We start from the raw sequence: 288,358 nt of genomic DNA on the forward strand, positions 1-288,358 counted from the left end.
TGTTGGGGATCATGGCAAGACAGGAATGTTCAAGTCTTGCCATAGTATTTCAAGCAGAATTAAGGCCTGCTAGCTGTCTGAATCGCCGTGCCTCCAGCTCGCCTAGCTACTCACTGGGCCCTATGATCACTCGGCTACACATGCCTCTCCATAATGACAATATGCCTTGCCTATTGTTGTTTTGGTTAGTGATTTTTGCATTATTTCACTGTAGGGCCTCCAGCCCTGCTCAATATGCCTTAGCTAGCCCTTTTGTTCCACCCCCCCACACATGCGGTGACCTCACCTGGCTTAAATGGTGCCTCAAGAGAAAAAACCTCTCTCATCGTCACTCAATGCCTAGGCTTACCTCCACTGTACTCCCACCCTACCATACCATTGTCTGTACATTATGCCTTGAATCTATTCTTCCGCGCCCAGAAATCTGCTCCTTTTACTCTTTGTTCCGAACGCACGAGACGACCAGTTCGTATAGCCTTTAGCCGTACTCTTATCCTACTCCTCCTCCGTTCCTCTGGTGATGTAGAGGTTAACCCAGGCTCTGCAGCCCCCAGCATCACACCCATTCCCCAGGTGCTCTCATTTGTTGACTTCTGTAACTGTAAAAGCCTTGGTTTCATGCATGTTAACATTAGAAGCCTCATTCCCTAAATTTGTTTTATTCACTGCTTTAGCACATTCCGCCAACCCAGATGTCCTAGCTGTGTCGGAATCCTGGCTTAGGGCCACCAAAAATCCTGAAATTTCCATCCCTAACTATAACATTTTCTGACAAGATAGAACTGCCAAAGTGGTCGGAGTTGCAATCTACTGCAGTGATAGCCTGCAGTGTTCTCTCATACTATCCAGGTCTGTGCCCAAACAATTCGAGCTTATACTTTTAAAAATCCAACTTTCCAGCAAAAGTCTCTCACCGTTGGCGCTTGTTATAGACCCCCTTCAGCCCCCAGCTGTGCTCTGGACACCATGTGTGAATTGTTCGCCCCCCTTCTATCTTCAGAGTTCGTACTGTTAGGTGACCTAAACTGGGACATGCTTAACACCCCAGCCGTCCTACAATCTAAGCTAGATGCCCTCAATCTCACACAAATTATCAAGGAGTCTACCAGGTACAACCCTAAATCTATAACTATGGGCACCCTCTTAGATATCATCCTGACCAACTTGCCCTCCAAATACACCCCTGCTGTCTTCAACCAGGATCTCAGCGATCATTGCCTGAGTGTGTAATGGGTCTGCGGTCAAACGACCACCCATCGTCACTATCAAGCACTACCTAAAACACTTCAGCTAGGAGGCCTTTCTAATCGACCTGGCCCGGGTATCCTGGAAGGATATTGACCTCATCCCGTCAGTAGAGGATGCCTGGTTGCTCTTCAAAAGTGCTTCCCTCACCATCTTAAATGTGCATGCCCAGTTCAAAAAATGTAGAACTAAGAACAGATATAGCCCTTGGTTCACCCCAGACTTGACTGCCCTTGACCAGCACAAAAACATCCAGTGGCGTCCCGCATTAGCATCGAATAGATCCCGTGATATGCAACTTTCAGGGAAGTCAGGAACCAATATACTCAGTCAGTTAGGAAAGCTAAGGCTAGATTTTTCAAACAGAAATGTGCTTTCTGTAGCACTAATTCCAAAATGTTTTGGGAAACTGTAAAGTCCATGGAGAAAGAGAGAGCCTCCTCCCAGCTGCCCACTACATGGATAGAAAACACTGTCACCACCGATAAATCTACGCTAATCAATAATTTCAATAAGCATTTTTCTATGGCTGGCCATGCTTTCCACTTGGCCAAGGTTTTCGACTCTGTCAATCTACGCATTCTTATCGGCAGACTCAACAGCCTTCGCTTTGGTTCACCAACTACTTCTCAGATAGAGTTCAGTGTGTCAAATGGGGGTGCCACAGGGTTCAATTCTTGGGCCGACTCTTTTCTATGTATATATCAATGATGTCGCTCTTGCTGCTGGTGATTCTCTGATCCACCTCTACGCAGACGACACTGTCATGACGTTGCCCTCTTTGGGTACAGCGAGCACCATTCCCCGCTCTCTGCTTCTACAACCATACTGCTGTGGTCAGAGTGAGGTTGTAAATTCCTAGGGAAGACCCTGCCTCATGGCCACACAGTATAGAGATAGAGTGAAGTTTCATAGAGAACAAAGGAATTTCTTCCACCTCACAGAGGTGTTCTCAGTCAACTTACAGTGGGGCAAAAAAGTATTTAGTCAGCCACCAATTGTGCAAGTTTTCCCACTTAAAAAGATGAGAGAGGCCTGTAATTTTCATCATAGGTACACTTCAACTATGACAGACAAAATGAGAAAAAAAGCAGGGGGACACGTCTGGCACTGCAGGATTTGAGTCCCTGGCGGCGTAGTGTGTTACTGATGGTAGGCTTTGTTACTTTGGTCCCAGCTCTCTGCAGGTCATTCACTAGGTCCCCCCCTTGTGGTTCTGGGATTTTTGCTCACCGTTGATGTGATCATTGTGACCCCACGTAGATCCCCTGATCGAGGGAGATTATCAGTGGTCTAGTATGTCTTCCATTTCCTAATAATTGCTCCCACAGTTGATTTCTTCAAACCAAGCTGCTTACCTATTGCAGATTCAGTCTTCCCAGCCTGGTACAGGTCTACAATTTTGTTTCTGGTGTCCTTTGACAGCTCTTTGGTCTTGGCCATAGTGGAGTTTGGAGTGTGACTGTTTGTGGACAGGTGTCTTTTATACTGATAACAAGTTCAAACAGGTGCCATTAATACAGGTAACGAGTGGAGGACAGAGGAGCCTCTTAAAGAAGAAGTTACAGGTCTGTGAGAGCCAGAAATCTTGTTTGTTTGTAAGTGACCAAATACTTATTTTCCACCATAATTTGCAAATAAATTAATTAAAAATCCTACAATGTGATTTTCTGGATTTTTTTTTCTAATTTTGTCTGTCATAGTTGAAGTGTACCTATGATGAAAATTACAGGCCTCTCTCATCTTTTTAAATGGGAGAACTTGCACGATTGGTGGCTGACTAAATGCTTTTTTTGCCCCACTGTACCTGGTAAAATAACGGATAAATAAAATAAAAAAACAGAACTTGATGTCCGAACAACGTTTACGTTCCGGAGAAGGTATAAAAGGTCGGTGAAGAATCCAGCTACGAACTGGTCCATTTGTTACAACTTGGGGAATCTCATGGGAGACGGTGCGGCCACATTACCATAACGCTGTTTATATAATAGCCTCAGATATGAGGTTTACATCTAATTGTTGTATAAGATGAATGAGTGAGTATGATACTGTTTGTAAAATTGTGTAATGTGATTTTGGACTGTTTAATGAAGGAAACTCGAATTCCCTTTTGAGTTGAACTAAATCAGAGGACCGCCCATGAGCCCAGTTAGGGTCAGGCATCCTGGGACAGCCCCTTTTCTGCAATTCCGAATAAAACCCCAATCTTGAGAATTCCTCAAGTAGACCATGTTTCTCTCAATCACAGGAGGACAAAGGTTGCAGACCATTGCTGAATCTCTTAGAATATTGATAACGACAGAATACGAACAAGTCTTTGATATTAATTACTAGTCTGCAGCTAGGAATTCGGTATCATTGAACGCGAAGAACGACAACCGCCGAAACATCCATTCTACAACAACATGAATGAATGTCACTCTGAACTATCCACTATAACCATGAGAGAGAGAGAGAGAGACAATTCTACAAAAGAAACAAACTTTTCAACAGCGATCAAGACGGCACACTGAGCGTAAATATATATATTGATTGCAATTGTTCCCGAATGAGTGAGCGTTCATGTGTAAAGGATTAGCATTTCAAAAGTTATAATTATTAACTCTGTAGGTACTTCTTATTCGTCCCCCACTTCCCTTTTGTCTAACAAGCCGCCATGCCGGTTTAGCCCACTAGGACACATTTCCCTATCATTTCTTGCAACCATATTTACTTTGTTTGTTTGTGTGTGCACTTCTGTGATTGTTTAGTTAGTTAATAAATAAATGATTCAAGACAATTGAGGTATGGATGACTCAGAGTGAAGACTGGGTTCGTGCAGATAACCAACAGTTTACGACGTTTGGAATGAGACTAACGTGAGGTAAAGTAAATAATTCATTAATTCGAAGACGAATTGATCAGATATAAAATATCTGAAAGGTTAACTTTGTAATCTGAATATTTTCCTTGGTTCCCTGACTTCCTAGTTAATTACAGTTACATGATTAATCAGTTTATTCGCGTAATACTAATTACAGAGAATCTTTGATAAAAACTATAAGTCTTCAGTTTAATGATAGTAAAGACACGACAACACCATTCTGTATACATCTGGCCCTTCTTTGGACACTGTGCTAACAAACCTCCAAATGAGCTTCAACGCTATACAACACTCCTTCCGTGGCCTCCAACTGCTTTTAAGTGCTAGTCAAACTAAGTGCATGCTCTTTTCACCCGATTGCTGCCCGCACCCGCCGCCCGACTAGCATCACTACTCTGCACAGTTCTTATCTAGAATATGTGGACAACTACAAATGCCTAGGTGTCTGGTTAGACTGTAAACTCTCCTTCCAGACTCACATTAAGCATCTCCAATCCAAAATTAAATCTAGAATATGCTTCCTATTTCACAACAAAGCCTCCTTCACTCATGCTGCCAAACATACCCTCGTAAAACTGACTATCCTGCTGATCCTTGACTTCGGCAATGTCATTTACAAAATAGCCTCCAACACTCTACTCAGCAAATTGGATGCAGTCTATCACAGTGCCATCCGTTTTGTCACCAAAGCCCCATATACTACCCACCACTGTGACCTGTATGCTCTTGTTGGCTGGCCCTCACTACATATTTGTCGCCAAACCCACTGGCTCCAGGTCATCTATAAGTCTTTGCTAGGTAAAGCCCCACCTTATCTCAGCTCACTGGTCACCATAGCAACACCAACCCGTAGCACACGCTCCAGCAGGTATATTTCACTGGTCAGCCCCAAAGCCAAAAACGCCTTTCCTTCCAGTTCTCTGCTGCCAATGACTGGAACGAATTGCAAAAATCACTGAAGCTGGAGTCTTATACAGTGGGGAGAACAAGTATTTGATACACTGACGATTTTGTAGGTTTTCCTACTTACAAAGCATGTAGAGGTCTGTCATTTTTATCATAGGTACACTTCAACTGAGAGAGACTGAATCTAAAACAAAAATCCAGAAAATAACATTGTATGATTTTTAAGTAATTCATTTGCATTTTATTGCATGACATAAGTATTTTATCACCTATCAACCAGTAAGAATTTCAGCTCTCACAGACCTGTTAGTTCTCCACTCATTACCTGTATTAACTGCACCTATTTGAACTCGTTACCTGTATAAAAGACACCTGTCCACACATTCAATCAAACAGACTCCAACCTCTCCACAATGGTCAAGACCAGAGAGCTGTGTAAGGACATCAGGGTTCAATTGTAGACCTGCACAAGGCTGGGATGGGCTACAGGACAATAGGCAAGCAGCTTGGTGAGAAGGCAACAACTGTTGGTACAAATATTAGAAAATGGAAGAAGTTCAAGATGACGGTCAATCACTCTCGGTCTGGGGCTCCATGCAAGATCTCACCTCGTGGGGCATCAATGATTATGAGGAAGGTGAGGGATCAGCCCAGAACTACACGGCAGGACCTTGTCAATGACCTGGAGAGAGCTGGGACCAAAGTCTCAAAGAAAACCATTACACTACGCCGTCATGGATTAAAATCCTGCAGCGCACGCAAGGTCCCCCTGCTCAAGCCAGCGCATGTCCAGGCCCGTCTGAAGTTTGCCAATGACCATCTGGATGATCCATAGGAGGAATGGGAGAAGGTCATGTGGTCTGATGAGACAAAAAATAGAGCTTTTTGGTCTCAACTCCACTCGCCGTGTTTGGAGGAAGAAGAAGGATGAGTACAACTCCAAGAACACCATCCCAACCGTGAAGCATGGAGGTGGAAACATCGTTCTTTTGGGGATGCTTTTCTGCAAAGGGGACAGGACGACTGCACCGTATTGAGGGGAGGATGGATGGGGCCATGTATCTCGAAACGTTGGCCAATAGCCTCCTTCCCTCAGTTAGAGCATTGAAGATGGGTCGTGGCTGGGTCTTCCAGCATGACAGCGACCCGAAACACACAGCCAGGGCAACTAAGGAGTGGCTCCGTAAGAAGCATTTCAAGGTCCTGGAGTGGCCTAGCCAGTCTCCAGACCTGAACCCAATAGAAACTCTTTGGAGGGAGTTGAAAGTCCGTATTGCCCAGCGACAGCCCCGAAACCTGAAGGATCTGGAGAAGGTCTGTATGGAGGAGTGGGCCAAAATCCCTGCTGCAGTGTGTGCAAACCTGGTCAAGAACTACAGGAAACATATGATCTCTGTAATTGCAAACAAAGGTTTCTGTACCAAATATTAAGTTCTGCTTTTCTGATGTATCAAATAATTATGTCATCCAATAAAATGCAAATGAATTACTTAAAAATCATACAATGCCATTTTCTGGATTTTTGTTTTAGATTCCGACCCTCGCAGTTGAAGTGTACCTATGATAAAAAATTACAGACCTCTACATGCTTTGTAAGTAGGACACCCTGCCAAATCGGCAGTGGATCAAATACTTGTTCTCCCCACTGTATGTCCCTCTCTGACTTTAAGCATCAGCTGTCAGGGCAGCTTACCGATCACTGTACCTTGTATCAGCCAATCTGTAAATAGCCCACCCAACTACCTCATCCCCATATTATTACTTGCCCTCTTGCTCTTTTGCACCCCAGTATTAATGCTAAGTTTAATTTATTTTATGTCCTATTTTATGGCCTATTTATTGTCTACCTCCCTGCATCTGCACACACTGTAAATAGATGTTTTTCTATTTTACTTTTCTATTGTGTTGTTGACTGTAGGTTTGTTTATGTGTAACCCTGTGTTGTTGCTTTTGGTTGCACTGCTTTGCGTCATCTTGGCCAGGACGCAGTTCTAAATGAGAACTTGTTCTCAACTGGCCTAATTGGTTGAATAAAGGTGAAATTTAAAAATAAAATTCAAATTAAAAGCTGTAACTTGGCAATAATAGCATTCCTGGTCTTTGTAGTTGAATCTGTTCTTGAAACTCAATACTTGACTGAGGGACCTTACAGATGTTGTATGTAGGGGGGACAGAGGAAGGGTTAGTCATTTAAAAATCACATCAACCCCTATTATTTCACACAGAGTCCATGTAACTTTTTATCTGATTAGATTTTTAAAATTAATCTTACACATTTTTATTCCAGTTTGACAGAGTATTTTGTGTATATTTCTGACTTTTTTTTCTATTAAATCTATTTTAATCCCACTTTGCAACAAAATAAAATGGGAAGAAAAACCAACGGGTCTGAATACTTTTGCAAGGCACTAAGTGAACAAAACAATAAGGACAAATGCTCTTTCCATGACAGACCAGGTGAATCCAGGTAAAAGCTATGATCCCTTATTGAAGTCACTTGTTAAATCCATTTCAAATCAGTGTAGATGAAAAGAAGGAGACAGGTTAAAGGATTTATCGTGTGTATCAAGCATGGCCCACCACCCAAAGGACATACAGCCAACTTCACACAACTGTGGGAAGCATTGGAGTTAACATGGGCCAGCATCCCTGTGGAATGCTTTTGACAGCTTGTAGAGTCCTTCCCCTGACAAATCAAGGCTTTTCTGAGGGCAAAAGGGGGCGTGCAACTAAAATTTAGGAAGGTGTCTTTCACGTTTTGTATACTCAATGTATATCACTCTGTCCCCTCAAGCTAACCCTAATCATTAGGCCACGTGGGGCCTGTCCCTTTTACAGAGTCCACATGACCAGCTCTAACCCCAGACTCCCAGGGGTCTGTAGTGGGGTTAAGGCATTTGTTTGTTTCCGTTTGGGTGCTCTCTCCGATACCCTTCCATGCCCTGTCCCACCGTATGTCACCCTCCCAGCCATGTCACAGCCACAGGGAGCATGCAGTGATGCGCACTACAGAGGGCTGATAGGAGTTGGCGGACAATTAGGCTGCTTGTTGTTAACAATGGTCACAATACCAGCATGGGCATGTAGAGGGGGATCTCAAAGCACAGGGCATAGATTCACCAATAGCAGCTCTGATGGTGGGCATTAAAAGCAAAATGGTGTGGGTGTGTGTATGTGCCTATTATTTGTCCTACCCCTGCTCTTTCAGAGTGGCCCGGTGTCCCTCTCTCTGTCAGGAGAGCAGATTGAGCCTCATCTCCCTCTCTGTGACACACCAGATGGTCCCAGATTGACAAATCAATTACCGCAGGCTGAGGCTCCACCTCAGAGACAGCCAGAAGGACTTCACTAACAAACCTCCCCATGTACACCGCCTCCACCCTGGGACCAAACCCCCTTCCTCTTCCTCCTGCCTTCAATAATCAGGGCCTGGCATCACATGAATCGCCTGGCATCAATATGGCTGACTTACATGGAGAGCTAGAAGAACTGAACCAAACCGCAGTGAGGGGGTGTGTTGTGTACCCACATGGCTACACCAGAAAGGATTTAGCTGGAGAGCACTGCTGCCATCTCTTTCTGGTGGTGTCTCAAATGGCACCCTATTCCATATTTAGTGCACTCCTTGGGCTCAGGTCAAACATAGTGCACTATGTATGGAATCGGGTGCAATTTGGGTCGCAGGCTCTGCCTCAGTTGCGGAGGAGGACGGAGGTTTGAGGAAAGTAATCCGAGGAGAATAAACAACAGCACAGCCCGAGGCAGGTATTGAGAAAGAAGCATCTGCATCTGACTGGAGATGATGGCTAAAATGTGTTCTTCACTGTCCCCTCATGGTGAGGTTAAGACATTGCAGGGAGGAGGACCGATGCTAAAAGGTGGTTCACTGGTAGGTTTTTAGGAAGAAGTTGTTGTGACCAATAAAGTTCTTTATCAATCACAGATAAACCTACACCATATTGAGCGAGAATGAAATGGTTGTATTTTTTCTTTTCATGTCCTAAGCAACATCCCTGGTTGTACAGTAACAAAGAAACGGAGTGATGGCATATTGACTCAGTCCAGCGATTTCATGGCCTTTCCTTATTAGTAGCCATCTTAAGGTTTGTGGTGCCTTCAGTTTAGAAACATTCCATTCAGGATGAGGAGGAAGAAGGGGGTGGGATGCAGAATGTCGGATTCCGAGTGGATATAAAAACTGGGCGATGTCATTGTGACGGTGGTGGCAGATTCTAAAAGCACGTAGTGCAGGCCTAAATTTAGTGGAAGTCTCTCTGAAGGAAGCAGAGAACAATGTGTGGGTACTCTAGCTCTCATATCTCTCGATTACTCATCCCTCGTTCCCCGCATTCCTCATACTACCCCTTGATTACAGATCTCTCCATCTCTCCATCCACCCTGCAGCCAGCCAGTGACAGCAGAGCTGGTGTCCCTGTGGAGAGATTAGACTCATGACAGCACAACAAAGAAGAATTATACCTCTTATACCAGGCTCTGCCAGGGCTGCGCTGCGTTGCGACAAACTCAAATGTAATGTATAGGTTTAACTGGAGCCAAGGAGGATCAACATAATATATGATCGACCCACTTTGCCTGCGTAGTTCCCTGGCAGTGATGTAAACGCAATTTATATATGTCCGTAAAAAAAATGTGTGAGCTAATGAATTAAGACGACAACGGAGGCTAAACGCATTGAGCTTATGAGAGAGTTGGCAAGCAGCGCATGTGGCCTCAAAAGAGAATAGCTTACCTGTGGCTGAGAGAGAGAGGGAGGGGAGGCCAAAAGAGAGAGAATAGAGAGGGAGAGCGAGGGTGGCAGGATACAAGCCCAGGGAATTGAGAGAGAGTGCTTCTGCATTTTTCTGGAATCAATATTGTCTTGGAGCGGCATAGAGGGCAGAAGAGATTGAAGTCGAGTACCAGGTGCAGGGATTGTTGAAGTATTACAAGATAGTTGATCTACTCAGGGTTGTTTTGGGTTTATTTGAGGTTCCTGGCTAGCTAACACACACAGACACACTATTAATTATTAAATAGGTTTCTCCTAAACAGCATGTTCAAAATGCTCATCAAGATGGCCTAATTAGTATCTAACTCACCAGAGCCAGGGACTCCATCAGGGGAATTCATGCTAACAGGTTTTGCTAGTGTATGTGTGCGTGCACGCGCATGTGTATGTGCAAGCTACTGTACTAGATTCTATAGGAGAACATTAATGAGAGGTTGTAAAACAGCTATCTCCTCCATCTCCCAAATTAATCAGAACACCTTGTTCTCCTCCACACACACAAACTCTGCGGGAATTGTCAGATCACATTCGTGCTAACATGCTACCTCTAATGTCAGATGGCTTCTTCTCTGTTCCTGGGAATGTGTGAAACGTACTCAACAGACTTAAGTGTCCCGCTCACGTCGCCTCATTAGCTAGCTTTTAGCTAAGTTGATTGAGGAGGGCGGTCACGTGTTCCAGCCAGGTATAGGCCCAAAATGGGATGAAGTGGTACTCGCTAAGCAAGCATCCCATCATGCTTAGGGTCATATGCACTTAATGATCAAAAGTATGTGGACACTCTTGTGAACATCTCATTCCAAAATTGTGGGCATTATTAATATGGCGTTGGTTTCCCCTTTGCTGCTATAACAGCCTCCACTCTTCTCGGAAGGCTTTCCACTAGATGTTGGAACATTGCTGTGGGGTCTTGCTTCCATTCAGCCACAAGAGCATTAGTGAGTTCGGGCGATGTTGGGCGATTAGGCCTGGCTCACAGTCGGCGTTCCAATTCAACCCAAAGGTGTTTGATGGGGTTGAGGTCAGGGCTCTGTGCAGGCCAGTCAAGATCTTCCACACCGATCTCGACAAACCATTTCTGTATGAACCTTGCTTTGTGCACAGGGGCATTGTCATGCTGAAACAGGAAAGGGCCTTCCCCAAACTGTTGCCACAAAGTTGGCAGCAACGAATCGTCTAGAATGTCATTGTATGCTGTAGCATTAAGATTTCCCGAACTAAGGGGCCTAGACCGAACCATGAAACAGCCCCAGACTATTATTCCTCCTCCACCAAACTTTACATTTGGCACTATACATTGGGACATGTAGCGTTCTCCTGGCATCCGCCAAACCCAAATTCGACCGTCAAACTGCCAGATGGTGAAGTGTGATTCATCACTCCAGAGAATTAATTTTTGGAACTCTGTAGTGAATGTTGCAACCGAGGACGGACGATTTTTACACACTACATGCTTCAGCACTCGGCGGTCCCATTCTGTGAGCTTGTGTGGCCTACCACTTCGGGGCTGAGCCGCTGTTGCTCCTAGCCGTTTCCACTATACAGTAACAGCACTTACAGTTGACCGGGGCAACTCTAGCAGTGCATAATTTTGATGAACTGACTTGTTGGAAAGGTGGCATCCTATGATGGTGCCATGTTGAAAGTCACTGAGCTCTTCAGTAAGGCCATTCTACTGCCAATGTTTGTCTATGGAGATTGCATGGTTGTGTGCTCGATTTATACACCTGTCAGCAACTGAATAGCTGAATCCACTCATTTGAAGGCTTGTCCACATACTTGTGTATATATAGTGTTTAAATATGCCCAGCTGCACATTATTTGGCTACCATGGGTAGAAGAAGAGATCTCAGTGACTTTGAAAGAGTGGTCTCAAAGGAGCATAGGGGGTTTAATGTGTGTGTGTGTGTGTGTGTGTGTGTGTGTGTGTGTGTGTGTGTGTGTGTGTGTGTGTGTGTGTGTGTGTGTGTGTGTGTGTGTGTGTGTGTGTGTGTGTGTGTGTGTGTGTGTGTGTGTGTGTGTGTGTGTGTGTGTGTGTGTGTGTGTGTCTCAGTCACCAGATCTCAACCCAATTGAACACTTATGGGATATTCTGGAGTGGCACCTGAGACAGTGTTTTCTACCACAATCAACAAAACACCAAATGATGGAATTTCTTGTGGAAGAATGGTGTCGCATCCCTCCAATAGAGTTCCAGACACTTTAGAATCTATGCCAAGGTGCATTGAAGCTGTTCTGGCGGCTCTTAGTAGCCTAACACCCTATTAAGACACTTTATGTAGGTGTTTACTTTATTTTGGCAGTTACCTGTATGTGTTCATTTATGATCTGAGGTCTGCTTTTAAACTTTGCCCTTGCTCCATTTTGATAAAAAGTGGACCACCTCTGATTTGGAAAAAATGTCAGAATGACGTACTGGTAGGTCCTATTGAATCATATACCAACCACTGCACAGAGGTTATTAAAAAACGGGTGGAGAATTGAGGGCCAGGCCCCTGAATTTCCAAATGAGAAAACAATTAGCTCATTTCTATAATTCATGACTAGCAGACCACAGTGTGGAAGGCTACAAGCCAAGGCTGTGTCCCAAATGGCACCCTATTCCCTACATAGTACGCTTCTTTTGACCAGAGCCCTATGGCGCCAGCTCAAAAGTAGAGCACTATGTAGGGAATAGGGTGCCATTTGGGATGCAACACAGAGTCCCAGGGTGAGTGTTTGAAGTGAAATGCGCCATATGCTGCTGGTGTTTTCTATCAGGTCCTGTGTGGTTCCAGAACAGCCCCTGATCTCCCTCTCACAGGGCCTGTAGGGGATGAGGTATGGGGCTGTCCATTATGAGCCATGAATCATTGATGTCACCTCAGTGTTTTAGTCTTTTCTTTATGCAGGTGGGCTGCTAGTGTCAGGACAGGAGCAGGGGGGTTGGGAGAGGCTTTTCTGGGCTGCTTGAGTCAGTCAGTGTTACCTACTGCATTTCTACCCACATTTTCTCAGCTAGTATTTTTTTTTCTTCAAATGGCGATGGATAGGCATTAATTAGCATAATTAATATCTGTGCTCAGGAAAAGATTGGCTTCATCCCTCCTGTTTCCTGGATCTTTTTCAATGAGGAATTATTCTGTTTGATTTATACCCCCAAAAAATGAAGAATTTCAGGAATGACAGATGGCATGCCTCAAACATGTCAACCGTCCAAATTCCATGACATTTGTTTGACAAGAGCATAAAAACACCACTTGCATACCAAGTCAGAGGACATTTTATTTGACAAATTAACTGCTTTAACAGACCAATATATAACAGCAAACAGAGGGCTGTATTTCACACCAGAGGAGTAGGTTCGTTGACAGTTACGAGGAGCGATGTGCCACTGGCCCCCATGCATCCATCTCTAACATTAGCCATGCCTGGTGCTTGGAGGGGGAGAGGGAGATGGGTGAAATTATATCATTTACCTTCTGTTGGACTCCAATAACATTACTGATGGTATCTACGTCACCAGCTCACTCTGACTGCATAAGTCCAGAACAGGTGTAATCAACTGCAAAGGAACAGGAGGCACCATTTGTCCAGGGTACTGTAGATAAATAAGAGGACACACATTCTCTCTGTGTTGATAGGCAGTGTGTCATTATGTGTGTAGTATTGTTCCGGGATTCCTCCGATGGAATTGAGGAGTACACCACATCAGTCATTGGCTTCATCAATAAGTGCCTCGATGACGTCGTCCCCACAGTGACCGTACGTACATACCCCAACCAGAAGCTATGGATTACAGGCAACAAATACACTGAGCTAAAGGCTAGAGCTGGAGCTTTCAAGGAGTGGGACTCTAATCCGGAAGTTTATGAGAAATCCCGCTATGCCCTCTGACGAACCATCAAACAAGCAAAGCGTCAATACAGGATTAAGATCGAATCGTACTACACCGGCTCTGACACTCGTCGGATGTGGCAGGGCCTGCAAACGATTACAGGCTAAAAAAAAAGGAAGCACAGCCGAGAGCTGCCCAGTGACACGAACCTACCAGACGAGCTAAACCACTTCTATGCTCGCATCGAGGCAAATAACACTGAAACATGCATGAGCGCATCAGCTGTTCTGGACGACTGTGTGATCACGCTCTCCGCAGCCGATGTGAGTAAGACCTTTAAACAGGTCAACATTCACAAGTCCTCAAGGCCAGACGGATTACCATGACATGTACTGCGAAAATGCGCTGACCAACTGGTAAATGTCTTCATTGACATTTTCGACCTCTCCCTGCATGAGTCTATAATACCAACATGTTTTAAGCAGACCACCATAGTACTTGTGCCCAAGAACACTAAGGTAACCTGCCTAAATGACTACCGACCCATAGCACTCACGACTGAAGCCATGAAGTGCTTTGAAAGGCTGCTCATGGCTCATATCAACTCCATTGTCCCAGAAATCCTAGACCCACTGCAATTTGCATACCGCCCCAACAAATCCACAGATGATGCAATCTCTATTGCACTCCACACTGCCCTTTCCCACCTGGACAAAAGAAACACCTATGTGAGAATGCTATTCATTGACTACAGCTCAGCGTTCAACACCATATTGCCCTCAAAGCTAATCAATAAGCTAAGCACCATGGGGACTAAACACCTCCCTCTACAACTGGATCTTGGACTTCCTGACGGGCCGTCCCCAGGTGGTAAGGGTAGGTAACAACACACCCGCCACACTGATCCTCAACACAGGGGCTCCTCAGGGGTACGTGCTCAGTCCCCTTCTGTACTCCCTGTTCACTCATGACTGCACGGCCAGGAACGACTCCAACACCATCATTAAGTTTGCCGAAGACACGGCCTGATCACCGACAACGACAAGACAGCCTATAGGGAGGAGGTCAGAGACCTAGCCATGTGGTGCCAGGACAACAACCTCTCCCTCAACATGATCAAGACAAAGGAGATGATTGTGGACTACAGGAAAAAGAGGACCGAGCACGCCCCTATTATCTTCAATGGGGCTGTAGTGGAGCAGGTTGGGAGCTTCAAGTTCCATGGTGTCCACATCACCAACAAACTAACATGGTCCAAGCACACCAAGACAGTCGTGACGGAGACTGAAAAGATTTGGCATGGGTCCTCAGATCCTCAAAAGGTTCTACAGCTGCACCATCGAGAGTATCCTGACTGGTTGCATCACTGCCTGGTACGGCAATTGCTCGGCCTCCGACCGCAAGGCACTACAGAGGGTAGTGTGAATGGCCCAGTACATCACTGGGGCCAAGCTTCCTGAGGAAGGCCCTAAAAATTGTTAAAGACCCCAGCCACCCTAGTCATAGATTGTTCTCTCTGCTTCCGCACAGCAAGCGGTACCGGAGCACCAAGTCTAGATCCAAGAGGCTTCTAAACAGCTTCTACCCCCAAGCCATAAGATTCCTGAACACCTAATCAAATGGCTACCCAGACTATTTGCATTGCCCCCCCCTCTTTTACACTGCTGCTACTCTCTGTTGTTATCATCTATGCATAGTCACCTTAATAACTCTACCTACATGTACATATTACCTCAACGGTACCCCCCTGTACATTGTCCCGTTATTGTTATTTTACTGCTGCTCTTTAATTACTTGTTACTTTGATTTCTTATCTGTATTTTTTTTTAAACTGCATTGTTGGTTAGGGGCTCGTAAGTAAGTATTTCACTATAAGGTTGTATTCGGCGCATGTGACTAATAAATAACATTTGATTTGATTTGAGCATCAAAATAACCTGTCAAACCTTTTCCTAGGCCAAGATCCATCAATTACTGTGTTGTAACTGAGTAACATTTTTCTCTACAATATACACTTTTGGATGTTGTTTGATCCATATTCAATGGTCAGCACCACACAGTGACTTAGTTCATGCAGGAATTCACTGCCGTTCCCATCTGCCTTTGACAATAGTGCAGTCTACGAGCGAATAGTCTATGCGCTAACAGAAGGTGGGATTTAAACCTATTTCATTGATGTTTGCGAGAGCCAGTGCACTCCACTTCAAGCTCGCCGCATGATCAAAGATTGAACACTTCCTAGTCGGAAAACCCATTTGCAGGAAAACCCATTCACTTAAAGAAATAACTAATTTGCCGGAGTACTTCATTCAAAGTTATCCTTTTTGTAAATGGGTGGTCACAGAGTGTGGAAGTGGGAGAGAGAATTAGAGAGCGAGGTGCCGAAGGAAGTGTTTGCAATGCTATGTAAGCTTGTAAGTATTCCAAATGTCATCTGGCTTGTCACCGTTATTAACGAGGTTCAAGCGGCAGTGGTGGATCATTTTCCATGGAAATTCAATGCATTTTAAATAGCAGGCCAGGATTTACATAAGGTAATTACAGAATGCTGAAAGTACCATAGTGGGGGCTCGTGACATAGATGTTTCTCTCTCTCTCCTTTCAGTAATAATATTACTTCTATTAAATAGGCAATAAATACAAGGCAGTCTGTATCAGTACCCCCTGACAAATAATACTAGATCTCCAGATATACATATATTTACCCTCAGCAGGCAGGCAGTGTAGTTCCTGGTAGGGCTATGACAGTGTCTGATAGGCCTATGTCAGTATCTGGTAGGCCTATAGTAAAATAATGTCATCATCCAGACCTGGGCTACTGTAGTAGCCTACGCACCCATTTACCCCCTGAGAAGGCTGAAGTTAGGTACTACACACAGGGATCTGGGGAAATTAAACACACTGACACATTGATGAGGCGCATAAAGATAGACTGTGGGGCTGGGAAGGAAAAACAAAATGGAGGAGATGGAGAGATGGTTGAGGAAGAAAGGGGCAGACTGCTGTGAGAAAAGATTGCCCAATTAATCTCTGTGAACTGTTCATTTTCCTCTCTGACAATTATTGAAATGCAACTCGTTTAATGATAGTACCTTTAAGTTATTGTCCTACACCCATAATCTATGTTATGTTTTCCATACATATTGGAATAACCAGCACTAGTTAGCCTGAGGTAATAGCCTTTGTGAGTATGTCTGCATCCCAAATAGCACCCGATTCCCTATGGGCCCTGGTCAAGAGGAGTGCACTACAAGACCCAGCCGTATATCTGTCCAACGATGTCTCTCTACCAGACGAACTCAATACATTTTATGCACGCGAGGACAAAAACTACACCGAGTCGTGCATGAGGGCCTCCACTGACCAAGGGGACTGGGTGATCTCGCCCTCTGAGTCCGACTTGTGTAAGGTTTTTAATCAGGTCAACACTCGTAAGGCTGCAGGGTCAGATGGTATTCCGGGACGCGTTCTCAGAGCATGCGCAGAACATGCTGGTAGGTATATTCACAGTCCTTTTCAAACTCTCCTTGTCCCAGTCTGTAATCCCTATGTGTCTCAAGCTGACCACCATCATTCCTGTTCCCAAGAACTCTAAAGCTACCTGCCACAATGACTAATGCCCTGTAGCACTCACATCTGTAATCATGAAGTGCTTTGAAAGGCTGGTTATGGCACAGAACTCCATCATCCCAGAAACCCTAGACCCACTCCAATTTGCATACCGCTCCAACAGATCCAAAGACTACGCAACCACAATTGCACTCCACACTGCCCTCGCCCACCTAGATACTAGGAATGCCCATGTGAGAATTATATTTATTGACAATGACTGCAGTTGCAAAAATCCAGGGGCATAGACTACTGCAACTAAATAAAATAATCACTTAGCACTAACTGTGTGTTGTCATTACAGGCCTCCAGCAGAAAATCTTTGAAAAAGACAGCCTGTATCCCCAAACGAGACCCTATTCTGTATATTACTTTGGACCAGAGCTCTATGGGGCTTGGTCAGAAGTAGAGCACTACATAGGGAATAGAGTCTCATTTGGGACTCAGACATAATGGTTATTAAATGTGTGATTCATGAGTCATGGTTAAATTATAATTGTGTGAAGTCCCATTAGCTGTCAATGAGATGTTCACTGTAGCATAGAGACAATTAGCTGCTGTTGATTGGGATGCTAATTGAGACGCCTAGAAAGCAGACTCGCATGTTTCTTTATCGACTGATGTTCTGGTCAGAGCCGATATAGAAGGTCCACCTGCTGCTCTCAAACGTTTGTCGGCATATTGTGTCTATTAGTCCAGTTCTGGCCCAGTTTACCTGCAATGGATTTATTTAGCCTTTATACAGGTCGATCCCATTGAGGTAAGAAACATCTCTTACGAGGGAGACGTGTCCCAAGAAGGCAGAGGATCAGACAGACTTGTTACGTATATGACTGTACAGTAGTGAGTTACTGGTGTTGTCCTTTACCACCCTTAACAGAAAGTGAAAAAGTTACACTGTTGAGTCTGTCCCATTTAGTTGTTTTTTTTATTAGACATAACAATGTCACAAACAGTAGTTGGTCTGAAAAGTACATTCAAAATGTGCAACTGACCATGCGCCAAAATCCAGATACACTTTCAAAACCACTTCCTCTTTTGTAAGGATCAATACTGTATGAATTTTTGTGGACAATTCAGATTTACAAAATCATGTGGTGATATTTCACTTGAACCAACCACTCACCATCAAAGCATACATACTTGAATTACTATAAGGGACTTTGAACAATGACCATTTTTTAATGGAGGTTGCTGTACATAATATTCAGAGACTTTTTTTGCGATCAAATTGCAATCAACTTTAATTTAATGTAATACTATTTTTCCAGTATAATTTTCTCTCTAGGCCCAGTCCAGTTCATATTAGCTTAGGTAAGCAGAGGGATTGTAAAGCAGGCACTGAGGCCTAGCTCACTAAATAGGGAATAGAGTGCCATTTGGGATGCAAAAATTGATCTGAAAAAGTAATGCTAGGGGTGACTGCTATTCCCTGGCATCCTCATCTCTCTTATCCTGTTTGCAGTAACTCCATGACACGAGAGAAGAAAGGAAGAGAGGGAGAAAGGGAGGGAATCGCCACTCAACACTTTTACTTACATGTCCACTTTACAAATATGAAGGCCTGTCACTAGCAGAGGCCTACCATACCAAGCACATTAGACTTCACAATGACACACATCTGTACACATTAGGGAAGATCTTAGGCTACATCCTAAATGGTTCCCTATTCCCTCTATAGTGCACTACATTTGATCTGATCCATTTGGGACCTGGGCAAAAGTAGTGCACTACATAGGGAATAGGATGCCATTTGGGACACAGAGAGTCTTCAGTTTATTGTTCATCATAACATAAAGCAGTTTATTTACTGTTTAAGCCCAACAAATACAGGTTTGTTTGGATGTTTCCCAAAGCCAGTCATGTGATATACTGACCACTGTTGATGATTTCACTGGGGTCAAAGGGTAGATCTGCGGGGGGGGGTCCAGTTCATTTCCCTGGAATGAATTTTATGGTGAATTATTTTGTCATTATAAAAGTGGGGGAAATATAAGCAATACATATGAGTAATGTCCCATCCAGTTGATCCAGGGGTCCCCTCCAAGAGACCCCATATTTAATAGTGATTCTGTATTCATCCATGCCGCGGGGGCTTTATGCTGCACATACAATAACATCACAGAAGTCAGAGGTAGGGGCTGTGGCGGTCATGAAATTTTGTCAGACGGTTATTATCAAGCAAAAGACTGCCCCGTCTCATGGTAATTGACCGGTAATTAAGATACAACTCAATTAGCATCTCCAGGCCTCCAGCCTACAAGCCGCTGGCTAATGCATGCCTTTGGAACATCGACATTTTAAAAAAGCCTAATAGATAAATTTAATATACACCATCACAAATTCATTATTTAATTTAGTCAGGTCTAAAGAAATATATGTAGAAAATATATTTTAGTTATCTGGCTATGCTCTATGACATAGGCTGTAGGCTTGTCCAATTATCTGACAATGTATGGTTATAAGTCCCATGCTATTATTTGATTTGATTGTATAGTAAGAATAGTATAATTGAACTTAGCTGAATAAAATAGAAAGAATATATTTCCCATTACGGCGCGAGTGCGCATATGAAATGTCTATGTTGAGCATAAAAGTGATAATTTGAAACTGGTCCTATATGCTAGATTATGCTAGTTATTTGGCAACTTCAGCTGTGAATGATACGAACCTTAGAATGACTTAGAAATCAAAACATGTATGGGGTGCATGACGCGACTAATTGATGATTGATGATTGGAGAAAAGCTTGCTCTGTTCCTTGCCTCAGACTGCACAGCTGTTCTCCCATCAAATGCTTATATTTTCACCCATCAGACTATTCTCAGTTTAATCTTGTCTTGACCAATATGTCAAATTAGTTCCGATTTAGAATGGCCCATTATTAAATGGGCAGGAACAGGAACAGGGAAAAAAGACGTGTCATCTGTACGCACTTGAACAGCGGAGGCAGCGCGCTTTCCCGACGGTCCGTTTTGTAGGCTACTTCGGTTTTTATAGCGGAATTGTGCTTAATATGAGCAGCTGAGAAACAAATAAAAACACTTATTCCTCTACACGCATCAACCACTGTTTGAGGAGCATGCTCTCGCTGCCCGATAGGTGACATTCCGCCCAAACACTGTACGGCATTGGGTCTCCAACCTTGTTCCTGCAGCTACCTAGTGCTTGATTTGGTAAACCAAGTGAAATCTGTTCGAGAACATTGCAACGAAACATATTTCCCTAAACTGTCTGCGCGCTCGAGAAATTAATAAAGAAGAGAGAGGAGATGGAAATGCATGGTGGTGAGATATTCTGTATAGCTAAAGGTAATGTGTCACCCAATGAATTATGAAATATTTGTAAAAAAAAATCCCTATTACTAGGCTATTCAAAATCAAATACAAAATCAATAATTGTAGACTAAACCGCCCTGCCCAATCAATGAACCAACACGTTCTCTCCCAGACTCATGGATATACATGTTGGCGCTTAGCATTAGGTAACCAGTCCTATTCAGTATACATAATAATACAGTCCACACTCAAAATGCTAGACCAATTATGTACCAAATACATCTTAAATCACTTTTGTTTTATGTTTTTCTGCCATGGTAATATGTGGTAGGCTATGAATTGTATAACAGCAGAATCATTTTTATTCAGCTAATTTTTTTCAGGGGGGGGGCGGCCTTGGGCTCATAAGAATATGCATAAGCTCTAATATGCATATGGATGTTTAGAATGAATCATCACCTTTGAAAGCGGTGGCCATTTCGTTGTGTTAAGCTTTGAAACAACATCCAAACCAACCATGTTCTACAATGTTTCAACCGGCTGTTGAACTTCTTTCTTCAAATTGATCATCACAGTGAGGTGAGTTTTACACTGTATAGGCCTGCTGTTTTGATGATAAGTGTTTGATGTGATATTTAAATGTAATTTGCATTAAGGTCAGAGTGGTTAGAGGGACAATAGAGCCCAGAGTACCAGGCCATTAGGACCAGATGGTAGTTTGCACGTTGGGTACTACCAAAGCATGTCCAGAGTGCACAAAAGGAGATTACTGTGACTCAATTGTCACGTGGAATTTTACTGTGGTCATGACTCATGACTGCAGGTGTGGCAGTAATATGGTCACCACAACATGGTCAATGTTCCACAAAACTGAGAATATACAGTTCAGAGGTTAAGCGTAATATTTTTTCCAACACAAAGCAATGAGAGTAGTCTTAATTACACACAACCAAGCTTGGTCTTTGCTATAACACATGGTAGTAGCAGGATATGGGCTTCCATTGATTTGACATTGAGGGAGAGACCACCCAGCCATTCATTCAGTGGGTAGTTGTTGCTGTTTGAATGATCTGGAGTGGGCTGTGCCCGGCTGATGTGTCGCGACGTCATCAGAGAAAGGAGGAAGTCACTCCGGCGGGCCACATGAATGTATCCCATAATACTCCTCTTCAGTTCCACTCCAGTTCAAAACAATGAAAGTCTTATTCACCAAGCTCTTGTTGTATGTTGTCTGTTCTTAATGCTGGCCATAGGAATCCAGTGTAAAACAGTTATACCCTGAATACTCAAATCCACTGGATCACATCACATCAAGGGAGATCCATCCACGCCATTCACACTGCACTCCGTCCATTGTCACGGCAATGACGACACGATCCAGCCAGCTCACCAACCAACAAACCAACCAATCAACACCCTCCTCCTGAAGCAATGGATCCGCCCTGCTACTCACAGCAGGCATTGTAACCAAAGTGAATGAAATCTGTGTTTATTTACATCATACTTAGCTCCCCCAAAGGGTAAGTGCAAAGTCGTTCACTAGCTTCCTTTATTAATCTTTTTATCAAATGAACAATAATTACATTTTTGTTTTTCATTCTTTAAATTGCTTGGTCCACAGCAGCAATGTTTCAGTCACAAAACTAAGCAGTGTTGGGCTCGACCAGTCACCAGACCATCCTCTTTCTCTCACAGGCCTCTTCATCAGGTGTTTATTTTCTACCTGCCGAAGATGTTCTCATACTCCAGTAAGATGAGCTCAACAATCTGGTTCTGATATACCATGTGAACAGCGATGTTCCCAGTCTCGGTTTCAGGTCTGAGCAGGGTAGGGCCGAAGACGATCGCTACGCTCTGGGTCGTCATTCGGTTGGCCTCTCCATGGTCAATCACCCTGGAGAGACAGGAAGGAGAGGACAGAGTGAGATACAGGGACGGACTAGAAGGAGTAACCTTCTAGTTACTCCTAATTACACCCCCTAGGGGCCTATCATTTAGGAAACACAATACATATGTTGGTTGGTCAACAAAGGGTTCAGGTACACGCTGGAGACAAAACTTTACATCTATTATGTAAGCTACTGCTAGTATTCCAAAAACATCACATGCAAATTGCGATAAAAATACTTTGGGTAATATCGCAGCCTAGCCAAAATGTAGCATGCTTTTTGCTTTACCTTCTGAGATGTTTGAAGAGGCATTGCATTGTGTCGTGATTCGGTTTTGGCAACTGCTTGATTAAGTCTTTTATTGAGTTTACTCGCTGCTTGTAATCCGAGCATTCTGGAAGAGAGTGAAAGGTAAAACGACACCATTAGTTTCACTGCATAAGGAAAAACACATAATTTACATCAGGGATCATTAACTAGACTTTTTCTTGAGAGGATGGTCAGGGGGCTAGAACATAAATGACAAATAATTGTTAGACTTCAAATTGACTGCAAGAATCATAAACAGATACCATTTGACTAAAACAATCATTTTAAACCTTGCTTACATTTGTAAACAAACACAATTACAGTACCAGTCAAAAGTTTGGACACACCTACTCATTCCAGGGCTTTTATTTATTTTTTACTATTTTCTACATTGTCGAAATCATGTAGTAACCAAAAATGTATTAAACAAATCAAAATATATTTTATGTTTGAGAGTCTTCAAAGTAGCCACCCTTTGCCTTGACAGCTTTGCACACTCTTGGCATTCTCAAGCAGCTTCATGAGGTAGTCACCTGGAATGCATTTCAATTAACAGGTGTGTCTTGTTAAAAGTTAATGTGTGGAATTTCTTTCCTTCTTAATGCATTTGAGACAATCAGTTATGGTGTGACAAGTTAGGGGCGGTATACAGAAGATAGCCCTATTTGGTAAAACACCAAGTCTATATTATGGCAAGAACAGCTCAAATAAGAAAAAAGAAACAACAGTCTATCATTACTTTAAGACATGAAGGTCAGTCAATCTGGAAAATTTCAAGAACTTTGAAAGTTTCTTCAAGTGCATTCTCAAAAACCATCAAGCGCTATGATGAAACTGGCTCTCACGAGGACTGCCACAGGAAAGGAAGACCCAGAGTTACCTCTGCTGCAGAGGATAAGTTCATTAGAGTAAACTACACCTCAGATTGCAGCCCAAATAAATGCAAAGTAACAGACACATCTCAACATCAACTGTTCAGAGGAGACTGCGTGAATCAAGCCTTCATGGTCGAATTGCTGCAAAGAAACCACTACTAAAGGACACCAATAAGAAGAAGAGACTTGCTTGGGCCAAGAAACATGAGCAATGGACATTAGACCGGTGGAAATCTGTCCTTTAGTCTGATGAGTCCAAATTTGAGATATTTGGTTCTAACCGCTGTGTCGTTGTGAGACGCAGTGTAAGTGAAAGGATAATCTCCCCGTGTGGTTCCCACCGTGAAGCATGGAGGAGGTGTGACGGTGCATTAATGGTGACACTGTCAGTGATTTATTTAGAATTCAAGGCACACTTAACAAGCATGGCTACCACAGCATTCTGCAGTGATACGCCATTCCTTTTGGTTTTCGCTTAGTGGGACTATCATTTGTTTGTCAACAGGACAATGACCCAAAACACACCTCCAGGCTGTGTAAGGGCTATTTGACCAAGAAGGATAGTGATGGAGTGCTGCATCAGATGACCTGCCCTCTACAATCACCTGACCTCAACCCAATTGAGATGGTTTGGGATGAGTTGGACCGCAGAGTGAAGGAAAGTCAACAAGTTTTCAGCATATGTGGGAACTCCTTTAAGACTGTTGGAAAACCATTCCAGGTGTACCTGGTTAACAGAATATCAATAGTGTGCAAAGCTGTTATCAAGGCAAAGGGTGACTACTTTGAAGAATTTAAAATATATTTTCATTTGCTTAACACTTTTAACACTTTGTTGGTTACTACATGAGTCCATATGTGTTATTTCATAGTTTTGATGTCTTCACTATTATTCTACAATGTAGAAAACAGTAAAAAATAAAGCAAAACCCTTGAATGAGTAGGTGTGTCCAAACTTTTGACTGGTACTGTATCTCCATTATAAAACTGGTTGTTTGGACCCTGGATGCTGATTGGACAAGCAGCGTTCCTAGTCGTGTTGTAATGGCCATCACAGGCACACTAGGCCTGCTTACAGTTCCATCTGACAATTATCACTGCATCTCATAATAATATCATGCTCATGTTTCTGTACGAATCATCTCTTGTGTTGAACAAATTATTTCCCCTTGCTTCCAGCCTAACATTTAGGTTGGTACAGCGGGGGTTAATATAAGCCTCGCTGTCTCCCTGTCCGACCACAGAAACAATGTTTCACTTTGGAATTTCCATCTCTGTACCATAGGAGAGTGAACTGTGCCCAGACAAGACCATTTTTTTCTGAGCCAGGCAAAATCCCGCATCTTCATTATCCTGGACATATCCAAGTAAATGCAAATAGAAAAAAAAGTTCAAACAAACTAAAATGCAGCTCGTGTGCTGTCATTCCAGGTTCAATGTTTGGCGTGACTCAGTTAGCTGAAGTTGGCTAGTGACAATAACGTTACCCAGCCTGCATAGCAAACATTTTGTTTAGAACGGACATGTCTGTAGCAACATGACCAAAACAACTAACTTGTCAAAATAACATTTCAATGAAAGTGTTTAATTCATTGTTATTTGAATATGTTGGTAACAGTTTTGTAAAACCAATAAAGCACACAGGGTAGTGCTGTATCATGAATACAGACAGTCACAGGTAAATAAAACAATGCTGTTTACTTGTGACTGTACTCATGATACAGCACTGCCTCTTCTGCCTTGTTGCTTAATTGTGCGTGGGTATCCTTTCCAAAATTAAAATCACTTGGAGCTGATTTGCTGGTGTTTTTACCATCTTTGAACCCTGATTTACATTATCCTAATTGAATAGGGTGAATTCAAATGATAAGGGCGCCGTCTTGTGGACACATTTCAAACAGCAAATATTTGGAATCACTTAAACCATGTGGTAAATTGAGCGTGAAGTCAACGTCTTAATGGACATTGTCTTTAGGTGAACCATCAAACCTTAATGTAACTATTAGAAACAGTGGCTCAGTAGGACAAGCACACAGTAAAGTACAGGGTTATACAACACAGTAAAGTGCAGGGTTATACAACACAGTACAGAGTTAGACAACACAGTAAAGTACAGGGTTATACAACACAGTAAAGTACAGAGTTAGACAACACAGTAAAGTACAGGGTTAGACAACATAGTAAAGTACGCTACAGTGTAGTTAAGTGTGTTACTACTCACTGATGGCGTTGATAAAGTCGTTGAAGGAGTCGTAGGTGAAGAGTGGTTCAGGCAGCTCTCTGAAGAACATCTTCAGGGCTCCCGTGGTGACGTGGATGTCCTCCCACTTACTGTCCTCCAGTTCTAACTGTTCATCTAGGATATAGAGACACAGCTTTTAAGACAAGAGATCATGGTCTGTTCAAGAATTGAGAGTCACAACACAAGTTAATGTTGGACTGACTGACACCCAAACCTCTTTACAAAATGACTATACCTCCAGTACCTATGTCACTAACCATGTACCAAAGCTAGTGGAAAAAGCGATAACATCATATCATTGAAGGGAGTTAAGCCCTACCGTGATTCACAGCGAAGCGCAGCTTCTGTATCACAGCTAGATTCCCACTCACTCTGTATATGCCATCTATACTCAGACCTGAGGAGAAGAGAGAGAGAGAGAGAGAGAGAGAGAGAGAGAGAGAGAGAGAGAGAGAGAGAGAGGGGGAGAGAGGGAGAGAGAGAGAGAGAGAGAGAGAGAGAGAGGGGGGAGAGAGAGGGGGAGAGAGGGGGAGAGAGAGAGAGAGGGGGGAGAGAGAGAGGCATTAGAACTCGTGTTTGTGACTCAGCACACAATCATCAGTACAAAAATCTTGACATCTCATCTCTGAAAAAATTCTAATCATAACTCAAAAGACAGAGAGAGGGAACAGACAAAGGAACAGAGATGTATGGCTCGTTTCGTACCTGTGGTCTCCACGTGGTCGATGCACGTGGTGACAAAGTTGGGCACTGACGTGTTCTCCCTCTGACACAGGCTGCTCAGACTGCAGCCAAACACCTGGTCTGAGAAACAACACGGAGAGACGTCAACTTACAATGTTTCGTTACCAAGGGTTTTATCACTGCGTTTAGCTTCCTCTAGTTGAGGACAGCAGTAGGTCCATTCTCGGGAACCCATAACCAAATCTCCATCCACACCTTTAATGTATCCCTTGTCCTTGACGGCCTGGTAGGTGGGTCGGCGGGTCAGGAACTTCTTCAGCTTCACTCTAGTCTTTTTCTGGTCAGTGGAGTCCATACTTATAGACGTCTTCATCGCTGAAACCATATGGAATGAAAAATGTCTAAACACAGGCACCAAGAGGGCATTTGGTGACAATACCTTCTAAGATCACTAAAAAACACGCACAAACACACCCTCTCACAGCGTATTTAGTCAAGGCACCTCTGTTTTTCTTGGAGTCTCGGTGGTCCTTCTCCTTGTCTTGTTTCTCTGCCCCGGGGGACTCAGGCATGTCCTCCTCTATGGCCTCATCTGACTCCCATGCCTGTCCGCACACGCACACACACACACACAAACAACTTCCGTTAGGGAAGTCAACCTGGACCAGTTCTACCCTCTATTGGAGGGAAGCGGAACTGAACAGATAAAAATAATTGAATATTCAGAAGACCCTCATTATAGAGATTCTAGAGCATCATTGGCTTGTACTGTACTTTACTAGTCCCTCTGACAGACATCTAAACAGAGCAAGTTAGTGCAGGATTTGATTATGTTATAGGTGTGGAAGTTACTAAGCTCTGGACTGAAGAGAGAGGTCCACTCACATGTGTGCTGATGGTGTCTGTCAGGGCTCGGTACCAGTCGTTGATGACGCTGTCAATCTCTGATTGGATCAGCAGCTCCGTCCCCTGACGGGTCTTCAGTTCAATGACGTGCTTCTTGCTTGACTTATCCTTGGATGCCCAATCAACTGACCCCCCTCTGAGATCCACAGTGAACTCCGGCTTCGACTGGTTACCCACAAACTTCTACAAGGAAATAATTCAACATTCAGACAAATCAGATGAGAGCTGGGTTTCCAACTCAAGGATAGTAATAGTGGTAAATCTTTCATGAGTATTTTTCACACAGTTGTTATTTCAAGTTGCATTAAAAACAACCAAAGCAGTGTTACAAGCTACTGTGTTATAGTTACACGTCGTTATTAACCGCTACGTTGACTTGAAGATAAACCACGGGCGATCTTATTCACACCACTGTGTTGCAAGCTGAACATTTCGTGCTGTACGGGGAAGTTCAACTGTTATCAATTTTTTTTTGTACTCAGTAGGTTTAGTAATTGTATGCATATCAACAACACCTCTATCTAGGCCAGTGGTTCCCAAACTGTGGGGCACAAAGCAGGGGGATTACCTTAGAGAGCTATTTATAACTTGTCTGAAATGTTCAGATTTACTAGCCCATGTCAGGTTAAGTTTTTTTTATTTTGTTTTTTTTAGCCCATAGATATTCGTTTTTTTTATCACTCAAATATCATATGAATACACATTAGACATGGCAAAATGTATAGAATTGCAAAAAAATAAGCTTTAAACCTGCAAAATGATCTCCACCAACAAGAGGGGTGTGAACAGTTTGTGTCATGAACAGTGATGGTGCCCATAGAAATAGGAGGGCGGGGGACCCAGAGGAAACGCATCCCACTACATCCCTTGGTCAACCAATCAGGCTAGGTTATGAGTAGCAGGCAGGGGATAGGGCAAGGGGATAGTGTGAGCATGACAGACAGGCAGGGGGACAAATGGAACACATGCACAGGGACAGAGGAGACATACAGTGGCAGCTGGGGCACGCCCTTGGACAGAGTGGACATAGGAGACAGCTGGGCAGGGCTTGACCGAACGCTTCCAGTTGGCCAGCAGAGTGAGCAGCAGCTCAGGGATGGAGCCACTACGGTAGTGCGGCTTTGGATGAGGAGAGGAAAGGAAGAAGGAGAGGAAAATAATAGAGTAAGAGGAGAGGAGAAGGATGGCAAATGAGAAATATAGAGTCACAGACAGATGAAAGAAGAAGGGACAAGGGAAACAGAACAGATCGAAAGACCTATGGTGCACTAGCACTGCTACTAACTGGAGATAGACAGCAAACCAGGTCGTTCTTAGGCACTGCCACCCTCTCCTTGAGGTGAAAAACTCCTGCAGGTTATTGGAAAAGTAGGGGAGATATTCAACTCTAATTTTTTAAATTTAAATTAACTGAAGTCAGCTGTAAAACTCTGTTTTAACCCAAGGTGGTTCCTAACAAGGCGGCTGATGGGGTACGTACCCAGCTGGTGCCACTCCCCTGTCCTTTAGCGAAGAGCAGTGAGGAGCCCTGGAGTACTGTCCACGAAGATGTCCAGTTCTTCCTGTTAGAACCACGTCACAACACAACCATTTATCAACCATAAACCACGTCACATCTATTTAAATCAACCATCACCATACAACCCTTTATAAAACCATCAATCATGTCAGAACACAACCATTTATCAACCATAAACCACATCACATCTATTTAAATCAACCATCACAATACAACCCTTTATAAAACCATCAACCATGTCAGAACACAACCATTTATCAACCATTTATCAACCATAAACCACATCTATTTATCAACCATCACAACACAACCCTTTATAAACCACATCACAACACAACTATTTATCAACCAGTCCCAACTAGTGTTGCAAAGCTACCGGAATCTTCAATCATTTTGGTAATTAACAGAAAATATGATAATCTATCGTAACTTTGGCAATATTAACTTGAATAACTAAAATAGGCCACCACTGTAAATAAGAATTTGTCCTTAACTGACTTGCCTAGTTAAATCAAGGTTAAATAAAAACATTTAAAGACCTAATTAAGTTTGTGTTTCCTCTCTCGCTTTTCTTAGACCAGTAAGGCAAGGCCTGTTTTCTCATGTCCTAACTCTGCTGCTGCCTCCACCGCAATGTTCTCAACACCATCATGTTGCTTAACTTTGCCATTATGCACATAGCCACATGGTCTAGGAAAAGGTGCCAATTCAACAGCACACTGATGTGTTTCAGAACCGCGGACAGCGACCACTATCCAATGTGGGAGAAAGCGCATTTGTTATAAAATTATATAAAACATTTTTGTGTTTCACCATTGTTCTTACGTAATATAACCATATACAATTTAAGTCGCACATATCTTAGAGATGGACTGCGCCATCCCCACAGCCTCCACAATGGATCAGTCCACTCAGATAGGCGCAAATCACACCATTGTACACCATTATTATGATCATTTTTTTGCTACTGCTCGACTATAGAAATCTCGTTCGACCAACAACCAACAGACCAAACAATCGTCCAGTCGACTAAATGGGGTCAGCCTAATATTCAGGATGCTTTACAGTTTTGTCATTGTATTTTATTTATTTTTTAAATCATCTTTAAATTATTTGACACAGAGGGTCAGATATTACTACAGACACCTGGGATAATCTAAATGACCCAAAACAGCCACTAGATGTCTTGTTATTGAATGTAATCTATCTTTGAAAGATACCAAAATTCTGATAGTTTACCGGTAAACTTACAACGTTTCCAGTGAGATACCCTCCCTTTGCAACTCTAGCTCTAACACAAGCATTTATCAACCATCAGTCTGTCCATTATATCAACAAAGAATCAATGGCATTGTTTTGTTTGTCTGTATGATGCTGTATTGTCCTCTTACTTCCACATAAGATAATGACAATGTTTTCTAATCTATATGATCTTTGTACAGTATGTTTTACCTGACTTTCTTGCCATTCTCAGTGATTTTGGTGACGTTGAGGACTCCACACTTCTCAGAGGGCTGTGGAGGGAGACAGACAGGAGACATTAACACAGTCAGACTGGCATGCCTAGTTAATTAGATTTTTTTTTTTTAAAGACCCAAGAAGTACACACACACACACACACACCACAAACACCCACCCACCCTCACAGCAGGGGAGAAGGAAAACACAGCCAGCGGCCGTGAGATACAGAAAAAAGATTCGAACAACATAATGAGGCTCATGACTTGAGCACACACTAACACACACACATGTACACACACACAATGACAGACACACACACACACAATGACAGACACACACACACACACAATGACAGACACACACACACAATGACACACAATGACAGACACACACACACACAATGACAGACACACACACACACAGACACACACACAATGACAGACACACACACACACAATGACACACACACACACAATGACAGACACACACACACACACACACAGAAGAAACAGGGCAGTAAAGGGTGTGATGCCCATGCAAACAGACATGTTTCATTGTACCACCGATAGGCTGTGCTCACAACACAGACGCACAATCTATTGATTCAAACGGTTCGTTATCAATGGTCCCACAAGGTGAAAGACAATACCGTAACAGAGAAACAGAACATAAACTAAAAAGGAGATTTGGACAGTAGAAAAGGACGTTGGCCACGGTAGCAGATAGAGACAGAAAGAACACATGCAGGAGAGAAAGGTTTGGGCGATATACTGTTTATACCGGGGTATTTCAAATTACCGACGATATGATTTAATACTGTTAAATGTACAGTTGAAGTTGGAAGTTTACATACAACTTAGCCAAATACATTTAAACTTCACAATGACTGACATTTAATCCTAGTACAAATTCCCTCTCTTAGGTCAGTTAGGATCACCACTTTATTTAAAGAATGTGAAATGTCAGAATAATAGTAGAGAGAATGATTTATTTCAGCTTTTATTTATTTCATCAAATTCCCAGTGGTTCAGAAGTTTACATACACTCAATTAGTATTTGGTAGCATTGCCTTTAAATTGTTTAACAAAGGTCAAAGGTTTCTGGTAGCCTTCCACAAGCTTCCCACAATAAGTTGGGTGAATTTTGTCACATTCCTCCTGACAGAGCTGGTGCAACTGAGTCACGTGTGTAGGCCTCCTTGCTCGCACACACTTTTTCAGTTCTGGCCACAAATGTTCTATAGGATTGAGGTCAGGGCTTTGTGATGGCCACTCCAATACCTTGACTTTGTTGTCCTTAAGCCATTTTGCCACAAATTTAGAAGTATGTTTAAGGTCATGTCCATTTGCAAGACCCATTTGCGACCAAGTTTTAACTTCCTGACTGATGTCTTGAGATGTTGCTTCAATATATCCACGTAATTTAACTGCCTCATGATGCCATCTATTTTGTGAAGTGCACCAGTTCCTCCTGCAGCAAAGCATCCCCACAACATGATGCTGCCACCCCTGTGCTTCACGGTTGGGATGGTAATCTTCGACTTGCAAACATTCCCCTTTTCCTCAAAACATAACAATGGTCATTATGGCCAAACAGTTCTATTTTTGTTTCATCGGACCAGAGGACATTTCTCCAAAAAGTACTATTTTTCTCCCCATGTGCAGTTGCAAACCGTAGTCTGGCTTTTCTATGGCGGTTGTTGAGCAGTGGCTTCTTCCTTGCTGAGTGGCCTTTCAGGGTATGTCGATATAGGACTCGTTTTACTGTGGATATAAATACTTTTGTACCCGTTTCCTCCAGCATCTTCACAAGGTCCTTTGCTGTTGTTCTGGGATTGATTTGCACTTCTCGCACCAAAGTACGTTCATCTCTAGGAGACAGAACGCATCTCCTTCCTGAGAGGTATGATGGCTGCGTGGTACCTTCAGGAGTTTGGAAAATGGTCCCAAGGATGAACCAAAAATTCAGAGAAATTGATTTCTTTTGAATTTCCCATGATGTCAAGCAAAGAGGCACTGAGTTTGAAGGTAGGCCTTGAAATATATCCACAGGTACACCTCCAATTGACTCAAATTATGTCAATTAGCCTATCAGATGCTTCTAAAGCCATGACATCATTTTTTGGAATTTTCCAAGCTGTTTAAAGGCACAGTCAACTTAGTGTATGTAAACTTCTGACCCACTAGAATTGTGAAATAATCTGTCTGTAAACAATTGTTGGAAAAATTACATGTCATGCAAAGTAGATGTCCTAACCAACTTGCCAAAACTATAGTTTGTTAAAAAAAAAAAATTGTGGAGTGGCTGAAAAACAAGTTTTAATGACTTCAACCTAAGTATATGTAAACTTCCGACTTCAACTGTATATTTATATTCGTAATGTTTTGAATACTTATATATATATTGAATAATAAAAATATAGGATTAGGGGCACCCCCACATTAAGTGGGTACGTGCTTTGTCACTGCTTATAACTATACTGAACAAAAATAAACTAATTTTACTCAGTTACAGTTCACAAAAGGAATCAGTCAATTGATATAAATAAATTAGGCCCTAATCTATGGGTTCACATGACTGGGCAGGAGCGCAGCCATGGCTGGGCCTGGGAGGGCATAGGCCAACCCCCTTTGGGAGCCAGGCCCAACCACTGGGGAGCCAGGCCCAGCCAGTTGGACGTACTGACAGATTCTCTAAAATTATGTTGTTGGCAGCTTATGGTAGAGAAATTAACATTAAATTATCTGGCAACAGCTCTGGTGGACATTCCTGCAGTCAGCATGCCAATTGCACGCTCCCTCAAAACTTGGAGACATCTGCAGCATTGTGTTACATGACAGAACTGCGCATTTTAGAGTGGCCGTTTATTGTCCCGAGCACGAGGTGCAGCTGTGTAATGATCATGCTGTTTAATACATTTATTGATATGACACCGGTCAGATGGATGGATTATCTTGGGAAAGGAGAAATGCTCACTAACAGGGACGTAAACACATTTGTGCACAAAATGAGAAAAATAAGCTTTTTGTGAGTGTGGAACATTTCTGGGGTCTTTAATTTCAGCTCGTGAAACACGGGACCAAGCCTTTGCATGTTGCGTTCATATTTTTGTTCAGTATAAATACATCCTGCAATTCCAACCGCAAAATCTCTTTGCTTAGATTTTAAGCCTCAAAATACAACTTGCCTAGCTAACAGCTAAATGTTCGTTTTTGACTTAGTTAATTCTAATTATATTTCAGAGACTCCACATGTTGTCATGGAAAATGTGAATGTTATTTAACAGCAATAGACAAGAACACCACAAGATATTACATTAAATTGAAAATAAACAAATAAAATAAGAGTTACATATAGGAAAGACACCAAGAGACAACAGAGATACTAGTTACACACTTCATATACACAGTACAGTTAAATTAGGAGAGGAGCAGTGGGGGGAAAAAAACATACTGTAACATTTTTAAAGTTAAACTTGCTTTTTGCCTGAGTAACCTCTGCTTGTAGAGGATGCCACGGTGGCATGGCACTATACATAACTCAGAAACACATTAAATCTGTTTTTGGTTTAGGTACCGTGAAGAAACCCATTAGTGGGTTTGTCTGGTTTTGTCTGGTGTCTGGTGGGGTATGTATGTCTGTTTGAAGTGTATGAAAATAGATTACACAAGTGGTTTAGCATTTTTAACACACAAATATTTATTAAAATTACTACATGTAGTCAATTTCTCCTCAACCATGAAAGACTACCATGCATGTTGTTGATGTTAGTTATGTGTGTCCAGTTAAAGGCAAGGTGTGCTGCTCTTTTTTTGCGCCAGCTGCAGCTTTGCTAGTTCTTTCTTTGCTGCAACTGACCATATTACCGGACAGTAAACAAGATGGGACAAGATCAAAGCCTGATCAACTAGTACAGTTGATATTGTCAATATGATTTGACCATGATAACTGACCATCCAATGTTACTCCTAGGAGTTCAGCTTCTTCAACTTGTTCAATGGTCACACCCTTTATAAACAACTCCAGTTGAGGTTTAGGTCTTAGAGAATGCTTTGAACCAAATACAATGCTTTTTGTTTTAGCTGTATTTGAGACCAGTTTATTCTTAATTATCCATTCTGACACTGGCTGTTACTCCTTGCTACGAGTCTCAGTGAGCTCACTGGCTGTAGGTGCTGATGTGTAGAGTCTGCAATCATCAGCATACAGTCGTTTTAGCTTCTTGTAAGACAAGAGGCAAATCATTTGTAAAAAAAGAACAATTGATAAGAGTAAAGGCCCAAGGCAACTGCCCTGAGGAATACCGCACCGTATATGCTGTATGATGTTAGAGAAGCTTCCATTGAAGAATACTCTATGAGTTCTATTGGATAAGTAACTCTCCAACCATATGATGGCAGGTATTACCATGTAAAGCCATAACAAGTGAGTTTTTTCAATAACACTGAAATCTAACAATACAGCTACAATTATCATCTTATTATTAATTTATTTTAGCCAATCATCAGTCATCTGAGTCAATGTAGCACACGTTGACTTTGCTTCCCTATATGCATGCTGAACGTCAGTAGTAACATTTTTCTAAAATAGCATTGTATTTGTTCAAACACAATTTAGACCATAGGTTTAATAAGAACAGGTAGCAAACTGATTGGGTGACTGTTCGAGCCAGCAAAGGGTGCTTTACGATTTGTAGGTAGTGGAATTACTTTAGCCTCCTTCCACCTATTGATACACTCCTTTGGGCTTTGGTTAAAGACATGGCAATACAGTCTGCTACCATTCTCAATAGTTTAACATCTACATCGTCTATCATTATTGATGGATAACAACTGTTTTCCACCTCTTCCATACAAACTTGAGCAAATTCAAAACAGCAATCCTTCTCTTTCATTAATAGATCTTCAATATGGTTCACTGTTGAATGTTGACATGTCACTTCTCAGTTTGTCCACTTTACCGGTGAAATAGTCATTGAAATGATTAGCAACATCAAAAGGTTTTGTTATAAATGACCTATCAAATTCAATGAACGATGTAGATTAATTATGTTTTCTGCCCATGTCATTTAAGGTGCTCTTATCCTGTAGTTTTTTTATGTCATGTATCTTGTTTTGGTAATATACTTTATTCAGTTTTTGGTTAAGTTTACTCTCAATTGACAGTATGTCAACCAATCAGCTGAGCAGCCTGACTTGTTTGCCAGCTGTTCTGCATCATTTCTTTGATCCAGGGGGCTCTAACAGTTCTCAAAGTTAGTTTCTGAACAGGTGCATGTTTGTCAACAATTGCAAGAATAATTTTACAAATACTTCAAGTACTGCATCTGGATTCTCCTCCTTATACACATCAGACCAAAATACATTTTTTTTTACATCTTCAACAAAAGAGACATGAGAAAACATTTTGTATGATCTCTTATAAATAACTTTAGGCCCTGCTATTTGGTACTTTGGCTTTCCTTGTTATTGCCACAATGTATGGTCACTTACAGCCAATGGGAACAGATATTGCTTTGAAGCAATGCTCTGCAGCATTGGTGAAGATATCAATACAAGTGGATGTCACAGATCCAACACTATTGGTATACACTAGTTGGTTTAGTGATAACCTGGTTCATGTTGTCCACTCTGGAAGTAGCCCGATGTTGTAGGGTGGAGCGGGCCTCTCTGGATGAGGCCTGGTGGTGTAGGATCAAGCTGGCCTCTCTAGAAGGGGCCCGATGGTGGTGGGTGGTGTTGGACGTTCTGGGTGGGACCTGATGGTGTAGGGTGGAGCTGGCCTCCCTGGATGTGGCCCGATGGTGTAGGGTGTTGCTGGTCTCTCTGGGTGCAGGCTTGATAGTTGTGATCGTCGAGGAGTTCCTCTTATTTTGGTTTTTGCTTTGTCCCAAAGCAGTTTCCTAGCAAACACCTTTGTCCAAGTGTACTAGTCGTACATCAGCTGGGGGTGAATGTCACGGTGGTTCCATAAGTAAACATTGTCTGTTGAGAGCACAGCCTCTAGACAGTTCAGCGTTGTCATCTCCACATGGCAACAGGGTGGACACAGTAATTTTGGTGTTCGGAAATCTCTCTGGACCTCTAGCTGCCACGTGCTGCATTACAGGAGATACAGCTGAAGTCGGAAGTTTTACATACACCTTAGCCAAATACATTTAAACTCAGTTTTTCACAATTCCTGACATTTAATCCTAGTACAAATTCCCTCTCTTGGGTCAGTTAGGATCACCACCTTATTTTAAGACAGTGAAATGTCAGAATAATAGTAGAGAGAATTATGTATTTCAGGTTTTATTTATTTCATCACATTCCCAGTGGATCAGAAGTTTACATACACTCAATTAGTATTTGGTAGCATTGCCTTTAAATTGTGGAACTTGGGTCAAACATCCACAAGCTTCCCACAACAAGCTGGGTGAATTTTGGCCCATTCCTCCTGACAGAGCTGGTGTAACTGAGTCAGGTTGTTAGGCCTCCTTGCTCGCACACACTTTTTCAGTTCTGCCCACAAATGTTCTATAGGATTGAGGTCAGGCTTTGTGATGGCCACTCCAATATTTGACTTTGTTGTCCTTAAGCCATTTTGCCACAACTTTGGAAGTATGCTTGGGGTCATTGTCCATTTGCGACCAAGCTTTATCTTCCTCACTGATGCCTTGAGACGTTGCATCAATATATCCACGTAATTTTCCTACCTCATGATGTCATCTATTTTGTGAAGTGCACCCGTCCCTCCTGCAGCAAAGCACCCCCACAACATGATGCTGCCATCCCCATGCTTCATGGTTGGGATGGTGTTCTTCGGCTTGCAAGCATAACCCTTTTTCCTCCAAGCATAACGATGTTCCTTATGGCCAAACAGTTCTATTTTTGTTTCATCAGACCAGAGGACATTTTTCCAAAAAGTACGATATTTGTCCTCATGTGCAGTTGCAAACCGTAGTCTGGCTTTTTTAAATGTTGGCTTTGGGGCAGTGGCTTCTTCCTTGCTGAGTGGCCTTTCAGGTTATGTCGATATAGGACTCGTTTTACTGTGGATATAGATACTTCGTACACGTTTCCTCCAGCATCTTCACAAGGTCCTTTGCTGTTGTTCCGGGATTGATTTGCACTTTCCGCACCAAAGTGCGTCCATCTCTAGGAGACAGAACGCATCTCCTTCCTGAGCGATATGATGGCTGCGTTGTCCATGGTGTTTATATTGGCAAACTATTGTTTGTACAGATGAACGTGGTACCTTCAGGGATTTGGAAATTGCTCCCAAGGATGAACCAGACATTTCTACACATTTTTTTCTGAGGTCTTGGCTGATTTCTTTTGATTTTCCCATGATGTCAAGCAAAGAGGCACTGAGTTTAAAGGTAGGCCTTGAAATACATCCACATGTACACATCCAATTGACGTCAATTAGCCTATCGGAAGCTTCTACAGCCATGACATAATTTTCGGGAATTTTCCAAGCTGTTTAAAGGCACAGTCAACTTAGTGTATGTACATTTCTGACCCACTGGAATTGTGATACAGTAAATTATAGGTGAAATAATCTGTCTGTAAACAACTGTTGGAAAAATTACTTGTGTCATGCACAAAGTAGGCACTTGCTGTGATTGGGTACCATAGCTTTCTGACTGACATGCCAGGCATGCCAGACATGCCAATAATAGTAGTTTCACTCTGAGAAATGTCCCATTGGAGTCACATAAAATGAAGGCCATGGGATGCTCTGCCTGTGTGCTGCTGTTCTAGGCTGTGGTGTTAGAGTGCCATTCTCTTACAAGGTGTCTGCTAGCTCTTTCAGTGATGTAAACTCATGTATACAATGGCTTGTGAAAGTATTTACCCCCTTGGCATTTTTCCTGTTTTTTTGCCTTACAACCTGGAATTAAAATGTATTTTTGGGGGGTTTGTATCATTTACTACATAACATGCTTAACACTTTGAAGATGCCAAATCTTTTTTTATTGTGAAACAAACAAGAAATAAGACAAAAATAGAAAACTTGAGAGTGCATTACTATTCAACCCCCCAAGTCAATACTTTGTGGAGCCACCTTTTGCATAAGCTTGACACATCTAGCCGCTGGGATTTAGGGTCATTGTCCTGCTGGAAGGTGAACCTCTGACCCAGTCTCAAATCTCTGGAAGACAAACAGGTTTCCCTCAAGAATTTCCCTGTATTTGGCGCCATCCATCATTCCTTCAATTCTGACCAGTTTCCCAGTTCCTGCCGATGAAAAACATCCCCACAGCATGATGCTTCCACCACCATGCTTCACTGTGGGGATGGTGTTCTCGGGGTGATGAGGTGTTGGGTTTGTGCCAGACATAGCGTTTTCCTTGATGGCGAAAAAGCTCAATTTTAGTATCTTCTTACGAGTACCTTCTTCAATATGTTTGGGGACTCTCCCACAAGCCTTTTGATGAACACCAAACGTGTTTGATATTTTTTTTATTTAAGCAATGGCTTTTTTCTGGCCCCTCTTCCGTAAAGCCCAGCTCTGTGAAGTGTACGGCTTAAAGTGGTCCTATGGACAGATACTCCAATCTCCGCTGTGGAGCTTTGCAGCTCCTTCAGCGTTCACTTTGGTCTCATTGTTGCCTCTCTGATTAATGCCCTCCTTGCCTGGTCCGTGAGTTTTGGTGGGCGGCCCTCTTTTGGCAGGTTTGTTGTGGTGCCATATTCTTTCAATAAAATAAAATAAATAGATTTAATGGTGCTCTGTGGGATGTTCAAAGTTTAGGATATTTTTTATAACCCAACCCTGATCTGTATTTCTCCACAACTTCGTCCCTGACCTGTTCGGAGAGCTCATTTGTCTTCATGGTGCCGCTCACTTCTTGGTGCCCCTTGCTTAGTAGTGTTGTAGACTCCAGGGCCTTTCAGAAAAGGTGTATATATACTGAGATCATGTGACCCTTCGATTGCACACAGGCGGACTTTATTTAACTAATTATGTGACTTCTGAAGGTAATTGGTTGCACCAGATCTTATTTAGGGGCTTCATAGCAATAAGGGTGAATACATATGCACGCAGCACGATTTCTATTTTGGGGATTTTTTTCAAACGAGATCTTTTTTTCATTTCACTTCACCAATTTGGAATATTTTGTGTATGTCCATTACACGAAATCAAAATAAATATCCATTTAAATTATAGGTTGTAATGCAACAAAATAGTAAAAACACCAAGGGGGATAAATACTTTTGCAAGGCACTGTATCGAGGACAAGTGCAGCTTCTAAGCCTTGAATCATTACAGTGTCATTGTTGTAGGTGAAGAGTCGATTATCAGTACATCAAATACCAAGATATCTGACAATTGGGGATTCTCTCTTTCTGACATGGCCAATGTGCCTACATGAGGCAGAACACCAAGCAGCAGTATGCTCTCTTTAAAAAATTAAAAAAAAAAAAAATATATATATATATATATATATATTTTTTTTTTAACCTTTATTTAACTAGGCAAGTCAGTTAAGAACAAATTCTTATTTTCAATGACGGCATAGGAACAGTGGGTTAACTGTCTGTTCAGGGGCAGAACGACAGATTTGTACCTTGTCAGCTCAGGGGTTTGAACTTGCAGCAACCTTCCGGTTGCTAGTCCAACGCTCTAACCACTAGGCTACCCTGCCGAAGGTCAGAGATTGTATTCTTGCCTCTAATTAGGGTATAATCAGCAAACAAGGTCTCTGGATTTTCCCTCAGCTTTTCTTGTAATGCTGTTTAGAACGTTCAGAGTTCTGTTCTGCTGGTGGATCAAATGGAATGGGCCAAGCTCCTCCTACTGTTGCCATTGTTATTTATCGAATTTGAGCGCTGAGGCATGCAACTTTTTAAATAGCGCACTTTTTAAAATGAAAATATAAAGCTATTAAATGTGTAATTTAGTGTAATTAACACTGTACACACAAATTACAATGTCCAAAACAATCCTCTCGCACCTTTATTTGCTTTTTTGTTTGTTAATGTTGGGTCGTTTCAATGCCGGTCTTTCCTTTAGCAATCCTCCCTAAATCCTCCAAATCAATTCATTTTCTGTTGGTTTTATCCTCTATTTTCCCTCCTTCTCATTGTCCTTATGTCCTAGTCCCTCAATCCTGTCTTGTTGCTTCTTGCTAGATGATCAAGACAACTTAAGGCTTGTTCACACTGCAGGCCGTAATACTCAAATCAGTTTTGTTTTTCAAATCCAATTTGTTCTACTGACTGTCGGTCGTATCACTCAGCAGTGATGTAACAAGCTAAGCTGACAAGCTAATGCCTGCCATGGACGTTTCCTAGTTGCTTTGAATGTTCAAAATCACAGGGTAAGAACGCTTTAAAGCCTCAAAAGATAACATGACCCAACTTTCAAAACAAGTCCTTTTTGGCTAGCCGCAGCAATCAACTAGCTAGCTGTTCAGCTTTCTAGAACATTCACTAATGCTGAATAACAGTCTAAAAACAACATGAGGGCAAATAAATCAGATTGACCATTCAGACAAGTCACATGACCAGGAATCATATATCGGATTTCAAACCACCTACGAAGGTGGTATGAAATGTGGCGTGAAATATCTGATTCCATGTCCTTTTGGCTGTTCAGACTGCAGGAAAAACAACCGATTTGAATTAGATATGCAAATAAATAGGAGTTGCGTCACTTCAAACTGCGAATGTGAACAAGGCTTTAGTAGACTAGTTGGCTTTCAGATCCATGTTGATCAATCTCAAAATCTTTTTCAAAATCAAACAATCTCCTCAAAGGAAAAACAGATGTGGAGAACACAGCACTGCATTGAAACAACCACACTGTTCACTAAAAACTATTTAATTTAACGACATGAAGCACATTTTAGGAGGAGCTCTCCCTAACTGCTGCTGTTCAGTTAGATGGTGATGTCACATTGGTGAGACATTGGGTGTGTTTGTAAATTCAATCTGGGGTGCCAGAGTGCTCTCTGGGTGTTTGTAAATTCAGAGCGTTGTCAGGTTGCCCATTTGTAGATTCAGAGCGTTTTGCTCTTGGAGCGCTCAGAGCGCACACTGGACGCTCTGGCCGAGGAGTAGGGTTGATCTGAGTGTTCTGGTAGTCAAGCACCCAAGCTAATTGGCTAATGTTGGCTAGTTTGCTAGCTGCTTCCAGACACAAATGAGAGAACACCTCACTCTGACCATTTTACTCACCCTAGCAGAGCTGGTTAGGCTGTTCATGTTAACCAGAGATTTGGTGACCGTAACTGTGCTGCTGGCAACAATTTAATTGCGCTTTTTTGTCGACGGTTACCAACACCAGCCATTCAATGGGTGTTGAGCGTTCAAAAATTCATCAGTTATTCTGCACTCTGGCACACAGACGAGAGCACTCTGAAATCGGAGTAGATAGCCAGAGGGAATTTACAAATGCACCAATTGTGTCAAGAGAGAGGAGACATAAAATGTTAGATGGATGTTGCATGTTGTGGAGTCAAAGCCAGGGAATACTAACAGGAGTCAAAGTCAGGAGAACTGTGCTTGGGGGCTGTAGGGCCACACTCCTACACAATGACAGACAGAGTGATAAAGAACAAGGTCAACATGATGATGATGGAGACTAGACAAGGTAGGATGAAGAGAATGGTCAGATTAGGGTTAGTTGGTGAGAAAGAGAAAATGTATCAAGAATCTGGAGCAGAAATCTTCCATAATAGCTAGTGCAGGGGTGACAAACTCCTTCCACGGAGGGCCGAGTGTCTGCAGGTTTTTGTTTTTTATGATCAATTAAGCCCTAGACAACCAGGTGTGGGGAGTTCCTTACTCATTAGTGACCTTAATTCATCAATCAAGTATAAGGGAGTATGGAAAACCCACAGACACTCGTCCCCCCGTGGAATAGAGCTAGAGTGATGCACTGCACCCTAGGGTACTTAAGGCAGATTACCTGACGTCAAACTGCCAATGGATTTGAACATGTAACGCCAACATACAACTAGGTTATTGTGAAGTGGTTGTGTCAACTAAAAAGGAAAAATGTTAGTTAGATTAAAGGCTTTGTTTCACTTTCAGGGTATAGTCAAAGGCATTCCTCTAAATGATTTGGTTTGACTCACAGACAGACAGAGATCAACATAGCATATTTGATTGAGTAAAGGAATTGATTCAGGATCAAGATCGAGTTAAGATTTTGCGTGGCAGCCTCATACGCCGCATTTCTGGCTTAAATCAGCAATAGGTAGGTATCTGATCATTTCCGCTCTGGATTGGTGGAGGCAAAGTAAGAGGGGAGGTGTGAGAGCGGGAGATACTAACTTTACCACGGTAAAGATTGCGACCAGATCTCCCCATGTGATGGCTCGATTCAAAGCGCCTGAGTTTTTTGAAAGAGAACTGGAACAGAACCACAAAGATCTGGGTCAAATACATCCGTCAAATATGTTCAAATGCTAAGGCTGCACCTGATTAACTTTCCCAGGTACAATGGACCCAACGGACTAGTCCCAAGGAGAATGTTTGGAGAGCATGGTTTAGCCTACATCGCATGTGACTGGGATTTGTCAATGAGCTATTTTGGGATAAAAACTCAAGAGACCCAAACAAGGCCAAGAGGATGTGAAGTGACCACATGCTGGCCAGACTGACCACCTGTGGTACTGACCAGACAACTTCGATAGGGTTCAAGAACACTCTCACAGAGCAGCGTCAAACTTATTTACAGCATTAAAAAAAGTGGTGGTTGGTGACAACCAGGGTTGGGGGCCGTTCCATTCAATTCATTAAATTAATAAAAAAATCAATGAGGAAAATTGGTATTGTAATTTCAGTTTAGTTCCGGATTTGACCATTTCAATGGAATTGACAACAGTAAACATGGAGTTTCTGAAGGAAGGTTACTGTACACATAGACCGAGAGCATGTGGTTTTACCTTGTCGTTGAGGTCTAGTACGTAGGTGCTGTGTCTCCACTTGGTCAGGACGATGGGGTCTGGATGTTTCCGCTCCAGACTACGACTCTTGGGGGGATCGCCTGGCTGGGGAGGAGACAAGTTGTACTGGAGGGAGGGAGAGAGGGAGACAGGAGAGCGAGACGGTGGAGAAAGTCAGAGGACAGAAAGAGAGAGGGAGAGAAAGAGAAGAGAGACCGGATGGGTGAGGGTTAGAGAAAGAGAGGTCCAGGGTTAACTCATTATCCTCCACTGATCAGATGACAAAGTAAAGGTCCTAGAAGAGCTATTGCTTGGCATTTTTCCAGTATCTCCTCTTCATACCTCTCTTCTCATGGCCCAGCGCATCATCAGTCACCCATCAGAAGGCACCCTCTCAGAGAGAAGGAGCTCCCAGCATGTGTATTCATCCAAGATAGCTAAAGGATACCATTGCACCCAGCTTATCTGTATCTACAGTATGTATGTGTATGTGTGTGTGTGTGTATGTGTGTGTCTGTATCCCTGTATCCGCCGGTTGGCCAGCCAAATGAAAGCTAATGCCTATTCTCTACCTCTCTGATCCCTGCTAAACCAACAAGATTACAGGAGAGTCACTAGCCACTAATAGTCCCTGTCAAGTACATTAGGCCACAACCTCCACGCCGTCAATGGACCACAGGTGACGGAGACCGAAGAAGACTGTGGATCACCGGGGAGGAAATAGACTGAGGCAGTAGGAAGTGTGCTACCTGGTTGTAGTGTCAGAGCAGTACTTTCCATAAGCACCGGGCGCCGGCTAAAAAGCTGATAAGACTCATTGTGAGCCGGCTACTTTTTCCACTTCGTAAATTAACTAGGCTTCTCTTCATTTAAAAAGTTTCAATTCGCTAGTCAGGAAAGCCTTCGTGTAGCAGTCTCCTGCTAAAACGAACGACATGCATCTTCTAGTGATCTATTCATAGGACAGGTCCCTGACAGTCAACAAAGCGAGCGATGACAGGGACACCACTGCTGGTTTGCCAGTCTGCTGTCTGTCCTGCCTCTCGGTATCTGTGTTATCATTTTTGTGCGCTGTGGTTGGCTGCAGTCAAATGTATTTTTCACGGAGGAGGGAGTTGTAATGTACGTGGTAACGATGAGTTGAAATCCACTTAATTATTGTTTTGTGGCACATTCATTTATTTTATTCTGCGTGTTTCATAGGCCTATAATGGGAAAGGGGGATACCTAGTCAGTTGTACAATTGAATGCATTCAACATTTCACCCAACCCCTTTGGACCAGAGAGGTGCGGAGGGCTTCCTTAATCGACATCCACGTCTTCGGCGCCCGGGGAACAGTGGGCTAACTGCCTTGCTCAGGGGCAGAACAACAGATTTTTACCTTGTCAGCTCCTACCCGCCATGCTACCTGCCGAGCCAGAGCCAGGAGTATAGGCTATTTACGCTACTGTGCTTTGATTGACGACCGAACAGTAAGTGTTGACTAGTTTAAAAAAAGGTGTCGAACTGGCTGAAAAGTCGATCTCCTATATCCCTTTAATATTTACAAATCATACAACGTAGTTACACGGAGTGTACAAAACCTTAGGAAAACGTTCCTAATATTGTGTTGCACCCCTTTTGCCCTCAGAACAGCCCCAATTCATCGGGGCATGGACTCTACAAGGTGTCAAATGCGTTCCACAGGGATGGTGGCCCATGTGGACGCCGATGCTTCCTACAGTTGTGTCAAGCTGGCTGGTTGTCCTTTGGGTGGTAGCCCATTCTTGATACACACAGGAAACTGTTGAGCATGAAAAGCCCAGCAGCGTTGCAGTTCTTGACACACTCAAACCGGTGCACCTGGAACCTACTACCAGACCCCGTTCAAAGGCACTTAAATGTTTTGTCTGGCCCATTCACCTTCTGAATGACACACATACACAATACAAGTCTCAATTGTCTCAAGGCCTAACAATCCTTCTTTAACCAGTCTCCTCCCCTTCATCTACACAGAATGAAGTGGATTTAACAAGTAACATCAATAAGGGATCATAGCTTTCACCTGGTCAGTCTGTCATAGAAAGAGCAGGTGTTCCTAATGTTTTGTACACTCAGTCTATATTCCCATGGTATCGCATCGGGGCAAGTAAGCCAAAGATGTAGTTTGTATTTTCAGAGGATTCGAGGCCCATTTCCAGACTTACCAGTGCTGCTAAAGTGACTCGTCAGTGTAGCCTAGTGATGGGTAGTTTGTGAACAAACGGTTATTTTTTGAGAGGATCTTTTAGCAGAATGGAACCGAATTGGTGAGAACCATCCTCCCCCACTGAACATTTTGCATTTTTAAACCATTTTATATTGTTTCTCAACAGGGAATTCATGTTTACTTGACAGAACAAACTTTTTTCATAGGCTTTTACCACAATAAACTAAATAGATAGAGTAGACTAGATTTAGTTTTTTCCACAATAAATTAAATTGAAAGAGTGGACTAAACTATTTTTTCTGACTACATTACTAATCTACCGCCTTCCCTCAAAGTCCCACCCACAGTGACTGATTGACAGGTTGGTTTTCTTACCCCAAGTGTCCACAGCAGCAACGCTAATCAAACGCATAATTTGAAGGACAAAAATAATACATTTCAGTAAAACTGAAAATGTGACTTTAATCTCAAGAGAATATGGGTTTAATGTCAAGAAAAGATGTTCTTACTTAGACCTACATGATATCCAAAACAACAACAAACTGAATTTATACATTTTCAGTCATTTTAAATTGTAAATCATGCCTTTCTACTCAATACCACAACAAATTTTACCAATCTGGGAGGTAAAGTCATTAAAGTATTCAATAATCTAGCTGTGTATTTCAGGTGGAATCAAAAATAGAGCTAATTCTGCAAAACAAATCTGCGGGGGGCATGCCACCCGGACCCTCCCAACCCGGAACTCCCTTGCTGGCTACTTTTTCTATTTGGCTGCCCACTCCATGTACTTACGGAAAACACTGCATAGGAGGTCAAACCAGAACCAGCACAACAACACAGCACAACACAACGTAACACAATACATTGATATGTTTACTTACTTTGGGTAGCTCCCATTCTGACCTGGACCCATCAGCGCTGTAGTAGTACGGCCTTCCCTGCTCGTCCACGTGCTTTATCCACTACAAACACATATACTAAATCAGCACTGATGACAGTTTCATAAATACACTGCTTGTCAAGGATAACAGCAGGGTAAAATGTTCAAAAATAAAGGCAAACAAAAACAACTTCTCTCAACCAAAATTCCCAAAGCCAGTCCTGCCATGGGTACATGATCATAGACATGCATCATTTATTGATTTAGGACCCATCCCCTATGAACCCGGGACAATACCCTGAGCCATGGGAGAAGTGACAGAGAAACAGAGAGAGTGAAACCAAAGGAGGAGAGGAGAGCCCCAGTACCTTCTCATGAGTATATTCACAGACATAGAGGGTGTGTCCGTGTTCGTCCAGTTCCTCTGACCAGCCTCTAGGGGGTGTGCCGTACTGACTGTCCGACTGACTGGAGTAGGTGCTGCTGTGACAGTTCTCCTCGGAAGACAGGGGCTGCATGGGGGCAGCAGGGAGGAGGAGGCGGAACAAAAGGGCGAAAGGGAGAGAAAGAGACCATTGTGATTCGGGTAGAACCAGGTTTTTTTCCAGTCATATTTTTTATTTTTATTTAACTAGGCAAGTCAGTGAAGAACAAATTTGTATTTACACTGATGGCCTATCCCAGCCAAACCCTGACCCGGATGACGCTGGGCCAATTGTGCGCCGCCCTATGGGATTCCCAATCGCGGCTGGCTGTGATACTGCCTGGAATCGAACCAGGGTCTGTAGTGATGCCTCTAGCACGGAGATACAGTGCCTTAGATTGTTGCGCCACTCGGGAGATTGATAGATCAATAGATTTACAAAATATGTGTACGGGACCAATTGATTTGATTTAGTAGTGAATGATCAATGACATAGCTGTAGAGTACCCATAATAAGAAAAAAATAAGAAAAACGAAAACACCCAACATTGCATTCATGCATCCCACCACCATAAAGGCTTAAATCCCCAGGAAAAGGAGACCTTGATCAACTATGTAAATCCGTGTTTATTTACCAGCATTTAATTTGGCATGTTGCAAACGGAGTACTCAGTCTAATAGTTCCTGCCTGGTTACAATACACTGAACCACCTCATGGGGGCAGTGTTGTACCACTAACGCTACATGAAATCTAAACTGAGGATACGCAGTTTATTTTACTACCTAGCCCTCATCAAAATAGCAACAGCTTGTTTCACTGCTCACAGTTAACACAATATAACTTCTACCGTTGTTGGAAATAATCTATTCCTCTCCGTACATTCTCCCTCATGTTTCCCACGGTAGTAACATATGAAAGTGACATGCCGAGCAGACACAGACAGTATCCCAAATGGCACCCTATTCCATATTTAGTGCACTAATTTTAACCAGAGCCCTATAGATATTGGTCAAATGTAAAGCACTAGATTGGGAATAGGGTGGCATTTGGGATGCACTCCATCTGCGCTTCAGTCAGCTGTGGCATCACATCAGATGAATCATAAATATTTGGAGAGCTTCTCTCTAACTAGCATCTCTCTAACTCCAGCCGCACTTAAATATAGTATGGCCTCGTCGGCCTGAAACCTACTTCAGTCCTGACCTGGTTTCATTTAACACGAGTCACACTCGCCCCGTTTCAAAAACCCAGGGAGAGCTGCAATAGGACGTGGACTACCACTGGCCAGACCAGTCACGAGACCGCTCCCTTAAGCCTCAACACCTGAACTCCTTCCACCTTCTGAAACCCAGGTGGCGTCACACATCTCTGCGTGTCTGGCAGACATCTCAGCTTGGATGACGGCCCAGCATCTCAAGCTCAACCTCGAACAAGACGGAGCTGCTCATCCTCCCAGGGAAGGCCTGCCCGCTCAAAGACCTCTCCATCACGGTAGACAACTCCATGGTGTCCCCCCCTCCCAGAGCACAAAGAAGCTTGGCCTGAACCTGGACAACACCCTTTTGTTCTCTGACAACATCAAAGCAGTGACTCGATCCTGCAGGTTCATGCTCTACAACATCCGTAGAGTGCGACCCTACTCACACAGGAAGCGGCACAGGTCCTAATCCAGGCACTTGTCATATCCCGTCTAGACTACTGCAACTCTCTGTTGGCTGGGGTCCCCGCTTGTCCACCCCTGCAACTTATCCAGAATGCTTCAGTTGACTGGTGTTCAACCTTCCCATGTTCTCCCATGTCACCCCGCTCCTCCACACACTCCACTGGCTTCCAGTCCAAGCTCGCAACCGCTTCCAATACCCTGGTGCTTGCCTACGGAGCAGCAAGGGGAACTGCCCCTCACTAAATGAGGCTATGCTCAAACCCTACACCAGCTCCCGCTCAGCCCAGTCTAAGCTCTTCTCTGTCCTGGAACACCAATGGCGAAACAAGCTTCCCCCTAACGTCAGGACAGCAGAGTCCCTGCCCATCTTCCGAAAACATCTGAAACCCTTCAAGGAGTATACCCCCCCAAAAAAACTAATGCACTTGTCTTTTCCTACTGATAACTACTTTGCTAGGGGAAATGTCTGCTAAATGTCTAAAATATAATCATTAGGCCCCAGGGCCACCTTTCAGAGCAGTTGTTGATACGTTAAGGGGGACAGATAGATTAGTTAGACTGTAGATCAGCGGCAGGGGTCAACATGATGGGTTAAACTTCCTCTGTGGATCCAAACCAAACTCTTTTCTCCCTCGCTTTACAGCTCAACTTCAGCTCTGACTGTATCGACAGTATGCTACAGCAATACAGCCAATGGAATGAGGGTCTGTTTCGATGGGGCACCCAAGGGGTGTGTTTACGTACCTCCATCTCTCCTGTGCCATGGGAGTCTCCCCGACTACTACTGGTACTGCAACTCGCATCCCGTACGCGGGGCGGTTTCCACGTGCGCTCGCCGCAGGCTCTGTTATAGTAGAAGTGTCTGCCGGTGAGGTCCTTGTGGGTCTCCCAGTCCCCAAGGACATGCAGTGGGGAGCTTGAAGGAAGGGGGGGCAGGCTGGACTGGGAGATCTTCAGCTCCTGGAGGTTGGTGTAGACAGGGGACTCGGGCCGGCCCTGCCCCGCCGGAGACGTCGTCTGGAAGGAGGGAGAGATAAGAGTTTTTCACAAGCGACTAACCTTTCCTCTCCAACAGAGTAGCATGGCCAGCACGCACTGGCTGGAGACGTTCCGTTAATGGAGAACTATGGAGGTGCATTACAGAGCGGAGAAGTAGGGGAGAGGGTCGTTTTCGGACCACAGACCACAGTGATATAATCTCCACGGCAAAGCAGGAAGTAGAAAGAGGATGCATGGGCAGCTTTGGCAAATCAGAAACATGTGGTACGGACGGACGTTGCAACACACTCTAGCCATCTGTTCCTAGCCCGGTGTCAAAACAATGCTGCATGGCATCCAATATCTATTCTACATACTTCCAACTGTAGCCAAGCTATTCATTGTTAGGCTAGTCAAATGCCTTATTTTGATGCAAAATCCATACACAAACACTGCACATAAATAAAAACTACTGTGCATTACAAAACACAATTCAAGATTTAGCATTACTGGATATTGATTGGCCATAATTGGGTTAAATACAATGCCCACATTAGGAGATGGAGAGAATGATTTCAAGAATAAAAAGCAGAGGGTCCTTACCCTTATGAAGGAATAAAGGGGTGTTTGAAAGAAGAAGTGTAGGCAGATGAGAGACAGCACTAGAAGGAGGGTTTCCTGTCGCTCATCAATTAAATAGCGAAGCGTCTGCAGGGATATCCACCATCAATCTCTAAACCAAAGTACTCACTGACAATGGAGAGGAGACAATTAACAAACCTCTCAGCCTGGAATTTAAAATGGAATATTACTCCATTGAAACAATAGTTCAAAAGAGTGATATTCCATTTGGATTCCAGGCTACAAAAGCTCTAAATGCTACCTTCAGACTAAACATTGGACACACAAAAGAGGCTTTTGGCTGAGCTGTTGTTTATGATATTGTCAAGACAAGAAACGAAAGACGGCATGTTGCATAATAGTGGTGCCATATTGCTGGCGTGGTGCTGTTGAACCTGTATTTTGAGGAAATGTGCAAAACGCTAGTATATTTAAGGTTGGGGGGGGGGAACTGAAAGTTGGCTCAGTCAACAGTTTTACATGCCACTCAGTCTGGCCTATATAACAACACAGACAGGATTTCCATGACTACTGAGAATCAAATGTATTACTGCAGAATAATATTTTGGGTTCGGAATAAGATAGCAAGGTTGAGGTACAGTCGTGGTAGCCAGACTGCCGTCTCTGGTGTGGGTCAAGGGTCAAACCAACATTGTGTAAAGTGGCCATAGTCATCACGTAGATAGACCTTCAATAGAAAAGCACCTGACACTACCCCATGGGTCAAACACATACCGTCAGTATGTCAAATAGTTGATTTTGTGTGTACTTTACAATGGAACCAATAGAATAGTCCCAAAAGTGCAGGTGAGGAATGCAAGAGGAAATGCGACAGAGATTAGGGAGGGGAGGGAGTTTGAGTAAAAACACCGGACAGCACAGCCAGACAGACATTCCCTGGAATGGAAACAGATGGGGCTTCCTGCTTGGCCTGGAATAATAGGAATATAATCCAAAATAATTATTTAATATCCTGTAGAGCTGCGCTGGAACAGAGTGAAGTTTTGCACCGGGAGAGGCCCCGTTGCTTGTCCATTCAGTGTTCTGACTGTAGCATTGGTAGCAGACGTCGGCAGCTGGGAGTAAAGACACAATGAAGAAGGCTCTTAACCGAAACGTCTGTGTATGATTCTAGTGAAGTACAGTAGAAAATAAAAATAAAAATTCTTTGCTACATCTTTTTGTTTGGGGACCTACTATATTTCCAGCAGGTGGGCGTTAGTCAAAGAGGCCCAAGCACAAATAATAGCAAGGCTAATTCTACATTGAAACTCAGCTGTCAAAAGGCCTAACTTAGTAGGGGAACTGAGAATGAGAACTGAATGATAAGAGTCTATGGAAATCAACTGCCAAAAGTGATATGAAGTACCCCAAGGAAAGGTTAGGGGTTCCAAATGCATCTTAGATAAAACCCCATGGTGCCACCCCGTTTACCGGTCGTTTCCCTACTAGCACTGACTTTGCTGATAATGACTTTAGTGAAGGAAATTGTACTGACTACGACCGAGATATGTGGTCGTCTCACCTCGGCATCTTAATATCATTGCGCTAACTGTGCGTCGCTCTGGATAAGAGCGCCTTTGCTAAACGACACATGTAAAAATGATTGGCAATAGAAACTGTAGTGTTTTCCTGAGAAGGAAGGTTTTAGTGAGGGAAGGAGGAGGCTTGAGCATGCAGACAGCGTTTTGTCCATGGATGGAAGAAATCGACACCATTTTTGGAGAGCGCTCACCAGGCATACATGTACCACATCATTGCGATTTCTAAAAGGAGAGTATTGCTCTCCTCAACATTTTGAGAGCTAATATTGTCAGGTCCACATCCGCAAGGAAGGACTCCAGAAAGGTACTTAACACACAAACACCCCTAAGACGGTTTTTTTTTTTTTTTTTGCATTCTAATGACCCTTCTCTGCCTGTTCTGTTGAGAAGGAAAATAAGAGGTCTCTCTCTATCGCAAGCAAACTCAGAAATAGACCCGACTACTAGAGCGAAGGCCAAGAGAAACGAGGTGGCCTCATTTGCTAAATGGGATGGTCTGGAAGAATCGGAGTTAATTAAAGTTCAGTCAAGTTTTTAGCTCCCGGAAGGTTTGCCAACACAGTGCTGAAATAGGCAATTTAAGCCACATGAAAGAAGATACTTTGTGAAGCAATAGACAATAGCCTACGTATTGTATTTTTTAGCACGCAAACATTTACATCTTACACGTTGAAGTAAAAGCTGACATTATATATATATATCAAGTATGACCTACTAGATCACAACGACGACAAAACTAAAAGACCTTCGCAGACATATCGGATTCAGTCCGTCACCTTATATCCTGGGCTGCGGAGAAACACCTCGTCATCCTCCTCCTCTGTCCGGCTGTAGCCTTTAAATGTACTGAAAGGGACCATGGCTGACGGCCGCAACCCCCCGAAATACACTGACCCCCTTGGTTACCCCTCTCTTCCTGTCCCTCTCTGTCTGTCAGTCTATCCCCGCTTGCTACCTCACTCGCTCTATCAGTCCATCCCGAAAGGTAGAGGTGTACTTGAGACACTGGCAGGGTCAGAAAGCCAGAGGAAATAGGATCTCTCCCTCTGCCAGACGGACACACATGATTGCTCGCGCACACACGACCACAAAAGGAAGTGGTGGTGAGAGTTCCCTTTCCTGACAGACAGTGTGTGTGTGTGTGTGTGTGTGGGCCGTTAAACTGGCTCTCTATGCCCTGACGTTGGGTCACAATGAGTCCAGAGAGGTCACAGTGTAGAGCGTTGACAGATGAACTAGTTGTTCGGCGGGGACTATAGACACTATATTTATCCTGCTCTCTACATTCACAACAGGGCGAGAGAAACAACATGTGCAGACGGGAGATAAAGACCCTGATCACCATCCATTGAGCTGCTATTGCCCAGCCAGTCAGCCAGTCCCCCATAGCTCCTCTATGAAGTGTGTGTGGGGGGGGAGAATGATAGATCAGATATTCACCTTTTCAGACAATTAATAGGTAGACTGAGAGACCTGATGCATCTGCAGAGTGCAGGCCTGGTGCATGGTAAGATTGTGACCCCAAGTGATGGGATCAAGGCAACTGCAGTCATTGATGAACACCGCCGCATATCATTTAGAATCTCTATCCTCTGTGAGGGAGACAATCCACTCATTTTCTTTTGAACCACATTGATGGGAGTCAAATCAAATGCTATTTGTCACAGGCGCCGAATTCAACATGTGTAGACCTTACCGTGAAATGCTTACTTTACAAGCCCTTAACCAACAATGCAGCTCCAGAAATAGAGCTATGGAAATATTGACTAAATAAACTAAAGTAAAAAATAAATTTAAAGGTTACACAATAAATTGACAACAATAACAAGGTTATATACAGGGGGTACCGGTACCGAGTCAATGTGCAGGTTAGTCAAGGTAATTTGTACATGTAAGTAGGGGTAAAGTGACTATGGTGGACTGCTTGCCATGCCGTAACAGAGAGAACAGTGTATGACTTGGGTAACTGGAGTCTAACAATTTTCTGGGCCTTCCTCTGACACCGCCGAGTACAGTGGGGCAAAAAAGTATTTAGTCAGCCACCAATTGTGCAAGTTCTCCCACTTAAAAAGATGAGAGGCCTGTAATTTTCATCATAGGTACACTGCAACTATGACAGACAATATGAGAAAAAAAATCCAGAAAATCACATTGTAGAATTCTTTCTGAATTTATTTGCAAATGATGGTGGAAAATAAGTATTTGGTCAATAACAAAAGTTTCTCAATACTTTGTTATATACCCTTTGTTGGCAATGACAGAGGTCAAACGTTTTCTGTAAGTCTACACAAGGTTTTCACACATTGTTGCTGGTATTTTGGCCCATTCCTCCATGCAGATCTCCTCTAGAGCAGTGATGTTTTGGGGCTGTTGCTGGGCAACACAGATTTTCAACTCCCTCCAAAGATTTTCTATGGGGTTGAGATCTGGAGACTGGCTAGGCCACTCCATTACCTTGAAATGCTTCTTACGAAGCCACTCCTTCGTTGCCCGGGCGGTGTGTTTGGGATCATTGTCATGCTGAAAGACCCAGCCACGTTTCATCTTCAATGCCCTTGCTGATGGAAGGAGGTTTTCACTCAAAATCTTGTGATACATGGCCCCATTCATTCTTTCCTTTACACGGATCAGTCGTCCTGGTCCCTTTGCAGAAAGACAGCCCCAAAGCATGATGTTTCCACCCCCATGCTTCACAGTAGGTATGGGGTTCTTTGGATGCAACTCAGCATTCTTTGTCCTCCAAACACGACGAGTTGAGTTTTTACCAAAAAAGTTGTATTTTGGTTTCATCTGACCATATGACATTCTCTCAATCTTCTTCTGGATCATCCAAATGCTCTCTAGCAAACTTCAGACGGGCCTGGACATGTACTAGCTTAAGCAGGGGGACACATCTGGCACTGCAGGATTTGAGTCCCTGGCGGCGTAGTGTGTTACTGATGGCAGGCTTTGTTACTTTGGTCCCAGCTCTCTGGAGGTCATTCACTAGGTCCCCCCATGTGGTTCTGGGATTTTTGCTCACCATTCTTGTGATCATTTTGACCCCACGGGGTGAGATCTTGGGTGGAGCCCCAGATTGAGGGAGATTATCAGTGGTCTTGTATGTCTTCCATTTCCTAATAATTGCTCCCACAGTTGATTTCTTCAAACCAAGCTGCTTACCTATTGCAGATTCAGTCTTCCCAGCCTGGTGCAGTTCTACAATTTTGTTTCTGGTGTCCTTTGACAGCTCTTTGGTCTTGGCCATAGTGGAGCTTGGAGTGTGACTGAGGTTGTGGACAGGTGTCTTTTATGCTGATAACAAGTTCAAACAGGTGCCATTAGTAGAGGTGGAGGACAGATGAGCCTCTTAAAGAAGTTACAGGTCTGTGAGAGCCAGAAATCATGTTTGTAGGTGACCAAATACTTATTTTCCACCATAATTTGCAAATAAATTCATAAAAAATCCTACAATGTGATTATCTGGATTTTTCTTCTCTCATTTTGTCTGTCATAGTTGAAGTGTACCTATGATGAAAATTACAGGCCTCTCTCGTCTTTTTAAGTGGGAGAACTTGCACAATTGGTGGCTGACTTTTTGCCCCACTGTATATGGGTCCTGGATGGCTGGAAGCTTGGCCCCAGTGATGTATTGGGTCATACGCACTACACTCCGTAACCCAGGTCTCACTGTTCTGTCTGTACATATTCAGAGTTCGCTTCTCTCACAGCTTGTCGCAGACTCGGATTCCTCCAAGCTAGATGAATACGATATTAAAAGAGATGTGACAGACAGAATGAGTGGGTAATCTGTATAAGGGGTCCTTGGCTGCTAGAGGGACCGAGGATGTGGACCTCTATAGGACCTCTAACTCTCATGACTGGGGGGACAAAGTTGACTGAGAGTTCTGCTGTTTATGCAGAGTGATCTTGGCTTGTCTCTCTGTCTGCCAGCCCAGACCCTGATAAATGAGTTCTTCTCCAGTCAGGGTGAGTAACAGTACTGTTCCAGCAAGGCAGATTAGAATGCATTATGCAGCCCTGTAACTGTAGCAGACGGCAGTTCCGTTCCAAATGGCACCCTATTCCCGACATAGTGCACTACTTTTGACCAGGGCTCTGGAATAGGGTGCTATTTTGGGATGCAAGCTGTAGCAAGGTGCATCTGGGAGGAGATATGGGATGATTAATTAATTCTGAGGTTGGAGGTTAATTGAGAATTTGGTAGAAGTTGAACAGAGTAAATCCCTATGTTGCAATATGGCAGCCTATATGGAGATAGGGGCAATATCGGCCTAATAAAGACCACTGTGGTTTTCAATGAGGTACAGTATGATGTCAGTCTACATTTCCTTTCACTCTTCCTCCCTCTCATCTCCATCCATGTATATTTTTCTCATCTCCATTGTAGTCATTTAGCAGTTCTTATCCAGAGGGACCTACAGTTAGGTGTCTCGCTCCATCTCTCTCCCCAACCTTTACAGCAGAAACACTGTACTATGTGCTGTTCCAATCACGTTGCATAGTAGTAGCCTATGTAATCTGTAAAATAAATCAAGTCATCAATCTCACTGACATGCTGTGCTGGTTAAAGTAAGGACAGAGACCAGTGAGAGACCCTCTTGCAGTTTCCCACTGTGACCACTTGGTGTCTCCCTCATGCTACAGAGGAGCCCAGGGTGGGTTATGGGGAGGGGGGCTATCTGTCAATCAGAGCTAGGACCAGAGGAAGGCGGCTTGGGGGGAAGGGGGAGGGGTCTATCACTGGCTGAACACATGGCAACCCACTCCAGCACATTCTTTCCTCTCTGTTGCACATCATCCACCCATACCTCAACATAACGCTCCTGTCACCCCCATTTATGTCTACTCACAGAGCCAAACGTGGACTGGCCACACGAGGGAAGACACACACGCACAGTTGAACAAGAAGTGAGTCCATTCCATTACCCAGACACTTTTTCTCGGGGATGGAGTGGATCATATAATGTCACTGGTGCAAAATGGGGGTGTGGCGCCACTCATATTGGACTTCGGTGGGTATTGTGGTCAGTCCCACAGGGACAGCTAATGTAAAACGGGGATAGATCAGTATGTTGCCGTACGTCTTTCTGACGCAAGTTACATGAGACACACTAGGTCATTCAAATAGAGTCAAGCAGGTTAATTAAAGTTACTGAAGTGGAGGAGGCGACAGAGTGGAGAGGGGGGACTGAGGGGAGAGGGGGGACTGAGTGGGGACAGAGGAGAGGGCTGCTGATTTGCTTCTCGCTCGGTGGCCATGACAATACAGACACACACACAAGCAAGCAAGCACACACACTCGTCGAATGCATACATGCACTCACCTCTAGTATTAAATCACAAGCATGAGTAGAGTAGTAGCGATGGATGATGTACAGGGTCCCTCCCTCCCAGTCTCCCTCCACACCTCCTTTACATTGATCCAATCTTCTCTCTGCTGATTGCACATCCATCCACTCCCTCTCTCCAAATCTCTTCTACTCCTCTCCATCTCTCAGCTTGCTCATTCATTCTTCCTCCTCTCCATTATCTTTCCCCCATTCATTCCCTCCTTCAAATGCTCAGCCAACGCCCCTCTGCTCTGCTCATTTTCCCATGCTACTGGACACACACACAGGACTGTACAGAGGTCTGGAGGGAGGTATGGTGCCATATGACCAGATTAACCTACATTTCCACCTCACTGGGTATCAATCAGACCACTTCGCTCATTTCCCCCATCATCACATCTGTGACATTTCACATAACACCCCCACCCACCTCCTCTTTACCCCTATCAATTGCTCGCTCTATCCCTCTCTCTGAATCTCACACACACACACACCAACCTCCCCTTTTCCCCATATCGACAGCTTAAGCCCACGACTCCCTCCCCCTCATTTCTGTATGTACTTCAGTCATCTCACCTATAGGAGGTGTGAGATAGAAAACTGACTACAGTATAGAATACACCATGGATCATCAACTAGACACGCAGCAATGGTTAGGAGGCCAGATCATAATTACAAATAATTTGTAAACTGCAAATTGACCGCAAGAAGCCCAAACAGATTTAATATTTGACTAAAACATAATCAATTCAAACCTTGATTACATTTGTCTGGATTCACATATATCTCTATTATGTGTGGGAATACTTGGGAACAGATTTCTAACCAAAGCAAAATCCTGGGGGGGGCCAAATTAAATTTCATGTGGGCCGCCTGTCAGTTGGGGAACCCTGTAATAAACCATGCAACTTGTCCAGCTTGGGAAGTATAAAACATGGAAAGTATTTTTAAAAAAGGTCACCATGTTAAATGGTATTAATTAATCAGTGCCACAGAGAGACAGCGGGCTAGAGAAAGCGAGCGTGAGCGTGAGAGAGCGATAGAGATAGCGGGCTAGAGCGAGGAGTGCGAGAAACCAAGAGGGAGAGAGAGCGAGAATATTTGACCTAATGTAACAAGGTTGGTGGGATTTTAAAAGGGAAAGTTCTGAGGAACCCATCTGAGGATGAAAGCGAGTCTGTGTTTTTCCATGTTGGGACATTCATTTCTTTCCATTTCACAGATCATGTAGTCTAGCTAGTCTCACGTCCTGACAGAGAAGCAGCCAATTAACCTTTCAAACCTGAGCTGATAGTGATTACATTTCCTGCGAGGACTGTCTGTCTGCAGAAATACTAACTACACAAACGTCTCCCCCAACCCCTCTCATAACTGCTGCTAGTAGAGAAGAAGGTTCCTTCCCAAATGGTTCCCTACTCCCTGTATACCCAGAGCCTGGTCAAAAGTAGTGTACTATATTGGGAATAGGGTGCTCCATACAATGCATCTGTACACAATGTCTGTCGGCAAGAGACTATTTTTAGAGAGACTGCCAAGATAACCATACTGACCAGTCTGGAACACAACCAGACAATGTGGCACAGTCAATTCATTTCAGCCTTGGCTGTTTGAGGTTTGAAATGAAAGCATGTAAGCCTTGGCTGTCTGAACTGGACAACATAATGGTAATAATTCCAACAACTGAATTCAACAAGCTATCGTTCAAAAGAGCAGCACTCTCTCATCACACTGGTCACATCCCAAATGGCACCCTATAACCTACATAGTGAATATACCTATGGGCCCAGGTCTAATGTAGTGCACAACATAGGGAATATGGTGCTCTCTGTCGTTGTGTTGCTTTAAGAGACCCCCGAGTAATGCTTTCAACACGAGATGAGGAACAATGATTCATTTAACCATTGGATCAAACCACACTCTGTCTGATCATTGGACTTTTCACTTCACTTCTCAAAAGCCACGTTGTGAAACATTAATGAGGGATGGTTTGAGGGATGGAGAGAACCAACGTCTGGTGTGGAAGGGGGAGAGGACGAGGGAGGTATGGAGGAACGCCTGGAGCAAAATTCCCCCATTCTGTCCGGGCTCATATGTGCTTGTGTGCATTGGGAACAGTGGTGCCTTCCAAAAACCAAACCAGTCCTTGTTACTAGGCTGCTAATGAGAGCCTTGTGGTGTGTGTGTGTGTGTGTGTGCTCCAGTAGTGCACAGGCTTAACTAGAGAAAGAAGATCAGACTGCATTGCATTCATATCTGGGACAACACATCCATGCTACTTTATACACAGAAATAGCTCACTAAATGGATCAGTTTATATTTGGTTTGGATTTTAGAATCGGAGTGTGAACCGTTGAAAGCAAACACTAGATGGATGAGCAGAGAGAGAAATTAAAATCTCTTTCTCTCTCAAAATGACAAAACAAAAGAGAGGCATGTTTGGAGTCTAGAGGAATGTGTGTGTGTTTCTTTTGTTCTACTATACCTGTGGAGGATCTGAAGTCGTCACAAGAATAGTAAAACAAGGAGAATTTGGACAAGCAAGGACATTTGGCCAGTCCTAATAAGGAAGAAGGCTATTTTAGGCTTAGGTTTATGGTTAGAACACGGTTACGTTTAGGTAAAATAGTATTTTGAACGGGAATCAATTGTTGCTCCCCAAAATGTCCTCACGCGTATTATATTGTGTGTTGTATGGTACCCAACTCGCTGCAGGCCAGAGTCTGCCTTCCAGACAGATGCTGCCTGGGTCCTTCAGCGCTGATACCCTACTCTCTATATAGTGCACTAGTGTTGCACGGTACACCAGTACCACAGTAATATCACGGTGCCAGAACATCATGAAACTTATTATACCAACATTTTAGAACAAGTAGTACCCTTTGATATGATACTACGTCCGTAATTTAAATAAAAAGATATATAATTTAGCCGTGGTGGCGAGCGGGGATGCAGCCCTAGACCCTGATGAGACTTCTGTTAGATTTGTTACATTGGAGCAGCGCGCAAAAGGAGCAATGTTAATACATTGCATCGTTTCATCGTCCGTTATAACCAAGAGTACAGACCAGTCTGAGTAGACTTTGCAAGTTCACTGTCATGCAGCCCGCCTCTGAGTGTCAGAGAGGGAAAATGGAGCATCGCTTGGTGACAGAGCATGCTTGCAGATTTACAGCAAACAAAAATGGCTCGTCTCGAGCCTAAAAAAGTATGACCCATATTACCAGAGATGCCTTATTTTCTTTCTATCGGGATTTGCGAGCATTTGATATAAAATTGTACAAAACCATGTCGCGGGCCGTTTGAAACTGATCCCGGTAGCTAATTATTGGTTTGATAACAAACAACGCTGTTCAGTCATGTTACCTAGCTTGCTAACAACCTGGTAACTTGACAGTAGGTTTAAGCTAATTTGATTGGCACAGGAAGAAAGGAAAAGGGTATGCTACTCATGAGATGTGCTTTAAAAATGTAGGATTCATATAGGCCTAAAGTAAGCCTAAACTATATTTAAAAATAAAATCAATTCTGTTTGTTGCCTAATGTTTAAAAAAATTGGGAGCAGTGTGTGTACGTGTGTTTGTGGTAGAGAGAGTGGTGTGTGTGTGTGTGTGTGTGTGTGTGTGTGCATATATATGAGAGTGAGGGGAACAGACTGACTGTGTGAGGAAGGGAGAGTGTTAACTGAAGAGTAAAGAAGGTTTCACGCAGTGTTGTCCCCTCACTGACACAATGATCATTAGGATCATTAGGCATCTATATCACAGGAGGTTGGTGGCACCTTCATTTGGGAGGACGGGCTCGTGGTAATGGCTGTTGCGGAATGCGTAGAATGGTATGAAACAAACATTTTTTTATGTGTTCGATGCCATTCCATTTGCACCGTTCTAGACATCATTATGAGCAGTCCTCCCATCAGCAGCCTCCACTTATGTATATTCCAGCAGCCAAATCACAGCTGGGCCTTTGCAAGTATGAGCAAATCAACCACTGTGTTAACAACCCTCCAGGCAAGCTTCAATGCCATACAACTCTCCTTCCATGGCCTCCAATTGCTCTTAAATACAAGTAAAACTAAATGCATGTTCTTCAACCGATCACTGCCTGCACCTGCCTGCCTGTTCAGCATCACTACTCTAGGCGGCTCGGACTTAGAATACGTGGACAACTACAAATACCTAGGTGTCTGGTTAGACTGCAAACTCTCCTTCCAGACCCACATCAAACATCTCCAATCCAAAGTTAAATCTAGAATTGGCTTCCTATTTCGCAACAAAGCATCCTTCACTCATGCTGCCAAACACACCCTTGTAAAACTGACCATCCTACCAATCCTCGACTTCAGCGATGTAATTTACAAAATAACCTCCAATACCCTACTCAACAAATTGGATGCAGTCTATCACAGTGCGATCCGTTTTGTCACCAAAGCCCCATATACTACCCACCATTGCGACCTGTATGCTCTCGTTGGCTGGCCCTCGCTTCATACTCGTCGCCAAACCCACTGGCTCCATGTCATCTACAAGACCCAGGTAAAGTCCCCTCTTATCTCAGCTCGCTGGTCTCCATAGCATCACCCACCTGTAGCACGCGCTCCAGCAGGTATATCTCTCTGGTCACCCCCAAAACCAATTCTTTCTTTGGCCGCCTCTCCTTCCAGTTCTCTGCTGCCAATGACTGGAACGAACTACAAAAATCTCTGAAACTGGAAACACTTATATCCCTCACTAGCTTTAAGCACCAACTGTCAGAGCAGCTCACAGATTACTGCACCTGTACATAGCCCACCTATAATTTAACCCAAACAACTACCTCTTTCCCTACTGTATTTATTTATTTTGCTCCTTTGCACCCCATTATTTTTTATTTCTACTTTGCACATTCTTCCACTGCAAATCTACCATTCCAGTGTTTTCCTTCCTAGATTGTATTTACTTTGCCACCATGGCCCTTTTTTTGCCTTTACCTCCCTTATCTCACCTCATTTGCTCACATCGTATATAGACTTGTTTATACTGTATCATTGACTGTATGTTTGTTTTACTCCATGTGTAACTCTGTCGTTGTATGTGTCGAACTGCTTTGCTTTATCTTGGCCAGGTCGCAACTGTAAATGAGAACTTGTTCTCAACTTGCCTACCTGGTTAAATAAAGGTGAAATAAATAAATAAATAAATAAAAACATTCTATGCAGTACTACATTATACACAGTGTGAAGTTGAAATGTGTTGTATTGTGTAGAAGTGTGAATTTCAGTGACAGGTTTTTGGAATACGTATAGAAACCGTGAACAAGCATCAGGGGGACGGGGTGAACAGGATCCTAGGCCATCGATCCCCCCCCCCGGTATCGCGATACTACACGGTATTGTGATACTTGGCTTGGTAACATATCGTTTGTCAAATGTCGGTATCGTGACAAGCCTATAGTGCCTGTCACGATACCAGGACCCATAGTTCCCATCTATCCACTGCACTTTGAACCATGGTTGTATTTGGGCACAACGTAGCGAAAAGAAAATGAGAATTTCCTAAATGGACAAGTTCCTTTTCTTTTCTTTTGGTTGGTGTCTAATGAACACGACCCAGGCGCTAGCCTCAGTGATCTACCCTTCATCTTCTGACCATAACTCATAATGCCCATCGGACAGACGGACAGGTACAGAGAGTACAGAGATACACATGCCAGTATCAGTTACTCACATAAGTACTGAACTATCAAGAATGTGTGATGGATTAAGATTGAATTCCTTAAAAGGGACAGAAAGGACAGGGGCTAATAAATGGCTCCTGGCTCGAGGAGTCTGCCAAAACCACGACAAGATCAATTCGTTTTGCTTTTACAATTCCAGCTCGTGACACTGGCTTCTTCTTTTTTTCTTACAAGAGGAGAGAACATTGAGAACTGATGGTACAGGGACAAATAATCCAATTTCTTTAGTGGATTTAGCATATAGCCAAAGCTCTCCCTCTCTCCCCCCACCTCAAGTTCCCATGTAGAAAGTACAGACCATTAAACCACACAACCATCAGCCCTAGGTCTGCGGTTCAGTCTGCACACCACACACAGAACCAGATTGGAGAAGCTAACACTGAGGAATTTACATCTCTAGGCCACACAACACATGGACACATTCAGAACTGAGAGATCTGGACTTCTCATGATAGCCTTTATTAAGTCTATGTCCTGAATGGCACCCTATTCCCTATATAGTGCACTACGTTTGACCAGGGCCCATAGGGCTCAGGTTAAAAGTAGTGCATTATATGGTAAAAAAGTAGTGCACTATGTAGGGAATATGGTACCATTTGGGATGCCACCTATATGTGCCAACAGAACACAGTAATCGTATCCACCCAGTCCGGATATAGCTAGTGCCACTAAATTCTTTAAGCCTGGATATGTCTCCCGGTCGCGCATATTTTTTCTCAAACAACATGAGGAGGAAAGCCTTCAGCTGGAATTACCAGCATTCCTCCCAGTCAGGGCAGGCCGACAGCTGACAGCTAAGCTGCTAGCTAATGGGTAATCCACTCTTAATGCCCTTGCTGTGATTGGTTCAGGCTAATTACACTGTTTCAGCCAGGCCAATCTGGGGCTTCCGTCGAGGGGCGTGGTGGTTATTTGGTGACATGGCGGATCAGGTTTATGTAAGATTTCAGGGCCTGTATTCACAAAGGGTCTCAGAGTAGGAGTGCTGATCTAGCATCAGTTTTGCCTTTTAGGTCATTATGAATAAGATTATATGGAGAGGAAGGATCTGGTCACAGATCATCACTCCTACTCTCAGACACTTTATGATTACCGGTCCAGGTCCCCCAATGATCAACCAGGGGTCAGGGGTCAGGGGTCAGCATGGTGACCAACTACAAGTAATTTAACTAGTAACTTTTTGCAACATTTTGCATTAAAACCGGTAGATGAACTCAATTCAAATCTTCATAGGTTGAGGTTAGACAATGCATATACACTACCTTTCAAAAGTTTGGGGTCACTTAAAAATGTCCATGTTTTTGAAAGAAAAGCTTTTTTTTTGTCCATTAAAATAACATCAAATTCATCAGAAATACAGTGTAGACATTGCTAATGTTGTAAATGACTATTGTAGCTGAAAACAGTAGAATTTTTATGGAATATCTACATAAGCGTACAGAGGCCCATTATCAGCTGACAACACTCCTGTGTTCCAACGACACATTGTGTTAGCTAATCCAAGTTTATAATTTTAAATTAAAAATCAGCCGTTTCCAGCTACAATAGTCATTTACAACATTAACAATATCTACACTGTATTTCTGATCAATTTGATGTTATTTTAAAATGGACACACAAAAAAAGTGCTTTTCTTTCAAAAACATGGACATTTTTAAGTGACCCCAAACTTCTGAAAGGTAGTGTACATACAGTACACACCTGCAGTGCAGACCACAGAACACATGGAGAACACATGCACAAAACATGAACAGCTACTAAGGCTGCGCCCCAAATGGCACCTTATTTACTATAGCGCATTACTTTTGACCTGAGCCATATGGGCCCTTGTCAAAAATAGTGCACTATATAGGACATTTTCTGACATTTGGGACCTAGCCTATATGAAGGCACAGTTCCAGCCTGCCTGTATAATATTATTATTAGAGATATCTACTGGTGGCATCTGGCCCTGGTTTAACTCTGTTATGAACATCCTCACTGATCTTCTGTTCTGATCTTGCCTGTTTATGGATAGCCACAGCACACACGCACACAGTCTTCTATGGTAATCTAGCATATTTATGAAGACCCACAGAGAGTAACGACACTCCGAAGGGGTTTGAGAGAGAAGAGTGAGGCAGAGCCCCAACTTCCAACTCTTCTCCAAGAGCACACCACCAAAGCCCCTTTAATGTCTCTGATAATATTTCTCTCTCGGTGGTAATAATGGAACATCCCACTGGGCACACACTAGTTGAATCAATGTGGTCTCCACGTCATTTCAACAATGAATTGCCGCCTGTGCCCAGCGGGACAGAACATTGTGATATACTCTAGAAAAACACTTCCCATCTTTGAAGTTAGCTTAAAGGCACAGTGTAGTAACAATTCCGTTTTCCTTCAAATTGTACAACAGCTGATGAAAAGTGTGAATATTTTTCATCAGTGTTAGTTTATGATACAATTTACACACAATCTTCTCATCAGCAGTTTTGCATGGGCGTGAGTTAACCTCTTGATGCTACCCATCCCGGATCCGGGATCGTGACTATGGCTCAAGCTCATTAGCATAACGCAAAATGCGAAAAAATATTCTTAGAAATATTTAACCTCCACACCTACACAAGTCCAATAGCTCAAATGAAAGATAAACACCTTGTTCATCTACCCAGCAAGTCAGATTTCTAAAATGTTTTACGGCGAAAACATAGCACACATTTATATTAGACCACCACCGAAACAAAAGGCAAGCGGCGGCCATTTTGTCCCAGAAAATATAAAATTTAAAAGTAGGATTAAAAAATAAATAATTCACTAACCTTTTGAAAATCTTCATCAGATGACAGTAATATTACATGTTACACAGTACATTTTTTTTCTCAATAATATGCCATTAATATCCATAAATCTCTGTTTACAATGACGACATTTCAAAAATGCTACTCAAAATGTCCGGAGAAATTATGATAGCTCCGACAGATAACATCAGATAACAAGCAATAAACATGACTAAATATACATGTTCTACATATAGTTACAAAGATACACTTCTTCTTAATACAACCGCTGTGTTACATTTATTTTTAACGTTACAGAATTCGTTCACTAGTCTATGCTATGAGTCGGCGCTCAGATATTAGCAGTGTCTCCTCTACGTTTGGAGTCCACAGAAACCCAAAATAACCACATAAATATTCCCTTACCTTTGATGTTCTTCGATCAGAAGACGTAGAAGGAGTCATACTTACCCAATACATCGTTTGGTTTCAAGTTGTGCGTCTTTGTATTAGCATATGCTAACAGCTTCAGCTGAAATGCACCCAAAATAACTTCTGCTCCTTCTGGTCCCGCACTCTTGCGCATCAAATCTTCAAAATTACATATTATATGTTGACTAAACTGGTCAAACTAAGTGCAGAATCGAGCAAAATGATGTTTTTATCATGTAAAACAATGATCATCGCGAACAAACGAACCGGCTTCAACTGGTGTCTATTGGAAAAGAACGTTCCCCAAATCGGCCGCGCGCAATAGAGTGCATGTATGTGAGAGTGAACCGGGCATTTTCGCCCGCCAAAGGATGAGGGAGCGCAAAATTCAAACAATGAACGTGCCAATTGAAAGCAGACATCGCGCTGAACAAATACATACTGTTCCCAGATCGGTAGCTGCCTGGGAAGGGTGGGGGCGATGACGTCAAAGTTGACCCAACTTTTCTCTTGACAAGAGAGAGTTTGGGAGAAAGGCTGCCCTGAGAGTTCTGCTTTACATACAGACATAATTTAAACGGTTTTAGAAACTTTAGAGTGTTTTCTATTCAATAATTATTATTATATGCATATATTAGCAATTTTGGAAAAAATATTTTCAGTTTACTATGGGCACGCACTTCCTCCAACGGGGGCAGTATTGAGCCATAAGCTCAAGAGGTTAATAGACCAATAACAAAAGTGAGTTCCAAACTGCCAATTAGCTGGCCAGCTTCCTCCCCCCCAAAAAATAACAGACAGAGACAATGAAAACATTGTTCTGATTCAATAGTATTTATCAAATATCCGAATGTGATACCACGTGATTCAGGGCATTTCCATGTAAAAGGACAAATGAGCACCAACATGTGAAGTTCATAAGAATATATCAAATTGGGTGTAAAATGAAAGCTAAGAGGCTAGGTGAAGTGAATGCCTGTGCCTCGCATACTCCCTTAAAAGACCTTTGTTTGAAAAACAAGAAAAAGGCAGCAATAGTACTGTTTGTCGCTCTTGAGATGCCATAGCCGGTATACATTTCCTCAAAATAATCTGAATTAATTTAAGATAACTCTTAAATAGATGTTTTTGCAGAGGAGGTCTTCTTGTGCAATTTTACATCTAACTAAAGATGTTTGGTGCAGTATGTCACAACTGTAAAAGTTTACATGAAGACCAGTCGTCTCTCGTTGAATGAAAACCCCCCGCAATTGACGAATCCCTACTGTTGACCAATCACTGTTATCAAAGCTGTCATCAAGGCAAAGGGTGGCTTCTTTGAAGAATCTCAAATATAAAATACATTTGGATTTGTTTAACACTTTTTTGGTTACTACATGATTCCATATGTGTTATTCATAGTTATGTCTTCATTATTATTCTACAATGTAGAAAATAATAAAAATAAATAAAACTATTGACTGGTACTGTAAATACCACGGCTTTCAGCCAAATCAGCATTCGAACTACCCAGTTTATAATAGCCTATAGAATATAATGAAGTATAAAACACAAATAATATTTTTTCATGGCAACGTGTGAAACGCTGTCATACAAAATGTTTGCTATTTTGAAACAGCCCAAGACAAGCCCATGCTTTTTAGATCCACATTTAAACTCTTTCCTACCCTCACGCCGCTTTGTTAGGGAGCAGGCCTAGGATCTTACATTGAGAGCATTGTTGTCTCTTTGGCTATGCCGGATTAAGTGATATGACATGCTATTCTATAAAATCCTTTCTCCGTAATTAATATTACCTGATTGAGCTAATCATGTAAATGTAATGCACTAGAGAGTCGGGGCACCACAAAATAATATTTATAGAGCCGTTATCTTCCGAATAAACTCTTAAAGACTTAGTAATATTTTACATCAATAGCAGTCAATATTAATTATTTCAGTCTCATCTGAAAGTTGTAAATTCTTGGTTATCTTCACGAACCCTGGCTAACAAGTTGAATCAGCAATACAAAATAGGGTTTAATTATTTATTTACTAAATACGTAACTAATCACACAGAATTACATATACAAAGAATGAATTATACCTTGATTACAAATTACGTCATAAAGGAAAACGTCCCTAGCGGGCGGAACAGATATGACAGCTGGTTACACAAAAGAAAAGGGTCTGGGTTTGAGTGAAAGTGCAGGAAGACTGAGGGACAAAGGAAGATGCTGTGCTATCGTAAATACAGTATCTTATGCATTATAAATTACCGCCCATTTGGAAAAGGAAAATGCAATAAATATTTACTCTGAGCTGCGCTTCGGTAGGTTGGTGGTAGATGGAAGGCCGTGTTGCCAAACCGAGTCCTTTGTCCTTTGGAGAATGTCTCTGGTGGTCAATTGGATACGTTGTAGTAACGACGTTGTGTGGTAGACTGGACACTGTCTGTTCTTTCCTAGCCCACGTTTGCAGCTGCTGTGGCTAACTCAACAGCTAGGAGGTATCACTTCTGTAGTGAATAAGAGTTCAAAGTTCATACCATTCGCAACCAAAGCTCACGCTGAGGTTGGCTTAGTTCTGTAGTTGACATGTTAGTCCTTTTAACACAGAGGCTGCAGACCTCACGTACTTGGAACAGGAGGTTACATTTTTGTCAAGGCTTTATATAGGAAGGGAGAGCAGGGTGTATTTGAAAAGTTTTATAACCCATGTCCCTTCACAGGGGCGGGCCACTGATTGAGCAGAGCCCTAACCTTATGAAAACCCAAATCTCTCATTTGGAAGCTAAAATTACATTTCATCTCTTCACTAATAATTTTAAATTCAAACATTTAAATTGAACAACAATTCCGTGTGAATCCAATTACTACAATGTGCAGACTTTCCACTGTAGAGTTTATGTCATCTTGTCATTGATGAGAATGTCTCAGATGACAACGAACTGACATCATATTCATTAAGTACCACCGCATATGTTCAATTGGTCGGATTACCAAAATATAGTTCATTCCCCCCCCCCACCTTCTGATGTTCCCAGAATCTCTATGTTAACCAAGGGGTTTTCAAATTTCACATCAGTAGGGTAGAGAGGAAAGGGGGGGGGTATTTATGACTGTCAAAAACCTACCCCCAGGCCAACGTCATGACAGTATCTTCATCATGACACCGACAGAAAATAATAGCAATCTATATTTTCAAAAGCATGCGAGTCCCATGTTCATATTTCACCACCACCGTTGGTTTTTAAGGCTGCCTTTACGCGGTCAAGCAAAATAATTGGACTACACTGGATCTAGACTGTATTGCATGCTTAATACTTTAAACGCAACATGTAAAGTATTGGTCCCATGTTTCATGAGCTGAAATAAAATATCCCAGAAATGTTCCATATGCACAAAAAGCTTATTTCACTTACACTTTGTTCACAAATTTGTTTCTATCCCTGTTAGTGAGCATGTATCCTTTGCCAAGATAATTTCCATCCACCTCACAGGTGTGGCATATCAAGAAGCTGATTAAACAGCATGATCATAACACAGATGCACCTTGTGCTGGGGAAAATAAAAGGCCACTCTAAAATGTGCAGTTTTGTCACACAGCACAATTCCACAGATGTCTCAAGTTTTGAGTGAGCGTGTAATTGGAATGCTGACTGCAGGAATGTCCACCAGAGCTGTTGCCAGAGAATTTAATGTTAATTTCACTACCATAAACCGCCTCCAATGTCATTTTAGAGAATTTGGCAGTACGTCCAAATGGTCTCACAACCGCAGACCACGTGTAACCACGCCAGCTCAGGATCTCCACATCCTGCGGGATCATCAGACCAGCCACCCGGACAGCTGATGAAACTGTGGGTTTGCACAACAAACTGTCAGAAACGGTCTCAGAGAAGCTCATCTGCGTGCTCGTCGTCCTCACCGGGGTCTTGACCTGACTGCAGAGGGGAAATGCTCACCTTCGATAGCCACTGGCACGCTGGAGAAGTGTACTCTTCAGATGGCAGACAGTGTGTATGGCGTCGGGTGGGCGAGCGGTTTGCTGATGTCAACGTTGTGAACAGAGTATCACATGGTGATTGTGGGGTTATGGTATGGGCAGGCAAAAACTACAGACAAAGAACACAATGGATTTTACCGATGGCAATTTGAATGCACAGAGATACCGTGACGAGATCCTGAGGCCCATCGTCGTGCCATTCATCCGAGCCATAGCCTCATGTTTCAGCATGATAATCCACGGCCCCATGTCGCAAAGATCTGTACACAATTCCTGGAAGCTGAAAATGTCCCAGTTCTTCCATAGCCTGCATACTCACCAGACAATCACAAATTGAACATGTTTGGGATGCTTTGGATCAATCTGTACGACAGTGTGTTTCAGTTACCGCTAATATCCATCAACTTCGCACAGTCATTGAAGAGGAGTAGGACAACATTATTGCATGTTGCATTTATATTTTAGTTCAGTGTAGTTGACCACAGACTTGTAGGTTATTGCTTCAAATGTATTATAACAATTGGATGACTTGGGAGTTTCAGTAAGCAACAAATTTGATGCCTTCAATTGCGTCCTACTTTATTTCAATATTTTCATAATTCAGTGATATTTATTCCCACAGTAATTCTTTATTTATCGATCCAGTTGTGCTTTAGAAAACAGTGCATGTGGTGGGCTACGCGAAGGGTGAATTGACATTCCTTGCAAAGTGTAGAACTGCCAGGAGGATAGTATTAACGGGCGCTGCCTAGCAATCATCAAGACTTGAAGAGCGTAGTGCGTGCCAATGCATTACGGCTACATTTCATACTAAGCTGTAGGCAGAACTTTAACGCAATCATGACTCGGTTTGCGGAAATAAAAAGTAGAGGCTTTGTCGCCGGCAATACCTTTCGTACAAAAAGTTGGAGGGATGCGGAAGTTGGCGGAAAAACGTCTTGGCTTGAAAGGTGTATATCATAAACCTGTTTTACAAGTTGGACAGCACAGTGCAGTATAGTGAGTAGAGGTCGACCGATTAATCGGAATGGCCGATTAATTAGGGACGATTTCAAGTTTTCAAAACAATCGGAAATCTCTATTTTTCGGCGCCAATTATTATTTTTTTGGACCTTTATTTAACTAGGCAAGTCAGTTAAGAACACATTCTTATTTTCAATGATGGCCTAGGAACTGTGGGTTAACTGCCTCGTTCAGGGGCAGAACGACATATTTTCACCTTGTCAGCTAGGGGGATCCAAATTTGCAACCTTACATTTAACTAGTCCAACGCAATAACGACCTGCCTCTCTCTCATTTCACTCCACAAGGAGACTGCCTGTTACGTGAATGCAGTAAGCCAAGGTAAGTTACTAGCTAGCATTAAACTTATCTTATAAAAAACAATCAACCATAATCACTAGTTAACTACACATGGTTGATGATATTACTAGATATTATCTAGCGTGTCCTGCGTTGCATATTATCTGACTGAGCATACACAGAGCATATCATACTCTGCTCTGCTGTATAGTACTGCACTCTACTGTGCTTTGCTGGGCTGCGTTGTGATCAGGGACCCATGATTTAATTCCATTACAGTAATTCCATTACTGGGTGTAAATCCACTTCACTTCTTTTCTAACTCAAGGTGTCATGTTATAGCTGACACTCCATTCTTTCTGCAGACATCTTTGAATCCTAATTCAGAGCAGATATCTAACAGAGTTTTTGGAAAACGTGGACACTTAAAAACCTGAGGGAGATTTGACCATAGTCGCCAACGTTTGCATCTGCACAGTTTTTCCACTAAATTAGTTTTTGTTAATTATTCAGAGGAAATTGGTAAAAGTAGTCCTTGTGATAGAGTTGTATGGTTTGTTTAAACTTGTACATTTTTAAGTGAAATAACTGAGTCAAAGCATAATTCTGTTACCGTGGAATTGCCCCTCCCAATATCCCATAACCATAGCCTAATCTAGAAGCTAACCACAGCACCCTAACACACAAGCAATCCTTTCCATTTTCTAGCACAGTTAAAAGTCTTTATTGTAACAATGTGCTACCGATCTGTTTTATCCTCAAATCGGTCCTGTGACCTCAGTCTGCTCTGTACATACATCAAAAGGATTTCCCAGAACCCCTTTGGCTCAGAACGGATGGAAGAATCCAGGCACGTCCGCACATCCTCCAAACACACACACACACATCCCTATTTATATGTGTCTACTTGTGAAGGTGTCCATATACCTCCTTGACATTTTTACACTTGTGATTTAGCAGAAGCTCTCATCCTGAGCGACCTACAGTTAAGTGCATTCATCTTGTGGTCATTCAGATATTTGACTATAGTCAACAGTGTGATGATTCCCTATGCTGAAACTCTTAGCTCCTATAATCCATCAGCGTTAAAGGGATACTTTGGTATTTTGGCAATGAGGCCCTTTATCTACTTCCCCCAGAGTCAGATGAACCAGTGGATACAATTTTTGTCCCGTATGAAGGATGTTATGCGAGCCACTGCTAACTAGCGTTAGCTCAATGACTGGAGGTCGATGGGTATCTACTAGTATGCCATACACTTCCATTCAATGCACTAACGAGAGTTAGCATTGGCTTGCGAAACCACCTCCAACTTCCTTCGTACCGGACACAGAGACATAATAAATGTTATCCACAAGTTAATCTGGGAAAGTAGATAAAACGTATCTCTTCAAGACCAAGAATGAGCGTGGTAGACTCAGATGGGAACGGATGCCTCTCGTCTTCTATGTTTGGATGTTCAAACCTCTGGTTGAAGCCTGATCAAATATGAAACCAACACAAGCACATGACATGCTACAACAGAATAGTTGGCATCGACCCGAGCCAAACGGCGAGCCAAGAGCTTAAAAGTAAACATGCACTGATATCATGACTTCCTTCACATTGTACTGAGATGAAACTAACAGACAATCATAATATTAGTCAAAAATATAACATTTTCAGTTCATGCTACAAAACCAACTTTATGTTGGATGTCATTGGATGAATGGGTGACTTTTCCCCCAACATATTGTTTTTCGGTGGCTACAGCTAGAGATGCAGGTGTCATTTGGTTAGCTGTCAAGAAATGTCAATCACTTTGCTACTATAGCTAGCTATGCTGAACTTGAACGACATATCTCTTAGTTGTCAATCAAATGTATATGGCATCGATCAAAATGGGCAGGCAGGCAAGTTCCCATTCAGTTGTCAAAACGCGGGTTGGGGAATGCATGCATTGGTAGGCAAGCTGCAGAAGGGCGAGCAGGCTACTATTCCCCCATCGTTTATCAGTTGCGATTTTTACCGGCACAACTACAAACTCAAAAAGTTTGTGAGTTTTAACTAGTGTTGCCTCGTTAGATTTGAGCTAATCTCGCTCTAGCTAACAGTTGTTGATCTTGTTGATTTGCATAGGCAACTGAGCCTACCTGCTCATAGTTGTTTGATCAGGTTATTTACAGAAATCCATTCAGGTGTATTTTGTGGCTTTTGGAGAATGCTTCCTAATTATCTAAACTCGCACTGTTGCTACTGTTTGTAAACCAATGTCCAGTTCAAAGTGAACGATGGCAGGCCCTTGTGGCAAATGGCTTATTTTCATATATGTATATTGTGGCTCTGATTGGCTATGGCGCACCGGTGTGTGTAGTCGGGGCCTGGACAAGACTGACACGTTTTTTTATTAGGTTTTATTTACTGCAGTGTCTATTACTTGTCCAAATGCACGGCCGCTTTCCCCACTTTATACTGCTATAGAATCTTCACAAATGCCTTACTCTGCGTCAATTCCCAAACATTCAATGAAAATATGACAATGTGAACATGAACATATCTATGTGCTCGCTTGTCAGAAAATGTAAAACAAAAGGCATCATATTCTTCCTGGAGGTGTATATGAACCGATTTGAATACGATTTCACGTTGCTAAAATGCTGTCAGTTTCACTTTAAACATCAAACAAGTCTCCACAAAATGGCTGGAATGTGGTCGTGCCTGTGTCTTGTTCTATGTATACACTAAACTCTCTGAACAAGGAGATTTGCGTCTGTGTGGCACAATATCGAGGCTTGGCAATACTCCTCTCCATGACTCTGGCTGTTTATAGTTGTTGGGTTGGTTGAGGCAGTAGCCTAACTGGTACCCGGAGGATGTGTAGCCTGCCATTGACGCCTAACTGAATGACTCTCCCTTCATCAAGTGTCAGATGTGGCCACACCACAAACAGAGGTCAGGTTAGTAAAACAGCTTCCACCAGCAGTGTGGTGAATCACCAGACCAGGGTTGTGGTATCTGCTAACCTAACCTCCACCCGTTATTACCGGTCTACATCCTGCCACTTTTCGTACCATGTAAATAAACACTGAAAGTGGCAAAACGGTAAATGCAGAGTAAAATGAAGATTTTCTCATGGTAACTCTGGTAAGCCTACTAATTGCTGCTAAATAATTGATATCTTTATTGAGCTTGTCGGAGACGTCTGTTGATTTGAGTTACAGTTCCTAAGAGTATTATTCACAAAATGCTGGGCGTTTGGATAGATCTAAAAGCGGACTGCGGAGCTGGGTGGCAGGGGACCAGGGGTGCAGTCCGAGTAGACACTCGGGGAGTGATGGGGGAATGGTGGCATTATGCCAATAGGGCAGAGGTCTATTGATTGTGCAGCACATCAACTACATTCCCGGAGAACAAGGGCTCTTGGTACAGAGGAAACAACGGCCATTCAGCCCTGACCGCCTACAGGAACAGCTGCCCGTGACAGAGAGGGAGAGAGAGAAAGCGTGACAATGACAAGGGAGAGAAGAGAGATGGAGGGAGGAGAGGGGCCAGGAGAAAGTGTTGTGCTTTCATTCAGTCACTTTGTTCCTAATTGGAGAGACTAGAGGAGTGTATTGTGTTAAATCAAGCCTCAGTGGGTACGCTGCTAGTTTTCATTGACAGCTGCTAGGACCAGGGGACATTATACTATGTAGATACATCTATAGACATCTATGGTCACACACACATTTATAGACTCTCTCCTCAAACCGTATTCACATGGCAGGTGTGTAAGTGTGGGGGAAAGGAAATGGAGAATACTGGGGGGGGGGATATGGATAGAACGGGAATACATACTTATTCAAGACAAGTCTTCTGAATAAAACACACACACATTCACCACAGTCAAGTCACACAGCAACTCTGCCCACTGACAAAACCTATAAATGTCAGTGAGCTACTGGAGGTTGAAGTGCATTGTGCCCCCAGGTAAAGTGAAGGTCATTCTTCTCTCCCCACTCTCTTTGTATCATACAAGGATTCCTTTGGAAGTTGAGAAGGATTCTGACAATAAAGTCTCACCTCAGATAGCCCTGGTCTGGTGAAATAACACAGCCGCGGCATGACTCAGTCTTATTCATCATGAGCATACCAGAACAAGAGCTATCATATCCTCAGAAAAGGATTCAAAAAGTATCCAAATATCATCGAAAAGATCCTATTCCTTTCACTGTCAAAACACAAAATAGCCCTATAGGCTTGTCATTCACTCTCGTTCCCCTCCACCAACTAAGCCCCAACAGATTGTACACTGCCTACAGAGGTACAGCTGAAAGCATTATAGTATGTACTCACTATGTAGTGTGGAGTCCTAAGGTAGGAGAACATGGTTTCGAATATAGAAACAGACTTATTTGGGTCCAAGGCAGCAGCTCTTTTTCGCAGTCCAATAACAGTACTCCAGTCCCGGTCAGTCCTGCATGAGACCAGCGTGTCGTACTGTTTCAGAGACTCAAGGGGCCTCTGTCGGCCACTGATTAAAGGATCTTAAGATTTCTATTTACAGCCACTGTGTTCTCTTTAAATAGGGAGTTCTCATTAGCAAAATTACCTCAGTCACCACAGGGGTTTGTTTAAGAAACAGAGAGGAGGTGAGAGAGAAGTGAGAGACAGCGAGGGGGTGAGAGCGAGGGGGTGAGAGAGCGAGGGGGTGAGAGCGAGGGGGTGAGAGAGCGAGGGGAGAGAGAGCGAGGGGGTGAGAGAGGGAGCGAGAGCGAGGGGGTGAGAGAGGGAGAGAGAGCGAGGGGGTGAGAGAGGGAGAGAGAGCGAGGGGGTGAGAGAGGGAGAGAGAGCGAGGGGGTGAGAGAGGGAGAGAGAGCGAGGGGGTGAGAGAGGGAGAGAGAGCGAGGGGTTGAGAGAGGGAGAGAGAGCGAGGGGTTGAGAGAGGGAGAGAGAGCGAGGGGTTGAGAGAGGGAGAGAGAGCGAGGGGGTGAGAGAGGGAGAGAGAGCGAGGGGGTGAGAGAGGGAGCGAGAGCGAGGGGGTGAGAGAGCGAGGGGGTGAGAGAGGGAGAGAGAGCGAGGGGGTGAGAGAGGGAGAGAGAGCAAGGGGGTGAGAGAGGGAGAGAGAGCAAGGGGGTGAGAGAGCAAGGGGGTGAGAGAGCAAGGGGGTGAGAGAGCAAGGGGGTGAGAGAGCAAGGGGTGAGAGAGCGAGAGAGAGCAAGGGGATGAGAGAGCGAGAGAGAGCAAGGGGATGAGAGAGCGAGAGAGAGCAAGGGGGTGAGAGAGCGAGAGAGAGCAAGGGGGTGAGAGAGCGAGAGAGAGCAAGGGGGTGAGAGAGCGAGAGAGAGAGTAAGGGGGTGAGAGAGCGAGAGAGAGTAAGGGGGTGAGAGAGCGAGAGAGAGCAAGGGGGTGAGAGAGCGAGAGGGAGAGAGAGCGAGAGAGAGCGAGAGGGAGAGAGAGCGAGAGGGAGCAAGGTGGTGAGAGAGGGAGAGAGCGACAGGGTGAGAGAGAGAGAGAGAGAGGTGACAGAGAGGGGCTGAGAGAGAAAGAGGGGCTGAGAGAGAAAGAGGGGGTGAGAGAGAGAGGGGCTGAGACAGAGAAGGGCTGAGAGAGGGAGAAAGGTGGAGAGCGAGAGAGAGAGAGAGGGCACTAGAACAGTCTGCAGCACCCGGCCTCACCCTACCAAAATCTGAAGTCAAATGTCTGCTGATTACTTTATTTTTTTTTTTTTTTTACTTACCTATATTTTGATCTGGTGCTTCTGTCCCCAACCAAGGAGGGCCTACAGCAGCACCTAGATCTTCTGCACAGATTCTGTCAGATCTGGGCTCTGACTGTCAATCTCAGTAAGACAAAAATAATGGTGTTCCAAAAAGGGTCCAGTTGTCAGGACCACAAACACAAATTCCATCTAGACACCGTTGCCCTAGAAGACAAAAAAAACAATACATACGTTGGCCTAAACATCAGCGACGCACGTAACTTCCACAAAGCTGTGAATGATCTGAGAGAAAAGGCAAAAAGGGCCTTATATGCCATCAAAAGCAACATAAAATGCGGCATACCAATTAGGATCTGGCTAAAAATACTTGAATCGGTTATAGAACCCCTTGCCCTTTATGGTGATGTCAGAGGAAGGCCCTAAAAATTATCAAACTCCAGCCACCCTAGTCAGGCTGTTCTCTCTGCTACCGCACAGCAAGCGGTACTGGAGCATCAAGTCTAGGTCCAAGAGGCTTCTAAACAGCTTCTAACCCCAAGCCATAAGACTTCTGAACAGCTAATCAAATGGCTAAGCAGACTATTTGCATTGCCCCCCCCCCTCTTCTACGCTGCTGCTACTCTGTTATTATCTATGCATAGTCACTTTAATAACTCTACCTACATATACATATTACCTCGACACTGGTGCCCCCGCACATTGACTCTGTACTAGTACCCCCTGTATATAGCCCCGCTATTGTTATTTACTGCTCCAGCAGGTAAATCTCTCTAGTCATGCCCAAAACCAATTCTTTCTTTGGCCGCCTCTCCTTCCAGTTCTCTGCTGCCAATGACTGGAACGAACTACAAAAATCTCTGGAACTGGAAACACTTATCTCCCTCAATAGCTTTACGCACCAACTGTCAGAGCAGCTCACAGATTACTGCACCTGTACATAGCCCACCTATAATTTAGCCCAAACAACTACCTCTTTCCCTACTGTATTTAATTAATTAATTTACTTTGCACCCTATTATTTTTATTTCTACTTTGCACATTCTTCCATTACTTTGCCACCATGGCCTTTTTTTGCCTTTACCTCCCTTATCTCACCTCATTTGCTCACATCGTATATAGACTTGTTTATACTGTATCATTGACTGTATGTTTGTTTTACTCCATGTGTAACTCTGTGTCGTTGTATGTGTCGAACTGCTTTGCTTTATCTTTGCCAGGTCACAATTGTAAATGAGAACTTGTTCTCAACTTGCCTACCTGGTTAAATAAAGGTGAAATAAAAAAATAAAAAAAATAAAATGATCTTATAAAAAAAAGCAATCAATCTTCACATAATCACAAGTTAACTACACATGGTTATGTGGTTACTACACATGATATTACGAGGTTAACTAGCTTGTCCTGCGTTGCATATAATCAATGCAGTGCCTGTTAATTTATCATCGAATCTACTTCGTCAAACTGGTGATGATTTAACAAGCGCATTTGTGAAAAAAGCACATTCGTTGCACAAAATGAACCTAACCATAAACATTAATGCCTTTCTTCAAATCAATACACAAGTATATATTTTTAAACGTGCATATTTAGTTAAAATAAATTCATGTTAGCAGGCAAAATTAACTAGGGAAATTGTGTCACTTCACTTGCGTTCAGTGCAAGCAGAGTCAGGGTACATACAGCAGTTTTGGCCGCCTGGCTCGTTGCTTTCTGTGTGAAGACCATTTCTTCTTAACAAAGATGGTAATTCATTTGCCAGAATTTTACATAATTATGACATAACTTTGAAGGTTGTGCAACGTAACAGCAATATTTAGACTTATGGATGCCACCCGTTTGATAAAATACGGAGCTGTTCCGTATTTTACTGAAAGAATAAAACATTTTGTTTTCGAAATAATCGTTTCTGGATTTGACCATATTAATGACCTAAGGCTCGTATTTCTGTGTGTTTATTATATTAGAATTAAGTCTATGATTTGATATTAGATAGAGCAATCTGACTGAGCGGTGGTAGGCAGCAGCATTGTCGTAAGCATTCATTCAAACAGCACTTTACTGCTTTTGCCAGCAGCTCTTCGCTATGCTTGAAGCACAGAGCTGTTTATGACTTCAAGCCTATCAACTCTCAAGATTAGGTTGGCAATAATATAGGAACATCCAATAGTCAAAGGTATATGAAATAGAAATGGTATAGAGATAAATAGTCCTATAACAACTACAACCTAAAACGTCTTACCTTGGAATATTGAAGACTCATGTTAAAAGGAACCGCCAGCTTTTATATGTTCTCATGTTCTGAGCAAAGAACTGAAACATTAGTTTTTTTACATGGCACATATTGCACTTTTACGTTCTTCTCCAACACTGGGTTTTTGCATCATTTAAACCAAATTGAAAAGTATACATTATTTATTTGAGACTAAATTGATTTTTATTTATGGATTATATTAAGTTAAAATAAAAGTGTTCATTCAGTATTGTTGTAATTGTCATTATTACAAATATATACACTAGAAGTCAACCGATTATGATTTTTCAACGCCGATACCGGTTATTGGAGGACCAAAAAAGCTGATAACGATTAATAATGACAATTACAACAATACTGAATGAACACTTATTTTAACTTAATATAATACATCAATAAAATCAATTTAGCCTCAAGTAAATAATGAAACATGTTCAATTTGGTTTAAATTTCAAAAGTAAAAGTGCAATATGTGCGTTGTAAGAAAGCTAACGTTTCAGTTCCTTGCTCAGAACATGAGAACATATGAAAGCTGGTGGTTCCTTTTAACATGAGTCTTCAATATTCCCAGGTAAGAAGTTTTAGGTTGTAGTTATTATAGGATTTATAGGACTATTTCCCTCTATACCATTTGTATTTCATTAACATTTGACTATTAGATGTTCTTATAGGCACTTTAGTATTGCCAGTGTAACAGTACAGCTTCCGTCCCTCTCCTCACTCCCCCCTGGGCTCGAACCAGCAACACATCGACAACAGCCACCATCGAAGCAGCGTTACCCATGCAGAGCAAGGGGAACAACTACTAGAAGGCTCAGAGCAAGTGACGTTTGAAACGCTATTAGCGCGCGCTAACTAGCTAGCCATTTCACTTCGGTTACACCAGCCTCATCTCGGGAGTTGACAGGCTTGAAGTCATAAACAGCGCAATTCTTGACGCACAATGAAGAGCTGCTGGCAAAACACACGAAAGTGCTGTTTGAATGAATGTTTACGCACCTGCGTCTGCCTGCCACCGCTCAGTCAGATACTTGTATGCTTGTATGCTCAATCAGGACACGCTAGATAATATCTAGTAATATCATCAACCATGTGTAGTTAACTAGTGATTATGATTGATTGTTTTTTATAAGAAGTTTAATGCTAGCTAGCAACTTACCTTGGCTTACTGCATTCGTGTAACAGGCAGTCTCCTTGTGGAGTGCAACGAGAGAGAGGCAGGTTGTTATTGCGTACATATCAATGCATACACACAAACTATCTAGGTCAAATAGGGGAGAGGTGTTGTGCCGCGAAGTGTTGCTTTATCTGTTTTTTTAAACCAGGGTTGCTGTTTATTTGAGCAATATGAGATGGAAGGAAGTTCCATGCAATGCCATCACTAACTATTTGCACACCGTTACAACACTGTATATAGACATAATATGACCGTTTTGGACCTTTTGTCAGTGTAATGTTTACTGTTAATTGTTTATTTCACATGCTTTGGCCATGTAAACATATGTTTCCCAAGCCAATAAAGCCCCTTGAAAAGAGAGAGACAGAGAAACAGAGAGAGACCAAGAGAGAAACAGAGAGACCAAGAGAGAGAGAGAGAGAGAGAGAGAGAGAGAGAGAGAGATCTGGGGTCTGCTCACCAACCAAGAATTCACAAAATGGGACAAACACCAAATTGAGACTCTGCATGCAGAACTCTGCAAAAAATATCCTCTGTGTACAACGTAGAACACCAAATAATGCACGCAGAGCAGAATTAGGCCGATACCCGCTAATGATCAAAATCCAGAAAAGAGCCGTTAAATTCTACAACCACCTAAAAGGAAGCGATTCCCAAACCTTCGATTACAAAGGCATCACCTAAAGAGATTAACCTGGAGAAGAGTCCCCTAAGCAAGCTGGTCCTGGGGCTCTGTTTAAAAAAAAGAAAGCCCAGAAAGCGCCAGGACCGTCTCCTAAAGTTGATTCAGCTGCGGTATCGGGCAACCACCAGTTCAGAGCTTGCTCACGAATGGCAACAGGCAGGTGTGAGTGCATCTGCACGCACAGAGAGGCGAAGACTTTTGCAGGATGGCCTGATGCCAAGAAGGCCAGCAAAGAAGCCACCTCTCCAGGAAAAACATCAGGGACAGACTGATGTTCTGCAAAAGGTACAGGGATTGGACTGCTGAGGACTCTGTTGAATTCCCTTTCCGATTGTTTGGGGCATCCGGAAAAAAGCTTGTCCGGAGAAGACAAGGTGAGCGCTACCATCAGTCCTATGTCATGCCAACAGTAAAGCATCCTGAGACCATTCATGTGTGGGGTTGCTTCTCAGCCAAGGGAGTGGGCTCACTCACAATTTTGCCTAAGAACACAGCCATGAATAAAGAATGGTACCAACACATCCTCTGAGAGCAACTTCTCCCAATCATCCAGGAACAGTTTGGTGATCAATGTCTTTTCCAGCATGATGGAGCACCTTGCCATAAGGAAAAAGTGATAACTAAGTGGCTCGGGGAACAAAACATCAATAGTTTGGCTCCATGGCCAGGAAACTCTCCAGACCTTAATCCCATTGGGAACTTGCGGTCAATCCTCAAGAGGCAGGTGGACAAACAAAACCCCACAAATTCTGACAAACTCCAAGCATTGCTTATGCAAGAATGGGCTAGCAACAGTCAGGATGTGGCCCAGAAGTTAATTGACAGCATGCCAGGGCGGATTGCAGAGGTCTTGAAAAAGAAGGGTCAACACTGCAAATATTGACTCTTTGCATCAACTTCATATAATTGTCAATAAAAGCCTTTGACACTTATGAAAATGCTTGTAATTATACTTCAGTATTCCATAGTAACTGACAAAAATATCTAAAGACACTGAAGCAGCAGACATTGTGAAAATTAATATTAATGTGTCATTCTCAAAACTTTTGGCCAAGAATGTACTGGGTGAAATACCACAGTGTGCCATCACCACAGCAAGATTTGTGACCTCTTGCCACAAGAAAAGGTCAACCAGTGAAGAACAAATGCCTTTGTAAATACAACCCATATTTATGCTTATTTATTTTCCCTTTTGTACATGAACCATTTGTACATCGTTACAACACTGTGTGTGTGTGTGTATATATATATATATATATATAACATTTGTAATGTCTTTATTCTTTTGAAACTTCTGTATGTTAAATGTTTACTGTTCATTTTTATTGTTTATTTCACTTTTGTATATCATCTACCTCACTTGCTTTGGCAATGTTAACATATGTTTCCCATGCCAATAAAGCCCCTTGAATTGAATTGAGAGAGACAGAGACACAGAGAGACAAAGAGAAGCTGAACGGGTGGTCATACTCTGGGGTCAGCCAGCAGGCCACAAAAGGTCAGAAGTTATGACCCCTGGGTGGTAGAAGTTACTGGTTCACATGCTCTAGGTATATAGAAGGACATTTGGTCACTTGCACACATCTACATGCTCCTCCTAATGTAACTGGGAATAATCTGTTCAATTATTGATGGTAATTTCCTCAAATTCAACAAAACAGAAATAGCGCAAAAGACAATCTAAGGGTGTGGTCGTACATGCTGCTAATGGTGCTCTAGGAATATATGCCTTCTAATGTCTTCAATTCAACTTTGGATGAATAACTTTGATAAACGGAACAGCTGTCTCATAAATCCTCTAAAAGGTGTTTCCACAATCATGCAACAACAAAAAATAGTAGTCATAAATACAAGTTATTCATTTCACTCCCTTTCTAACAAATAACATCCAGAAACAGCAATCAAATTGGGCAGAAATCTAGCGGTTTGTTGGAGAAGCTTATCAAGATTAGCATTGGAATTTGTGTAATACTACTGCCAACAGTGAACCCAGCCTTGTGGCTGAGCTTGGCACCCATTTAAAATGGATCATCTGTCCAGGAAAAAAAGACCTACACACTGAGAACTGTGACGATAGATTACATTTCATTATCAACATTTACTAAACAGTTAAGTTTATCTGACAGATTGACTAACCAGGCTGTGTCTATCAAAACAATGGCCACTCAGGAAAATGACATCTAAACATCCCGACTGCGACACTTGCCATTCCCAGGTTCTATCCCTGTCCATCTTTGGAATGGTGGTCACATTCCGGAGGTGGGAACCCAGGAATTCCGAAGTCCCCGAAAAGACATTGAGACCGCTGTTACACTCCCACACACCCTCCCTCTAGCCTGTCAACATACAAAAGAGGAAGTATGTCATAGAATACACCAAACAACCAGTCGGCAGTTTAACCAGCACATAATGTGGATCTGACAGCTAGAGTCGTTCATGTTTGACGTACAGCACAGTGTTTCAGTAGAGTGGAGGATTCATGACTCCTTCAAAGCTATTGAAACATGAATACTGAGCAGCGAAAAGGAAGGCAATTATAAGAGTGCTAAAAAGGTAATATGGTAATTCTGTCTGATTCAGATAGGGAGAGCTCCTATTAAAAGACATCTCTTCCCTCAGTAGATGTGTGGATAGCAGGCCAGATCGATGCTGACAACACCCCACCGCCTCTCTGTTGAACGGGGCAGGACAAGGCTTCAGCCACAAAAAGGTTGTTCTCCTGCTCTCCTTACCGTCTAGGGAGGGTGTCTTTCTGTCAGTACTAGCACACCTCACCTCCATGTTTATCCAGTGGTAGGGAGCCTTGGGCTGAGGATCTCTCAATACTGGTCAACATTATTAAGCAACATGTTGGAGTAGGAGAGAGTAGGCCTACATTCAACCAGTTAAATCTTTCATAATGTTCTCAATGGCAGAGACAAATGCAGTACTAACTAACAGTCTCTCCCTCTCCGCAGCATGCAAACACACAAGTCATTACCTCAGAAGAGCCTAGGAGAGGCTACAAACACACTGAGAAAATTGTGCTTTTATCTCTTACAATTTAATTTCTGTTTTAAGCACAGGCAGGAAATACCTGAGAGGATGGCACACCACAGATTGAGTGAATTATGTGTGTGTGTGTGTGTGTGGATTCTGAAGAGACATTTTAATGATCCTCTTCCAGTGTGACCCAGATAACTGCCACCCTGGTGCCTGTGTGAGGGTGAAGTGGCACATTTTCACACACACACACACACACACACACACACACACACACACACACACACACACACACACACACACACACACACACACACACAAACAGAGGGAGGCCCTCTTCACCCTTTGCATAGTGCTATAGGATCCCTCAGTAACGGTATGTGTGGCAACAGCTCCTCCAAACTGACTGAATTATTCACAGCTCTCTGGTTGGTATTAACCCTCTCTGAGTACTTCCCCATGGTGCTGGCTGAAACCCCACTAGAGTAAGGGCTCAGCCACACAGAGGTTTCATACCTTGAAAACCTGACTGAGCCAATGATTTTCCTATGAGGCTCATAAGTTGACAGACAACAGAGATGGTGGGCACATAAGGTGGCCGGTAAGACCTGGGTTAGCCCGGTTCCATACGCTATCTGTTGTAACTATCTCTTCTCTCGTTGTTTTTCTGACCGTATTGGGACTAGGCTAGGTCTGGGCTACTTTGAACATGAGAGAGACACCCCAAAGGGAAATGACAAGATCTGGTGAGACTAAACCCCAAACTGACACTGTGGCAGTCATTTTTGGCACAGACAGGACGTGATGCAGCATCTGATGTCTAGAGTAGAGGCTGGGCGAGAGACTGGTCGAAGCGATTTCCTGTTGCATCGGTTACTTAGCATATTTAGTAGACACTAGTAGTATAGGAAAAACAGAAGACTGCCTTCAGTAAGCAAAACAGGAAGGGTTTTAAGAGGAATGTCAAAAGCAACCTTATTCTGATAAGTGATGTTTCAAATGATTAAAAAAGACTAATCAAGAGGATGTTAAAAAGCTCTGTCCTTTCGCTTTACCAGTTCAACCTTGACATGAAAAAGCTAAGCAGGAAAATTTGGATAACACAACGGCCATAAAAAGGTTTTCTTTGAACATTCACAAGCTTGGCAACGCCATTTAGACTAGATTTCACGGACGACTGTGACTCCGGGAAAGGATGGAGAGATAGATGAAGGGATGGAAGGAGGCCTGAGGCAGAGAGGAGGAAATGAGGATGCAGGAGAAGATGGATAGACAAAGCATGGGTTGGTATAGAACAGAGACAGATAGTATAGTAGTAGACTGAAGACTAAAGCAACATCTGTTTTTGGCGCAGGCAGATAGCAGAGACCCGTCGCAGAGCCGACAGATACATTCAGCTCTGCCCTTTACAGACAGAACATTTTATTATCACGGTGGAGGGATTGGACTAGTAACTTAAAGGTTGCAAGTTCAAATCCCCAAGCTGACAAGGTACAAATCTGTCGTTCTGCCCCTGAACAGGCAGTTAACCCACTATTCCTAGGCCATCATTGAAAATAAGAATGTGTTCTTAACTGACTTGCCTAGTTAAAAAGGTTAAAATGGACAGAGGGAGGGACAGAGGGAGGGACAGAGGGAGGGACAGAGGGAGGGACAGAGGGATGGACAGAGGGATGGACATAGGGATGGACAGAGGGATGGACAGAGGGATGGACAGAGGGATGGACAGAGGGATGGACAGAGGGATGGACAGAGGGATGGACAGAGGGATGGACAGAGGGATGGACAGAGGGAGGGAGCCAGTGTGAATCCAGGACACAAGTTTTTTTTAACCTTTTTAACTAGGCAAGTCAGTTAAGAACACATTCCTATTTTCAATGATGGCCTAGGAACAGTGGGTTAACTGTTAACTGTTAACTGTTCAGGGGCAGAATGACAGATTTGTACCTTGTCAGCTTGGGGATTTGAACTTGCAACCTTTAAGTTACTAGTCCAACGCTCTAACCACTAGGCTACCCTGCCGCCCCAAGGACATGCTGGGGAAATTCGATTTTCAACCTTGTACAATACAATACAACCCAATACCATCTTGCCATATTTTGTCAAATTGGTATAAGAGAGAGAGTTACAATTGTCTACTCAAATCAAATCCAATTTTATTTGTCACATGGGCCGAATACAACAGATGTAGACCTTACATTGAAATGCTTACTTACGGGCCCCTAACCAACAGTGCAGTTTAAAAAAATATATGGATAAGAATAAGAGATAAAAGTAACAAGTAATTAAAGAGCAGCAGTAAAAAATAACAATATATACAGGGGGCTGCTGGTACAGAGTCAATGTGCGGGGGCACCGGTTAGCTAAGGTAGTATGTACATGTAGGTAGAGTTAATTAAAGGGACTATGAATAGATGACAACAGAGAGTGGCAGTGGTGTGGAGAGAGGAGGCGGGCAATGCAAACAGTCTGGGCAGCCATTTGACTAGATGTTCAGGAGTCTTATGGCTTGGGGGTAGAAGCTGTATAGAAGCCTCTTGGTCCTAGACTTGGCGCTCCGGTACCGCTTGCCGTGCGGTAGCAGAGAGTCTTAGTCTAGTCTTTGACTAGGGTGGCTGGAGTCTGACAATTTTTAGGGCCTTGCTCTGACACCGCCTGGTATAGAGGTCCTGGATGGCAGGAAGCTTGGCCCAGTGGTCCTGGATGGCAGGAAGCTTGGCCCCAGTGATGTACTGAGCCGTTCGCACTACCCTCTGTAATGCCTTGCACTCTAACACAACATGATGTATATTAGATCATCAAACTCTAAACTGATGGATGTTCCTTAATAATGGATTCTCTCTGAAACTTGATGCCTTATGAAACATTGTAGCTTATAGTTCTAGGCATCCGACAAGATAAAGCCTTCTTGAAGAAGAATGGACCCCCCTGTCCTGTCTCCGCCTGCTTCAGCCTGTCCTTGGCAGCTACAACGTTCCCCCCAAGCATGACTCAGGGTGTGTGTGTGACAGAGGTGCATTGTGCTGATGGAGGAAGGCACAGTGTCCTGCTCATCTGGGCCATAGGTCATCCAGTCGTCCCATGGCCCAGCCGCCACCAGCACTCCCTCCATCCATCCCTCCACGCAGAGTGATGAGAGAGAGAACAGAGAGAGAAAAGGTCATTGTTCTGCTGTGTCCAGTCCCAGTCTAGGGCCAGAGCAGTGTTGTCCTGTCATCCATACTGTGCTGCTGCATTCCAATGGGAGACTTGTTCAAAGGGGAACGACATCATCAGCTGTAAGGCAGGCCTGCCCTGCCTGTCACACACACACACACAAATGGATGCGAGCAGGCACACACACACACACACACACCTGTCACACAGAAAACACACAATAACATGACCGCAAGCTGAACCCCGTAGCCTTGATAAGACGCTGTACTGTTTGACACAAAGCTCAAGCTCAGACCAATCCAGTGATGTAACATTTTGGACATCAAAACATTTAGATGTAGAAGGATAGCCAGGACCATATAAAAAGATACAAGACTATTTCTTTGCCGTTTTCTAAACAGTTAGATACACAAAACACACATTCTCCAACCATATGACATACAGTAGACACATTTTCCAACTTCCAAACACAATTTTCCCCTGCACCTTTCTCTACTCTCTCTCTCTCTCCCCCTCCCTCATCCTTTAAGTGACCTGCGTGTGAGCAGTCCTGGGTAGATAACTGATCGACACAGACAGCCCTTCCACCGGCCAGGTGGGGACGTCCTGCCACATCAGCTAGACCTTTGTCCTGAACGGCCCAACACAGCGGCATGTACAGACATATACACATTTTTGGGCCAAGTACTCGTGATGGTGGATCAATGACGTTGCATATGGCAATATCATTTTTGGACTATATAGTATCGATACTTTGATTCCAAGTATTGATTTTGGGGGGAGGGGGGGTTGCTAGGTAGCATTAGCAGCAGTATGAGTTCTACTGCATATCCACTGTAGGGAGGGGATGGCAAAGGACAAGGGCTAGCTGGGTGGGTGGAATGCCACCAGCCAAAGTTTGTTGGAGTTCCACTGTTATCAACTGTAGCTAGCTGATTTCAGTTGGTTATGTGGCCTCTACAGAGAGAAATGGTGGTTAAACACACTCGCTGTCATGGTTTCTGCTTCCCGCATTCCCATCAATGGGGGTTCTTAAGACCCTGGGGATTCACTGGCCGGCTACAACTACAAGCTTCCCTATTTGCAACCAGGAGGGGTCCTGGCCAACAACAAGCTCTTCCAATGGCCATCATGAGGGATTCTGGCCCTGCCAGCCGAGAGAAAGATTATCCCCCTTTCAATTACCGTAAGGGGTTTGAGTGAAGAGACACAAGAGAGGAAGGAGGGAGGAGAATGGGGAAAAAAGGGTGCTGTGAGTGTGAGTGCAGTAATTCAATGAAGAAATGGAAGTCAGGAAGACTGAATTGCAGCCAGAAGACCTCCAATGCCCTCTTGCACTCTGACTAAAATAAACATTTACAGACTGGTAAGTGGCTGAGAGTAGCTGGACTGAGGGCTTGTAGGCCTGTTGTAAGGCAGGTCTTCACGAGACATCTCTGGCAACAACGTCGCCTATGGGCACAAACCCAATGTCGCTGGAACAGACAGGACTGGCAAAAAGTGCTCTTCTCTGACGAGTCGTTTTTTATTTTATTTTTACCTTTATTTAACTAGGCAAGTCAGTTAAGAACAATTATTATTTACAATGACGGCCTAGGAACAGTGGGTTAACTGCCTGTTCAGGGGCAGAACGACAGATTTGTACCTTGTCAGCTCGGGGATTTGAACATGAAACCTTTTGGTTACTAGTCCAACGCTCTAACCACTAGGCTACCCTGTTTCACCAGGGGTGATGGTCAGATTCACGTTTATCTTCGAAGAAATGAGCGTTACACCGAGGCTTGTACTCTGGAGCGGGATCGATTTGGAGGTGTAGGGTCCGTCATGGGGCGGTGTGTCACAGCATCATCGGACTGAGCTTGTAATCATTGCATGCAATCTCAACGCTGTGCGTTACAGGGAAGACATCCTCCTCCCTCGTGGTACCCTTCCTGCAGGCTCATCCTGACATGACCCTCCAGTATGACAATGCCACCAGCCATACTGCTCGTTCTGTGTGTGATTTCCTGCAACACAGGAATGTAAGTGTTCTGCCATGGCCAGCAAAGAGCCCGAATCTCAATCCCATTGAGCATGTCTGGGACCTGTTGGATCGGAGGGTGAGAGCTAGGGCCATTCCCCCCAGAAATGTCCGGGAACATGCAGGTGCCTTGGTGGAAGAGTGGAGTAACATCTCACAGCAAGAACTGGCAAATCTGGTGCAGTCCATGAGAAGGAGATGCACTGCAGTACTTAAAATAATTAAAAGGATTAGTCCCTTTTTTTCAATTTTAGCCTAAAATGACATACCCAAATCTGACTGTCTGTAGCTCAGGCCCTGAAGCACAGATATGCATTTTCTTGGTACCATTTGAAAGGAAACACGTTGACATTTATGGAATTGTAAGGAATGTAGTAGAATATAACATTTCTGTTCAAAATGTTGTATCAAGACTGCCCAAATGTGCCCAAATGTGCCTAATAAAATTTGATTTGATTGATTTGATTTAATTTGTTTATTAATAACTTTTCATGTTCAAAATGGTCCACTCTCCTCAAACAATAGCATGGTATTATTTCACTGTTATAGCTACTGAAAATTGGACAGTGCAGTTAGATTAATAAGAATTTAAGCTTTCTGCCCATATCAGATATGTCTATGCCCTGGGAAATTTTCTTGTTACTTACAACCTCATGCTAATCGCATTAGCCTACGTTAGCTCCACCGTCCAGTGGAAGGGACACCAATCCCAAAGTTTTAATGCAGCTGGTGGCCACACCAGATACTGACTGTTACTTTTGATTTTGACCCCACCTTTGTTCAGGGACACATTATTCCATTTCTGTTAGTCACATGTCTGTGGAACTTGTTCAGTTTGCCTCTCAGTTGTTGAATCTTATGTTCATACAAATATTTACAAAATAATATAGAAAAGAACAACGCAGTTGACAGTGAGGGGACTTTTCTTTTTTACATGAGTTTACTACATAGTATTAGTTCATTTTAGTATACTGTAAACGAAAGGTATCCTTTCTTTTTAGCGTACTAGCGCTTCGCCTGTCTACCGGAAGTTGATGCTGTTGCTATGCAACCTCTTGCTAGCTTGTTAGCATAACAAATGACTAGCTAGACATTTTACGAGTACTGGTGAGTTCGTAAATTCAATGTGAGTGCCAGAACACGCTCTGGGCTTCGTAAATCCAGAGCGTTTTCAGATTGTCCATTCGTAAATTCAGAGAGTTGGCTAGCTTGCTAGCTATTTCCAGACATAAATGAGAGAACACCTCAGTCTGACCAAGTTACTCACCCTAGCATAACTAGTTAGGCTGTTTTCATGTTATCCTGAGCGTTGGTGACTAACTGTGCTGCTGGCAACAATTTAATTACGCGTTGTTTTGCAACTTTTATTGACACCGGCCATATATTCAACAGGTGTTGAGCGTTCGTAAATTCATCAGTTATTCTGGCTCTGGCACACTCAGATGAAAGTGCTCTGAAATCGGAGTAGATAATGGACATTGTTAATTCTGGCTAAGAACGCACAACAACTATATCACTAAGCTAAAAATTACATGATTAATCAAGTCAATAAAAATTGGGTGGTTTGTTAGATTATAGTTAATATACTGCCTGGCAAGTTCGATGTATCAGTAGCCAACTAACGTTAGGTAAGTAGCATACTGCTGTAATGCTATGAGGTTAATAAGGACTACAAACTGACTACAAACTACAAATTGTCAACCAACATAACACGTAATGTAACTTACTTGAAAAGTCATTACTTTATTACATTGCTCAACATTTTAAAAATGTTCATAATTAGTTCAAGCAATGAATTTGTATCCACTCTTGCCGGACGTAGGCTTCATATTTTCTGCTATTTTCTTCAAATCTGAAAATGTTATGAAGCCACGTCCATTTTCTGAAGAATTGCATTATGGGTCCTAAAAGCACAGAAAGTGTTCACTGCTTGTATAATTCTTAATTTGACGAATTTAGTACGACATCCGGGAACTTCTGGCATACTAACTATATCCATACTATAACCAAAAAGCATACTACATAATCAATTTACAGTTGAAGTCGGAAGTTAAAATACACCTCAGCCAAATACATTTAAAATCAGTTTCTCACAATTCTTGACATTTAATCCAAGTAAAAATTCTCTGTCTTGGGTCAGTTAGGATCACCACTTATTTTAGGAAAGTGAAATGTCAGAATAATAGCAGAGAGAATGATTTATTTCAGCTTTCATTTCTTTCATCACATTCCCAGTGGGTCAGAAGTTTACATACACTCAATTAGTATTAGGTAGCATTGCATTTAAATTGTTGAACTTGGGTCAAACGTTTTGTGTTGCCTTCCACTAGCTTCCCACAATAAGTTGGGTCAATTTTGGCCCATTCCTCCTGACAGAGCTTGTGTGACTGAGTCAGGTTTCTAAGTCTCCTTGGTCGCACACGCTTTTTCAGTTTGCCCACAAATGTTCTATAGGCAAGCCTCCTTATTCCTCCAAACATAACGATGGTCATTATGGCCAAACAGTTCTATTTTTGTTACATCAGACTAGAGGACATTTCTCCAAAAGGTACGATCTTTGTCCCCATGTGCAGTTGCAGACCGTAGTCTGGCTTTTTATGGTGGTTTTGGAACAGTGGCTTCTTCCTTGCTGAGCGGCCTTTCAGGTTATGTCGATATAGGGCTCGTTTTACTGTGGATATAAATACTTTTGTACCTGTTTCCTCCAGCATCTTCACAGGGTCCTTTGTTGTTGTTCTGGGATTGATTTGCACTTTTCGCCCCAAAGTACGTTCATCTCTAGGAGACAGAAGGCGTCTCCTTCCTGAGCGGTATGACAGCTGCGTGGTCCCATGATGTTTATACTTGCGTACTATTGTTTGTACAGATGAACGTGGTACCTTCAGGCGTTTGGAAATTGCTCCCAAGGATGAACCAGACTTGTTGAGGTCTACAAAAAAAAATTCTGAGGTTTTGGCTGATTTCTTTTGATTTTCCCATGGTCAAGCAAAGAGGCACTGAGCTGGAAGGTAGGCCTTGAAATACACCCACAGGTACATATGCATGTACACTTCTGACCCACTGAAATTGTGATACAGTGAATTATAAGTGAAATAATCTGTCTGTAAACAATTGTTGGAAAAACTACTTGTGTCATTGTTACGCTCGTTGATGGAAGGATCGGACCAAGGTGCAGCGAGGTAGGTGTACATCTTACTTTAATGAATGAACATAAAACAATATATATATATATATATATAAACGAAACGTAAAGTTTAGTAGGGCTAAACAGCACAGTACAAAAACAAGATCCCACAAACTACAGGTGGGAAAAGGCTGCCTAAGTATGATCCCCAATCAGAGACAACGATAGACAGCTGCCTCTGATTGGGAACCATACCCGGCCAACAAAGAAATAGAAAACATAGATTGCCCACCTTAGTCACACCCTGACCTCACCAAATAGAGAATTAAAAGGATCTCTAAGGTCAGGGCGTGACAGTCACGCACAAAGTAGATGTCCTAACTGACTTGGAAAAACTATAGTTTGCTAACAAGAAGTTTGTGGGTGGAGTGGTTGAAAAAAAATAGTTTTAATGACTCCAACCTAAGTGTATGTAAACTTCTGACTTCAACTGTACGTCTCAAATAATACGGTTAGTGCAGTTAGTATGAATATTCGAATACAGCTATTGTCTTATGAGATGAAGAATACTAAAACAACAAACTCAAAGGGAACGGACTGGAGGAGACAAAGAGAGGTGGGGGGTGGGATTTGGGGGAAGCAGGGAGCTACACAGCCCTAACCATTAATCCAGTTCTAGTTTATCTATGTACCCACTGTCAGCGATGTAAGAAGATTGGATCCAGAGTGCAAGGGGCAGGGAGGGGTGTGGGGGTTGGGGTGTCTGGGGTAGGCCACAGCACATAGCAGCAGACCTGTAAGCCCCTGTCCTACACTGACTGACTGCCGGAGTAGCTTACCCTGAACCTCACCACCCAGTAATACCAGCCAGCTCTCTTCAGTAGATTAGACCACTCCCTCCCTATTCTTACCAGCCCTAATGAACACAAACAAAGTCCCCAACCAGTAACAAACACACTCAGAGGACTCAAACAGTAACACACACACACACACACACAGACAACTGCTCTTAAAAAGAGCTCCTAGAATCAATCAAGTCAAACAGTGAACAGTGAGGACAGCAGTGTAATCCCTGACAAATGTAGGCTACTGCAACATTGAGATCAGACCCCAAACAATGAACCCCACTTTCCTTCAAATATGTATTGCTTGCGATGAGAAAAACAACATTACCAAGGAAATCAAAGCGAGAGAGAGCCAGAGAGAGACTAGCAACAGCCTACGGAAACAGTGACAGACTGAGGCAATTATGTTTTAATCATGCCATTAATTAATTAGGTCAAACTAATTTGGGGAATCACATCCATTTCCTAAAACATTATCCTACTATAACTACCATATTGTCTAATTTCTACAACATTAGCTGGAGCATATGCTGTATATTGAAAATAGACTTTTTTTGTGTAACCCAACCTTCAAATCTCGTCACCGCTGGGTGTATAGACGGTGGCTCTGCTAGTGGGGTGACTATCAATGCGACAGTTGGGTGCCTGTCAACATCACACACACACACAAAGCAATCACAGCATTCGTGCCTTACACTTCCTGACACTCCATCGCAGCTCTGATTCTGTTATCACACCAACACACACGACATGACCTCTCTGATTTAGAGGGGTTGGGTTAAATGCGGAAGACACATTTTGGTTGAATGCATTCAGTTGTGCAACTAACTAGTTAGTTGAATGCATTCAGTTGTGCAACTAACTAACTTCCCTATAGCCGGTCATCAGCAGTGAACTGTCAGTGATGGTAGCAATGACCCTTTTAAGACTGCTACATGTGTTGGGCCGAGCCTGGCCAGTCTATCAAGTCTACATGTGATTGTGATAGTGGTATAGTCAGTGATAAAGGCTGTGTCTGGTGGATAACCATGCTCCATCTATTACGGACCCTAAATGGCACCCTATTCCCTTTATAGCACTACCTTTTGTTTTGATCAGGGCCCCATGTAAAAAAGTGGTGTACTATATTAGGGTTCCATTTGGGACGCATACATATTTCCAGCAGATAATCACTCTTCTTCATGAATCATAACCCTACTGTTGTTGAATGTACAGTAAGGACGGTAAACTATTCATCCCTTGGACTTCAATGGTTGTGAGAAGTTTACTTTTCTAATAAGCATTTTAGTGCCAGTCAGGTCATGGCTAGAGGAAGCGCACACACACACACAAATATGTGCACGCACCCACTCACAGTGTGTTCCATATGTTTCCTCTGTACTTTAGCACAGACCAAGCTGACCTGCCCAATATTAGCCTTGTGCAAGACCCACGCAAAAGAAAGTGCCCAAAGGAAGGATCGTGGATTGTTTACTGCTCATTAGGCAGTATACCGAGGTATTTCAAAATTCCAAATGGGGGCTGCATGCTACGCCACTGCTTATAAATAGAAGTATAGCTATAAGAAATCTAAGATGTGTCAAATAAATTACATCCAGCTCAGGGCTCCAGCTATGCATTTGGTATGCTAACTTGCTAGCTAAGAGCACTATCACCTGAGTGTGCCAGAGGAAAGAACAACTGATGAATTTACGAATGTGCAACACCCGTTGAATATGAACGGTCTGACGGCAAAAAACAATTGTTACCAGTTAGCCACCAACACTCAAGATAACATGAAAACAGCCTAACCAGCTCTGCTCGGGTGAGTAAAATGTGGTGTTCTCTCATTCGTGACTGGAAAGTGGCTAGCAAGCCAGCCAACTTCAGCCAGTTAGCTTGGGTGCAGTTGTGAGAACAACCTTACTTCTCGGCCAGAGCGTCCAGTGTGCGCTCAGAAAGCTCAGAGTACAATGGCCAATCTGACAAAGCTCTGAATTTACGAATGCCCCAGAGCACACTCTGGCACTCCAGAGTGAATTGTCCAACACACCCTAAATGCATACTGCAATTCCAACCACAAAACCTCTTTGCTTTGATTTTAAACCACAAAATACAACTTGCCTAGCTAACAGCTAAATGTTTGTTTTTGACTTTGTTATAATTCATATTCTATTTGGAAAATATTTGTTATTTCCAACAACTACGGAGCAACTACGCCGTAAGTCGAGGTGCATATTGAACATTGAGATTGCCGAAAGGCCAGTCTCTTTGGCAAAGACATTGAGTGGAAAGGAGTGGAATGTTAACAAAAAAAGACTGGTACCCAGACTAGAGACATCCAATCCCTTCTTGGATCAAGATCCTGGTTGCCTAAATTGTTTTGAAATAGCGCCCCTTGTGTGCAGTTCCGGCAATACCGTATTCCCCTGGATACCTTCCAGCCGTACTACTCATAAGACTCTGTGAAGCTTTCATAAAACACACATACACACAAAATCAACGCATAATACCACATCCCATGTCACATTCGCGTAGCGTACAGACACACATCATTGTCTGACATTTCTGTTTATTCGTAAAAGAGCCATCTAGTGGTCAATTTAAGTCACTGCATTATAATTCATTTGATTTCTAAGAAGATTGTGATTGGCCTTTCATGTCACATGACTGTCAGAGGTCATAGTTGGAACAGTAATTTAGCAGGAAGTCATTCATTCTAAACCCATAAGGGCTGTGTTTCAAACTCAAAGTAGACAGCCTTCGGGCCCTAAACCCTCAGCCCTTGAATGACGTTTTACATTGTCACATCCGAGTGTACCTTAAATGTTGCTTGCCCAAGCGAGGGAGAGTGATGATCGGAGAGGCAACGTCCTTGGTGGAAATCTTGAAGCGGAGCTTAAAAACAACCAACCTAAAACTTTTAATGTACCTAGTAAGATAACGTATCCAGCAAGCACTTCTGTCAGGTAGCTAGCTACAGTTACCCATAGCTGGCTAGCTAGTTTTATAGTTTGGTCATTTATTCCAATACATTTCAGAATTCCCAAAAATACGTTTTATAGGCTCCTCACTACGAGACTAAGCCAATTTGCCAAAGCTAAAATCAAAGTCTATGTATATTTTTTTGCAAACCAGCTTCAGAAATGTTGCCGACGTGCCGAAAATGCAGCCTTGTTAATTAAATTTGACATGTGACTACAATTTGCATTGAGTTTTTGGTCATATCAAACCTGCAAGTGACCGAAGTTTTTCACTCGCTCCCTCAACCTAAATCGAGGGCTGAGGGGGCAACGTTAGTGAATTGGGCCTCCGCTTAGGATGGCAATCAAACTGTATCCGGGTAAATAAAAAATAAAAAATGTGTTTGGACTGCAGCCGAGGCTAATTGTGTGCTAATGTATAGCTTCATTTCAGCCCTTTTTGAACCATTTATACTAGGAATTGCACATTTCTAGCCAGTTATTAACAATTAAGTATTTTGAGAAATGAAGGTAATGAAAACACCAGTCAATTTTACTTTGCACCTGGCTTTCACTGGAGCATGTTCGCCATCTGTTCATGTGTGTTAGACACACTGAGGCCAGGATGATACTGGGGTGGCAGGTAGCCTAGTGGTTAGAGCATTGGACTTGTAACCGAAAGGTTGCAAGATCGAATCACTGAGCTGACAAGGTAAAAATCCGTCGTTCTGCCCCTGAACAAGGCAGTTAACCCACTGTTCCTAGGCTGACAGTGGGTGTCATTGTAAAAAAGAATTTGTTCTTAACTTAACCTTTATTTAACCTAGTTAAATAAAGGTTAAATAAAAATACAGAAATATTTTTTCCATGGCAAAAATTAAAAGACGAAGCAGGCCAAACTCTTTTTCCTATAAAAACCTGCTGTGTGTAAAATAGCTTGGAAAATAAATAGAATGTGACTCTGGATGACAACAAAATTATGTTCGTTTCCATCATTTGGGCTGTTTCCTAAAGAAGTTAAACCCGCTTCGTGTTTTGTTTCCTTGCCAAGACAGTAAACGAGTATCACGATACTGGCATCGTCCTGTACGTAGTAAGAAAAAAAAGAAGTAGCACCACACCTGGACATTGCGATACGGGAAAGCAAGGTTCAGATCAAGCACTTCTATCCATCTACCTCCATCACGCTTCACACACATGGGTTGGGTTCAGCATTACATGATGGCAGACAATGGGAACACGAGAATGATTGACGCTGAACACTTCACAGAGCTGGACCAAGCATATGTGACAAGATCAGAGTCATCTGCAAGCATGGTCTTCTCACACTTGGATCGCCTTTGTCAGCAAAGAATCTGCAGTTATGGTAAGAAAGCCCAATTGGAAGCCAAGTTTATGGTTTTAAAGCACGATGAGGAGTTGGCGGCAGCTATTGCTGAGGCTCAAGTTGATGAGGCAGCAGCAGAGATCAAACAAGAAGGCAGTAGTCGGAACTCTCTCCACCACCCATGAAGCCTTGCAGCGTACTCATGACTACAGAAACTCAGTAACATTTTTTTGAAAGATTTAAAAATCCCATTTTCAGGACCATGTCTTTCAAAGATATTTGGATTTTTACAAATTAAGTTCACAGATCTTCATTGTAAAGTGTGTAAACACTGTTTCCCATGCTTGTTCAATGAACCATAAACAATTAATGAACATGCACCTGTGGAACGGTCGTTAAGACACTAACAGCTTACAGACGGTGGGAAATTAAGGTCACAGTTATGAAAACTTAGGACACTAAAGAGGCATTTCCACCGACTCTGAAAAACACCAACAGAAAGATGCCCAGGGTCCCTGCTCATCTGCGTGAACGTGCCTTAGGCATGCTGCAAGGAGGCATGAGGACTGCAGATGTGGCCAATAAATTGCAATGTCCGTACTGTGAGGCGCCTAAGACAGCTCTACAGGGAGTCAGGGTGAACAGCTGATCGTCCTCACAGTGGCAGACCACGTGTAACAACACCTGCACAGGATCAGTACATCTGAACAACACACCTGCGGGACAGGTACAGGATGGCAGCAACATCTGCCCAAGTTACACCAGAAACGCACAATCCCTTCATCAGTGCTCAGACTGTCCGCAATAGTCTGAGAGAGGCTGGACTGAGGGCTTGTAGGCCTGTTTTAAAGGCAGGTCCTCACCAGACATCACCGGCAACAACGTCGCCTATGGGCACAAACCCACCGTCGACCAGACCTGACTGGCAAAAAGTACTCTTCACCGACGAGTCGCGGTTTTGTCTCACCAGGGGTGATGGTCAGATTAACGTTTATCTTCGAAGGAATGAGCATTACACCGAGGCCTGTACTCTGGAGCAGGATCAATTTGGAGGTGGCGGGTCCGTCATGGTCTGGGGCGGTGTGTCACAGCATCTTCAGACTGAGCTTGTTGACATTGCAGGCAATCTCAACACTGTGCGTTACAGGGAAGACATTCTCCTCCCTCGTTGTACCCTTCCTGCAGACTCATCCTAACATGACCCTCCAGCATGACAATGCAAACCAGCCAGACTGCTCGTTCTGTGTGTGATTTCCTGCAATACAGGAACGTCAGTGTTCTGCCATGGCCAGCAAAGAGGCCGGATCTCAATCCCATTGAGCACGTCTGGGACCTGTTGGATCGGAGGGTGAGAGCTAGGGCCATTCCCCCCAGAAATGTCCGGGAACTTGCAGGTGCCTTGGTGGAAGAGTGGGGTAACATCTCACAGCAAGAACAGGCATTTCTGGTGCAGTCCATGAGGAGGAGATGCACTGCAGTACTTAATGCAGCTGGTGGTCACACCAGATACTGACTGTTACTTTTGATTTTGAACCCAGCCTCATTCGGGTAACAATTATTTGGGCACTGTACTGTTGTGTTAACCTAAATGTGGATTGTTGTAGCTAGGTGCTGTTTGAAAGTGTGTTTATACACAGAGCAACTAAAACTAGCAGAAGGTGCTGGAACATTCGACAGTGACCCTCTCTGAACATTTTGTCCATGCCATGCAACATGTCTCTCTCTCTTCAGCAACAGTAACAGTGGCTTGTTGTGGAAAGTTCTAAGGACAAAGGGCCGAGTCTCTCTGGAAAGTCCATTGATTGACCAGCAGAGCACAGCAGAGCATAATGCTGCCTGGTCTGTCACGGGATCAGCCGGACCACAGAACCGCTGAGCAGCAGATCCACACCTCCTAACATATAGCCTGGTCCCACACTGGATATGCATACATGTATGGCATGGTAGAAGAGTTGGATAACCTCATAACATGTCTGTGTGCGTTTGTACATGAAAGACCTTGATACACCTCCTGAATTATCAGTCTCTTTTGGAAACCGCATCTATACATCAATTTTATTTATTTTTTACTGTATAGTAACACAATACATTTCAAGTTCATGGCATTACAATCAACAGCCATCTCAATGCCAGGACAAATACAACACCAACTCATTTCCATCCACATACAGAACAAAATAGCCATTTTACCCTCTGGCTGGCTCCCTGCTCTCTCTGCTGTGTGATAGGTTGATGATGAGGCGTCTCCTTGGCAGCAATGTTCAGTAATAAGCATTAGAGCTGGCATATGACAGTGACAATGTGCCCTTGACGCTAGACGCCCACACTCCAGTGCCCACGCACCTATCTACAATACTGGCAGGCAGCCTAAAGCACGGAAACCTCAGGGGCTAACAGTACTGTTACACCGTGTTGTGTTGCTGAAGGAAAATGTATGTTGTTGTTGATTGATTGGGAATGAAGTGTCAATTCTATTGAAATGTTTAAATGTTGCCTACACAAGAGCAATCTGGCTGAAACAACCCTATCAAAGAGATAAAACACTGACACACACCACTGTGTTCATATAAGAAATTAAAAACACTCATCATAAAACATGGATGGACACCCAAACTCTTTTTCAAACAGCATCCACCCCTGGACTGAACAGAGCTCAGACATAAAAACAAAACAAAATGACAAATAGTTCCACCCACAGGAGACTGACTCCTGAGACAGAGGACGAACAAGGCAGATTAGGAAGGAACATGAGTTTACATGTAATATAGGTCGTGTCCCAAATGGCACTATATTCCCTATGTAGGGCCCATTGGGAATAGGGTGGCATTTGAGACACATCTACTGTAAAATCACCAGATATTATTCATGCCCTGGGCTGAGATTTATTAAAAATGATGGGATAGGCAGTCCAAGATTTTAGTGCCAGATATTGTGTAAGGCAAGAAGATCATTCGTGGGGGAAACCTTCACCAATTCTGAAACCTGGAGTTGCGATATCATTGAGAGAAACAAAGACTATCTCTGTTAAGAGTGACAGACAGTGTCCCTGTTGAACGCTCTGCTTGCTCTGATTCATCCAGGTACAAATCAGCTGTAATGTGAGGAATCAGAAAACGTAGCTACGATACCACAGCACCGTTCGCTTGCCACTCTATGGCTGACAGAGCCAAAGGGCCTTTTTAACTCCACCCGGACAGGAGTCAAATCAAATCAAATGTATTTATATAGCCCTTCGTACATCAGCTGATATCTCAAAGTGCTGTACAGAAACTCAGCCTAAAACCCCAAACAGCAAGCAATGCAGGTGTAGAAGCACAGAGCAAGGAGTCTCCTGAATCCTTACATCAAGATAATATCTGGTGCACCCCTTAAAAATAATGTGTCTTGTTAAAACCTATTGAGTGTAGGGGGCAGTATTTTGATGTTTGGATGAAAAACATACCCAAATGAAACTGCCTGTTTCTCAGGCCCAGAATCTAGAATATGCATATAATTAAATAGGATAGAACACACTCTAAAGTTTCCAAAACTGTCAAAATATTGTCTGTGAGTATAACAGAACTGATACTGCAGGCGAAAACCTGAGGAAAATCCAACCCGGACGTGCTGTTTTTCCTGAAAGCTTTCTGTTCCATTGCCTGCCTTCACTCCATTTAAAGGGATATCAACCAGATTCCTTTTCCTATGGCTTCCCCATGGTGTGAACAGTCTTTAGACAGTTTCAGGCTTTTATTTTGAAAAATGAGCGAGATAGATCACATTGCGTCATTGTATGGCTGGGTGCCAGCAGCGTTTAGCATGCACAACAGCTTGGAGCAGATATTTCTCTCTCTCTCCTATTGAAGAAGCTACGGTCCCTGTTGAAATATTATTGATTATATATTGTAAAAACAACCTGAGGATTGATTCTAAAAAACGTTTGACATGTTTCTACAAACTTTACGGATACTATTGAATTTTCGTCTGCGATGTCGTGACCGCTAGAGCCTGTGGATTTCTGAACGCGCCAACCAAATGGAGGTATTTTGGATATAAAAAATAAATATTTATGGAACAAAAGGAACATTTATTGTGTAACGGGGAGTCTCGTGAGTGCAAACATCCGAAGATCATCAAAGGTAAGCGATTAATTGTATTGCTTTTCTGACTTTCGTGACCAATCTACTTGGCTGCTAGCTGTTTGTAATGTTTTGTCTACTGAGAGAGATGTCCTTACATAAATGCTTGGTATGCTTTTGCCGAAAAGCTTTTTTGAAATCTGACATGCCAGGTTGATTAACAACAAGCTAAGCTGTGTTTTGCTATATTGCAGTTGTGATTTCATGAAAATGTAATATTTGTAGTAATTTAATTTGAATTTGGCGCTCTGCAATGTTGATGAAAATGATCCCGCTAACGGGATGGGTGCATCAGGAGGTTTTTAATAAACTATAGTTTTGGCAAGTCGGTTAGGACATCTACTTTGTGCATGAGAAGTAATTTTTCAGACAATTGTTTACAGACAGATTATTTCACCATCACAATTCCAGTGGGTCAGAAATGTACATACACTAAGTTGACTGTGTCTTTAAACAGCTTGGAAAATTCCTTCTGATAGGCTAATTGACATAATTTGAGTCAATTGGAGGTGTACCTGTGGATGTATTTCAAGGCCTACCTGCCTATTTGCTTGACATGATGGGAAATTCAAAAGAAATCAGCCCAAGACCTCCACAAGTCTGGTTCATTCTCGGGAGCAATTTCCAAACACCTGAAGGTACCACTTTCATCTGTACAAACAATAGTTCACAAGTATTAACACCATGGCACCCCGCAGCCATCTTACCGCTCAGGAAGGAGATGCGTTCAGTCTCCTAGAGATGAACGTACTTTGGTGCAAAAAGTGCAAATCATTCCCAGAACAACAGCAAAGGACCCTGTGAAGATGCTGGAGGAAACAGGTACACAAGTATTTGTATCCACAGTAAAACGAGTCCTATAGACATATCCTGAAAGGTCGCTCAGCAAGGAAGAAGCCACTGCTCCAAAATCACCATAAAAAAAGCCATACTACGGTTTGCAACTGCACATGGGGATAAAGATCGTACATTTTGGAGAAATGGTCTGATGAAACAAGAATAGAACTGTTTGGCCATAATGATCATCGTCATGTTTGGAGGAAAAAGGAGGATGCTTGCAAGCCGAAGAACACCATCCCAACCGTGAAGCACGGGGGTGGCAGCATCATGTTGTGGGGGTGCTTTGCTGCAGAAGGGACTGGTGCACTTCACAAAATAGATGGCATCATGGGGGAGGGGAAATTATGTGGATATATTGAAGCAACATCTCAAGACATCAGTCAGGAAGTTAAAGCAAGGTCGCAAATGGGTCGTCCAAATGGACAATGACCCCAAGCATACTTCCAAAGTCGTGGCAAAATTGATTTAGGACAACAAAGTCAAGGTATTAGAGTGGCCATCACAAAGCCCTGACCTCAATCCTATAGAACATTTGTGGGCAGAACTGACAAAACGTGTGCAAGCAAGGAGGCCTAGAAACCTGACTCAGTTACACCAGGTCTGTCAGGAGGAATGGGCCAAAATTCACCCGACTTATTGTGGGAAGCTTGTGGAAGGCTACCCGAAACGTTTGACCCAAGTTAAACAATTTAAAGGAAATGCTACCAAATACTAATTGAGTGTATTTAAACTGCTGACCCACTGGGAATGTGATGAAAGAAATAAAACCTGAAATAAATCGTTCTCTACTATTATTCTGACATTTCACATTCTTAAAATAAAGTGGTGATCCTAACTGACCTAAGAGAGGAAATTTGTACTAGGATTAAATGTCAGGAATTGTGAAAAACTGAGTTTAAATGAATTTGGCTAAGGTGAATGTAAACTTCCGACTTCAACTGTACATAGAACTAGCTATACTGTCTATCGCAACAGAAATGTGTCATATTTGTTGGGACCACTATCACCTAAACGTAGAGCCTCCTCCAGGCAGCATCTTGAATCAACCTGTATCCTGTCCCACTGAACCAGGTGGGCCTCTGGGAATCTACTACCAGCTGTTCAAACGGTTCCAGACATAGTCTAGGTTATATGACAGGGTCCTGAGAGACGAGTCTGAAGCATCCTCTTCAACACAGTTCAGTTACACACAATCTACCCTCCGCTCCGATCAGTCGCCAAAGCACGGGTTAGTTTCTTACACCATCACAACAGTAAACACACACTCAAAAGGCACTGGTGGCTGTCAATCTGCACAGATGAGGGAAACTCTAGTCTTCCTAACACCACAACAACCAAAATAACAACGCTAGTAGCAAGCAGGATTTCAGCAGTGGTACCAAGGCAAGGCAGTACGTTGATTTTGGAACGCTAGCTAGTTGACACACTAGCCTCAGCTAGTTTAATCAGGTGTGTGGCTGGAGCAGAGGAAGGGAAGGTGGGATGGAAGGCAAGGTGGGGAGGAAGGCGGGAAGGAAAGAGGTGAGGAAAAGCATACATTTAAAAAAATTAAAAAAATAAAAATCCGGGATAACTCTCGTTCACGCATTCATTCCTTCTGGCGCTTACCTTGTCCTCTGGGTACATGCTGTCCCAGTCAGTCCAGCACAGCTCCCCACACACACAGAGAGACAGACAGAGAGACAGAGACAGAGACAGAGAGCAAGCAAAGGGAGTCAGAGGGAGTGGATGACAGGGGAGTGAAAAACCGAATAAGAGAAAGTGAGGGAATGTCGGAGAGAGAGAATGAGTACAAGAGATTCATCGCTGCAATCGTTCAAAAGGTGAATAAATGTCCCACAGTGAGCGATTCTCCTCCTCTCCAACCTTTCCGAAGGATTACCAGAAATCCCAGGTTATGAAACAGACAGGATTCTTGCTAACCAGGAGATATATACATCAGCTCCACTTCTAGGAGGCGCACACACGCAAAAGGAGAGGAGATGCTCAACCTCCCCAGGACGCTGTAGACTTTAATCCCGTCATCTCAGCACAGAACCACAAATCTCTGGGAGAGGATGAAGTAAAGTTCAAACAGGTTAGCTACCTATCGTAAAGGCTGCCTGGAGCCGGAGATGTTTTCAGTTACTATGAGTAGAGTCATGTCCTTCACATATAGTACCTCTGACAACCTATCAACAGCACTCATCATCATCATCATCACGAGAGAGAGATGGAAGAACATTTAAAAAATATATATTGAAAGAGATGGAGAAAGAGAAATAGAAGAGAGAGAACTACAGAGAGAGGAGCGACAAAGAGACCCAGAGGGAGAGACAAAGAGAATCAGAGGGAGAGACAAAGAAAGTGAAAAAGAGAAGCAGGGGAAGAGAGAGAAAGTGAAGAAGAGAAGCTTCATTGAATTACCCGTGCACTAGACCCACAGCCAGGTCTGTACAGTAGGTTACAAGTGTGGGGGGGGGCAGGAATGACAAGTATGCACTGGAAAACAAGCAGGGGCCTCCTTTTCAGCCAGCGCCTGGGAAGTAGCTAGGTCAGGCAGCCCAGCTCAAACAGAACAGAGGGCAAATTTTAACAGACCAATCAACCTGGTTTCTAGAAGTATCCAAAAACTTTATCACAACAGCAAATCATATTTTTGAGGTTATATTTTTCTAAGGTGAAATATGAAGAACTGTCTGTCACCCATAGCCACACACAACATTGTGAGCTATGTCAGTCAGTAACCTGTTACACATTCACAACCTTTGCTCCCCTTGCACAAGTTTGTAAACAAGTGCCTAACAGACTGAGATAAATGTGTAAGCCCAAATAAATCACATGAAAGAAAGAGAGGAGACACAGAGAGACAGACAGCACAAAACTAGCTAGCAGATTTCCATCCCCTCACAAGATGCTTCTTCTGCATCTTTAATGACATGATATTGTTGTAATGTTTCTCTTTCCAGTCATTCATGGACAGACGGTAAAGTAAGTCATTGGTTCACATCTAGTTCAGAGACCCACTAATCCCACTAACAGGAAAACAACCATCTCATGTGATAAGAGAAACTGGAATTCAACAACCACTTTCCCTCTTGAGAAAATTATCTTCGGTCATCGTCACGGCCGTGTATATTACCTCTTAACCCTTGTGTAGTCTTAACATTCTGTATACTCCCCTTGTCCTAAAGGTTAAAAAATGACCCGCCTTCACTAAACCTCTAAAATAAAGCAGCTTCATTGAATTTTAATCCCCAAATCTATTTTGCATGAAGAAACAACCTGTCATTCATCACAAACCTTGTGAATATCTGTGTTTTCTCTCTTCACAATGCAGAAAGACTGTATTTAATCAGTAGACACCACTCATTTTTAGTACAACACACCTGTCATAATTGTTTTCTTCACTAAAGTAGATGTTTATTATTATTATTGCTACAGGTACTGCAGAGGTGTAAACTATTTTTTCAAGAGATGGCACTTTTCAAGAGATAGCCTAAGAAAGTAGCAGAAATGTGCAGAAAGTAGTTTTGAATGCATTTTATTGAAGGGAAACAATAAGTCTTGAAAGTTTTTGGCACCATAGTGATTTATTCTTATATAATGTACAATGAAGAATTCAACAACAAAATACTAGTCCTCCCATTTTTTGAACGATTGCCCCCACCCACAAGGTGTATAAACAACAATAAAATAAGAGATAGATTCAAAACAAAAACATGAAGAACATAAAGCAATCAACTCTAATTTGCACATGTAGGACAGTATGCAAGATATATTCCTCACATTTCACCGTTATTTAACCAGGTAGGTTAGTTGAGAACAAGTTCTCAACTATGTGCAGCACATAGTATTTGTTTTACAGTCCTTCTTTGGGGGGCAGAATTGGCATCCCCTCCTCTTGCCTGCCTCAGCTGCAGCCTCAGGTGGATCAGGACAAGATTCAACCCCCTGAAAAGCTTTCACAAGCGCTGCAGAGGCTGCTGTGCAGGGGAGGCGCTCCCTTCTTTGAATGTGTGGGGTTACAAGTGCCTTTCACAGCCGAACCAGGAACACCCTCCTCTTGTTCCGCTTATCAGGCATCCAGGTAGGGTTGATCTTGTTCCATATCACGAAGGCATTGTATGAGGACACTTCCATTTTGTTTTCGAAGATTGACCAGGGGCCAGCGGGTAGTCATCCTCCTGCAGCTGTAAGTTCCAATCACCTTGTCCAGATTGTCTATGCCTCCTTTGTTGTGGTTGTAGTCTAGGATGATGGCTGGCTTCCTGTCCTTACGATCACTGATCTCAGCCGTTTTGTGCAGTGTGCTCAGGAGGACCACATTCTTGTTCCTCTTTGGGAGGTAAGAAACTAGAGTGGTGGTGGGGATGGTAAACTTTGATGAGAAGGCCTCTCTCCCCATTGTTGCGAAGAGTGCAGGGAGCTCAGGCTTGTTCTTTCTAACTGTGCTAACCATGGTGATTTTCCTCTTCAGGAGCTGCTGGTTGAGCTCAAATCAGTAACACACAACCTCAATTTCTCGTGTGTGTGTGTCGTTGTGGTGTTATTTTATAACTGCTGGGTCAAAAATGACCCTAAAACAATCTTTGTACCCTGGTGGTGTACAGCATTCATGGAAATATGAACAAAAGGCGATGTTTTCTAATGTTGGGGTCGCTCTAGGAAAAAATATAAAAATACATTTAGGGGGCTTTCTCTGCTGTTAAACATAGTGGCGGGTCACGTTTTACCCTTAAGACAACACAAGGGTTAAGCCAACACCGTGACGACTTAACCTGTTTGGGATAGGGGGCAGCATTTTCACGTTTGGATGAAAAGTGTGCCCAGAGTAAACTGCCTGCTACTCAGTCCCAGTTGCTAATATATGCATATTATTAGTAGATTTGGATAGAAAACACTGAAGTTTCTACAACTGTTTGAATGATGTCTGTGAGTATAACAGAACTCATATGGCAGGTGAAAACCTGAGACAAATCGAACCAGGAAGTGGGAAATCTGAGGTTTGTAGTTTTCAACTCTTGGACTAGCGAATACACAGTGTATGGGGTCAAATTGCACGTCCTAAGGCTTCCACTAGATGTCAACAGTCTTTAGAATGTTGTTTGATGCTTCTACTGTGAAGGAGGGGGAAATGGGAGCTGAATGAGTCAGTGCTCTGGCAGAGTGCCATGAGCTAGTTATGCACGTTCACGTGAGAGTTAGGTTGAGTTCCATTGCATTTCTGAAGACAAAGGAATTCTCCGGTTGGAACATTATTGAAGATTTGTGTTGAAAACATCCTAACATTGTTTCCAACAACAACATTGACGAATACGCTGATTCGGTGAGCGAGTTCATTAGAAAGTGCATTGACGATGTCGTACCCATAGCAAAGATTAAAACATTCCCAAACCAGAAACCGTGGATTGATGGCAGCATTCGCGTGAAACAAAGCGCGAACCACTGCTTTTAACCAGGGCAAGGTGACCGGAAACATGACCGAATACAAACAGTGTAGCTATTCCCTTCGCAAGGCAATCAAACAAGCTAAGCGTCAGTATAGAGACAAAGTAGAGTCACAATTCAACGGCTCAGAAACAAGAGGTATGTGGCAGGGTCTACAGTCAATCACGGATTACAAAAAGAAAACCAGCCCCGTCACGGACCAGGATGTCTTGCTCCCAGGCAGACTAAATCACTTTTTTGCCCGCTTTGAGGACAATAGAGTGCCACTGACACAGCCCGCAACCAAAACCTGCGGACTCTCCTTCACTGCAGCCGAAGTGAGGAAAACATTTAAGCATGTTAACCCTCGCAGGGCTGCAGGCCCAGACGGCATCCCCAGCCGCGTCCTTTCACACACTCAACAGTTTCCCGTGTGTATCAAGAATGGTCCACACCCAAAGGACATCCAGCCAACTTGACACAACTGTTGGAAGCATTGAAGTCAACATGGGCCGGCATCCCTGTGGAACACTTTTGACACCTTGTAGTCCATTCTGAGGGCAAATGGGGGTGCAACTCAATATTAGGAAGGTGTTCCTAATGTTTTGTAAACTCAGTGTATATACTGTATTCTAGTAAAGGCTCATCCTATATAACTACTACTGTACACACCTTTTCTACACTGTCCATAATGTCTATTCACATCATCATATACATATATATTTATATTCCGGACTCGGGTGACATTGCTCACTTGCAAATGTGTATATTTCTTCATTCCTTTTTTGGAGGGGATTTGTGTGTATTGTTTTGTATAGTTAGGTATTACTGCACTGTTGGAGCTAGAAACATATGCATTTCGCTAATACGATAACGTTGGCAAAATATGTGGACATGACCAATACAATTCGATTTAAAATCATAATGAAAGCAGGCTATGAGGTGAAATAGGCTTTGAGAAGTGCTACCTTTATTTTATTACTTCGTTAATGCCATCTTTGGTGTGCTTTGATGTGTTTATCAATGCACAAGCACCTTTTTTCTCTCTCCTGTTGATATTATTCATACAGAAGTGTCATTTTGCGTGAAGTTTAAAATGCATTCTGTCATTACTAACTGTGTAATGTGACACATTTTAACATAAACATTTGGATTTGATTAATACAATGAAATACTGAAATCAGTCGTCTTCCTCAAATTAAGGGGTTAATGACGTAATCTTTGCGAGAGGGAGGGAATCTGATTTCATTGCTCCTCAACCCACGGCTGAGTCATTTAATTCAGGGTAAGTGGAGTTAACCGCGAGTTAGCCTGCCCCGTAGTAGGCTAGATCTGAAAGATTCGTTGCCATAGACATTTACCTGGCTGAAAGGTGAGTCACTTTTGTATGAGCGAGTTGACCAAAGTTAATTCCTACCGAAGTTTCAGGGTCCCCAAGAGGAAACACCAGTGGCGAAAAAGTGGCAGGAGAAGGGGAGTCCTTGCAAGATTAATGTCGAAGGGAAAACCAGCCATCTCTTCCCTTCATTCTATTGGCCAATGTTCGTTTATTGAAGGTAAAGTCACTTGATAATTGTTATCAATGGGACTCTCGTAATTTCTATATACCCTGCCTTTCTGAAACATGGCTTTCGGACAAGATACTCCACATGGCTATCTAACTCGATGGAGTATCCATTCACCGAGCGAACAGGACATTGAATTCAGGTAAATTGAGAGAGTGGTACAGCAAATGGTGTGCTAGTTCTAGCGTCCTCCGTAGGCTATGCTACAGGACTGCTTTGCTAGAGCCGACTGGAATGTGTTCTGGGACTCCGTCGATAGCGTCGGCAAGCTAACCACCTCCTTCACCCGCATCATTAGTGAAGGTTTGCCGCTTCCCCAATCAAAAGCCCTGGATTAACACCAATGTTGGCACTAAACTAGAGGACAGGGCTACAGCACACAGGGCTATCACAGCCAACCCCGATGCTACGGCTGAGGATACAAACAAGTACAAGAAGTCCCACTACGACCTCTGCAGAGCCTTTAAACAAGCAAAAGGACAATATAGGAACAACGTGGAATCCTATTACATAGGCTCTGACACCCGTTGCATGTGGCAGGGCTACAGTCCATTATGGATTACAAATGAAGACCCAAACCGTGATCTGCCCAACAATGCCTCCCTACCAGACGAACTCAATGCATTTTATGCACAGTTCGACAAAAACAACATAGAGCCATGCATGAGGACTCCCGCCGACCCAGGGGACTGGGTGATCTCGCTCCCCGAGGTTGACGTGAGTAAGGTTTTTAATCACACCTGCAAGGCCACAGGGCCAGACGGTATTCAAGGGCGAGTTCTCAGAGAATGCGCAGAACAGCTGGCAGGCTTAGTCACGGTCATTTTCTCTCCCAGTCTGTAATCCCCACATGTCTCAAGCTGACCTCCATCATACCTGTTCACAAGAACTCGAAGGCCAAATGACTACCACCCTGTAGGACTCACATCTGTAATCATGAAGTGCTTTGAAAGGCTGGTTATGGCACAGAACTCCATCATCCCAGACCACTAGGCTTGGGCGATACACCGTTTACCGGAATATTTCGAAATGATTTTCAATACCTTGTTGGGCCTGCCGGGGTGAGTGCTACGCCACTGCTTATAACTAGAAGTTAAGTAGAACTATAAGAAATCTATGATGTGTCCAATAAATGATATCCAGCACAGGGCTCCAGCTATGCATTTGGTTTGCTAACTTGCCAGCTAAGTGGCTAGATGTCAACATCAAGCTTCTCGGTTACAGCAGAGACATTCAACCCTCCTGGACCAAGATCCCAGTTGCCTAAATTGTTTTGTGCATCCCCTCAAAAAAGAATGATATATACAGTGCCAGTCAAAAGTTTGGATACACCTACTCATTCAAGGGTTTTTCTTTCTTTTTACTATTTTCTACATTGTAGATTAATAGTGAAGACATCAAAACTATGAAATAACACATATGGGATCATGTAGTAACCCCCCCAAAAAAGTGTTAAATCAAAATATATTTTAGATTCTTCAAAGTAGCCACCCTTTGCCTTGACGGCATTGCACAGTCTTGGCATTCTCTCAAGGATGGTCAATGGAAACCGGATGCACCGGACCTCAATTTCAATTCTCATAGCAAAAGGACTGAATACTTATGTAAATAAAGGTATTTCAGTTTTTATTGCAATACATTTACAAAAATGTATAAAATACTGTTTTCGCTTCATCATTATGGGCTATTGTGTGTAGATTGATGAGGGGAAAAAAATATTTAATACATTTTAGAATAAGCTGTAACATAACAAAATGTGGGAAAAGTTGAGGGGTCTGAATACTTTCCAAACACACGGTATAAAGGTAACTTACGATCTTGTGATCTTCTTATTTCTAATGTGTCTGTTTTTGTTCTACATTATGTTTTTTATAGTACTACTTATATTGATTACTTGAAACAACCATGTCTGTCTGGCCATCGGTCTCAGAAATGCACCCTATTCCCTATGTAGTGCACCCATGGTGTTCTGGTCAAACGCAGTGCACTACATACAGTATGTATGCTGTGTTCATCTGATCTGATCTGGGTGCATCCCTGGGATCCCTGGGAATAGTGTGCCACTTAGGATGCACCCAGATCAGATGAGAGTCCCGCTAGCAGATTAACACAGCATACGTAAAGGCAGATGGAAATTCATAGATCTGACCTTGGGACAGCTCAGACCAGTTGTTCCTTTTCCACAGATTTACTCCTACATACAGTTTCATTCAAGTTCTGTCATATACACCATTTGTGTTGCTGAGCAAAGCCTGGAAGTCGAGGATATACGGTAGACAACAAAGTGGTGGTGCCCCTTCCATTGGGAGTTGCTGTCATAAAGACATGCGATATGTGATTATATTCAGGGCTATTCAGGGTATGGCTTCTATTATAGAGCAGCGGTTCCCCAAAAACAATTCCCAGGGCCCCCCTTTTCCCATTCACACCCACCCCCTTTTTTTTATTACAGTAAATAAAATAAAAAATAAAAATATGATTAATTTAAGACTCCTCGACATTAGAAGGTCAAAGATATCCCCGTGTGCAGAGTCAAGTCTTCCTCTGGCATTTGACCACTTGTTTCTAGCCTAAAGCATCGCAGAGTTATGCGTTGTTATAATTAGATTTATACAATCACGAATTCGGGAACCAAAGAGCATCTTGCAGAATAGTCCAAATCAAGGATGCAGGGTTACAGAGTAAGATAGGGGTCACATCTCGCCATCGTACGGCGTACATACGCTCACACCTCTCAGAGATTGTTTTGTCTGATGGGCAGAAAAGCGTGGGGGTTGTCTCAGGCAGAGCAAGGCAAGCAGCCAACAAGTTCCACTGCCTGGCTGGCACCAGAAGGGAAAGCCACAGACAAACAACAGCGCCATGAAGCAATGCCTGCATCATTCTCTCTCTACTCAATGACACATTGGGGGGAGGGGAAGGGAGAGAGAGAATGACTACCCTCACAGACCCAGAGAGAACAGAAAGAAGATATCTAGTCAGTTGCACAACTAAATGCTTTCAACCTAATTTAACATTTAACTCAACCCCTCTGAACCAACCCCAACCCCTCTGAACCAACTGCCTTACTCAAGGGCAGAAAGGCAGTTCTTCCACCTTGCCGGCTCGAGAATTTGAACAAGCAATCTTTCGTTACTGGCCCAACACTCTTAACCACTAAGCTGTCTACAGATAGTGATATATGATGTTTATTGGGTCTCGTATATGATACACATGACACACAATGTGCTACAAAAATAACCTAGTATGGACAAGTGAAAAATAACAAGCTTTAAAAATGGTACAGCTTGGCCGCAGTAAAGGGTGGCCCACATCATGTCCTTTAAAGAACTGAAATACCACTCCATACAGACGCCAGTCAGGGTCTTGAGCAGTAAGGAAAGAGGTTTATTTTGACAATCCTTTAAGAGCATAGGAGCTGTGCTTTTAGAAGAGCAAGGAAGGGATGGGGGAGGGGTTGTCAGCGGAATCTAAATGGGACTCAGGGGTGACATTGCCAACGAACCCATCGGACCAAAGCTGTGAATCAACCAGAGAAATGTGGGCCACCTGATCCTATAGCTACTACTGGCCTAACAGAGCCCTACAGAGAAGGGAATTAGGGTAGGGAGAATATGGTAACACAGAGGTTTACTATCCTTCACTGATCTGATCAAATCAATTTAGGCTAGGGAGACGAGCTGGCACTGGCTCAGGCTAGCTCGTCACTGACAAATCCTCACACACATTCAATGATTCTCTATCCTATGGAGGGAGAAGGATAAAGGCAAGGGGGTAGAGGGAAGGAGGGGATACAGGCAAGGGGAGGGGGAGGGGATACAGGAAGGAGGGAAGGAGGGGATACAGGCAAGGGAGGGGAGGGAAGGAGGGGATACAGGCAAGGGAGGAGATGGGAGGGGATACAGGCAAAGGTGATGGAAGGGGATACAGGCAAGGGATGAGAGGGGAGGAGATGGAAGGAGGGGATACAGGCAAGGGAGGAGATGGAAGGAGGGGATACAGGCGAAGGGAAGAGAGGGAAGGAGGGATAGAGGAGGGAAGGACAGACAAGGGATGAGTGGGGAGGAGGAGGGGATACAGGCAAAGGGGGAAGAGGGGAGGGAGGGAGGATGGAAGGGGATAAAGGCAAGGGAGGAAAGGGGAGGAGGGGATACAGGCGAAGGGAAGAGAGGGAAGGGAAGGAGGGAAGGGGATACAGGCAAGGGAGGAGATGGAAGGAGGGATACAGGCTAGGGAGGAGAGGGAAGGAGGGGATAAAGGCAAGGGAGGCTAGGGAGGAAGGAGGGGATACAGGCAAGGGAGGAAGGAGGGGATACAGGCAAGGGAGGGATGGAAGGAGGGAAGGATGGAAGGGGGATAAAGGCAAGGGAGGAGAGGGGAGGAGGGGATACAGGTGAAGGGAAGAGAGGGAAGAGGGGGGAAGGAGGGGATACAGGCAAGGGGGAAGGAGGGGATACAGGCAAGGGAGGAAGGAGGGGATACAGGCAAGGGAGGAGGAGGGGATGGAAGGCAAGGGAGGAAGGGGGATACAGGAGGAAAGGGAAGAGAGGGAAGGAGGGGATACAGGCAAGCGAGGAAGGAGAGGGGATAGGCAGGCAAGAAGGAGGGGGAGGAAGGAGGGGATACAGGCAAGGGAGGAGAGGGAAGGAGGGGATACAGGCAAAGGGGGAGGAGAGGAGGGGATACAGGCAAGGGAGGAGGGGATAAAGGCAAGGGAGGAGGGGAGAGGGGATACAGGCAAGGGAGGGAGAGGAGGGGATACAGGCAAGGGACAGGCAGGGGAGGGAGAGAGACGGAGGGGATACAGGCAGGGGGAGGGGGGATACAGGCAAGGGAGGAGATACAGGCAGGGGAGGGGGGATACAGGCAAGGGGAGGAGGGAGGGAAGGCAAGGGGGAAACAGGCAAGGGAGGAGGGGATACAGGGGAAGGAGGGGATACAGGCAAGGGAGGAGAGGGAAGGAGGGGATACAGGCAAGGGAGGAGAGGGAAGGAGGGAATACAGGCAAGGGAGGAGGGGGAAGGAGGGGATGATAGAAAAAGGGGAAAAGAGGCTTCGTGTAAATGTCTCAGCTCAAAGCGCTTTGCTTCACATACACACTTTTCTGCTGTAACTGTGCAATGACACAGGAATTGAAAGTGTTGGTTGGTTGCACTGCAGGGCCAATCACCTGCATATGGCAACTGGCCACGAAATGACATGGAGCGGGTTTCACCTGACCAGACAGTGAGTGAGCTCCGCGGTTCACTGGCAGAGCCAATTTGCCGTGGGCTAGGCATACGCTCAGTTGCAACTACCCACTACAATCTGTCAAAATAATTATGACAAAAACCCCTTGATGCACAAGTAACATGTAAATGACCGGGGCAAATGTGTATGATTATGGTCACCAGTTTGACAAGCATGAAATTAATTCTGGTGAATTAGACATAATTTTGCATGCAGCTGGTTGGGATTTCATCATTGTTTTACAACAAAACACATTCAAATCTTGTCATGGTCTGCAGACCATTGGTTCCATTCTCTCCCTCTCCTCTAACCCCTAGCACATGGCTTTCACTCTTTGCGCACACACACACACAGTGGGGCGACAGAGCCGAGAAGACTGATCCTCAGCTGATATGACCTAGTTTCTATTCAAGCCCAGGCCCTCTCTTTGTTCCTCAGCCGCCTTCTGCCTCCTTCTCGACAAAGAACCTTCACATAATCTACCCATAGCTTGAATTTAGAAAGAACCTTAAAAAAAAAATGCTCCCAAATCCATCTGCTCCTTCTGTAGACCACCACCTCCTTCACAGGAGGGACTCCTCTTGTCATTTTATTCACGGGTTCATTCATTTACACCTCAGACTGAGACAGACCGGATGATCCAGGCCTCTCCTGATGATGATAATGAGTCATCATGGAGGTGGGAGGAGGAGACCTACATGATCAACCTTGGTGAGGTCTGCGAGTTACACACATGCTGTTGCTGAGGTGGACACTCAACTGAGACTCCCATGGCTCTCTGCTCTAGACTTGGAGGCTCCCAGAGCCATTCTACCCGCTTGCTGAGAGAGAGAGACCTGTTGGTACAAAGGAAAGTTTAGGCTCCAAACTCATCAGCACTATATTCCACTGTTGAAGTTGACCCCTCAAAACTGACCTCATCAGCAACTACATCCAAAACCTGACACCTGCTTCATGGATCAGCATATCACTCCAGTGTATGTCCCGTGTAGGTCCGACAACCACACTCAATTACAGAACCTTCAGATTTAACAGTGGTGCTATGAACACCCTATTTAGTCTTTAAATGGCCCAACGCGAACACGAGGAGCATCTACCCCCCACCACCTTTATTAATAGGCACCTGCAGCAACTGTTGCTGCTCTTGTCAGATCTGGCAAATGAGGCCAAGAGTATTCAAGGCAATGGGGTGGAATAAAACAGCATTGTCCATGGGGGCTGGTGAACGAAGGCAGCTCCGCAGGACACAGTGGAGGAGAGACCCGCAATCAATCAAAATCTAATCTGACAGGAGGGAGAGATGGGAAGGAGGACACTTATCAGCTAATGTCTTCAAGCTAGCCAGGGACATGGATGAAAAAGAGAGCAAGGGAGAAAAGAGGATGCTGGATAGAGAAAGGGCTGTAATAATCATGGGTGTGTCGGTTCCCATTTAAGAACAGCATGTTCATCATACTGTCTCCTACCTGCATGTGTTCAGCAGAGCTGCTACTTAGGTCGTCTCCAGACTCCGAGTCGTTCCGGAGCGTCTCTGACCCCTCCCCCGGGGAGTCGCCAGAAGAGGAGGGGGTCTGTTCTGTATCATCACTTCCCTGGTGGTGTTTATGGTCGTTGTAAGGGGCCCTGGGGGGCGGAGAGTCCGCCCGCATCCGTGGTAACGTGGAGTTGTTGCTGTGGTGATGGTTATTGTTGTTGTGTAGGAGCACCAGCTCGGCTACACCAGGGGGCTTGCTGTGCCGCGGGCTGCCCGGGTTCTGGTTGGCGTCCTTGGTCAGAGCGGGCAGGGTGACGTGCACCGGAAAGGGCGACGGCGTGGAGGAGGGCGACGGACGCCCAAAACTAGACATCTCCTGAGGCAGCCTGTTGTTGAGGTTCTCATTGGACGCTCTGCATATATCCAGAACTGTAGGCTTCACACGGAACGCCCCACTCACCCCACCAATCCCGCATGACATGAGAGGCTTCTGAGGGGGCATGAGCGCCCGGCGCACTTCCCTGACGTACTGTGCTGGGACATAGAAGGCTTTCATCCCCTCCTCCTTCCTCACCTGCCACCAGTCCTCGTTGGTCTTCCTGACCAGCATGTAGCACTCCCCCTGCCTGATGGAGATCAGCTTGTCCTTGGCCGTGTACTCATAGTCGTACTCCACCTCCACGTACACCTGGCCTGGGGCGATGGTGGGCACATCCACCCCGCCGCCATGCCCATCTCTGTCAGCCATGATGGTGTTGACCTCTTCTAACCGTGTCGACCTTTGACCTCTATTGGTGCTCAGCATTGGAGTGCTGGGGGGATCCACATCTCTCACTGGGGATCAGCTAGACTGCAGGGAGAAGAAAATAGGAAGGTTTCAGTTCAGGTTTCATTTTTGACTGCATTATTTAGCGGTTTTATGCTAAACCAAAGCCAATTGACCTCTGGGAAAAATCAAGTTAAAACTTGATCCTGCCAAAGACTATTATTGTTCTCCAAGGCTGGTACCTTCTTTCATCACAGGCTAAGGACATCATTTCTACCCCCTACCGACCACCCTGACCCTGCATAAAGACGGTACTTTTACAGCCCTGTGTCTGAATGGGATTGAAACTTTAATGTAATCCAACACAAACAGACACTACTACTCACCACAACAACACTCGCCTTTAAATCCTACTTTATTACGGACTTCCTCCCACAAGTCTCTCTCAGACAACACTGGCATGATGTCACAAGCTATTCTCAGTAAGTGAAGATCATACAGGTGCTAATTCACTCATTTTCAAAACCAGCTTTAAACCCACAGAATCAGAAACAGAAAGAGATGGCTGCGGCTACAGATATGACTGGATAGGAAATCCACAGCGGAAACCTCAACTAACCTCAAAAGGAACACAGGTGAGGCCAGCCTGACCCCAATCACCTGAACCCACACACACACACACACACAGAGCCTTCTTGTGATCAGATGACAATGGCAGAGAGACACACTGTCCTAAATAAAGCCTAAAATGGCCAGAGTTGCATATAGTATTACAAATATAGGTCTACTATAAATAAAGCAAAAACAGTAGCCTACTGGCACCACAGCCTTATTTGGAATATTTAAGGCTCTGACTGGAGCTAGCCATTTCCTTCGGTTTCTCAGAGGACACAAAATCCCTTACTTCATTCACATTTTACTGCATCTAGTGACAGCCAAGACCCTCCTCCCCTTGTTTTCTTGACTGGGAACTGGGTCTTCCTCTGGTTTGGAAGCACTGTCAGTGATCTACAGTATCTGACATTGAAAATCCCCATCAACATCAACGCAAGGTTCAAGGGCTCCCCTGCCAGAGTAGCTTCCATCCATAACTCCCTCGTGTCAGATAATCTTTATGCTCCTTTAAATAGCAGCACCCACTGCAGTCTGTCTGACATCCCGAAGAGGCAGGAAAAAGCAGGTGCTTTTCTGAGGCGTGAGTCTATGCTGTATCTATATAGAGGATGGTCCCTCGTATGTAAAGGGATATGAACGCACACATTTAGCCACGGTGGCAGAGGACACACACAACAGCCTCCCACCAAGAATAGATATCTGGTAGTTACAGTGGTCTGGGAGTGAGTGTGAGTGACAGAGAATAGGCTATCACAGAGCGACGACTGTACACCGATCAGGATGGTCTACTACAGAGCAATTCCACGTTAACGGAAATACTTAATTAACAGAAGTATTGTCTCACTTTAAAATGCATGCCAAACAAGAACCATTGATTTCAAAGTGTAACAATCCATATAACTACGCACAGGACCTCAGCCACCTGAGGAACAAGCTGCGGCTATGGAACCCTGAACTATTCCCCAGACGTGATACATTGTCCCGGACCTGCTGTTTTCCAGCCCCTCCCCCTCTCTACCGCACCTGCTGTTATGACCTCTGAATGCTCGGCTATGAAAAGCCAACTGACATTTACTCCTGAGGTGCTGACCTTTTGCACCCTCAACAACCACTGTGATTATTATTTGACCCTGCTGGTCATCTATGAACGTTTGAACATCTTGAAGAATGATCTGGCCTTAATGGCCATGAACAGTTGAAGTCAGAAGTTTACATACACCTTAGCCAAATAGATTTAAATCTCAGTTTCTCACAATTCCTGACATTTAGTCCTAGTAAAAATTCCCTGTCTTAGGTCAGTTTGATGATCCTCTTTATTTTATGAATGTGAAATGTCAGAATAATAGTAGAGGGAATTATTTATTTCAGGTTTTATTTCTTCGTCACATTCCCAGTGGGTCAGCAGTTTACATCTACCAAATACTAATTGAATGTCAGTGTTTAAATTGTTTAACTTGGGTCAAACGTTTTCGGTAGCCTTCCACAAGCTTCCCACAATAAGTTGGTTGAATTTTGGCACATTCCTCCTGACAGAGCTGGTGTAACTGAGTCAGGTTTGTAGGCCTCCTTGCTCGCACACGCTTTTTCAGTTCTGTCCACAAATGTTCTATAGGATTGAGGTCAGGGCTTTGTGATGGCCACTCCAATACCTTGACACAACTTCTGGAAGTAAGCTTGAGGTCATTGTCCATTTGGAAAATCCATTAGCAACCAAGCTTTAACTTCCTGACTGACGTCTTGAGACATTGCTTCAATATATCCACATAATTTTCCTGGCTCATGATGCCATCTATTTTGTGAAGCACCCCCACAACATGATGCTGCTACCCCCGTGCTTCACCGTTGGGATGGTGTTCTTCGGCTTGCAAGCCTCCTCCTTTTTCCTCCAAACGATGGTCACTATGGCCAAACAGTTTTAATTTTGTTTCATCAGACTAGAGGACATTTCTTGAAAAAGTACTATTTTTCTCCCCATGTGCAGTTGCAAACCGTAGTCTGTCTTTTTTTATTGCGGTTTTGGAGCAGTGGCTTCTTACTTGCTGAGCGGCCTTTCAGGTTATGTCGATATAGGACTCATTTTACTGTGGATATAGATACTTTTGTACCTGTTTCCTCCAGCATCTTCACAAGGTCCTCCTGCTGTTGTTCTGGGATTGATTTACACTTTTCGCACCAAAGTACTTTCATCTCTTGAAGACAGAATCTCCTTCCTGAGCGGTATGATGGCTGCGTGGTCCCATGGTGTTAATACTTGCGTACTGTTGTTTGTACAGGTGAACGTGGTACCTTCAGGAGTTTGGAAATTGCTCCCAAGGATGAACCAGACTTGTGGAGGTCTACAATTGTTTTTCAGAGGTCTTGGCTGATTTATTTTTATTTTCCCATGAGGTCAAGCAAAGAGGCACTGAGTTTGAAGTTAGACCTTGAAATACATCCACAGGTACACCTCCAATTGACTCAAATTATGTCAATTAGCCTATCAGAAGCTTCTAAAGCCATGACATCATTTTCTGGAATTTTCCAAGCTGTTTAAAGGCACAGTCAACTTAGTGTATGTAAACTTCTGACCCACTGGAATTGTGATACAGTGAATTATAAGTGAAATAATCTGTCTGTAAACAATTGTTGGAAAAATGACTTTTGTCATGCACAGAGTAGATGTCCTAACCGACTTATCAAAACTATAGTTTGTTAACAAGAAATTTGTGGAGTGGTTGAAAAATGTTTTAATGATGCCAACCTAAGTGTATGTAACCCTCCGACTTCAACTGTATATATCCTGGTCACGGACCAGGATGTCTTGCTCCCAGGCAGACTAAATAACTTTTTGCCCGCTTTGAGGACAATACAGTGCCACTGACACGGCCTGCAACGAAAACATGCGGTCTCTCCTTCACTGCAGTCGAGGTGAGTAAGACATTTAAACGTGTTAACCCTCGCAAGGCTGCAGGCCCAGACGGCATCCCCAGCCGCGCCCTCAGAGCATGCGCAGACCAGCTGGCCGGTGTGTTTACGGACATATTCAATCAATCCCTATACCAGTCTGCTGTTCCCACATGCTTCAAGAGGGCCACCATTGTTCCTGTTCCCAAGAAAGCTAAGGTAACTGAGCTAACGACTACCGCCCGTAGCACTCACTTCCGTCATCATGAAGTGCTTTGAGAGACTAGTCAAGGACCATATCACCTCCACCCTACCTGACACCCTAGACCCACTCCAATTTGCTTACCGCCCAAATAGGTCCACAGACGATGCAATCTCAACCACACTGCACACTGCCCTAACCCATCTGGACAAGAGGAATACCTATGTGAGAATGCTGTTCATCGACTACAGCTCGGCATTCAACACCATAGTACCCTCCAAGCTCGTCATCAAGCTCGAGACCCTGGGTCTCGACCCCGCCCTGTGCAACTGGGTACTGGACTTCCTGACGGGCTGCCCCCAGGTGGTGAGGGTAGGCAACAACATCTCCTCCCTGCTGATCCTCAACACTGGGGCCCCACAAGGGTGCGTTCTGAGCCCTCTCCTGTACTCCCTGTTCACCCACGACTGCGTGGCCACGCACGCTCCAACTCAATCATCAAGTTTGCGGACGACACAACAGTGGTAGGCTTGATTACCAACAACGACGAGACGGCCTACAGGGAGGAGGTGAGGGATCATCAAGGACATCAACCACCCGAGCCACTGCCTGTTCACCCCGCTATCATCCAGAAGGCGAGGTCAGTACAGGTGCATCAAAGCTGGGACCGAGAGACTGAAAAACAGCTTCTATCTCAAGGCCATCAGACTGTTAAACAGCCACCACTAACATTGAGTGGCTGCTGCCAACACACTGACACTGACACTGACTCAACTCCAGCCACTTTAATAATGGGAATTTATGTAAATATATCACTAGCCACTTTAAACAATGCTACCTTATATAATGTTACTTACCCTACATTATTCATCTCATATGCATACGTATATACTGTACTCTATATCATCGACTGCATCCTTATGTAATACATGTATCACTAGCCACTTTAACTATGCCACTTTGTTTACATATTCATCTCATATGTATATACTGTACTCGATACCATCTACTGTATCTTGCCTATGCTGCTCTGTACGATCACTCATTCATATATCCTTATGTACATATTCTTTATCCCCTTACACTGTGTATAAGACAGTAGTTTTGGAATTGTTAGTTAGATTACTTGTTGGTTATTACTGCATTGTCGGAACTAGAAGCACAAGCATTTCGCTACACTCGCATTAACATCTGCTAACCATGTGTATGTGAGAAATAAAATTTGATTTGATTTGATTTTGATTTGATATACACTACCGTTCAAAAGTTTGGGGTCACTTCGTAATGTCCTTGTTTTTTAAAGAAAAGCACATTTTTTGCACATTAAAATCACATCAAATTAATCAGAAATACAGTATAAATATTGTTGATGTTGTAAATGAATATTGTAGCTGGAAACGGCTGATTTTGTATGGAATATCTACATAGGCGTACAGAGGCCCATTATCAGCAACCATCACTCCTGTGTTCCAATGTCACATTGTGTTAGCTAATCCAAGTTCATCATTTTAAAAGGCTAATTGATAATTATAAAATCATTTTGCAATTACGTTAGCACAGCTGAAAACTGTTGTCCTAATTAAAGAAGCAATAAAACGGTACTTCTTTAGACTAGTTGAGTATCTGAAGCATCAGCATTTGTGGGTTCGATTACAGGCTCAAAGTGGCCAGAAACAAAGACCTTTCTTCTGAATCTCGTCAGTGTATTCTTGTTCTGAGAAATGAAGGCTATTACATGTGAGAAATTGCCAAGAAACTGAAGATCTGGTACAACGCTGTGTACTAGTCCCTTCACAGAACAGCGCATACTGGCTCTAACCAGAATAAAAATAGGAGTGGGAGGCCCCGGTGCACAACTGAGCAAGAGGACAAGTACATTAGAGGGTCTAGTTTGAGAAACAGACACCTCACAAGTCTTCAACTGACAGATAAAAGATTAAGATGGGCAAAAGAACACAGACACAGGAAGTCTGCTATGAAGGCCAGCATCCCGGAATCAAGAAATTGGTTATTCATTTTGAGGATTTTGCAGAGGATATCTTCGTCGCACAATTTTACATCTAACTAACATGTTTGGTGCACTATTTCTCAAAGAAAAAAATGTGCATGAAAACAAGCGCTCGTTGAATGACAACAAAAATACTTTATTGAAGAATCCCTACAGTTGACCTATCATGGAAGAAGGGGTGTAGACTTTGGCTCCCGAACATCGGCTGGCCCCGAGAAAACAATTGTGTGCCCGAAGTCCAAAACGTCACAAAATGTTAATATACGCACAAACTCTTTCCGAACTGTTCCGCCTAGGAAGCATGTGGAGGCCGTATGTGTACTTCTGTCACACGTCCTCTCGTGTCACACACAGGAACCAGAGCTCTCCCTCTTCAGCTTACACTACCCAGCATATCTATGGGTGTGAAGAGGGGAGACTGACTTACTCTCTGACACACACATGGTGAAAGAGGAGGGACTGGAGACTGCCATTAATACCGATAACAGCAACACGAGTGGTGCTGCATACCCACAGCAATCACTCCCTAACAGGCTCACATACCTTTTCATCATGCCACCACCTCCTAAGATGGATGATTCACTTTGTTTGGGCACTCTGTAGCCTCATTTCATACTGTACACATTGTAACCAAATGGTATATTGTTCCTTGTAATGTATTGCATGATATACATTAGTGATATACAGTAAGTGTTGGCTAGAGTAGACAGAGAATGGGACAAGGCATTATGTTTGTATGAGTTATACATTAGGCTCCTTTTCCCCAAGGAGGCAGTGTCATTATATCTAAAGACCATATGACTGTTAATATTACGTTTATAACTAATCTACAGTTCTAACAAAAAGTTGCTCTCCGTAATATTCCTGGTCTGAGATTTCCATGGCAACACAATTGAACCAATGGATGACTTTTATGGAAGAGGTGTCAATCAAACCCACAACAAACCTCAAAACCCAGATAAGAAAACTGGTGATGGAGCCGAAGCATTACTTCCGACACTTAAATCAACCCATTCTAAACTACAGCTAACTGTAAATTCGGCTGACTTCTGGGAAACAATGAAAGTGACAGCTTGAGTAACAGTGTTTTTGAAGACCAACTCCCCTCTCTCTGTCTGCATCCCAAATAGAACCCTGTTTCCCCTATGGGCCCTGGCCAAAAGTAGTGCAGAATATAGGGAATAGGGTGCTATTTGGGGCACAAACTCCGACAGATGTGTCATTAATTTCTGTGGCAGGCTGTGAAACAGGAAACAGGGAATTGCAATCCATCTCAGATAAATTCTCTGCTCTAAGAAGAACAAATTACAGTCAGTCCTTAAGCAATATAAGCCAACTAGTTGCTCTGTTATTGATTAAAATCAAAACAGCAGACAAGTAAAAAAATACCTTTCAAAATGGCAATGGCTCACCTTTGGGAGGTTTCACCCTATTGAATGAGCTCCAAAATACTAGGCGACTTGTTGATTACCCTCTTTTATACCGCACATAATAGGGTATTATTCATGCTTATCTTGATGTTCAGTTCACCTGTAGGCTATGCACCAATAAGATCTATAAGCGCCCCATGATAAGATCTAAAGTGGGGTGTCAAACATATGGCCCATGGGGAATACATTCATACAGTTTCTTGACTGTGTCCAGAGCTCTCTAATAATCACCGAAATGAAAGCTAGACAGTCAGGGAACATCAAAAATTCGAAAAACGATGGCTAGAAGAATTTTTTTTTTTTCCAAACTTTGAAGGGAATGAAATATAACCCGTGAACAGTGCAGCCCCCCGGAACTCATTGAAGACTGAATGCGGCCCGAGGGGCAAAATCTGTTTGACACCCCTGATCTTAAGCATCAGTTTATTGTGACGATCTCTCCATCCATCCACAGCCACACACTAAATGGATCGTTGGAAATTATTATGTAGAACAATATGTCCTATTATTAGAAAGAAACAAATCGGACAAACTGGGGGACCTGTCCTACGGTCTGAGGATGATGGATGGATTATCATTATGTAAGGAACATTAACTATCCTTTCATTTTCACACATCTACGCATCGCTGGCCATGCAAGCACCACAACACTGAGATTCTACATGCCTTTGTCCCAGTGGTTCTATTGGAAACAGAATAACAGATGTCACCAAGGCTGTGCGGTAGCCAACAACATGTGCATATAGGCCTACTGCTGTTCAAATGTTTTCCCAATTGTAGTTGCAAATTGGTGTGTGGATGGGGATAAGTAATGGTGCAAAGAAGCATTGCATTAAACAACTTGGCAAAGCAAAAACATGGATTTAATATCTTTGAGGTTTTTTTGTTTGTTGTAGAACCACCTGCAACTGGAAACGGACATTTAACCGAATCAAAAACGAAGAAAGTATCGCCAAGAAAAAAATGGGTAGTTTATAAATCTATGGCGGTGGTTTCTATGGGGCTTTCCTGTAACGCCCAGTAATGGACACCAAAAATCATGTAACTAGGCTCCAGCAGACCTGCTCTGACTTGGAGCCAAGGCAAGGTCTTGGGTACCTTTCAGCTCTCATTTACATAACAATGGCTAACTTTAACACCGTTTCACAAAGCAACAGTCTTGAATGATGGAGGTTGTTGATTCTGCTGGCCAGTCTTTTATTCCATAACTCCCTGGTGGAAACACAATAACACTAGAGCTAACATTAACATAAAACACTGGCGACACGCTGGTGTGGTGGTAAGTCTAGATGGAAAAGCACCATTCAAATACAACAAAAGGAGTTTAATCCATATTCAATTTCAACAAAAGCCCCCGACGAGACAGAAACGCTCATTCCCAAACCAGGAAAGTCTGGCTAGTGCCACTAATAGCCACTAACGTTAGTTGTGGTGCAGACAAAGCTGAGGAAAAAAATATCCTTTAAGAAACATTTGACACAGATGTGATATATCATATCAAACTGTTAGACCTGTTGGGAATAATATGTTTACCAATTGTAGGCTACCTATGCTAAGAAAGCAATGCGTTGTACAAAAATGTAGCCAGTGTTCCACGTGAAAAACCACGTACATTACAACCAAAACAATATTGGCACCCCGATATCACCCAGCGTTGTAGCCTAAATATCAAAACAGAGTTCACGTTTATAAATATAGTTATGTTACTACACCACAACAACAGTAGGTTCTAATGCACCCCTCTGTGAAGAAACTCGAGGTCAAAGAAACCAAAGTAGCCAGTCGTTTTTGCAACTATGCATCACAACAAGGTAACTCTGGAAGTAACCAATAACTATCTGCGGTCTTGCGATGAATGATGTAACGTAAGCCTACACACCTTTTTAACGGTATCTCCTTTCTCTTCAAAGAATAAGCTGGCCAACGGCGGTTTGTTTTGTGCGGAACTTTTCCTCCAGATATATCAGTGATCTTAGCTGCTCCAGTACGCGACTCGAGTACGCTAGCTCTGTATTCAGTGTTCCCAATCCCCCGCCTCGTTTTCACTCTGCCGTGGTGCTGTCGCTTGTGAGCGCTGGGTTGGTCGGTTCTCCCACCCTGCCTGCCTTGCCTGTGTCTGTCTGCCTCTCTGTCTGTCTGCCAACTTTGATGGACGATAGGCTACTCCTGGCATGCCATCTGGTGGTCAATAGTCTCACCTAGTGGCAATAGGCTACCACTTGCTTTCCTTGAAAGCTATTCTACCAGTCTTAATTTCGAAAATAGGTTATTTGTTCAAAATTACAGTTTAATTTGTAACAAATGTAGTTTATTGGTTTAGCCTATAGGCTACTATATCCCATGCCACATGTGTAACGTGATGGGGTTGATATGGGTCTCTCTTAGTCGCAATGATCTGACAATTGAAATACAATGGTCTGGTGATCATCAAGACAGCTCCTAATTTACCGTCTCGGTTTCTTGAGTCACCATCGGTTACCATCTCAAGCCAAATCTGTGACAGACGTTTCAAGACTGACCCACAATTATCTAATTATTTAATAATAGATTACGGGGGATTTTGGAGTTGCCAAATTCGGATTTGGATTTGTCCAAATTATCCGCACCAAAAATAAATCAGCATTCTTTCTAAGAAAAAGCCAGTCTAAAAGCCAGTCCTGGCAAAGCTAAGTAAAAGAATTACTGAAAACATATCACCAAAATGTACAATAGCTTGTTTTTTCCACTCATCAGATTCCGTTATTTTGATAGTGTGTGACTGTACCATAGCGTGCTCTGCTGGTGTGAATGGGCCAGTGCATCCAACGGCACATTACCTGCTACAGAATGCAGGTAACCTACTGGTAGGGCAGGGCAATCAATGCCATGAGCAACAAGCATTTTTAAACTACGTGTACTATTATCAGACAAGGGTGTGGTCTTGACTCAGTATGATATATGGACCCCATCCTTTCCATGTGATAAAAACTCCAACCAAGAGGCAACATTCACTTTTAACAAAGAAGCAGGTTTATCAACTTCCACTGGCCTCCAAGTTGCCGATTTTCCTCTCCATTTCGCTTCTCAATTCATTGATTTTGGAAAGCAAGGTTGGAGAGCGTTTCCTTCCCGTTCCTGATGAAAAAAAGTTGACCACGATAAATGAGTAAGCAGGGCACGGACTTCTCTCTTTGAGACTTTATTGGTTTCAACTCTAGGGTAAAATCTTGGGAACCAAGGCTACAGAAAGCACTTGAGGATAACGATGTGCAGAACACTGCAATGCATTGATCTCCCTAGGGTTATATATAAAATATACACACAATTTGCATCATACAGACAGTGCCGACCATCGTAACCTGGCCAGACCACAAGTTCAGACAATCATTTGATTATTAGTTTACAAACCAAAGACAGAACAACTCCGGTTATGCTTCGCTTATTTGTTTTTTCTTTTGCAGAATCGGTATTTGAGCGGTCCTTTATGGCAGGTAGTTATGACACTTAAAGAGTTGTAATCCAAGATACATTTCAAAAAGTGCTTCGGGCTAAATTTCAACTTTAAATATCACACATGACAAACCAAAAGTCAGGAGACTGATTCGTTAGTTTTACTTTGTTTTACTTTTTTATAATGCAGGTCCCACTCCCTCACCTTAAACCTTCTTCACAATAACTGATCCATATTGCACTCACTATAGTCAGGTCTGTACAGCACTGGGCTATACCAGACAGTCATCGCAGATGCTTCAGTTTTACACAGTATTGGGAAGGAAGGACAATGTTTTGGATCATTTCATTTTCTAAGCAATGGAGGATACAAAATAGTAAAATCAATAACGGTAAACAAAAAAACAACAATTTAGGTCGTTAAAAAAAATGGCAGTGTCTAAAGCATCCAGCCTGCCTACACACCAATAAATAACTCAGATGCCATCTATGGACTGTAGCTAGGGGAGGATGGTGTTATGAAGATTGGTGACTGCGTGGACAAGACAGGCTCCGTTCCTACATCCACATTAGCATCCCACTTAGAATGTAATCTTGTTAACTAGACACAATTAGAAGGAGACAAGGTTACTTAGAATGAAGCAATGCATTGGCTAGTTTGGGCATGTGAGTGTTGACGCAGATCCCAATTCACCAGTCCCCCAAGCAAACCCCTGCATACAAGAGGCAGATGTGCAGAGTCATAAAATGAAAAAGTTGGGCTGCTGAAGAATTTTGAGGACAGATTCAGACACCGATGAAAAAAGTTGAATACAGAGAGGAAAAACAGAATCACTCAAATGTATGCCCAAACCACACAACTACACAGGCAGTAGGCACAGAAACAAGACACTATGAAACTCATGATTGGGCTAAAGTGAGGGGCTCATACAAGTTCTCACACAAACTACGACACACTAACCAAGGAAAGGGAGGAAAAAAAGTTAAATAAAAACCCATTTCTATATTTTTGCCAGAGAACATTTGTTTAAACGTCATCTTCGATATAGAGCATTATCTAACATGTCCTTATGATAGGCGAAGTAGAGGGATACGCTGGCATAGTGACACATCATATACTTGACAAATTCATCAGGACAGTCAAGCATCTAGAACAATCTTTTTGTGGTCCGAGAAGTAATCTTTCCACTGACGGTACTTTTCTCTTCAGTGATAACATTGACATCACTAGGACAAGACGTGTTGCATTTCTTCAATTTTATCAAAGGGGATACGAAGCACTTGCATGTGCTGGTATTGATATACATTGATAGGGAACATTGCAGTTCAACCATTATAAAATGTCATCATACAGTATGTTAACATGGACTGAATAGCTTGGACTTAGATAGGTGTGACACTGAAGCAGCTTCATTTTCCAATGTGAAAAAAAATCTCACTTTTTGCCATTCGCCTCACAGTTGTCCTATCCAACAGGATTCATCTCAAATGGCACCCTATTCCCCATTTAGTGCACTACTTTTGACCAAGCTCTTGGAGTGCATTAGAAAGAGAACGGGGTGCCATTTGGGAGTCATTTTCTGTCAATCACAAGTGCATGGTCCGGAAGATGTGTTCTACTACAGCATTTTAGCCCCGTAAGAAACAAACGTCAAAGAGAAAGTAAAAATGTCAGTGCTCAATCTAACTGTACAATAGAGGACAGTAGTGTATTTGTATACCTTTGATAAAGCATATTTTAAGCTAGACAGCAGGGTTAATTTGATGATATACTGTACATGGATAATCAGGCTAGGATGCTTCTCAGCAGATTTTCCAAACTTTTGTCTTTAAAAAAAAAATATCTTATATTTTTTGGGGGAGAACCTGCGACAACATACATTCAACGTGGCAAAGTGCAGACTAAAACCTTTTAGGACATTAATGGGACACACTGCTGTGCGACAGATAAAATGGAAGAGCTACGAGTACGCGTTATTAGTTACATGTTGTTCATGTCGCCAGGCGCCAAGATCGCACTTTTATTCTATTGTTTGATCTTTGTCTTTTGTTTTGTAAGGAAATCAATTTCATTCAAACAAAAAGGATCAGGAAAAATAACTGTACAGCCTGTGTCTATTTCATATAGATTATAAACGTTGATACTGGAAGAATCGTCCCATGTCATGTGACAAGTTCTGTGTAGTGGAATGCCAGCTCCTGTGGGTGATCTTTGCATCTTAGTATGACTGTGAATATGTTTATCTTCTTCAGCAACTGAAGGACAAAGAGAGACAGAAGACAAAATGAGTGGAGGAAAAGCAAGACTTGTTTAAGCTTTGGCTGGTCTATAAAAAAAACAGGGCCGTGTTCAGTAGTAAATCTGTTAGCAACGGAAAACGAGTATCTGTGTTCTTATTGGACAAATTCAGGTAGTGCCTCAGTTTCAAAATATTTTCTACCCAAGCGAACTGGCTCAGTAAAGTCTTCAGAGGCCTCGACTTACTTCTCGTTCCTTCATTGCGTGGCCCCTCCTCCTCTGATGGAGGTGGGCTGGTTGTTGAAGAGCCCAGTCCGGTTGACGTTGGGGTGGGTGGGGGATGCCACAGGAGGCTGGCCAGGCCGGATAGGTTTGGCTGGGGAGGACAGAGGCACAGCAAAGTTTACATACCATCAAAGGAACACTATTGGCATCACTATTTAGTAGTGAAAAGACCAAACTGTAATGTAAGTGTATTTATAGAACAAAGGACAGATCTCTCCGGGGGGGGGAAAAAATGAGCGTTAAACTTTTAAAATCAGTGTGTGTGAATATGAATGACTGTGTGTGTATGAATACATGTGTTTATGCCTGTGTGTGTGCTCGCTCCTCACCAATCTGAGCCGAGTGGCCCCTCCTGGCCATGTTCTTAGCCCTGACGGCCTCCTTGATGCGGTCCACCTCCAGCTGGTAACGTTTGCGGTCACGTGCAGCGTTCTCTTTGGCCTCCTTCAGGGCAGACTCCAGGGCCTTGACCCGCTCAGCTGTAGCACGCAGGCGCTTCTCCAGTTTAGGAAGCTCACAGCGCAGGTCGGCATTGTCACGCACCAGCTGGAGGGGGGGGGTGTAGTGAGTGAGTGAAATAGACAGGGACCAAACATACAGGTTTCACTCACTAATTCATTTGTTCTTTCTTTCAGTCACATTGCAGTTGTCCTTGGTATCTTTTTGACGTGTGACAAACATTTGTGTTGACAGAAGAGTACTTGTATCTTGGAGTAATTTGGCATGTCTGTAACAAAGCCTTCCATTACAATAAAGGGCTCTGATCTGTGCCACAGAATGAACAGGCATAGAACTCATTCCGGCATCATTGAAATGAATGGGGATGTGCATTCTACTCATTCTAATTTTGTGGTCTGTACCTGCTTACTGACTTCAGTGAACCATACCATTCAGTCATAGCAGGATACTTCTCTGCCATGGAAGAACTCATAACATCAGATGTATGTGTTTGTTTACCTGTTTGTGGACTTTTGTAAGCTGTTCCAGGTTGTTCTCCAGAAATGATATCTTCTGTTTCTGAGCAGCACTGCCCCCTGTATCATCAGAGTCCATCTCAGCACTCTGCAGAAAACATACATTACTGAACATTTTGTTTTACAGCACATGTATCATTCACTCTCCATTTATTTATCATTTATGAGACACACACTTCTCAATTTTCTGTGAAAGGCACCAATAAAGCCACAAGTTCAGAGTTTGAAATGAGCACTGGGAAGCAGTACATTAATATACCACATTAATATGCCTTTCACTGACCCATAGACTTTCAAGGTCGGAATGTTGGTACCATCACAAATACCACAAATATCACATTTGTGACTCAGAGCTGATAAATAGGACTTTTAATCTAACTTATTAATGTGATCCAGGGTCATGCGTTCTCTCCTCTCCATCTTATCTATGTGAGCCAGCTAGAGCCTGAAGCCCGAGGGTTGGTGAAGAACCTCATAATAGTCTCTGAATCACAGCAGCATAGCAGATGCGTCCCGAATGGCACCCTATTCCCTATATAGCGCACTACCTTGGAGCCTATGAGCCCTGGTCAAAAGCAGTCCACTATAAAAGAGAATAGGGCGCCATTTGGGACACAGAGACAGCATCTTATTTAAATCTTCACCTTTGAAGAAGAGAACTTCAGGCTGACCTAGTTACCAAAGCCTCCCTCTTTTGTTTGGTGCGGAGGTTCATTAAACATTCAACAGGGTAACAGGCCAGGGTTAGAAGGGAACAGTTTTATTTAACGGGAAAGTCTACACCTGCTGCATTCGGCGCATGCAACATCAAATTGGATTTGAACGTGGATCCCGCACTCTCCCGGTGATGATGGTGCTGTGCAATGTAAGGGCAATATTATGTGAATGTTGTTCATTACACAGGGCTGATAAAGTAACTGATTCATATGGTTCCTTCTAGGTCTTTCTAAAAATGCTAATATGAGGGGAGGGGGGTGGTGCATCTCTCGCTTGTAAAAAGCAAACTCAGTGTGCTTTACCTTCTTGACTCTGGTAGCCAGGTCCTGAACAAACAGCTTTCTGAGATTGTGTAGTGTCTGGAGCTCCTTAGCCACAGTCTCCTCCAGTCCCTTCAAGTCTTGTCTGGCCTGCTCTCTCCTGTCCTGCATCACCCTGTAACACACACACAACCAGATCGGTGACTCCCCATTGCCACGTCACCGTTGTTCATATGGCTGCAGACAGTCATTTATTTCTTCTCATTTATGCAGCGAAATCAGCTAAGGACAAATGATAGTGTGTGAATATTGATTGTGTGTGTACGATGGCAACCGGATGGGTGTTTACGCACGTGAGCTCGTGCAGCTTGCGGCTCTTCTCCTGGTCGGTGGACTTGAGCTTCTCGTGTTCCACCCTCAGGCGCTTCTGCTCCAGCACGATCTCTTGGTTCAGACTGGAGAGAGACAGATACAGACATAGTGAGACAGAATCTAACTAGAAAATAACATTTGTTCCATGTGTCCAATGGGCCTCAAGGATTTAATGTGCGCGTGTTCCCTTACTCCTGCAGCTCAGTGATGAGTTTCTCCTTGCTGTCCAGCTCGTCTCTCAGGCTGCTGATCTGTTTCTGATGGGCCTCACGGTGAGACTGGATCTGATGCTCAACTGCCTCCTAGGAACAGACACAGGTAGTGACCAACAAATATATTACAACTAAGTATCAACACAATATAATAGTCTTTTTTACCAGACACTTATCTACCGGGACTTTCATAGCAGTCAACTTTTGACTAAAGATATATATTTGGTATATTTATCCCATACAGGAATCAAATATACAATCATGGAGAATCTTGTAGACAAATGCAACTGATTACAAACAAAAAAAGTTAGAATAATATGGATAACCAGTTATCAAGTGAGGAAAGAATAGCCTGTCAGGAAAAATCCACTGTTGGACATACCTTTACTTCAGTGGCAGTTTGGACCTCGTTCTCCTTCTCCATAGCCTGGACTTTCTCTGTTAGGGGAGAAAAGTAGATGTGTGTCAGCAATAATTTCACCACTAGATAGTGATATACTGTTCAGGGCTCGACATACAGGGCAGCCCGCTTGCCCGGGAAGGTTTGGGGAAACCCCCCGGGCTAGTTGATCTTCCCTGTCCGTAGTCCGATCAAGCTAGTGAAAAAAAAATATTGTAATAATGCCATCTATAATCTAAGCTATAAAATGTATTCAAAAACAGATGGATTCCCAAAGCTGTTTGCTATTCCAAATATTTATCACAAGGGCACTGCACACACATAGCCTATAATCTGTCGGGCAGAGAGTGTGCAGCTCTCAAACAGCTGGTTGTTGTGTGGAGCAGCTCACCGAAGACCCGACAGTGGTAGGGTGCAGGAAAGATGTTCAAAGTTATGATATATACCAGTAAATACTAAGGCAAGAACGCAAGCCAGGTATTTAAAAAGTTCAAAATATTGGTTGAATATTTGCGATGAGCAATTTAGTCATCTTGGAATAGCCTACCTTGAAAATCTGACATTTTCTCTAGGCTATTTGGTCCTTGAAAAAGACATTGAAGTTATGGTAGCCGATTTAGAAGTTCTGCAGCTCCAATATATACTAAACAAAAATATAAAACGCAACATGTAAAGTGTTGGTGCCATGTTCCATGAGCTGAAATTTTTAAAAAATCCCAGAAATGTTACAAATGCACAAGAAGCTTATGTCTTAAATTGTGCGCAAATTTGTTTACATCCCTGGTAGCGAGCATTTCTCCTTTACCAAGATAATCCATCCACCTGACAGGTGTGACATATCAAAAGCGGATTAAAAGCATGATCATTACACAGGTGCACCTTGTGCTGGGGACAATTTTTAAAAGGCCACTCTAAAATGTGCAGTTGTCACAGCACAATGCCACAGATGTCTCAAGTGTTGAGGGAGCGTGCAATTGACAGATGTCTCAAGTGTTGAGGGAGTGTGCAATTGACATGCTGACTGCAGGAATAGCCAACAGAACTGTTGCCAGATAATTTAAATGTTAATTTCTCTACCATAAGCCTCCTCCAACATTGTTTTAGAGAATTTGGCAGTACGTTCAACCGGCCTCACAACCACATGTACCTACGCCAGGCCAGAACTTTCACGTCCGGCTTTTTCACCTGTGGAATCATCTGAGACCAGCCACCTTGATAGTTGATGAAACTGAGGAGTAGTTCTGTCTGTAATCCCTTTTGTGGGGAAAAAAACTATTCTGTTTGGCCGTCTGGCTCCCCAGTGTGTGTGCCTACGCGCTCCCAGGCCCACCCATGGTTGTGCCTCTGCCCAGTCATGTGAAACCATAGATTAGGGCCAAATAAACACACTTTTTTAAATTTATTTTTTTACATGTACTGATTTCCTTAAATTGACTGTAACTCAGCAAAACCGTTGAAATTGTTCCATGTTGCGTTTGTATTTTTGTTCAGTATAATTATTCTGTGATTTCATTTCAGGGCTCGAAACGGCAATTTGTAGCAGCTTTCCTTTGTTTCCCGCCATTTCTATTGAAGGGTGTCGCGCTGACCTGTTGCGGTTATTATGAGCAAGATGACATTAAAGCCAACATTCGACTTGGTTTTCCATACAAAGCGTTCTATTATAAAAGGAACACGTTTTTTTGGTCGCTTTCATTTGAAAACATGATGAAACAACATCTCAAATGGCGAGTGACTATCTACCACATGGACAGGCTTCATTAGAACGTTTGTGTCGGGAGCATGCTGTCTATTTAGTAAGGCAATGCCCACATTCTGACATATTTTAGCATGTCAAAATAATGTGAATGTCAATGCAGAATGCCATTGGATAGGCCTATTAAAGAAAGTATTATTCTTAGTGGTAACGCATACTTTTTTTCTGCATCATTTTCTTTTTTTCTATAAGCTATTACAACAATTAAATATAAAATGTAGGTCATTGAAAATTACAATGAAGTACTTGAAAAATTCCTTGAAAGTCCTTGAATTTGACATACTAAATGTCTGTATGAACCCTGTATAGGCTACTTGCTCAGTCCAGAAATGAAAGAAAATCACCTGGAAGATAAAATCACCTAAAATTATGAACAAATCATTCGTTTTCCTGTCAGATCTTGACCCCGGCACAGTAGCTTTCAGTTGGCACTGACCCGGGTGTGCCACTAGCAAATTTACCTGAATGTCAAGCCCTGCTGTTGAAAAGCTGGGTGTCAACCTCTAGCTAAATATCTCCGTCCGGTTTGTAAAAAGAATATATAAAAATACACAGTTCAATAACGAATGTGTGATGTGCCATCTTGGGGACAGGTCTTCCTCGGTTAAGAGGGATCTTCCTATTTGAATAAAGGACGAATAAAAAAATTAATTAAATGTAAAAGTTGTAGTCACCCTGAGTGCTGATCTTGACCAGCTCCTCGTTCAGAGAGTCTACGTTCTCCTCCAGCTGTCTCTTCTTCTGCTCCACGTTCTGAAGGTACTCCGTCAGGGACTTGATCTTAGCCTCGTGCTTGAAGAGACAACGAGAGGAAGTAAAAAGGTAGCAATAAATGGAACCAGGGTTGGGGTCGATTCCATTTAATTCAGTGAATTCAGGAGGTAAGCTGTAATCACATTCCCAATCCAAATTTTACTCATTGCTTTTCATTCAATGAATTGAAATAGACGTGATTAGAATTTAATTTGAGTGACAGCCACCCAGTGACACACTCCCCGAGCCCTCTGTTCCAGGTGACGTCAACGATGGTTACCTGGGAGATGCGTAGCTGACAGGCGGCCAGCTCCTTCTCGTTCTCGTCCATCTTCTGGTTGCTCTCAGCCTGGGTGCTCTCCAGCTGTTTGCTGCGTTTTACCATGGTCTTCACCTCCGACTTCATCTTACTGATGTACAGACGAGCCACCGTAAACTCCTCGTCTATCAGACCACTGCCCTCATGTTGCTGGGAGGGGGAGAAAGGGGGAGAAGGCGAGGAAAGGCACAAATGTTAGACTCAAATGTCACCGTGCAAAAGTCATGCATCAGACAGTTTAACTAATGCATAGCTTAGGAGGAGGTTCCGTAAGTTTGGGATGAGGTTAGGTATGGTTTGCGATGAGGTTAAATGGTACATAAGAGCCACACAGGCTCCCCCTCCCAAAAGTATCCTAATCCTGGGCTTCCATTCCATGACTGGCTGGTGTGGCACTGAATGATGTGTACCTTGATGTCGTTGCTGCCCACGGCGATGCCTATCTCTACCAGGTCTTTGAGCAGCGATGACATCATCTCAGTTACCCTCTTCTTCTGGTGGTTGGTCATCTCCTTCAGCTTCTGCAGCTCAGAGTCAATGGACACCAGGATACTCTGAGGAGGACAAACAGGACAGGTTGATTTCACAAAATGCCAACCAACTTTGTTCACAATGCAGTGAACTCCTACACAGTATTCAACTCCATGCCTGGAGGGCCAAAACACTTATGGCTTTTGTTATTTTATTCTAATCAGGGACTTAATGATTCAACAGCTGACCTGGGACACTAGCTGGGTGGACGAGCTAATCAATGACATTGTACCTTTAACCCTGATTGTTAATTGATTAATCTTTAAATTCCTAGAATTTCCTGTTCAGTTCATAACATATTTTCATTCATTTTTTCCCCGTAACATTGTGTAACGTCTAACTTAAAATAAAACCAACCGATTTCTGGTTGAGCTCCTCACTGAGAGCCTCAAACTCCTTGGTCTTGTTTTCCACCTCCTGACTCTTCTGGTCGTAGTTAACAGCCAGCTCCTCCAGGGCCTGAAGCACCTCTTTCACCTCCTCCTTGGACGCCTCATTTTCAGACTGCAGACGGTTCAGCTCCACCTGCAGGTTGTCGTGGTCACGACGTGACGAGGCCAGAAGCTGGAGAAGGAACAGAGTTTTCAGTAGGGAGAAAACATTTTGAAACAGATACCGTAGGTGGGAGGTATTAACTTGTCCAATAGGAATTAACTTGGCCAATAAGATGGATGTATGCTTTCTGTTGCAGAACATTATGCTATGTGCCCTACTGAACACAACCCAGGCCTGCGGGTGACAATTAAATCCCTACTCATTCTGAACATTCATCTGTAATTAAAATCCAGTGTACTGAAGGCTGAGTTGAGAGTGTTAAAGCTCAGAAACATCGTAGGATTGTTAAACGTTTGAGTGTCGGCAGTCAATCTCGTGTTCACACCGCAAAGACCTTGGAAGTCATCAGCCACTCAGCCTTGTTAAAATACTCCAAACCAGAAGGTGGCAGTAGCTTTATCCATGCGCATTGGTCTAGATTCCAAGCTATCTGTGCTAATGTTGCTACTTTGTACAAAGCTAGCAAGCTAAGGACACTACACTAACAGGCAGCTGTTTCATGGAAACTAGCTAATCCATTGTGATTTAATTATGTCAATACTAGCTACAGTGGTTAGCTAGTTTGGAGGAAGTACTTAGCATTTTGTGCATTGCATCTGTGTACTTTGCTTTATGGGGGTTTGTGCTCATTGGTTTGGTCAAAGACAAGATGTTGCGAACTGACAAGCATTGCGGTTCTACAAGTAAAAATCGGTAGGTTCATCGCTACCGGGTCAACATGCAGCAGGTACCACTTCTGTTCAGGCAAGAGAAGGGAGGGCCTCCCACTGTGATAAGTACATATCGGCAGTCTATCGGTAGTGAGATTCTCATTGTGTTTCATGCTTAAGGATGTCAGATTCTCCCCAGGATGAGCAGCAGGCAGAGAGGTGCCTCTTTAACCCAGCTGTGTCTGGGTTAACAGTCAGCTAACAGCTTGACCCCATCTCTGGGCCCCGATGAGCCTATACAGGCAGATTGATGGCCTAGTTAACAGAATGGCCTGGCAGGGGGCAGTAAATGCACGGGGGGGTGCAAAATAGGGGAGGGGTTCACCTCCTCCTGGTCCAGCATCTGCTGCTTCAGTTTCTCTGCCAGCTGGCTCTGCTGGTTGATCTCATCATCCTGTTGGAGTGAGAGAGAAGAGTGAGAGATAAAGGAGGGGGGAGAGAGAGAAAGGAGGGGGGAGAGAGAGAAAGGAGGGGTGTTTGAGACCAAAGTGTTATCAAGGAAAACCTATATCGTCAGTAAAACATATTTTAAATGACTACGTCATTGAAATCTTTATGCCACCCTAGTGTTGCAGTGTGATGCTCTGCTCCCTTACCTTATCATCCAGCTGCTTGTAGAGTTTAGACAGCTCAGCCTCGCACTTCTCTTTCTCTGCGTCAGTCAGTTTAACCCCTGGGATGCTGGGCGAGGGGGTCATCTTTTCATTATTCACCACGTTGTCTAGAGCCTGGACCTCAGCATTAGCCTTCTCCTTGTCAAACTGCTCCTCCACCGGCACACTCTCACCTACAGGAGGCAGGACAGAGGGATGGAGGGATGAAGGGAGAGGGGGAGGGATGCAGCCATGGAGGGAGACGACACAGGGTTACAGACTGGGCGTAAAATTAACACCTGCCAAATGCGGGTAGATTTAGGTATTGGTGCGTAAGAATATCTATTTTACCAGTCATGTTTGCGGGTGGTGAATTTGCAGTGCTCTACAATACAACCATTACATTCGCAAGTAAAAAGTACAAAGTTAATAATGAGCACATATGCGAATCGTTTTGTCCACAAGTTTGGTTGTTTTTCAACTTTAGGACTCAAGTGGCCCTGTTACCACAGTTACCCCCCCCCCTTAAAGGGGCAGTTAAACATTTTTTCTCATCTGATATTTTGATTAAAAGACTAGGGTCCCGAAAAAGGTAATAAAATGTAGCAATATACCACATTACTTCTTAAAAATACATGTCATGTTTTAGAAACATTACAAAGCATAATCTGTTTATTTTAATTGCGTTTTATTGTAATTATGGCAAAAAAATATTTGGGCTGCTAAAAGATATCTGAGTGGCTGGTAGATTTTTTAAAACTCTATTTGCCACAGTGGCTGGTGGACCTTAAAGTACATTTTAGGCCCTGGTTTGAGAAGAAAGACAGCTTCTGTAGTATCTACTCAACAGGCAAACCATTTTCTGGGTCCTATGTGTTATTACAACTCTAAACGTGATTTCCGTTGCAAAAATGTTGCTACGGTGTGCAGTGCACTAATGAACACAACCCTGTTCAAACCTATTCATGATATAATCAATTGAATAACTACTTATTTTTCTCTCACCGTTTCTCCATCGGTTGAGTTCGTTCTCCAGCCAGGTGACGGTGCTCCTCAAGGTCGTGTTCTTCGCCTTTTCTCTTTCATACTTCTTCTTCCACTGTTCTGCCGTCAGCTCCACGTTCAGACACACTGTGTTCTTAATGGTCTTTGCTCTGAGGTAACACAACGGTTACCTTTCAGAGTGGGAGTGCGTTTGACAAGTCAACCACTTCCGACCACTCAAAGCATATAGCAGTGCATTCATGCCATTGCTAACATCATACTAAGCATAGAGAACCAATAATTCTATTTAATTCTGTGGTACCTTCATTCAATTGACATTTATAACACTTCCGTCCACTGACTGACTTTAACACTATTGATTCTGGGTCATTTACAGATTTACAGCATTGTTTCTCAACTCAGTTACTAGTATACATGGGGGTACCTGTCCAATCCACACCAGGGTGCTTTGGAAGAACATGGTCATGGCAAGATGGTATCCAGCTTTTGTCATATTAATGTCAAAAAAGTTTTTTTTTGCATTTTAGCTAACCCTAACCTAATTCTCCAAACCTGCTACATTAATCATCCTAAACAAAGAGGTGTAATGGGTTAATTTGACAAAAGCTGGATGCCTTCTAGCCATGGCCGGAGAACATAGGCCTAATGATCAGTTGTATAGAGGGGGTAGTCCGGAGAGATTAAAATGTTATTGGGGGTACAGTAACCAAATAAAATATACAGTCCAGGGGCTGAGAGCGTACCTCTGTCCGAACATCAGTGTGGACTTGGTCTCAGCCTCGTTGTAGGCAGAAGGTGAGGCACAGATGACCATGGTGGTCCTACAGTTACCACCCAGAGAGTCCTGCAGGATACGGGTCATCTTACTGTCTCTGTATGGGACATAGGTCTGGAGAGAGGAGGGGGGAGAGCGACATGAGCTTCACAGTCAATCTACAATACTAATCGCTTTCTCCTGGAGGGTAATACATTAAAGCCTGGTCCCAGATCTGTGTGTGCCATCTAGCCAACTCATTGGCTCATGTACTGAAAACGTACATTTTATAAGTGCAGCAGCTTTGACTTACGGCAAGATTGGTATGGTGCTTTCGTGCTTGACACGTGCATATTTACCCCACCACCCTATTCCAAAATGTCCTCATCCAATATGTACTCCATCTCCTCCCCTACTGCTAAAACAGCTGTTTGTTGACATCTGAGTCCCAAATGGCACCCTACTCCCTATATACTGCACAACTTTTCAAAAGAAGTACACTACGTAAGGGATAGGGTGCCATTTGGGACGCAATCATTCTCCCCAGCACCAAGGGAGCCGAGTGAAGAGTCACGGTCATCTCACCGAGCCTTCAGCCAGAGCAGAGATGACGTTGCCCAGTGCAGACAGGGACTTGTTGATGTTTTTAGCTTCTTCCAGCACCGCACCCTCCGCTCCAGTTTTACCCACCTACACACACACAAATTTAGGAGATCACAATCCACCACACCACACAATCCACCCTCATGACAACACTAGTACAAGAGCGGATCACTTGAGTTCATATTAGATCAGAAAATTCTAAGATAAACATGGTTGCGTCCTAAATGGCATCCTATTCCCGATTTAGTGGTACACAAGAGATATATCTATAGATATATATAATTAATAGGGAAAAGGGTGCCAGTGTGTCCCCTATATTCATTTAGCAGCAGCACCTGCCGTCACTCAAAAAAACTTTTTTTTAAATCCATCATGCAGTCATCATAATTGTATGTTTAAATCACTATATCTAACAAATCATTTTTTATTTAATGAAAATAAATCCAAAATATATTTTTCACAATTTATTTCCCTGAGCCTCCTTCGGCCCTTGAAATGCTCAGTTTGATCGTGTGGGTGTTAGGAAACAAGTTTGAAGATATTTACATTCCCAGCCCTGATTGGCTAATAGGATGTGTTGAGCCACCCCCTTAGACCAATGACTGTATGTCTGGGTATCATAAATCCTTTCACATTGTGACCTCATGAGGTGGGACAAAGGTTTATTCAACCTGAACAAGCTGAAATTCCAGTATTTCTTTTCAAACAGCTTTTACACAAAGGGCATTATCATTTTCAGTGTTACTTTGACCTGTGTGGAAATATAATTTAAATGCATTTATTATTATTTTTTAAACGGAAGTCAGGTTTAACTGCACGGCCCCTTTAAATATTTCTTCCAGATGTGCTTTTAGCGCACAATTTTTGTAATTAAACCCCTTTTCTACCCAAGTCAGAATAACTCATGGATACAAATTGGTAGTCTGCATGCAGTTTAAATAAAGTTGCTACTTAGCGTTAGGACAATTGTTAACTAGCGTAAGTGCAATGAATGGAAGTCTATGTGAACAGTTAGCATGCTAGCTGTTCCCATAGACTTCCATTCATTGTGCTAATGCTAGTTAGCAATGGCTTCCGAAACTACATGCAGACATAACATTTTGACATTTGCATTTCAGTCATTTAACAGACGCTCTTACCCAGTGTGACTTAATGGACAAATTAGGGATGAGTGCCTTGCTCAAGGACACAGGCAGAGTTTTCAACTAGTTGGCTCAGGGATTCGAACCAGCGACCTTTACTGGCCCAACGCTTCCTGCCACCTAAAATAAATGGCATCCATGAGTTCATCTGACTCTGGGTAAGAAGAAAAAAATCCAAAATCTCACACTATCCCTTTAAGGTCAGAGTGACAAATTAAAAAGTATATTTGTTGCAAAATGAGTGAGCAGTGGCGCAAATAAGAGCCACGAGCGTACAGCCACCACTTGCTCCTCATCTCCCTACAGTGCAGCAGCTACCATCAAATTACATTTCAGATGGTGTCAACATAATTACATTTTCAAGCATTTGAGTATGATGTGCTTTTAAAAAGTCCCCAGAAGTGACCTTCTCACAGTCCTACTAAAAAAAGGTACCCCACAAATCCTAGGGGAAGCACTGAGGGTGCCATGTGCACTATGTAGGGGATACGGTGCCATTTTGCTTCACAGCCCATATCTGATTAAGGTAGATAATGCTGCCAAAACACACTGGTCTTAACAAAGAAAATACAGGAGACCACAACAAACATTGATGTAACAAAAACTGATTATGAAAGAGGGCCACAAAGCATGTTAATGGCTTTGCTTGATCTTAATGCCATCCTGTGGATTATCATCAGATTAATAATAAACAGATTACTGCTGTTGTCGTGCGAGTAATGAGTAACAGATGTGCTGAACACTCGAGGCGATCCAAGATGTGGTGGTACAAGTACGTGGCCTTGTCCAAGCCAGAACAGCCTATAGGGCAGAAGCCCATCACCTATTTCTGCAGCTTGACGTACAAGTACACCCCATGGACAGGATCTTGATCCATGGCCTTCGATGTGGTCGGCTAGTTAGTTAATTGTGACCAAATGCTCAAATCAATAGCAGCGTGTTAGGCTATATGTACAGTACAGCGACAGTAGGAGAAAGCAGGTGTTGCGCAAAAGTGAATGTGATGAACTTGAACACTAAGATTGGAGATAAGAAAAGGGAGGAAAGAGGAAAAGTAGACCGAGAGAAAGAAAAGTTTATGGCCAGGGTAGCCCAACTGGAAGCCCGCGGGGCAATTTTATTTAGCCCCACAAATTGAAAAAAAAGTTGTATTTAATGTTTATTGTTGGACATAGGACTGTATAAATGCCTGCAAATCAGCCGAGTGATTGGAAATCTGTTCCAAAGTATTCCCACGCATAATAGAGAGATAGACTGTATATGAAATGTAAGCAAGGTTTGAAAGGATTATGTTTCAGCCAAGTATTATATCTGTTTGGGCTTCTTGTTGTCAATTTGTAGTCCACAAATTATTTGTATGTGTGTTCCGGAACCCTAACCATCCACTCAAGAAAGAAAATGCCAGAGGTCGAACATAGCATAAGCCAACGATTATCAACTACGTCCTGATTTTCCACAAGTGTGACCATGCAATCTCACCGTCATGCATTTAAAAGCATAGGACTGACGTAACCAGACTGGAGTGAGTTACAGCCATTGTAAAATCTATGCAAAAACACACTTCGGAAAATGGGTGAATGATCGGAACACAGGCACAGAGGAAGGAAGGCACAGAGAGAAAAATAAGATGGAGACGTACTTTTTCACTCCCGGCCAAATCGACAAGGTAGAGCTTGCCGCTGAGTTTCTGCTCTGTAGCAGTGTTTTCCTGCTTCACATTGATCTGGAAGATACTATGACTTCTGGAGCTGTGCTCGTTCATGTCTGGAACACACACACGTTAACACACAAATCTAATGCCAACAGCAATATTTATTCATAACTAGGGTCTACAGTTTTTCCTGGTTCCTGGTCAGAAAAACTCCCGGCCCTAGTTATGTAATGGATGCGTAATTGCATCCCAAATGGCACCCTATATTTTACATCCCAAATGGTACCCTATCCCCTTATGGGCCCTGGTCAAAAGTAGTCACAATCAAGGGAATAGGGTGCCATTTAGGACATAGCCTGGCACTGCTGTGTGAGATTGTCTTGGTTGATCAGGAGATCCATTGAGGAGGATGATGAACCCATGAGAAGCAGCAGGGACTGTGTTGGACTGACTCACTTGTGACGGCAACGTGCCGGTTGGATTTGCCCTCGTCAATAGTATCCATGACCTCGTCGGGGCTGCACACAAAGCGCTCCGTACACCCCTAGGGACACACCAAGGAACAACTAATTTGACATGGTAGACGTTCATAGACAAAGAGGCGATTATGGATACATTTTTTGTTAACATTGGCATTAAAGTCGCGGACAATCCGGAAGTTAAATCGGTATTGTAAGTCCTTTAACTTTCTCCAAACAACGCAACCGAAATAGCACCCTATTCCCTATAGTGCACTACTTCTGACCAGCACCCATATATCAAAAGTAGTGCACTACAAAGGGAATTGGGTGCCATGTGACCCACAACCATTCTTCCAATTGATCTATAGGCAATCCATCATTCTCTTCATCTACTGAACTGTCTCATCGATTTATCCCCCTGACCAAACCTTCATGAATCTATGGTACCATTAGATGGTAGATAGATTAGATAGATGGTTTGGTTCACTTGACCTGTGACTCACCTTGACATAGGGCACCCTGTTCTTATCCTCATGTACAGACAGGTTGTTCTTTGTTACTGCAGAGAGGGGGAAAAAAAAAGGAAAAAAAGATTTTATTATTGCAGTTATTTCAGGTTGTTGATCAACGTTGTAACAAGGAATCATCAACAGGCAAGCGCCTGCATTTAAAGGGATACTTGGCATCGGAGGCCCTTTATCTACTTGCTCCCGAATGGCGCAGCGGTCTAAGTCACTGCATCTCAGTGCTAGAGGCATCACTACAGACCCTTGTTCGATGCCGGGCTGTATCACAACCGGCCATGATCAGGAGTCCCATTGGCCCAGTGTCGTCCGTGTTAGGGGAGGGTTTGGCCGGGGTAGGCCGTCATTGTAAAATATGAATTTGTTCTTAACCGACTTGACTAGTTAAATAAAGGTTAAATAAAAAATGTGATAAAAATCTACTTCTGCAGAGTCCGATGAACTCATGGATACCATTTGTATGTTTCTGTGTGCAGTTTGAAGGAAGTTGCTAACTAGCGCAATTGCTAGCTAGCGCAATGACGAAGTCTATGGGTATCTGCTAGCATAAACTCCCACTATTGTACTAATGCTAGTTAACATTGACTCGCAAAACAACCTCCAACTTCCTTCATATTGGACACAGGGACATACAAATGGTATCCACGAGTTCATCTGGCTCCGGGGGAGTAGATAATGGGCATACAGAGTTTGGGCGGAATATCACTGGTCGCGCAGTGAGAGCATGCTCCTCAAACAGTGGTTTGTGTGTGGAGTGAAATAACGGTTTTCCAGCAGAAAGGGGGGGATACCTAGTCAGTTGGCCATCTGAATATATTCAACAGAAATGTGTCTTCCGCATTAATCCAACCACTCTGTATCAGAGAGGTGCGGGAGCTGCCTTAATCGACATGTCTTCCGCGCCCGGGGAACAGTGGGTTAACAGTGCATGCTGACACGGTCGCCAGGTGTACGGTGTTTCCTCCGACACATTGGTGCGGCTGGCTATTGTATCAAGAAGCAGTGCGGCTTGGTTGGGTTTCGGGGGGTGACACGGCTCTCGAACTTCGCCTCTCCCAAGTCCGTACGGGAGTTGCAGCGATGAGACAAGACTTACTACCAATTGGATACCGCGAAATTGGGTAGAAAAGGGGGTAAATAAATAAATAGTAGTAGATCTGGAGAGACTGGGTCAGTCAATTACTAATACTCTTAGTAAAAGTATATATATATATATATATTCAACTCGCAATCTGTTGATTTTTTTTTATTTGAAAGATTGAAATTGTATGTTAAACATCACAGCATAGTTGAAAGATATATGGTGAAGAAATCCGAAGAGGGTGGGTGGGATGGGCTGAGGGATGGGCTGAGGGAAGCTGAGGGTTGGGATGTGGAATTGGAGACAAGTGGGAGTGGAGATGCTGGGCGGGGGATAGAATGACAGTCAAAGATTAAAGTTTTAAAAAATACAAATAAAATACAAATAAAACATAAAGAGTCAGTTTAAATGACACTGAGGGGCAGTGACGTTACATTTAATGCCGGTATGTCTGAGGCTGATGCCGTGCAGGTGTTCGTACACATACATATACACACACACTCTCATTCAAATGCACACGTGAACATACACACACACGTAAACCTTGACCCTGGTTGCTCCTGTGTGTTGCTTTGGATGCAAGTCTGTTAGATGATTAATGTGATGTAGTTGTTTAGAGGCTTCACTGCGAGTATATTGTATGTTTTAAATATTAAATAAAAACACATTTTAAAAAATGAGATTGCCTATAGTCACATCATGCAGCCCATATATGTTTTGATTTCTAAGACATTCTATGGTTTATCATTCACAACTAAAGTTGCCAAATATCTCTAAATCTAGTGTTTTACATTCAACATAGCGCACTGGCTCCGGAATGGAAAAAATATCTGTCACATTTTATTCAGCTAAGTTCAATTATATTCTTCTCACTATAAAATCATATAATATTAAATAATGGCACATCTGGTCAGCTAAATGAACAAGCCTACAGCCAATGGCATGGAGCATAGCTAGATAACATATCTTCTTCTGAAATACATTTTCTTCATATCATAATGTTTCTTTAGACCTGACTAAAATAAATAATGGGTTTATTGTGATTGTGTATATTCAATTGTTTTAGACTTTTTTAAATATGTTTTTATGTCGAAGTTCCAAAGGTGCGCATCACCGGCTAGCATTTAGCTTGATTGCGTGGAGCCCCGGAGATACTAAACGTGTCTATGTTAAATAACGGTCAATTACCTCGAGATCGGCAGACTTTTGCATGACAATAACTGTCTGACAAAATGTCATGACCGCCACAGCCCTAGGTCAAGTGCAACCCGATTTCCTTTGGTCATCCTTGAGATTTCGCTACAATTTGATTGGAGTCCACCTGTGGCCAAATTAAATTGTTTGGACATGATTTAGAAAGAGACAACCATCTAGATAAGGTCTCACAGTTGACAGTTCATGTCAGAGCAGAAACTATACCATGAAGTTAAAGGAACCGTCTGAAGACCTCAGAGATATCATTTAGGAGGCGTATATCTGGGAAAAGGTATAAAACAAGTTCTACAGTGTTGAACGTTTGATAGACCATCATTGGTAAACTGAAAAAAAGATGTAACTACCCATACTATGCCTAGAGCTGGCCATCCGACCAAACTGTCAGAACTACAGAGTTCCTTGGCTAATCCAGGAGAACCTGCCAGAAGGAAAACAGTCTCTACAGCACTTCACCAATCTGGGCTTTATGGGAGTGGCCAGACGGAAGCCACTCCTGAGAAAAAGGCAAGACAGCATGCCTGGAGTTTGCAAAAAGGCATGTGAGAGATCATAAAGCAAAGGATTCTGTGGTCTAATGAGAGAAAAACAATTACTTTTCGGCCTCAAATGAGAAATCCAGGCACAGCTCATCACCAATCTAACACAATTCTTACCGTGAAGCATAGCAATGTCAGCATCATGCTATGGGGATGCTTTTCAGCGGCAGGGATGAGAAGAATGGTAAGGATAAAGCAAACAGTGAGCGGTGCCAAATACAGGCAAATACCTAATGGGAACCTGCTTCGGAGTGCAAACGACCTTAAACTGGGGGTGAATATTTAAGTTCCAACAGGACAATGACCCCAAGCATACAACCAAAGCAACGCTGAAACGGCTTCAGAACAAAAATGTGAAAGCCCTTGAACTGCCCAGCTAAAGCCCAGACTTGAATCCCATTGAAAATCTGTGGAAACACTTGAAGATTTCTGTTCACCACCGCTTCCTATATAACGTAACAGAGCTTAAGGAAATCTGCAAAGAAGAATAGGAGAAAATACACAAATCCAGATGTGCAAAGCTGATAAACAAGTATTGACTTATGGGTGTGAATACATTTCTGTATGTCAAATCGATTTAAATCCATTTAGAATTCAGGCTGTAAGACAACAAAATATGGAATAAGTCAAAGGGGTATGAATACTTTCTGAAGGCACTGTATATCTCCAGAATGGTCAAATGAGGATGCCTGCTGTGCCACAACACACAGTACATACCATCCAGTAGGTCCTTGATCCTGTCCAGGTAAATCTCAAAATATGAAACCTGCAACAGAGAAACCTCTGATTAGAAAGAATCCTGCTGTGCAGTCTTTTTTTATTAGTATTATGTAGCCGATATGGAATAACTAGCTAATCAGCGCCCAGTGAGGGACGGACGGGCAGAATGTACTCGGTCATAGGTTTATTAGAAATGTCCAATTCGCAATAGAAGCACTTGAGGCCAGCTGTGTGGTTGAAGTGCTCCATACCTTGATATGGAACTCTAGGTTCTCATCCATGGAGTAGATGTAGTTGAAGATGTCCTGGACTATTCTGGGGATGATCCCCATACCATCCGGGTCATGGAGGCTACCCTTTACAGGACACAGACAGGTTCCCGTCAATCATAGAACAGTTGAAAGCAGGGTTGGAGTCAATTCCGTTTCAATACCGTCATATCAGGAAGTACACTTAAATTCCAATTCCAATATTACTTAAGGCCCTTCTATGAGAAAAAATGTGGAATTGAAATGTGTTGTCTTCCTGATGTGACTGAATTGAAATGGAATTGACCCCAACGCTGGTTGAAAGCATTTGACCTTTGACCAAACGCATTACGCATGTATTGTATAGGCCTTTCACTCACCTCCATGGTGTGCGTTTTTCCAGAAGATGTCTGTCCAAAGGCAAATATAGTCCCATTGTAGCCATCAAGCACATCTGTGTACAGGGAGAAAATACATGGAGAACGTATTAAAAGCATCACTTTAAAACTGCCAAAAGGTTCACACTGCTATAGCACAGCACCAGAGCTAGCTACCTGAAGACACACTGTATCCATCCTTCCTTACCTTTAACTATCTTTTGAGCAGAGGCTTTGTACATCTGCTCCTGTGTCGTATTGGACCCGAACACTCGGTCAAACATGAACGGTTTACCCTGTAGGACAATAGGTAAAAGTGAATCAGCAACAAAGGATACCTAGAGTATATTTGTACAAGAATGGCAAGAATGACAAGAATGACAAGAAAAGTGACGAGGGAAAATGTCCAAACAGAAACTTGTTCTAATGTTGACATTTACTTGAGGCCTATTTTCTGTGGTAGCATAGGTCTACTGATATAGCCTCCTAACCTGTTATACAAGGTGTGTATATTGTATAGGCCTACTACACAGGCATATATATATATATATATATCTGACCAATGACCATTATTCTGTACTGAACAAATCAACCAACAATTGAAATACCGGTAGACAGGTATTCAAAACAGGCACAAGAGATTACATTAGCCGTCCCAGCAGGTCAAAGAGAAACACCACAGTATACGGTATTCACCACCAGACCAACTCAGTCCAAACACAGCCTTTTCAAAATTAGGTTTGTGTCCACTAATGGAGTGCTTTGTAAAGAGATCCACTGCACACTAGACCAAGGCTGAGTCCCAAATGGCAGCCTATTCCTTATACAGCGCAATGGATGGGACCTGGTCTAAAGTAGTGCACTATATAGGGAATAAGGTGCCATTTGGGATGTAGCCCTGGCCTTTCCCCTTCTCAGTGTGACTAAGGGCCAGAGACAGCTAAGAAACATCAGCATCCTCCCTCTGTGACTCTGCTTTACTGACTGGCAACTGATCAGCAGGGCACTTCAGGCTCTTCATTTGACAGCAGCAGCCAATATCAATCATTACAGTGTACATCAGAGGGAGTTCTTTAGGATGACACAGCGTTCCCTCTATCATTGTATAGGCGGGACCTCTAGAAGCCTACTTTACCTTGTTCGGAGAACAAATGTTTTAATTGAGTTAGCCTACTTTAAAAAACTGTGCATTGAAAGAGAAAATGTCTACTTTCCTTGGCCAAATGAAAGTCATTAAAGAGTATGGGAAAATAAAATGGAATACTCAAACTACAGTGCAGTAGCTAAAACAGTTTGGGAATTAAAACCTACAGAAGCTTTCCTTGTGGGTAACATTATGTTCATAGGCTATCTGCCAGCATAAATGGAAACAACCTGTAAGGTTATTTTTGATGAAAAGTTGTGTGCTGCTGACATTCATACTGTATCGCTGTGTGAGAGTGATTGTGTTAGAGCAGCAACGTGGTCTCCGAGCACTTCGTATTATTCTGTATAAATCCGAGACACTCCATCTCATATTATATAAAACAAATGGAAATTTGTACAATATGTTACAAATGTTCTAAAACGTACAGTGTCACGAATTTGCAAACTATATGTTACAAATTCCAATTTGTTGTTGCTAACATTGGCTAGGTGGCTAACGCTAACATTAGCTAGCTCTAGGTGTTAAGGTTATGAGTTTGGTTAAGGGGTTAGCCAAAATGCTAAGTAGTTGCAAAGTAGCTAAAATGCTAAAGTTGTTCGTGATGAGATTCGTACAAGCAACCTTTGGGTTGCTAGACGTTCACATTATATGTCCACCCCGAGCCAGCAGCCGTACTTTTGTTTTTGCCTTAAGTAACCTTCTGTTTGATGTAACCATACCAAATGTAACATATCATCCTAATTTGAGTGACCCGGATTTACATTTACTATGTTACGTCTAGTCTGAGACTAGTCTGAGTAGGACTAAATTATCCACTACAGTTCCGTGCACTTGTACACTTTCTCACATGGAATAACAATGGTGGAAACTCTCTCCAGCCAATGCTTGAACCAATCCAATGCTTTTAAATCCATGACGGAACGTGTGCAGGGGCACACTTCAGGAGAAGGGTGGAGAATCGGGACGCAGCCTTTGTGTTGTGCTGCTATGGACTGTGTATAACTGAGCACTGACAAAATAGTCTTTATCTATGGTTCTGCTGCCTTGACACCGACGTGGGGTGTCCTCATTCAGAATGATCACTTTGACTATGTGCCTGTGAGCACCACCAAAATGCCAGCCAAGGACTAGGCTTATATGGTAGTAGTGATGGGTTGCACCATTCTATTAGGAAGCCTTGGTGGTGTCCCAAATGGCACCCTATTCTGTATGCAGTGTGCTACTTTTGACCAGGGCCCATAATGCACTACATAAGGAATAGGATGCCATTTGGGACACTGACTTGATTTTACTTGATTCTCCTGGGCTGGCACCAAACAGAGCCATTCTAAAGAAGAAGTACTTCCAAAGAAGTAGAACAAAAAGCATATCAATTATACTGAGCTTCAGGCAGAGCTACAGTGGGGGGAGGGGGAATCAATGTAAATAGTCTGGGTGGCCAATTGATTAATTGCTCAGTAGTCTGTTTTATGGCTTGGGGGTAGAAGCTGTTAAGGAGCCTTTTGGTCCTGGACTTGGCGCTCTGGTACTGCTTGCTGTGCTGTAACAGGGAGAACAGTCTGTGACTTGGGTGACTGGAGTCTGACAATTTTTGGGGTCATTTTCTATTAAGTTATCTTTACTTAAGTATGATAATTTCCTTAAGTATGATCCCCCCCATGTTAAAAGGATAGTTCACCCAAATGACATGTTGGTTTCCTTATGTCAGCAATCCATGATTTGATTTTGTTGTCCACCATTTTAAATGTTAACTTTTTAGCATTTGTGGCACAAATCCAATGCAAGTCAATGGTATCTATATTAGCATTTTGACACTTCATGTCCAAATTATCCAAAGTATGTAAATATGTATTGTGTAACTCAATGATATTACTTAGAGGATGTGGATATGAAACACGGAAATGCTAATATCGATACCACACATTGGATTTGTAAGACAGTGCCGGGTAAACAAAACCAAATCATGGGTTCCTGTCCTACTTTGTCCATAAACAGCTTAGAGGTTATTAATGAAACAAATGTAATTTTGTAATTTGGGTGATCTATCCCTTTAACAACATTGCGGGTGCCGGATTCTTTAAAAAAGTTCACCTAATAGCAGGAACAGCACCGTCTAGTGGTCAGAACATGGAACTAACAGGATGTAGGATGGGACATGGCTTTGACCATTTATTTGGATACCTCATGTCTTACTCATTGTTAGAAAAAAAAAGTATGGTACAAATCAGCTGTTAGGTAATATTATATTAATCCTACACATTAAAATGGGCAATTTGGATGGAATCCGTTACAATTTGATCTCTGAGAAATCAAGCTAACTCAACAAAATAATGTTGCAGGAATGCTAATCTTATCCATTTCTAACTACAAAAATGATTTTAGAACAATCTGAGATGGTGAGTGTCATGGCTTGCTGAAATGAGATGGAACAACCCATAAAGGAAATGACTTCATCATCAGACGGACACAGGCTTTTATATGTCAGTGTCCCAAATGGCACCCTATCCCTATTGCTCTGGTCATAAGTAGTACAATACTGCGACAAAAATGGCACCCTATCCCTGTCAGTGTCCCAAATGGCACCCTATCCCTATTGCTCTGGTCATAAGTAGTACAATACTGCGACAAAAATGGCACCCTATCCCCAGGGCTCTGGTCATAAGTAGTGCACTATGTAGGGAATACGGTGCCATAACTTATTCCACAGTTTTGATTCCTGCCAGTGCCTGCAGCCAGCCAACCTCTTAGATTGTGGATCTAATACTATACCACAGTCTCCCTGCTGTCCTCCATTACTGGACTATAAACTGGCCAATTTGTCTCTGTGTGCCTGCTTCTCTGAAAAGCATAATCCATCACTCCTAGCAGAGAAGAGTAGGGTTGTTGAACTAGAATGAGCATGATGCTGACTGATAGAAACAGCTGGAATGTCAGGTTTTAGGCAAGCCACACACACCCCAATCTTCCAGCACATCAGGGTCAGTCTATGGGCCATGACTGATGTACAGTATTTGGGTAGTCTTGCCATGGGTAACACTAGGGTTGCCAATGGGATTATAGGTTACCCTGTGGCAGTAGCTGCACATCTCACAAAAGGTTAAAGAGGCCAATGTTATTCAAATGAACACAAAGGCAGAGACTGGTCAACACCAACAAAAGATGTATCCTTCCCAGGGATGTCCACCCTTGCTAATGCTACTAGTGGGTCCAACCCTACTTTTGACCAGAGCCCCAGTCAAAAGTAGGGAATAGTGTGCCATTTGGGCCTCATACCCTGAGGTCTGGGTGGATGTACTAGGAAGTAGACTAAGCATAGTGAGCTTCTATTAAAAGAAATCTGGACAAAGAAATGTTTCCAGTAGTCACTGCCTACTCAAATGACATGACATCCCTCCCCCATAAAAACACCACACCCCTCATCCATCCATTCAACTGTTCCCAGTTACACTGTAAAATAGAATGTGCCAATGACAACATAAGTCTCTCTCTGTCTCTCTCATAGGGAGGAATGTTGTGGGACACATTGCGCCCAGCACCCCATGCTCTATATTGGGTATGGCCCCAGTCAAAAGTAGTGCACTATATAGGGAATAGGGTGTCATTAAGACACATGGTTTCCGCTTCCAGAGAGATAGGAAAGAAAAGGAAAATATTATTTCTTAGTTTAGTATAAATAAGCCTGACAATTTATCTTTCAAAGATGAAGAAAGTTAAGCTGCTGTGGATCATATGTTATGCTTGAGGCCAAAAGTTTTGTTCCTAACCACATGACATAACAAATGTGTATTCAGTCACTATGACCAGATGCCACACCCTTGGCTTCTACAGTACAGTTGACACTGTTGTTGGGACTTCTTTCTCCAGTTTTCAACCTCCATTCACTCACATCTCTTTGGGAAATGTTAAAAAACGGTTTATCATTTATGAAACGAACATCATTAGGGCTACAGAATTGAGGGAAGTGTTTGGGCTTTTATTGTGGTAAGTTCTTGTAACTTAGAAGTCCATAAAGTTTGTCCCAGCAGTTATGGTCGTTGTCATTTTCCTTTTTACAAGGCCATGGAAGGGGTGGGGTAGTGTACTGAGCAGGTGAGATCACCTGACTCCAACTTTTCTATCCTAGTATTGCACCCCAAATTGTTATTCCAGAACAAAGCACCAGCTCTATGCTACCGTATCTGAAGTCAGTTACGGGGAAATTACATTTGTAGTAAATTGTCGGGCCTAGTTAGAGTTAAACCATTCAATACGCCCAAAACAATGACAGCTGTCAATGAGGCAGGGTAGCTTAGTGGTTAGAGCGTTGGACTAGTAACCGAAGGTTGCAAGTTCAAACCCCCGAGCTGACAAGGTACAAATCTGTCGTTTTGCCCCTGAACAGGCAGTTAACCCACTGCTCCTAGGCCGTTATTGAAAGTAAGAATTTGTTAACCGACTTGCCTAGTTAAATAAAAGGTACAAAAAAAATTAAAAGGCGATGGCATCTGCGACGTGGCTATCCCTAGTTAGCTAAGGTTAGTAACTAGCTACTATTTCAATAACGCACAAGGGACGGATAGTTACATACACATATGTGCGATCATAAGTAGGTAGCCAACTCCGAAAATAGGGCTGGGAGTTGAGATACAGGATTGATAGCCAAATCAGTTGTTCGGCCATCCCCTCCTAAGCTAGTTACACTTCTTCAAATTCCAGTCAATGAATAAAAGTAGGCCGCGGACATAACTTACTTTAGCTAACGAGTTAGCTGCTAGTTCAAATTAGACAGCAAGACAAACAGTAGCTAGCTAGCGGAGTTAACGTTAGCTGGCGCTCAAGGGTGTTGCGGGCGTCATGTGTTGTGAATCGATTCGAGATTCATGCGAAATTGTAGCTATTTGAATGTGATACATCAATATGGCTAGGTATTATGAGAAGGGGTAAACAAAGTGCCCTTGCAAGCTAACGTTAGCTAGCTAGTTAGTGCTTAGCTAGCTAACGTTACAAAGGCCGGGGACTGTTTTCGTAGGCCAATGTTTGCCGTGTTTGAACGCCAACTCACCGAGATAGACACTTGATCCTCCCCTGTAAACTTGGGTATGTATTTATCCCCTCTCTCCACCTCTGACTTGTTCAATGGTCTGAAACGGCACATCACTTTGATGGTGCATTCCGCCGGGTCCACCATCTTCGCCGCCGCTGTGAATGAATGGAGTCACACCAGACAAGCTCCTGCGGCTGCTAGCTAACTGCTACCACAGAAGAAGCGCCCGATCGATCACCCCTGTGGGAGGCAAAGCGATGCCGCACCCAGTGAATGTTGGCTTAGTTTGGTCAATCTCTCCCCTCCTCGTAAAACGTAGCAAGTCGACTATTAATCAGACATATTTTTTTTTTAAGACATCCATTCAAAAGATGGAAGTCATGTTGACGACCCAGCTGTAAAGTACTGTACTCTGACTTGCTCTTCGAGTCGGGAGGGATCCCTGTGTATGCGGGTCTGAACAGAGAGGAAGAAGCGAAGCGAGAGGTATAACTAGACCCAAATCTGTCTTAACCAGCAGATGGCGTTTTTTTTTTTTTTCGCTCACCAAGCGATGTGTTTTTGCGTGGAGGTCAATTTGGTTAACAACAAAATAAATGGCTTATTTGCTATGTGTATTTTATTTGATCGAATAGAAGTTTCGTAAGGATTCGGTTATTACCAGTGTACTAATATAAGTAGGACACGTGACATCCAGGAAACTTTGAGAAAAAAACACTTTATATCGGAGTTATGCGTGGTCATCACTATTACCTCAGCCACAGTTATAAACCCCGCCTATTTCTAAATGTATCGTCTTAAAATGTGATTTTAAACCTATCCCTAACCACACTGCCAACCTTACGCCTAAATAAAACCAAAAAGCAAGTGTTTGTCATTTTTACAATATAACCAATTTTGACTGGAAACTGTTGTGCCTGTTGTTCACGTATCTACACGCTCATTGGCTAAAATGGTCCCACCTGATCTTGTCTCCTCCAGACTGCATTCCATTTTTGGATACATTTATTTTCGTTGTTAGAGCGGCCGCATGAGTATCTGGTCAATGTAACGGATTATCTGTGGTCTGAATAACCTGGTGACGTCACCTCTGCAGTTATGCGGAGTTAATATACTATTCGGAACTAGGAAACTCTGGAGTGTCCAATTTGCAGATTCGTTGAATGCGGCACGCGTGTAACTTCAACCAGTTAGCGAGTGGGACATTTTCGAGTTTCCTAGTTCCGACTAGCACTTGAACGTGGCATTAAAGCCTACTGCCGAGTTCATATGCTAGTCGGAATTACTAACCTCGGATATTTCAGACTTTCTGATTCATTGAACGCAACACTTGTAGAACTACATTTAGCAAGTCGGAATTTTGCTTAGTTTCCTAGTTCCGAATAGCACATGAACGCGGCATAAATTATCAACGAACTACAACCAATGGATTTTGTCAGGATCAGTTTGTAGAACACGCCACCTTTAATTAATTGACATTACTCATCTGGACAGTGTCACTGACTATACTGGATTATTTTTTTCACATGCAATCTATTCGTGTCCTATTAGACTGTAGGCTGCTACCACACTCAGACAAGTGGTCACATTGAACAGATTTCACGATGTAGGAATGCTTATCACAACTGTTGCATGTGCTTTAGGCAGGCCAAACTTCAGAGGGGCCTAACTCTAATCCACTAGGATAGGATATATAATCAAATTTCAATGGGATTTGTCCAGGTGGTGTGCAAATACTAATTCATATGACATCACACAAAAAAACTACTATATTTTAATTTGAGGTTTTTATTTATTTATTTAACCTTCATTTAACAAGGCAAGTCAGTTAAGAACAAATTCTTATTTACAATGACAGCCTAGGAACAGTGGGTTAATTGCCTTGTTCAGGAGCAGAACAACATATTTTTAACATGTCAGCTTTGCAATTCAATCTAGCAACCTTTCAATTACTAGCCAAGCGCTCTAACCACTAGGCTACCTACCTGCCAAGAATACACCCTTCTTTTTCTGGGATGTCCTAATTATCAGCAGTGGTGTAAAGTACTTTAATAAAAATACTTTAAAGTACTAATTCAGTCGTTTTTGGGGGTATCTTTACTATTTATATTTTTGACAACATTTACTTTTACTTCACTCCATTCCTAAAGAAAATTATGTACCTTTTACTCCATACATTTTCCATGACACCCAACAGTACTTATCAAGAAAACATAGCGGACTCACTAAACACAAATGCTTTGTTTGTAAAGGATGTCTGAGTATTGCAGTGTGCCCCTGGCTATCCCTCGACAACAAAAAATACAAGAAAATTGTGCTTTCTGGTTTGCTTTAATACAAGGAATTTGAAATGGTTTATACTTTTGTTTTTTTACATTTTAGCAATTCCATTTACTTTTGATACTTAAATATATTTAAAAACAAATAGTTTTAGACTTTTACTCAAGTAGTATTTTACTGGGTGACTGCCACTTTTACTTGAGTCATTTTATATTAAGGTATCTTTACTTTTACTCAAGTATGGCAATTGAGTACTTTTTACACCACTGATTATCAGTGTGGCCCTTGACAAAGCACAGAGAAAAGCAAACATCTCTAGGACTAATGAAACCAAAAACCTGTATTACTCACTAGGTGTGTGTGTGGACGTGTTTAACTATACTTGTGGGCACCAGAAATCCCCACAAGAAAAGTAAACAAACAAAAATTTGACAAACATGGGACATTTTGTTAGTCCCCACAAGTTCAAATGCTATTTCTAGGGGTTTTACGGTTCAGGTTAGAATTAGTGTGGGGTTAGAATTAGGTTTAGTGTTAGAAGCTAGGGTTAGGGTTAAGGTCAGGTTTCTAGGGTTATATTTAGAGTTAGAGCAAGGGTTAGTGTTAGTGTTAGGGAAAATTGGATTTTGAATGCGACTGAATTGTGTGTCCCCACAAGGTTAGTTATACCGCCCTAGGCAGAATAGTCCTAGTACACAAAATGGCGTTGAAAAATACCGTACCTGTCAATAGTTTGAACACACCTACTATGTTCTACATTGCAGAGTAATAGTGACGACATCAAAACTATGAAATAACACATACGGAATCATGTAGCAATCAAAAAAGTGTTAAACAAATCCAAATATATTTGAGATTTGAGATTCTTCAAAGTAGCCACCCTTTGCATTGATGACAGCTTTGCACACTCTTGGCATCCTCAACCAGGTTCATGAGGTAGTTACCTAGAATGCATTTCAATTAACACGTTTCTTGTTAAAAGTTCATTTGTGGTATTTCTTCCCTTCTTAATGCGTTTGAGCCAATCAGTTGTGTTGTGACAAGGTAGGGGTTGTATACAGAAGATATCCCTATTTGGAAAAAGACCAAGTCCACATAATGTCAAGAACAGCTCAAATAAGCAAGGAGAAATGACAGTCCATCATTACTTTAAGACATGAAGGTCAGTCAATACGGAACATTTCAAGAACTTTGAGCGTTTCTTCAAGTGCAGTCGCAAAAACCATCAAGCGCAAAGATGAAATTGGCACTCATGAGGAAAGGAAGACCCAGAGTTACTTCTGCTGCAGAGGATAAGATTATTAGAATTGCCAGCCTCAGATTGCAGCCCAAATAAATGCTTCACAGAGTTCAAGTAACAGACATGTCTCAGGAAGAGTAGCTGCTGTCTTGGCCACAGCTAATAGGGATCCATAATAAATTCAAATACAAACATCAAATGTTCAGAGGAGACTGCATGAATCAGGCCTTCATGGTCGAATTGCTGCAAAGAAACAACTACTAAATGACACCAATAAGAAGAAGAGACTTGCTTGGGCCAAGAAACATGACCAATGGACATTATTCCAGTGGAAATCTGTCCTTTGAGTCCAAATGTGAGATTTTTGGTTCCAACCGCTGTCTTTGTGAGACGCAGAGCAGGTGAACGGATGATCTCCGCATATGTGGTTCCCACCGTGAAGCATGGAGGAGGAGGTGTGATGGTGCTTTGCTGGTGACACTGTCAGTGATTCATTTAGCATTCAAGGCATATTTAACCAGCATGGCTACCACAGCATTCTGCAGCGATACGCCATCCCATCTGGTTTGCACTTACTGGGACTATCATTTGTTTTTCAACGGGACAATGATCCAACACACCTCCAGCATGTGTAAGGGCTATTTGACCAAGAAGGAGAGTGATGGAGTGCTGCATCAGATGACCTGGTCTACACAATCATCTGACCTCAACCCAATTTGGATGGTTTGGAATGAGTTGGACCGCAGAGTGAAGGGAAAGCAGCCAACAAGTGCTCAGCATATGTGGGAACTCCTCCAAGACTGTTGGAAAGGCATTCCAGGTGATGCTGATTGAGAGAATGCCAAGAGTCTGCAAAGATGTCATCAAGGCAAAGGGTGGCTACTTTGAAGAATCTCAAATATATTGTGATTTGTTTAACACTTTTTTGGTTACTACATGATTACATATGTGTTATTTCATGGTTTTGATGGCTTCACTATTCTACAATGTAGAAAATAGTAAAAAATAAAGAAAAACCCTTGACTGAGTAGTTGTGTCAAAACTTTTTATGTATTTTCTGGACATTGAAATCAGGTTCATTTTCAGTTCTAAATAAAAGTTGATAATACTTATTTTCCAGATGTTGAAAAAGCGTATTTTCCAGACCTTCAAAATATATATTTTCCATATGTTGAAATTAGGCTTGTTTTTGGTTCTGAATGAAAGTTGAAATTAAGTATTAAGTCTATGTTTGGGCCAAATCAAGGCTGATCCAGACCAGACAAAACCTGAACCAAACATAGACGTCTATGATTGGTTCAGATTTGGTCCGGACCAGCCCAAAAACCAATGTCTGTTTATGTGGAAATCAAGGCCGTGCTTACTGAGGTGTAGCCTACTGTGTTGCCTGAAATTTAATTTTATGAATGCCCAACTATGTGGTAAGCCTACCGTTTGTAAAACACAAAAAAAAGACGTCATGTCCAGGACCAAAAAAGACACCCAAAAGACGTTGGCTCGTGCTTACTGGGGTGTAGCCTACCATGTGGCCCGCAATGGAATTTTATGAATGCCCATCCATGTGGTAGGCCCACCATTTGTAAAAATAGGCCATTGCACTGACTTTATTTGACCTGATTCATGTGACTAATCAATGTGGCTATTTAAGCTCTCTACATCAGCTTCCCAACTTTATCAGGAGTCATTGTTAGCCTATTTGCAACTTGTTTGCACAGCAGGAAATGCACTAGTGTTTTATGTTTCACCATGATCAGCTTGTGAAATATTGAGGATACAAACTTGAAACCACTGATCATGATGACAATGGGATGGAACTCCTGGACAACAGCTGTGATTGTCCATTCCCTATTGTCCATTTTACTTTGACCTATCCTGATTTTAGGATATGTTGTTTGTTAACATGACAGAGCATTTTGTATTGGATTAGGCTATTTGATCGGAGAAACCTGCATGATGTAAAAAAGTGTCCGCCTCATTACATTGTCATACATTTGATCCCCAAGTCTGAAGGCAACAGAAAAGGCCACATATTCTTTCTACCATATCTTATATCTGCTACATGATTTATGTTAGGTGATTTTTTTGTGGATGGAACATTGTTGGAGCGCCGCAGAGATGCGCCTCACCAACAGCACCCTCCCTGCCTTTGACAAAGTGGGCACTGCTTATCAGGCTATTTCACATCCGGCCATGATTGGCAGTCCCACAGGGCGGCGCACAATTGGCCCAGCGTCGTCCGAGTTTGGCCGGGGTAAGCTGTCATTGTAAATAAGAATTTGTTCTTAACTGACTTGCCTAGTTAAATGAAGTTTACATATCACAGGGCGGTATCAGCGCTCATCTAAAAAGCCCACATGCCACTGGTTTAGAGAAATTGCCATTATTTTTGGGCAGGATTATGTGAAGTTTGTTGTTGTTGGAGGTGCGTCTTGGTCAGTTCAGCTCAGAAACTACAGCCCTTGTCAATCTGGGGTGGCAGGGTAGCCTAGTGGTTAGAGCATTGGCCAGATAACTGAAATGGTTGCAAGTTCAAATCCCTGAGCTGACAAGGTACAAATCTGTCATTCTGCCCCTGAACAGGCAGTTAACCCACTGTTCCTAGGCTGTCATTGAAAATAAGAATTTGTTCTTGACTGACTTGCCTTGTTAAATAAGGGTAAAATAAAAAAATCTGCCTCCACAGGCACCTGCCTAGTGAGTGTGTACGTGTTGTGTTTATTTCTCAAGTAATATACTAGCTACAGACCTAAAATATCCATTCCAGTGGCTTTAGTTGGTAATATGAAAGCATAGGCACGTTACCTATATTGTAGTCTCTTGTTTGGTTCTTTCTGCAGAGATTGAGTTGTACACAGTACCTTAGACAGAGAGGGCTGACATACAAACCTGGCCCTGGGCCGGCTCTTTGAAAGTAATGGAAGACTGTACTGCCAAAAGATATTCTACACATCAAGCCGTGTGCTGTACACTGTCTCTGTACACCCCAGATTTGTCCAGTACACCTTTACACACACAGTGCGGCTGTCCAAGGATAACCTCCCGAGGTGCATGTTAATGTTTAGGTAACAAAAGAGAGTCTAAGAAAAGATCAATGGAGCCAGTTGTTATCTGAGAGCTACATTAGCATCCCTCTCATCTGACACCTCTGAAGTGTGTGCCCAGCCCTATGTTGACATGGATTTGGGCACCAGCCCAACTGAACAGGTGGTCCCCATCCCCAGATAGATACTCATGTCAACCATGAGTTCTGTCTATATAAATCCTATGGGATCTGGGCGAAAGTAGGGCACAATGTAGGGAATAGGGTGCCATTTGGGATGCATCCCATGGCTTTCTTGGAGAGAGCTGCTTCCTGCTGCAACGGAGAGGGTTACATGGGGATTATAGGAGATTTTTTGGCATCACTTTGGGAAGGTGAAATGGGTTTTTAGACTGTCTGTCCTGGAGATGAACTGATATAGAATCCAGGTATACCCCATGGAAAATATATTGTCAACACACAAACCAGGACTATCAAACACTGCCTCCTTGTGGTTAGGATCAGTCCTTCACTGAGGTATGGTAATGAGATTGAGGGCCACCCCGGCCACACAGTTGATGCCTAAACCTGGTATGAAATTCTGACACTTATGTTGATTGTTTAACTTGTGCTCACACTCTCTCTCTCTCTCTCTCTCTCTCTCTCTCTCTCTCTCTCTCTCTCTCTCTCTCTCTCTCTCTCTCTCTCTCTCTCTCTCTCTCTCTCTCTCTCTCCTCTCTCTCTCTCTCTCTCTCTCTCTCTCTCTCTCTCTCTCTCTCTCTCTCTCGATTGAAAACGTACCCAAATGCGCTTCAGCCCAGCTTGTACCAAAACACACACACTCCATGTCTGTGAGAATGCCGCCCTGTCCGTCTCCCAGCAGAACAGCCTCTTAATTATGGGGGGCCTCTGCAGCAGCCAATTAGTGTAGCAGTCCCAATGGTCTTAATTATACAAACTACACTGATAATGACTACAACACAAACCATGCTGTCATTACACTGGCTGCACACAAACACATTCTCCTTTCATTCATCGTCACTCTGTGCATGTATATAATGCTAAACAACATGTTATACACAGTTGCTGTTAAACAGAGCAAATTCTTATTCTTTAATTCACAAAATTTTTCAAAGGATGAAAACAGGATGTGCTGATGATTGAAATGGATGATTCAAAGAGGTATGGTAGACAGTCACCTTGCTATTCCTATGAGCTATTCATAAAGTAAAAGACGGCACTGAGAATGTTCTAGACTTTCATCTAAAGAGGTTTGTCATCACGGTTGGAGAACTAAAAGAGTATCTGTCTGAGAGATGAGTCATTCTGGTTTTACAGGTTCAGAGAACATACTGTACATCTCAGAACCCGAACAACGGGGTAGGCTCTGCTGGTCACTCATTTTTAACGGTTCACTTTGAGTCCTCACAGAATCCCTCCCTGCCACTCTACGAGCTTCCAGCTAACTACAAGATGATTGTCGACAAGAGGGAGTTTGTCACCTGAATTGTGTTGTACTTTATTGCATTATATTCTACATGTACAGTGGAATGTACTTGAGACTTGTGTATGCCTAATGTATTTTTAGTTTTGTACATTCGTAAGGAACAACCCACCACCCACACATGCAGAAAACGTGAATATGTGGGCCACCACGTACCATACAGCGTCAGAAGCCATTGAATTCATCTAAAGTTTCTGTGGTAATGGTGGCTGTGGTGTTCTTGGAATTCTACTGTTGCTTCCAATTTGTTGTAGGTTAATTACTTGACCTAAAGGGTATCATCAGACACACAGCAGCACGACTGACAGCCACGATGCAACTACACTTGTCAGTCTGGGACTGCCTGGTGTCAATTGGAATCGTGAAGAACACATTGCAATCTTTTCACCTCTCAAATAATTGACATTTGCCTAGTTAATGCTTTTCAATAAATGGAAGTTCAAATACAAATCAAAATGTCAGTCAAATAATATTATGATTGGATACATGTGAAATAAAAGACTGACTGAGTATTGAGCATAGGCAGCAGCAAACATTGTGTCAGTAGAGTATTCCTTTTTTAAATAATCCGTTCTTGAAAAGTACAACATATTCCTTTTGGCCACTAGATGGCAGATGGAGCTCTAGTCTGACGATGCTGGGTAGGCTTACAAGTCTGTGTAACCCTTTCTGTAAGATTAACAATGTTTGACCCAGACCCTACAATATTATGTAGAATCTCAATTAGTAGGAGGTAGAATTGTAATATTTGTGTTTTTTTTTGTGAACAAGCAAGCTCTTTCTTTTGATTTAACACTGAATGTATCATTGAAGTCCAGAAACAATATTATCAATGGAACTATGACTCATTCTCATGCCTTGAAATCAGGTTCTGAGAAAATGTCTCCTGCCAACATTTTAAAAAGTCTGTTTGGTTGAAATCAGTGCTTTACCTCTGACTAGAGCCACCTCATTCTTTAACCCACCTGCTCTGCCCGGGTCTACAGTAATTACCAGCCAATTTAGAACTGTTTTGTGTCACAACAGGTTCTACGGATCCCAGGCCACCACGGACAGTTTTTGAAAGGCAACAATTTTTACTTGTAAGACTTGCGCAAGTTACAAACATGAAAAAAAATCCAAACATACAAATCAGTCCCAAGATTAAGTCCCAGGTGCTGGTGAGGTGAACAAGATGGCTGCCGCCAGTAGGTTACCCATCCGGTTGCTTTTTGGGTCACCGTCGGCACATGCTGCCTTCGCCACCGGCACAGGGGGAAAGAACATCAGGGGTCAGGGGGGGCGCAATCTCAGAAACACGTAGTCTCTCAGTCCAGGAAATTGACCATCTCTTATCTGGTCAATAGCAGGTGTTGTGCATCGTAGCACTCATCGTTCGGCCCTGTCCTCCATCCCCCTCAAGGCGGCAGCATGGTTTGGTTGCGGAGTCGGCGACGATAGCATTAGCGACCTCACACCCAGTTGTGGTCGATGTTCTCACCAGCAGCAGTGTCTTCTTCAATGAGGTTTAATGGCGGTTGTGATCCAATAAATGTTGCATTAGCGCCATCAACTAGACTGGAGTATAAATCCCTTATACTTTCCTTGAAAATAAATACAAATGCCCTGCCACTCACAGCCTGGGAAGACGGGACACCACCTCTCAACACACCTTGTAACTCTCCTGACGTCAACTCTTGCACACCCAAATACTTCTCTGCAGCTGTCTCCACAACCTTTATTTTCTGCGACTTATATTCCATCCCTGCGGTACAGTTAAGAACCATTGCTATGAACGCTAAAAAGCCAATCTTACTGAAGCATATATCACTCGTTGGCCTATCCCTCTGTCCTGGCACAGATCTACTACTCACATGAATCCTCTCAGGATCCTACAATGATACTACAAGGGAACTACAATGATACAATTGACAAGAACAGGAAAGAGACAGCAAACCAAAAGAACTGCAAAGGCCAATAGTAACAAATAGGCTGCTGATACTTCTGTGCCATACTGTCACACTATCCTTTCTGAGCTAAGGCAGTCTGGATGAAGCGATGCAGCAACAAAAGTGAGACCCTTTGGTGTGCATTTTGATGGAGAAAATGGGGATTTTCTGTGTATGTTTTGTGTGCGTGCATGTGGTGTGGTTTCTGGTCCAGCACAGAGTCGACCAACCCACTGAAACCCTCTTCTCTTCTCCATCCTTAATCACAGTCTCTGAGCCACATACACCCAGGGGGATGTTGAGACTGTATCCACTAATGAGCATTGACATTACACTGACTTCTTTCCTTGGCGATGGTTACACACAGGGCTGGAAATCACACACACATTCACTCTCAGAACGATGGATAGCATACAATGAGATGAGGGTCAAAGGGTTACAGAGGGCCACACTCCAGTGCTCATACAGTCCTTGTGAATGGAGAGTTAGAGAGAAAGAGAGCGTATGAATGAACTCAGTCCTCACCCACACAAACCATTCAATCACATTGATTCAAGAGGCAATTTGAAGGTTGTAAAAAAAAATGATCCAAGGCAACCAGAAAGGAAGGAATATACTAGAGCAGGATAAAACATGAATTGAATTGGCACGAAATAAATGTGATATGTGTTGTGCCTGTATTACTCCCATTCATTCTGGATGGCCATTTCATCTCTGCTTCCTACGACATGCTCCCCACCAATTTGCCCGAAAGCAATGGTAGTAGCTGGCAGGAAAGTGAAATGTTTTACAGTGAGACTCACATCATTCCCACATCTCACTCTTCTTTTTGTTCCCTTTTTGTGCACTGGGAAAAGGAAAAACGGACTCAAAATAAAAACCTTTTTTTCTTTTTACGTAACTGTGATATCAAATCAAATCAAATTGTATTGGTCACATACACATGGTTAGCAGGTGTTAATGCGAGTGTCGTGAAATGCTTGTGCTTCTAGTTACGACGATGCAGTAAAATCTAACAAGTAATCGAACAAATTCACAACAACTACCTTATACACACAAATACACACAAATGTAAAGGGATGACTAAGAATATGTACATATAAATATATGGATGAGCGATGGCGTGCGGCATAAGCAAGATGCAGTAGATGGTATAGAATACAGTATATACATATGAGATGAGTAATGTAGGATATGTAAACATTATTAAAGTGGTGTTATTTAAAGTGATTAGTGATGCCTCTATGTAAACATGATTAAAGTGGCGTTATTTAAAGTAACTAGCGAGACCTTTATTAAGTCTGTTTATATAAGTGGCCATAGATTTGAGTCTGTATGTTGGCAGCAGCCTCTCTATGTTAGTGATGGCTGTTTAATAGTCTGATGGCCTTGAGATAGAAGCTGTTTTTCAGTTTCTCGGTCCCAGCTTTGTTACACCTGTACTGACCTCGCCGTCTGGATGATAACGGGGTGAACAGGCAGTGGCTCGGGTGGTTGCTGTCCTTGATGATCTTTATGGCCATCCTGTGACATTGGGTGCTGTAGGTGTCTTGGAGGGCAGGTAGTTTGCCCCCGGTGATGCGTTGTGCAGACCGCACAACCCTCTGGAGAGCCTTGTGGTTGAGGGCGGTGCAATTGTTGTACCAGGCGGTGATACAGCCCAACAGGATGCTCTCGATTGTGCATCTGTAAAAGTTTGTGAGTGTTTTAGATAACAAGCCAAATTTCTTTAGCCTCGTGAGGTTGAAGAGGCGCTGTTGCGCCTTCTTCACCACACTGTCTGTGTGGGTGGACCATTTTAGTTTTTCCGTGATGTGTACGCCAAGGAACTTAAAACTTGGGGGGGTGCTCCCTCTGCTGTTTCCTGAAGTCCACGATCATCTCCTTTGTTTTGCTGACGTTGAGTTAGAGATTATTTTCCTGACATCACGCTCGAAGGGCCCTCAACTCCTCCCTGTAGGGTGTCTCGTTGTTGATAATCAGGCCTACCACTCTAGTGTCATCTGCAAACTTGATGATTGAGTTGGAGTCGTGCATGGCCACGCAGTCATGGGTGAACAGGGAATACAGGAGAGGGCTGAGAATGCACCCTGGTGGGGCCCCAGTGTTGAGGATCAGCGGGGTGGAGATGTTGTTCCCTACCTTCACCACCTGGGGGCGGCCCGTCAGAAGGTTCAGGACCCAGTTGCACAGGGCGAGCTTAACGACGAGTTTGGAGGGTACTATGGTGTTAAATGCTGAGCTGTAGTCAATGAATAGCATTCTTACATAGGTATTCCTCTTGTCCAGATGGGATATGTCAGTGTGCAGGGTGATGGCGATTGCATCGTCAGTGAACGTATTAGGGCGGTAAGCAAAATGGAGTTGGTCAAGGGTGTCAGGTAGGGTGGAGGTGATATGATCCTTGACTAGTCTCTCAAAGCACTTCATGATGTCAGAAGTAAGTGCAGTGGGGCGATAGTCATTTAGCTCAGTTACCTTAGCTTTCAAGGGAACAGGAACAATGGTGGCCATCTTGAAGCATGTGGGAACAACAGTCTGGGATAGGGATTGGTTGAATATGTCTGTAAACACACCAGCCAGCTGGTCTGCGCATGCTCTGACGACGCGGCTAGGAATGCAGTCTGAGCCGGCAGCCTTGCGAGGGTTAACACGTTTAAATGTAATACTCACATATGCCACGGAGAAGGAGAGCCCACAGGCTTTGGTAGCAGGCCATGTCAGTGGCACTGTATTGTCCTCAAAGCAAGCAAAGAAGTTGTTTAATTTGTCTGGGAGCAAGACGTCGGTGTCCGCGACGGGGATGGTTTTCTTTTTGTAATCCGTGATTGACTGTAGACCCTGCCACATACGTCTCGTGTTTGAGCCGTTGAATTGCGACTCTACTTTGTCTCTATACTGATGCTTTGCTTGTTTGATTGTCTTGCAGAGTGAATAGTTGCACTGTTTGTACTCGGTCGTGTTTCTGGTCGCCTTGTCATGATTGAAAGCGGTGGTTTGCGCTTTCAGTTTGACGCAAATGCTGCCATCAATGGTTTCTAGTTAGGGAAGGTTTTAATGGTCCAGGAGGGAACGACATCACAGGTGCACTTGCTAATAAACTCGCTCGCCGAGTCAGCGTATACGTAAATGTTATTGTCTGAGGCTATGCGGAACAAATCCCAGACCACATGATCAAAGCAATCTTGGAATCCGATTGGTCAGACCAGCGTTGTATTGACCTGAGCACGGCGTTTCCTGTTTTAGTTTCTGTTTATAGGCTGGGAGCAAGATTTGCCGAAGGCAGGACGGGCGAGGGCTTTGTATGCATCGCAGAAGTTCGAGTAGCAATGATCCAGAAAGCTATCAGCTCTTGTTGTGCATTCGATATGCTGATAGAATTTAGGAAGTATGGTTCTTTGGTTAGCTTTGTTAAAATCCCAGCTACAATAAATGCAGCCTCAGGATGTATGGTTTCCAGGTTACATAGAGTCCAGTGAAGTTCTTTCAGGGCCGACGAGGAATCTGCTTGGGGGGGATATACACGGCTGTGACTATGATCGAAGAGAATTCTTTGGAAGATAATGCGGTTGGCATTGGATTGTAAGGAATTCTAGGTCGGGTGAACATAAGGACTTGAGTTCCTGTATGTTGTTGTGATTACACCATGAGTCGTTAATCATAAGGCATACACACATCCGCCATCAGAGAGATGTTTGTTTCTGTTTCTGAAGAAACCGGGTGGCTGTACCGACTCTGACAACATATCCCAAGTGAGCCATGTTTCCGTGAAACAGAGAATGTTACAATCTCTAATGTCTCTCTGGAAGGCAACTCGTGCCCTAATTTAATTTTGTCCACCTTGTTATCTAGAGATTGGACATTGGCGAGTAATATGCTCGGACGCAGTGGATGGTGTGCTCGCCTTCAGAGTCTGACCAGTAGGCCGCTCCGTCTGCCTCTGCTGCGGCGACCGTGTTGTTTTGGGTCGGCCTCTAGGATAAGATCGCATGTCCTGGGTGGAGGTCCGAACAAAGGATCCGCTTTGGGAAAGACGTATTCCTGGTCGTAATGATGGTAAATTGACATCGCTTTTATATCCAATAGTTCTTCCCGGCTGTATGTAAAAACACTTGAGATTTTCTGGGCTAACAATGTAAGAAATAATACATTAAAAAAACAAATAACTGCATAGTTTTCTAAGGACTCGAAGCGAGTCGACAATCTCTGTCGGTGCCATACTGGGTGCCCATATGATACAGATCCTTATTTTTAAAAAGGGAACACATTCAACTATCGGGGAGGAAGATGATGTTATTCTCCATTTCAGCTTTTGTCGTTATCAGTTCACACATAATTCCAAAAGTTGGCAAAAAAAAGTGCCAGCACAAAGCTTACTTTATTGGTCAATTTCACACAAGGTCAAACTGAAATTGTACATCCACTTTCAACCCAACCCCTCCAGAAGACACACAGATTTTGGAGAAGTGCAGGATCAGTCACACTGGGCAACCAGGAAGATGTTGTTGTGGGGGCTTAAGTGCCTTGCACAAGGCCACAACAGCAGGCAACGGCATATAGGATTTGATACCAGCTCACTTCCCGACAGGAAGGAGCTACCTTATGCTAACCGTGCTAAACTAGACTGTCGGACCCAGAATTTAATCTGGCAACCCTCCGGTTGCTGGCTTGTCTTTTTAACCACTAGGCTACCTGCCGCCGCAAGGCTACTAACCCACTTTGATCCAGAAGACAGGTTAAATATAACTCCACTCCTTTCTAAACATGCTTTGATGGGAAGATTATCACAACAGTGCCACTGTAATATGGGACACACGACTCCAGAACAAAACAATCGACATATTCTGGAAGAGAAGCTTTCGGGTTGGTTCACAGTTCTCTTTTTCATTGAGAGATATGCATGCGATGTAACCAGTGAAGTGAATGGTTCAGATAAACACTCAATCTCAGGATGGATCAATAATCAGCCTACAATCACAGCAAAGATGGGGATCCACTCTAACTCGCCCAGACTTGCTCATTGTCATTAGGAACTATGTGAAACAAGACTATAAAATCAATGGGACTGTGTACTCTTGTCTTTGAATGTGGCTCAATCCATGAAAAGGCATCATGTTATTCATGTACTCTATCCTCAAGATACTGTGACTCTAAGTATGAGGGCTGCACGTAATAACAATAGCGATTGTTGCCATGAGGAAATGTCGTAGGGGATTTACTAGGGAACCAGATTGGTAATTTGTCAATCTTATTTTCTGAATGGGATAACCAGGTGTAATCTGGTAAAAGGTCAACAGAGTTCACGCATAATCTCAGTGGCGGTCCTGTTCATTGGACCCTAAGACCTAGAGTGTTGGTCAGGGCATAATTTGTGCTAGTGCCCTAGTCTAGTTTAGCACGGTTAGCATAAGGTAGCTCCAGATTAGCATTAAGCGGTTTGTTAAGACATTGGTTAACGGATTAAAATGTACTTTACTCAGCGGTAAAATCTGAATAGACAACACAACAAGCACTGTGCAGGCAGAGGAGATTGGTGTATTCCACAAATGCTTGAACTGAATCGCACAAGAAGACCCCTTGTTATTAATAAAACAGGCTTCTAATACCTTTACCAATAGCTTGGCTAAATATTGGACACTAGTTACAGTGTTACTTTCAGTCAGTTCCCTCAAGCTCATGTCTTGAGCGTTACTTCATCGTAGGGGGCGCCAAACACCCAAAACAAAGCTAGGGGCGATCAGGGACTGTGATACCTAGATCATCCAACCAACCACCTTGCCTCAGCCATCCCTACCATGAGGCCTGTGTGGCTATTTTTAAAATCCAAATCCTCTTTTTCATGGTTACCCCACCCTCACACAAACCCCAACCAACACTACAAATAATAGCTACGAACAGCACAGGGGGCATCTAAGCTGCTCATGAATAAATGTCATCCTCCTGAGGGACCAGGGGTTTAGACAGAGACATCAACTCTACTGGAGAGAGGAGAGTTGTGTAAACAGCCCACCACACACAATGGATAGGAAGCCAGATGAATGCGATTTAGAGGGGTGACAAATTGAGGAGAGATTATGCGAGTGTGAGATGCACCAGCTGGCAGTGTGTGGCATGTGTGTGTGTGCGTGCGTGCGTGTGTGTCGAAGGGGGGATTCTCCCCCAGGACTCCAGGCAATTCTAGTCATACGTCAGTAACCACACACACTACAGCGATCATTAGAGACACACACAGCTGGTTTGTATGTGTCCATTTTCATAGCATAAACACTCATAGAACAAACAGTCACACAGTGGTAAAACACACAGGCAATCATTCACTGAAACACACATACTGTATGTATCATTGTTTTCCATGTGATATTTTATTTCACGTGTTTTTGGAGCACTTCACATGTGATGATATTTCACATGAAGTTTGATGTGGAATTTCACATGTGAAACCATGTGTTTTTGGAACACGTGATGATATTTTCACGTGATCACATAACCTTGCACATGTGGATTCATGTAAAGGATCGGAGGACCAAAATTCAGCGTGGTACATATCCATAATGTCTTTTAATGAGAATGAATACAAAATACAAAAAGAAAAAGAGAAACAAAAATGAAAAACGAATGGTGCAAACACTGAAACGGAAAATATTCACCCACAAAACACAGGTGGGAAAAGGCTACCTAAGCACGATTCTCAATCAGAGACAACGAACGACACCTGCCTCTGATTGAGAACCATACCAGGCCAAACACATTACCACAACCTAGAAAAACGCCCCAACCATACTAACATAAAGACAAAATAAAGGAACTAAGGTCAGAACGTGACAGTACCCCCCCCAAAGGTGCGGACTCCGGCCGCAAAACCTGAACCTATAGGGGAGGGTCTGGGTGGGCGTGAAGGACGATTCCGGCAGCGCTGGGGGGAAGGGCGATTCCGGCAGCTCCGGAGTGAAGGGCGATTCCGGGTGGCACCGGAGTGAAGGGCGATTCCGGCAGCTCCTGACTGACTCTGGCAGCGCTGGACAGGCGGGAGACTCTGGCAGCGCTGGACAGGCGGGAGACTCTGGCAGCGCTGGACAGGCGGGAGACTCTGGCAGCGCTGGACAGGCGGGAGACTCTGGCAGCGCTGGACAGGCGGGAGACTCTGGCAGCGCTGGACAGGCGGGAGACTCTGGCAGCGCTGGACAGGCGGGAGACTCTGGCAGCGCTGGACAGGCGGGAGACTCTGGCAGCGCTGGACAGGCGGGAGACTCTGGCAGCGCTGGACAGGTGGGAGACTCTGGCAGCGCTGGACAGGCGAGAGCACCTGGAGGAAGGAGACGGAGAGACAGCCTGGTGCATGGAGGAAGCACCGGATAGACCGGACTGTGGAGGCGCTCTAGAGGTCTCGAGCACCGAGCCTGCACAACCTTTCCAGACCGCACTGGGCTGTGCTGGCAAACCGGGGACACCGTGCGTAGGGCTGGTGCCATGTACCCCGGGCCGAGGAGACACACTGGAGACCAGATGCGCTGAGCCGGCTTCATAGCACCTGGCTCGATGCCCACTGTAGCCTGGCCGATACAAGGCGCTGCGATGTAACTCACCGGGCTCGAGCTATGCCCGTGCGCCTCACAGCATAACACAGTGCCTGCCCGGTCGACCTCTCTCCACGGTAAGCACGGGGAGTTGGCTCAGGTCTCCTACCTGACTTAGCCACACGCCCCGTGTGCCCCCCAATACATTTTTGGGGCTGCCTCTCGTCCCTGTTGTGCTGCCGCCTCTCGGCTTTGGCTGCCTCCAGTTCTTCCCGGGGGCGGCGATACTCCCCACCCTGTGTCCAGGGTCCCTCTCCGTCCAAGATCTCCTCCCATGTCCAGGAGTCCAGAACTCGCTGCTGCCCGATACCACGCTCCTTGGTCCTTGGTTGGTGGGTGAATCTGTAACGGATTTCCTCTTCCTCTTCTGAGGAGGAGTAGGAAGGATCGGAGGACCAAAATGCAGCGTGGTATGTATCCATAATGTCTTTTAATGAGAATGAATACAAAATACAAAAAGAACAAGAGAATCAAAAATGAAAACCGAAACAGTCCCGAATAGTGCAAACACTGAAACGGAAAATATTCACCCACAAAACACAGGTGGGAAAAGGCTACCTAAGTATGATTCTCAATCAGAGACAACGAACGACACCTGCCTCTGATTGAGAACCATACCAGGCCAAACACATAAACACAACCTAGAAAAACGAACATAGACTGCCCACCCCAACTCACGCCCTGACCATACTAACACAAAGACAAAATAAAGGAACTAAGGTCAGAACGTGACAATTCATATTTGTTCATGTGAATATTTTTGTGAATATAACAGGTGATGCCCTGCAAAAAAATATGTGTCATTAGGATACACACAAACAGTGCTTTTAACATGTTTTCAACATACATATTTGGCACACTTTGACATACATGATTACATTGTGTATGTTTATTTAAACAGTAATTATTATTCAACACGTCTTCACCTGGGATTTGAACTCACAACCTCTTAGTCCACAGTATTCCAATCTTCCTGCCTCACCACCATGTTTGTCAGTGAGTTTTATATGTGAAATAGCTGTTTTCACATGTTCAGAATAATTTTTTGTTGTGAAAATCAAAATTGCACTTTCACACGTGAAGGTCTAACTCCCACATTGTCACGCCCTGATCTGTTTCACCTGTCCTTGTGATTGTCTCCACCCCTTCCAGGTGTCGCTGATTTTCCCCAGTGTATTTATCCCTGTGTTTCCTGTCTCTCTGTGCCAGTTCGTTCGTCTTGTAAGTTTCCAAGTCAACCGGCGTATTTCCAGTTCTCCAGCTTTTTGCATTTCTCCTTTTTCTAATCCTCCTGGTTTTGACCCTTGACTGATTTCTGGACTTTGTACACACCTGCCTGACCATTCTGCCTGCCCTGACCACGAGCCTGTCTGCCACTCTGTACATCCTGGACTCTGATCTGGTTTTGACCTTTTGCCTGTCCACGACCATTCTCTTGCCTACTCCTTTTAGATTAATAAATATTATAAGACTCCAAACATCTGCCTCCTGTGTCTGCACCTGTGTCTCATCTTGTGTCATGATACACACGTGTCATTGCATTTTCTTATGTGAAAAACCTTCACATGTGAAAATCAAATACGCACTTGCACATGTGAAAAATCTTTCTGACATTTTGCATTCCCATGTCATCACATTTATTTCACGAGATCATATTTTCACGTGTGTAGTTTCATGTGATCAAAGTAACTTCACATAAGATCACGTGAAATTCATGTGATTCTTCTGTAAGGGATGCAGCATATATATATGTAAATAGAATAGTAGAACAGCCATGGTGTTATAATTTACTTATAGCTGTCAGTAAAGATGCATAAAGTAATAGAGGAAATAGAATAGAATCTTGTGAAGGAATAGAATAGCAAGATGAGTAAAGCCAGAGATGTTTAATCACACAGCAGTAGTCTATATGGTACATACACTCCTCAGCTTCTGTGCCAAACTGCGTGGGTGTAACACACACACACACACACACACACACACACACACACACACACACACACACACACACACACACACACACACACACGGGTGCTTCACCGGTGTAACAAACACACAAACAAAACCTTTGTGTCACAATCTAGAAATAGTGTTTCTGTGTGAATTTGGAGGCAGTTTGGCAAGATTCATACTTTTCACTTAACCTGCCATTCGTTTCTCCTATTCATTGCTTATTGGCAATGGCACCAAATGGCTTCATAGATATAAAGTTCAATATAATGGCCCTCTGATTTTTACTATTCATTTAGGTCTTATTATGATTTGAAGAACATTAACTGAAACAACCAAACAGAACAGTGCAACCTTTGTGACCGTATTGATCGGAGTGTATCGTTGTTACCATGACATTTGGAGTTCCACAGACTAGGGGAACCTTGTCGACACATGCAGGTTAGTGTTTTTTATCATGTTCTCGAGGCAGCTCTGCAGAGTGGCACAACTAGCTGGCACAACCACAAAGTCCTAAAATCAGATTTGAAACCTAACCCTAAACACACTGCTAACACTAATGCCTAACCCTAACCTTAATTAAGACTAAACAAAATGCTAGTTTTTGTTTTTATGAATTTTTACAATAGAGATCATGCCGACTTTGCAGCTGGGCTATCTACAGGGTATCTGCAGGTTCCATGAAGTAGAATTTTTAATACCTTTCTAATGCCACTTGGAATGTCATTTAATACATATTTTGAAGTCTGTGCGCCACACACCTGCTAATATTCCCCTCCAGAAATGAGCCCGTGTTGGCAAAAAGTAGGATTTTTTAGGAACGGCTCTTTCACAAAAGGCTATAACATTGCTCATATTATCAGGCAGGTGCGCTATCTTAGCAATGAGCATTTTTATTGTACATTCTCCTGTAACCTAAAGGATGTAGTAGCATAGTGGCTAGGCTATAGATGGCTGAAGCATGGGGTTGATCACATGCATTTAGGCTACCCCAATGGGCTAATCATCAGCTAGATCACTCTAGGTTTTCAGAATTTTGGTTTTGAATCAAAACCAACAACAACTAATGCTACTCAATATCATAATGATAACACTGTGGAAAGAAACGCCCTAAAGTCAAATATACAACACTGTTACTGTATTAAACACGTGGTCAACTCCATTTGGAGAGCTAGGCCACTGGGTGTGCAGATGTTTGATCCATCACTGCTCAACACACACCCGAGTCAGCTTAACGAGGTCCTGTTGAGCAGTTGATTTGTAGAATCTGGTGTGTTCGAGTGGGGCTGGAACACCCAGTAGCTCTCCAGGAGATATGACGCTGTAACATTGGACTACAACCAAAACAATTGTAAAAAAAAAAAAAAAATCCCTCATTCAGTGAATCAGATATCAAGCGGTAGGGCTCGAGACTGACTTTATCCAGTGCCAAGCAAGACATGAAAGAAGTTAGCTACTTCATCTATTATTTCATACAATTCATGCGGGATATATTTTGATGTGCAACATTTCTTTTTGGCTCTTTAGAGATTAATTTGCCTGCATGTTTTTTTCGTGCATAATGGCCTAGGCTATTTACCGCCTGTGGAAGCGAGAACTCAAAACACATTAGCTCGATTTCTAACTGTAAATATGATAATGGTGCTAGACAGCCATGCAATTCATCTAACAGTAAATGTAATGTCTGACAAGGGGAAATCACTCAGCCTCCAGGACAAGACTCACGACAATAAACGTCAACCTGCTCGACATGTGCCTGCATGTGTAGCCACACGCCATGCCTCAGATGTGTTGTAATGGCTCTTTCATCCCTGCATGATGCCACAAGTCATGGCCCACCACCTTCACAGAAACGTATCAAAGCATCGCAAATGTCAACCCTATTCCCTGTTCACTGTCCATACCGTAGGTGTAACGGTTTTCTAGTGGTGATGAAGGAGAGTCGGACCAAACTGCAGCGTGTCGATTGCGATCCATGTTTAATACAACAAAGAAACACGAACTTACAAAAAACAATAAACGAAACCGAAACAGCCTATCTGGTGCAAACTAACAGAGAGTACACATAGGACACTAAGGACAATCACCCACGACAAACTCAAAGAATATGGCTGCCTAAATATGGTTCCCAATCAGAGACAACGATAAGCACCTGCCTCTGATTGAGAACCACTCCAGACAGCCATAGACTTTGCTAGACAACCCACTAAGCTACAATCCCAATACCACCACCAAAACCCCAAGACAAACACACCACAATTACAAAAACCCCATGCCACACCCTGGCCTGACCAAATACATAAAGATAAACACAAAATACTTTGACCAGGGCGTGACAGTAGGTCAAAATTTGTGCACTAAATAGTGAATAATTCAGGTATCCCACGTTTCAGCTGAGCCCGAGTAGTTGGATTTATATACACTGTATACAATGGGATTAGTTATAAACTCAGCAAAAAAAAGAAACGTCTTCTCACTGTCAACTGCGTTTATTTTCAGCGAAGTTAACGTGTAAATATTTGTATGAACATAACAAGATTCAAGAACTGAGACATAAACTGAACAATTCCACAGACATGTGACTAAAAGAAATGGAATAATGTGTCCCTGAACAAAGGGGGGGGTTCAAAAGTAGCATTAAGTACTGAAGTGCATCTCCTCCTCATGGACTGCACCAGATTTTCCAGTTCTTGCTGTGAGATGTTACCCCACTCTCCCACCAAGGCACCTGCAAATTCCCTGACATTTCTGGGGGGGGAATGGCCCTAGCCCTCACCCTCCGATCCAACAGGTCCCAGACGTGCTCAATAGGATTGAGATCCGGCCTCTTCGCTGGCCATGGCAGAACACTGACATTCCTGTCTTGCAGGAAATCACACACAGAATGAGCAGTAAGGCTGGTGGCATTATCATGCTGGAGGGTCATGTCAGGATGATCCTGCAGGAAGGGTACCACATGAGGGAGGAGGATGTCTTCCTTGTAACGCACAGAGTTGAGATTGCCTGCAATGACAACAAGCTCAGTCAGATGATGCTGTGACACACCGCCCCAGACCATGACGGACCCTCCACCTCCAAATCGATCCCGCTCCAGAGTACAGGCCTCATTCCTTCGAAGATAAATGCGAATCCGACCATCACCCCTGGTGAGACAAAACCGCATCTCGTCAGAGAAGAGCACTTTTTGCCAGTCCTGTCTGGTCCAGCGACGGTGGGTTTGTGCCCATAGCCGATATTGTTGCCGGTGATGTCTGGTGAGGACCTGCCTTACAACAGGCCTACAAGCCCTCAGTCCAGCCTCTCTCAGCCTATTGCGGACAGTCTGCTCACTGATGGAGGGATTGTGCATTCCTGGTGTAACTCGGGCAGTTGTTGTTGCCATCCTGTACCTGTCCCGCAGGTGTGATGTTCGGATGTACCGATCCTGTGCAGGTGTTGCTACACATGGTCTGCCACTGTGAGGACGATCAGCTGTCCGTCCTGTCTCCCTGTAGCGCTGTCTTAGGCGTCTCACAGTACGGACATTGCAGTTTTATTGCCCTGGCCACATCTGCAGTCCTCATGCCTCCTTGCATCATGCCTAAGGCACGTTCACACAGATGAGCAGGGACCCTGGGCATCTTTCTTTTGGTGTTTTTCAGAGTCAGTAGAAAGGCCTCTTTAGTGTCCTACGTTTTCATAACTGTGACCTTAATTGCCTACCATCTGTAAGCTGTTAGTGTCTTAACAACCGTTCCACAGGTGCATGCTCATTAATTGTTTATGGTTGATTGAACAAGCATGGGAAACAGTGTTAAAACCATTTACAATGAAGATCCGTGAAGTTATTATTATCTTTGAAAGACAGGGTCCTGAAAAAGTGAAGTTTCATTTTTTGCTGAGTTTATCTGAGTTTTCTTTGATTTTTGTTTTATAGTTTTTTTATGTAAGAACTCTTGAACAGGATGATAAACAGGAGATGCAAAGCACTTTGTAGGCAAATCCCCCCCCATAAAATGGCAGCAAAGACAGCAGATAAACCATGCAATCATGGTAATTATTATGTTCAAACCTGCATGCTGTATTTCAAGACAGGGAGAATGACTATTTACGGGGAGAAACGTGTGTCCTTGTAGAAAATTGCTTTTTAACATTTTCCCATGTTTTCTTTTCTTTTATCCTCCATTGATTTCCTAAGAGGAAGCAAAGTGGATTTCACAGAAAGAACGCCCTTAAAGAACTGTGTGTCTTTTTTTCAGGAAAAGGGTTGTAGATGCCATCTCTAGTAGACTAGAGGAGCCTGTGTAGAGATGTTAGATAACGGCAGCATGCAGGTGGCATTTTATGAACTGGGAGACAGACAACCTCAAAAACCACTGGTGGGAGGAAGTAGCTTACCTGGCAGATATTAGAGAGATGCTTTTGGCTTTAAACTCAACAGTAAAAAGCCCTCTTTGTTGGTTTGAGTCAGAGCTTTAAATGCAGAGAGAGAGAGAGAGAGAGAGAGAGAGAGAGAGAGAGAGAGAGAGAGAGAGAGGGAGGATATACCATCCCCTTTAAAGCCACTGAAGCCTGTTCTAAGAGGGGGCCTGTTTTGTGGGTTGTAGAGGGAGGGAGGGAGGAGAGGCAGGTGCTGAGGAACAGGGACTCTATTGTGGGTCATCTCAGTCTCTTCACTCCTCCTCCACTCTCAACCCTCTCTGTCTCCCACTCACACCATCACTAGGAAACAGGTGTATGTGTGAATCCCTGCCTCCCTGCCTGCCAACTCTCTTCCTCTATCCCTCATCTCCTTCTCTTCTCTCTCTCTCTCTCTACGTTCTGCTTCAGCTGTCTCGCCCATGCTGTTCTAAAATGCACAGTGTATTGACCAGTTTAAACATTGCTATTATTGCTATCATCATCAAGGTTTATTTCTCTCACACGCAACTCCTGAATCCTGTTTGCATCACAAATGGCACCCTAGTGCTCTACTTGTGACCAGATTACCCACTATATAGGAAACAGGGTGCCATTTGTGACACAGCCCCAAGCTCCTGCTTTACCTGACCATGAACTCAATAATCCCTCTGGACCCTGCGGGCGTGACAACATTGTCACGGTGATTACACTGTCATGACAGCATCGTCAAGGGTAATGTGCTCTGACTGGGGGCAATAAAAGTCTTTGAAAGAGCAATCAAACTTCCATTTGGGTCAGCGTTGTTGAATAGCACATGATGATAATGCTGTATGGATTCGTTCACAACACTCTGCTGAGGTCAGAACACCACAGAGGCCAAGTACAATCCATAACAAGTCAACATATTTCGAATAGACTGCGTAATTAAATTCTATCTCAATACTATCAGTTCAGTTCGTCAATTATAAGTAGACCTAGAGTGCATCCCAAATGGTACCCTACTCCCTATATAGTGCACTACTTTTGACCAGGGCCCATAGGGATCTGGTCAAAAGTAGTGCAGTACTGTCAAGGCTCAGGAGAAGACCCAGATGCAGACAGTTTCAAAGTAACAAAAGTTTATTACAAAAACAGGGGGGCCGTCGATAAGACGGTGGAGAGGGAAAGTGCCTGGAACCCGAAATCGCTGTTTGACACGTTCCTGCACTTTCCAGCTGCCAACATGCGGAAATCCACCGCATAGTCTGCCACACTGCGGGAGTCTTGCCGAAGCTGGAGTAACCTCCGGGCAGCCTCTCTCCCGGACAATGGAGAATCGAAAACCTTCTTCACCTCCGCCACCAACTCCTCCATACTGAAGCATACGACTGTTGTTCCCACACAGCCGTAGCCCATGCGAGAGCCCTTCCGGACATCAGCATGATGAGGTACGCAAGTCATCGAGCGGACAGAGGGGAAGGAGGAGGGCTGCAGCTCGATGATGAGAGAACAATGCGCGAGAATTGCCCGACAGGTTCCCGAGCGCGGCCGGGGAGCCCGCGCTGCTAACAGCCGGGTTACTGAGGGGCTGGGAGGTTACCATCGTGGTAGGTTGCCTGACAGACAACCCGCGGAATTGCTCCAGCAATGTGTTCAACGCGCCGTCATGGCGTTTTGGCCAAGATCTGGAACCCTTTCACAAGACCATGAAGCAACTCCTCATGCCTTCCAATGGTGGCTCCTTGGGAGGAGATGGCGTTGTGGAGCTGGTCCGAGTCTGCTGGGTCCGTCGTGGTCAGTTCGTACTGTCAAGGCTCAGGAGAAGACCCAGATGCAGACAGTTTCAAAGTAACAAAAGTTTATTATTAGAACAGGGGGGCAGGCAAACAACAGGTCAAGGGCAGGCAGAGGTCCGAAAGGTACAGAACAGCCGGCAGGCTCAGGGCAGGCAGAGGTCAGTAATCCAGGGTGGTATGACAAGGAACAGAATGGCAGGCAGGCTGAGGGTCAGGGCAGGCAGAATGGTCAAAACTGGGAAAACTAGAAAACAGGAACTGGAGAAAGACAGGAGCATGCGAAAAAACGCTGGTAGGCTTGGTGAAACAAAAGGAACTGGCAACAGACAGAGAGACAGAGAACGCAGGTATAAATACACTCGGGATAATGGGGAAGATGGGTGACACCTGGAGGGGGGTGGAGACAAGCAAAAAAGACGGGTGAAACAGATCAGGGTGTGACACAGTATATAGGGAATAGGATGCCATTTGGGAGGTATTCCTAGTATTTGATTCCAATCCTAACATTGCCTTTGACTGCAGGATGTATGAGTCAGATATAATAATGGCTGTCTATTGACACATACCAAAGATGACAATTGGCTGCTGTCTTGCCATGATGTGTATAGCCATGTTCCAACTGTTGTGCGTCCCAAATAGCGCCATATTCCCAATGTAGTGCACTACATAGGGAATAGGCTGCCACTTGGGATGCATCCTTAGCCTTTAATACCAGCTCTCATGTCTTCTAAAAAGCTATGTTGCAACCATGGTTACAAAGTGGTTACAAAGTCATGCAGTCAAACATACAGTACGAGCCTCTACATCGCTGATTCCATTGTGTCCATTCTCAAACGCACTGAAATGCAATCTATTTTTCATTTGTCTTTTATTGTTGACACACTGTTTCTGTGAGGCCTTGCTGCCTAGCAACAGAAGCCTACCGGCTGCCGTTTTTCAATCTTTTGTCAGGGAAAGATCCTAATTTTCCTGTCCCCAGGGGCAGATGGAAAGGTCACATCACTCCTCCACTTGTCTATCTACAGATGATATGGAAGGAAGGTTTAACTCTGTCTATCTGTCTGTGGGCACAAAACATCCACTTGGAGACAATGGGAAGCCATAGCCTGGAACCCACATTGAATATCGCTCTGTTAAAGTATTGTTTGGCATCACAGTGGGGTTACAAAATTCCGGTAACTTTCTGGATTTTTAAAAAAGCTTGAATTTTTTGGAAAGTTACCGCAATTTTGCAAGCCTACCCAGTGTCCAGTGGAACTCTCAATCTTGAGTCAAGGAGATGTCCTGCCTCTTCTGCACTGCTTTTACACACAGTATTCTCTCCAAAAGGAAAATAGCATGATATACTTTATATATCCCAGAAGGGAAATAAACCAAACATCATTTTGGGAAAAAAAGGCATCTAATTTGGCATTTGAGGGACGAGAGCTTCTGTCCTCCATCATCACCTCATTGGGATTCCTATCACACAACACACAGCTATACATTTGTGCATTCTCCCAGATGAAGCAATCAGGACCGAGATGGATTTCCATCCCTCTCACTTTAGCGAATGTAACGTTTTATCAATATAGCGGCTCATTTAAAGCAGGCTGAACACACTGCGGAAGCCAAGTGTATGAATGTGAAAGCCTCGCTATATCCAAAATAGCACCCTATCCCCTACAAAAGTAGTGCATTATATAAGGAATAGGGCACCATTTTGGACACAACCCCTGTTTAATTCTGAATTAGCATGCCATTCGCTGCTTGTCATTCTGAAGAGCCTTTTTCCATTAAAGGCATTAGTGAGTAGTGAACAGAAAAGTGTCAAATAATTCTAGGGCTTTTGTGCCAAATGACAACACACTGGTTGAATCAATGTTGAATCAATGTTGTTTCAATATAATTTGTCATCATATTGTGACATGGAATCAACGCGGAAAATACATTGGATTTGAAAATACATTGACTTAACCTGACTAACAGGTTGTTATATCAATCTAATTTCAACATACATTTAAATTACATGGAACATTTCACATAGAAACTAAAAAACATGCAATATACAAGATATATTGGGGTGGTTGAAATTACATACATTTTTATATTTGATTAGACATATTTTATTTGACCCTGTTTCAATGTTGATAGTAGAATTGTATGTTTGAATCAACGTCGTTGTTTCAATGTCATGCTGTCAACCTAAATAAATAGATCATGTATATTGAAATGTGTGCCCAGTGTGAAGTGACGTGATAAAATTATGTAATGGGTGTGCGTCCCAAATAGCGGTACGGTACGGTACAATACGGTACAATACGGTACAATACAGGAGGTTGTTATTCAATCCCCCACACGACCAACCAACCAACCAATCGACCTACCACCTCTCTCCCAGTTAGCCAGTACCTCTTCTGAAGTGACAGGACAGGGCAGCATCTCCCCTCTCTCTGCTTCACGGGAGAGCTGACTGTCTGATTGTCTGACACATTAAACACACACACTCACACTTGCACACAGACACAGACAGACAAACATAAACACACTCGATTTACACAGCCATTACACTGTATTACACTGTAAACCCAATCTGAACACTCGGCACCAGTCCCACTCATAAAGCTCTCATCTGCTCTATTTTATTTTTGTTCATTTTATTTCACCTTTATTTAACCAGGTAGGCTAGTTGAGAACAAGTTCTCATTTACAACTGTGACCTGGCCAAGAATAAAGCAAAGCAGTTCGACACATACAACAACACAGAGTTACACATGGAATAAACAAACATACAGTCAATAATACAGTAGAAAAAATCTATATACAGTGTGTGCAAATGAGGTAAGATAAGAGAGGTAAGGCAATAAAAAGGTCATGGTGGCAAAGTAATTACAATATACAAATTAAACACGGGAGTGATTGATGTGCAGAAGATAAATGTGCAAGTAGAGATACTGGAGTGCAGAGGAGCAAGATAAATAAATAAATACAGTATGGGGATGAGGTAGTTGGATGGGCTATATTACAGATGGGTTATGTACAAGTGCAGTGATCTGTGAGCTGCTCTGACAGTCACGATCGTCGTAAGGAGCGGACCAAAATGCAGCGTGGTATGTGTTCATGATGATTTTTTTATTAAAGAAAACACTGAACACTGAATACAATCTATACAAAACAATAAGCGAATAACGACCGTGAAGCTATAATGAGAACTGTGCTGACACAAGCAACTAACATAGACAATCACCCACAACCCAAAATGACAAAACAGGCTACCTAAATATGGCTCCCAATCAGAGACAACGACTAACACCTGCCTCTGATTGAGAACCATATCAGGCCAAACACAGAAACAGACAAACTACACATCCAACATAGAATGCCCACTCAGATCACACCCTGACCAAACAAAACATAGAAACATCCAAAGCAAACTATGGTCAGGGTGTGACACTGACAGCTGGTGCTTAAAGCTAGTGAGGGAGATATGAGTCTCAAGCTTCAGTGATTTTTGCAGTTCGTTCCAGTCATTGGCAGCAGAGAACTGGATGGAAAGGCAGCCAAAGGAGGACTTGGCTTTGGGGGATGACTAGTGAGATATACCTGCTGGAGTGTGTGCTACGGGTGGGTACTGCTATGGTGACCAGTGAGCTGAGATAAGGCGGGGCTATACCTAGCAGAGACTTGTAGATGACCTGGAGCCAGTGGGTTTGGCGACGGGTATGAAGCGAGGGCCAGCCAACGAGAGCTTACAGGTCGTAATGGTGGGTAGTATATGGGGCTTTGGTGACAAAACGGATGGCACTGTGATAAATTGCATCCAATTTGTTGAGTAGAGTGTTGGAGGCTATTTTGTAAAGGACATCGCCGAAGTTGAGGATCGGTAGGATGGTCAGTTTTACAAGGGTATGTTTGGCAGCATGAGTGAAGGATGCTTTGTTGCGAAATAGGAAGCCAATTCTAGATTTAATTTTGAATTGGAGATGCTTAATTTTAGTCTGGAAGGAGAGTTTACAGTCTAACCAGAGACCTAGGTATTTGTAGTTGTCCAGAGTAGTGATGCTGGACGGGCGGGCAGGTGCGGGCAGCGATCGGTTGAAGAGCATGCATTTAGTTTTACTTGCATTTAAGAGCAGTTGGAGGCATCGGAAGGAGAGTTGTATGGCATTGAAGCTTGTCTGGAGGTTAGTTAACACAGTGTCCGAAGAAGGGCCAGAAGTATACAAAATGGTGTTGTCTGCGTAGAGGTGGATCAGAGAAACACCAGCAGCAAGAACAACATCATTGATGTATACAGAGAAGAGAGTCGGCTCGAGAATTGAACCCTGTGGCACCCCCATAGATACTGCCAGAGGTCCAGACAACAGGCCCTCCGATTTGACACACTGAACTCTATCAGAGAAGTAGTTGGTGAACCAGGCGAGGCAGTCATTTGAGAAGCCAAGGCTGTTTAGTCTGCCGATAAGAATGTGGTGATTGACAGAGTCGAAAGCCTTGGCCAGGTCGATGAATACGGCTGCACAGTAATGTCTCTTATCGATGGAGGTTATGATATCGTTTAGGACCTTGAGCGTGGCTGAGGTGCACCCATGACCAGCTCTGAAACCAGATTGCATAGCAGAGAAGGTATGGTGGGATTTGAAATGGTCGGTAATCTGTTTGTTAACTTGGCTTTCGAAGACGTTAGAAAGGCAGGGTAGGATATATATAGGTCTGTAGCAGTTTGGGTCTAGAGTATCTCCCCCTTTGAAGAGTGGGATGACCGCGGCAACTTTCCAATCTTTGGGAATCTCAGACAATACGAAAGAGAGGTTGAACAGGCTAGTAACAGGGGTTGCAACAATTTCGGCAGATAATTTTAGAAAGAGAGGGTCCAGATTGTCTAGCCCGGCTGATTTGTACGGGTCCAGATTTTGCAGCTCTTTCAGAACATCAGCTATCTGGATTTGGGAGGAGGAGAAATGGGGAGGCTTGGGCGAGTTGCTGTGGGGGTGCCAGGCAGTTGACCAGGGTAGGGGTAGCCAGGTGGAAAGCATGGAAGCCATAGAAAAATGCTTATTGAAATTTCCAATTATAGGTTTTATCGGTGGTGACAGTGTTTCCTAGCCTCAGTGCAGAGGGCAACTGTTAGGAGGTGCTCTTATTCTCCATGGACTTTACAGTGTCCGAGAACTTTTTTGAGTTTGTGCTACAGGATGCAAATTTGTGTTTGAAAAAGCTAGCCTTAGCTTTCCTAAATGCCTGTGTATATTGGTTCCTAACTTCCCTGAAAAGTTGCATTACAGGGCTATATCTGTTCCTGGTTCTACATGTTTTGAACGGAGCATGCTTATTTAAGTAAGATGGTGAGGAAGGTACATTTAAAGAATAACCAGGCATCCTCTACTGATGGGATGAGGTCAATATCATTCCAGGATACCCCGGCCAGGTCAATTATAAAGGCCTGCTCGCTGAAGTGTTTTAGGGTGAGTTTGACAGTGTTTGACCACAGACCCATTACGGATGCAGGCAATGAGACAGTGATCGCTGAGATCTTGGTTGAAAACAGCAGAGGTGTATTTGGAGGGTAAGTTGGTTAGGATGATATCTATGAGGGTGCCCGTGTTTACAGATTTGGGGTTGTACCTGGTAGGTTCATTGATAATTTGTGTGAGATTGTAGGATTGCCGGGGTGTTAAGCATGTCTCAGTTTAGGTCATGTAGCAGCACGAGCTCTGAAGATAGATGGGGGGCAATCAATTCACATATGGTGTCCAGGGCAGAGCTGGGGGCAGAGGGTGGTCTATGACAAGCGGCAACGGTGAGAGACTTGTTTCTGGAAAGGTGGATTTTTAAAAGTAGAAGCTCGAATTGTTTGGGTAAAGACCTGGATAGTAAGACAGAACTCTGCAGGCTATCTCTGCAGTAGATTTCAACTCCGCCCCATTTGGCATTTCTATCTTGGCGGAAAATGTTATAGTTAGGGATGACATTTCAGGGTTTTTGGTGGTCTTCCTAAGCCAGGATTCAGACACGGCTAAGACATGTGGGTTGGCAGAATGTGCTAAGGCAGTGAATAAAACAAACTTCGGGAGGAGGCTTCTAATGTAAACATGCATGAAACCAAGGCTTTTACGGTTACAAAAGTCAACAAATGAGAGCACCTGGGGAATAGGAGTGGAGATAGGCACTGCAGGTCCTGGATTAACCTTATCCTGTCTGTTTGGCCCTGTCCGGGGGCATCATCGGATGGGGCCACAGTGTCTCCTGACCCCTCCTGTCTCAGCCTCCAGTATTTATGCTGCAGTAGTTTATGTGTTGGGGGCTAGGGTCAGTCTGTTATATCTGGAGTATTTCTCCTGTCTTATCCGGTGTCCTGTGTGAATTTAAGTATGCTCTCTCTAATTACCTCTTTCTCTCTTTCTTTCTTTCTCTCTCTCTCTCTCTCTCTCTCTCTCTCTCTCTCTCTCTCTCGGAGGACCTGAGCCCTAGGACCATGCCTCAGGACAACCTGGCCTGATGACTCCTTGTTGTCCCCTGTCCACCTGGCTGTGCTGCTGCTCCAGTTTCAACTGTTCTGCATGCGGCTATGGAACTCTGACCTGTTCACTGTGATTACCATTATTTGACCATGCTGGTCATTTATGAACATTTGAACATCTTGGCCATGTTCTGTTATAAATCTCCACCCGGCACAGCCAGAAGAGGACTACCACCCCTCATAGCCGGGTTCCTCTCTAGGTTTCTTCCTTGGTTTTGGCCTTTCTAGGGAGTTTTTCCTAGCCACCGTGCTTCTACACCTGCATTGCTTGCTGTTTGGGTTTTAGGCTGGGTTTCTGTACAGCACTTTGATATATCAACTGATGTAAGAAGGGCTATATAAATACATTTGATTTGATTTGATTAACCTCTACAACACCAGAGGAACAGAGGAGGAGTAGGATAAGGGTACAGCTAAAGGCTATAAGAACTGGTCGTCTAGTACGTTCGGAACAGAGAGTAAAAGGAGCAGGTTTCTGGGCACGATAGAATAGATTCAAGGCATAATGTACAGACAAAGGTATGGTAGGATGTGAGTACATTGGAGGTAAACCTAGGCATTGAGTGATGATGAGAGAGATATTGTCTCTAGAAACATTTAACCAGGTGATGTCATCACATATGTGGGAGGTGAAACTAAATGTTTGGTTAAGGCATATTGAGCAGGGCTAAAGGATCTACATTGAAATAAAACAATAAACAATAACCAGAACAGTAATGAAAATGGCATATTGACATTAGGAAGAGGCAAGCGTAGCCAGGTGATCATTGAGGTCCAGTGAATGGTTGGGCTGGCTGGAGACACGGCGATTCAGACAGCTAGCAGGTGGGGGCTAGCAAGCTAGCAGAAGGGCCTTAGAGGGACGTTGCGATGGAGGAAAGTATTTTTTAGCCTTCTCGTGCGGTTCCGTCGATAGACCAGTCATGATGGATTAGTAGGGTTCCGTGTAGCAGAGGGGTCCAGTCCAATTGGCAAATGGATCTATTCAGCTAACAGTCCAATATGCTCTAGACAGCTAGCGGGCCGCGGCTAGCAGGCTAGCACATGGGCATTCAGGGGACTTCGCGACAAAGGAGCCTGTTGGAAAAAAAAACCCTGGGCAGATTACGTCAATAGTCCAGCCGTGATGGATAAGCAGGGCTTCATGTGGTAAGAGGGGCTCAGGCCGATTAGCAAAATAGGAATAGTGACACGAGAAATTGGCCGATAGACCTATTAGCTAACAGTCCGATATGCTCTAGACAGCTAGTGGGCCACGGCTAGCAGGCTAGCAGATGGGCATTCAGGGGACGTTGCGACGTTGGAGCCAGTTGAGTAACCCCCTCGAGCAGATTGCGTCGGTAGTCCAGTCGTGAAGAATCGGCGGGGTTCCGTACCCCGTACCGGCAGTAAAACGGGTCCAGGAGTGGCTGATGGACCTCTTCAGCTAGCCGGGAGATGGGCCTAGCATGGGCTAGCTCCAGGCTAATTGGTGCTTGCTTCGGGACAGAGGCGTTAGCCAGGAGTAGTCACTCGGATTGCAGCTAGGTAGCTGCGATGATCCAGGTGAAAAGGTTCAGAGCTTGCGGTAGGAATCCGGGGAAATGGAGAGAAAATAGGTCCGGTATGCTCTGGTTTGAATCCGTCCGAGATAAAGGTAGCTGATGACCGCTAGCAGTGGTTAGCTGACTACTAGCTAGTAGCTAGTTAGCTGGCTAGCTTCTGTTGGGGGACTCCGATTCAGAGGTAAAGAAATATACTTTAGAAAAAAGCAGATCCACACCACATTGGGTGAGGCGGGTTGCAGGAGTGTATTTTTGAAGTTGAGGTTTAGAAAAATATTTTAAAAACATGCGAAGAAAAATATCTAAAAAGATACATACATGGGACACGACAAGACGAAGGACAAAGACGTTTGACTGTTACGCCATCTTGGATCCCTGAGCAAACATACATAAATGTACTGTATTCAAACCCTCCTTATTCATTTCTAAGAAGACTGAATCGGAAAAGACTGAAACAGAAAAGACTGAATCGGAAAAGTAAGGATCTAGATGATGAGCGTAAAAGTTTGCTGTGGCAACTGCGCTTAAACAGCAGTATAAACTGAATGACAGTAATTCAATTGTTATCCCTGTCAATTCTTATGTGCAAGAATAAACACGCATTTGTAATCTTCCTCACTCATACTCAATGATTGGAAAATTGATCAACTAATCATCCAGAAAGTATCAAGTTGGAGAAGCTCAAGTAGAACGTCTTTATCAATCATGTCCCCCTGACTGTTCTTCTGAGGCCCCTACATACCATCTGCGTACCTTACCTTACTCTGTACTCTCTCTCTCTCTCTCTCTCTCTCTCTCTCTCTCTCTCACACACACACACACACACACACACACACACACACACACACACACACACACACACACACACACACACACACACACACACACACACACACAAGCAGCAGCTACCCTTCCTGGGGACTACACAAAACATGACATAATATAGAACAATAATAGACTAGAACAGCTCAAGGACAGAGCTACAAATATTTAAAATAAATATAGAAATACATTAGGTCCCCGCTTTAAATGACATGCAGTTTATAAATGCTTCATAAAGCCTTCATAAACACTAGATAAATGTGTTACAAATCATCTATAACCATATGCGATGCTTTATAAAGGGTAAATTTGGCAGGGCCTTTTTGTATTGTTTGACTACTGCTGTTTTTTCACAAATTCCATTTTATTTTATTTAAATTTTTCCAGGTTTCGGATTTCCCCCAGTTACTTCTGGTTCAGCCCAGTTTTTTCACACATTTCTAATAGAAAAACAACTAAATTGGATGTTCTGTGTTCACAACAATGCTTAAACCACATCAGGGATGACTTATGAGGTCTGGGAAAAATCGAAGAAATTCAGATTCTGTAGTTTGTTGCCCTTTAATTCAGTGAGCATGCCCTGCACTGTTGTTTGGTTAGCATCCCCATATTACACTTCATATATCTCAGAAGACTGAAATAAAACAAAACAAAAAATAAAACAAAACAAAAAACAAAAAATGTTTTTTTTGTTTTGCTCAATCTGATTGGGTAGGCCTGGCAGGGCCTGGCTCCCCAGTAGGTGGGCCTTTGTCCAACCAGGCCCATTCATGCCTACGCCCCTGATGCAAACAGCACATATTGACTGAATTGCATATCACAAATAGCCTACTAACCAAGACTTCGGACCAAACTTTTTCAATACCTGGTTTGCATACCCATATGTTGAAACGTCTTTCCTACCTACCGGCTACCGATGACATTATTCATTTTCTGCTCCATGCCAAAACCATTTGAGAGCTGCGTGTTCTTGCTGCCTGCAGATTATATTCGTTTGAAACTAGGTGTGTAGCGCGCATGTGAGTATATGTCACGTGCTTTGCTATTTTATAGGCTACTTTGTGCATGATTTCACCAGTGGTGTAAAGTAAGTCGTTTTTTGAGGTATCTGTACTTTATTTTACTATTTATATGTTTGACAACTTTTACTTTTACTCCACTACATTCCTCAAGAAAATAATGTACTTTTTACTCTTTACAGTTTCCCTGCTACCCAAAAGTACTCGTTACATTTTGAATGCATAGCAGGACAGATAAATTGTCTAATTCATGCATTTATCAAGAGAACATCCCTGGTCATCTCTACTGCCTCTGATCTGGCAGACTCACTAAACACAAATGCTTTGTTTGTAAATTATGTCTATTATGAGTGTTGAACTGTGACCCTGGCTATCCGTAAAATAAAAAAAAACAAGAAAATCGTGTTGTCTGGTTTGCTAAATATAAGACATTTTAAATTATTTATATATACTTAGTATTTATACTTATACTTTTGATAATTAAGTACATTTAAAACCTGAATCAAAATATATTTGTATTTTAGATTCTTTACAGTAGCCACCGTTTGCCTTGATGACAGCTTTGCACACTCTTGGCATTCTCTCAACCAGCTTCATGAGGTAGTCACCTGGAATGCATTTCAATTAACAGTTGTGCCTTGTTAAAATTTAATTTGTGGAATTTATTTTGTTCTTTGAGCCAATCAGTTGTGTTGTGACAAGGTAGGGGGGTATACAGAAGATAGCCGTATTTGGTAAAAGACCAAGTCCATATTATGGCAAGAACAGCTCAAATAAGCAAAGAGAAATGACAGTTCATCAATATTTTAAGACATGAAGGTCAGTCATGATATCAACCATTCAAATTTGGCCTTAGTGGGAGTGTGCATAGAATTCTATAGGAGGGACCTTACTGCGTAAAGTATTTGTCATTGTCACTACTTAATACAGTCAAAAAGTCATAGTTATTTCTAAAACTTCCTATTTCCACAATTTCTCTTCTTAAAATGTGATTTTAAACCTAATGTCACGCCCTGGTCTTAGTATTTTGTGTTTTCTTTATTTATTTGGTCAGGCCAGGGTGTGACATGGGTTTATTTTGTGTTGTGTTTATGTATGGGGGTTTTTCGTAGGTTTTGGGATTGTGGCTTAGTGGGGTGTTCTAGCAAAGTCTATGGTTGCCTGAGGCGGTTCTCAATCAGAGGCAGGTGATTCTCGTTGTCTCTGATTGGGAACCATATTTAGGCAGCCATATTCTTTGAGTGTTTCGTGGGTGATTGTTCCTGTCTCTGTGTTTGTTGTTTCACCAGATAGGCTGGATAGGTTTTCACGTTCCGTTTGTTGTTTTTGTATTGTTCGCTTTTCTTCATTATTAAACATGTATGTAAATTACCACGCTGCATTTTGGTACGACTCTCTTTCACCCGAAGAAAACCGTAACACCTAACCCTAACTAATGAAGGACAAGTTTGATGCGTTGGTCCACCAGACCTTCTGCGCATTTGGGCGGAAGTGCCTGAGATTAGGTGTAATGTGACTAATATGACATCACTTTAGAGCGTATGCCATCCTTCAGCACAACATGTCACCCTTTATAAAGCACATGTTTATATCATATTCGACATAGTGGGTTATGTTACATTTGACATAGAGGATTATGTCACACAGTTATTACACATTTATGAACCTTTTATAAAGCATGACATACACTTATAGATGCTTTGTAACACATTTACGTAGTGCTTATGGAGGCATTATGAAGGATTTATGAAGCCTTTATAAGCTGAATGTTGTTTAAAGCTGGACTGGTAAAACATTACTTGCTAAGAGAGAGGCGTTGTTCTGTGAGGTGTAGTTTTGAAGCTGATTTTGCTGTTTGCTTGGGTCATTTTAGATGGAAGGGCGTTCCATCGTGGGACGAAGCACAATTGGCCTAGCGTCGTCAGGGTTAGGGAGGGTTTGGTAGGTAGGGATATCCTTGTCTCATCGCGCACCAGCGACTCCTGTGGCGGGCCGGGCGCCATGCACACTAAGCAAGGTCGCTTCCTCTGACACATTGGTGTGGCTAGCTTCCGGGTTGGATGCGCGCTATGTTAAGAAGCAGTGCGGCTTGGTTGGGTTGTGTTTCGGAGGACAAAGGGCTTTCAACCTTTGTCTCTCCTGAGCCCGTATGGGAGTTGTAAAGTAAATTAATTGGAAACTACGAAATTGGGGAGAAAAAGGGGGTAAAATAAAAAACGGTGCATGTCAGCACTCTGTTTATATAGCGTCACGTTTGTTTAGTGTTCGTTCTTTCATTAAAAGAAGTATGTATTCATATCACGCTGCGCCTTGGTCTCCTCAATACGACGAACGTGACAGAATAACCCACCAAATAAGGACCAAGCAGCGTGTGAATGAGGAGCGGACATCCTGGGCCCGGGAGAAAGATGAGTGGAGGACATCCTGGACCTGGGAGGAGGTAATGGCAGGGGACAAGACCCTGCCATGGAAGCAGGTGGAGATACGAGGAGTCAAGGCAACCACCGAAACCTCAAGAACATTTTTGGGGGTGGCACATGGAGCAGTCGGCAGAGCCGAGGATTAAACCAGAGCCAGTCTGGGAAAAGGAGGATTCGGAGGAGAGGGAAATGGGGGAGTTGTTGAGTTGGAGGACGCACGGATTTGGAACAAAAGAACGTGTTGTTAGTTTGGTGCCAAGTCAGCTCAGTTTGAGTCAGCTCTCCGTACTCGTCCTGAAACGTGTGTTAAAGTTCCGGAACAATTGATGCCTCTCCAGTGTACCTTCAAGACTGCGGTGTACCAGTGTACCTTCAAGAGTGTGCCAACTCCTCGCACTCTCCCTCAAGTGCGCTTTCCCAGTCAGTTGTGTCCTGTTCTTGCTCCTCGACCTCTCCATCCAGTGCGCCTCCAGGGTCCAGTACTCCCTGTTCCTCCTCCCCGCACTTGCCCTGAGGTGCGTGTCCCCAGCCCGGTACCACCAGTGCCGGCACCATGCTCCACGCCTACAATGCGCCTCGGCAGTCCAGATCCTATTTAGGTTGCCATTTTCATTTTGGTTTTGTGGGTTATTGTCTATGTGTAGTTGCATGTCAGCACTAGTTGTTTATAGCTTCACGGTCATTTTGTTAGTTTGTTTAAGTGTTCTACGTTTTAATAAAAGAAGAATGTATTCCAATCAAGCTGCGCCTTGGTCTCCTCGTTACGACAAAAGTGACACTCACCTGGGATTTGAACTCACAACCTCATGCCAATCTTCCTGCCACGCCACCATGTCTGTCAATGACTGAGTTTCACATGTGAAATAGATGTTTTCACATGTTGAGCTGAAATGTTCAGTTGTTCACATGTAAACCATCAGTGGAGTCTGCTGAAGGAGGACGGCTCATGAATGTCTGGAAGGAGAATGTCTGGCATGGAGTCAATGGAGTGATATCAACCACCTGGAAACCACATCTTTGCTGTATTTGATACCATTCCATTGACTCCATTCCAGCCATTATTATGAGCCGTCCTCCCCTCAGCAGCCTCCATATGTTCACATGTGTTATATTTAGAGTTCACATGTTAACACCACCTTTTTACATTTGAGGAGAATAATGTTTTCACCTCCTGTGAAAATCTAACTCTCATGTGAAATTGCATTCTCACATGTAAAAAACACTTGAAATTTAGCATCCCCGTGTTGTCACGTTTATTTCATGAGCTCATGTTATCATGTGCTCAAATTTGTAGTTTCATGGTATCACATGTTTGAAATTTTGCATCCGTATGTTTTCACATTTATTTCACATTAGATCATGTTTTCACGTGTATTATGTTATCACATGTTACTTTTATATGTTGTCACGTTATCACATTAACTTCACATAAGATCACGTGTGATCACGTGATCTCCCTAGGCAGGGTGCTGCTGGTTCAAATTCCCGAGACAACTAGGTGAAAATCTGTGGATGTGCCCTTGAGCAAGGCACTTAACCCTAATTGCTCTTGGAAGTTGCTCTGGATAAGAGTGTCTGTTAAATGGAAATGTGAAATTCATGTGGTTATTCTGTAAGTGCTTACTCTGTTTGGTGTCCCCAAGCTCAGCCCAGACTAGTGACTTGTTCCCTAGTGTGTCACACTGTCACTGCAGGCCGTCTGCATCAGATTGACATGACACTGAAAAAACTAAACAGAAGCTCACAAATGTCCAAACATGCAAACATTCTTAGATCAGAATAAAAAAATCAGTATACATGAAGAAACATACATAACATAAATCACTGGTTGAGCTCTCTTGCTGAAATATGCACAGAACCAGAACAACATCCAACAGTCAACACTCTGAGATCAGCCAATAAAAACCCAATGTTCCTGTTAAAAACCCCACTCTTACTGAGAGCTCTGTAAAAGGCTGCCACAGTAGAGTGTTTTCATAAGTGTTTTCTCCACTTGAGCACAGACGGAGGAACACTCATAATACCATCTAAAGAGAATGGCCATCTAGAGAGAATGGCCATCTAAGGAAAATGGCCACTCTCTATTGAGTGCAATTTTCACTCAAGGACTGTGCAAGCACAACAAGTTCAACAGCACTGGCTGGCTGCAACATTTAACCTGGCTTGACCCTCCTCAGCTTGAGTTTGTTTCAGTCCAGCATAGGTGACTGAGTGTTGCAATGTGTGTATGTGTCTGTATGTGTCTCCATTGAAGTGTAGACACCCGGTGAAATAGGAAAGTTCAGTACAGATTGATCTCACACCACAACTGTGTCCACAGTGACAGCAGGGGATAGTAGCTTTGGCCCTGAATGGTTCTGTGGCTACATCACAAAATGGCACCCATTTCCCTATATAGTGCACTACTTTTGACCAGAGCAATATGGACCCTAGTCAAAAGTAGTGCTCAATAAAGGGAATAGGGTGTCATTTGGGACACAACCTCTGTTTACCACAGCTTCACACGATGCACTTTATTCTGCTCACATGTCAAAGTGAAGACAACCAGCTTGAAAACAGAGCTGAGTCTGACTACATCACCTCACTTGAATGAAATAGGTTGTGCCCCAAATGGCTAGTGGTGTAAAGTACTTAAGTAAAAATACTTTAAAGTACTACGTAAGTTGTTTTTTCTGTGTATCTGTACTTTACTATTTATTTTTTTGAAAACTTTTACATTTACTTCACTATATTCCTAAAGACAATAATGCACTTTTTACTCCATACCATTTCCCTGACACCCAAAAGTACTCATTACATTTGAAATGCTTTGCATGATAGGAAAATGGTCCAATTCATGTAGTTATCAAGAGAACATGTGGTCATTCCTACTGCCTCTGATCTGGCGGACTCACTAAACACAAATGCATAACTTGTAAATTATGTCTGAGTTTTGGAGTGTGCCCCTGGCTATCCATAAAATTTAAAAACAAGAAAATGGTGCCATCTGCTTTGCTCTATATAAGGAATTTGAAATTATTTTTACTTTTACTTTTGATACTTAAATATATTTAGAACCAAATACTTTTAGACTTATACTCAAGTAGTATTTTACTGGGTGACTTTAGCTTTTACTTGAGTAACTTTCTATTAAGGTATCTATACTTTTACTCAAGCATCACAATTGGATACTTTTCCCACCACTGCAAATGGCACCCTATTCCCCACAGTGCACAACTTTTGATAAGGGCCCATAGGCAATAGGGTGCTATTTGGGACGTAACATAGTCATTAAACTTCTTCATTCTTCCATCTCTTTCGAAAAAGTCTAATCTAACCCTACTGAGAAGCAAATCATAATTAATCCCTGAGTAACGTGATCATGTTATACAGGAAAGGCTATCTCTCTCCAGAGGTAAAATTATATTTTTGAGAAGTCATATCATAGACAGTACCAGGCTATCAATCAACAAAGTCCCCATTCCCTTTCAGACTACTGCACCTGTTGGCCAGGGCGAGGGTTGATGGGGGACTGAGGGGGAAAGAGAGAGGGACGAGAGGGAGACAGAGGGGGAGATGGAGTGAGGTGGCGAGCAAGGGGTTAAACCTGCTTGGCTGTCAGCCCTTCCAATCACCTCCCTGAAGAAGACATCTGATCCAGTTGTGAACAGATGAATCTTGTTTTCCACCAGGCTTATCTTGGTCACGCGGTCCATTTTGTGCTATACTCTGAAAGCTAAACCCAAAAGCCAAAGAATTCATATTTACAGAACGAGGGCAATTTGAGAGAGTGAATGACAGACGAAGAGAGTGAGCTTTATATTTCAGCTGTTTGCTTGGAGGGGTTAACGGAAAGCAGAGTAATTCCATGTGCTGCCGAGCTGTATCTTGACGGCATAGCGTTGTCATGGTGAATTGTCCCTGGGAGCAGTGTGAGTGTATTGTTGGGAGTGTGTGTGTGCAGTTTTATTTCTCTCTCACGTCAGAGTGCTTGAAGCAGCCCAACACCCTATTCCTGACAAAGTACACTACTTTGGACTAGGGCCAGGTTCAAAGTAGTGCACTATGTATGGAATACAGTGCCATTTGGGATGTTACCTAAGACTGTTGTAATGAGAAAGCCGACTTGATTCGTTGTTTTATCCAAGTGGTGGTTACAGAGGGACTGAATTATCTTGGCTGTGCTGTTGGGATCCGCTGGTGTGGAATAAATTATGAACATGCCTGCATGGTCCAAGTGCCAAATGGCACCCTATTCCCTATATAGTACATTATTTATTTTTATTAATGCACTAGGTCCTGGTCCAAAGTAGTGCACTACATCAGGAATAGGATACCATTTGGGCAAGAAAGGGGGATAATTCCCTTTGCATGTAATGCTTGGCATTTTTGTTCCCAATAACAATCAAATAATGAGGTTACACTTGGTCAAAGAATGCGTGGTCTTTTCTTTCAGTATGTCATTGTTCCTTTTAAACAGGGTGCTAATAGTTTAGGTAATGTCAACCTGCGAGGCATGCACTCGGACACGCACAATCACACTAACATTTATTTACCCTTTGAGTAATCCGTTTTAAATGGGAAACCGGATGGCTTTCAGCTCAGTGATACTTGTGCTTTAATTACAGCATCAAAATGTGATAATGTAAACAAGATGCAACAATGCAGTATAAACCATCTTAAAACTCCCCCAAAACATTGCGCTCTCACTCTCTTACACACAGAGTCACCCAGTTGAAACGTCCATAGGCCTACACAAACCCTGCATGGCATGAGTTACATTATTCAAAACGTCTCGTTCTTAAAATATGCCAATTTTTGCACACACACACACACACACACACACACACACACACACACACACACACAGGACCATAACATTCACCCAACAGAACACAAAGAGCCACATATTCCACATATAATGACCTGGGCTTTATTGTCTTATATTATCGTAGAGTTCTGTCACTTTTTTATTTTCATTATTCTTTTCAGCCTCCAGGTGGGACAAGAAAACCTCAAGGATAAATCCTGCCATTGGACTGGGCATTCAGATTCTGACGACACAGACAAAAAGTACTACTAGGAGTAGCACTGTTTTTGTGCCTTACTCTTCACAGAAGAGAGCACGTTTTTTTTCCCCCAAGGGAAGGCACCCGACACTTGTGGTTTTTGGCCTTGCAGCCGTCTGGAGTTTGAAACGGTGAGATAAGAGAAAATTAGCCTTTCTCCATAGCTACCCCCCATTAGCATTTTTTTTTCTTGTCAGAAATTGGAATGATGATACATACAGCAATTGTAACTGCCATTCACCTCCCTTATCACCTATGCATAAACAAGTAACAAAATAATGAAGTCTGTCAATACAAAGAAGCTTACAATCATTTTTTTTTTTTACCACAAAAACAGGAGAAAAATACAAAAATAACTCAATTCTGTTTTACAAAAATGTGTGTGGGGTTAAAATAATTAAGGGGGGGGGGGCATTGCATGAAAACAAGGGACCAAAATTATACAAAAGCAGCATTAATATTGATAAAAAAACAGAAAACAAAATCAATAAGTGCTTTGAATCAGAAGCATGAGAGAGATGCTTCTAGGAAGAGACTTCATCCCTAGTTTGTTACTTGTATCGGGATAACGTAAATGGAAGATCCCAGGAAGAGCTTTAACCCCGCTAAGTGAAGTGAACCAAAGCTGACCATGTCCTCCACCTCTGGCTCCCCTCCCCAGAGTCTATCTGTATATCACCATTGAATTCCACATGATCCAAAGAAAAGCGCAGGGACCCAAAGGGGGGAAATACCTGCATTGTGTTTACAATATACAAAATACCCAGGAGTCCTTAGCTACCTAACATTTACTACAGCACAGGAACCAATGAAGGTACAGTGCAAAAAAAAGAGGGAAAAAAAGGAAACTGTAAACACAGCACAATAAATAGATAAAACAGCAGGCTCTGCACCATGCATGTGATGAAACGTCTCTTCTGAAATGTCTCTTTCGTTTATACAACTCTCACATCTCACACTCACAAGTTTATCGCTTTTTTATTTTTATTCCCAAGTGCAAAACATCACAAATAAAACAAGTTTCTGTATTCAAGTAACATATATACAAGGGGGGGTATTACAAATATTTAGTTACTGTACAGATACTAATTTGCCATATTCATAATTTACACAATGTCAATTTGTACTCTTATTAACAGTAACGAATACAAAAACAAAAACATTTAAAAAGCATGAGAGATGAGAATTGCAACCCATGTAATCCCCACAGTTGCCGTGGAAACGTGTCTGTCCGTACTCCGTATGTAGTCCGTTGTGTGTATGTGTGTGGAGTCCCGCCGACCACCCGCCTACCGTCCCTTTTGCATTCCCAATGCTACGATGCACAGCACCTAAAGAGTGGATTTAGAGAGTAGCAGCAGACTCTCAGCAGAGGACTGGTTGGCCAGCAGAGGGTTGGGTAGCGTTGGGCCTGGCTGGACTGTCATGGTAGCTAGCAGCAGCACCACCACTCTGCTACGTCACCTCCATGGCCACTGTGTTGTCCGCTATACTGTTCAGAGCTGGTTTGTCTTGATCGTGATTATCCCTGGAAGAATACAAGACAAACACCATGTCAAAAACTGCTTCCATTAGACCCCGTATTAACTTTAACTCTGTATGTTGATAACATTTGTTTAACCTCGAGACTAGGGGGCAGTATTTTCATTTTTGGAAAAATAATGTTCCCAAAGTAAACGGGCTATTTCTCAGGCCAAGATACTAGAATATGCATATAATTGACAGCTTAGGATAGAAAACACTAAAGTTTCCAAAACTGTAAAAATATTGTCTGTGAGTATAACAGAACTGATATTGCAGGCGAAAGCCTGAGAAAAATCCAATCAGGAAGTGACTCTTATTTTGAAACCTCTGCATTCCTATGGCTCCCTATTGAGCATTGAAAGGTATATCAACCAGATTCCTTTTTCTATGGCTTCCCTAATGTGTCTAGTCACAAGACATAGTTTCAGGCTTTTATTTTGAAAAATGAGCGTGAACGACAACATTGCGTCAGTGGTCAGCTGGTGGCTCTCAGAGTGATTTGTGCGTAATAGACAAAGGCGGCCATTGCTCCTCTCGCTCCTACTAAGAAACCAATTGTCCCGGTTGATATATTATCAAATAGATATTTGAAAAACACCTTGAGGATTGATTATAAAAAACATTTGCCATGTTTCTGTCGATATTATGGATCAAATTTGGAATATTTTTCGGCGTTGTCGTGACCGCCGAAAAGGTATTTCGGCTATAAAAATAATCTTTATGGAACAAAATGAACATTTGCTGTCTAACTGGGAGTCTCGTGAGTGAAAACATCCGAAGCTCATCAAAGGTAAACGATTTAATTTGATTGCTTTTCTGATTTTCGTGACCAAGCTGCCTGCTGCTAGCTAGGCATAATGCTATGCTAGGCTATCGATAAACTTACACAAATGCTTGTCTTGCTTTGGCTGTAAAGCATAATTTCAAAATCTGAGATGACAGGGTGATTAACAAAAGGCTAAGCTGTGTTTCAATATATTTCACTTGTGATTTCATGAATATGAATATTTTCTAGTAATATTTTTTGTCCATTGCGTTATGCTAATTAGTGTCAGTTGATGACAATTCTCCCGGATCCGGGAGGGGTAGTTTCATGATTAAGGCATGGCTTAACCAATTAATTAAAACAAATAACAGATTCATCACAACCCCTAACTTTATCATTTGTGAATAGCCTTGGTCTGCGTCAGAGTATGTTTTTATAATAGCATTTAGTTAAAGTCAGGGCATGCCTTAAACAGTATGTTATTCAAAGTGAATTTGTTAGTATATGTTAAATCATCTCACCTGGATCCTATGTCCATGGTAGAAGCCCCAGTGACCTTGTTGGGCATCTGACAGTTGGTGTTGGCAGCCATCTTTAAGGCAGAGGAGGGCAAGGCTCCCAGAGCCCTGGGTATGTGGCTGTGGCGCGTGGTGGTGCCGCCCAGACTGGGGAGGACAGGGGAGGAGGGTACGCTCATACGGACGTTGTTCCCTATCAGGACCTGAGTGGTGGTCGGGGTGGAGTTGGCAGCATTGCTACCCAAGTGGAGGGGATTCCCGTGGGCGTTAGCTGGGGAGCTGACGGAGGAGGCGGTGACAGGGGATGTAGTGGTGGAGGAGGGCTTGAGGAAAGTGGGGGCTGATGGAGGAGGAGTGGGAGTCTGGTTGGTGTTGGGGTGGTGGGTGTGGGCGGTGCTGGCGAGGTGTAAGCTTTTGTACACTCCTGAGGGAGGGAGACATTAATACATTAGACTATACCATACATGTCATTCATCAGTAAAATGCTGTGATGAGATGGGTAAAGAAAATACTTTGATAAGACTAGAGCACTTCCTCAACTCTACAGTCCTGTCTCTCTATTCAATTGTATTTATTTGCAAATCTGGTCTGCGTCCTACAATGGTACTCTATCCATATATAGTGCACTACTTTTAACCAGGGCCCAAAGAGCTCAGATCCCATTGGCGCTGCTGCTCACCTGAGCCTGGAAAGACCCCGTTGACGCCACTTCCCAGAACCCCCTCCTCCTTGCCCTTGAAGGCCATCAGCTGGTCCGTGGTCACCAGGGCAGAGGCAGCAAACTGGGCGCTGGCCGAGTCTAACGTCTTAGATATTATACACTGGAGGAAGGACAGATGGAGACAGACCGAGTGATCTGATTATACAACCACTGAGCATATTAAACATGGAAGAGTCAGAGAAACCAGTCGTTCCCCTGGTTATTTTTTCAGACAGGGTGCAAAGCTCCCTCAAAGCAACACAAAGGCTTTCTGGCTTCGAGGACTTTCCCCGACTAAAAACAAATCTTGGTCGATCGATAGTAGTCTTTTCTTTCAACCAATCGATTTGTCTGAATTTTAGAAACTTGTATTTAAAAAAATATATATAAAGACACCCTGTGTTCTAATAAAATCAACTACATGTACCGAGCGTGTCTTATGCTTTAACTTCTTGGTGACAGGGGGCAGTATTTTCACATCCAGATGAAATGCATGCCCAAATTCAACTGCCTGCTACTCATCCCCAGAAGATAAGATATGCATATTGTTAGTAGATTTGGATAGAAAACACTCTGAAGTTTCTACAACTGTTTGAATCATGTCTGTGAGTATATAACTTATTTAGCAGGCGAAACCCCGAGGACAAACCATTGGGATTTAAAAAAAAATATTTTATTTTAAAGTCGCTCTTAAAGTCACTCTTTTCAATGTTTTTCATTGGGAATCCAGATTTCTAAGGGACCTTCTTGCAGTTCCTACCGCTTCCACTGGATGTCAACAGTCTTTAGAAATTGGTTGAGGTTTTTCCTTTGTGTAATGAAGAAGTAGCCCTGTTCAGAATGAGGGTCACTTCAAGTGTACTGTTAGATAGAGGCGCGTGACCAGAAAGCTAGCTACAGTTTGTTTTCCTCCTGTATTGAACACAGATCATCCCGTCTTCAATTTGATCTATTATTTACGTTAAAAAATACCTAAAGTTCTATTACAAAAGTAGTTTGAAATGTTTTGGCAAAGTTCACAGGTAACTTTTGAGATTTTTTGTAGTCACGTTGCGCAAGTTGGAACCGGTGTTTTTCTGGATCAAACGTGCCAAATAAATGGACATTTTGGATATACAGTGGGGCAAAAAAAGTATTTAGTCAGCCACCAATTGTGCAAGTTCTCCCACTTAAAAAGATGAGAGGCCTGTAATTGCAGATTCAGTCTTCCCAGCCTGGTGCAGGTCTACAATTGTGTTTCTGGTGTCCTTTGACAGCTCTTTGGTCTTGGCCATAGTGGAGTTTGGAGTGTGTCTTTAATGCTGATAACAAGTTCAAACAGGTGCCATTAATACAGGTAACGAGTGGAGGACAGAGGAGCCTCTTAAAGAAGAAGTTACAGGTCTGTGAGAGCCAGAAATCTTGCTTGTTTGTAGGTGACCAAATACTTATTTTCCACCATAATTTGCAAATAAATTCATTAAAAATCCTACAATGTGATTTTCTGGATTTTTTCCCTCATTTTGTGTCATAGTTGAAGTGTACCTATGATGAAAATTACAGGCCTCTCATCTTTTTAAGTGTGAGAACTTGCACAATTGGTGGCTAACTAAATACTTTTTTGCCCCACTGTATATATCGACGGAATTAATCAAACAAAAGGACCATTTGTGATGTTTATGGGACATATTGGAGTGCCAACAAAAGAAGCTTGTCAAAGGTAAGGCATGAATTATATTTTTATTTCTTCGTTTTGTGTCGCGCCTGCAGGGTTGAAATATGCTTCTCTCTCTTTGTTTACTGAGGTGCTATCCTCAGATAATAGCATCGTATGCTTTCGCCGAAAAGCTTTTTTGAAATCTGACATGTTGGCGCTCTGCATTTTCACTGGCTTTTGGCCATATCCCAGAGAGGTTAACTTCTTATGGTATAGGGGACGCTTGCGTCCCACTTGGCCAAAAGCCAGGGAAAATGCAGTGCGGCAAATTCAAATAAAATGATATAAAAATCAAACTTTCATTAAGTCACACATGTAAGATACTAAATTAAAGCTACACTCGTTGTGAATCCAGCAAACATGTCAGATTTTAAAAAGGCTTTTCGGCGAAAGGATAAGAAGCTATTTTAACCCTGCAGGCGTTACACAAAACACAGAAATAAAATATAAAACATGCCTTACCTTTGACGAGCTTCTTTTGTTGGAACTCCAATGTGTCCCATAAACATCACAATTAGTCCTTTTGTTCGATTAATTCCATCCATATATATCCAAAATGGCCATTTATTTGGCGCTTTTGAAAAAACAGCTTACAAATTGCGCAACGTCACTACAAAATATTTCAAACTACTTTTGTAATACAAGTTTAGGTATTTTTAAACATTAATAATTCATCAAATTGAAGACGGGTCTATCGGTGTTCAATACGGGAAGACAACAAACCAAGCTACTTTTCAAGTCTTGCGCAACTCTCAACAGTGTTACACAGTTCCTAGATGGCCGTACTTTTTCATTGCACAAATGAATAACCTCAACCAAACTCCAAAGACTGGTGACATCCAGTGGAAGCGGTAGGAACAGAAAACAAGTTCCCTAAAAAATATCATTTCCCAATGAGAATTCACTGAACAGACCGAGAACTTAAAAAAAAGAAATTCTGAACGGTTAGTCCTCGGGAGTTTGCCTGCTACATAAGTTCTGTTATAGTCACAGACATGATTCAAACAGTTTTAGAAACTCCAGGGTGTTCTCTATCCAAATCTACTAATAATATGCATATCTTATATTCTTGGCATGAGTAGCAGGAAGTTGAATTTGGGCACGCTATTTATCCAAAAGTGAAAATGCTGCCCCCTATACCTTAAGAAGTTAAGAACACGGTTTGATTAAATAATTAAGACAAATTATTCAAGAGAGCCAGAGATCAAGATGGTCTAACAAAAAAAAAAACTGTTCTTGACCCTGCTCCAACTCTGCTGTTACGCTCCTGAAGTTGCCAGTAGCCGGCTAAACCAGGGATCGGCAACCTTTTCCATTTGGGAGGTCCAATTTCTCTTACAATTTCTACTGACCCGGCGTGCCAGTTCTGATTTTCATATGCACATTTCCGTAGAACAGTTTAATTTAATCTATATACTAGTCTGTATTTCAATCATTGTCATGTGGTTAATCAAAACTATATCTAAAAGAAAATTACTCAAATCTAAAAGTAACTTCTATTACCAACGATGTAAAAATAGCACACAAAGCCAACAGAAAAACATTGCAGCCTGCAGGTAGAAAATATACAGATAATAATAAAGCATCCTATAAATCATATTGGCTACGCATGGCCTGTCTGCAAAAAACTTGAAACATCTTATCAACTATTGCAACATGATCTGGGCCCTCAGAGCCTCCCCCGCCAGTGTGCTCAGGACAGACCCAGCTGTTCGCAACTTGTGCAAAGGATAAGAAGTAAATCAGGTGTTTTATGACATTTCCACTGGATCAGAGCATTACATCTTTCCATTTCATGCCGAGTAGTTATCAAAAGGGAGACCAGGAAATATTTTTTCTAATACATTGGAGAAACTATTGTCACATTTTATATTTACGTCATTCAGCAGACGCTCTTATCCAGAGCGACTTATAGGAGCAATAAGGACACACAGGTTTTTCGCCTAGTCGGCCCAGGGATTCGAACCAGCAGCCTTCGGTTAATGGCACAGCACTCTTAACTGTTAGGCTACCTGCCGTCCTTGTCAATGTACTCTGAAAACAGACTTTGTTTACTTGCATATATGGCTAGGGGACATGACGATATATATCGTGTGACAATAGACCTTTTTTCTATCGTTTTCATATTATGCTCTATCGTTTATTTCGTTGCGTTGCAAATCACTCTACGGCAATATTTTTTATCAATTGGACGTAGCTTTGCGTTCTTCCAAATTTGCAACACAAACACGGAGGAGAGAATGCGAGACAGAGCACGGAGACCGTACCTAAAAGAGGGGCTACTTCAGACGCATGGACGTGGTTTGGGTATGAAAATTCTGACACGGACCAGAAATCCGTCCTCCGCAAAATATGCCACAGGCACACCACTAACCTCTTTTACCACCTACGCAAGAATCATGTGAAACAGTATGGAGAGTCTCTACGGATGAGGTCCCAAAAAGTACAGCGGAATGCTCAAAACAAACCCAACTCAGACGTTGCAAGAGGCTTTTGCCCGTGGCACATGGCGAAGAACCACGAAGATGGAAGGAGATAACAGCTGCCGTTACAACTTACACCTGCAAAGACATGGCCCCAATTTACAAGGTCGAGAAACCGGAGTTTCATGAGTTGGTGCTAACACCCAACCCAAGGTACCAAATACCTTTAATTTGATGAGTATAATTAAAAATGTAATAAGAAATAGGCCTTGACATGTGGTCATTTTATATAAACTATTTATTCATTGAATTTACAGAAAATGTGTTTATCGTAATATGTATTGTTATCGGGATATGAAATGACCTACAGTCGTGGCCCAAATTTTTGACAGTAAATTTAAGATACTACCGGTGATATACAGTACGTAATGGGGAAATTATAGATTAACAATCAAAGGGCAAACAATTCACAGAATGAAGTTATGAAACAATGAATGTACACGAAATGGCGGGAGCATGCATTCTGGAGAGATGCACCTTGTGCATCTTAGCTACACCCCCCTTCTCGGACCGTGGCATCCCCACAGCTTCCTCAATGGATTAGTCAGGTGGATCAGACAGGTGTCTTGTGAACCATGGAAAAAATATATATACAGTACCAGTCAAAAGTTTGGACACACCTACTCATTCCAGGATTTTTCTTTCTTTTTAAAAACTATTTTCTACATTGTAGAATAATAGTGAAGACAAAACTATGAAATAACACATGGAATCATGTAGTAACCAAATAAAGTGTTAAAACAAAACATATTTTATATTTGAGATTTTTCAAAGTAGCTGCCCTTTGGCTTGATGACAGCTTTGCAAACTCTAGGTATTCTTCACAGCTTCATGAGGTAGTCACCTGGAAAGCATTTCAATGAACATGCGTTCCTTGTTAAAAGATACATTTGTGGAATTTCTGTCCTCCTTAATGCATGTGAGCCAATCCGTTGTGTTGTACCACCCCTACCTTGTCACACTAAGAAATGAAGCTCAGTCAATCCGGAAAATTTCAAGAACTTCGAAAGTTTCTTCAAATGCAGTCGCAAAAACCAAGCGCAATGATGAAACTGGCTCTCATGAGGAATGCCACAGGAGAGGAAGACCCAGAGTTAGCAGAATCAGAAATTGCAGACATCTCATCATCAACTGTTCAGAGGAGACTGCGTGAATCAGGACTTCATGGTCAAATTGCTGCAAAGAAACCACTACTAAAGGACACCAATAATAAGAAGACTTGCTTGGGCCAAAAAACACGACCAATGGACATTAGACCGGTGGAAATCTGTCCTTGGGTCTGACTAAACCAAATTTGAGATTTTCAGTTCCAACCGCTGTGTCTTTGTGAGATGCATAGTATGTGAATGGATGATCTTTGCATGTATAGTTCCCACCGTGAAGCATGGAGGAAGTGGTGTGATGGTGCTTTGCTGGTGACACCGTCTGTGATTTATTTATAATTCAAGGCACACTTAACCAGCATGGCTACCACAGCATTCTACAGCGATACGGCATCCCATCTGGTTTGCGCTTAGTGGAACTATCATTTTTTCCCCAACAGGACAATGACCCAAAACACCTCCAGGCTGTGTAAGGGCTATTTGACCAAAGAGAGTGATGGAGTCCTGCATCAGATGATCTGGCCACCACAATCATCCAAACTCAACTCAATTGAGATGGTTTGTTATGAGTTGGACCGCAGAGTGAAGGAAAAGAAGCCAACAAGTGCTCAGCATATGTGGGAACTCCAAGACTTTTGGAAAAGCATTCCAGATGAAGCTGGTTGAGAGAAAGCCAAGGGTGCGCAAAGCTGTCATCAAGGGAAAGGGTGTCTATTTGAAGAATCTCAAATATAAAATATATTGTGATTTGTTTAACACTTTTTTAAACTACATTATTCCATGTGTTAAACTTTTGACTGATGCTCGACTAAGAAACGTAACGAAACAAGCAAACCTACACAAATACACACAAAGCCATTTTGGAAAAGATGTGGTTATAGTAGGTGAGTGGCCGGTTTAGAAGAGCAGAGCAGAGGAGTGCTACTGACCTGTGTGTTGGGTGATGGTGCTGTGGATGTAGTAGTAGAGGATGGGTCTGTGTTTGCCTGCTGCTGTGCCTGTTGCTGCTGTTGGATCTGCTCAAGCTGCTGTTTCTGCATCAGGGCCAGCTGCTCCTGGTGCTGTTGGTACTGCTCTGCTGTGAATGCTACAGAGACAGGATAACAATGTTATACACACACACATGGGTTATACACAAACTGGTCACAGGAGAATGAATGAAGAGCTCTCAGATCACATGTACCACCTCCTGTCATTTACCCCCAAATACAAATGCAATTGTATTTGTTGTCCGTAGCTTATGCCTGACCATACCATAACCCCACCTCCACCAGGGCGCACTCTGTTCACAATGTTGACATCAGCAAACCGCTCGCCCACACGACGCCATACACGTGGTCTGCGGTTGTGAGGCTGGTTGGATGTACTACCAAATTCTCTCAAATGATGTTGGCGGTGACTTACGGTAGAGAAATGAACATTCAATTCTCTGGAAACAGCTCTGGTGGTCATTCCTGCAGTCAGCATGCCAATTGCACGCTCCCTCAAAACTTAAGACAGCTGCGGCATTGTGTTGTGTGACAAAACTGCACATTTTAGAGTGGCCTTTTATTGTCCCCATTATACAGTGTACCTGTGTAATGATCATGCTGTTTCATCAGCTTCTTGAAATGCCACCCCTGTCAGGTCGATGGATTATCTTGGCAAATAAGAAATTCTTACTAACAGGGATGTAAACACATTTTTGCACAACATTTGAGACAAGCTTTTTGTGCGTATGGAACATTTCTAGTATCTTTTCTTTCAACTCACGGAACATAGGACCAAAGACTTTACATTTTGTTAAGTGTATATTGGTAGGTGCTACCGAATGTCATTTTTGGTGAGTTTGGACATTTAAAAGCGAATGGTAGACATCATGCAAATTAACAGTACTCGCTCTGGAGCAGCATACATCCACTGGAGTCGCTAGGGCAACAGGCCTGACTGCTCTGAGAAGATGGAGGAGCAGCAGACAGGCTGAAAACCGAGAGGGAAAAAAACAAGGAAATCAAAAGAGAAGTGGAAGCTGTACAGAACTCAAACAAAGGGCTTTGACTTCACCATGGCAGAAAGCCAACAATATGATGTCCTGTCACCTTGATAACTAGCAAATTAAACTTAGGTGTCGCGTTTTACGCAGAATTCTACTTTTCTCTGGTACTTTTATTGGTGAAGCCAGCCTACTTTTCTCCGGTAGAATGCAAGAAAAACATAAGAAAATGTAGCTGGTTACATTCTTTCTATGACAAACAGAAAGATTATAGCCATGCATAGTTGTTCCCCAAAATACCTTGGTTTTTAATTGTAAGCTCATTTAGCCTTTAATTGTAAGCTCATTTAGCTTCCAGTCACATAGCGTTGCACTTCTCTTGTCATCTGATGAAAATGAAGCTATTTTCTGACAAAGCTGTTTCACTAATGTAATTTCTGGCAAGGAAAACTATAGTTGAATGCCCCTGATCACTCTATTGAAGCCAAAATTTAATACATATGTCAATACACAGCTGGACTCACCTGCTCCTGCTGGGAAACTACGGTAAGCTTCATAATGCAAAATAATGTGACAGGTGAAATGAAGAATGCAAACTGCTTCATCTTCTTACATATTGCACAAGTTGACTACAGGTATTTACTTGAGTAACAACAAATATGAAAATGTACAGAAAAACTTAAAATAGTTTCAATGGTATTGAAAAACCATCCCGTGGCTATTTCCAAATACCCTGGTATACAGACCAAGCCTCATGGTAGACTCAGTATTTTTAGTCAACTGAAGCAAGCCAACAAATTCTATTCTGGAAATTCCCCTTAGCTACCTTAGAAGTGTTTACTTTGCAGGCTGACTAGCATCTATTGAGTTGCAATGTCCCATACATTGGATGGTCAAATCAACTGGAAGCATCTACAAAACAAGCTTTCAAGAAAAATGTTGTTTTTGTTTTGTTCCATCATCTTTGAAATGCAAGAGAAAGGCCAATATATGACTAAGGAATCTAGGCGCAATTTAGATTTTGGCCACTAGACGGCACCAGTGTATGTGCAAAGTTTTAGACTGATTCAATGAACCATTGCATTTCTGTTCAAAATGTATCAAGACTGCCCAAATGTGGTTAATTGGTTTATTAATAGATGTTCAAGTTCATAACTTTGCACTCTCAAACAATAGCATGGTATTATTTCACTGTAATAGCTAATGTAAATTGGACAGTGCAGTTAGCTTAAATTCTTGTTAGTCTTTCTGCCCATATCATATCGCAATAACTCAAGGGCTAAAGTGTCATTCTTATCCTAGCTGACAGGTTGATTTTGTTATTTTAAAAGATATATATATATATATATAAATAAAAACTGTGCCTAAATAAATTACATTAACAGAAATTATTAAATTCATTTCCATAACTTTTCCGATGATCATTTTCTAAAACTTTTCCAGGCCTGGAAACACCATTTAAAAATTCCAGGATTTCCATGATAGAAAGATCCCTGAGAGTTTAGGTGATATGCAGATCCGATATTTCTCCACCAGTCATAGTAAAGCAAAGAAAAGGCTGCACAGTGCACACGCTAGGCAATTTGCCACTCCCATGCCTATCTTTCATTTCCTGCATATACACAACTGTAAATGGCTCCAAGGCTGACTTTGTACACCTGTAGCTTGTCTTCTAGATAGAACAACATTCAATATCTTCACGAAGCTGGTAACTGTTTGAGTCACTAGCATGGCTGATAGAAGATAAATATAGCTAGCTTTCTACGACATCAATTTTGTTCGGTGATAGGCCTACTGTTGTAATCAAATAATCAGACCCTGTATAACCCTCGATCTAAGTCCTAAATATCCTAATTTAACCCTTAGCGTGGCTGACAAAATGCATCACAATACCTAGCCCTCTATGACATTAGCCAGGAATATAAACTTGTCAGACTCACTCCTGTGATAACGTTTTTTTTTCTTCAGTTAACTCCGTAGATCAGATCATTAGTGCCTTGTGTGACTGGTCTTACAGGATAGGCAGCTGCCAGTCTGTCTCAAACAAACTCATTCATTTCACTTCACACGCCAAGACCGCATCCCAAATAGTGCTCTGTTCACTATAAAGTGCACATTAGTCTTAATCGAAGACTAACCATGTCTCTGGTGCGAGAGACTGCCAAAGCAAGTTGACAAAGCAATGACAAATCTGCTAAAGAGCAATTTCATAGTAAGGTCAACCGGAGTATGAAAAAACTAAAATGGCTTATTTCCTAATTAAACTACTTTCATATTTGCCTTGAATGTGTGCCTTTTGAAGTAAAGACTACATTTGGCCTATATATTTGCCAAATTGAATGTCACTGTTACTACAAATAGAATACAAAGTTTCAAAATAAGCATTTGTCAACCAGATATGATAGCTTTCGGCAATGGCTCACAGAACTTGTTTTAGTACTGTGTTTCTCACCAAATAATAAGGTTAATGAAACCCTATCAAACAAATGTTTGTCCATTGAGTGTGGCAGGGTCTACAGTCAATCACGGACTACAGGAAGAAATCCAGCCCAGTCACGGACCAGGATGTCTTGCTCCCAGGCAGACTAAATAACTTTTTTGCCCGCTTTGAGGACAATACAGTGCCACTGACACGGCCTGCAACGAAAACATGCGGTCTCTCCTTCACTGCAGCCGAGGTGAGTAAGACATTTAAACGTGTTAACCCTCGCAAGGCTGCAGGCCCAGACGGCATCCCCAGCCGCGCCCTCACAGCATGCGCAGACCAGCTGGCCGGTGTGTTTACGGACATATTCAATCAATCCCTATACCAGTCTGCTGTTCCCACATGCTTCAAGAGGGCCACCATTGTTCCTGTTCCCAAGAAAGCTAAGGTAACTGAGCTAAATGACTACCGCCCCGTAGCACTCACATCCGTCATCATGAAGTGCTTTGAGAGACTAGTCAAGGACCATATCACCTCCACCCTACCTGACACCCTAGACCCACTCCAATTTGTACTCTTGTACCCAAATAGGTCCACAGACGATGCAATCTCAACCACACTGCACACTGCCCTAACCCATCTGGACAAGAGGAATACCTATGTGAGAATGCTGTTCATCGACTACAGCTCGGCATTCAACACCATAGTACCCTCCAAGCTCGTCATCAAGCTCGAGACCCTGGGTCTCGACCCCCGCCCTGTGCAACTGGGTACTGGACTTCCTGACGGGCCGCCCCCAGGTGGTGAGGGTAGGCAACAACATCTCCTCCCCGCTGATCCTCAACACTGGGGCCCCACAAGGGTGCGTTCTGAGCCCCCTCCTGTACTCCCTGTTCACCCACGACTGCGTGGCCATGCACGCTCCAACTCAATCATCAAGTTTGCGGACGACACAACAGTGGTAGGCTTGATTACCAACAACGACGAGACGGCCTACAGGGAGGAGGTGAGGGCCCTCGGAGTGTGGTGTCAGGAAAATAACCTCACACTCAACGTCAACAAAACTAAGGAGATGATTGTGGACTTCAGGAAACAGCAGAGGGAACACCCCCATCCACATCGATGGAACAGTAGTGGAGAGGGTAGCAAGTTTTAAGTTCCTCGGCACACACATCACAGACAAACTGAATTGGTCCACTCACACAGACAGCATCGTGAGGAAGGCGCAGCAGCGCCTCTTCAACCTCAGGAGGCTGAAGAAATTCGGCTTGTCACCAAAAGCACTCACAAACTTCTACAGATGCACAATCGAGAGCATCCTGGCGGGCTGTATCACCGCCTGGTATGGCAACTGCACCGCCCTCAACCGTAAGGCTCTCCAGAGGGTAGTGAGGTCTGCACAACGCATCACCGGGGGCAAACTACCTGCCCTCCAGGACACCTACACCACCCGATGCTACAGGAAGGCCATAAAGATCATCAAGGACATCAACCACCCGAGCCACTGCCTGTTCACCCCGCTGTCATCCAGAAGGCGAGGTCAGTACAGGTGCATCAAAGCTGGGACCGAGAGACTGAAAAACAGCTTCTATCTCAAGGCCATCAGACTGTTAAACAGCCACCACTAACATTGAGTGGCTACTGCCAACACACTGTCAATGACACTGACTCTACTCCAGCCACTTTAATCACGGGAATTGATGGGAAATTATGTAAATATATCACTAGCCACTTTAAACAATGCTACCTTATATAATGTTACTTACCCTACATTGTTCATCTCATATGCATACGTTGATACTGTACTCTATATCATCGACTGCATCCTTATGTAATACATGTATCACTAGCCACTTTAACTATGCCACTTGGTTTACATACTTATCTCATATGTATATACTGTACTCGATATCATCTACTGTATCTTGCCTTTACACTGTGTATAAGACAGTAGTTTTTTTTTTGGAATTGTTAGTTAGATTACTTGCTCGTTATTACTGCATTGTCGGAACTAGAAGCACAAGCATTTCGCTACACTCGCATTAACATCTGCTAACCATGTGTATGTGACAAATAAAATTTGATTTGATTTGATTTGATTTGATTTGATTTGATTACCAACAACGACGAGACGGCCTACAGGGAGGAGGTGAGGGCCCTCGGAGTGTGGTGTCAGGAAAATAACCTCACACTCAACGTCAACAAAACTAAGGAGATGATTGTGGACTTCAGGAAACAGCAGAGGGAACACCCCCCCATCCACATCGATGGAACAGTAGTGGAGAGGGTAGCAAGTTTTAAGTTCCTCGGCATACACATCACAGACAAACTGAATTGGTCCACTCACACAGACAGCATCGTGAAGAAGGCGCAGCAGCGCCTCTTCAACCTCAGGAGGCTGAAGAAATTCGGCTTGTCACCAAAAGCACTCAAACTTCTACAGATGCACAATCGAGAGCATCCTGGTGGGCTGTATCACCGCCTGGTATGGCAACTGCACCGCCCTCAACCGTAAGGCTCTCCAGAGGGTAGTGAGGTCTGCACAACGAATCACCGGGGGCAAACTACCTGCCCTCCAGGACACCTACACCACCCGATGCTACAGGAAGGCCATAAAGATCATCAAGGACATCAACCACCCGAGCCACTGCCTGTTCACCCCGCTGTCATCCAGAAGGCGAGGTCAGTACAGGTGCATCAAAGCTGGGACCGAGAGACTGAAAAACAGCTTCTATCTCAAGGCCATCAGACTGTTAAACAGCCACCACTAACATTGAGTGGCTGCTGCCAACACACTGTCAATGACACTGACTCAACTCCAGCCACTTTAATAATGGGAATTGATGGGAAATGATGTAAATATATCACTAGCCACTTTAAACAATGCTACCTTATATAATGTTACTTACCCTACATTATTAATATCATATGCATACGTATATACTGTACTCTATATCATCAACTGCATCCTTATGTAATACATGTATCACTAGCCACTTTAACTATGCCACTTGGTTTACATAATCATCTCATATGTATATACTGTACTCGATATCATCTACTGTATCTTGCCTATGCTGCTCTGTACCATCACTCATTCATATATCCTTATGTACATACTCTTTATCCCCTTACACTGTGTATAAGACAGTCGTTTTTTGGAATTGTTAGTTAGATTACTTGTTCGTTATTACTGCATTGTTGGAACTAGAAGCACAAGCATTTCGCTACACTCGCATTAACATCTGCTAACCATGTGTATGTGACAAATAAAATTTGATTTGATTTGATTTTTAGTATAGAATTCAAGTGAAGCTAGAAAGCTGATTTGGACAGGGAGTGTCACATCCGTAATGTTTTTGAGGAAAGGTTGTTACTGTGGATGTGTTTCAAGTATGATTGAATGCAAACTTTCTGTGCAAAGCTAACTTTCATCTAGGGCTTAGGTGATGTATAAATGGGTTTCCTTTCTGTCAGTACTCGTTCTAAGCATAACGGATGTGACTGTTACGGACGCATAACATGATCAATGACTCACTAGTCAGCAGCACTGCATAACGCGATCATAATAGAATGTTCATGCCCTTCCTACAGATTCAGAAGTGTGTTTATGTTAGTAAACAAGCTAGCGGGCAATCTGTGTGTGTGTGTGTGTGTGATCTATTTCGGGTGTACTCTCGTTCCCTTATGAACTGCAATCATGCGTTCTGCTAACTGGACCATTGCCTTAGATCACATGGCATAATAAAGGTCTTAAATTCATAAACATAATTAAAGTCTTAAAAATCCATAAGAAACTTTCACTGGTCATGCTGAGTTTGTTTACTTCCTTGAGTAACTACGGGTACCCCCCAGTGACAATATTTGTCTGCATATGTGTAGTCTGCAGCTGTCAAGTCTCAGGTGATTTATGACCTGACAAGAAATGTCTGTGAAAGTGCAAACCCTGTGCCACTGGTAGATTATAATTCAATGAAACATATTTGTTTTACCATTTCGCATAAAATGAAGTTCACAGGAAAGACATCTAACATTATGACATATGTCAAGATATAGTTGAGATGATAAGGGACGAGTGAGGAGTGAGCACAGCTATCTCAAATGAACAAGGAAATGAAATGAGTATCAATCCCTGAGTCTAGGGTTAGATGTATACACCGAGTCTACAAAACATTAACTGCTCTTTCCATGACATGAACTGACCAGGTGAAAGCCATGATTCCTAACTGATGATGTCACTTCCTAAATCAACTTCAAATCCGTGTAGATGAAGGGAAGGAGACAGGTTAAAGAAGGATTTTTAAGCCCAATTGACATGGATTGTGTGCCATTCAGAGGGTAAATGGGCAAGACAAAAAATACAAGTGCCTTTGAATGGGGCATGGTAGTAGGTGCCAGACGGACCGGTTTATGTCAAGAACTGCAACGCTACTGGGACACGCGCCCAACAATTTCCCGTGTGTATCATGAATGATCCACCCCCCAAAGGACATCCAGCCAACTTGACAACTGAAGCATTGAAGTCAATATGGGCCAGTATTCCTGTGGAATGCTTTTGACACCTTGTAGAGTCCATAGGGGGGGACTCTGCAGTTTGTGGGACTGGTAACAGATAAAGACTGACTCCGGTGCTGTTCAAGAGTAATTACCACACAGGATGTGTACATCTTCCCAGCCAAGGAGGACAAGGCTTGGGTGGCTGCAGGTCAAGTTGTCCAGTCCCTGTGTCCTTTTGTGGACAACAGGGGGAGGAGGAAACATTTCATAAAGCCTGATTTTGAGCCTGATGTGCTGGCAGATTAACTTCTCTGGGATAGGGGGCAGCATTTGGAATTTTGGATGAAAAGCATGCCCAAATTCAACTGCCTGCTACTCATCCCCAGAATATATGGTTTGAAAACACTCTGAAGTTAAAAAAAAAACGGTTTGAATCATGTCTGAGTATAACAGAACTTATTAAGCAGGCGAAACCCTGAGGACAAACCATTGACTTTCTTTTTTAGGTCACTCTTCAAATGGGTTTTCATTGGGAATACAGATTTCTAAGGGACTTGCTTGCAGTTCCTACCGCTTCCACTGGATGTCACCAGTCTTTAGAAATTGGTTGAGGTTATTCCTTTGTGTAATGAAGAAGTACGGCCATTTTGAACGAGGGTCACTTCATGTGTACTGTTTGATAGAGGCGCATGACCAGAAAGCATGCGTCAGTTTGTTTTCTTCCTGTATTGAACACAGATCATCCGGTCTTCAATTTTATTGATATTTACGTAAAAAAATACCTAAAGTTCTATTATGAAAGTAGTTTGAAATGTTTTGGCAAAGTTTACAGGTAACAGAGATATTTTGTAGTCACGTTGCGCAAGTTGGAACCGGTGTTTTTCTGGATCGAACGCGCCAAATAAATGGACATTTTGGAAATATATAGACGGAATTAATCGAACAAAAGGACCATTTGTGATGTTTATGGGACATATTGGAGTGCCAACAGAAGAAGCTCGTCAAAGGTAAGGCATGATTTATATTTTTATTTCTGCGTTGTGTCCCGCCTGCAGGGTTGAAATATGTTATTTTGTTTATGGAGGTGCTATCGTCAGATAATAGCATCGTTTGCTTTCGCCGAAAAGCCCTTTTGAAATCTGACATGTTGGCTGGATTCACAACACGTGTAGCTTTAATTTGGTATCTTACATGTGTGATTTAATGGAAGTTTGATGTTATAGGAATTTATTTGAATTTGGCGCTCTGCATTCTCTCTGGCTTTTGGCCAAGTGGGATGCTACCATTCCACATATCCCAGAGAAGTTAAAGGGTGTGAGATTAATAAAGCATGAGGTCCTATTTTTTATTTAGTTTTTGTATATTTATTCTGTTACTCAGTAGGTGATTGATAATAAACAAATATTTTTTAAATAAAACAGTCATTAACGATCTAAAATGAAATGACTGAAACATTGTACATTTGAATGCAGTGTCATCATTTGCGATCTGTCTTTTGGGACCCTGTCACATCCATAACGCAGAATGTCACATTCATAACAACATTTACCTTTAGTGTTATGAATTGTTGAGGTATGTAGCACACTAATTCGGAATGAAAATGGAGTTCTTCAAATAAAGAAATGAAATGTATTTATGGTTGGTTAAGATGGGACCCACAAGTGCACTTAGAGCCTATGCAATAATTATTCAAGATACTGGTGATTTCTTGGTTATTTGAGGTACACTGCATTGTCAGATGACAAAAGTATGATGAAGAAAACTTTAATATATAAACACTTATTATCCACAACGTCACATCCATAACAGTCAATTGTCCTCTCTGAAGTGTGTATGCGTGCATGCATGTATATATACAATTACATACATACACACACACATTTTTATATTTTCATCATTGGTTTTTGTGTAGTCAATCCTTACTTTCAAAGCGGCTATTCATATTTTACCCTAAGATTGAGATTCAGACTTTTGCAGATGCATCTATTATCCCTAAAATGCCTGTCCATTTCCATCACGGAAGTTGTTGTTGCGCCACTATGGTATTATTTAGAATAGTGTCGACACTTCCCATTTAGGGTTCTACAAATATACACATTAACATTTTAATTTATGCTTGATAAGGAAATTCTGAGAGACATTCTGTTTCTCATTTTGTGTGCAAATGTCATATCCATAACACTAAAATTGCCCTAAACCTAAGGTTACAGTGATGCACAAGGCTGTGCTGAACCCCTGTAAAGGCCCATGTTTGAGCTCACAGACAGAGGTTAACCTCAAAGCCCAAGTCAAGACATTCTCAATCCACATCCTACACTTAGCCAGTCGCTGTGGTTTGGGTCAATACATCTTTTCAGATTCCAGGTGTGGTTTGAGAATCATGTAACCTCTTATTGGGCCACTCTCTACACTGGGTCAAACCTTTGACTGAGCCCATAAAAATACCTCCTTCAGAAAGATAGCTTATCAGGAGAAAAACTGGGCGTAGCTATGAACTAGCTCCTAGGGTTATCCTTTCGATCTAAGCAAAACAGGTGTGACAGCCAGAACATAGGCTACTCGTATACAATATACACTTAGTGACATCAAAAGTTGACTAAGTGAACATAAACACACACACCAGTGTCGACAGAAGCACGTGCACAGCAAAATATGCCTCCCCAAAATGGTAATGCAGTTCAACATGTGGCCTAGCAAACCGCAATGGGGTATGAAAGGAAAACACACCGATATGGCTGTCACCGACAAAAAAAATACATTATTGGTCGACCAAGAGTCATCTAAATTGATCACCATTTTTAAACATGTATTTTCCCGTATACAGCCGTTTGAATAAAATACACTATTTGTAGGCTACTGAGCTTGCCTGATGCACTAAGCAATTCAATTAAAAATAACAAGTGACTTAAGAGGGAGGCAGAGATCAATATAGCAAAGTCAATGTAAAAACATACTTTGTTTACTTGCTGTTTGAGGCAAAGAAAAAATTACTTTGAGAAGCTCCAGTGGTGGTGAATTAAGACAATCAGAAATAGTATCAGATTCCCAAATGGGCACATTTACATGCCTACATTTACTCGCAGGCCAGGTAGCCTAGGCCTATTTCTATGTGAAATCAGGTGAGTGTCCTTACTCAAGATTGAAAGGAGAGCTCCAAACAAATGAATTAATAAATTATAAATGGAATGAAATAAACTAAAACTTCCACAAGTGTAGCCTAGGTTGTGTGCTCTGCAAACAAATTGTCCACTCCAACAATGACAACAGTAAGCCTCCAATATAAAAATAATAATAATAAATTGAATGCATTAACAGAAATTATCATAACCAAACAAACATGGTAGATTAGAAATTATGGTAAATGTACTACTGGTGATACGGGTGTGCCATCCCTGCTGCCTCCGCAATGGATTAGTCCACTGAGACAGGCGTCTCGTGTGTCATGCATTTAAAAGAAAAAATATATATTTGCCATCATTCAACAAAAAAATATCTGTTGACCAACAACTAAACAATTGACCAGCCGACTAAATAGGGTCATCCCTAAACACCAAGGTTAGCATTCAGACATCAAACATAATTCTAAAACGTAAAAATTCCTATAAAGTATAGAGCTCACCAGCTTGTAGTCCTAAAATCGTAAATGAGTTAGCATTTTCTACTTCTGGTTTGTTCGCTATGCGAAGTGTATGGGGGTTTTGGGATCAACGCTGCAAATAATTGAGGAAATCTGTTCTTTCCCCACACAAAAAAAGACATGATCCTGTCAATGTATGAAATTATTATTAATTTTCAAATATCTATTTTTGGTCTTAGTTGTGGTAAATTTGCAGTCTACAAATTATTATAATTATGCTCCGGTCCCCAACCGTCCACTCCATCAAAACAAATTGGCACATGTTCATATAAGGAAAATCAGTAAATGAACCAGGCCCTAATCTATGGACTTCACATGACTGGGAATAGAGATATGCATCTGTTGGTCACAGATACATTAAAAAAAGGTAGGGGCTAGGATCAGAAAACCAGTCAGTATATGGTGTGACCACCAATTTGCCTCATGCAGCACGACATATCTCCTTCGTATAGAGTTCATCCGGCTGTTAGTTGTGTTGTCCCACTGGCTGGAACTGGAACATTCTGCCGTACACGTCAATCCAGAGTAGAGGTCGACCGATTAATCGTAATGGCCGATTAATTAGGGCCAATTTCAAGTTTTCATAACAATCGGAAATCTGTATTTTTGGACGCCGATTTAAATAGGCAAGTCAGTTAAGAACACAGTCTTATTTTCAATGATGGCCTGGGAACGGTGGGTTAACTGCCTTGTTCAGGGGCAGAACGACCTTGGTGAGCTCAGGGATTCAATCTTGCAACCTTACACTTAACTAGTCCAACGCTCTAACCACCTGCCTCACGAGGCCTGTTACGCGAAAGCAGTAAGAAGCTGAGGTAAGTTGCTAGCTAGCATTAAACTTATCTTGTAAAAAATAATCAATCAATCATAATCACTAGTTGTAATATCAACCATGTGTAGTTATTAGTTTATCTAGTATGTCCTGCATTGCATATAATCGATGCGGTGCGCATTCGCGAAAAAGGACTGTCGTTGCTCCAACATGTACCTAACCATAAACATCAATGCCTTTTTAAAATCAATACACAGAAGTATATATTTTTAAACCTGCATATTTAGCTAAAAGAAAGGTTAGCAGGCAATATTAACCAGCTGAAATTGTGTCAGTTCTCCTGCGCTCATTGCACGCAGAGTCAGGGTATATGCAACAGTTTGGGCCACCTGGCTCATTGCAAACTAATTTGCCAGAATTTTACGTAATTATGACAACATTGAAGGTTGTGCAATGTAACAGCAATTTTTATACTTATGGATGCCATCCGTTAGATAAAATAGAGAACGGTTCAATATTTCACTGAAAGAATAAACGTTTTGTTTTCGAAATTATAGTTTCCGGATTCTACCAGATTAAATGACCTAAGGCTCATATTTCTGTGTGTTATAATTAAGTCTATGATTTGATATTTGATAGAGCAGTCTGACTGAGCGATGGCAGTCACCAGCAGGCTCGTAAGAATTAATTCAAAAAGCACTTGTGTGTGTTTCGCCAGCAGCTCTTCGCTGTGCTTCAAGCATTGCGCTGTTTATGACTTCAAGCCTATCAACTCCCGAGATTAGGCTGGTGGAACAGATGTGAAATGGCTAGCTAGTTAACGGGGTGCGCGCTAATAGTGTTTCAAACGTCACTCGCTCTGAGACTTGGAGTAGATGTTCCCCTTGCTCTGCATGGGTAACGCTGCTTCGAGGGTGGCTGTTGTCGATGTGTTCCTGATTCGAGCCCAGGTAGCGGCGAGGAGAGTGATGGAAACTATACTGTTACACTGGCAATACTAAAGTGCCTATCAGAACATCCAATAGTCAAACATATATGAAATACAAATCGTATAGAGAAATAGTCCATATAATTAGTAAATGTGAATAGAAACTTCAGAGTGTTTTCTAAAACAGTTTGAATGATGTCTGAGTATAACAGAACTCATTTGGCAGGCAAAACCTGAGAGAAAATCCAACCAGGAAGTGGGAAATCTGAGGTTTGTAGTTTATCAGCTCAGCCCCATTAAAGATACAGTGGGATATTAGTTATGTTTCACTTCCCAAGGCTTCCAATAGATGTCAACAGTATTTAGAACCTGTTTTGAGGATTCTACTCTAAAGGAGGGGCTCATAAGAGCTCTTTGAGTGAGTGGTCTGGCAGAGTGTCGCAGCCTCGGTCTGGCGCGCTCACGTGAAAGGTAGCTACGTTCCACTTCATTTGTACAGACAAAGGAACGTTAATTAAGTGTTATGTTAAAAACATCCTAAAGATTGATTCCATACTTGGTTTGGCATGATTCTAAGAGTTGTAACGGAACTTTTTGAACTTTTCGTCCGACGCGACCTGAAAGCGCTTTTGGATTTGTTTACCAAATTCAAAACAACAAAAATCAATTAAAATTCCTCAAGCATACAAGTATTTTACACCATTTTAAAGATCAAATTCTCATTAATATAGCCCAGTGTCTGATTTCAAAAAGGATTTACAGAGAAAAGCACCACAAATGATGTTGTTAGGTCACCACCAAGCCACAGAAAAACACAGCCATTTTTCCAGCCAAAGAGAGGAGTCACAAAAAGCAGAAATAGAGAAAATTAATCACTAACCTTTGATGATCTTCATCAGCTGACACTCATAGGACTTCATGTTGTGTTTTGTTTGATAAAGTTCATAATCATTTAAAAAAAATCTGTTTACATTGGCACGTTACGTTCAGTAGTTCTAAAACATGCGGTGATTGTGCAGAGAGCCACATCAATTTAAAGAAATACTCATAATAAACATTGATAAAGATACAACTATTATACATGGAACTTTAGATAAACTTCTCCTTAAACCAAATTGAACATGTTTCATTATTTATTTGAGGCTAAATTGATTTTATTGATGTATTCATTTAAAATAAGTGTTCATTCAGTATTGTTTAAATTGTCATTATTACAAAAAAATATATATAAAAAAATATATATTTTTTTAAACGTCCGATTAATCGGTATCGGCCTTTTTTGGTCCTCCAATAAATGGGATCGGTGTCGGTCAACCTCTAATCCAGAGCATCCCAAACATGCTTAAGTGATCTGTCTGGTGATTATGCAGGCCATGGAAGATCTGGGACATTTTCAGCTTACAGGAATTGTGTACAGATCCTTAAGACATGGAGCCGTGCATTATCATGCTGAAACATGAAGTGATGGCGGCGGATGAATGGCACGACAATGGGCCCCAGGATCTTGTCATGTTCTCTCTGTGCATTCAAATTGCCATCGATAAAATGCAATTGTGCTCGTTGTCCATAGTTTATGCCGGCGAGCACGCAGATGAGCTTTCCTGAGACGGTTTCTGACAGTGTGCAGAAATTCTTTGGTTGTGCAACCCCCCAGTTTCATCAGGTGTCCGTTTGGCTAGTTTCAGACAATCCCGCAGGTGAAAGCGCCGGACGTGGAGGTCCAAGTTACACATGGTCTGCTGTTGTGAGGCCAGTTGGACCTAATGCCAAATTATCTAAAGCGATGTTGGAAGCCGCACATGGAAGAGAAGCGAACATGACATTTTCTGGAAAACGGTCTGGTGGACATTCTTGCAGTCAGCATGCCACTTGCACGCTTCTTCAAAACCGCTGACATCTGTGGCATTGTGTTGTATCACAAAACTGCACATTTTAGAGTGGCCTTTTATTGTCAACAGCACAAAGTGAACCTGTAAAATGATGATGTTTAATCAGCTTCTTGGTATGCCACACTTCAGGTGGATGGATTATTTTATTTCAGCTCATGAAACATGGTACCAACATTTTACATGTTGCGTTTATATTTTTGATCAGTGTAGTTGCCAATATCAGTCAGTTAACAAGACCGTTGTGAATTATGAAGCCTTTAAATGATTGTTCAAAATAAATAAATGCTTAAAAATGCACAAAATGTGATGTTATCTGTTGATGATTTCATAGAACAAAACATATAACATGCAAACGTCATTGGATGTGGCGTGCGCGAGCGTTGCAAAATAGATTTACATATTACATGTTATTCAATAATTTCACCTACACCGCTCACACACGTGAACAAGCGCTAAAATAGAACTTTGATCTATTTGAAATGCTTCACAAGTTCCTTCCTTATTGGATATCAGGATGCGTGAAAGACAAACGAGAGAATAATAAAAGATACCTAAAAACAAACTAGGTTTACCTTTTTATCTGTGGATTAATTGTCAGAGAAGAGAAACACACGATTTTGTAGGACACTGGGTCAAAATTCTACAAAGACCCATCTAAAATGACAATATGCATGTCATGTAAAATAACAACCCCAATGTTCATCTCCCAGGACAACAGCTAGCTAGCTAAATGTCCATGAATGTGTCCTATATAATTGATTCACAGTTGAGTTCGGTATTTTAACCTGTGTGTCATGATCGCGTCTGGAGGGATAGACAAAATCAACATGAGCCGGTGTAGTCAGCATGTAAGATCTCCTAAGCCTGTGTTTAACACAGACCTTATTTTCAGCGTTGATCCAAAAACCACAGTACTTTCCCCATAGGCTTTGGCCAACGATGCCATGGCGGAGTTAGCCTCCGCCATTGCCTACAAAAAGACACTATTACTATTGCTCTCCATATTGCAGTCTTCAGACACCATAGCATGAAGGATAGGACTATCAAGGCTAAACTCAAACAAGCCAAGACTCTAGCTTGAGATACCTATATGACGACCAGAGCAGTAAGCCTGACAGTGTTTAGCATGCAGCAGACTCATCTCTACAGCCATTGGCCCTCTTCTGAATCTAATTATACGACACCATTTCTAATTGACTCCCCGAGTCGGGAGAACAGGAATTAATGTACTCTTATAAGGAAGCAGCGTATGAATGCAGAATGTTCATTTGGTTTACAGCCAGAAAAGGCGTCGCTTTCTGGAGAAGAAAAATACACCATTAAATACCTAATCAGGATCAGATACAGAATAGCTGAACAGTGAGCCTTTAAAAATGCACATTTATCTCTCCTTCGCACCCTCCCTCTTGCAGGCACACGCAGGCACATACACTAAACAATGGTAGCTCACAATTTCATGCATGGAGACATTTTCCAATTACACCCCTCCCCACATACCACACACACACACTCACTCAAAGCCTGCTCAATTCTCTCATTCTGATTCACACTAAACCTTTATAGCTCTGCCAGAACAAAAAAATGGTCTTTTCAAGAAATAATGCTCCTGTGACTAGGTCAAAACAAACGCCTCCTCTCCTCTCCCTGCCAAAAACATATATTTATCCGATTTCTAAAGAGAATACCTGTCCTCAAGAGCATCAACATAGTGCCCTAAAGCAAGGGGGTGGAATACTACATCCCAAATGATGCCCTATTCCCTTTATAGTGCACTACTTTAAAAAATAAACAAAAATTAACGAGAGCCCCATGGGTCCATTTCCACAAAGCATCTCAGAGTAGGAGTGCTGATCTAGGATCAGGTACCCCCTTTTAACTATTATTTAAAAGTCAAAACATATCCTAGGGACAGCACTCCTACTCGTAGATTCTTTGAGGATATGGCCCAGGTCAAAACTTAAGTAGTGCATTATATAGGGAATAAGGTGTTATGTGGAACACAGAATAGCAGATATTCCTCCACCACTGGGCTGGGGTACATTACATTCAGGAGGCACAGCAAACTCTTAACAAACCAGTACATACTATGCCTATATCTGCATTGTATAGCACCCGTAAAGCGAAGTGGTAAGTGACAGAAACAAACGCCCTACAGTACTCACAAGCAGGACTTGGCAGGTTGCCCACAATACCTGAATTCTAGCGTAAACCACAAAGCAGGAGGAGCACAACTCACCAGTAACGGGTGTAGCTCCTGGGCCAGTGCGGGGTAGGGCGTTAGCTCCACTCCCCAAGAGCCTGCTCTGTCCCAAGTACGTACTCCGTGTAAATCCTCTAAATCCTCTGTAGCGTGAGATGTCACCACCCAGGGGGTGGTGGGATAGCGTCCGCGGCCTAAAGTGCCTCCAGCGGCCCGACTTAATGTTCAACAGAATCTCACTGAGGTCCACAGATGACGGAGAGGAAGAAGAGGGGTGGTGGTTGTTGGGAGCATTGGTTCGGTCCGAGGTATTGGTGTCTGAGGTACTGGCAGGCGCTGCGCTGCGGAGAGGAGAGCTTGTGGGAGGAGATGAGGCTTGAAGTGGTTCGGTCTCGGGGTCCGAGTCCAGGCTGTGGTAAATATTGTCCAGATCGGTGTGCGCTCTGTCCAGCAAAACTCTGAAACAGAATCAGAGAGTCTCATTACAATCACAGCAACAATAACACCCAACTGAGTTCCATATGGCACCCTATTCCCTATATAGTGCACTGCTTTTGACCAGGGCCCATAAGGCTCTGGTCAAAAATAGAGCAAACCTGGTCAAAAGTAGAGCATTATATAGGGAACACATGCCTTGGTCAAAAGTATATAGAGAAAACAGGGTTCCATTTGGGACACATCCACAGACTCCTGTTTACACAACATGAGATAGTAGGTCGTGGATATATTTAGAGCACAAGTCTTCACGGATCTACCTTTACCCGAATAACCGAGACCCGATTCGGGACCCAGAATTCTAAATGATGTCACAGGTAGGGCTGTGTCGGTCATGAAATTTAGTCAGACGGTGATTTGTCAAGCAAATTACTGTCGGCCCCAAGGTAATTGACCAGTAATTAACATAAACACATTTAGCATCGCCTTGTTTCCACACATGGTCTGCATCAGTGGTTTGTAGGCTGTTGGAACATCTACATTAAAAAAAGTATAATAAATACATGTAATACAGCCTTCACCGTCACAATAAATCCATTATTTATTTTAGACAGGTCTAAAGAAGCATGATATGAAGAAAATGTGGTCTATTTCAGAAGAACTTATTCTAAGTTAGGTCCTAATGTGGATACGCCAAATGGCTGTGGGCTAGACTAGTTCATTTAGCAGACAAGATTTGCTTAGAATTCTGTGGCAATATTTAAAATTATTTTATAGTATGAAGAAAACAATTGAACAAAGCTTAATAAAATATATATATTTTTGTTTTTGATGGATGGTGCTAAATACAGGGAAATTCTTGAGGGAAACCTGTTTCAGTCTTCCAGAGATTTGAGGCTGGGACGGAAGTTCACCTTCCAGCAGGAAAATGATCCTAAGCATACTGCTAAAGCAACACTCGAGTGGTTTAAAGGGAAACATTTAAATGTATTGGAATGGCCTAGTCAAAGCCCAGACCTCAATCCAATTGAGAATCTGTGGAGATTGCTGTACACCAGTGGAACCCATCCAACTTGAAGGAGCTGGAGCAGTTTTGGATTGAAGAATGGGCAACAATTCCAGTGGCTAGATGTGCCAAGCTTATAGAGACAAACCCCAAGAGACTTGCAGCTGTAATTGCTGCAAAAGGTGACTCTTCAAAGTATTGATGGGGGAAATAGTTGTGCATGCTAAAGTTCTGTTTTTTTGAGTCTTATTTCTTGCTTGTTTCACAATAAAAAATACCTTGCATCTTCAAAGTGGTAGGCATGTTTTGTTTTACACATGATACAAACCCCCAAAATGATATTTTAAATCCAGGTTGTAAGGCAACAAAATAGGAAAAATGCCAAAGGGGTGAATACTTTCGCACGCCACTGTATGCCAGTTAGGCTCTAAACCCTTTGTAAAGCAAATTAAAATGTTCTTAACTGTAAGAAGTTATTTGATCATTTTAGTTATGATACAAACCTTATTAAAACATATAGGCCTAGGCTACATGCGGTGTGCGACTGATTTCAAAAAGTGGCGGGAAAAGGCAGTTTCTGGGTATCATTCACAAGTGATAATATAGAATTCACACGTGATAGGCTAATATTGTCACCCATCAGACTATTCTTGATTTAATCTGGTCTTTACAAATAATATATGTGTGAAATTTGTTTTGATTTAGAATGTCTCGAAACAGGGGCAGTGGGGAAAAACACATGTCATCTATGCACTTAAACAACGAATGGAGAACGCTTTCATGCCATCCAGGTAGGCTATACTCCTATTGTAAAGATAAACAATGTGCTTAATATTAGGAAAATTGAGAAATAAATATAGTAGGTGTAGGTCTAGTCTATAGAAAGCTGATGGGATCCTCTTTTTAGTAGTGGCCATTACTTTTTTCTCACGCAATTGCATAGCCTATAGAAATGTTGAGCAACGAGCTCTCATGAAGTGTTTGATTCCATTTTCATTTATGTCCGAGTGATTAGAGGGACAATAGAGTGCTGAGTAGCAGGCAGTTAGCAAGTTTGGTAGCCTACTAACAACCAGCAGCAGCATCAGAGCTTGGAGAAGCCTAACTACTGTGACTAAACGGTCTCGTGGAATTCAACTGCCTTCCTGACTCATAACCAACGGTGTGGCGGTAATACGGTCACCGCAACAGCCCTAGTAACAGGTCTTGGTCAGATCTGTTATGATTGTCACGGGTGTGTAATTTTAACTGAGTTGTCCGGAAAGGCCTGTACAGATCCAGATCCGAACGAGACTGCTGCAGTAGAGAAATAAATTGTATAATTTATGCTCCTGCTTTTCACAAGTGGCACATGTATCTTGTTTGCCAATCATAAATCATCAAAGCGGCAATAGACAGGTTGACTGACTGAATGTTACGAAAATCATGCGCACGCATCTGTGGCCGGAAGGTGTGCTTTATTATTCATAACGGTCAAATAGCGAGCAACAATGACAAGAAGCTTCCATGTGGGGAATCATTTCAGCTTGTTGTATTTTGTTAATGATACCTTGTTTTGACTGATGCCATGTCTATGCTAATATGGCCCAAATGTACTAGGTAGCTAACCAACAACTGTAACAATGCATTTGAGAGACAAGAAGTGCTAATTGTGCAAATGTATCTATGTTTTCTATAAACTATCTAGTGTAGAGCGAGTCGGCTTGGTTGGTTGCTCATCTCTCCCTCCTTCCTCCCCATGTCACTCGCTCACACACACACCGAATAAACACACAGCACTGTCCCTGCTAGAGCGGTACCTCTCTCTACCTCGCGCTTTATCAGCTGTGTTTATTAAGTAGCTTAAAAATATATATACATTTTCTGCTGTTTCCCTCAGATCGGACAGGGTCAGGATCCATTCAGGTCTCTACGTACCGGGTCTAGTTATTCTTGGGTGTGTTCGGAATTAAAACATTTTTTTTACGCATATTGGGTCCGGATGGGAAAGCCCCAGGTCCATTTCAGAACAGCCCAACTTTTTAGGTCCATGAAGACCTTGAATTCAGAGCCCCGGGCAGGTGGTATAAGCATGATAAGATGTTGCAGCTGTAATTGCATGTCACACTATGAGAGTAGTATAGTTCTAGCCTTCCTCAAAGACCTGATAGTTCTTTCCAATCTGTGTGTGCGTGTTGCAGTGAGTGTGTCAGAAACTGTCACCACTTGCCAACTTAATCTCCTCAATGACATCCAGCACAGAAATAGGATCCCCTGTCAAATGAACAGCTACTACAACAGGCTAGTAGAGCCTCAAGGCGAGATTTGGTATGTGTCCCAAACGGCACCCTATTTCCTATTGACCAGAGCCCAAAAGTAGTGAGCTACATAGGGAATAGGGTGCCATTTGGGACACAACCCTAGGCAGCAGTAAGGGCGTCTGAACTCACCTGCCCCCTCTGCCCGTGCGTCGCCTTGCCAACCCTACGCAGCGCCGGGGCACCGTCAGGGACGTGAGGCAGTAGCGGAAGTGAGGGTCGCCCAAACCGCCCCCAGAGGGGCTGACCCACGGCCAGTTACCACTCTGGTCCAGACGAGACTGAGGGAGGGAGAGAGGGACAGAGAGAGAGCGCGAGGGAGATGGCAAGATAGAATGGGGGAGAGAGAGAGAGCAATAGAGAGAAGAAAATAGAAAAAGGGTGAAGAGAGGGGAGGGAGGAGAGAGAGAAGAGACAAAGCGGGAAGGCTCCGTCAGTAAGGCGTTGATGTGGTCAGCAGAGCGTGGAAGAGAAAAAAGCGGCAGCCCTGGCTGTGTGTTTGTGTGTGGCTGGCCGAAAGAGCAGCGTATGGGCTATAAATAGAGCAGCGGAGTCACAGGAGCGCAGGCAGCTACTCTACTCACAGCGTAGTACTGACAGCCGGCCTTCCTCCGGAACGCAAAGCAGCCATCTGGGTCATTCTCCTCCTCTGCCTCCGAGGAACCTGAATGGATCTAAACAAACACGGGGGGAGTCACGATAAGAGCCAGAGACAATAACAAATGGGGCTGGCTACTCAAGACAACAGCCATGATTGCAATCACATATCCAACTGCTACTGCCGCTGCGACAGCAAATAGACCGATAAACATCACCACCATCATTATCTACACCCCAAATGGCACCCTATTTCCTATACAGTTGCACTACTTCTGACCAGGGCCCATGAAGCGGTGCACTAAATAGGAAATAGGGTAACATTTACGACGCAAACTTCACCACCACCGGCGTTATTTATGAGTTTACCTGTGAGAAGGGTTCGTCGTCAGAGCTGGGGAAGTCATACTGGTTGAGGTCCTTGGGGTTGAACACAGAGGGGCCAGAGTGTTGGGGTGCAGAGAGAGGGGGGATCTTAGGCTTCTTCTCGTACTTCCTCTTCGTTCTGACCACCTCCGTCTTCTCCGGCTGGAAGGAGGAGGAGCAGAAAAGGAAAACTGTTACACAGGGGTCTACATTATCAAAGGGATTCAGAGCGTGCCTAGGTTGGTCTCGCGGTCGAAGCCGCTGCCTCCAGGTCACATATACCGCTGCAGCAGGGTTTGAATCCGTCCCACTGCTATTTCAATACACTCCATCCTCCATATTTCCTCTCTACCTCTGTCCTATTCAATAAATGAACAAACATATATAGCAAGTCCTATGAAGGATAGAGGCTGTGCTACAAAAAGGTATTCCGAGCCCTGTAGCATTTCATATGGAGGTGGTGCCATTCAGGAACAGAACAGTGAGTCATTGGTATCCAGATGAGAGGCAAGGCACGGAGGCATGCACCAGATGCTTCTGCCCAGACAGATTGTGCCTCCCCCACCCCACTGACCACAACACTCCACCCCTCCCTGCCTTCCCAAAGAGCAGACCCCACACCTCAACCCCTCCCTGACCGAACACACTCCTCCATACCACTAGTAGAGGTTAGTCTTGCCTTTGCCATTCTATACCATCACTAATTCATATATTTTTTTATGTACATATTATTAGTCATTCCTTTTCATTCCTTTATTCCTTATTCATTCCTTTACACTTGTGTGTATAAGGTAATTGTTGTGAAATTGTTAGGTTGTTGGATATTACTGCATTGTCTGAACTAGAAGCACAAGCAGGGAAGAGGTAAGGGAGTAAGGCTACAGTACGGGGGGCATCAGTTAAATCAATGGAAGGAATGAAAGCAAAGTGGGGTGTGGACAAGGAGTGTGGAGGGACACAGTTACATCAATAGATGAGGGTGGGGATAAACAATAGGAGAGTCACTCATCGCCCAGCGTTGATTGACTGCTCAATAGTCATAATGAGAAGGATCTGTCCCCCCAATGGCACCCTTAGTAGTGCTAGCTAAATAAGTCACGAAAGCTGTAGCATGATTTACTACAGTACCCATAATGCTGCGTAACATATCCGGTATTATCTTAGTAAAGACGTTCTTGAAGCTACCATAATAGTGTCCCATCTCCTTATCAATACAACAGCTAATTACCTTAACTAACCTGTACCCCCGCACATTGACTCGGTACCAGTACCCCCTGTATATAACCTTATGTAAATGTATTGTGTTACTTTTAGATTGATTCGATTTTTGTTTATTTAGTAAATATTTTATTAACTCCATTTCTTGAGCTGCATTGTTGGTTAAGGGCTTGTAAGTAAGCATTTCATGTTAAGGTCTAGAACTGTTGTATTCAGCGTATGTGACAACTAAAATGTGATTTGATATGTGTTTCTTACTTTAGTTTTATACTCCTTCATATCCATGTGGTCTTGGTGGCGGTACTGGTTGCTGTTGGAGAGGGGAATGATGGGTATCGTGTAGACGGGCTTTACCAGGGCCCTCTGGGCCAGGGCCTCTGCCATAACTTCACTACCGTAGTCAGGCATGCCGTTCCTAGGGAGGACACAGAGGAAGAGGGGGTGAGGGTTATTGGAGAAATACCTTTTTAGGTCAAAACGTTGCACAATTAAACTGCAGGAACATTCAGCAGTGTGCTGCCTAACCATGAGTCTTTCATAAGTACTTTTTGTAATTTAGACAGGCAAGTTATTGGATGTGAGCAGGCGATACCATTTCTAAAATCAGAGAAAATACTGCGAAAAGTAGTGAAGGAAGTTGGCCACCTGGGTCTCTGCTATACAAGGGCAAAACATCTTCCATCATAGAACAATACACCAATCCAACTGTGTGAGTAAAAATAAAACCATCAGGATGCAGACTCTAGCGCAGGGCAGGCTGATAACAGGCGGAAATTGAAATGTCACTACAAATCAAAAGCACTCAAGGTAAGAAGGAAAATCTAAACTTGCAGTGACATCTACTTTCAGATGGACTCTATCCCATTCTGATGTCATGTTTGGAAATGCGATTCCCAAATGGCAACCTGCATTGTGCACTACTTTTGATCAGGTCCATAGGTCCCTGGTCAAAAGTAGTGCACTTTGCAGGGAATAGGGTGCTATTTGGGACACAATGTGCCCCACAAGGGACACAATGTGCCCCACAAGGGAACAGCAAGCCCCCAAAAAACAAATTAAGAGATAAATGCAACTAACCAACAATAAGCCCAGCTTATTCTATTATGGATTGACAAAACCATTTTTTTATGGCCAGTGTATTGAGTAAAAGTGAATGAGCTCATTGCTTTGACCTTACTGCACAAATAAGGTGAATTCTAATTGATAATGCATGCAAAAAAGAGCACTGAATGATGCCCCCAATTAACATGAGCAGCAAAGCCTGACTCCATAAAAATAAATAAATACATGGCCTTGGTCTACTCTGCTAATACCCATCATACAGGATTTGTCCCAAATGGCACTCTTTCCTACATCAGGGTTCCCCAACTGGAGCCCGCAGGTGATTTTATTTGGCATCCCAAGTTTGCTGAGTAAAAGACATGACAAAAAAGTTATTTTAATTTTGGAAATTTGTTCTTAGGTATTCCCACACAAAATAGATATGTGATTATTTACAAATGTAAGCAAGGTTTGAAATAATTACGTTTTAGTCAAATATTATATCCGTTTTAACTTCTTGCGGTCAATTTTCAGTCCACCAATTATTTGTAATTATGTTCCGACCCCCTGACCATCCACTCAAAAGAAAATCGATCCGCAGCTGAATTTAGTTGATGATCACTGCCCTATTATAGTGTACAACTTTTGACCGGGGCCCATTGTGTACTATATTGGGAATAGGGTGCAATTTGGGATGCATCCCCAGCCTGCCTTGACTCCCAAAGGAGGCTCCTTGGGTTAACAAACAGCAGGTTTATATCCACAGGCTACTACCTAATTCACAGAACCAAAATGGCAGGTGTGTAATCAGCCTGAAAACTAACAGCTGCAGACAGTCATTAACCTGCAATCATGGAGAAAGCAACTGTTTCTTTGATTTGGGGGACCAATCATTTATACCCACAGCAAATAGCATTCTAAAGCCTAGTTAGTAACTGAGACAAATAAAGTTGTTAAAGGTCCAAAACCCAGTGAGAAACCAGAGGAAAAAAACAAGCTTTGAAGGCCTTTCTCACCTCTTCTCTACGATCTCCAGGGTGAGGTGTAGCAGCTCCCGCTTGCTCTTCTCCCTCCTCTTGATCATCTCCAGGATGGTGACGGCTCGGCTCAGGTCCCTCCGCAGCTTCAGCATCTTCTCATACCCAGCCTCGTCGTTCTTACGGTTCTAAAGATCGATTTACGGAGGCACATGTAAGTAAACAAGATTCTCTCCTTACTATACTTTGTAGGCCAGTTTCCTGGACCCAGATTTCTTGAACTAAAATGTATGCCCAATGCAGGCCCTAGGAAACTAGCTCTAGGTTACAGCTAAGTCCAGAATTGTGTCTGGGTGATGGCATGGTCTTTAAAGACCCTGTTGTGGGAACTGGCCTCCAAGCCTCACCTTTCTGGTCTGCATCTTCTCAGTCCTCCTGCGGAAGGCCACGTAGGGGTCCGAGGTGCTGGATCCGTCTCTCTTCTCCTGCTTCACAGTGGGGATGAGTGAGCTACTCTTACAGTTTTTTCGCTTCCTCGTCCAGTAGTCAAACACCTCCTTGATCAGCTCGTCATCCTCCTTCAGCAGCAGCTTGGCCTCCTGCAGGCTCACCAGCTGAGGAGAGGAGGCAACACACATTTAGTCACACTGTTCTTTCTAGTACTCAATAAACCACCTAGACTAATCATGAACACCTACAGCCGACAAAAGTGCTTCCCAAACTTCTCCTTAATGACCCCTAGCCATTCCACTTATTTGACCAAATAGGCAGAAAGGCTTGGGGTACACAAGGAGAGGTTTGAGAAACACTGGCCTATGTCCTAACACTGGCCTAAGAAATTCCTTGACCATTGTGGTGTGGTTAAAGTACCTGTGTGCCACTGCCTTTCTCCAGCCGGTCAATCATCTCCTCAAATTGCAGAGAGGTGATCTCCATCTTCTTCTTCAGCTTATTCACAAATGCCTCGTCCTCTGAATCCAGGTCGTAGTCCGGCTGCTCTGTATCCAAACTGAAAGCTGTGATAGAGAACCGGGTTGAAGTAAGAAATAACGCCAACAACACTTTGCAGTACTTTTAGAGTGATTGCCAAATGGCACCCTATATAGTGCACTACCTTTGACCAGAGAGCTAAGGGCCCTGGTCAAAAGTAGTGTACTTTATAGTGAATAGGTGTTACAGAAAGATGATAAATGGGAATTCTGATAAAAACACATCTCTATTTTTTGCCCACAATCAGCAAGGTAATGCTGCCAACTCCAGAAATACGCTAAGCTTGCAAAAAGCCTGCCATCCCTTTATATATCTGGTCTTACATGAAAGTCCTTAAAAAAAAACAGTGCAGACAGGAGTGTTTGTAAACTGGGGCTGAGAGGGGGTCCCCTGGGCTTACTGAGTATCCAGACCGACAGACAGAGTGCCCCACTCTCCCCCCGCCGCAGCCTGTGTGATTGTGTGTGTGGGTGAGTGAGTGAGCTCAAATGCTTTCAGACAACAGGACACGTCTGAGATCACACTGCTGCTATTAGAGACACCCCAGGGGCTGACACAATCACTTAAACATACCTCAGACAGAGCACACACACGCAGCAGCATGAACACGCAGCAGCATGAACACAAAAACAAACTGCAGTATGCGCACACACACAGGAAAACCAGCAGACACACCAGGCACACTCAAGACAAGAAAAACAAACATCTGCCGACTGACTGCAGACAGATAGGCGCGGCAGAGACACACAGGAGAAAGACAGACACACAGGAGAAATACAGACAGGCTACATGAATAGTAATAGTCCTCACGCTGTATGTGAATGAGCTGCTTTGGCATCTTGAAGTCCCCGGGGTAGAGGGACTCGTAGTAGGCGATGTTGCTCCCTGCTTCGGGGACGGGGATGACCATGTTGTCCCGTTTCTCCCCGTACACCTGCTGTGCAGAGATGGCCCGCTGGAGATGGTGCTCCTGTGAGGGAGGAATATAACAAAGGAGAGGTCATAGAGTCAGTCATTAGGCCTACATCATCAACAACAGTGCTTTTGGTGATGTGCAATGACATACACAAGGAAAACATTAAACGAGGTTAGTCTGGAGGACAGCTACATTAACCTCTTGAACCTCTGGGGGCAGTATTTCATTTTTGGATGAAAAACGTTCCCGTTTTAAACAAGATATTTTGTCACGAAAAGATGCTCGACTATGCATATAACTGACCGCTTTGGAAAGAAAACACTCTGACGTTTCCAGAACTGCAAAGATATTGTCTGTGAGTGCCACAGAACTAATGCTACAGGCGAAACCAAGATGAAATGTCATACAGAAAGTGAGCCAGATTTTGAATGCGCTGTGTTCCAATGTCTCCTTATATGGCTGTGAATGCGCAAGGAATGAGCCTACACTTTCTGTCGTTTCCCCAAGGTGTCTACAGCATTGTGACGTATTTGTAGGCATATCATTGGAAAATTGACCATAAGAGACTACATTTACCAGGTGTCCGCTCGGTGTCCTCCGTCGAAACTATTGCGTAATCTCCAGGTGCGTGCATTTTTCCATTTTGTTCAGAGGAGAAACCAAACTGCCACGAGTGATTTATCATCGAATAGATATGTGAAAAACACCAGAGGATTGATTCTAAACAACGTTTGCCATGTTTCTGTCGATATTATGGAGTTAATTTGGAAAAAAGTTCGCCGTTGTAATGACTGAATTTTCGTTTATTTTCTTAGCCAAACGTGATGAACAAAATGGAGCGATTTCTCCTACACAAATAATATTTTTGGAAAAAATATACATTTGCTATCTAACTGAGAGTCTCCTCATTGAAAACATCCAAAGTTCTTCAAAGGTAAATGATTTTATTTGAATGCTTTTCTTGTTTTTGTGCTTAATCTATGCTAGCTATCAATACTCTTACACAAATGCTTGTGTAGCTATGGTTGAAAAGCATTTTTGAAAATCTGAGATGACAGTGTTGTTAACAAAAGGCTAAGCTTGTGAGCCAATATATTTCTTTCATTTCATTTGCGATTTTCATGAATAGTTAACGTTGCGTTATGGTAATGAGCTTGAGGCTATAATTATGCTCCCGGACACGGGATTGCTCGTCGCAACAGGTTAACAAAGCAACATCATCGCTTCGGTGAAATGTAAACCACATAGCACACTGACTGACACCTTTAAAAACAGGAGTTTGCACCCTTATGTGAAAGGAGTCAACCTTGAAGCAGTCTCACTGTGTAGCAGGGCTCCAGACTGCCCATTGAGTCGTATTTTGCGACCATTTGACTTGGCTGTGCGAGTAAAAACATTTATTGGTCGGATCATTGCAAGTTGCTTTTTGGGAGGCTAAAAAAGGTACACCTTAACTTCTTTGGGATAGGGGGCAGCATTTTCACTTCTGGATAAATAGCGTGCCCAGAGTGAACAGCCTCCTACTCAGTCCCAGATGCCCAGATTTAGAATCCCACCATACCTTCTCCGCTATGCAATCTGGTTTCAGAGCTGGACATGGGTGCACCTCAGCCACGCTCAAGGTCCTAAACGATATCTTAACTGCCATCGATAAGAAACAATACTGTGCAGCCGTATTCGTTGATCTGGCCAAGGCTTTCGACTGTCAATCACCACATCCTCATCGGCAGACTCGATAGCCTTGGTTTCTCAAATGATTGCCTCGCCTGGTTCACCAACTACTTCTCTGATAGAGTTCAGTGTGTCAAATCGGAGGGCCTGTTGTCCAGGCCTCTGGCGGTCTCTATGGGGGTGCCTCAGGCTTCAATTCTTGGACTGACTCTTCTCTGTATACATCAATTTTGTCGCTCTTCCTGCTGGTGAGTCTCTGATCCACTTCTACGCAGAGGACACCAGTCAGTGTACTTCTGGCCCTTCTTTGGACACTAAAAACCCTCCAGACGAGCTTCAATGCCATACAACTCTCCTTCCGTGGCCTCCAATTGCTCTTAACCTCTCTAGGGTAGGTGAGACGCTAACGTCCCACCAGGCCAACATCCGGTGAAACTGCCGAGAGCTAACATTCTAAATACATCATTTGTTATAGTAAACATTCTTGTAAATACATGCATCTTACATCATTTAAAAGATGAACTTCTTATTAATCGAGCCGCTGTGTCAGATTTCAAAAAGCCGTTACTACGAAAGCAAACATGCTATTTTCTGAGGACCACACACACACAAGTATTACTAGCATTTTCCAACCAAGCATTAGCGTCATGAAAGTCAGAAATGACAATAAAATAAATCGCTTACCATTGAAGATCTTCCTCTGGTGGCAAAGCCAAGTGTCCTAACTACACAGTGAATGTTCGTTTTGTTTGATAAAATCCATTTTTATAGCCTAACGAAACATTTGTAAACCGCTTGCGTCCTGATTTCCGTCTCATTCAACTTTGAACTTTGGTTGACTGTATTTTGGCCCAATGATCATCTTGAAATCTAGCTTTGAAGATAGCCAATGAGCTGAGGTAACCGGCAATATGTAATGGTTACGTTTGAAGACCAGTCTTTGTCGTAAACTCTGGGGTAAAAGAGTTTCATTCACAATTGCAAATCCTACTTGACGGAGCCACGGGTGTTACGCATAGCAGTACATATTCAATAGCATTTTAAACAAGTTTATATATATATATAAAATGTGGCAAATAAATCAGGAAAAGCTAAAACAAAGTCTAGGTATACAGATTTAACCCAAATTATAGAGGAAATGGATACAGCGAGACCGAGTTGCTTCAGGAAGATTAATCTTTCAGCGAAGCTAGTTTTGACACCCAGGCGGAGGACATGTTTCTGCATGGCGAGGACGCCATGCAGGAGCTGCTCATCCAGGAGCTTGCTAGCTACAGCAAGTCCACTGTAGCACCTTCTGTCCCCTCTACCTCTGTCCCTTCTGCTCCAACCAGTGGTGTTCACCTGCCCAGATTAATCTCTGCAGGCATGAATGTGCCTCAGGGCACAAAGGGCACAGTAGGGAGACGTCGTTGTGCCCTTTGTCACAGGAAATGCCCCATCACCTGCACCACCTGTTCAGCAAGCCTTTGCTTTACAGCAGAAAGAGACTGCTATGGGCCATGGCACAGCAGCACAATATTGTGTAGAGGACTGAGGGTCTTCACAATATTGTAAATAGAAAATATGTAAATAGTTACCATTGTTAATGGTTTGTTTTAATCTTTTTTGGGGGGGGGTCCTATATCGACATAACCTGAAAGGCCGCTCAGCAATGAAGAAGCCACTGCTACAAAACCACCATAATAAAGCCATATTATGGTTTGCAACTGCACATGGGGACAAAGATCATACTTTTTAGAGAAATGTCCTCGGATCTGATGAAACAAAAATATAACAACTGTTTGGCCATAATGATCATCGTTATATTTGGAGGAAAAAAGGTTGGAGGCTTGCATGCCAAAGAACACCATCCCAACCGTGAAGCACGGGGGTGGCAGCATCATGTTGTGGGGGTGCTTTGCTGCAGGAGGGACTGTTGCACTTCACAAAATAGATGGCACCATGAGGAAGTAAAATTAAGTGGATATATTGATGCAACATCTCAAGACATCAGTCAGGAAGTTAACTTCTTGGATATAGGGGGCGCTCTTTTAATTTATGGATTAAAAAACGTGCCCGTTTTAAGCGCAATATTTTGTCACGAAAAGATGCTCGACTATACATATAATTGGCAGCTTTGGAAAGAAAACACTCCAAGGTTTCCAAAACTGCAAAGATATTATCTGTGAGTGCCACAGAACTCATGCTACAGGCGAAACCAAGATGAAACTTCAACCAGGAAATGGGCAGAATTTTTGAAGCTCTGTTTTCCATTGTCTCCTTATATGGTTGTGAATGCGCCGGGAATGAGCCTGCCCTTTCTATCGTTTCTCCAAGGTGTCTGCAGCATTGTGACGTATTTGTAGGCATATCATTGGAAGATTGGCCATAAGAGACTACATTTACCAGGGGTCCGCCCGGTGTCCTTCGTCTAAATTGGTGCGTAATCTACAAGCTGCACGCAGTCATCCAGTGATTGAGAGGAGAGAGGAGGCTTTCAACGAACGATATATCATGAAGAGATATGTGAAAAACACCTTGAGGATTGATTCTAAACAACGTTTACCATGTTGTCGATATTATGGAGTTAATTTGGAAAAAAGTTTGGCGTTTTGATTACTGATTTTTCGGGTTTTTTTGGTAGCCAAACGTGACGCACCAAACGGAGCAATTTCTCCTAAACAAATAATCTTTCAGGAAAAACTGAGCATTTGCTATCTAACTGAGAGTCTCCTCATTGAAAACATCTGAAGTTCTTCAAAGGTAATGATTTTATTTGAATGATTTTCTGGTTTTTGTGAAAATGTTGCCTGCTGATGCTAACGCTAAATGCTACGCTAGCTGTTACACAAATGCTTGTTTTGCTATGGTTGAGAAGCATATTTTGAAAATCTAAGATGACAGTGTTGTTAACAAAAGGCTAAGCTTGAGAGCTAGCATATTAATTTCATTTGCGATTTTCATGAATAGTTAACGTGTTATGCTAATGAGCTGCGGGGATAATTACACTCCTGGATACAGGTTTTTTTCGTAGCTAAACGTGACGCACCAAACGGAGCGATTTCTCCTAAACAAATCTTTCAGGAAAAACTGAGCATTTGCTATCTAACTGAGAGTCTCCTCATTGAAAACATCTGAAGTTCTTCAAAGGTAAATGATTTTATTTGAATGATTTTGTTTTTTTGTGAAAATGTTGCCTGCTGATGCTAACGTTAAATGCTACGCTAGCTGTTACACAAATGCTTGTTTTGCTATGGTTGAGAAGCATATTTTGAAAATCTGAGATGACAGTGTTGTTAACAGAAGGCTAAGCTTGAGAGCTAGCATATTAATTTCATTTCATTTGCGATTTTCATGAATAGTTAACGTTGCGTTATGGTAATGAGCTTGAGGCTGTATTCACGATCCCGGATGGCTCGACGCAAGAAGTTAAGCTTGGTAGAAAATGAGTCATCCAAATGGACAATGACCCCAAGCATACTTCCAAAGTTGTGGCAAAATGGCTTAAGGACAACAAAGTCAAGGTATTGGAATGGTCATAACAAAGCCATGACCTCCATCATATAGAAAATGTGTGGGCAGAACTGAAAAAGCATGTGTGAGCAAGGAGGCCTACAAACCAGACTCAGTTACACCAGCTGTCAGGAGGAATGGGTCAAAATTCACCCAACGTATTGTGGGAAGCTTGTGGAAGGCAACCCGAAACATTTGACCCAAGTTAAACAATTTAAAGGCAATACTACCGAAAACTAATTGAGAGTATGTATGTAAGTAAATGTGACAAAAAAATAAATGCTGAAATAAATCTCCACTATTATTCTGACATTTCACATTCCTAAAATAAAGTGGTGATCTTAACTGACCTAAGACAGGGAATTTTTTACTAGGATTAAATGGCAGGATTTGTCAAACTCATTAAATGCATTTGGCTAAGGTTTATGTAAACTTGTGACTTCAACTGTTTCAACAGTAGAAAAAGCAAAGGATCTTATTCCTAATGATGCCAACTTCATTACGCCACTCCCTAAAATGTAACAAATTACTCATTTGCGCTAATTACACTTACTGGAGTATTGCCTACCTTTGTTTAACCAGGGAAAGAGCTGAGAGTTTACACTTACTCTTCTAATTATGTGGGGCTCCTGGGCTGCCAATTTGCCTGGGAAAGGATCCCTGGGCAAGAAGAGCTCGAAGACCCCTGTCGTCGCAGTATTAGCTAAGGCAGGTGTAACCTGTAGTGTGGATGGTGACAGGGAGAGAAGGACCCTGATAGGAAAGTCCATGATAGCTATGATACAGAAACCTTGCTACAAGAAGCAGCATGCTTGCCTCAGTGCCAGTCTGTTTGTGCCATCACGCCAACTTGTTCTCAATCTTGGTCATGCAAAACAGAGTTGGCATTGACAAGAGTAGAAACCTCTGGAACCAGACTAGCACTACACGACCCTACTGCCATTAAACTACCTGAGACACAGCTATGCCACACCCCTAAAACAGAAATAAAACAGAATGTCACGTAGCCTATTTTCACAGCTGATTCATTCCAATGATACCTGGATGCACAGGAGGTGACTCCAATAAAAGTTGCCTTGACAACCAAAGTGTGGCCTCCAGCAGGTGTTCAGATTTATGCTGATTACATGGGTCTCGGTCCAAATTAGTGGATTATATAGGGAATAAGGGTGCCATTTGTGACACAGCTGATGACTCCAAGCCAGTCTTCTCAGTCAGAGCGGTGTAATCAAAAGGTAGAGGTAGGCTTACATTCAATTCAATTACAACTTTCCCCATTTAGTCGATTGTTCGGTCGATAGGCTGTTTGACTTATCCTTGCGCAAATACAGCTGTATGTATGGAGCTCACTGGCATGGGAAACTGAGGGTTCATAACATTTTATATGTTATGTTGCAAGATTGTTAACTTTTGGTGTGGACACAGTTGATACAATGTTTCAAGTTCCTTGCAGACAGGCCACACAGTGTATGTTCTACCTGCAGGCTGCAATGTTTTTATTTGTTGAATTTGTGTAGGCTATTTTTACATAGTTGGCAATGGAAGTTAATTTTAGATGTATATTTTCCTTTAGATTTAGATACAATTTTGATTAACCACATGCCAATGATTGAGATACGAAGACTGGCATGCAGATCGGTTGAAATGGTAAGATAAATTGGCACTGCAAATGGGAAAGGTTGCTGACCCCTGGTGTAGACCATTACTGGCAACTTTGGGAACATAGTGGCAGAATCTGCGAAAGCCAGCAGCAGCGGTGGTTCGGAAACAGTTTTTTCCCCTTCTGGTTAGGCTCCCTGGCTCCCTCCTGAGTCATATGTGTTTTAATTATTGAATCACAGTGTGCTTGAAGCATCAGACAATCTGGCTGTAGCCTACATATTGTTGATTTTATTAAAACATATAGGGCATGTCCATATGGAGAAATACACATGTAAAAATGTTGACCAGACGATTGGTCGAAAGAATAGACAACTCCTGGTCGACAATTTTTTTTTTAAAGTCAGTGACAGCCCTAAATTAATTTCTTACATTCAATTAAAACAGCCCACACATGCCTGATCAAGGACTAGCTCAGTATTCAAGTAGATCTCTGTACAGATTATAGTAGCCTAACAGTAAATTCTAGTAAAGTAGCAGGTGCACTGAACTCAAATCATGCAGCATCTCAACATTTAAGCAGGAATGTATAAGGCTGCGTGTACTGTGATGTTACCTAGCTAGGTGTAATAATGTTTAGGATCATGAAACACTAGCTCTCAGTCCTTGACATGTTCCTCTTGACAGATTACAAAACTCAAACTGTGCGAGGCAGGCAGGGGTTGGAAATTGTTCACTACATGGGACATAATAGCCAAGCGCTCAAAGGGGATACCTAGTCAGTTGCACAACAAAATGTGTCTTCTGCATTCAACCCAGCCCATCTGAATCAGAGAAGTGCGGGGCTTAACTGATTTAACTGAATCTGGCGGAACTGCAGTTTTTTCCACAATGCCGGCTCGGGATTCGAACCAGCGATCGCTTGGTTACTAACCCAGTCCATTCACTAACCAAGTAGCCCAACTGTACAAAGACAAATCCACCACAAGACAATGACAATCAATTTGGTACAGGACAGTAAAGGGAAAAGTTATTATGGACATTATAGATGCAGCCAAACAGTATTTTCAATTTCTTTGTTTCCCTCACTTTCCTACATTTCAAAATTCCACCAACACTGCATAAAACATTGAGCTGTATAAAATATGCATCCTGTTGATTCCGGTATGGTTTCACAATAGCCCGCCAGCCAGCCAGCCAGAAAGCTTTGCGTTCCAGATTTAAAACCACCAGACCAGTTCCTGGTCAGGAGAAGCTAGCTACCAATCCATCCAGTTTGACTAAGTCAATCAGCTCCCAGAGTCTGTCCCAAATAGCACCATATTCTTTACATAATGAACTAATTGACCACTAACACTGTGTGCCCTGTTCACAAGTAGTGCACCATAAAGGGAATAGGGTGCCATTTAGGATACAGACCCAGGGTTTCCCCATCCAGTTCCCACTGGTGTAAATGTGGGTCAGACAGTAAAGCAGCCACGCTGCATATCACTTGGGCCCCTGAAGTAAAACAGCCTCTATTTCCCTCGGTCTCTGTCACTCCAGGCAGTTACATAACAGAGAAAGCACAGAACAGAGGGGCAGTTGGGATTCTTCTGATAGTAAAATTAACTGCACCCCCAGTCCCTTCCTCTGCTTGCGTTCACTGAGGCATCTCAGCACAAGACACCCCCCTCTGATGCCCTGGTGAGGTCATGAAGAGGCAATAACCCACTGTCTCTCAGACCATACATAACACAATGCTCAAAATTGGCCACTGGGTTTGTTTTGGATTATAACCCAAAACTGGGTCAAAGTTGTTTTGCATCAAACCCCCTGACAGTGTAAAAATGCGCACACACACAGCATCAGCCTGAACCAGGGGGTGGAACCGGTTCACAGAACAGAACCAAAAACATTTTTTTGAAGGTACAGAAAGAAATGTAACCTGGAACAAAAGGTCATCCACACTGTTCCTGGAACAGAACTGTTATTTTAAAAGCATGGGAACCGGTTAATAACGTTATTTTACACTCCAGGCATTAAAAAAAAAATAACGTGCCCCTTGATTACAAGTTTTTAAAAAGAACGAAAAAAAACGGTACTTGGTGGGGTTTCGCACGGGTTTAGAAATGTATTTTACCGGTCGGAAGCGCGAAACGAAAAAACAAAGGTCCTGTTCAGAACGAAGCGCCGGAAGATCATGTTGGTTCCAACCCCTGGCCTGAACACTCAGATCTTGCTATACTACATTCAGGAGTCTGGGCTTCACTACACCCATAGATTGCTACTTCATTCCATAGCTACTTATCTAATATCTAGCAGCACTCCTACTCTGAGATGCTTTATGAACACTGGCACTGGATTCTAAAATGCTTGTTTTCTGTCAGCTTGAATGAAGAATTAGACTATGGTCAAACTTCCAACAGACCCCATCTCTCCTTACTCCTGTCACTGAGACACATGGCTAAGAAAAGCTTATGCGCATGCTTTTGAACTAGAAAAGACAGACACGCTTATTTTTCTGTTCATAATCAAAATGATTGACTAGTAGTTAGTGTTGCACGAAGCAAGAGAGAGAGAATGCTGACAGCATGGCTTCTAACGAAAACATCATACCTCCACGCCGCAGCTTGTTGACAAATCTGGCTCCAGAGGCGATCTATGGGAATACTTTGCTTACAGAGCAGATGAGGACCAGTCCACCGAAACAACTATGCAAAAAGTGTTAAAGCACTGCAGCGCAAGGGAGGTTCAGTTGCAAACGACAAACTATTTTAACACGTGACATTTGCATTAGTTTGACACAAGAGTAAAAATGTATTCCTGTCCTGTCAACAAAATTCCCATACTGCTATAGTTCTATAACCCTGGAACTTTCCTGTCCCATCCCAATTCTACAGCATTGCATTAAGTGGAAACCAAAATGTTTCACTGGGCAAGCCTCGTTGTAGCTAGATGTTAAGAGCCACGACGGGACAATTTTAGGTCATCCAAATCCTGCCACGTTAATTCTCCTAACCTGAAAAAGTCATTTCTGCTGGTCAAAAGACCAGCAGAAATGCCCTGAGAACAGTTTTGGTTTCCACTAATGCAATACAGCTGCTCTGAGTAGTCATAGCAACTGCTCCATTTTGCTGCTCAGCACTCAGGAGACAGTTGCCTGTACACAGCTGATAACCACATTACGAGATTTTGGCAATGACGGCAGCCCTTGTACTTACTGAAGAGTCGGATGAACTCATGGATATTGGACATGTGTAATTGTGTGCGTCTCCGTGTGCATCGAAGGTAAAGTAGTAAATGACTAAAACATGGTGCGAGGTGAGTGTGTGTGCTGACTAAAGGAAATGTTATAATTTTAAAAAATAAGCAGAAATCGCCCTTTCCCTGGCTGCTAAAATAGTTCACTTAAATGTCAGTTTGTGTGACAAAACAAAGTTGTGTAGAGAATCACTGTAACCTTTTCCATAACCAAAAACATTATTTATAGTTGTTTGAAGCTGGTTTACAAAAGAAAACCAGTAAAGGGAAAGAGCAGAGCTATTGCTTCTTAGACTTGCTTTCAATGAGAATGAAAGATCTATACCAATCCTGCCAGAATCCTACATGTCAGAGAGAGTCCTGTTACTATGTCAACCGCTAATTTGCATAGTAACATTCCACTATCAACTAAATGTAAAGTGCTCATGAGCGACAATGACATGAACATATATTCAGCCTGACATTCACATGATCCTGATGATTACAACCCAAAATTAATGTGACATGCACTCATAAGTTAGCTATGACAGCAATATATTTAGACTACTTTGCGTTTGTCTGGTCTTGCTAGCAGTAGCCACTAGCAGCCCTGGGCGGAGCATTGCACCCTGGGAATCATTATGCTGTGTAAAATCCATCATATGGTGTGTAGACTACTGCAATATAGAAGTTTCAGAAATTAGCTTCAATGTGTTGTCATTTTGGAACTAAACTATTCATTTAATACATTCAATTATTTAGCTGTAATGATTCATAGGTATAATGTATAGCAGTTGACCCAATAAGGTCATAGATGAGCAAATTAACCGATATGTATCAAATTACATTTTAAAACAGTTTAGATCTCAATTGTATGCTTCGAGTCTCCGATAGGGTTTTGCCAAAGAAACATTGATGATATTCCCTTACAAAAAAAAGAAGAGTGCATTAACACTGCAGAATGCAGCAAATACTGCTTCCAATATATACATTTTTTTAATGCAGTAATTTTGCCGTGTATCTGCATTACACTGTAGTTATTCTGTAATTACTGCGTCCAAAACGAGTTACTACACGTACTGCATTTTCAAAACAGAAATCTATTTTTGTAAGGGTAATATGAAGTTTTATATTTAAAGGAATTGAAAATACTATAAGATTGAACAATGTGTTAAAAAAAAAAAAAAAAAAATCCGTGGTTATTCTGACTTCAGCTAATACCCTGTTTTTTTTGCCGTGGTATCGTTTCGGTATAGAGTATCGTGATACCAAACCTGGTATAGTATCAATTCTGGTATCGTGACAACACTGCTACTAGTGACACTCAGACACGAACGTGGTCGGTTTTAGCGATCTGACCAAATGTTGCACATTCAAAACATGTCGACTCAATGTCTCCCCCTGGTATTTGTTCATGGTAAGGGCAACACTTCAAAGCCCATCCCCAGCAGTCTTTGGCAAAGTGAAAGTCAACAAAATGGCGGATGCGAAACGAATCACGTGACCCCTTTGTGCTTTCCAATACAATTCCATTTGAAATAAGTTGACACAACACGGCTAACGAACCCAAATTCGAAACAATACACGGTTAGGATTAGATTAACGGAAAAATGTAGGTGTAACACGCAAATTACGTCGCTATCTACCGTGTTCACGGTAAACCGATATGGCCGCCATTTTGTGCAAAGTTGCGCAGGCAAGGTAGCGACGCCCCCCATATTGTGAAAATGTGGAATACATATCAAATATGAATCTGCCAGCGATAAAACATACCGATTCTTCCTCTTTCTCCATCCCAGTTGGCATTTGCGGTACTGCCCGATTGATAGAGGCATATTCGTGCAGGTCTGGCAAGTCCTCGCAGCGAAAGACGGGTAGAGGCTTGGTAGCGTCCAGCGCCCGTGCCCGAAACGACAATTTACTCATGTTTTTTTTATAATGTAAGATTCAGCATTAATCTAACCGATAACCTAAGGTTCACAACAGTACTGCTTTGAGTTCTCATGGATGGATCTGCGATGTTCGCCAGAAGTCAACCGTTCGATTGGTAGTAGGGTAGGTATATGGAGATGCGAACGGAGCCGGGAAGGCCCGGGTTTTGATCGCTCTCTGTCGGTCTCTTTTTTCCGAGGCTCCGCTCTCCCTGGTTCAATACGCCATGGCCAACATGGCGGACATTACAAACTCTAGCAGCTCCTAGCGGCCCAACCCCCGGTCACACAACAGCCATTCCCACACGGTTTTGCACGCGTGCGCGCTCGCGGAGCCCAGGGGAGGGGGTGCTGGGGGAAGGGGAGTACTCACGTTCCCACCGTAAAAACTGCCTGGAATGAATATTCACATACTAGGAGAGGCAGCTGCAAACCAGTGCGCGCTACTGGCGAACGAAATCACTTGCTGTAAATGTTTTTTTTTTTAAATTATTATACAGCACAGGGCGACAGACTGGTCTGGCGCGATTATTAATAGTTTGCACAAAACACAGCCCCCCCCCAACAACAACAACAACCTGGAATACAATAACTTAATTTGAACTGTAAAATAAATTAAAGCAACTGACAGTTTGTATAATGATACGCTGCACGAACTCTAGATGGTCTACTTGAATAGTTGTATGTTGGATAGTTGTATACAAGTGCAGCAGACTGTTGTGAAAATCATTTGCTAACTAAATATGAAAAGAAAATCACGAATCAGTGTACCAAAGATGAGTTAACTAATTTTATGGGGCCCATTTCTTAGTCAATGTCGCCCTCTTGTGGCATAACCTAAGAGTACTGCGCAGTGTTGGTTATTTCCTACTTCAACCGATCTTCCCCCAATTTTTTTTATTTAACCCTAATTTTACCAGGTAAATTGACTGACAACACATTATCATTTACAGCAACGACATGGGGGACAGTTACAGGGGAGAGGAATGAGCCAACTGTAAGCTAGGGATGATTAGGTGACCGTGATGGTAGGAGGACCAGATTGGAAATTTAGCCAGGACACAAGAGGTTAACACCTCTACTCTTACAATAAGTGCCATGAGATCTTTAGTGACTACAGAGAGTCAGGACACCCGTTTAACATCCCACCTGAAAGATGCCCCCCCCCCCGACCACATTTAGAGGTATGACATTGCGTCAGTGTGACTCAAATAGTTACACACACAAAATGTCCTCGTTATCGGAGTTCCACCTGCGACTGGACACATACTTTTTTAAGACACTGGTGCCATCTGAATTGAGAACAAAGAAAGTATCGACAAGTAAAGGTTAATCCAAAATATCCTGATTATTGCTAGCAACATTATGCTCAACCTTAAACACAAGCTTTGCCGCTAAGGTTAGAGTTCATTTGGTGATCAGAAGATAGGTTTGGGCCTGCATCCTAGAGTGCTACTGGACCTGAAAGCACATGCTCCAACCTAGCTCTCAAACCCTTCTCTCCATAGGGTTTCAGTGGTTACCTTCGCACACAGCTGGCTCAGTGTGAAGTACAATTTCAACCCCCTCGTTTTAACATTTAAGGTCTTGCAGTCATCCTATTTCCCAAGTAAAAATAGCCTATGACCAAAACCCATAATATTTGTACACTATTAAAAAACTCAGAATAAGAAATTGTATCTTGGGTGGGGAGCTTACATTCATGACCTTGCCTTGATTGACAGCTGTTTGAAACACCCTTATGGACATTGCCAGGTAACAAGGTAAACAATGGGCCACGTCATTCCGAGCCTAAATAGTATGTATGCCTCAACCCATTTTCTCTGCAAAATGCTCTGAGTTGATCATGGACTGTTGGATATCAGACAAACCGCAGCAATACACAATTGCATTTCTATTGTTTTGTAATTATATTACAGAATATAGTTCACAGATACACTTCCTCACAACAATTTATAAAGCCTGAATCACCGTAGAAGCTTAGACGTAAGGGAATGCACATGAAAAACAGCATACAATAAGTGTACTTTACTATTTATTGGTGCCTCTGCATTAGCATTATAAATGACTATATTCAGAATTGTATGAATTGATCAGACATTTGATAATTTACAATAGGCTAGCATATCCAAAATATTGATCAACATGAAAACGAGAAAAAAGTGAGAAATAATGTTGAGACATTTGACATAAAAATATAATTACAGCCATAAACCTAGTATAGGCACCCTGCCACCCTTGTGTCCCTACAGTGCGCAGGACCCACTGATTTATTCCATTTGTAACTCAAATCTCCAGTCCGAATGCTTGACAAATTATATAAAAAGTAACAAAATGATGTGATGTAAAGTGAACTACTAAGGCTTTAGGAAATGTAACCAACTACAAAGATTGATGGGGAGAGGAGGGGGACCCATGTACCCCGCTTCAATCAAGCAGGCGTCAGTCACCCACTTGGCTTCAGTCACCCCCTCAAGACTGAAGCAGGAGACAAATCCAGCTATGGCCTCCTTGTCAGGCCTCTTACATTGGGGAGATAGCTCACACAGCTTCCCCACATACGGCGCTGGATCAAGGGGGACATTGATCCAAGATGAGATCCAGGAGCCTGTCTGTGTAGCCTGTAATGTTTTTGAAAAGGCAAATGTTTGTTAAATATGTAGTGAATTTAAATGTTCCGATTTATGATGCTATCAATTTGTTAATGTAGAAATCTCATTCTACAATGTGTTTTCAAGTGCTGAAATTGAAATATGCAATATTTGTTCAGGCACTTTTGTGAAACTTTTCAATGTTTGTATGTGGAATTTCTGTGTGCCTGAAATGCACAATTAATGCAGATTTGATATGAATAAATTACTTACAGAATGTTGGGTCTGTCTTCACAGAATATCCTTCTTTGACTTGGGAAAGCTGTTTTTGTATTACAGCATTCCTCCTTTGATGGTTGCCTGGGAAGCTGTGCAGACAGACAGTATATTTTGAATAAAAAAAAAAATGTATTTCATTAGTTTGATGACAGTGGCAAGACAAAAGGAGATATAGTGAAATACCAACCCCCCTGATCATCATGATTAGACCCAATGACACAAGCTACATCAACTGCAAGACAACCCACACAAGAATGGTAAAGCACCCTTTACTGGTTCTAACAGCTGACCAATCAGCTTGCTGCCGAGGCTTAGCAAACTTTAGGAAAAAGGTTGTTTGACCAGATAAAATGCTATTTCTCCAAACAAATGAACAATAGACTTTCAGCATGCTTATAGAGAACGGCACTGACAAACTACTGATTGGTTGAAAGAAATTGTTAAAAACATTGTGGGAGCCGTACTGATAGATTTCAGTGCAGCCCTTAATATTATTGACCATAACAAGTTGCTGAATTTTTTTTTTGTGTTATGGCTATTCAACCTCAGCTCTGAATCTATATGGCATTATTTAATGGAAGCTTCTCTAATGTTCAACATATAAAGTGTGGTACCGCAGGGCAGCTCTCTTGGCCCGCTACTCTTTTCTATTTTTATTAATGACCTACCACGGGCATTAAAACAAAGCCTGTGTGTCTATGTATGCGGATGATTCAATGCTATACGCGTCAGCAACCACAGCTAGTGAAATCACTGCAACCCTAAACAGAGTTGCATCAGTTTTAGAATGGAGGAGCCATTTTTATTTCTCAATCTCAACTTGTAAAGCGCACCTCCCATTCGGATGCATAGGCTATAGCTTGTCAACCGTTGACTATCAGCGCATCACCCACCACTTTGCAATGTGAGCTTGAGGCAGTATAATTGTTTGAAACCTGAACGTTTTACTTTAAATAATGTGGTGTCTTACCTTGCTTACAAGTAGCCTTGTGGAAATCGACCCATAGAAACTTGGGAGGCAATTATTTTATAAAGACTTCCTCATGCCATTAACCAGCCATTTTCTCCTGTTCTATTGGTTTTTATGTCAACTTTCTTTTGTTGTCCAGAAGCCAAAAGGGCACAATTCTAGTCATATTAGCAACCCATTATAGTAGTTGCTATTAGATTCCCCCTCTAAATTTCAAATGGAGATTCTAATCCCTGTCATATATGGAACTGCTCGCATTAGCGGCAGTTTAGAACTGTTTTCCATGAATTGCATTTGGGCAAATGTTTGAAAATGAAGTTTTATTAGCGGTTTCATTACACGAGTTGCATGTTCAATAATAGGCCATAGCCTTTGACTGTAAGACAATAGGCTTGCACTTGTTGCAAGTTTCCATGAAGCTCTTAATGAAAAATGCCCGGTCTTTGTATGCATGCATAGTATCAGAGAGTTAGAGGCGAAGCGCAAGGTTTTACTCTCGCCAAAATAACTCCAACGTGTTTCTATGGGCTTTTGGGCATAAGCTTGTCGCCTGCCTTCCCACATTGGGACTACTCCTATTGTTAGGGGGAAAACATAAGCATCTTGTCATTACATACAGATCTATGATAGTGTTTTCTGTTGGTCACGCCATTTTACTGTTTGGGAAAAATGTAACCGTTTATTGACCGGTTAATGAGGGTCAGTTAGTCGGCAACAAAATTGATCGAAATTTGCATTTTGAATAGTTTTACACAGATGTGGAGAGGTCTGTCTGTGATAAAGAGATGCTCTGCTTTTTGACACCACACAATGCAAGTCCTGCAGGCTCTAGTTTTATCTTATCTTGATTATTGGCCAGTCATATAGACAGGTGCTGCAAAGGACCTCGAAAAACTGCAGCTGGCCCAGAACAGAGCAGCACATCTTGCTCGTCACTGTAATCAGAGGGCTAATATCAATACTATGCATGCCAGTCTCTCTTTGTTAAAAGTAGAGGAGAGTGATTGCATTTCTTATTTTTACAAGAAACATTGTGTTAAATTCCAAATAGTTTACATAGGCAACTTACACACAGCTCTGACACACACACGTAACCTGCCAGACATGCCACCAAGGGTCTTTTTCCAGTCCACAAATCCAGAACAAATTCAATAAAATATATAGTATTATATATTGCCATGATTGCATGGAACTCTCCATCTCAGATTGTTCAAGTGAACAGCAACCCTGGTTTAAAAAACCTGAATGCAACACCTCCCGGCATAACACTTCACCCCTACATATTTAGTGTGTATGTACTGACACGTAGGCTGTGTGACATTTTAATTGTATGTAGTTCTGTCCTTGTGCTGTTCTTGTCTATTAATGTTCTGTATAATGTCAAGTTCCATGTGGACACCAGGAAAAGTAGCTTCTGCAACAGCTAATGAAGATCCTAATAAAATATCAAATGGAATGGAAAAACTGATTTTCAGGTGTAAATTACAAATACCATACACACCACAACTCCTTTTGTGGACAACATTCCTTCGTGCTGTCTGTGTGCTGGCAGATCTAAGACTCGGTGTAGGGGGCTAAGGGATATAATAAAATTTTAAAAAACGGACTATAGGCGTGTCAAAGAAAGTCAAAACAGCCACCGTTGAATGATCTAACATCTCCCAAATGTTGGCTACCGTGTCAGACTCATCAAACTCTGATACTTACATTATGGTCAGTGCTTGCAAGATCCACTGTCAATGATGGTATAGCATCCATCTTCAGGATTAGCTTCCTGACAAGACCTATTGAATGTTTTCCACAATTAATAAATCAACTTTACCCAAAATGTGCACTGCACACACATGATATGGTCCTAATTTTCAGTGCAGTCTGTCTACCCCAAATGAAAAGCAGCCACTGCTCTCGGATTTCTTCATTCTTCAAAAAACTGTGTAAGGTTAATGTCACACTACGGCATACAGTCGGTGTGCTTTTACCGGCACGCTGGTAAGTAGCTTGTTAACTAACCATCACACCACAGATGAAAGGTTACCAGTACGCTCTGCTTCAGCTAGCTACTAGTAGATAAAGCCAAAGCAAGGCGTAGGTGCACATGATGGTTAAGGCTATACATACAGTACCAGTTAAAAAAGTTGATACACCTACTCATTCAAGGGTTTATTTTAACAAAACGATATTCTTCAAAGTAGCCACCCTTTGCCTTGACAGATTTGCACTCTTGGCATTCTCTCAAACAGCTTCATGAGGTAGTCCCCTGGAATGCATTTCAATTAACAGGTGTGCCTTGTTAAAAGTTAATTTGTGGAATTTATTTCCTTCTTAATGCGTTTCAGCCAATCAGTTGGGTTGTGACAAGATAGGTTGGTATACAGAAGATGGTATTTTACCAAAAAGGACAAAGTCCATATTATGGCAAGAACAGCTTAAATAAGCAAAGAGAAATGACAGTTCATCATTACTTTAAGACATGAAGGTCAATCAATCCAGAAAATTAAGAACTTTGAAAGTTTCTTCAAGTGCAAAAACCATCAAGCACTATGATGAAACAGGCTCTCATAAGGACCCCCACAGGGAAGGAAGACCTAGAGTTACGTCTGCTGCAGAGGATAAGTTCACTAGAGTTAACTGCACCTCAGATTACAGCACCAAATAAATGTTTCAGAGTTCAAGTAACAGACATCAACTGTTCAGAGGACACTGCGTGAATCAGGCCTTCATGGTCGAATTGCTGCAAAGAAATCACTAAAGGACACCAATAATAAGAATAGACTTGCTTGGGCCAAGAAACACGAGCAACGGACTTTAGGCTGGAGGAAATCTGTTCTTTGGTCTGAGTCCAAATGTGTTATTTTTGGTTCCAACCACAGTGTCTTTATGAGATGCAGAGTAGGTGAACGAATGATCTCTGCATGTGTGGGTCCCACCGTGAAGCATGGAGGAGATTTGATGGTGTAGGGGTTCTTTGCTGGTGACACTGTCAGTAATTTATTTAGAATTCAAGGCACACTTAACCAGCATGGCTACCACAGCATTCTGCAGTGAAACGCCATCCCATCTGGTTAGCAAGTAGTGTAACTATAATTTGTTTTTGGCCTCCAATCACCCAACCTCAACCCAATTGAGATGGTTTGGGATGAGTTGAACCGCAGAGTGAAGGAAAAGCAGCCAACAAGTGCTCAGCGTATGTGGGAACTCCTCCAAAATGGTTGGAAAAGCATTCCAGGTGAAGCTGGTTGAGAGAATGCCAAGAGTGTGCATAGCTGTTATCAAGACAAAAGGTGGCTACTTTGAAGAATCTAAAATATTTAGATTTGTTTAACACTTTTTTTGGTTACTACATGATTCCATGTGTTATTTCATAGTTTTGATGTCTTCACTATTATTCTACAATGTAGAAAATAGTACAAAGAAAGAAAAACCCTTGAGTGAGTAGGTGTCCAAACTTCTGACTGGTACTGTATTTAAATTTAGGTAAGATAATATGATGCTAGTATTGGTGTATTACATTTCCAGTTTATGTGACGTTGTATAAGCTGGAAGTAAATCCATAGTAATGCATGCCTTCTGAATCTAAGTGTTTGACTTGGGGACTTAACTTTATGATCCATCCTGATCAATGTACCACTAACTGGTTTCATTAAAATATGATCAAATTTTATGAAAAACATCATTTTCAGTGTTCAGGATTTTTAAGAACACAGGGAAAAAAATTTGTTTTGTTTTTTTACATTTATTTAACTACGCAAGTCAGTTAAGAACAAATGATTATTTTACAATGACGGCCTACCCCAGCCAAACCCTCCCCTAACCTGGACGATGCTAGACCAATTGTGCGCCACCCTATGGGACTCCGATCACAGCCAGTTGTGACAAAGCCCGGGATCGAACCAGGGTCTGTAGTGACTATTCTAGCACTGAGATGCTAGACTAATGCGTAATCTCCAGCTGCGTGTATTTTTCCATTTGGTTCAGAGGAGAAACTAAACTGCCACAAATGATTTATCATCGAATAGATATGTGAAAAACACCTTGAGGATTGATTCTAAACAACATTTGCCATGTTTCTGTTGATATTATGGAGTTCATTTGGAAAAAAGTTTGGCGTTGTAATGACTGAATTTTCTGGGTTTTTTCTAAGCCAAACGTGATGAACAAAATGGAGCGATTTCTCCTACACAAATAATCTTTTTGGAAAAACTGAACATTTGCTATCTAACTGAGAGTCTCCTCATTGAAAACAACAAGTTCTTCAAAGGTAAATGATTTTATTTGAATGCTTTTCTTGTTTTTGTGAAAATGTTGCCTGCTGAATGCTAGGCTTAATGCTATGCTAGCTATCAATACTCTTACATAAATGCTTGTGTAGCTATGGTTGAAAAGCATATTTTGAAAATCTGAGATGACAGTGTTGTTAATAACAAAAGGCTAAGCTTGTGAGCCAATATATTTCTTTCATTTCATTTGCGACTTTCATGAATAGTTAACGTTGCATTATGGTAATGAGCTTGAGGCTATGATTACGCTCCCGGATACGGAGCTCGACGCAAGAAGTTAAAGCTACCGCGCATACCTAGATAACGTAGGTACATGACGTAATGATACCCACAATGTCTGCTTTGTGGATTGAGCAGTCAAGTCGAGCAGTCATTTGAAAGAGGAAGAACATTTCAGCGAGACAACTCAAAGGCGAAATCCATTAAAGCCAAGATAATGGCATTCATTGCCCTTGACAATCAACCGTTCTCTGTTGTGGGTGATTTTGGCTTTCGCCGACTCGTCGAGCATCGGTACACACTAACAAGTGCGTTATTTTTCAGATGTCGCCCTACCGGAGTTACACAGTAATAGCGTCACTGCTATTAGCTACACAGCATACATACTATAGAACGCCGTTTGGGTCTTTGCGTGTCAAAAGCAGACACCGTAGCACTGTCAAAGCTGTACAAAAAAAGTCTGCAAACAAGCAAACACCGGCCACGAACGATGTGTTTACAATACCGCGTTGGTAATAAAGCATTATTTGGTTGACCACAACTTCTGGGACAGTTAGCTTTAGCTTGGTACCTAGATATCACCAATACAACTAGCCTGAAAACCATGACCAGTAGAAACTGCAGTCATTTTCATTATTCTTAGCAATGATAAGTATTAGCTAGGTTGCCACTTGTTGTTCGCCTACTGAAATTTAACTTGAGTTCATGAAAATAAATAGCTAGCCAGCTAATTAACCCTGTTGCCCAAAGCTAACATTATAAGCAGGCAGTTAGCTTCACCTGGCTAGTGAAGCTCGACCAGACCGGGTTGTGTTGTGAAGCTAGCCACAATAAGGATTAGGCACAATAGTGGAATTTGCAGTTTGCCTTCAAAATAAAAGTATGTCACTGATACAAATTAATACAAATAGTTGAATTATGCCATACTATCATTTTCAACTCTAACTGCAAAGTCGACTATTAGCTAATCGTCATTGTGGCTAGCTTCACATAGATGGGCTGACAACAAAATCACACAAATTATCAATGGAAATCAAATTTATCAACCCATGGAGGTCTGGATTTGGAGTCACACTCAAAATTAAAGTGTAAAACCACACTACAGGCTGATCCAACTTTGATGTAATGTCCTTAAAACAAGTCAAAATGAGGCTCAGTGTGGCCTCCACGTGCCTGTATGACCTCCCTACAATGCCTGGGCATGCTCCTGATGAGGTGGCGGATGGTCTCCTGAGGGATCTCCTCCCAGACCTGGACTAAAGCATCCGCCAAATCCTGGACAGTCTGTGGTGCAACGTGGCGCTGGTGGATGGAGCGAGACATGATGTCCCAGATGTGCTCAATTGGATTCAGGTCTGGGGAATGGGCGGGCCAGTCCATAGCATCAATGCCTTCCTCTTGCAGGTACTGCTGACACACTCCAGCCACATGAGGTCTAGCATTGTCTTGCATTAGGAGGAACCCAGGGCCAACCGCACCAGCATATGGTCTCACAAGGGGTCTGAGGATCTCATCTCGGTACCTAATGGCAGTCAGGCTACCTCTGGCGAGCACATGGAGGGCTGTGCGGCCCCCCAAAGAAATGCCACCCCACACCATGACTGACCCACCGCCAAACCGGTCATGCTGGAGGATGTTGCAGGCAGCAGAACGTTCTCCACGGCGTCTCCAGACTGTCACATGTGCTCAGTGTGAACCTGCTTTCATCTGTGAAGAGCACAGGGCGCCAGTGGCGAATTTGCTAATCTTGGTGTTCTCTGGCAAATGCCAAATGTCCTGCACGGTGTTGGGCTGTAAGCACAACCCCCACCTGTGGACGTCGGGCCCTCATACCACCCTCATGGAGTCTGTTTCTGACCGTTTGAGCAGACACATGCACATTTGTGGCCTGCTGGAGGTCATTTTGCAGGGCTCTGGCAGTGCTCCTCCTGCTCCTCCTTGCACAAAGACGGAGGTAGCGGTCCTGCTGCTGGGTTGTTGCCCTCCTACGGCCTCCTCCACATCTCCTGATGTACTGGCCCGTCTCCTGGTAGCACCTCCATGCTCTGGACACTACGCTGACAGACACAGCAAACCTTCTTGCCACAGCTCGCATTGATGTGCCATCCTGGATGAGCTGCACTACCTGAGCCACTTGTGTGGGTTGTAGACTCCGTCTCATGCTACCACTAGAGTGAAAGCAACACCAGCATTCAAAAGTGACCAAAACATCAGCCAGGAAGCATAGGAACTGAGAAGTGTCTGTGGTTATCACCTGCAGAACCACTCCTTTATTGGGGGTGTCTTGCTAATTGTCTATAATTTCCACCTGTTGTCTATTCCATTTGCACAACAGCATGTGACATTTATTGTCAATCAGTGTTGCTTCCTAAGTGGACAGTTTGATTTCACAGAAGTGTGATTGACTTGGAGTTACATTGTTGTTGTTTAAGTGTTCCCTTTATTTTTTTGAGCAGTGTAGTTAGCTAGCTAACTATAGCAACTGAAAGAGATGCAGTTTTGCAATGTTTTTGGAGAAGAACATTGTTTGCATCCATGAGCTAGCTACCTTTAAAAGAAAATTACCAGCACGGTAGGTCCGCGAGACAACTTTACCAGCATCATAGCATAGGATGAATCATTGTGACATGAAATACGAATGATAGTGTAATCAATCTGTAATAATTACGAAAAAATGTATGAACGCGTTAAATTATGTGATGTGCAGCCATATTCAAGTCCTGATTGGCCATAGTGTTATTTGACACGTCAAATAGGGCCATCCATAGAAATCCTGGTTGAGAATGAAACAACTTAACAAATGAACAACGAAATAGCACAGCAAGTAAGCGAAATGAATAGGTTTCGGTTATGTCTTACTGGTAATGGGGACATATGTAAATTCCAACAAAATAACATTTTGGTCAGTGTGGTGTGTGTGTAACCTGTATTTAACTAGGCAAGTCAATTAAGAACAAATTCTTATTTACAATGACAGCCGGGACGACGCAGGGCCAACTGTAATCCGCCCTATGGGACTCCCACGGCCGGATGTGACACAGTCTGGATTCGAACCAGGGACTGTAAGTGACACCTCTTGCACTGAGATGCAGTGCCGTAGACCGCTGCGTCCATGTGTGTGTGTTAACTATTTAACTGTACTAGAATGGGCAATGGTGTAGGAACATCCCAAGGATACCAGATAGCTATTGACCCTACAGTTACTAGCTAGATTTCATGTAGCCAAGCCATGTGCATGAGTAGCCACTAGTCAGTCAATGAGAGAGGAACAGCACATATAGAACAATGACCCAGATAGTTCACTATGTAGAAATCTGACGCATCCCGTTGGCGTTTCCACTCAACACCAAATATGGTGATGAAAGGATGCCCAGTGGGCAGCAGTGGGGGAAGATTGGGCAAGATGGATTTTGGCCGACATTCTGCAAATGTTCTCATCCATAAAACATTTGATCTCAATACAGCTTTGTTACGAACAGAATGGACTAAGTTTTGTAGACTTTACCCTTTGCCTAAGTAAATTGCGTTGTTTAAGAGCACAAGGGCGAATTGAGTTACTGCAAATGCGCATTTCAGAGTAGACGTTCTCGAACGGAAATATGCAAATACATGCTAGAATGCGCCAATAGGATTTTGCTTAGCATGCTCTTGGCTCTGCCCACCTTGATTGTTTGCCCACTATGATTCATTTCCTGAATTGGTAACGACAAGCAGTGGTCTACCTTAGGTTAGTTGAAAAAAATATTTGGCAACAGCGCCTCCACAAATAGTCGACGACAACCCGCCCTCAATGATGGCCAAAAAAATATAAACTGAACGAAGGTTACTTTGCTGTCGATAATAAAACTGCGGAAAGAGAGAAGACCATTTGAGGAAATGAGCTGGCCGCAACCAGATTCCAGACACAAGTGGGAATCAAATGTACCAGACGTTTCAGTTAGTTAGAGATGGACACAAAAATGGTAGTTACAACATTAACTAGCTAAAGTTAGCTAGTGAGATTTGCGCTTTGGTCGCTTGACTTGGTTACAAATGGTTGGCTAATTTGTAACTAGCTAAATTAGCGGCCATCAAAAAGTACGTTAGATAGCTGTTGACTAGCAAACAGCACAGTAGCCAGCCAACTTCTTGTAGAGTTCCACCCACTATAAAATCTGCTTTTACGAATTATTTTTCAGTGCTTGCCCTCAGCGAATATGGTCAGGCAGATGTTGGGGCAGCGTTAACGTTAGTTACTGAAATTATCATCAAATAGTTTTCCTCAAGAACGAGAGCGGTTGCTAGCAGGTAGCGAACGTAAATTATTTAACGTTATAGCTACAACATTGACGTGTATATAATGAAAAGTGTACGTAGCTAGCTAAATTATGGGGAAGGACATTTGATTATTTTACACCAACAAGTTTTATTTAAAACGAGGGTTGTGATTTAAAACGGCATGGGCGTCGATTGTCTCGGCGACGTCTAATTGTATTGGTTAACTACATTCAAAAACGTAAATGATTAAATGTGTTACTCAACGTAGCTAGAATAGTTACTGGGTCTAAAAGACAAAACAAGAACATTTACTTACCAGGGAGGATGATATCTAGTCGACATGACGGATATTCCAGCTAGCAATAGCGTACTTAGCTAGCGAACGTTATCCATTGCAAACCGCGCATACATAGTTCTTGCTGGGTTGGTACTGCTATCTTGCTGGCTAGCACGCAATCCACAAACACTATGCGGTATTTAGAATGAAGCAACATTTTATGTTTGCTGTCAACGTCGGGTAACTTACTCGAAAGGGATAACTAGCTAGCTGTAGCGAAAAATCAGTTCACCCAAAAGGTTACTTACAGCTGACCAAGCCATAACTTTGCAATGCCAAACAGACTGTTTGTGATTGGACAGCGAGTGGCACCAATCACCTGTAGAGAGCTAGGGGACGATGAGCTCACTGGTTAGTTTACTTCGAAGGACTGAGTAAAAACCAACAAAAAAACTGGTAGAAAGGGTCAGATATCAGAATAATTTTATATTAAAATTAAAGTCAATCGTAAAACTGTGAAATTACCAAATGAATTGTTGTACTTTTATATTTTAAACATTTATGGCCCATCTGATGTAAATTTCCTTCAATGGGGCTAGACTGTGTACATGGATCATTTGACCCGATAATATGGATTTATTGTGGAAGAGTATTATTGGAGAGGTAGTGTAGTGTAGACACATTGATCATATACCAGACATACACAGTGACAACATTCCTTCTGAAATAGATTTTTGCAGTGTGATGCAAGGGAAAGGAGGGGGAGGAGATCTGTCCTGCTTTCATCTGTTTCTGCCTCCCTTTGGATGGGCTAATTAATTCCCATCAGCCACAGATGAGAGTTTTGATTATATTTATTTGACCATTTTAAAACAATACAACTACACATGTGGATATGGCACTATGCCATTAAAATAAGGATGACATAAAACATTAAACAAATACTTATTTTCATTGTGGCCCTCATGTAAATACATGAAAACAAAATATATTGAAGATTATAACATGAAAACAAAATAAATCTCGTCAATAGGGAGGAAACCGTAAAACAAATGAAATAGATTACCAAGTAACGTTCTGGAAACAATTATACTTTATTTAAGCCTGTGCAGTTTTAAAGCATATTGCCCATAAACCATTTCTTAAGCTTTATCTTAAAACTCCCCATTGTAGGGATGGATTTTATATGGTTTGGTACACCATTCCATTCCTCTCCACCAGTGTTAAATAAATAGCTTTTTCCAGCCATGCTCCTATAGCGCAGGAGTCTGATATGAGCAACACTGGCTCTGGTGTGATGGCTATGAGTGTCTAATGAAATTAAAATAACCAGACAGGTAACTGCGGGCAAAGTCATGTATAACTTAAAAAAACATCAACAGTTTGATTTGCACCACCCGGAGATCAACTGGAAGTCAGTTCAGTTCCTTGAAATTATTAGGACCAATGTCCGTCCTAGGGCTAAGCATGAGCGTAATTCTCATTAGTTTGATTAGGGCCATTTAAATTTGTACTTAAGATTTTTTGTTATGTCTCTGAAACATGCGATACAAGCATAGTCATAGTGGCCTGTATCAGAGATATTGCCAGGGTCCTCATAGTCTCTGTATCCAGAAACTTGGCTACCCTTGCTTGAAACGTTTTCCTGGAGTGAACCTTCCCAATGACCTTCAGAGCCATGAGTTCACCTGTCATGTGTTGGTCCAGTTCACATCCAAAGTATGTAGCAGAGCATTTTTCCTTCAGCTCTACACCATTACACTTGACCAAGAAGTTGGAAGAGTTTCTCACTTTGTGTTGAGAACCAAAAGTGATACATTCTGTCTTTCCTAAATGCAGAGACAGTTTGCTGTTGGATAATCACTTACTGACTTTAGTCAGTTTGATGCCTAGGGTCTTTTCAACAATATCCCTTTTCTTATGTAAAACCAAGAGGGCAGAATCATCCCAGAACAGAGGGCATGAACAGGCAGAGTCCATATAATTTATGTAGAGCAAAGAAAGCAAAGGCTCCAAAATGCTCCCCTGGGCTATACCACCGTTTATCTCCTTAGCATCAGACAGTGTCCAGCCCACATCCACCCTTTGGACCCTATCAATTAAGTATGACCACCCATAATAGGGAGTCGGTGCAAAACCAATTGCTCTCAGTTTGTACAACAAAATATTATGGTTCACAGTATCAAATGCTTTTTGTAGGTCAAGCATGACAATACCACTGAAGTTGCCCTTGTCAATTACTTGCTTGATAAAATCTGTCATTTATATTAAACAAGTATCAGTAGAATAGGATTGTCTAAAACTGGACTGAAGGTCATATAAAATGTTATGGTCATCAATGTACTTTATGATCTGTTCATGGAGTGCTCTTTCTAAAACCTTTAACAACAAACTCAAGATTGACACTGGTCTGTAGTTCCCTTGTTCAACTTTGCTTCCTTTCTTGTATAAAGGAACAACTCTTGCATGTTTCAACTCTGGTGGTACCTTTCCATGTTGAATGGAAAGATTGATGATGTGTGTTACATAAGGTCCAAAATGATCAGCAGCGTCACTGAGGAATCTAGCTGGGATGTTATCCAGTCCTGTGGCTTTCTGTTTGTCTAGATCTTTAAGCGTCTGATGTTGAAACCTGGGAAAACGCAAACTGTCCTTCGGAGATGCCCTTAGCTGAATAACAGGTTTTTATATGATGGTTTCCAAAGGTGCCAGAGCATTCTGGGAGTTTGTCAACAAGGTTTCTGGCAATAGTGAGGAAAAACTCATTAAATGATCACTCACCTGTGCTCTGTCAAAGGTTACAATACCATTGATGTTCAGTCCAATGCTGTTTGACTTTGTTTTGGGCTTGTTGCTACTGCCTAGGTCGTTGAAAGTCTTCCAGAGGTCCCTGGGGTCGTTTTTATTGTCCTGGGCCCTCATTTATCAATGTTGCGTACGAACACGTAAACCATGCGTGCGATCATTTCTTAGCAAAGTGTGGGATTTATCCATTTGTACTTATACTTGAGAATGTGTGTAAATTGAAGCACACCTCGGACCATGCGTACGCACAGCACCTTGTGGTAGAAAAGTCTAACTGCTTATGAAATACTACCCACCAAATGGAAAAAGGATTGACATACTGGACCAAATCATAAACTATGACGATAAAAGATAATACATGAATAGTTTATTAATGTATTTCTTTTATAGACTCTAAAGCTACAAATAGTTTTCTCAGGGTGCTATCGAATTCATAAACATGAAGCCATTTAAGCCTAATTGAATAATAAAGTCAATTAAAAAGAGAGTGGAATGTACGGTTGGAGTCAATTTTGTTAAACCAGTTAAATAATATAAAAGGCAACACTGAGGCATTGTGACTTGTCAAAAATGGCAAATCTTGCATTGCTGGAGGACCTGGCACAAGCTGCATTAAGCAGGGAGTGTGTTTTCAATGAGCTTGCAGATTTTTTTGCTGAGAGCGACAGTAGATTAGTAGATTTCGTTTTCCAAGGCATATTTTATTGTATCTCTGCAACCAACTCTCTCCAGTATTAGAAAGGGAGACGAATCACACCAATACCATCCCAGTGCATACCCAAGTCCTCTCCACCCTGGGATTTTTGTCCACTGGAACATTCCAAAGGGAGATTGCGGATCAGTCTGGCATTTCACAACCAACCATGAGCTGAATATTGCCTGCAGTCCTTCATGGCATTATTTCATTGACCCCACAATACATGCAGTTTCCATACACTAATGTGCAACAGGCCAGAGGGAAAAGGGATTTCCATACCATAGCTGGATTTCACAATGTCATTGGAGCAATTGACTGCACCCACATCTCAATAAAAGCACCATCATTGAACGAATTCAATGTCGTCGATAGAAAAGGTTTCCATTCTGTCAATGTGCAGGTCATCTGTGACTCACATTTGGATTTGTTGAATTTAGTGGACAAATGGCCAGGTTGGACACATGAATAATTCATTGTGCAGAACAGTTCAGTAGGCCTTAACCTCCAGGAAGGAGCTGTTGAGGATGGACGGCTTATTGGTAAGTGACTTATGTTTTATTTGCAGGATTTTATTTGCCTCGTTAGACCTCTACTGGGAAACAATATCTGAATGTTTTGTTCACAACCGCAGGAGACTGGGGTTACCCATTAAAAACATGGCTAATGACTCCCCTCACAAACCCCTCAAACCAACAAGTGGCCAGGTACAATCAAGACCACGCACGCACAAGAACAACAGCGGAGCGCACCATAGGCCTGCTGAAAGGGCGTTGGCTGTGCTTGTCTGGGACAGGAGGCACACTGCAATACCAGCCTAGTAAGGTTTGCCTCTGAAATGACATTCCTTCAAATGCCATTACGTGAATGTAATAGAATGTACCATTTCCTTTTTAGGTTTGCTACATTGTCAAGGCTTGCAGTGCCCTCCACAACATTGCAATCAAAAACAGCATTCCACTGAATGATCCACCCAGACCCGATGAGCCCATGCCTGACAGGGATTGTTTCCCACCACCCATAGCTCTGGCACTGAGGACAATAGTCAATATCGGTTTTAGGTATCTGTTCTTCAAAATATTGTAATCAAATCGACAAGGAAAACACATTTACATTGCACCAGAACTTATTGTCTCAAATGTTTGACACAATCAAGATCTTTCGATGATTGATTTATCCCTCTCAGGCCATTGCATACATCCTCAAGAGTACGTTTTGTTCTCTTCTTGTTGTTTCAGGACTGATTCAGTCCTGAAGCGCTCACCAAAGAGGACACCGTTCTGGTAGGCCTGGGGATGAGGGGGTCAGGCAAATCACCCACATCTGTCAAGATTTCATGTCTAAATATGGTTGCGAAAATAAATCTTGACTTATTATCATTTGGTGTATCTGGTATTCAGTGTCTTGGAGAGGGTCCTCAGTATCACCATCACAAATGATGCCAGACACTGGGGTCTATCCAATTATGCTGCCAATGCGCTGGTTCATAGCAGACAGTGAAGAGTCACTCTACCCTCCTCCTGTTGCACTTAACAGCAAGCAAATCTCATATTTTTTTGGCAGTAGACTGCATACATTAAGATGTAGACAATGCACATTTCTGGGCGTGAGTGGCTTGAAAGAGACTACCTCAGGAAGATCCGTTTGGGGCACATGGTTGAGTTCCCCCTCTTGAGTTCTCCCCTTCACCAAGGAAGGCTGCTGAACCATTGAATGTCCGCTCTCCCACAAAGGGTTAAACTCTGTCAACTCTTCATGCAGCACCGAGCCTCTGCCTCGGATGGTGGAGCGACCACACCCTCCACCTGTCACCTGCCGGCGTTGGTCGCAGCGAGTCTCTTTAGCCTGTGCCTCACTCCCCGTATTCTCCCTGGCTTCCTGGGATGTCCTGTCCAAACATGGGCTTGCTGGTGTGGCTTGACTATGTTCAGCATCTCATCCAGTCCTGGTGCAGAGTAGAATTGAGGTCTAAGACGAAACAGGCTATCCCATGTGCGCCGGTGTCTAGTTGCGTCTTTAGTTTCCATGGTTACCACAGGTGAAAAGCACATCAAAAGCAGCAAAAATGCAGCTGAAAGTCTTCTGATGGCAAAACCCCTCCATCCATCAGTTGAAGCAACCATTCCAAAGCAATGTACAGAAAACTGCACAAACGAAAATCACAATTGTCCTTGGCTCCAGAAGATGAAATGATCTAGCTAGTCAAAACAACTAGCTAGTTGATTGCAGGAGTACTGTATTTTGGAGAAGTTCTCAAATGTCCAAACCAATTCAATGTTTATGGTGATAAAAAAAAAGATGTACAGTTGAAGTCGGAAGTTTACATACACCTAGGTTGGATTCATTAAAACTCGTTTTTTAACCACTCCACACATTTCTTGTTAACAAACTAAAGTTTTGGCAAGCCGGTTAGGGCATCTACTTTGTTCATGACACAAGTCATCTTCCCAACAATTGTTTACAGACAGATTATTTCACTTATTATTCACTGTATCACAATTCCAGAGGGTCAGAAATTTACATACACTAAGTTGACTGTGCCTTTAAACAGCTTGAAAAATTCCAGAAAATTTTGTCATGGCTTTAGAAGCTTCTGATAGGCTAATTGACATCATTTGAGTCAATTGGAGGTGTACCTGTGGATGCATTTCATGGCCTACCTTCAAACTCTGTGCCTCTTTGCTTGACAAAATGGGAAAATCAAAATAAATCAGCCAAGACCTCCATAAGTCTGGTTCATCTTTGGGAGCAATTTCCAAATGCCTGACGGTACTACGTTCATCTGTACAAGCAATAGTAGGAGGGACTGGTGCACTTCACAAACTAGATGGCATCATGAGGAAGTAAAATTATGTGGATTTTATTGAAGCAACATCTCAAGACATCAGTCTTGGTCGCAAATGGGTCTTCCAAATGGACAATGACCCCAAGCATACTTCCAAAGTTGTGGCAAAATGGCTTAAGGACAACAAAGTCAAGGTATTGGAGTGGCCATCACAAAGCCCTGACCTCAATCCTATAAATGTGTGGGCAGAACTGAAAAAGCATGTGCGAGCAAGGAAGCCTACAAACCTGACTCAGTTACACCAGCTCTGTCAGGAGGAATGGGCCAAAATTCACCCAACCTATTGTGGGAAGCTTGTGGAAGGCTACCCGAAACATTTGACCCAAGTTAAACAATTTAAAGGCAATGCTACCAAATACTAATTGAGTGTATGTAAACTTCTGACCCACTGGGAATGTGATGAAAGAAAGAAAAGCTGAAATAAATCATTATCTCTTCTATTATTCTGACATTTCACATTCTTAAGGTTAGGAAAAGGGTTAGGGTCAGGGTTATAGCTAAAATGAAACCAAAAAAATCTACTTTTGATGTAATTTGACAAAAGCTGGATCCCTTCTAGTCATGGCCCACCCCGTGTTGGCTGTAAAAACTATGCGAGTCACACAGAGTTGTGTGCTAGCTAGCTGTCTGCATCGTGTCACTGAGGGACTATGGTAACAGCACATAATGATTAATCTGACAATTTATTACATTCCCAGCAATGTCATCAGCAGCCATCTAGGTTTATACAAATGTTTATGATAAACTGACAGTGTGAAAATTGGGCATCATGTGATCACAAAGAGATGAACTGCCCTGTGGTTATCAGTGAGAACAGTCTAGTAGAGATATGATTGGCGGATCATTCGACAAAAATGGCGGATTTCCTATCCTGGCCTTAAACCACCAGGAAAAACATTTAAAAGTGTGGTTTTGTTCAAATTGAAGTGTTTCTTTGTTTTTTTTGTAAATATGTTTTTTGTTCATTATTTTACCCCTTTTTCTCCCCATTTTCATGGTATCCAATTGGTAGTTAGAGTCTTGTCCCATCGCTGCAACTCCTGTACAGACCCGGGAGAGACGAAGGTCGAAAGCCGTGCGTCCTCCGAAACACAACCCAGCCAAGCAGCACTGCTTCTTGACACAATGCCCACTTAACCCGGAAGCCAGTCGCACCAACGTCTCGGAGGAAACACCGTACACCTGGCGACAGTGTCAGAGTGCATTGTGCCCTGCCTGCCATAAGGGGGTTGGTAGTGCGCAATGGGACAAGAACATCCCTGCCGGCCAAACCCTCCCCTAACCCGAACGACGCTGGGCCCAATGCGTACCACCCCATCGGTCTCCCAGCTGCGACAGAGACTGGACTCGACCCAGGATCTCTAGTGGCACAGCTAGCACTGCACTGAAGTGCAAAACACTGAAGTGTTTTACTGTTAATAAAACATATGTAAGACAGATAAATTGCCAACCATTTTTACAAATATATATTGAAGAACATGGTCAGTAGCATGAAATTGGGTTGTCCCTCGGGTCATGAGTCAAGGTTAAGTGACATATTTTGAGTAAAACAATATATTTTTGTTCACACTTTAAATGTCATTATGCAAAATAAAGTATTAACTTTGCATAGTTGACAACTTAAAAAACTAAAATATCAACTAAATATGAACAATCTTTTACAGGGAATAACTGTCCTTCCACTCCATGTCACTAGTGTTACCCTTCATAAAAACCAGTGCTATCTGTGATCCTTAGGACGCCTCTACCCGAAACCATAACCGCTTTACATTTCAACGAGGTAGTTCAATTTAGTAGAGTACAGTAGAGTATAGTTTAATTCAGCAGAGTAGATTAAAGTACAATACACTTTACTGTTCTCTACTTTGCACTGTAATGCACATACCTGGCTGAGACCTCATCTAGAGGGCAGTGCAGACCTGTGTAATGTCCTTCGATTCAGTATGTGGCAGAGTCGAAGTGAGTGTTCCTTCCTCTTTATAATTCATATCATCAGAGCAGCACTGTGTGAAGTTTCACTGCATGGAAGGAGAAAGAGAGAGAGAGAGTCCTCTTCATTTCCTCAACTTACTGGCATAGGCTGTGTTACTGCCAGATATTCAGTAAGGAGGAGTCCCTCGTCTTCCAGTCTTTGCCTCCACTGAGAGATTGTTCGCTGCTCAGCACCGTGTATTATTTAACACTTGTCTGCGTCTCAAATGGCACCCTATTCCCTATATAGTGCACTACTTTTGACCAGGACCCATAAGACTCTGGTCTAAAGTAGGGCACTATGTAGGGAATAGGGTGCCATTTGGGACGTCCAGGGCAGTTGGCTGCTGTTAGAGCTGGTCTTGGATTAGTGGTAGGGGTGGGCTGTCCTGCAGGAGGGAGGGGTTAATGGTCAGGTCTCTGTTAAGTTTGCATCCCAATATTACACTTTATATACATCACAGAAGATTGAAATATAACAAAACAGTTTGCATAGAAACACAGAACTTTCTTCGAAAATTAAACTACAAGTCTTTATTAATTATGACATTTTGAATAATATTAATAACATTCCAACCATGAGATCAGAGGGCGCTTTTGGTCATTGACTGCAGGAAAGGGCTACAGAAGCTAAAGAATTGCTGATCAATCATTCTCCACTCTCTCCTCAACAAAGGAAAGGCTATCAAATTCTAGTCAGTTTATGGTCAGATGTGCTGTGCTGTTATTTTGCTGCCAGGACTACACTAAGGGAAATCAAGGTAAATCAATACCTTTCCCATAATAGAGGTATAAATGCAAAAAAACAATAATGATCATAATTCTTTCCCCTTTCACAATTTCATATTACATTAACTACAGGAGGATTGTTCTATTGAGTCTAGAGAATGATAAAGCACATTGCAGTGGGTGGCAGTGAAAGGTTGTTGTTCTACTTGTTGTCCTTGCCCTAGGCCAGAGAAGACATGAGGGGTCAAGAGCTGTGGAGAGTGTCTGGAGTCTGGACCACACTGTGCCTGGTGTAAGGAGGAGGCACTGTAAGCTCTTGTAACAGAGGGTTCAGTCATCTGGCCTACTTGAATTACATTTGCTACTTAAATTATTGGAGTACATTAGTCTTAGAAAATATTTGTTTTCTTCAGATAATGTCCAAATAGCATGATACTTTGTTTTACTGTTCTTCCATGATGTGTAGACTTTCATAGAACCAGGTAAGCATACGTGGGAGCATTGGGACACCTCCAGGGCTCTGCTGGAGAGAGGCTGCCTGGTGGAGCACCTCAAGAACCCCAGAGGTTCCACAGGCCTCCTGGAGAACCACAAGGTCACCTCCAGACCCCAGGACCAGAAACACCAGCCCAGGCTGGACCCCAACCACATTACCCAGCTATAGCCCCAGAGAGTCCTGCTGCACCTGTGCCCTGGTAGGGCATGTGTATATATAAATTGTATATATGAGTCATTGGTCATTATAGTGACATAGAATTAATACTGTATGTCAGCAGAGGGGACATATAACTACAATGGTTAAATGACATTATTTTGAACCATTCTGACAAGACCATGAGGGGGGCATGAGGGGGCATCGAAACTCCGGAAACCTTGACTCACCAGAGGGGGCCTGGATGCCTTGATGCAGGTGAGGTCAAGTGAGGTCGGATACACACCCAGTAGGGGGTAGAGCTGCTGTGTTGGATTGTAATGTTGTTTTGTCTGGGTTAGTGTGTTTGTGTTACCTTAACTCCTTTTGGGATCATTTTTAGACCATTTGGCTGTGCGTATTAATGGGCCTCTCTCTTTGTCCTTCTCTCTTTCTTTCTCTTTCTTTGACTCTCTTTTCTCTCCCAGGAGGATATTGGCTGGAGGAACGTCACCCGTTTGCTGGTGTTCTCCACTGATGCTGGCTTCCACTTGGCTGGAGACAGTGAACCTGGGAGCGATCGTTCTGCCCAACATTCTGCTCACCTGGAAAACAATGTGTACACCAGAGGTAACCTCCAGGTACAGCTATGCTCTATCCAGAACCCCTCAATAAACACAATAGGATTTGCAAGTATCACAGAGTTCCTTGAGCTAATTCCAAGGCTAAAACTCAGTGGGATAACACAGCCTTGTAGAGTGCATGCAGGAAACCCTGGTTTGTATCCCATTGGTCACACTAGCATGTCTCTAACGGAAGACTAAATAGTGGTATCTTCCTTTATATTCTTACAGTAGCTAGTGTGAGAGGATATTAGGGAGTGCCAGTAAATCCATGCAGTACAGACTGCAGAAGTAGCCGACAGACAGAAGTCAACGGCAGTGATTTAAAGGTCAATATCATTTGTAAAGAGGATACTGACAGGCACTTCCTGATTTGAAACAGCCGGGGTCACCATGGAATAATCCTGACAGAGCCTTTTATCTCCTAAGTCTGTGTGTTTGTGTCTATGTGTGTGTGTGTGTGTGTGTGTTTTATCGAGCCTCCCTCCACACTGTGCTACTGAGTGTGTTACAGACCATTTCTGTTTGGATAAGTACCCACCCAGGGTGGGGAATGGACATGTGAAATATGGATCCCCACACTCCTTCTAAATTGGATTTATTTATCCCTTCTCAGAGAAGGAAATGGAATGTTTGTCTGATAGAGTGGGGGTAGAGATAGAAATAGAGATAATGTACTGTCTGTCTTCCTGTTAGGACTATCCCTCTGTGTCTCACCTTGCTGAGAAGCTGAGAGAAAAAAATATATCCAGATCATCTTTGCTGTGACCGAGGACGTCACACACCTGTACGAGGTAGAAACCCATCTTTGTCTCCTCCTCCTCCTCCTCCTCATCCATTCCTCCCTCCCTCCAACCACAACATTACACTAAATATATTTGACAGCACAATACAGTATATATAGTTTAACAGTAACTCTTCTGTATTTTATCAAGATGGATGTAGTGTTGTTTTATTCTTCTGGCAGATCCTGAAGAGCACCTTCTCAAAAAGTGCTGTCGGAACACTCTCCAACAACTCCCAAAACATCCCGCGTATAATAGGCATATAACGTAAGTGCAGCAAAATACTCCCTTCCTACACAGGTCATTATTTCTGTGTGTATGAGGCTGCTGACGAACTGCTGACACCTCCTCAGCTACAGAGGTTAACTGTCACACACACACACATGCACGCACAGACCCACACATACACACACTCCTCCTCAGTTAAAAAGGTTAACTCTGTTATTGACCCCAGGACCTGACCTCTGAGGTTGTTATGGAGAAGAGATAGCTGCCTGCAGGCTTCCAGATATCATACAGCTCCCACTGTAAGAACAATGATGAAGAGCTGCTGGAGAGAGAGGACCAGGGAAGGTGGTGCTCCAATATATCCATTGGTGATGAGGTGTGTGTGTGTGTGTGAGAGAGACACATACAGTTGAAGTTATATACACCTCAGCCAAATACATTTAAACTCAGTTTTTCACAATTCCTGACATTTAATCCTAGCAAATATTCCCTGTCTTAGGTCAGTTAGGATCACCACTTTATTTTAAGAATGTAAAATGTCAGAATAACAGTAGAGAGAATGATTCATTTAAACTTTTATTTCTTACATCACATTCCCGCTGGATCAGAAGTTTACATACACTCAATTAGTATTTGGTAGCACTGCCGTTAAAATGTTTAACTTGGGTTTAAGGGTTGCCTTCCACAAGCTTCCCACAAAAATATGGGTGAATTTTGGCCCATTCCTCCTGACAGAGCTGGTGTAACTGAGTCAGGTTTGTAGGCCTCCTTGCTCGCGCAAGCTTTTTCAGTTCTGCCCACAAATCTTCTATAGGATTGAGATCAGGGCTTTGTGATGGCCACTCCAATACCATGACTTTGTTGTCCTTAAGCCATTTTGCCACAACTTTGGAAGTTTGCTTGGGGTCTTTGTCCATTTGGAAGACCCATTTGCGACCAAACTTGAACTTCCTGACTGATGTCTTGAGATGTTGCTTCAATATATCCAACATCCACAGAAAAGCATCCCCACAACATGATGCTGCCACCCCCGTTCTTCACGGTTGGGATGGTGTTCTTCGGCTTGCAAGCCTCCCCTTTTTCCTCCAAACATAACAATAGTCATTATGGCAAAAAAGTTATATTTTTGTTTCATCAGACCAGAGAACATTTCTCCAAAAAGTACGATCTTTGTCCCCATGTGCAGTTGTAAACCGTAGTCTGGCTTTTTTATGGCGGTTTTGGAGAAGTGGCTTCTTTCTTGCTGAGTGGCCTTTCAGATTATTTCGATATAGGACTCGTTTTACTGTGGAGATAGATACTTTTGTACCTGTTTCCTCCAGCATCTTCACAAGTCTTCACCAAAGTACGTTCATCTCTAGGAGACAGAAAGCGTCTCCTTCCTGAGAGGTACGACGGCTGCGTGGTCCCATGGTGTTTATACTTGCGTACTATTGTTTGTACAGATGAACGTGGTTTCAGGCGTTTGGAAATTGCTCCCAAGGAGGAACCAGACTTGTGGAGGTCTACAATTTTTTTCTGAGGTCTTGGCTGATTTATTTTGATTTTCCCATGATGTCAAGCAGAGGCACTGAGTTTGAAGGTAGGCCTTGAAACACATTCACAGGTACACCTCCAATTGACTCAAATGATGTCAATTAGCCTATCAGAAGCTTCTAAAGCCATGACATCATTTTCTGGAATTTCCCAAGCTGTTTAAAGGCACAGTCAACTTAGTGTATGTAAACCTCTGACCCACTGGAATTGTGATACATTGAATTATAAGTGAAATAATCTGTCTGTAAACAATTGTTGGAAAAATTACTTGTGCCATGAACAAAGTAGATGTCCTAACCGACCTGCCAAAACTATAGTTTGTTAACAAGAAATTTGTGGAGTGGTTGAAAAACAAGTTTTAATGACTCCAACGTAAGTGTATGTAAACCTCTGACTTCAGATGTATTTCAGGGCTACATAACTACAGTGGGGCAAAAAAGTATTTAGTCAGCCACCAATTGTGCAAGTTCTTCCACTTAAAAAGATGAGAGAGGCCTGTAATTGTCATCATAGGTACACTTCTACTATGACAGACAAAATGAGAAGAAAACATTTCTAGAAAATCACATTGTAGGATTTTTAATGAATTTATTTGCATTTGTTATCAGTATAAAAGACACCTGCCCACAACCTCAAACAGTCACACTCCAAACTCCACTATGGCCAAGACCAAAGAGCTGTCAAAGGACACCAGAAACAAAATTGTAGAGCTGCACCAGGCTGGGAAGACTGAATCTGCAATAGGTAAGCAGCTTGGTTTGAAGAAATCAACTGTGGGAGCAATTATTAGGAAATGGAAGACATACAAGACCACTGATAATCTCCCTCGATTTTTATTTTTATTTATTTTTATTTCACCTTTATTTAACCAGGTAGGCTAGTTGAGAACAAGTTCTCATTTACAACTGCGACCTGGCCAAGATAAAGCATAGCAGTGTGAGCAGACAACACAGAGTTACACATGGAATAAACAAATTAACAAGTCAATAACACAGTAGAAAACAAAGGGGGAGTCTATATACAATGTACAATGTGTGCAAAAGGCATGAGGAGGTAGACGAATAGTTACAATTTTGCAGATTAACACTGGAGTGATATATGATCAGATGGTCATGTACAGGTAGAGATATTGGTGTGCAAAAGAGCAGAAAAGTAAATAAATAAAAACAGTATGGGGATGAGGTAGGTGAAAATGGGTGGGCTATTTACCAATAGACTATGTACAGCTGCTCGGTTAGCTGCTCAGATAGCTGATGTTTGAAGTTGGTGAGGGAGATAAAAGTCTCCAACTTCAGCGATTTTTGCAATTCGTTCCAGTCACAGGCAGCAGAGTACTGGAACGAAAGGCGGCCAAATGAGGTGTTGGCTTTAGGGATGATCAGTGAGATACACCTGCTGGAGCGCGTGCTACGGATGGGTGTTGCCATCGTGACCAGTGAACTGAGATAAGGCGGAGCTTTACCTAGCATGGACTTGTAGATGACCTGGAGCCAGTGGGTCTGGCGACGAATATGTAGCGAGGGCCAGCCGACTAGAGCATACAAGTCGCAGTGGTGGGTGGTATAAGGTGCTTTAGTGACAAAACGGATGGCACTGTGATATACTGCATCCAGTTTGCTGAGTAGAGTGTTGGAAGCCAACACTCTGGGGTGGGGCTCCACGCAAGATCTCACCCTGTGGGGTCAAAATGATCACAAGAACGGTGAGCAAAAATCCCAGAACCACATGGGGGGAACTAGTGAATGACCTGCAGAGAGCTGGGACCAAAGTAACAAAGCCTACCATCAGTAACACACTACGCCGCCAGGGACTCAAATCCTGTAGTGCCAGATGTGTCCCCCTGCTTAAACCAGTACATGTCCAGGCCCGTCTGAAGTTTGCTAGAGATAATTTGGATGATCCAGAAGAAGATTGGGAGAATGTCATATGGTCAGATGAAACCAAAATATAACTTTTTGGTAAAAACTCAACTTGTCGCGTTTGGAGGACAAAGAATGCTGAGTTGCATCCAAAGAACACCATACCTACTGTGAAGCATGGGGGTGGAAACATCATGCTTTGGGGCTGTTTTTTCTGCAAATGGACCAGGACGACTGATCCGTGTAAAGGAAAGAATGAATGGGGCCATGTATTGTGAGATTTTGAGTGAAAACCTCCTTCCATCAGCAAGGGCATTGAAGATGAAACGTGGCTGGGTCTTTCAGCATGACAATGATCCCAAACACACCGCCCGGGCAACGAAGGAGTGGCTTTGTAAGAAGCAATTCAAGGTCCTGGAGTGGCCTAGCCAGTCTCCAGATCTCAACCCCATAGAAAATCTTTGGAGGGAGTTGAAAGTCCATGTTGCCCAGCAACAGCTCCAAAACATCACTGCTCTAGAGGAGATCTGCATGGAGGAATGGGCCAAAATACCAGCAACAGTGTGTGAAAACCTTGTGAAGACTTACAGAAAACGTTTGACCTCTGTCATTGCCAACAAAGGGTATATAACAAAGTATTGAGATAAACTTTTGTTATTGACCAAAAACTTATTTTCCACCATAATTTGCAAATTAATTAATAAAAAATCCTACAATGTGATTTTCTGGATTTTTTTTCTCGTTTTCTCTGTCATAGTTGAAGTGTACCTATGATGAAAATTACAGGCCTCTCTCATCTTTTTAAGTGGGAGAACTTGCACAATTGGTGGCTGACTAAATACTTTTTTGTCCCACTGTATATTCAGGCTATATTCACATCTCCCGTCTAGGTGAAGTTTAATGGAACCACTGCCCCTCCATGTCTGTCTGGTACCAGTATGGGACAGTTGTGTGGGGTCATCAAGCCCCAGGGGTCATCAATCCCCAGGGGTATAGTGAGGAGCTGGAGATTTTGCTGAAGCCCATATGTGACTGTCCATGTCAGAGGGACAGGGTTCCACACTGCCCAGCCTGTAGCCATGGTAACAGTGCCCTCGAGTGTGGAGTGTGCAGGTAAGAATCTGTGTCCCAAATGGCATCATATTCCGTATATAGTGCTAGTTGCAAATCCTACCCCATTGAATATGAATGACGAGGTCATCTTGTCTCTTACACTTGTAGGGAGGGGTGTGTCGGAACGTTGTGTGAGAAAGTAAAGCCGGGCAAAGGGGATCATGGGAGACACCTGTGTTGCCATGACAATGCCTCAGAAGAGTGCAGTGGGTATGGGGAGTATGTTTGTGGAAAGTGTTTGTGCCATGAAAGCCACAAAAATCCCACATTTCATGCTTACTATGTGCAGTTCTGTGAGTGCAGTGACTTCCGCTGTGACCAGTACCGGGGCTTACCATGTGGAGGTAGGTATGTGCTCTCTCTCACATCTGACATACAGTTGTTTTCTACTGTTTTACATAGGCAGGTCAACTGTAATGTTGTCTTTGTAATGGTCCGTGTGTGTGTGTGTGCGCACGTTCGTCTCGTCTCTGTGATTCCGTGCTGAGTGCCCACTGTTTGTCCCATAGCAGCCTGTGCGGGGAGGGGCGTCTGCAGCTGTGGTGCCTGTCTTTGCCAGGACGGACGTTACCCAGGGCCCTGCCTGTGACCTCTGCCCCACCTGCCCTAGCGCATGCACCGCACACAGGTACGGAGTGGCAGCCAAGTGAACATTTATATCTAACACTTGTAAGAACAAGTGCATACATTGGAATTTGACTGCAAGGAGAGCTCTACACTCAGACTTGACTTTTTCCTACAAGCACCGACATTGCTGATAGCTACTTTATTGAGGACAATGTTACTTACAATAGCTAGGTTTCCATCCAATTGGCGACAGATGTTCATGTGAGTATTATAAAATCCTCATAAAAACAATATGGGCATTTCCCCACCAGAGATGTGTTTCCATCACATTGACTTGGGGAAATAAAAGGCTTTGCGTGATGACAATTCCCATGTACTGAATAAAAAGTTGGGGTTGGGGTTCCATCACATTTTCAACTCAACTGATGGTTTTCTCACAAAAATTGTTGCGTCACATAGCGAGTGTGCCCACTCTGGTATTGGCTCCACGCACTCTAGCCAACAGCTTGCAGATACAGCACGGGTATAGCCTACACGATGAGATCATTATGGACTAAAGAGCGAGATTATTTTTATTTGCCAAACCGCAGCCAAGCATAGATGATCATGTCACCAGAATAAGCCCATGGACATTTATTGGAAAGGAGCATCAAGCTCATCACCTTGCACTTTCACCACCTGCCAAGGGATGACGCTGGAGAGGTGAAGCAGGTACAGGGAGTCAAACATTTAATATGGAACGGACCTAGAACGAGACAGGAACAGTGTAACACACCGTTTAACACAGACAAGTAACGATCAATGCAGCAGCCGGGAACAGAGCTAGGGAACTGACAAATATAGGGGAGGGAATAAACAGGTGATGTGAGTGAGTCCAAAATCGCTGATGCGTGTGATGAGGGTAGGCAGGTGTGCGTAATTGATGATGGCAGGAGTGCGTAATGCAGGGCAAGCCTGGGGGGAAGAGCGGGAGCAGGTGTGACACCACCCTGTGAAATTCATCATCATTTATTTCATCTGTAGCCTAATAAACTGCATGCTTTCCACACAACATGGACCACACAACATGTCATCGCGTGACTCCAAGTTGACTTTGTTATGATGGTTATTATATCAATATTTGCGTACAGACATTTCTCGCATAATTCATTTTACCGACACAAAAAGAACCCACCTTGTCTAGCTTATTTTGTTTTGTCGACATTTGGAAAGTTTACCAACAAATGTTCTGTTTCCATCAGGCCTGTTGTGACATATTTATCCGACATGTACTTTACTAGCATGAAAAGGTTGGATGGAAACCTAGTTTATGGCTTAGCTATTTGGTTGTCTCACCTGGCTATCATAAGATGAATCCACTAACTGTAAGTCGCTCAGGATAAGAGCGTCTCCTAAATGACAAAAATGTTAAATGTTTACATACAAGTATTCATGAAAGAGAGACACATCAAACGTTACACATATAATCACATAGCAATACAGAAAGAGAAAATGTAAGTGAAATAGTTCCTCAGTCAGGTCAACCATCGTGCTTTTCAACTTTGCCTCGATCCTACTTTCCTCCCTCCACAGGGATTGCATCCTGTGTTTGGCCTTTTACCAGGGTCTGTCAGAGGAGATGTGCCCACCTGAACCTTACCCTGGTGGGAAGCAACCTGGTCAGCTACCCCTTGCCTCTGAGCACCACCACCCCTCCAACAGTTTCCACAGATGTAAGGAGAGGGACACGGACGGGTGCTTGGTTCTCTTCTTGTATCTGGCCAGACAGAGACAGAGCTTTGCCCACATTCACGCAGCCCTAAAGAGAGGTACTAAAACCTATATTGTCAAAGATAATAATCGTTTTGCACTCATGAATGTTCACTCATTTGATTGTGGTTAATTTCTCCAGCCCCATACCTCAGTTGTTCACCAAAAAAGTGCTGGGTGACCAGTTTGTTGCTGTTTAAATCCCAGATTTAAAGCCACACTCTGTCATAATTCCTGCTGTTCGAAGGTAATTTGAATTAATGACACACCAATTGCTTCTTCAAAGTGGCAAAGTGAGGTTATTGAAATGGGAGGTTGTGTCTTTAATGTTTGATGTCATTTTCTGCCTGTCAGGTGCTGATGTAGTTCAGCTGACTGCAGTGGTGTCTGGGTCCAAACTTTGATTTTATTTTTGTTTTCCTCTCCGCATAGCCTTTTCCTAGAACGTTTTGGATTTGAAATAAAGTTCTCTCTGTACTGCTCTGGTAACGACTCACCTCCATCCACGACCATCGAGAGTTCACCCGCTTCCACAAAGACCTGGGAGGGATGACCTGGCTAATTGCGAGTCCTGCCCGCCCTGCTATACCCTCTGATCGCAGGCCCAGGCTCCGTTCCAAATGGCACCCTATTCCCTATATAGTGCACTACTTTTGGCCAGGCCCCCTAGCACTATATAGAGAATGGGGTGTCATTTGGGACGTAGGCCTATTCTCAGTGTCTGGCTTGCCCTAGTGTGGCTGGAGACACCATGGAAGCTACAGGTCAGACGTATCAGGGAAAGTGTTTCACCAGACTCACAAGAATATACAGTACATTAGCTGTTTTGTATCTTCACCGTCTGTGAATGAGGATTGTGGAGGGAGAAATCCTTGGGGATCATATGCGTACCGATAGTGTTCCTCTATACCATTACAGGGTGAGAAGCCAATCTACAAGAGTGCCATCACATCTCTTGTCAATCCAAAGTATAAATGATGGACGTGTTTAAACCAACTCAAGAAGTCTACTCACTCTTAGACCCTTGAGCCTGTGATGGGAAAGATAATTCAACACCAAGGGACAATGGAAGAACACACATTAGTGCCTCTCATCATTTCCATTAAGGATGCATTCATTCAGCCATGCCACAGGGTGCTCACCTTATGGACAAATAATACAGATCATTATATATCATCAAAACATGAACTTGTTGGAGTAATATACAGTTTATTTCACCTTACGTCAGAATGAGAAAAAGGATGCAGACACTAAGAAAACAAACATGCAGGTGGCAGGCAGATTAGATTTCATATTTATATTTACAACCATTCACTGGCGTAAAGAGGTGGTGTAGTGAGGCCTTTCCACACAAATAGGCTATATGTTACATCTGACTCCATCATTGAACCAGCATCAGTGATAAGGACCCATTTTCCTCTATAAGTTTTACTGTCTCCTCTCCTCTCCTCTCCAAAGTGGAAACTAGCCAAGTAAGTCAGACAGCAAGTCGGAATCCCTCATGGCACCCTATTCCCTTTATAGTGCACTGGAACCATAGGGCTCTGGTCAAAAGTAGTGCACAATATAGGGAATAGAGTGCCATTAAGCACATACCCCAAGTCATCTTCAACTGAGAACATGAATCACCAAGATTAATACAAAACACAAAAAAATCATGAATATAATTTGTGATAATGCCAGATGAAATGGAGCAATTATTCTTCCCATCCTATTTGCATTTTGATGCACTTTCAAACTTTGATTTTATTTTTGTTTTCCTCTCCGCATAGCCTTTTCCTAGAACGTTTTGGATTTGAAATAAAGTTTTCAGGTACTCAATTTAAATATTGATGATAGTTTATTACACTATTACAGAGCTGGGTGTTTCAAGAGGTAGCGTACCACTGCCTGTCAAGCCTCATACCGCAGAGTTTCACTCATACTTATTTACTTAACCCTTTACTTTCCTGAAAGAAAATAGGGCCTGTACTAGAGTTTCACTTATACGACACCTTAAAAATTATCTGATGTTTTGCCTATTCTTTAAGGCAAAGTCTGATCATCTCTGCTGGGGTTGGAGATGGTACTGTCTTAGGAAAAGCCTCAGTCTGTGTGGCGTGTTTGTGAGCAACCAAGTGTTGAGGTAGCCTGAGCGGGATCAGAGTGTATAGCTGAGCATGGGTCTGTAACTAAGACAGAGTGGCAGCAACAGAACAGGCTAAAGCTTTCAGCCTGACCTACAGACACCACTGGTCAAAAGTAATGCACTAAATAGGGAATAGAGTGCCATTTGGGAGACACGCCGATGTCTGCAGCAGCAAGACAGCAGACTTAGCCTGAACAGCTGTTGTGCTGCTGATGTTAGCCTGACTGTGACTGGGTTTTTGTCAGGGCGACCCTGGCTGGGTGGTGGTGGTGGAGCACGCTGGCTGAACCTGCTCAGGGGGCTTGTTGGGCTGGGAGGTGGGTCTTAGATACTGGGTTGTAGCCTGGTTCCCTGGCTGTCGTCTCTGTTTCTGGGTGGTGGGTCTCTGGGTTTGCTTCTTCTCCAGCAGATGTGTAGATCGACTGTGGCTGGCCCCGGACCCTGTGCTGCTGGGGCATCGGGAGGATGACGAGAAGGAGGGTACGGAGGCCCGAGATGCCCGCCGCCGGAGGTTCTGGGAGATGGAGCGATGCAGGTTGGTCATGGATGAGGAGCTTGCTGACATGGTGACCACCCAGGGGTGGTGGAGGGCCTGGATGGCGGTGAGGCGAGATGAAGGGTCCACCCCTAGGAGGCACTCAATGAAGTCCTTAGCCAGGTTGGAAACAGAGGGCCAGGGCTATGATGGGAAGAGGAGAGGAGAGAGGTAATCATTCACACTATGTATACAGTAATATGACTTACAGTACAGACTTAGACCTGTTATAAAGACTAGAAATGAAAGGTCAACTTTCATAATAACAGCTATCTGTCCTAGTAGGACTTACCTCAACTAATTTACTTTAGACTCCACTGCTCACATACATTGATGTAGTTCTGTCCTTGAGCTGTTCATGTCTTTTACTGTTCTGTATTATGTCATGTTTTATGTTTCGTGTGGACCCCAGGAAGAGTAGCTGCTGCTTTCGCAACAGCTAATGGGGATCCTAATAAAATACTAATACCACATGGTCTATACTGCAGATTATACTGCATTTCTAAAATAGCAGAGTCCATTCTCACTATTCCCTAGATACCCTTCAAGTGTAACAGCCCCTTGATTCAGTGAATCTAGTTTCTAAATACTTGATTGGACGACGACAGGACGTATTCAAACAAAATTGACACCAACTTACAGGTATACATCCCAAACTGCACCTTATTCCCTTAATAGTGTACTACATATGGGACACACAGACCAAGATTTGATTAAATAGGTCTCTACGAGTGTGTTCCTTGACCTCTGCTGCCCAACAGTCAGGATGAGAAATACAAAAGCACAGCTAAATGTCACTGGGTAAATGGACCGGTCTTGGCTGAATTACTTTGAAACCTGAATATGACAAAACTGGATTTAGGTCTATGTGGGAATGGGTCCTAGGATAATTATTTTATTTACATTAGCTTCACAAAACAACCCTGCTTCACACCGCATCTATGGGGTCTTTCAGTTCATTGTTAATTCAAATATCAAATTATGCCCCTTTGTAATGAATAAAATTACACTCATGAGTAGACCGTCATCAACGTGCAGTGTCTTTTCAATAAAGAATATATAATCCGTTTAATAAATCAGAATCCTTTTGGCATTCTGTCATAGAGACAATGATCCTCATAATCAAGTTGTTCTTAACAGTAACCCAAATTGTGCTAAAAAAGCCTGAAGTGCACTGTGACTTAGTGACCTTTGTGTCACCTCTCCACATTCACAGGTGCTGCTGGCAATAATGCAATTGTTTTGGTATTAGTGTAACGGCTGTTGGAAGGAGTGGAGGACCAAGGTGCAGTGTGGTACGTGTTCATCTTTATTATTTGAACTGAACACTGATTAACAAAAAAACAACGAAGAGCACGAAAGAAACCATTCTGTCTGGTGCAGACACACAAAACAGAAAATAACTACCCACACCACACAGGTGGGAAAAGGTTACCTAAGTATGGTTCTCAATTAGAGACAATGATTGAGAACCACACCCGGCCAAACACACAGAACGAGAAAACATAGAACCCACAACATAGAATGCCCACCCCACCCCAACTCATGCCCTGACCAAACCAAAATAGAGACATAAAAGGATCTCTAAGGTCAGGGCGTGACAATTAGAAAGTATAGCATGCTTAGCATCGGCGTTGACAACAGTGACAGGTGAAATCAATATTAATAATACATATAGTACCAGTCAAAAGTTTGGACACACCTACTCATTCAAGGGTTCTTCTTTATTGTTACTATTTTCTACATTATAGAATAATAGCAAAGACATCAAAACAATGAAATAACACATATGGAATCATGTAGTAAGCAAAAAAGTGCTAAACAAATCAAAATATATTTTACATGTGAGATTCCTCAAAGTAGCCACCCTTTGCCTTGATGACAGCTTTGCACACTCTTGGCATTCTCTCAACCAGCTTCATGAGGCAGTCACCTGGAATGTATTTAATTTAACAGGTGTGCCTTGTTAAAAGTTCATTTGTGGAATTTCTTTCCTTAATGCGTTTGAGCCAATCAGTTGTGTTGTGACAAGGTAGGGGTGGTATACAGAAGATACCCCTATTTGGTAAAATACCAAGTACATATTATGGCAAGAACAGTTCAAATCAGCAAAGAGAAACGACATTCCATCATTACTTTAAGACATGAAGGTCAGTCAATACGGAACATTTCAAGAACTTTGAGCATTTCTTTAAGTCAATCGCAAAAAACATCAATCGCAAAAGCCACAGGAAAGGAAGACCCAGAGTTACCTCTACTGCAGAGGATAAGTTCATTAGAGTTACCAGCCTCAGAAATTGCAGCACAAATAAATGTTTCACAGAGTTCAAGTAACAGACACATCTCAACATCAACTGTTCAGAGGAGACTGCGTGAATCAGTCCTTCATGGTTGAATTGCTGCAAAGGAGCCACTACTAAAAGGACACCAATAAGAAGAAGAGACTTACTTGGGCCAAGAAAATGAGCAATGGACATTAGACAGGTGGAAATCTGTCCCTTGGTCTGATGAGTCCCTATTTGAGATTTTTGGTTCCAACCGTCATGTCTTTGTGAGACGCAGAGTAGGTGAACAGATGATCTCTGCATGTGTGATTCCCACTGTGAAGCACAGAGGAGGAGCTGTGATGGTGTAGGGGTGCTTTGCTGGTGACACTGTATGTGATTATTTTAGAATTCAATGGACACTTAAACTTCTTAGGGATAGGCGACCCAACGGGACAGTTGTAAATCATGCAGCGCCTTGTGTCACGATCGCAGATTTTAGAGAAACAACAAATGTCCGGTACATATAAGTGTCTTATATCGGTTGAAAGCTTAAAGTTTTGTTAATATAACTGCACTGTCCAATTTAAAACACTTTTTTCACCACGATAGGGTTGGTAAATTCACCTCTGAAGGTGAAATCTGTACTTACATTCTGAAATCTTGCTCTGATTTATCATCCAAATGGTCCCAGAGATAACATGAAGTGTAGTTTTGTTAGATAAAATCCTTTATCATATCAGAAAAAAGTCCATATAGCATGCATGATCGATTTTGTATTTCCACTCGTTCAATTTGCAAAGAGAGGAATCTGTGAAAATCTAACCTTAAACGTTGTTTCAACCAGTCAAATCACGTTCGTATTTATTCCCCAGAGATCCTAGAAAGTAACCAGACTTCACTATATCATTAGGGGTGTAGTACATCCTATAGGAAAACCAAATTTGGTCAGAGAGCGAGACCTTCACGGCACGCCGATGACGTGGGCAGTCTTCACTTGATTGACTGTAACTTTGTCAAATAAGCACCAATCGGGGTCAAACAAAGCTAGCTAGATAGCCAATGAACTGGGCTTTACGGGAGTATTCGGAAACCCCGTATTTGATGCAAAATGTAGCTGTGCGACTGCAAGACTTTTCCTTTTGGTCAAAAATGATTAGAATATGGAGAGTTGTGAAGTTATGAAAACTGGGTGTTTTGTAAATGTTGAACTTATAATATGGCTACTAATACTGGAAAAGCTAAATAAAAGTCCATGTATTCTGATTTGACGATATTCTTGCAGAAAAATGTAATAGGGCGGCAGGTAGTCTAGTGGTTAGAGCGTTGGACAAGTAACCGAAAGGTTGCTAGATCAAAATACCTTCAATTAAAATATATCAAACATCTCACTTTAAAATGTTCTTCTGTACAATAAGGGCCACAACAACCCAAGGAAAACAGTGGATGAATGAATGTTTCTCTCTTATTCTTAATTCAACCTCGCAAAAGCAGATAAACCTCGCTCTTTGGGGAAGGTCTCACTCCTCTCCATTTTAATCCAGAAATGCATTTCTCCTTTTGTGTCTCTCACCCAGTAATGACAATTAATCAACCATGAAATTGACAATTGCAAAACTGTTGCCAGGGAGATGAATTTACAGTGGATGAATGAATGTTTCTCTCTTATTCTTAATTCAACCTCGCAAAAGCAGATAAACCTCGCTCTTTGGGGAAGGTCTCACTCCCCTCTCCATTTTAATCCAGAAATGCATTTCTCCTTTGTGTCTCTCACCCAGTAAGAGCCAGGGAGATGAATTTAAAGAGAAGCAGGTCTCACTCAGACACAGTGTACTACACTAGAGCGAGCTGAGAGAGATGAAGAGAAAGAGGGAGAAGTCAACTGTCTGTCTGTAACTGAGCAGAAAGTACTGCACACAAAGCACCATAAACATGCTCCTCACAGACTCCCTTCATTGTGTTATTTCACACCTGAGAGAAGCAATTTTTGATTGAGCTCCCACACCACATGCCGGTGTTTGTCTGTCCTTCAGAATCATAATTTTCTGACTGATGATTGCTTACATTGCCTTCAGAAAGCATTCATACCCCTTAACTTATTACACATTTTGCTGTGTTACAGCCTGAATTTAAAATGGATTAAATAGATTTTTCTCTCTCACTCATCTACACACAATACCCCATAATGACAAAATGAAAACAGGTTTTTATACATTTTTGCACATTTATTGAAAATGAAACACAGAAAGATCTAATTTACATAAGTATTCACACCCCCGAGTCAATACTTTGTAGAAGCACCTTTTGGAAACGATAACAGCTGTGAGTGTTTCTGGTTATGTCTCTAAGAGCTTTCCACAACTGGATAGTGCAACATTTAGCCATTTATTATTTTCAAAATACTTCAAGCTCTGTCATATTGGTTGTTGATAATTGCTAGACAACCATTTTCAGATAGATTTAAGTCAAAACTTTAACTCGCCACTCATTCACTGTGTTCTTGGTAAGCAACTCCAGTGTAGATTTGGCCTTGTGTTTTAAGTTATTGTCCTGCTGAAATGTGAAATAATCTCACAGTGTCTGGTGGAAAGCAGACTGAACCAGGTTTTCCTCTAAGATTTTGCCTGTGCTTAACTCCATTCTGTTTGTTTTTTTTATACTGAAAAACTCCCCAGTCCTTAGCGACTACAAGCATACAGTGGCTTGCGTAAGTATTCATCCACCTTCGCATTTTTCCTATTTTGTTGCCTTACAACCTGGAATTATTTGGGGGGTTTGTATCATTTTATTTACACAACATGCCTACCACTTTGAAGGTGCTAAATAATTTGTTTGTGAAACAAAAAATAAACAAGCCAAAAAAACAGAACTTGAGCGTGCATAACTATTCACCCACCCAAAGTCAATACTTTGTAGAGCCACCTTTTGCAGCAATTACAGCTGAAAGTCTCTTGCATGTCTCTATGAGCTTGACACATCTAGCCACTGTGATGTTTGCCCATTATGCAAGGCAAAACTGCTCCAGCTCCTTCAAGTTGGATGGGTTCCGCTGCTGTACAGCAATCTTTAAGTCTGGGCTTTGACTAGGCCATTATAAGACATGAATATGTTTCCCCTTTCCCCTTAAACCCCTCAAGTGTTGCCTAAGCAGTATGCTTAGGGTCATTGTCCTGCTGGAAGGTGAACATCCGTCCCAGTCTCAACTCTCTGGAAGACTGAAACAGGTTTCCCTGAAGAATTTCCCTGTATTTAGTGCCATCCATCATTCCTTCAATTCTGACCAGTCTCCCAGTCCCTGCCAATGAAAAACATTCCCACAGCATGATGCTGCCACCACCATGCTTCACTAAGGGGATGGTGTTCTCGGGGTGATGACAGGTTTTGGACTTGTGCCAGACATAGCGTTTTCCTTGGCCAAAAAGCTCAATTTTAGTCTCATCTGACCAGATTACCTTCTTCCATATGTTTGGGGAGTCTTACACATGCCTTTCGGCGAACACCAAATGTGTTTGTTAATTTTTTTCTTTAAGCAATGGCTTTTTTCTGGCCACTCTTCCATAAAGCCCAGCTCTGTGGAGTGTACGGCTTAAAGTGGACAGATACTCCAATCTCCAAGGAGTTTTGCAGCACCTCCAGGGTTATCTTTGGTCTCTTTGTTGCCTCTCTGATTAATGCCCTCCTTGCCTGGTCCGTGAGTTTTGGTGGGCGGCCCTGTCTTGGCAGGTTTGTTCTGGTACCATATTCTTTCCATTTTTAAATAATGGATTTAATGGTGCTCCGTGGGATGTTCAAAGTTTCGGGTATTTTTTTATAACCCAACCCTGATCTGTAATTCTCCACAAATATATCCCTAACCTGTTTGGAGAGCTACTTGGTCTTCATGGTGCCGCTTGCTTGGTGGTGCGCCTTGCTTAGTGGTGTTGCAGACTCTGGGGCCTTTCAGAACAGGTGTATGTATATATATACTGAGATCATGTGACAGACCATGTGACACTTAGACTGCACACATTTAGACTTTTTAAAACTAATTATGTGACTTCTGAAGGTAATTGGTTGCACCAGATCTTATTTAGGGGGTGAATACATATGCAAGCACCACTTTTTATTTATTTTTTGAAACATGTTATTTTTTTTCATTTCATTTTACCAATTTAGACTATTTTGTGTATGTCCATTACGTGAAATCCAAATAAAAATCCATTTAAATTACAGGTTGTTATGCAGCAAAATTGGAAAAACGCCAAGGGGATGAATACTTTTGCAAAGCACTGTACCCGCACTGGAGTGCCAAGTCTAGGACCAAAAGGCTCCTCAACAGCTTCTACCCCCAAGCCATAAGACTGCTGAACAATTCGCCACCGGGCAATTTACATTGACCTCCCTCCCGTTTGTACACTGCTGCTACTCGCTGTTTGTTTGTTACCTATATATAGTCACTTCGCCCCCACCTACATGTACAGATTACCTCAACTAGCCTGTACCCTCGTACACTGACTCGGTACCGGTGCCCCCTGTATATAGCCTCGTTATTGTTATTATTATTGTGTTATTTTTTTATTATTACTTTTTACCTTAGTCTACTTGGTAAATATGTTCTTCTTCTTGAACTGCACTGTTGGTTAAGGGCTTGTAAGTAAACATTTCACAGTAAAGTCTACACTTGTTGTATTCGGCGCATATAAATAAAGTTTGGTTTGATTTGATAACATGATGCAGCCACCATGATGCTTGAAAATATGGAGAGTGGTACTCAGTGATGTTGTAGTGTTTTTTCCCCAAACATAACACTTTGTATTCAGGACAAAGAGTTCATTTGCCTTGCCACATTTTTTGCAGTATTACTTTCGTGCCTTGTTGCAAAAAGGATGGATGTTTTGGAATATTTTATATTCTGTACAAGCTTCCTTCTTTTCACTCTGTCAATTAGGTGAGTATTGTGGAATAACTACAATGTTGTTGATCCATCACAGCCATTAAACTCTGTTACTGTTTTAAAGTCACCATTAGCCTCATGGTGAAATTACTGAGTGGTTTCCTTCCTCTCCGGCAACTGACGCCTGCATGTTTGTAGTGACTGGGTGCATTGATACACCATCCAAAGCGTATTTAATAATTTTGCCATTATTATTTAATATCTGCTTCTTTTTTAACCATCTACCAATAGTTGACCTTCTTTGCAAGACATTGGAAAAACCTCCCTGGTCTTTGTTGTTTAATGTGTGTTATAAATTCACTGCTCTATTGAGGGACCTTACAGATAATTGTGTTCTTATTTTTATTTTTTAATTCACCTTTATTTAACCAGGTAGGCCAGTTGAGAACAGGTTCTCATTTACAACTGCGACCTGGCCAAGATAAAGCAAAGCAGTGCGACAAAACGACATAGAGTTACACATGGGATAAACAAACGTACAGTCAATAACACAATAGAAAAATCTGTAAACAGTGTCTGCAAATGAAGTAAGGGGGTAAGGCAACAAATAGGCCATAGTAGCGAAGTAATTACAATTGAGCAATTTACACTGGAGTGATTTGTGCAGATGAGGATGTGCAAGTATTAATACTGGTGTGCAAAAGAGCAGAAAAACAAAAACAAATATGGGGATGAGGTAGATAGTTGGTTGGATGGGCTATTTACAGATGGGCTGTGTACAGCTGCAGCGATCGGTAAGCTGCTCTGACAGCTGACACTTAAAGTTAGTGAGGGAGATATAAGTCTCCAGCTTCAGTGATATTTGCAATTTGTTCCAGTCATTGGCTGCAGAGAACTGAAAGGAAAGGCGGCCAAAGTAGGCGTTGGCTTTGGGGATGACCAGTGAAATATACCTGCTGGAGCGCGTGCTACGGGTGGGTATTGCTATGGTGACCAGTGAGCTGAGATAAGGCGGAGCTATACCTAGCAAAGACTTATAGATGACCTGGAGCCAGTTGGTTTGGCAACGAATACGTAGCGAGGACCAGCCAACGAGAGCATACAGGTCACAGTGGTGGGTAGTATATGGGGCTTTGGTGACAAAACGGGTGGCACTGTGATAGATTGCATCCAATTTGCTGAGTAGAGTGTTGAAGGAAAATGTGTAAATGACATCGCCGAAGTCAAGGATCGGTAGGTTTGTCAGTTTTACAAG

General features: G+C 42.8%; 4 protein-coding genes across 7 annotated transcripts in view; all 4 read right to left on the reverse strand.

The window, feature by feature from the left end:
- Nucleotides 1-18,741: 18,741 nt before the first annotated feature.
- LOC112215604 (rho GTPase-activating protein 12) lies at nt 18,742-126,099 on the reverse strand. Of its 3 annotated transcripts, XM_024374764.2 has the most exons (18): nt 125,713-126,099; nt 115,922-116,779; nt 49,182-49,454; nt 46,718-46,861; nt 46,351-46,431; nt 43,278-43,403; nt 42,664-42,741; nt 30,383-30,444; nt 28,892-28,973; nt 28,402-28,530; nt 27,391-27,594; nt 27,008-27,110; nt 26,761-26,880; nt 26,527-26,625; nt 26,141-26,218; nt 25,801-25,935; nt 22,684-22,789; nt 18,742-22,400 (listed from the first exon to the last, which is right to left on the reverse strand). In XM_024374764.2, the coding sequence occupies exons 2-18, from the start codon at nt 116,732-116,734 to the stop codon at nt 22,226-22,228; spliced, it is 2,808 nt and encodes a 935-aa protein (XP_024230532.1). In that variant the 5' UTR covers nt 116,735-116,779; nt 125,713-126,099; the 3' UTR covers nt 18,742-22,225. The 3 variants fall into 3 exon arrangements, with proteins under 3 accessions (XP_024230532.1, XP_024230534.1, XP_024230535.1); XM_024374766.2 differs by lacking the exon at nt 42,664-42,741 and having other exon boundaries at nt 125,713-126,096; XM_024374767.2 differs by lacking the exon at nt 28,402-28,530 and having other exon boundaries at nt 125,713-126,096.
- An 896-nt stretch (nt 126,100-126,995) lies between these two features.
- LOC112215605 (kinesin-1 heavy chain-like) lies at nt 126,996-154,929 on the reverse strand. The gene is made up of 25 exons (XM_042299134.1): nt 154,444-154,929; nt 148,464-148,551; nt 148,259-148,332; nt 147,882-147,986; nt 147,628-147,676; nt 144,058-144,113; nt 143,550-143,637; nt 143,082-143,206; nt 140,283-140,387; nt 139,687-139,832; nt 138,944-139,092; nt 137,942-138,132; nt 137,671-137,739; nt 136,438-136,644; nt 135,960-136,103; nt 135,511-135,699; nt 135,152-135,269; nt 132,704-132,759; nt 132,302-132,411; nt 132,091-132,192; nt 131,780-131,912; nt 130,744-130,848; nt 130,116-130,332; nt 129,748-129,877; nt 126,996-129,518 (listed from the first exon to the last, which is right to left on the reverse strand). Exons 1-24 carry the CDS (start codon nt 154,567-154,569, stop codon nt 129,759-129,761), a joined length of 2,871 nt encoding a protein of 956 aa, XP_042155068.1. The 5' UTR covers nt 154,570-154,929; the 3' UTR covers nt 126,996-129,518; nt 129,748-129,758.
- Nucleotides 154,930-197,268: 42,339 nt separating this feature from the next.
- LOC112215606 (enhancer of polycomb homolog 1) lies at nt 197,269-259,521 on the reverse strand. 2 transcript variants are annotated; one of them, XM_024374769.2, is made up of 14 exons: nt 259,208-259,521; nt 234,275-234,434; nt 233,345-233,490; nt 232,882-233,088; nt 232,514-232,662; nt 230,715-230,871; nt 229,242-229,400; nt 228,860-228,949; nt 228,408-228,556; nt 224,574-224,995; nt 207,147-207,304; nt 200,915-201,056; nt 200,239-200,659; nt 197,269-198,955 (listed from the first exon to the last, which is right to left on the reverse strand). In XM_024374769.2, the coding sequence occupies exons 2-14, from the start codon at nt 234,372-234,374 to the stop codon at nt 198,883-198,885; spliced, it is 2,373 nt and encodes a 790-aa protein (XP_024230537.1). In that variant the 5' UTR covers nt 234,375-234,434; nt 259,208-259,521; the 3' UTR covers nt 197,269-198,882. The 2 variants fall into 2 exon arrangements, with proteins under 2 accessions (XP_024230537.1, XP_024230536.1); XM_024374768.2 differs by lacking the exon at nt 259,208-259,521 and adding an exon at nt 246,141-246,636.
- An 18,977-nt stretch (nt 259,522-278,498) lies between these two features.
- LOC112216561 (serine/threonine-protein kinase H1-like) overlaps nt 278,499-288,358 on the reverse strand; it is a 22,169-nt gene continuing 12,309 nt past the window's right edge. The window contains exon 4 of the mRNA XM_024376545.2: nt 278,499-280,110. Within this exon, the coding sequence (XP_024232313.1) occupies nt 279,673-280,110 (438 nt within the window). The 3' untranslated portion in view covers nt 278,499-279,672. The remainder of the gene's footprint in view (nt 280,111-288,358) is intronic.

The sequence above is a fragment of the Oncorhynchus tshawytscha genome, linkage group LG16 (genome assembly GCF_018296145.1).
Source record: "Oncorhynchus tshawytscha isolate Ot180627B linkage group LG16, Otsh_v2.0, whole genome shotgun sequence".
Classification (NCBI taxonomy): Eukaryota; Metazoa; Chordata; class Actinopteri; order Salmoniformes; family Salmonidae; genus Oncorhynchus; species Oncorhynchus tshawytscha.

What these genes read in the sequence shown, in the direction of transcription:
- LOC112215604 (XM_024374764.2), bottom strand. Translation starts at nt 116,734, where the DNA reads ATGCTGAGCACCAATAGAGGTCAAAGGTCGACACGGTTAGAAGAGGTC. An exon ending in ATGGCACAGGAGAGATGGAG is followed by an intron (nt 46,862 to 49,181) that starts GTACGTAAACAC and finishes GCCCCCATGCAG; the next exon opens with CCCCTGTCTTCCGAGGAGAA. An exon ending in GTGAATATACTCATGAGAAG is followed by an intron (nt 46,432 to 46,717) that starts GTACTGGGGCTC and finishes ATGTGTTTGTAG; the next exon opens with TGGATAAAGCACGTGGACGA.
- LOC112215605 (XM_042299134.1), bottom strand. Translation starts at nt 154,569, where the DNA reads ATGGTGGACCCGGCGGAATGCACCATCAAAGTGATGTGCCGTTTCAGA. An exon ending in AAACTGCCACTGAAGTAAAG is followed by an intron (nt 132,412 to 132,703) that starts GTATGTCCAACA and finishes GTCTGTTCCTAG; the next exon opens with GAGGCAGTTGAGCATCAGAT. An exon ending in TGGCTACCAGAGTCAAGAAG is followed by an intron (nt 130,849 to 131,779) that starts GTAAAGCACACT and finishes TGTTTTCTGCAG; the next exon opens with AGTGCTGAGATGGACTCTGA.
- LOC112215606 (XM_024374768.2), bottom strand. Translation starts at nt 246,293, where the DNA reads ATGAGTAAATTGTCGTTTCGGGCACGGGCGCTGGACGCTACCAAGCCT. An exon ending in CTGGAGATCGTAGAGAAGAG is followed by an intron (nt 230,872 to 232,513) that starts GTGAGAAAGGCC and finishes TGTCCTCCCTAG; the next exon opens with GAACGGCATGCCTGACTACG. An exon ending in CCGGCTGTCAGTACTACGCT is followed by an intron (nt 228,557 to 228,859) that starts GTGAGTAGAGTA and finishes TCCCTCCCTCAG; the next exon opens with TCTCGTCTGGACCAGAGTGG.